The sequence below is a fragment of the Triturus cristatus genome, chromosome 5_1 (assembly GCF_964204655.1).
Source record: "Triturus cristatus chromosome 5_1, aTriCri1.1, whole genome shotgun sequence".
NCBI classification, from domain to species: domain Eukaryota; kingdom Metazoa; phylum Chordata; class Amphibia; order Caudata; family Salamandridae; genus Triturus; species Triturus cristatus.
Genome location: NC_140587.1, coordinates 146673810 through 146962167, shown reverse-complemented (window position 1 = coordinate 146962167; position 288358 = coordinate 146673810). Strand labels below are relative to the sequence as shown.

The 288358-nt window shown below is 47.5% G+C and overlaps 1 protein-coding gene across 2 annotated transcripts; it reads right to left on the bottom strand.

The window, feature by feature from the left end:
- Nucleotides 1-94272: 94272 nt before the first annotated feature.
- On the bottom strand, nt 94273-259835 carry LRRC24 (leucine rich repeat containing 24). Of its 2 annotated transcripts, none has more exons than XM_085604665.1 (5): nt 232148-232241; nt 132108-132285; nt 104562-104840; nt 103178-103346; nt 94273-98260 (listed from the first exon to the last, which is right to left on the bottom strand). In XM_085604665.1, the coding sequence occupies exons 1-5, from the start codon at nt 232225-232227 to the stop codon at nt 97248-97250; spliced, it is 1719 nt and encodes a 572-aa protein (XP_085460791.1). In that variant the 5' UTR covers nt 232228-232241; the 3' UTR covers nt 94273-97247. The 2 variants fall into 2 exon arrangements, with proteins under 2 accessions (XP_085460791.1, XP_085460792.1); XM_085604666.1 differs by lacking the exon at nt 232148-232241 and adding an exon at nt 259700-259835 and having other exon boundaries at nt 97101-98260.
- Nucleotides 259836-288358: the final 28523 nt, after the last annotated feature.

Sequence of the window (288358 nt, the reverse complement as noted above, 5' to 3'; positions counted from 1 at the left end):
TAGGGAGCCCATACTTCTAGGACTGAAGTTGGACCATCAGGGTCCTGTCTAGGTGGCATAACAAGAATGGCAGCCTAATGCTGCCTCAGCAGGTGGGCAGATGCATGAGAACGACAACACGGAACCTCACTGCTCCAACTAGTTAGGCACGGAGTCTTTCTGGTAGGGACAGGTGGAGTCTTATCCAGTCTCATTTGATACCTGCAATTTGGACCGGGTATCCTTAAATATGGTGGGGTTGTGGCCAGGTGCAGATATGTCAATCTGGACGAGGATCTGCATTATCCCCTTTGTGTATTAGGTCACTGCTGTAATACACAGAGAGGTTCTTCCTTCAGTCTTCCATTTCTTTACATTCTGAATTGGGCCATTGGAGCCTGATGTCCGAGGCAGCTGCTGAGCTATCCATATGTTCTTTGTGGCAATAAAGATCTGCTTTTTGTTCAAATTGGTGTCTTCAAGTTCAAAATTTGTCAATGAGTGATGCAGTGGAGTTTACCAGCTCTATACATTCATACACAAAACACTCACTTGGGCCCATATACATTCATACAATCAATGAGCTAGTAATATCCACTGGTCATCAATTTTGTTTACCCTAGGAAACCTTTACACCAGTATTCTTACCATTCATGTCTCCTGAGTAAATGCACTGTCAAAAAGATCTAGTAGTAGATTAGAATAGGGAGGAAAATACAATAATGCATTTAACTTTTATTAAAGAACCACAGACTCAGAAGGAGTTTTAAAGGTTTATCTGAATTAATAATTTTGTGAGTCAAATCAAAATACACATGAAAAGACCAGAAATTTCCATCAGGAAAATAGTACAGTTAGCTTATAATCAGTTTTGGTGTGAGGACCCCGACATCAGAGAGTCAGGGATTCAGGATCAGCTCAGGACAAGGAAGGTGACCTCTTCTAGTGCAACGCCAGCGTTACACCCCTCTCTGGTGCTACTCTCTCCGGCTCGGGCACGTCCGGACCCTTCCCTAGATGTTCCTCCTCGGTTGTTCTGCGAATTTCCCTAGTGTTGGATTCTTCAGTCAGATTGCAGTAAAATAGGGCAGCATCTCAGCATAGCATCAGCATCTCCGCATCAAGTGTGTCTAACTAACTATAACTTACCTCTGTTATACCAAATTCAAGTGTATGATCCACCCCCAAATGTTTTAATTCCATGTTCACCCGTAATTTGATTGGGCCAAGCAGTGGGGTGAGGACATCACACCATCCTAAGTGCAATATTTTTATTTAGGCTATTTTCTAATTATCCCCCCCTTAATTTTAATGCCCACAAGCTTTATTCCCACAAGCATTTCGCATGTGGATGGGTAAGTCCTATACATTGTTACTCCTTCTTCCTCTAGTAGGGTCAAGAGTTTGGTTTCTCATGTCCTTGTCGGCTTAGAGTTTGGCAGTCAGTCAATTTGCATCACTTGTTCCAGAGCAAGCAGTCATTTTGCGCATGTGTAGAAATCACAAGGGAACAGAGACGTGGTCAGCCTCCAAGGCCCAAATACGAACTATTAATAAAGTCAGAGAAAAACATGTTAGAATACAAACTTAAATGAATTCACTGTATACCACTTACTTCTACTCTAACCCCATTTACTTAATAAATCTTTCACATTAATAGCTTAGTAGAACGTGCATAGGTTAGTTTCAGCTCGGCATGTGCGTTAGTGCGTTACTTTAAAGCGGCCATATTAGAAGCCATTGCGCAGCTGCAAAGATTTTCCCCCCGCGACAGAAAACGTCATACTACGTAGATGTAGTAGACGCATGCGCAGAAGAGTTCCCGCGTTTTCAGCAGCCATTTTAGGACATTTGGGTTATTCATTAGTATGGCACATAGAAAAGCGTCCCCTAGATACAATAATGTTGAATGTGGTGCATTTTTAGTACTCATGGACAGGTTGATTATAGAGTTACAGGTTATTCGAGAGGATTGCATACGAGCAAGTTTCTTTTTATGCGAAACCTTGCTCCATCATGAGGACATATATTTGTCTGTGTGATAGATTAGGTGGCTGCTGGGAAATATTCCACAGGAAGTGGAAATGCTATTAAATGAACAATATCAAATTGTACCCATTAACCTGAAACAATGGAGACCAGAAGATATTGCCTTGCACAATAGCAACTGGAAGATATCAACATGCACAGTATCGTCAAGGTAGGTAAAGGTAGAGTTAGAATAGTAAATATACACCCCTAGTTCTGTGTTTACTTTTTCATTACTACGCGAGGTGATATCAGCCTGATCTGGGGTGGTATGCGGTGCATAACCCACTATAGAGTGAGGACCTGATTCTGGTGCAGCTGACAAAGTGAGTGAGGAGCATTAGTGTCCGCAACCTTATAGCAAGCAGCTGTGGCACCAGCACCAGTCTGTTGAGAGTGTGGTGGAGGTGGTTGTATTTGCGGTCACAGGGATATTGCAGCTTGAGTTTTCTTTGGGTGCAATTGCAAAAAAGCCCCACCCAAAGAGGCATCCAGCCCTGGCCAGAGTGGTGGCACAGTTGAAGTCGCGATGAGGAGGCAATCCGCGTCGTTAGAAGAACCGGAAAGAGACTTCTGGTTCCTCTTTACGACGTGTGACCTGACATCGGAAGAACTTGGAGAGGTAAGGGGATATTTGTATTATTTATTTAAAAAAAGGGATGAGGGGGTTGTGTAGAAAAGGGATAAAATATTAGGGTTAAAGGGCGGTGTATTTAAAAAAAGGGTTTGTGGGTGGGAATCGGAGCGGTATATGGAGAAGGGGAAGGGATCGGAGATAACCTTTAGCAAGAAAATGCAATTAACATGCATGGTTTAACAACGAAAAACGTTGTAAAAGCATGCGTGGTAAAGGCATTTTCAAGGTAAAGGTTATGCGTACTAATGGCATTCTCGTTGTAACGCATGCGTGGTAAACGCATGCGTTGCAACGGAATGCGTTGTAAAATCATACAACCTCCTCAGCCTGGTCTTGACTTCTCCATGGTACTTGTACGTTCTTGGTAGTCCGGCCGCATCAACTTTTTGGCACTTCTCTTCCTAATGCAAAACAGCTCTTGAATTTCAGAAAACCCTCGAACACAGGGGTTGTTGTAATTGCTGCTAGGGAGACAGCTCCAGGCCCTGGACCTCGTTGTCTGCATCTTGGTGAGGGTTGTGCCTATTGTCAGACCTCATTAGTGGCCTTTGACTCATCTCTTCTGAGCGGCGTCTTATTCAGGCAAGGCTGCCTCCAAGGCCTGAGCAGCAAGCAGCTCTCACCATCCAAATCAGATGCAGGCAGCCCCCCAGGCAGGCTATCTGGATCTCCCCTTCATTCTGGTCCCAAACCTGGCAATGGGGGTCGGCAGTCACTATCAAAAGCCTGGAGCTGAAAGGATGCTCCCAGTAGCCACTGGTGTGGGACCCCAGCCTTCTGGTGAGGAAATCTTGGCACACCGACTGGAACTTTCTGTCCCATATTTACACCCAAGTTGCCAACAGACTTTGTGCATTCCAGCAGTTTAGTTCGGTATCTTTTAAATTTCCACTCAAACTGGCCCAGCCGTGATCTTTGTCAAAACTTTAAACAGGGAGGCGGGGTGGAGCTGGGAGTCTCCACTCAGACTCTAGACAAGGGTACTAAAGGTATGCGGCTACTCAATAATATGAACGAGTCTTGCATTGTGGTGATTTATGCTGCCTTATATTACTTATTACCGAATGCCATGTTATTTAACTTTCATGTGTGTTACACTCCTGTTATACTTAGGCCTGCTCAGTCTTTTCGCTTCTGGCATGTTCAGCTTCCTTATCATTGTGGCACCTCCAAGCGAGGATTTACAAAATGAATAGGTAAGCGTCTAGGATTGTATGGTACCAGAATCTATTCTAGGCCGCTATCATCTTTCTCATGAGAAACACCCCTGCACCCTGTAACTCCCACTAAAGTTTTGACTTTTGTCACGTATATCCCCTATATATCTATATATACATCTATATACATACAACTATATACATAAATATTTATGTATAGACACGGATATATATATATATATACACACACACACACAGGTATATGTATATATCTATACATACACTATATATATATATATATATATATATATTATCTACTGGCGGTCGCCAGTAGATAGTTATAGTTAGGACCGAGTTTCCATAGGAAATCTCAAAATTCTATTTTGAATAACTTTGGCGCCGGTTGACGAATCCTCGCGAAATTTTCAAAACTAATGGGGCGCTCCGTTCAGCTCCTACCCTGAAAGTCTCGGGGTGATTTGTCAAGCGGGGGCAGAGAAAAAAGAGGGGTCCCAAAACGCGTTTTCCCCATGCATTTTTCCATAGGACCTTTAGACACAGCTACAGCCCGAACGGCTTAACAGAATTACTTGAAATTTGGCAGAGAGGTAGCCATAAGGTCAAGGAAGTGCCTTTTGCAGGTCTGGTGTAAATCTGTTCAGTATTTCCTGAGAAAATAGCATTTAAAAGCATATCAATATCTATACGCGCGCAGGGTGCGCGCACCGTGCGCGCACCGTGCGAGCACCCTAACGTGCGCAAGCGTAATTCTGATTGGTGGTTACACGTTAGTCAACGTTCGAATCGGTCGAAATCAGGAAGTGTCGGCCGCCATTTTGTTTGTTTTCAGTGCGAGAGTGAAAAAGGAAGGTGGCGAACGTGAAAAGGGGGCAGGGTAGAGAGTTCCTGACCCCCTAGCCTTTGTCAGGGGGTCCCTGAAGGACCCCGAAGGCAGAAATTTATTTATTTTTTTAAATCGCGGAGGTATGCGCACCGTGCGCGCACGGTGAAAAACCCCCCCCAAAATTTTTTTTTTTTTTTTTAAATCGCGGTGAAAAAAACCAAAACATTTTTAATACGTAGTTTATTGTAAAATAAATATATATAAAAAATAATAATACATAAATAAATTAGCATTTAAAAAACCGTACAAATTCCCTGAAAAAACCACAGGTTTCACACACGTTATAGTTAGGAATTAGCATTTAAAAAACCTTGCAAATTCACTTAAAAAACCATAGGTTTCACACATGTTATAGTTAGGTGGATATTTCACTCGTAAAAAACCAATGAAATTCCCCTGTTATAGTTAGTTCAGATAACTATAACTCGCGCGACCGCCACTCTATCACAAGGATGATGTCATCAGTGATGTCATGAGTGATGCCACTGACCATGTCATGAGTGATGTAATATGTGACATCATGAGCAGTGGATTGCGGGTGCGCGAGTTATAGTTATCTGAACTAACTATAACGGGGGAATTTCATTGGTTTTTTACGAGTGAAATATCCACCTAACTATAACATGTGTGAAACCTATGGTTTTTTAAGTGAATATATATATATATTTTTTTTTTAAACAATCATCCTCGATTCGAAGGCTCACTCCAACAAGTTCTTTTCAAGCAGTATAGCACTTAATCATATATATATATATATATATATATATGAAAAAAAGAAGAGTTGCCTCAGGAGAAGGAGCCACACACGTCGAGTTGTCACCTTTTAATTTGGGGATTGCAAAAGCTTTACACCAGCACTCCAACACCAGTAATCGTGCCATACGCGTTTCGAGCAAACCGCTCTTGTTCACTGGCATACCGGAAGCATAGCAGCATGAAAAAGCGCGCTGCAACCAAGGTTTTAAATGTTCAGCCTCAATGGGCGTGTCCGCTGGTGCACCCTGGATAATGCAGTCCACTTAAAATACTTTCCCCAGTGGGCGCCGCCATGCCAAAATAGTTCTTACCCAAGTGGGGTGTTGAAAGACAGCCCGGTTTCAGTCTCTGCAATGTCACATCCCCAAATTGGCCTCGATGCTCCGCAGGCATCTAAATACTTGTGACCCTGCGGACCCGCTGTAATAGGCAGTGGGGCTCCTTCGCGGCTCGGGCCAGCCGCTAATATGAAAAACAGAAGAGTTGCCTCAGGAGAAGGAGCCACACACGTCGAGTTGTCACCTTTTAATTTGGGGATTGCAAAAGTTTTACACCAGCACTCCAACACCAGTAATCGTGCCATACGCGTTTCGAGCAAACCGCTCTTGTTCACTGGCATACCGGAAGCATAGCAGCATGAAAAAGCGCGCTGAAACCAAGGTTTTAAATGTTCGGCCTCAATGGGCGTGTCCGCTGGTGCACCCTGGATAATGCAGTCCACTTAAAATACTTTCCCCAGTGGGCGCCGCCATGCCAAAATAGTTCTTACCCAAGTGGGGTGTTGAAAGACAGCCCGATTTCAGTCTCTGCAATGTCACATCCCCAAATTGGCCTCGATGCTCCGCAGGCATCTAAATACTCGTGACCCTGCGGACCCGCTGTAATAGGCAGTGGGGCTCCTTCGCGGCTCGGGCCAGCCGCTAATATGAAAAAAAGAAGAGTTGCCTCAGGAGAAGGAGCCACACACGTCGAGTTGTCACCTTTTAATTTGGGGATTGCAAAAGCTTTACACCAGCACTCCAACACCAGTAATCGTGCCATACGCGTTTCGAGCAAACCGCTCTTGTTCACTGGCATACCGGAAGCATAGCAGCATGAAAAAGCGCGCTGCAACCAAGGTTTTAAATGTTCAGCCTCAATGGGCGTGTCCGCTGGTGCACCCTGGATAATGCAGTCCACTTAAAATACTTTCCCGAGTGGGCGCCGCCATGCCAAAATAGTTCTTACCCAAGTGGGGTGTTGAAAGACAGCCCGGTTTCAGTCTCTGCAATGTCACATCCCCAAATTGGCCTCGATGCTCCGCAGGCATCTAAATACTCGTGACCCTGCGGACCCGCTGTAATAGGCAGTGGGGCTCCTTCGCGGCTCGGGCCAGCCGCTAATATGAAAAAAAGAAGAGTTGCCTCAGGAGAAGGAGCCACACACGTCGAGTTGTCACCTTTTAATTTGGGGATTGCAAAAGCTTTACACCAGCACTCCAACACCAGTAATCGTGCCATACGCGTTTCGAGCAAACCGCTCTTGTTCACTGGCATACCGGAAGCATAGCAGCATGAAAAAGCGCGCTGCAACCAAGGTTTTAAATGTTCAGCCTCAATGGGCGTGTCCGCTGGTGCACCCTGGATAATGCAGTCCACTTAAAATACTTTCCCCAGTGGGCGCCGCCATGCCAAAATAGTTCTTACCCAAGTGGGGTGTTGAAAGACAGCCCGGTTTCAGTCTCTGCAATGTCACATCCCCAAATTGGCCTCGATGCTCCGCAGGCATCTAAATACTCGTGACCCTGCGGACCCACTGTAATAGGCAGTGGGGCTCCTTCGCGGCTCGGGCCAGCCGCTAATATGAAAAAAAGAAGAGTTGCCTCAGGAGAAGGAGCCACACACGTCGAGTTGTCACCTTTTAATTTGGGGATTGCAAAAGCTTTACACCAGCACTCCAACACCAGTAATCGTGCCATACGCGTTTCGAGCAAACCGCTCTTGTTCACTGGCATACCGGAAGCATAGCAGCATGAAAAAGCGCGCTGCAACCAAGGTTTTAAATGTTCAGCCTCAATGGGCGTGTCCGCTGGTGCACCCTGGATAATGCAGTCCACTTAAAATACTTTCCCCAGTGGGCGCCGCCATGCCAAAATAGTTCTTACCCAAGTGGGGTGTTGAAAGACAGCCCGGTTTCAGTCTCTGCAATGTCACATCCCCAAATTGGCCTCGATGCTCCGCAGGCATCTAAATACTCGTGACCCTGCGGACCCGCTGTAATAGGCAGTGGGGCTCCTTCGCGGCTCGGGCCAGCCGCTAATATGAAAAAAAGAAGAGTTGCCTCAGGAGAAGGAGCCACACACGTCGAGTTGTCACCTTTTAATTTGGGGATTGCAAAAGCTTTACACCAGCACTCCAACACCAGTAATCGTGCCATACGCGTTTCGAGCAAACCGCTCTTGTTCACTGGCATACCGGAAGCATAGCAGCATGAAAAAGCGCGCTGCAACCAAGGTTTTAAATGTTCAGCCTCAATGGGCGTGTCCGCTGGTGCACCCTGGATAATGCAGTCCACTTAAAATACTTTCCCCAGTGGGCGCCGCCATGCCAAAATAGTTCTTACCCAAGTGGGGTGTTGAAAGACAGCCCGGTTTCAGTCTCTGCAATGTCACATCCCCAAATTGGCCTCGATGCTCCGCAGGCATCTAAATACTCGTGACCCTGCGGACCCGCTGTAATAGGCAGTGGGGCTCCTTCGCGGCTCGGGCCAGCCGCTAATATGAAAAAAAGAAGAGTTGCCTCAGGAGAAGGAGCCACACACGTCGAGTTGTCACCTTTTAATTTGGGGATTGCAAAAGCTTTACACCAGCACTCCAACACCAGTAATCGTGCCATACGCGTTTCGAGCAAACCGCTCTTGTTCACTGGCATACCGGAAGCATAGCAGCATGAAAAAGCACGCTGCAACCAAGGTTTTAAATGTTCAGCCTCAATGGGCGTGTCGGCTGGTGCACCCTGGATAATGCAGTCCACTTAAAATACTTTCCCCAGTGGGCGCCGCCATGCCAAAATAGTTCTTACCCAAGTGGGGTGTTGAAAGACAGCCCGGTTTCAGTCTCTGCAATGTCACATCCCCAAATTGGCCTCGATGCTCCGCAGGCATCTAAATACTCGTGACCCTGCGGACCCGCTGTAATAGGCAGTGGGGCTCCTTCGCGGCTCGGGCCAGCCGCTAATATGAAAAAAAGAAGAGTTGCCTCAGGAGAAGGAGCCACACACGTCGAGTTGTCACCTTTTAATTTGGGGATTGCAAAAGCTTTACACCAGCACTCCAACACCAGTAATCGTGCCATACGCGTTTCGAGCAAACCGCTCTTGTTCACTGGCATACCGGAAGCATAGCAGCATGAAAAAGCGCGCTGCAACCAAGGTTTTAAATGTTCAGCCTCAATGGGCGTGTCCGCTGGTGCACCCTGGATAATGCAGTCCACTTAAAATACTTTCCCCAGTGGGCGCCGCCATGCCAAAATAGTTCTTACCCAAGTGGGGTGTTGAAAGACAGCCCGGTTTCAGTCTCTGCAATGTCACATCCCCAAATTGGCCTCGATGCTCCGCAGGCATCTAAATACTCGTGACCCTGCGGACCCGCTGTAATAGGCAGTGGGGCTCCTTCGCGGCTCGGGCCAGCCGCTAATATGAAAAAAAGAAGAGTTGCCTCAGGAGAAGGAGCCACACACGTCGAGTTGTCACCTTTTAATTTGGGGATTGCAAAAGCTTTACACCAGCACTCCAACACCAGTAATCGTGCCATACGCGTTTCGAGCAAACCGCTCTTGTTCACTGGCATACCGGAAGCATAGCAGCATGAAAAAGCGCGCTGCAACCAAGGTTTTAAATGTTCAGCCTCAATGGGCGTGTCCGCTGGTGCACCCTGGATAATGCAGTCCACTTAAAATACTTTCCCCAGTGGGCGCCGCCATGCCAAAATAGTTCTTACCCAAGTGGGGTGTTGAAAGACAGCCCGGTTTCAGTCTCTGCAATGTCACATCCCCAAATTGGCCTCGATGCTCCGCAGGCATCTAAATACTCGTGACCCTGCGGACCCGCTGTAATAGGCAGTGGGGCTCCTTCGCGGCTCGGGCCAGCCGCTAATATGAAAAAAAGAAGAGTTGCCTCAGGAGAAGGAGCCACACACGTCGAGTTGTCACCTTTTAATTTGGGGATTGCAAAAGCTTTACACCAGCACTCCAACACCAGTAATCGTGCCATACGCGTTTCGAGCAAACCGCTCTTGTTCACTGGCATACCGGAAGCATAGCAGCATGAAAAAGCGCGCTGCAACCAAGGTTTTAAATGTTCAGCCTCAATGGGCGTGTCCGCTGGTGCACCCTGGATAATGCAGTCCACTTAAAATACTTTCCCCAGTGGGCGCCGCCATGCCAAAATTGTTCTTACCCAAGTGGGGTGTTGAAAGACAGCCCGGTTTCAGTCTCTGCAATGTCACATCCCCAAATTGGCCTCGATGCTCCGCAGGCATCTAAATACTCGTGACCCTGCGGACCCGCTGTAATAGGCAGTGGGGCTCCTTCGCGGCTCGGGCCAGCCGCTAATATGAAAAAAAGAAGAGTTGCCTCAGGAGAAGGAGCCACACACGTCGAGTTGTCACCTTTTAATTTGGGGATTGCAAAAGCTTTACACCAGCACTCCAACACCAGTAATCGTGCCATACGCGTTTCGAGCAAACCGCTCTTGTTCACTGGCATACCGGAAGCATAGCAGCATGAAAAAGCGCGCTGCAACCAAGGTTTTAAATGTTCAGCCTCAATGGGCGTGTCCGCTGGTGCACCCTGGATAATGCAGTCCACTTAAAATACTTTCCCCAGTGGGCGCCGCCATGCCAAAATAGTTCTTACCCAAGTGGGGTGTTGAAAGACAGCCCGGTTTCAGTCTCTGCAATGTCACATCCCCAAATTGGCCTCGATGCTCCGCAGGCATCTAAATACTCGTGACCCTGCGGACCCGCTGTAATAGGCAGTGGGGCTCCTTCGCGGCTCGGGCCAGCCGCTAATATGAAAAAAAGAAGAGTTGCCTCAGGAGAAGGAGCCACACACGTCGAGTTGTCACCTTTTAATTTGGGGATTGCAAAAGCTTTACACCAGCACTCCAACACCAGTAATCGTGCCATACGCGTTTCGAGCAAACCGCTCTTGTTCACTGGCATACCGGAAGCATAGCAGCATGAAAAAGCGCGCTGCAACCAAGGTTTTAAATGTTCAGCCTCAATGGGCGTGTCCGCTGGTGCACCCTGGATAATGCAGTCCACTTAAAATACTTTCCCCAGTGGGCGCCGCCATGCCAAAATTGTTCTTACCCAAGTGGGGTGTTGAAAGACAGCCCGGTTTCAGTCTCTGCAATGTCACATCCCCAAATTGGCCTCGATGCTCCGCAGGCATCTAAATACTCGTGACCCTGCGGACCCGCTGTAATAGGCAGTGGGGCTCCTTCGCGGCTCGGGCCAGCCGCTAATATGAAAAAAAGAAGAGTTGCCTCAGGAGAAGGAGCCACACACGTCGAGTTGTCACCTTTTAATTTGGGGATTGCAAAAGCTTTACACCAGCACTCCAACACCAGTAATCGTGCCATACGCGTTTCGAGCAAACCGCTCTTGTTCACTGGCATACCGGAAGCATAGCAGCATGAAAAAGCGCGCTGCAACCAAGGTTTTAAATGTTCAGCCTCAATGGGCGTGTCCGCTGGTGCACCCTGGATAATGCAGTCCACTTAAAATACTTTCCCCAGTGGGCGCCGCCATGCCAAAATAGTTCTTACCCAAGTGGGGTGTTGAAAGACAGCCCGGTTTCAGTCTCTGCAATGTCACATCCCCAAATTGGCCTCGATGCTCCGCAGGCATCTAAATACTCGTGACCCTGCGGACCCGCTGTAATAGGCAGTGGGGCTCCTTCGCGGCTCGGGCCAGCCGCTAATATGAAAAAAAGAAGAGTTGCCTCAGGAGAAGAGCCACACACGTCGAGTTGTCACCTTTTAATTTGGGGATTGCAAAAGCTTTACACCAGCACTCCAACACCAGTAATCGTGCCATACGCGTTTCGAGCAAACCGCTCTTGTTCACTGGCATACCGGAAGCATAGCAGCATGAAAAAGCGCGCTGCAACCAAGGTTTTAAATGTTCAGCCTCAATGGGCGTGTCCGCTGGTGCACCCTGGATAATGCAGTCCACTTAAAATACTTTCCCCAGTGGGCGCCGCCATGCCAAAATAGTTCTTACCCAAGTGGGGTGTTGAAAGACAGCCCGGTTTCAGTCTCTGCAATGTCACATCCCCAAATTGGCCTCGATGCTCCGCAGGCATCTAAATACTCGTGACCCTGCGGACCCGCTGTAATAGGCAGTGGGGCTCCTTCGCGGCTCGGGCCAGCCGCTAATATGAAAAAAAGAAGAGTTGCCTCAGGAGAAGGAGCCACACACGTCGAGTTGTCACCTTTTAATTTGGGGATTGCAAAAGCTTTACACCAGCACTCCAACACCAGTAATCGTGCCATACGCGTTTCGAGCAAACCGCTCTTGTTCACTGGCATACCGGAAGCATAGCAGCATGAAAAAGCGCGCTGCAACCAAGGTTTTAAATGTTCAGCCTCAATGGGCGTGTCCGCTGGTGCACCCTGGATAATGCAGTCCACTTAAAATACTTTCCCCAGTGGGCGCCGCCATGCCAAAATAGTTCTTACCCAAGTGGGGTGTTGAAAGACAGCCCGGTTTCAGTCTCTGCAATGTCACATCCCCAAATTGGCCTCGATGCTCCGCAGGCATCTAAATACTCGTGACCCTGCGGACCCGCTGTAATAGGCAGTGGGGCTCCTTCGCGGCTCGGGCCAGCCGCTAATATGAAAAAAAGAAGAGTTGCCTCAGGAGAAGGAGCCACACACGTCGAGTTGTCACCTTTTAATTTGGGGATTGCAAAAGCTTTACACCAGCACTCCAACACCAGTAATCGTGCCATACGCGTTTCGAGCAAACCGCTCTTGTTCACTGGCATACCGGAAGCATAGCAGCATGAAAAAGCGCGCTGCAACCAAGGTTTTAAATGTTCAGCCTCAATGGGCGTGTCCGCTGGTGCACCCTGGATAATGCAGTCCACTTAAAATACTTTCCCCAGTGGGCGCCGCCATGCCAAAATTGTTCTTACCCAAGTGGGGTGTTGAAAGACAGCCCGGTTTCAGTCTCTGCAATGTCACATCCCCAAATTGGCCTCGATGCTCCGCAGGCATCTAAATACTCGTGACCCTGCGGACCCGCTGTAATAGGCAGTGGGGCTCCTTCGCGGCTCGGGCCAGCCGCTAATATGAAAAAAAGAAGAGTTGCCTCAGGAGAAGGAGCCACACACGTCGAGTTGTCACCTTTTAATTTGGGGATTGCAAAAGCTTTACACCAGCACTCCAACACCAGTAATCGTGCCATACGCGTTTCGAGCAAACCGCTCTTGTTCACTGGCATACCGGAAGCATAGCAGCATGAAAAAGCGCGCTGCAACCAAGGTTTTAAATGTTCAGCCTCAATGGGCGTGTCCGCTGGTGCACCCTGGATAATGCAGTCCACTTAAAATACTTTCCCCAGTGGGCGCCGCCATGCCAAAATAGTTCTTACCCAAGTGGGGTGTTGAAAGACAGCCCGGTTTCAGTCTCTGCAATGTCACATCCCCAAATTGGCCTCGATGCTCCGCAGGCATCTAAATACTCGTGACCCTGCGGACCCGCTGTAATAGGCAGTGGGGCTCCTTCGCGGCTCGGGCCAGCCGCTAATATGAAAAAAAGAAGAGTTGCCTCAGGAGAAGAGCCACACACGTCGAGTTGTCACCTTTTAATTTGGGGATTGCAAAAGCTTTACACCAGCACTCCAACACCAGTAATCGTGCCATACGCGTTTCGAGCAAACCGCTCTTGTTCACTGGCATACCGGAAGCATAGCAGCATGAAAAAGCGCGCTGCAACCAAGGTTTTAAATGTTCAGCCTCAATGGGCGTGTCCGCTGGTGCACCCTGGATAATGCAGTCCACTTAAAATACTTTCCCCAGTGGGCGCCGCCATGCCAAAATAGTTCTTACCCAAGTGGGGTGTTGAAAGACAGCCCGGTTTCAGTCTCTGCAATGTCACATCCCCAAATTGGCCTCGATGCTCCGCAGGCATCTAAATACTCGTGACCCTGCGGACCCGCTGTAATAGGCAGTGGGGCTCCTTCGCGGCTCGGGCCAGCCGCTAATATGAAAAAAAGAAGAGTTGCCTCAGGAGAAGGAGCCACACACGTCGAGTTGTCACCTTTTAATTTGGGGATTGCAAAAGCTTTACACCAGCACTCCAACACCAGTAATCGTGCCATACGCGTTTCGAGCAAACCGCTCTTGTTCACTGGCATACCGGAAGCATAGCAGCATGAAAAAGCGCGCTGCAACCAAGGTTTTAAATGTTCAGCCTCAATGGGCGTGTCCGCTGGTGCACCCTGGATAATGCAGTCCACTTAAAATACTTTCCCCAGTGGGGGCCGCCATGCCAAAATAGTTCTTACCCAAGTGGGGTGTTGAAAGACAGCCCGGTTTCAGTCTCTGCAATGTCACATCCCCAAATTGGCCTCGATGCTCCGCAGGCATCTAAATACTCGTGACCCTGCGGACCCGCTGTAATAGGCAGTGGGGCTCCTTCGCGGCTCGGGCCAGCCGCTAATATGAAAAAAAGAAGAGTTGCCTCAGGAGAAGGAGCCACACACGTCGAGTTGTCACCTTTTAATTTGGGGATTGCAAAAGCTTTACACCAGCACTCCAACACCAGTAATCGTGCCATACGCGTTTCGAGCAAACCGCAGGCCAGTGATCAAGAGCTATTGGGGCTCGAAACGCGTTTGGCAGACTGCAGTGAAGTGAGCAGAGAGCGCTGCGATGCTGCTGCAAGGGGCTGTGTGCGCTTTCCCTTCAACGTGCGACTACTCCATTTGGGGCAACCTGTTCGTTTTCATATTTAGCGGCTTGTCCAGCCGCGGAGTGGTCCCGCCGCATGAAGTGCGGATCCATTGCTCGCATTCGTTGGCATCTATTGGAGTTGAAGGGGCCTGACCCTTGGATTGATATTGGTGGCAGAACAGCGCTTTCACCTGCCATTTCCGACCATGAACAATTTTGAACAATTTTCCACTTGGTTTTAACTGTAAGCGAGGACAGCATTACCCATACAAGGGTTGGTATTCAGGTCCGTTATCATGTGGACTACCGCTACCATCATGCAATGTTGTTACGCCCTGATGGGCGGGACTTATGGTGCAATAAAATGGCTACCTAGCTAAACTATGCTGCTTTCGTTGTTTTCATGCAGGCCAGTGATCAAGAGCTATTGGGGCTCGAAACGCGTTTGGCAGACTGCAGTGAAGTGAGCAGAGAGCGCTGCGATGCTGCTGCAAGGGGCTGTGTGCGCTTTCCCTTCAACGTGCGACTATTCCATTTGGGGCAACCTGTTCGTTTTCATATTTAGCGGCTTGTCCAGCCGCGGAGTGGTCCCGCCGCATGAAGTGCGGATCCATTGCTCGCATTCGTGGGCATCTATTGGAGTTGAAGGGGCCTGACCCTTGGATTGATATTGGTGGCAGAACAGCGCTTTCACCTGCCATTTCCGAAAATGAACAATTTTGAACAATTTTCCACTTGGTTTTAACTGTAAGCGAGGACAGCATTACCCATACAAGGGTTGGTATTCAGGTCTGTTATCATGTGGACTACCGCTACCATCATGCAATGTTGTTACGCCCTGATGGGCGGGACTTATGGTGCAATAAAATGGCTACCTAGCTAAACTATGCTGCTTTCGTTGTTTTCATGCAGGCCAGTGATCAAGAGCTATTGGGGCTCGAAACGCGTTTGGCAGACTGCAGTGAAGTGAGCAGAGAGCGCTGCGATGCTGCTGCAAGGGGCTGTGTGCGCTTTCCCTTCAACGTGCGACTACTCCATTTGGGGCAACCTGTTCGTTTTCATATATATATATATATATATATATATATATATATATATATATATATATATATATATATTAGACTCGAAAAAAGAGCAGGAACCTATTCGTTTGATTTTAGGATTTTCACGACAGGAGAAACAGATCAGAAATATTGTAAGGAAAAATTGGCCTATTGTGAAAGATGACCCTATATTGGGAGAATTGCTACCAAACAGTCCCTCAGTTGCCTTTAGAAAGACTAATAGCATGGGCATGGCTTTAGTCAGAAGCAATTTGGAAATAGGCAGCAAGGGTTCCTGGTTATCCATGAGAACGGGATTCTTTAAATGTGCATCTTGTAAAGCATGTAAATATGCCATTAATACCAAGAACTACGTTCCAGCATTTGGTTTCAAAACATGTGAGATTCAACATCATCTCACATGCAAGACCGAATTTGCTGTTTATGTGCTCACCTGCAGGTGCAATTTGAGATATGTAGGGAGCACAAAATTACCGGTCCATAAAAGAATCCTGCAACATCTAAGAGCGATCAATAATAAGGATGAGAATTACCCGGTCGCAAGGCATTTCAAAAGTACTCACAATAGTGATCCTAAATTCCTGCAATATTATGTTATTGACACGGTCACCCCACAAAAAAGAGGAGGGGATAGGGAATCCAGGTTAAGGAAATTAGAAACATCATACATTTTACGCTTGGATTCCAAACACCCGATGGGGCTTAACAACAGTGAAGACCTGTATACGTTTTTGTAAAATCTGAAAAATTGTATATATTATGAGGTGTGTTGCCAAACAGTATGTATAATGGAATGTTAATGTCTATTTTAGTCTCACGCTCTAAATGACAGTCCATATGGATGAATTAATTGTATGTTGGAGGTTGTGCCTCTTTGTTTTACCTCGGTCTCCTTGGAGGGTTAGACGGAAGTCTCCATCGCCACAATTTGTTTATGGACATGAATATTTTAGGTGACATTTTAAGATGTTGTATAGGGTTATTTATTGAATATGAAATGAGGTTTTAGGAATGTTTTTAATTAAATAGATAGCATATTATATGCATCTATGAAATGATTTATGATTCCTGTTGGATCTCCTAGAAATAGCTCAATTTAATAATAGGTACATTTCATCTACTACCTCAATGCACTTTATATTTGTCTATGTAATTATGTCCTATGTTCAGATTTGGCTTTGATTTAATATTGTGCCAGACTTGGGTCAGATTAGAATACGGTAACCTTCCGAGATCATCATCTAGTCTTCCTTGTATGAATTTAGTCGTTTATATTTATTTTTAACTTTAGATGAATTTGCACTTAAATGTCGAGGTGAGGGCACTGTCACTGTTTGGTAAAATATTATTTTTAATGGACATAATATAAAGTACATATCATGCATGTACGCAATTATCAAGTGTCATACGATGTGAAAATCAGTATTAGGATAACATAATGGCATTATGCGGTTATCGTGTTCGCCGTGATTTACACACAGAAATGTTGATAGAAATGTATGTTTTCTATGTCCATTGATTGAAGCACCAGCACTTGCACTTTAAAAAGAGCGGTCATCAGCCAAAGTGTTGTCATGTGATCAAGGGCGGGATCGCCCGAAACGCGTAATGGCGGAGAATGGCTAAATAAATAACGAATTGCACGAATAATACTGGGTCTACGCTCGTTTGTTTCCAGCGAGGGAAGAGTGAGGCGAGTGGAAGTAATATATATATATATATATATATAAATATATATATATGTATATATATATATATATATATATATATATATATATATATATATGGTATTTCTATAGTGCAAACCTAGCCTAAAGGGTGTGGAGTGCAGGACATGCATAAAGTCGATAAGTCATAGGGGAGGCAACTGGGTTGTGGATGGTTATTGTATTGTGGGGTGGTGTTCTTTAAGGAGGTGAGTCTTCAACTCTTTCCTAGATTGGAGTAGCCACCTTCCTACTGTTATGGGCGATGGTCCTTTTTTTTAAATGTGGTTCCGGCTTCAAAGAACTCACAATACTGGCCTAAGAGACAAAGGAGGCAAAGGGGGAAAAAATAAACTGCCCAGGATCAAGTTGTTTGGTTGTGTGTGGTACTGGGGATTGGTATTTCCATTTCCAGGTTGCATTGTTGACAAAATTGCCACTGGACTATACCAAATGCAGTGGAACTAGGTAGGGTTACCAGTGAACACCTAACACTATCTGAGACACACAACATTTCAGGGCTGAGATTTGTATGTTTGTAGCTGGTGTACCTATAGTGTGAACCTAGCCAAAAGGCAACAGAAGACTGTACATGGGCAGAGGCAGCGGGGTGGGGGGTGGGTGTCGACAGATGATGGAATAGGATTTTATTTATTTATTTAATTTGCCCTATTCCGTCATCTGTTGACATCCCGTCCCACTGCGTTTACCTGCCCCAGCCGCTCCTGGTCGAAGGTAAGCTTAAAGGCAGCAAGTAATAGACTTTGAAGCTGAATTGTGGATAGTTAATGTATTGTGATGTAGTTTTCTTTCAAGAAGTGAGTCTTCAACTCTTCTCTAAATTGTAGCATCTTTGGGGGCAGTCCTGATAGATAAGGGGATGTATTTCCGGATACTTGGTGCCTAGATGGAAAAGCCCTGCTGCTCTATTTTTCTTTTCTCCACTTATTAGTCTGTAGTCCGATGGTGCCCTAACTGCACAGTAAACCAACAGAGATGATGAGCTTGTCTGCAAGATAAGCAGGGTGCTGCTCATGGTGGCTTTGTAAATGATGCAGCTGGTTTTGAAGATGGTGCGGCTGCCAAAGGGAGTCAATGAAGTTCAAGGAAAAGTGGGGGATGATGTGATCATATTTCTTCAGGCCCTGGGTGAGATGTGTTGTGGCATGAAGAATGCCCTAAAGGGGTACCATCTGGGGTCTAGGATGCCTGGGAGCAGGGTGTTACCACCATCCAGAAGTGAGAGTACAAAGGCTTGAATAGCAGTTTATGGAAGAAATGGTTTCACCGTCCTTAAAAGAGAGAGAGTAGGTACCAGGCCGTCTTTGTGTTTTTTTTTTAGCATTCTGGTCCTTGAGGATGAAGTTGGTGTTCAGCATGAATCTAAGTGCCTTGGCATTTGGTAAAAGTTGGAGGTCAAGGCCTTCAAGTTTCATGTCACAGAGCCAGGTTTGTATTGTTTCTTGTGCATTGTTTTTGGTAAATAACATGAATTCTGCCTTGGTTGAATTGCATTTGAGGAAGGCGCTGGACACCTAGGTCTGAATGATGTGCAGGTAGTGTTTGAGGCATTGGATGTCTGAAGCAAAGGAGACTTTCAAGTAGAGTTGTGTATCATTGGCATATTGGTGAATCTTGTAGCTCATAAGTTGAAAATGTATAAAAGTGGGTACAGTGTGGGAGGGGTTAACATAACATGCTCAATATCTTTGGGAGGTGAAGCGTTGTCTCTCTGAGGACTTATTTTTGCTCAATAAATATGATTTAGACATCAAGTAGGTTTCAAATTAAATTTTTCTTTCACATTAGTAGGTGTTAGGATCTCCTTCCCAGAGAACAAAGAGCCAGGAAAAGACAGGGTGACAATACCTGACTTCAGAGGGACCCACTGTCTCCTCTTCTAAACACTCTCCAGTCCACCCTACGGCAAAGATCTCTGGAAGGGCTCTCTCTCTCTCTCTCTCTCTCTCTCTCTCTCTCTCTTTCCCTCTCTCTCTCTCTCTCTCTCTCTCTGTCTGTCACTGTCTCCCTCTCTCTATCTATCTATCTCTCTCTCTCTCTGTCTCCCTCTCTCTAAGTAAGTCTCCCTCTCTGTCTTTCCCTCTGTCTTTCTCTCTCTTTCTCTCTCTCTCTCTCTCTTATGTACCACTGGATTTGTCCATATTCAAAATGTAAGCCCTTGTGGCCTTAGCCACATGTGCCACACATATTTCATGCACACCGTGAATCATATATATGCATGCATACGCACTACCTGTCTTACGCAGGGATGGGCAAAGTACTGGCAAACAATTGAAAGAGGTAGGAGATGCCGGGAGGCCCTCTTATTATCAGGTGACAGGTAAAGAGGCTTGCCCTGCTTACTGGAATCTGCATTGCAGCCACTACTGCCCGTCCTCTACAGCCCAGCGAGGTGACAGTACTAACACTTGTGCAAGGAGAGTGCACACGGTGTCCTACTCGAACATCAATACCCCATTTTGGGTCATATTCCTTATCTAACACACATGATCATTGTCTGCACTTAGGTAGGGTCAACCCACTCCATCTTGCTATGGTGAACAAGGTGGCACACTCTCCAGAGCCACGCGGAGTGATCCTTTCTCTGCCCCAACATCTGCTATGTGCCTTCTTTGGCTAAAGAAACAGCCGGGTGTGGAACACTTAGCTATTTGTGATTAGGGAGAACTATACGCACCTGGGGCTACCACTCTGTCCGACAAGTACTTGACATCTTGTGCACTTTGTTCATTGTTTTCTCATACATGGTTATGGCTAGGCAGAACATAGTAACACCACCACATGTATTTCTCAAAGAGCCCACTGAAACACCACTCAAGTAGAAACCTGGATTAGAACATGCAAATGAAGTAAAAACTAGGGATTATATTAATTCATCAATCATTTGGGGCAATTCAATGTACAAGGTATAGACCAAAGGGAAAGGTGTTCTTATTAGTCTATTGCCTGTTTATGAGAATCTCCCACAGGCATACAAATGTAGTGTACAGGCAACATTCTTACACAAGGACATAGGGACCACATCAGAGAGTAGATCACTGCACTGAATGTACAGACAGTGGATTGTGAAACTGATGGTTTGATAGGTCAGCTCCTAAGGGATCAATTGGTTGCAACCTGAAGAAGGCTGAAGAAAAATGAGTGGCATGCGAACATTGAACTAAAGAGTAGGGTGTAGATCTCTCCAAACAACTTGAAATATCTCAGGGAGGGGCAAAGGAATTAAATCCAGCCAGTGGGTTAGTGAGCAGTGCCACAAAAAAAGAAGAAGGACATAAGAATGCATCTCTGTGTTGTTCAAGTCCCAGGAAAAAAGTAAAGCCAAGACTTAAAATACATGTTATGAGCATGGTTCGTGGAGCTATATTTCCCCACTAAATATTGTCCTGCACTCTGCAAAAAGGAGTAGAAAATGTTTTAAGTCAGAAAGCATCTGCAGAGTGTGTAGAGAGTGGAAAGTTGGTCTGTCAGTTGTGTAGTGGAAGGTGTAGGAGCAATAGGGTGATCTGTGGAAAATTCGTCTAATGGATTATGGCAGAGTTGTTTATAGAGGCAGAGAGAGTAGTGGCATTAGAAGATGATATGTTGGTGTGAAATGCAGTGTCATTTGAAGATGACATTTAAGTGTTCAGACAGGGACCGTAGTGTTAGAGATTTTGGAGAGAGCAGGGGTCAGGCAGAGACGAGATAAAATTGGGATCTCTGGTGTCAGGAGTGATCGAGAGACAAAGTCAAGTCTTCTTGCAGGGATTGTGGCTGCTCTTTCACTTGAAAGTAGAGGGCAATATGTATTGCTCCTCAGTACATCTTAGACATGTTGAGAAACTTTGCCAGCATTACATAGTGTTTCAGACTTTACTTAAAAAAGGGTAGTTTATGTGGTCTCTGAAATATCAGGAGAGTTCAGAAGATGAAGGCGAAAATTGCATCCTCACCAAATTTACAATTGTTTGCAGTAGTGGGAATTGTGACAGTGAATGCGAGTGTCCATAACACAGGGAGGGTTGAGGTAGTTCATAAGCCCACCTAATGGTTAAATGTATAGAATAAATACATGCGACCCAGAGTGGATCTATCATGTAGTATTCCAAAAGTTGTGGACAGAGGAGGAGCAAATGTGCAATTAGCATTAATAATTTATGACCTTTCGTTGAGGTAGGAGTTGTGTGCCAGAATATTGATGGCAAACATATCATGAAACATAAATATTGTGACTTAAATGCCATCTACAAAAATATCACTCCATTAGGTGGAGATTTTTGTTATTAACTCTGAAGGGTCAATATTTGTGTAAATGATAGAAAATAGCATTTTTTGTCAATGATATGTAGGCTACCACACTAAAGCAGGTTTTGAACCAGACAGTGGCATAGCTGGGGGCTGGGTGGTACGGGGCGGCATCCCCGGGCGGCACTGTTTTCTGGGGTGGCGGAGGTGAGCAAGTCGTGTCGGTTGGCTAACACCACCCCCCGAGAACAGGTCAGTCGTCCATCGGTCGCCAGCTCCCCCTCCAAAACAAGTCGGGTGTTGGCCGCCACCCCCCCCTGCTCTTACCTGCACCGAGCGGCAAACTTAGGCTCCGCCCCAGTTGGCAGTAGGTCTAGTTACACCACTGGAACCTGATGAGTACTTTACCCCCAATATTAAATCTTTGTTCTTGAAATCATGGTCGGCAGAGCTGAATGCTTCGGATCAGTCTAACAAGGCTAGAGGGCGTTTGTCACCTTGGTCAATGAATTGATTGAAACTACTGTGCATCTCTCGCTCTGCATCCCATTCATTCAATTTATCGTCTGGTGGTGGTTGATAAGCGGAAAGAGAAACTTTAACCTACTAGCAACAAAATAATTTGTCAAAAATACACAGCAATGCCAAATAATGAATGCTGCACAGTTTGAAGTTCTAATCTTATAGTCAATGTCTTGTCTATGTGTGCAGAGATCTCCTCATAGCGGTACAAAAGGGGGTGGTGATGGATGGAGCATCAGAACCAATCAAACACTCACACCCAGTCAACAGATCTGGGTTTGATCCATCACCGTTCTTTAGCCCACTCTGCCACCCCAGTTCAGACATGGCCATATGCAAATCAGTCTGACCCTGTGCCTCATGGGAACAGTCCAGCCCGAACTGCCAAGCCATGCCTTCCCTGGACCGGAAACAAGCTTCCTAGGACCGGTTTCTGGCATTTCAGCCGTCGTCAGCCAGGCTTGCTTGAATCCAGTGGCAAAGTGAGCAAGGGACTCACGTCATACCCTGCCAACTTATGGCGAACAAAGCGGTACAAAAGGGGGTGGTGATGGACGGAGCATCAGAACCAATCAAACACTCACACCCAGTCAACAGATCTGGGTTTGATCCATCACCGTTCTTTAGCCCACTCTGCCACCCCAGTTCAGACATGGCCATATGCAAATCAGTCTGACCCTGTGCCTCATGGGAACAGTCGAGCCCGAACTGCCAAGCCATGCCTTCCCTGGACCGGAAACAAGCTTCCTAGGACCGGTTTCTGGCATTTCAGCCGTCTTCAGCCAGGCTTGCTTGAATCCAGTGGCAAAGTGAGCAAGGGACTCACGTCTGAGCATACCCTGCCAACTTATGGCGAACAAAGTGGTACAAAAGGGGGTGGTGATGGACGGAGCATGAGAACCAATCAAACACTCACACCCAGTCAACAGATCTGGGTTTGATCCATCACCGTTCTTTAGCCCACTCTGCCACCCCAGTTCAGACATGGCCATATGCAAATCAGTCTGACCCTGTGCCTCATGGGAACAGTCCAGCCCGAACTGCCAAGCCATGCCTTCCCTGGACCGGAAACAAGCTTCCTAGGACCGGTTTCTGGCATTTCAGCCATCTTCAGCCAGGCTTGCTTGAATCCAGTGGCAAAGTGAGCAAGGGACTCACGTCTGAGCATACCCTGCCAACTTATGGCGAACAAAGCGGTACAAAAGGGGTGGTGATGGACGGAGCATCAGAACCAATCAAACACTCACACCCAGTCAACAGATCTGGGTTTGATCCATCACCATTCTTTAGCCCACTCTGCCACCCCAGTTCAGACATGGCCATATGCAAATCAGTCTGACCCTGTGCCTCATGGGAACAGTCCAGTCCAGCCCGAACTGCCAAGCCATGCCTTCCCTGAACCGGAAACAAGCTTCCTAGGACCGGTTTCTGGCATTTCAGCCGTCTTCAGCCAGGCTTACTTGAATCCAGTGGCAAAGTGAGCAAGGGACTCACGTCTGAGCATACCCTGCCAACTTATGCCGAACAAAGCGGTACAAAAGGGGGTGGTGATGGACGGAGCATCAGAACCAATCAAACACTCACACCCAGTCAACAGATCTGGGTTTGATCCATCACCGTTCTTTAGCCCACTCTGCCACCCCAGTTCAGACATGGCCATATGCAAATCAGTCTGACCCTGTGCCTCATGGGAACAGTCCAGCCCGAACTGCCAAGCCATGCCTTCCCTGGGCCGGAAACAAGCTTCCTAGGACCGGTTTCTGGCATTTCAGCCGTCTTCAGCCAGGCTTGCTTGAATCCAGTGGCAAAGTGAGCAAGGGACTCACGTCTGAGCATACCCTGCCAACTTATGGCGAACAAAGCGGCACAAAAGGGGGTGGTGATGGACGGAGCATCAGAACCAATCAAACACTCACACCCAGTCAACAGATCTGGGTTTGATCCATCACCGTTCTTTAGCCCACTCTGCCACCCCAGTTTAGACATGGCCATATGCAAATCAGTCTGACCCTGTGCCTCATGGGAACAGTCCAGCCCGAACTACCAAGCCATGCCTTCCCTGGACCGGAAACAAGCTTCCTAGGACCGGTTTCTGGCATTTCAGCCGTCTTCAGCCAGGCTTGCTTGAATCCAGTGGCAAAGTGAGCAAGGGACTCACGTCTGAGCATACCCTGCCAACTTATGGCGAACAAAGCGGTACAAAAGGGGGTGGTGATGGACGTAGCATCAGAACCAATCAAACACTCACACCCAGTCAACAGATCTGGGTTTGATCCATCACCGATTTTTAGCCCACTCTGCCACCCCAGTTCAGACATGGCCATATGCAAATCAGTCTGACCCTGTGCCTCATGGGAACAGTCCAGCCCGAACTGCCAAGCCATGCCTTCCCTGGACCGGAAACAAGCTTCCTAGGACCGGTTTCTGACATTTCAGCCATCTTCAGCCAGGCTTGCATGAATCCAGTGACAAAGTGAGCAAGGGACTCACGTCTGAGCATACCCTGCCAACTTATGGCGAACAAAGCGGTACAAAAGGGGGTGGTGATGGACGGAGCATCAGAACCAATCAAACACTCACACCCAGTCAACAGATCTGGGTTTGATCCATCACCGTTCTTTAGCCCACTCTGCCACCCCAGTTCAGACATGGCCATATGCAAATCAGTCTGACCCTGTGCCTCATGGGAACAGTCCAGCCCGAACTGCCAAGCCATGCCTTCCCTGGACCGGAAACAAGCTTCCTAGGACCGGTTTCTGGCATTTCAGCCGTCTTCAGCCATGCTTGCTTGAATCCAGTGGCAAAGTGAGCAAGGGACTCACGTCTGAGCATACCCTGCCAACTATTGGCGAACAAAGCGGGACAAAAGGGGGTGGTGATGGACGGAGCATCAGAACCAATCAAACACTCACACCCAGTCAACAGATCTGGGTTTGATCCTTCACCGTTCTTTAGCCCACTCTGCCACCCCAGTTCAGACATGGCCATATGCAAATCAGTCTGACCCTGTGCCTCATGGGAACAGTCCAGCCCGAACTGCCAAGCCATGCCTTCCCTGGACCGGAAACAAGCTTCCTAGGACCGGTTTCTGGCATTTCAGCCGTCTTCAGCCAGGCTTGCTTGAATCCAGTGGCAAAGTGAGCAAGGGACTCACGTCTGAGCATACCCTGCCAACTTATGGCGAACAAAGCGGTACAAAAGGGGGTGGTGATGGACGGAGCATCAGAACCAATCAACCACTCACACCCAGTCAACAATGCCAGATACCAGTCCTAGGAAGCTTGTTTCCGGTCCAGGAAAGGCATGGCTTGGCAGTTCGGGCTGGACTGTTCCCATGAGGCACAGGGCCAGACTGATTTGCATATGGCCATGCCTGAACTGGGGTGGCAGAGTGGGCTAAAGAACGGTGATGGATCAAACCCAGATCTGTTGACTGGGTGTGAGTGTTTGATTGGTTCTGATGCTCCGTCCATCACCACCCCCTTTTGTACCGCTTTGTTCGCCATAAGTTGGCAGGGTATGCTCAGACGTGAGTCCCTTGCTCACTTTGCCACTGGATTCAAGCAAGCCTGGCTGAAGACGGCTGAAATGCCAGAAACCGGTCCTAGGAAGCTTGTTTCCGGTCCAGGAAAGGCATGGCTTGGCAGTTCGGGCTGGACTGTTCCCATGAGGCACAGGGCCAGACTGATTTGCATATGGCCATGCCTGAACTGGGGTGGCAGAGTGGGCTAAAGAACGGTGATGGATCAAACCCAGATCTGTTGACTGGGTGTGAGTGTTTGATTGGTTCTGATGCTCCGTCCATCACCACTCCCTTTTGTACCGCTGAGATCTCCTCATAGACAAGATAGTGGAGGTCTTTGCCCAGAGGTTTATGAATAGCATTTGTAGTAGGTGCATTTTACTACTGTAGCACTACTTTACATACTACAATTTGTAAATAGGCCCCAATGTTTGTCTCGGAAGGCCATGAGGTCCTAAGAGTCCTGGCAATCTCCTACTCTCCTATGAATACGTTTGACAGAAATGTGCTTTTATTTTTATTTTTCTTTGTTTGTTTGTTTCTTTCTATCTTTCCTTCTCCCTTTCTTTCTTTTTTTTTTGTTGCTTTTCACACCTAATTTGTATACTCACTGTGTCATTTGTAGTATACAGCAAAGTCCTTAATTTGAATGCGAAAAGCTATTAGAAGTGTTTGTGGACATCCACCAAGTTGCAGTTCACCACATGCTGAGCAGTCACCCTTCTGTCGGCCTACAGTGTTCCTGAGAGCCTGGGCTCTAAAGGCAGAGAGGGCATCTACCAATCCGAACAGCAGATTTCACTGAACACGGGAAATGCAATTTTCTGACTATTTATGCAAATCTGTGCTTCCCACGCTAATGGAGTCAGAGTGTGGAGTCTTTTGAGAAAGGAATTTAAGAGTCTCTCCTGCGCCTATTAATCTGGGAAATTGCACTGCGGGGAAGCATGAAAATGTAGCAATAAATCCAAGAACTGAAAGAGGGAAATGTGCATATTTGACGCAAGTCAAGATAGAAGCAGCAGAGATGTATTTTTAAGATACTTTTATTTATCATTTTTAGATGATTGTGTTAAAGAGCGCCACCCGGGCGGGCTGCAGAGACAGCTGTGCAGAAGGTGAAGCAGAAAAATAGAAATGTGGTAAACAACTCTGTAATAAATAACTATGAAGCAGCTGTACATCCTGCTATATTTCTTTGATGTAAAACAAGACAGGACCAGCCTGTTCATTTTTTATTCATCAGTTGAGAAGGAAAGAAGAAGCTGTTGATTAGATAGCCAAGGAGCACTGTAGGTTACAAGAGAATGTGAGGCTAAAACTCATTTGTGTACCAACAAGCGTGTGCAATACATTTTAGGACAGGTATCAGCCAAAAACCGAAAGCATTGAGAGGAGAGACGAGGTGGTTCTCTGAGAAAACAAACTGTAATGCTTTAAGTGGTTTTGGAAAAGGGGAATAGAAGCAGCTTTTCTGATGTGCGGCAAAGGGCACTGCAAATCCAAAGGACACTGCATATCCAAAGGACACTGCATATTCAAAGGGCACTGCAAATCCAAAGGGCACTGCAAATCCAAAGTGCACTGCAAATCCAAAGTGCACTGCATATTCAAAGGGCACTGCATATCCAAAGGGCACTGCAAATCCAAAGGACACTGCATATCCAAAGGGCACTGCAAATCCAAAGGGCACTGCATATTCAAAGGGCACTGCAAATCCAAAGGGCACTGCATATTCAAAGGGCACTGCATATCCAAAGGGCACTGCGAATCCAAAGGGCACTGCATATCCAAAGGGCACTGCAAATCCAAAGGGCACTGCATATTCAAAGGGCACTGCATATCCAAAGGGCACTGCAAATCCAAAGGGCACTGCAAATCCAAAGGGCGCTGCATATCCAAAGGGCACTGCAAATCCAAAGGGCACTGCAAATCCAAAGGGCACTGCATATCCAAAGGGCACTGCAAATCCGTGCTGCATGAACCAAGAGAGATCTCGTTAAAGTACTCGCATCAGACAAGAGTATCCTTTTGTTACCAAGAGGTCATGTATATATATTTTTTTTTTTTCTGACCTTGTTTATGCTGTTATTAGGACCCTGCGCACTCTACCACTGCTAACTAGTGGTAAAGTGCTTGTGCGCTCTCTCTAAACATGGTAATATTGGTTCATACCAAATTGGCATATTTAATTTACTCATAAGTCCCTAGTAAAGCGCACTACATGCGTTCAGGGCCGCTAAATTGAATGCTACTATTGAGCCTGCAGCACTTATCGTGCCACACAACTCCTTGATATGTGATGTTTGACTAAAACGGCTGGCCCGGCCGTGGAGTGCACCACTGCGGGATCCCAGTGGACTGCAGCTGGGTTATTGGGGCAGCATTTTGTGGATTGAAGGACTGAGTGAAGGAGTGTGCTTTTGGGTGAAACTTCAACAACAATAAAAACAGCACTTTTGAACACGTAATGGAATGGCGGCTCACATGGGCATTACTGAAGACTACCAATCCCATAAGACTTTGCACTGGCTTTATACTCACATGAGGACTATGATGTTTTAAAGGGTATTTATTGGTGGCTAATTGTGGACATTTTACTGCTGAATGAGAAGCCTTCACATCCATGGACTTTATGCCTGGATTTACTTCAAATTATCTTCCGTTTTCCTGACTCATTTCCTACTCAACATAGGGCACAACTTTGCTGTGTTATTTCAAGGCGAGTTTTTCACTTTACCTCATCTCAGAGATTCCACTTACCTGAGCCTTCCTGACAAGTGCAGAACTTTCTGGCAGCCTCAACTCAGCGAGGGACGCCTAGGGATACTTCCCACTTGCTGGGCTGTCCTTTGTCCTGAAGAAGACCCGCTTTGACACCATAATAATGCATTATCAGGGTTGAAACGTCGATGATAATACATGGCTCAGTCTTAACAAATCTCTTGGTGCACACTAATGAGCGGTCCAGCCATAACCAGAGATATTGGCTTTGTTGTTGTTCTGACCATTCTTCAACTTGTACATATTTGTATATAGTTTCACTCTTGTATATATGCAGTGCACCATCAGCACTGGGCACCCATTGTCACTTTGAAACACTTGTCACTTTACAATTATTCCTCACCTTGACAGCCCTTAAAAAATTTATTTTCAATATGTTTTGTGAAAAACTAAAAAATATCAAATAATAATAATAGTTTTTGCAAACAAATTTTGAGTTTTTTATTGTGTTCCACTATATTCACCTTGTTGCATGCTGTGATTTAGCCCACTTTTACTTTTTACTCTCTGTCATATTGCTTAAGCAGTGAGTCATATAAAATATTGATAACAAGATTCATTGTCATTTGTAAAGTAATTGTTTTCTCCCCGACAGAGTAACTCCTCGTGAGCCATTTCCTGAGATCAAGGGCGAGAGGATGCCCGAAACGTGTATGGATATGATGGCAGACTGAACTGTGTCAGCGAAGTTGCTTTGTAATGCTGCCTTTGCCTTGCCACTGAATGAGTGAAAACACGCCGCGTGAGGCATCTTCAATGTTTGGGAGCCTGACGATTGGAATATATATATATATATATATATATATATATATATATATATATATATATATATATCCAAACCAAAATTGCCCTGAGGCGAGAACGAGCCTGCTGTAGGTTGGCTTACACCACGAGTTTATTTCAACTGCTTGCACAGTCCAGAGTCAAAGTTCACCATTCCTGACGCGTTTCAAAGCATAAAAGCTCCTTCTTCGGAGGAAAGTCACAGGTAAATATGTGGAAACACTGCCCCAAGCACTTATACGCATGCGCTGATAAATTGTTCCCAGGTGGGCTTCGTGAAAAGCATGCTGGCGCTTGTAGTTTATGATAATAGGCACTATTTTACCTCCGTGGGTTCCGTTTAATCTGGGACACATAAAATTCAATAAACTGCCCAAGTGGGCCTCCAGGCCGAGATAGCAGCTGATTACATCTTTCTGCCCTGCAGCGCCTTGAATCCAACATGAAAATACATTCAGTCGACAGGCCCCACAACACCAGTAGTAGCAAGTTCTCTGCGGCCAGGCTGCCGCATTTAAATCCAAACCAAAATTGCCCTGAGGCGAGAACGAGCCTGCTGCAGGTTGGCTTACACCACAAGTTTATTTCAACTGCTTGCACAGTCCAGAGTCAAAGTTCACCATTCCTGACGCGTTTCAAAGCATAAAAGCTCCTTCTTCGGAGGAAAGTCACAGGTAAATATGTGGAAACACTGCCCCAAGCACTTATACGCATGCGCTGATAAATTGTTCCCAGGTGGGCTTCGTGAAAAGCATGCTGGCGCTTGTAGTTTATGATAATAGGCACTATTTTACCTCCGTGGGTTCCGTTTAATCTGGGACACATAAAATTCAATAAACTGCCCAAGTGGGCCTCCAGGCCGAGATAGCAGCTGATTACATCTTTCTGCCCTGCAGCGCCTTGAATCCAACATGAAAATACATTCAGTCGACAGGCCCCACAACACCAGTAGTAGCAAGTTCTCTGCGGCCAGGCTGCCGCATTTAAATCCAAACCAAAATTGCCCTGAGGCGAGAACGAGCCTGCTGCAGGTTGGCTTACACCACGAGTTTATTTCAACTGCTTGCACAGTCCAGAGTCAAAGTTCACCATTCCTGACGCGTTTCAAAGCATAAAAGCTCCTTCTTCGGAGGAAAGTCACAGGTAAATATGTGGAAACACTGCCCCAAGCACTTATACGCATGCGCTGATAAATTGTTCCCAGGTGGGCTTCGTCAGGCCCCACAACACCAGTAGTAGCAAGTTCTCTGCGGCCAGGCTGCCGCATAAAAGCTCCTATCTCGGCCTGGATGCCCACTTGGGCAGTTTATTGAATTTTATGTGTCCCAGATTAAACGGAACCCACGGAGGTAAAATAGTGCCTATTATCATAAACTACAAGCGCCAGCATGCTTTTCACGCCTCAGGCGTGAAAAGCCTCAGGGCAATTTTGGTTTGGATATATATATATATATATATATATATGTATATATATATATATATATATATATATATATATATTCACTGAAAAAACCATAGGTTTCACACATGTTATAGTTAGCGGAAATTTTGCTGATAAAAAACCAATGAAATTCCCCCGTTATAGTTAGTGCAGGCAACTATAACTCACGCGACCGCAATCCTCTGCTGATGCTAATACTGTATTTAGACACTTATTTGCCCATGTCTTCTTCCATACATTTTTAGCTATACATATATTACAAATATTTTTTTTTCATAAAGACACATATGTCATCAGCAGAAGATTGCGGTTGCGTGAGTTATAGTTGCCTGCACTAACTATAACGGGGGAATTTCATTGGTTTTTTATCAGTAAAATTTCCGCTAACTATAACATGTGTGAAACCTATGGTTTTTTCAGTGAATTTGCAAGGTTTTTTAAATGCTAATTCCTAACTATAACGTGTGTGAAACCTATGGTTTTTTCAGTGAATTTGTACGGTTTTTTAAATGCTAAGTTACTTTACGCCATTCGTGGCGTGCGCGCCCACTTAACGCAGTTCGTTCCGTGCGCGCACGGTGCGCTTCGCGCACCGTGCGCGCACAGTAAGCACGCGGTGCGCTTCGCGCACCGCGCGCCCACTTTACGCAGTTAGTGCCGTGCACGCACGGTGGGCACGCGGTGCGCTACGCGCACCGCGTGCCCACGTTACGCTAGATGGGCCATGTACGCACGATGCGCTTCGCGCACCGTGCGCACATGGAGGACATATGATGCACTTCGTTTTGAAAGGTAATATTTAAATTTTTCGTATATGTTATAAGCCATGCAATAATGGTGCCCTTCGGGCACCATTTGCACACGGGGTGGAGAGAGTGTGGATAATTTTTTTTTTTATTATTTTTTTTTAAAATATTTTAGTTTAACTCATCTTTAATAAGCCATGCACAATTGGTGCCCTTCGGGCACCACTTGCACACGGGGTGGGGAGAGTGTGGATAATTTTTTTTTTTTTATAATTTTTTACCGTACGCGTACGGTAAGCGTAATCGGCGAAATTAGCGAAAAAATAAAAATTCCGTTTTTGGCCTTGGGGGATCTTTGGGGACTCCCTCAACATTGCTATGTGTGTGGGAGCTGTCTAAACAGCCCCTTTACATGTTTTTGTGCTTTAGATTTTAAACATCACTCTCAGTGCGCGAGAGAAAATGGCGGCCGCCGCTTCCTGGTTTCGGCCGATTCGAATGTTTACTAAGATCTAAGAGCCAATCAGAATCGCGCTCGCGCACGCCACCGTACGCGTACGGTAAGCGTACCGTAAGCGCACCGTAAGCTGGCTCAGATATATATATTGATTTAAAGGCTATTTTCTCAGAATCTACTGAACAGATTTACACCAAACCTACAAAAGGCACTTCTTTGACCTGAGGACTACCTCTCTGCCAAATTTCTAGTAATTCTGTTCAGCCGTTCGGGCTGTAGCCCTGTCTAAAGGTCCTATGGAAAAATGCATGGGAAAAACGCATTTTGGGACCCCCCTTTTATCTCAGCCCCCGCTTGACGAATCCCCCCGAGACTTTCAGGGAAGGAGCGGAGCGTAGCGCCCCACCTATTTTGAAAAATTCGCGAGGATTCGTCGACCGGCGCCAAAGTTATTCAAAATAGAATGTTGCGGATTTCCTATGGAAACGTGGTCCTAACTATAACTACCTACTGGCGACCGCCAGTAGGTAATATATATATATATATATATATATATATATATATATATATATATATATATATATATATATATATATATTCCATCAAAGCATCCAAGCATTTAGGGGCGCACTCTCAACAGGCTGTACCATCCGGCATTCACACATTGACAATATCCTGCAATGCTGCTCTGATACCTGTCACCGACCTGACGCGTTTCGAGGCTTCCTGCCTCTTTCTCGAAGGTCATATGCATTTGAAAAACACAGGTGGTTCTCATTTCAATATTTATTCGCGCTCAGTGCGCGCAATGCAGGTTGGACTTCGTAGTCCTGGACTTAGTAGTCTCTGAGAACAATAACTTTTTGCCTATAGTAGGTCCTGTGGTAGTTTCAAAATTTAAAAGCATTTTCTTTACCCTAAGTGGGCTCCGGAGCAGCAGGCAGGAATAATTCGTCACAGTCTGTTGTGCCGCAAAGGGGGGTCTCGGACAGTTCCGACCCACGGCCTTCCTTTCTCTCTGGAATGTTGCTGCCCCCCACGGTAGGATTGACCGTGTAGTAATATTCCATCAAAGCATCCAAGCATTTAGGGGCGCACTCTCAACAGGCTGTACCATCCGGCATTTACACATTGACAATATCCTGCAATGCTGCTCTGATACCTGTCACCGACCTGACGCGTTTCGAGGCTTCCTGAGTCCAGGACTACGAAGTCCAACCTGAATTGCGCGCACTGAGTGCGAATAAATATTGAAATGAGAACCACCTGTGTTTTTCAAATGCATATGACCTTCGAGAAAGAGGCAGGAATGCGGGAATGCCGGATGCTACAGTCTGTTGAGAGTGCGCCCCTAAATGCTTGGATGCTTTGATGGAAATATATATATATATATATATATATATATATATATATATATATATATATATATAATATAATCTACTGGCGGTCGCCAGTAAATAGTTAGGACCTAGTTTCCATAGGAAAAGCGTTTTTTGTTTCCCCAATAACTTTGGCGCCGGTTGACGAATCTTCGTGAATTTTTATATATGTATATATATATATATATATAAAATTCTTGCCATATTTCTACATGTGTTCTAGTCACCTTGTAGGTCTTGTAATGGCTCAACTTGTCCCCAGCTGCCCAAGATGGAGGAGTTTGGAGTTGGGATTGGGGGTTCTTCCGCGGAGCACCAACACATATCATCCAGGAGTCCCCTTGACTTCTGTGTCCCTCTGCTACTGTCTTTCCAATTCTAAAGCATACGCAGTACTCTGTTTTTACTATCCTACCTTATGCACATTGCTACTGACCTGTCATCTGCCAACAGCCTCCGCTACTTCAGGACTCCTACTGTAAGGGCAGCCCATCCCACTCAACCACCCGTGGCGTAGTTCTGATTCTGATGAGATGGCGCAGGATTCTAGAGTCACCTTTGTTCTGCAGGACTGCAGCCTGGGGCACTGTACGGTGGTGGGTATTGCCTCTGGGTGTCCAGTTTGTGGGAGTCCCCCCTTACTTCTTGCATCATTGAGAAAGAGCTTCAGTGCTGCATGTCAGGTGCCATGTAGGAGGTTAAAGGGGCACCATTCTACCCACCATCAAATACAGCATCTCCTACAAGATCCTATTCCCAGCAGATAGGACCTGAGGGAAGTTCAAATCATGGTACTAAGCCATAAACCAAGTCCCCGTGCCTGCAGACATCTTCCCCGCCCCCTGAATCTGTGCACGGTTAGACTGTACATGCCTGAAATCTCACAGGAATTCTCAGCTCCTGCCTAAACTGTCATGAGAGCAAAGGGCAGTCATTGGCCTTCCCACTGAAAATGAATGTTCTTCACAGGGTTTACCAATTGAATCTCTAAGCATAATACGTGTCACTTGGTGCATAAGACAACTGATTGTTTACCTGCTGCACAAGCACCCTGATTACTTGTGCTCCACATGCTGCATATATACTTTGTCAACTCTTTTCACCGCCTTTTCAATTTCCTCAGCTCTATTTACCAATATCACAAAAGATCATTCCACCACATCGCACACGGTGTGTGCGCAAGATCAGTCAAAACTTTGCTTAGCATCAGGATTAACAATGACTAAAGGCTGTAGGCTCCAGGTCTAAATAAAACTCCCATCACAGCTCCAAAGCACACAAAATACCATAATTAATGCTTCCCCTCAAGTGCAACATTGACTACCATCAGAACAACATTGATAGCAAAGTAAGCGGATATAACGTCAACACATAGAACATAACGGACCGCTACTGCTCACCAGTTGCAGGAATCTGTTATTTTTTAATTACTTGAAATTCATGGACGGCTCTACCTCGCCTGAAGGCTCTGCATGACATCTAACAAGCTACTCAGCAACTACTTGAATGAGTCTGCGGTAGAAGTAAAGCAATGTGTATTTGTTCATACTAAATCATCGACACTCCTTAGAGCCGCACTGAGGAACCCCGTAATCATCTTAGTTCCCACCATACCGTTTATGGCCCTTTGAGCTTTGAAATCCTCTACCCATCTTTCATATTCTCGAAACAGAGAAAAATAATTTTTAAACCAATATGCTCTTCACCCATGCTAAGACTCTAATTGCAGATAAAGTCCTTGGTCCAGTAATATGTGATACTAGCTCTGACTTCCTGTTTTACACTCCTGAGTCTTCAGCTTGAGGGAGATCTTCTCACAACACTCCCCATTTCTTACAAGATAAATGATCCCTAACAGGTGGGGGCTAGTAGTCTTCTTTAATGCACTCAACCTCTCGACTACGATAAACATCTACAACAGAAAAATGACGATCCAGTTAAATTTTGGGAACTTCATTCAGAACTTCTACATGCTAAAGCCAATTTCAAACAACTGTTCTTCTCCCGCTGTCCCACTCACTCGCACTCAAACATCAACTCCATCTAATGCCGCCTGTCAACCAGCTCTTTTCCTCAGGTTTCAATGGCTATGCCCCACACTCCAAAACAGTTCCACATATCCCTTCTGGTTGACCTCATGAATGACGGGCTATATGTATAAACACCTACAACATCCACTATCTCACGATAAGCAACGGCCTAAAGTTCCTGGTTCACTAACTCTTCTACACTCAGCATTGTCACTCTTCTTCATCCTATTTATACCATCCTGATGAAAAACAAAGATCGGGGAAGAGGGAGTGAGTTGCCTTATCCCATATCGACTCGCTCTTGCTGAAGGAGCTTCATGACTGATCTTATGGCTTTTTCAAGTATCTTTTATCTAAGGCTGTAACAAGTCCAAGCATCTCCCTTGTGTATACTGTTATCTACCATCCACCCAAGGAGTGCCCTGCCACCTTCCAGTCAAATCACCTTGACCTTGTCCGTCATAGACAAACCATCTCGGACCGCGCTCTTCTCCTGGGTGACTTCAGTGTGTGGGTAGAGGATCCAAGTGATGTGCTGCCTGAACCTAAGGGAGTATGTAGACTCCCTTGGTCTTATGCACTAGATCGATGAACCAACCCATGGTGGAGGACACAGCCTTGATCTACTCTTCTCCAAGATGCCAATGCTCCAGCTCCTGGAGAGCCAACATCTATCATAAAAAGATTTTAAAAATGAGGAGAAACATGGGTATTTCTCCTCGTTGCGACATCTTAAACGCCTCGACTGGGGAGGCGTTAGAATCTGATGCATTCCCAGGTTTACGAAACCTTGTAAATCTTGGAATGCATCAGAATCCATGTGTGTTGCGTGGGTACACCCACAGCAACACCCATGGAACGTCCCTTTCACGCAAAGTAATGCATGAAAGGGAGCCATGAAAAGCCACACAGGGTGGCTTTGCGTGGCCTTGTACATCTGGGCCAGCACACTCTGCCACGAGAACGACAAAAAGTGACGTTCCGGTGGCACAAGGGGCTTGTAAATAAGACCCATTTTGTGCTTGTTGGTGTCACTTTTGTGACACTAACCCTGCGGAAAATGTTAGTAAATCTACACCCAACTGTTCCCAGGGCACAAAAAGCGTCTGCACAGACCCGTGGCACCCACAGGGCACTAGAAAGAAGTCCCTGCTTGGGGCTCTTTAGGTGCAGGGAAATTCGGGGTAACGTACATGGACTACAGAATACCTGATATATCATGTACAAATAAAACTGAGCAGGCTGTAACAAAGCTCAGTTTAATAGTGCATCGTAATGTGAGCAAATGCGTAGCCAAGCAGAAAAGATCAAAATGTAAATTATTTATATAGGAAAAGAGAAAATGATTTACATTCGCAGACAAAGCAAGAAAGAGAAATAAAAAAAAATGGAAATACAGTTATCCGTGCCAGACATGCCGCTCATTCGGATGCGCAGTTCATAACGCAGTGAATGCTTAAACATTAGATCAAGCAAGGGTTGGCTGGATGACAGAACATCAATGCCGTGCGATTTATGGCGGAGATAAACTTGTAATGTGGATGGGAGGGGGCGAGGGGAGATAAACCGCAGGGATGCGGAAGCGCTTCAGGGGCAGCGAGACCTAACTGATAGATGGACGTGGTGAATGCAAGCTAAAGACGGACAGTAGTGAAGGCATTTATTTATTAATGTTTGCAATTTTATATAGCCGGACATGGCCCAAAGGCATCAGGGCGCTTTACAACAAGCAGGTGTAAATAATAGTAATTAAACTCAGATGTTTATATTGGTGTATGTGTGCAGGAGTAACCAATAGAGACAGTTACAGCGGCCGGGCAGAGAACATATACAGAACATAAACAAGCGGAATAAATCAATGCAGAGCAGATTCAACATGAATCAAAAAGGGATTTGGCAGTGGCGGCTGCTCCGCTAAGGCGGAGGAGCGTCGCCCCACTGCTTTTTAGCAGTAAAATAAAGGGAAAATAAAATGATAATAACTTGCGTGTTTATCATTTAATTTTTTCCAACTTCCAGCAGCTTTGCTTGGGAGGGTGGGGGCCAGGGGAGGCATGGTAGCACCCTCCTAAAGTGCGCAGTGACTGCTTAGGCCATCCGTCCAAACATTCTTGCGCACTTCGCATGTTCTCCATGCAGGCTGCGTGATAGCCTGCGTGGGGAACATGCTCAGGCTCCCAGTCAGGGATATCTGGTACTCACGGTTTCCAATGAAGGAGGCGGCGGTAGACCTACCCCCACGTCACCGGTCCGGGAAATACAATTGAATACCGACAGCTAGCGTGTAATATACCCGTAGACGGAGTACAATGATGGGATGTCGTTTACAAATGTTATATATTTTGACCTCATTTTCTAATATTGTAAATCCAATTTTTACTTTGCAGGCTGTGTTTTTAGAGTTACAGGTACCACACTTTCTTTGGGTGCTGTAAGGGTGGTCACCTGTATATTATACTTTAGACCACCACCATTTAAGTGTAGGTAGTTCTTTCTGGTCCTGACGAATTGCCATCAAATAGACTCAAGGGCAAGAAACATGTTGACCACTTGACAGACGCAATTAACCGACATCCTTAGAGTTGGATTTAGTGTTGTTTTGTCTTATTAGTTTTAATTAGGGTAGGGGCCACGTTCATTAAAATTTTCTGAGTGGACCATCTCCCCTATTTTAAATTTCCCTACACATCACTATCACCTACACTATTTTAGGGCCCTCACACGCACTTCACCCACCGGCTTCTGGAAAAAAGATCTCCGCCAGGTAGGCCCCATCTCGGGTGCCGATGGGGGATTGCAGCGCCGCCCCGATAAGGAGCAGACCCGATGATGAAGCATGACACCTAGCTGGCTGGGTGTGTGAGGGTCTTTTTCCAACAAGGAGAAGTTTCTTCTCCCCTCCTTCATTCTAGTACTTACTCTCATTAGAGCTCATTCTTTAACACATTCTGCCTGCTTGCACATTAGGAACTGCATACTAATTTTGTTATAGTTCTATCAACGGACCTGTATGCTGGACCTGGGTAAATAATCGTCCGCTTTTTCCCTTTTTTGAATTCCTGTACACCGCACCCCAACAGTCAAATACAATGTTACGCTTAATTATAGCGAGGGCCACTGAAGTGATGCGATTGGGCGGCTGTGGCATGTTTCGCATACTTAAATATTTGCCGCATTCGCCACATAATTCACCATCTGCTGCTTAATATGCAGATTTTAACAACAAAAATGGTTTCTAGCTCAAGCGGTTCAAAAATTACTAAAAACACAGTGACACATGTTGCCACGCAGTGGAAGGCCCTTGGAAAGATTTACTGGCCACCTTTCTGATGCTTATTGGTATATTTGGATGTTAAAAGTGTACTAATGAGGTGCAACCAATGACCAGACCGTGTTAAGAAGTGTAAAAATGAAAAAAAATGTAGTAATACTTTAGCAAAATGTGCTGCATTAGACCGCATAATTTGCCTTTACTTGCCACATAATTTACCCAACCCTGCTGAAAAATTTGGCCCTCCTCTGCCACATAATTCCATTAGCTCTAATTATGGCTCTTCTTTTGATTAGCCCCAGGTGCTCCACTAACTCAGCACCTGTAAATTGTCTCTGCAGCCTACGGTCAAGGAGAAGTGAAAGACTGCTGCAAGTTGCCATGGATACCGGGTCATGACACAGCCTGCCGATGGACTGGGTTGTTCTCAGGACTACATGGTAGTAAAACAGTCCCTTCGTTATCTGGACCCTCGTATGATTGGGTCACGAAGTGTTATAGGAAGTCATAGATATTCTAATGACTTTGAGGCCCAGACAGGCTGACGCCGCATGACACTTGGACAGGGCTTTCAGTGGGCCGGGTCCCTCTGGGTCTCAGATCAATCAATCAATCAATCAATCAAAGAAATTTATAGAGCGCACTACCTACCCGTAGGGTCTCGAGGCGCTTGGGGGGGGGGGGGGGGTGCCGCTACTGCTCGAACAGCCAGGTCTTGAGCTTCTTCCTGAAGGAGAGGTGGTCTTGGGTCAGGCGCAGGTCGGCCGGGAGGGAGTTCCAGGTCTTGGCGGCCAGGTAGGAGAAGGACCTTCCTCCAGCAGTGGTTCTGCGGATGCGTGGGACGGTGGCGAGGGCGTGGCTGGCGGATCGGAGGTGGCGTTTGGGAGCGTAGAAGTTGATTCGGTTGTTGAGGTAGCTCGGGCCTTGGTCGTGGAGAGCTTTGTATGCGTGGGTAAGGAGGCGGAAGGTGATTCTCTTGTTGACCGGGAGCCAGTGCAGGTCTCTTAGATGTCCGGAGATGTGGCTGTGACGTGGGATGTCGAGGATGAGTCTGGCTGAGGCGTTCTGGATGCGCTGGAGTCTCTTCTGGATCTTGGCGGTGGTTCCGGCGTAGAGTGCGTTGCCGTAGTCCAGTCGGCTGGTGACGAGGGCCTGGGTGACGGTCTTCCTGGTCTCTGTGGGGATCCACCAGAAGATCTTCCGAAGCATGCGCAGGATGTTGAAGCACGATGAGGAGACGGCGTTGACTTGCCTGGTCATGGAGAGGGAGGAGTCCAGGATGAAACCCAGGTTGCGTGCGTGGTCTGTCGGTTTGGGTGCGGTGCCCAGGGCGGGAGGCCACCAGGAGTCGTCCCAGGCGGAGGGCGAGGAGCCCAGGATGAGGACCTCCGTCTTATCTGAGTTCAGCTTCAGGCGGCTCGTCGTCATCCACTCGGCTACCTCTCTCATCCCTTCGTGCAGGTTGGCTCGGGCGGCGGCGGGGTCGTCGTTGGTCAGGGAGAGGATCAGCTGGGTGTCGTCGGCGTAGGAGATTATGTTGAGGTTGTGTTGGCGTGCGATGGCCGCGAGAGGGCTCATGTAGACGTTGAAGAGAGTCGGGCTCAGTGAGGATCCCTGAGGGACGCCGCAGATGACTTCGGTGGCCTCTGACTTGTACGGTGGTAGGCGGACTCTTTGTGTTCTTCCGTCGAGAAAGGAGACGATCCATTCCAGCGCCTTCTCCTGGATTCCGACGTTGCTGAGGCGCTGTACTAGGGTGCGGTGGCAGACCGTGTCGAAAGCCGCGGAGAGGTCTAGGAGGATGAGGGCCGCTGTTTCCCCGTTGTCCATCAGGGCTCGGATGTCGTCAGTGGCGGCGATGAGGGCGGTCTCGGTGCTGTGGTTGGCACGGAATCCGGACTGCGATGGGTCGAGGGATCCATTCGTCTCGAGGAAGGCGGCCAGCTGTTTGTTGACGGCAGTGGGTCAAAAAGGTGTTCAAAATACATGATCATCCAATCCTTGGCCTCTCTGCAGAGCGCACAGAGAAGTACTTACATATTCCCGTTGCAATTGTCATTCTGTGCAAATGTGTATGAGGGAGGTATACAGTTGTCAAAATATTGACAGGGAGTGCATTATGTGAGGGGGGTGAAGTGAAGGAGATGCGAGGAAGTTATTCAGGAGAGAGTGAAAAGAGGGAGCTGAAAGAGATGAGGTGTAAGATATACAGATGGACGAGATGTGCAGAGAAAAAGGGGGTACAGGTGTGACATAGAATTAAAATCAGGGGAGGAACTAGACACAGTAATGTAGTCACACAATTTCAGATATGAAACATTTTCAAAATTATAAATTTCCAACAAAATCATTGTTGTTACTCATTTATCTTAAGCAGCTAACACCCATCGACAAAGACAATAGTCCTTGAATGTCAGTTGTCTTGTTATATGGGGATACAATAACAAAAAACCAAGACAGGAACCAAAACACTGGTCGAGTGGCACGCCAGGGGGACCGCGGAAATGTATTTTACATGTTTCAGCCACACCATTACTTGCATAAGCTAGGCGCCTTTTAGACAATCCCCCCCCCCACTTTTTTTTATCCACTTAAAGCCCTGCCCTTGGAGCAATAAACTGGTCATGTCCACACAACTATAAAGGAGCCAAACTAGCCGTCGTGCAGCTTTGCCCATGCTGCTGCTGTTACCTATGGTTACCATGACCCACCACCATGGATGCGGACGTCCTAGTCCATGCCTGCCCTAACCCTCCCCTGTCTCCCGGATCGAGGGCACACCCCACTTCAAGTGCCCTTCCCCTCTCAGCGCCACGAAAGGCTCAGATGCAGCCCCATGGCTGCAGCAAGTAATAAGCAGGGCCACAGGGATTATGCGGCAGGAGAGGGCTACATTATGCGGCAGGGTTGAGTAAATTATGCAGCAAGAAAAGGCAAATTGTACTGCATAATGCAGCACATTTTGTGATAGTATTGCTGCATTTTAGTTACTTTTTGAACTGTTTGAGTTAGAAACAATTGTTTTTGTTAAAATCTGCAGATTATGTAACAGATGATGGACTATGTGGCAAATGCGGCAAAGCTATAACTATGCGAAAATCACCACAGCCACTATATCTTATAATTCCAGTGGCTCTGGTAATAGCTACTCTCTCCTTCTCTCTGCCACAGCGAGCGTTACAGCAGTTGCTCAAAATGTGTAGTAGCAGGTAAACAGAGCAATGCAATAGAGATGTTGCTTGTAGGGCAGACAGTCAATCTGTCTGTGTCTTGTGATAACACAGGAACAATGACAGACATGAACTCTAGGCTGGATAGCCCCTTGAAGAGAAGAGGTAACAGTAGAGTATATCATCTTTCATTACACACAGTATGGCAGTGTGGCATGGGCAGTGTGCATTTTCAATATGTTTCAGTTTGTGACCCACAGATCAATTATTCCATTGGTAGAGAAAGAAAAGGAATTAAAGGAGCCTGCCAACAGCTGGCAATGCCAGGTCAGGATCCCATGGCACACGCTTATACCCCAACCTTGTCTCTGTCCAAAATATGCAAATGGCTCACAAAATGTGCATCTCATCTAACTTGTGTGATTCAGAAGAAAGACTCGTCTAATATTTGCTGTTTGATCAGCAGATGACTTGCTGCTGCTGATCTGTGCTATTTTGGTCCTTTGTCTTGTCATCTGATCCATGTGCATAGTCGCTGCTAAATGACAGTTCTTCCAAGGGCTTCTCTGTGTGATATCTGACCCGTCGCATCTGATGTTTCCCAATATTACAAGAGGGCAGGATGCACCCTGTTGAATGCGCTCACACGCTCCATGCCACACACCTATCATGTGGGTGAATAGAAGTAAAACGGGAGTGGTTTGACAGGTGTGATGCCAAGTGATGCCATTTTTCTGTTTCATGCAATAACCTTTGCCTGTCTGTGCCTTGCAATGCTACAAATCCCTTTGCCATAGGATTGTCAGTTCATGTCATATGAGGACATTTCTCTGTGCTCTATGGAAACACAAGTTCCATGTTCCATGTGATGCATACTTCTCTGTGTCCCATGTGAACACATTTCCCTGTGTGCTATTAGCACACATTTATAAGATGCTGTGTCTGTCTCTGTGAGTCACTTAAGTGTCACTCAGAGTGTCACAGATGGCTATGGAATGTCACTCATAGGCACACTGAAATTGTGCAAATGTCACACATATGTAATATGAACATTTGGCAGCTCATCCCCACCTGCTATAACCTTCAAACCTTGCATGGAAAAGTTGACCTTGACTTAAACGTACAGTATTTCCCTCTCCTATGTATTTTGAATGGCCCTCTCCTTCTCTCCTTCTCTCCTACCCTCTGCACGCCTCTTGTATGTATAGACTGTTCTAAATAGCATGCCTATCTTGATCTCTCGTTCTTATAAATCACATCCCTGCAGCCTGGCAATATCCAATCGTTCCATCAACCCTTCGCTTCTCACATACCCCCTCTAATGAGCACACTCAGGGCCTAAAAACAATGTCGATTGGAAATGTTGAATTATTATTCTTATTCTTATTATGATGTCGGGGATTGGAGTTTAAACCGGCCGAGGAATCCAACGCAGTTGTGATGGACTCAAGGTGTTTCTGCCATTGGGATTATGATGCTGGTTGCCGACAGCCAATCCATGTCAGCCTTTCCGAGCTGGATTGCGTGTTGGAAACTGACTTTGGGGGCCCCTAGCAGGGCCACCTTCCCTTCTGGCCCTCCGCATTTGGCCCTAAACATCACTGCACCGTGTGGCAGGCTCCGCGAGGTGCCTGCCACATGGTGAAGGGATGTTTGGAAACATCTGTTTTTCTTTGGGAGCTTATGCTGGGGGTGTTTTCTGCCCGCTGCGCAAGCTTCCATAGAAAAATTGATGATGCAGACCGCACTGTGTGCAGTTGCATCCAAATAATGCGGTCGGAACCGCAAACGGCAGCTTGTTTGGTTCCCATATCGCGACGGTGTCGACATCGTAATCAGGGCCAATGTCATTATTGTACCACAAAGAAACTGGAGTGAATGCATGAAATGGGTTCTTTCAGAGCACAAGACTAATCCTAATAACCAAAGGATTGACTGCTGGCTTGGGGCTCCGGGGTAGAGTGCTACTTGCCATAAGGCGCTTCAGTGCCTTTTCAGGGGCAGCAAGCGCTATATAAATGCAGTTTCAATTAAACTTCAATGCCTTTATGTATCAGCTCTGGAACATTTAAGTCCCTATTAGCAAAAGCGCAAAAGGGACTGACAGGCACATGCATCAAGCAAAATACCGGTCGCAAACGGGCAGATTCTCAGAATCTGACCCTTTGCTCCCAGTATTTTTGCATTTGGGATGCATCATCCCAAATGCAAAAATCGCTATTTAAGGAATCTCAAAATTGGGATTCCTTAAATAGCGATTGCATTTAAGGAATCCCTAATTGAGATTCCTTAAATGCAATGCATTACAGTTTAAAAAATTGCGATTTCGCTATTAGCGTGAGCAAATTACCATGAGGCTGGACCTCATGGTAATTTGCGAAAACTTAGAAAAATGCACTTATTTGCATTTTTCTAAGTTTCATGTTGCCCACACACATGCCCTTAGAGCATGTGTGTATGCAACATTTGTGCAGAGTGAACATACATGGGTGCAATAGGGTGTCATTTTGACACCCTTGCACCATTGAAATTGCGGGAGCAATTTGCGAGTACCTACTGGTACTCGCAAATTGCTCCCGCAATCTCTAATTCATTCCTATGGGCCTGGAGGCCCATAGGAATGAATGGGAAGACATTCCTTAATTGCGACTCGCAATTTGCTAGTCGCAATTAAGGAATTTGTGGGAATCGCTATTTCGTTAGCGATTCCTACATGCATAGGGTTTTGCTATTCCTTAATTGCGATTCCTTAATAATCGCTATTAAGAAATCGCAAAACACTATGATGATGCATGTGCCTGTGAGTCCTTTCTTTCTGTGCTAACTGTATTTGAATATTGCCTAACAATTCCCATTTTTAAATGTTTTGGGCCAATTAACAAAGGCATGTATGAGTAGGTAAAGATTGATACAGGAATGCTTTTGAATATGTCTCCACATCTTGCTTCATTCTGCCCTGTAGCCTTTTACCAACTCTTTGGCGATAAGACATCTTTTCGGAGAAACAGACCTAGCCCACATTTGACTCGCGGGTTGTAGCAGGAATGTGACTTTAGGGCCGAAAGGTCTTCGTTAGCTGAAAGGATCCATTGTATGGACATTAAGGTGAGGAAGTGAAGGAATGAACATCTAACTGGATTTAGTTCCTCAAGAAGGGTGATTTATGAGATCGCTGGATCAGAAGAAGGTCAGATGAGGTTTTCCTCCACAATAAACTGGGCAGGGAGTGGTGTAGGCCGGCCACCAGGCACAGAAGCAGATAACTAGGGCATATGCGTAATCACTCTTCAACCAAAAGGTGGAGGAGTCCATGTCAAGTTGACTGATGCCGCGTGAAGCCTCCACACTTGACTATCTCACAAAATATTACCATTAATGACAATCCTGACATTCTCTGCAGATATTTCAGGGCCTAAAAAGTGCTGTTGTACCTTTGCAAAGATGGCACCCAGGGTTACCAATCGAACAAAGGGGCAGGTAGTGCTGTAGCTGTAGTGACTCTCTGACCTCAGCCACGCAGGCCGGTTCCCGTGATGTCTCAGGGAGAGGCAGTTGAAGTTGATTTGAATATGTGTGTCAGTTGAAGATTGAGAGGACTAGCAGCATGGTGCAGAGCATTGTTGGCCTTTGAATTTCCTGGAAGACATCTACCTAAAGTGTCATCCCTCTTCACAACACTACTTGGAGTCCCTCTCAGTAAGAAAAATAAAAGTCTCCACTTGTTTTTGCTGCACACCTCTGATGCCCCCAAGCCTTGTCACCCACCTACCTTCTCGCCTGTTTCCCCGTCCACCTCGGTGTCTGTCCTCATTCCTCACTCCCCCTCCTCCGGGTCCTCATCGCCCCAGTCGTAACCACCCTCCATGCCTTCATCATAATCTGACTCCTTAACCTCACAGTCCATGGTCTGCCTCAGCCTTCTCAGTGGGCCTTTGCCGCTTCCCACCGCATAACCTGCATCTGAAAGCTCCACGACTCCTCAGTGCAGTGCTGTTGAGTAGACTGCTAAGGACACATATCTTCTGGCTGATGCCATTGAGCTGCTATGAACTGTGCCAGAATACTCAAAGTGTTGTCTCGTGTCTATTCACCTGCCCCCGCCTTCCCACGCCACGCCCACTTATAAACTCTCATTTCCTAAAGCCAGTGCACATCTCCATGCACCCCACCGCCTCTTCTCCTTGCTTACACTGCCATGAGCTTACCTCCACCCTACCTTTTCCTTTAAATGACTTTCATTTCACCTTAGCCACAAACCACCTTTTTCTCTTTCATTCGTGGGCAGAGCCCCCATTCGCTTCTCCTGTCCCCTAAATCTTCCATGTCTGAGGTGACCAGGCGTACCAGATCTGCCAGGACCATCCCCACTTTTCACCAGCTGTCCCATTAGATTTCAGCAATTTTAGCACACGTCCCAGTTTTCAGAGAGGATTGACTGAAAACACAGGGAGGCGCGTTTTTATGTGTTTCGTGGAAAAATGAGTCAGCAGCTTTTACCAGAAAGCAATTTAACTAATAGACAGTATACCGGGTTTAAAAGTTGCATTTAATTTAGTCCCTTCAGGCCTCATTGTCTGTATTTCTGTGCTGATCCGCTCTGTCTTTTAAGTAATTCTGTGTCCCTTTTTCTATGTTTGATCTACGTCCTGGTTTTTGGGTTTCAAAATCTGGTCACCAAACTCATGTCTACACCCTCAACAACGTCCTCTGACTTATTTTTAGAAATTCTGAAAGGAGTGCCACTTTACAGTGCCACTATTGGGCTGGCAGAGCAAGTGGCCTCCTTCTCAAGTCACCCACACAGTGCCACCCGTTGGCCTGACCCGCAGCACTCTTTAGCTACTTGTCTCCCACTCCCTACTCCCTTTCTCCATTTTGCTTGCTGCTCTTTTCCCACTGTGCGGCTGGGCAGAGGCCTTGTGGCCATGCATCACAGCTACCACCTCTGCCCTGCTGTCATGCACCCTATTTATGTCCAGTCTCCACTATTACTTCAGTCGGGGAAGGCGCAGCTCCCGCAATACTGCAGTGGGGGGGGGGGGGCAGGACGGGGGAGGATAATGCTACTTACCAGTATGCATCTGTTCTTGGCATATAGAGCTGTAGATCCACACACTGTGCATAGATCGCCATCTGGTGTTGGGCCCGGATGTTTGTTGTACTGGAAAGTCTTTGGAAGTCACGGGATAGGTGCCTCCTCCTTTGGACAATAGTGTGCATGGGCATTGACTCCATCGTCAGATTGTTTTTTCGCCATGTAGGGAAATGATGGAGTTTTGTAAAAAATAGAAATAGATGTCCATGTATGTTGCATCTAAATAAGATAATACTGGAACAGATAAGGGTAGCCGGGGAGGTGGGTGGGCATGTGTGGATCTACAGCTCTACATGCCAAGAACAGATGCATACTGGTAAGTAGCATTTTCTGTTCAAGGCATATGAGCTGTAGATCACACACTGTGCATAGATTGCATAGCAGTAATCCTCCATAGCGGCGACCATCAGTATCTGTTGCAGCAGTTTGAAATAGTGTTCCACCTTGCAATGCCAGATTTTGAAATGGAATTGCCTTTATGTAGTGGTGAGAAGGATGCAAAAAGTTGTTTTGTTTTACGAAAAGGCTTCATTCTGTCTGTATAGTAAAGGAGTGCTCTCTTTACGTCCAGTGTATGAAGAGCTCTATCTGCTACTTTTTGTGGTTGCGAGAAGAACACTGGCACCTCAACAGATTGGTTCAAATGGAAGCGAGCAATAACTTTAGGAAGGAATTTGGAATTTGTTCTGAGAACCACTTTGTTATGATGGAGTTGTAAAAATGGTTCTTGAATAGTTAGTGCCTGTTGCTCACTGACTCTTCTAAGAGATGTAATGGCTACGAGGAAAGCGACTTTCCATGTGAGGAATTGTAGTTTGCATTTATGCAGAGGTTAGAATGGAGAATGGCTCAATCTTGTGAGGACGACGTTTAAATTCCACACTGGGGAAAGAGGTACCCTGGAAGGAATTATTCTTTTGAGGCCTTCCATTAATGCCTTAATGGTGGGCACCCTGAACAGTGACAGGTGCTGTCTATTTTGTAGGTGAGCTGCAATGGCAGCGAGATGTAACCTAATTGATGTGTATGCTAGATTACATCTCTGAAGATGCAGTAGATAACATATGATGTGCTGAGTGGAGGCCTCTAGAGGATTGATGTTGTTATTGTTACTGTATATAACAAATCTTTTCCACTTGGCTGCATAGTAGGGTCTAGTGGTGGGGCGGCTAGCCGCCTAGATAACGTTCATGCAATCAGGGGGAAGATTGAGATAACCAAACTCTAGGACTTCAGGAGCCAGATCGCTAGGTTGAGCTGTGCTGGATCTGGGTGTAGTTTTTGGTGCGGAACCACTGATAGTTCCAGCAATGTTGTGTACCAGGGTTGTCTGGCCCACGTTGGAGCAACTAGAATCAGTGTGAGCGACTGTTGTTGCAGCTTGCGCACCACTAATGGAATGAGTGGGAGAGGCGGAAAAGCGTACGCAAATCTACCTGACCAATTCATCCATATCGCATTGCCTCTGGACAATGGGTGTGGATATCTGGCGGCGAAGCTTGGGCATTTTGTTTTGTAATGTGTGGCGAAGAGATCTATCTCTGGATGTCCCCACATTTGGAAGAATGGTTGGAGAACCTGTGGCTGAAGTTACCACTCGTGAATGTGTTGTGTTTGTCGACTTAACAGATCTGCCATGTGATTTTGAATTCCTGGGAGATGTTGAGCTAACAGGAAAAAGTTCTAAGGAATGGCCCATCTCCATATGCTCTGTGCTAATTGAGAGAGCTGGAGAGAGTGTGTCCCCCCTTGTTTCTGTAAATAGTACATTGCTGTCATATTGTCCGTGCAGACTAAGACAGTTTTGCCTATTATGTCCTTCTGGAATGATTTTAGTGCCAGAAAGATTGCTAGCAACTCCAAGTGGCTGATGTAGAGTAGCCTTTGCTGAGGTGTCCATGTGCCCTGTATGGTGTGATGAAGTAGATGAGCTCCCCAGCCGGAGAGCGATGCGTCTGCTGTTAGTACAGTCTGTGGAACCGACTCTATGAACGGTCGCCCTTTGGAAAGGTTTTGGGTGTTCCACCACTGCAGAGAGCGATGTGTGCGGCCGTGCACCAACACCAGATCCGTCAGCTGACCTTGAGCTTGGTTCCACTGACGTGCCAAGAATTCCTGTAAAGGGCGCATCTGGAGTCTTGCATGAGGTACTATGAATATGCAAGAGGCCATCATCCCTATTAGTTGCATGAACACTCGAGCTGGAAGTGAGTGTTGCGGTTGAAATCTTTCTATGAGAGCTTGCATGCTTGCTATCCTGGCTGGACTGGGATATGCAAGGCTCTTTGAGGTGTCTATTGTAGCACCTAGATATTGTTGGATGTGGGATGGTTGGAGGTGAGACTTTTTGAGGTTTATGGTAAACCCCAAGTTGTGAAGTAGTTGTATTGTGGCGTGTGTGTGATTTACACACTGGATATGTGACTTGGCTTTTATGAGCCAGTCGTCCAAGTATGGAAAGACGTGAATCTGTTGTCTTCTTAAGTGGGCTGCCACCACTGCCAGACAGTTTGTGAAGGCCCTGGGTGCTGTGGTGACTCCGAACGGGAGGACATTGAACTGGTAATGCTGTTCGTATACCACAAACCAAAGGTATTTCCTGTGAGCAGGGTGAATGACAATGTGGAAGTAGGCGTCCTTGAGATCTAATGTGGCAAGGAAGTCACCCTGTTTGAGTAACGGGAGGACCTGCTGAAGAGTGACCATATGGAAATGGTCAGATTGTTTGTAGAGGTTTAATGGTCTGAGATCCAAGATGGGTCTCAGGGTTCCATCCTTTTTTGGGAAGAGGAAATACTGGGAGTAAACCCCTGTGTTTTGGTGATGAAGGGAACTGGTTCTATGGTATGTTTTTGTAGGAGGGAAAGTACCTCCTGTTTTAGAAGCGTTAAGTGTTCTGCCGACATTGGACGCTGTCTGGGTGGAATGTGTGGGGGAGTGGAAGTGAGCTCCAAGCAATAACCGGATTGGATGATCTGTCTCACCCACCTGTCTGTGGTAATGTTGTTCCAGACAGGTAGGAACTGTAGCAATCTTCCCCCAACCGGAGTACAGTGGTCCGGGGGAATGGAGGAAAGTCATTGTTTAGGGGTGGAGGCAGTACGAGTGTTGGTAGTTTTGCCTCTACCCTTATTGTTATTGCCCCTGTAGCCTCCTCTGTAATAGCCTCTTGTAGATGAGGTCTGTGTTGGGCTTTTGTACGAAGTGGAGGGGTTTTCGGTGGAAAAACCTCTAGAGACGTCTCTTTAAGAGGAGCGACGAAAAGAACTTCTGGGAGCTTGCGATTGCAAGGCTCCCATTGACTTTGCAGTGTTGGTGTCCATTTTCATCTTTTCTAAAGATGAATCTACATTGGGTCCAAAAAGGTGTTCTTGATCAAATGGTTGACTTAATATAGTGGTTTGGACCTCGGGCTTGAAGCCGGAAATGCGTAGCCCGGCATGTCTGTGTAAAAGGACGCTGGTGTTAATAGCCCGGGATGCTGTGTCTGCAGCATCGAGAGCACAACGAATGGAGGTATTTGTTATGACCTTGCCTTCCTGAATGAGATCATTAGCTCGTGTCTTATATTGATCTGGAAGGTGTTGCAGTAGGGTCTCTAGCTCGTCGTAGTGTGCCCTATCATATCTTGCGAGAAAACCCTGTGTGTTAGCAATTCTCCACATGTTAGCTGCTTGGGACGCTGTTCTTTTTCCCAACGCATCCAGCAGTTTTGATTCTTTATCAGGAGGTGGGGCATCTCCTGTGGTTTGCGAAATGGCCCTTTTCCTGGTGTTGGAGACCACTAAGGAATCTAAGGGTATTTGCCCATTAATATAAACAGGGTCAGATGGGGCAGCTTTGTATTTCTTCTCTACCCTGGGGTTAATGACTCTGGCCCTTCCAGGATCCTTAAACACCTCAGAAGCGAGTTTGATTACCCCTTATATTATGGGGAGAATGGCACTGGACCTTTGGGATCGTTCGAAAGTGTCCATGAGGAAATCTTCCTCTACAGGGTCTGTATGTAGGTTTACCCCGTGGTATTCTGCTGCCCTGTGTGTAAGTTGAGTGAGCCCTATAGTGTACTCAGGAGGGGATGGCCTAGAGTGGTAGATGTCATCCTGAGGTATGTCTGGGACATCCGGTGTGTCATAATCCTCCAATGGATCTTATGGGGCACCAGGAGGACTGGGTTCCCCCAAAGGGGGATCATCCCCTCTGTCGTCAGAGGTTTCATCATCATCTGGAGGTGGAGAAGATGGTGAGGGAAGTGAATATGGGATAGGAGAGTGGGGTGGAGGGCGAGGAGGCGAAGGAATCCTTAAGGGAGAAATAGCAATGTCTCTCTTCTTCAAGAAAAGTGGAGCTGGTACAGGCTTGTCCATTTTCCATTTTTTCGAAGGGCTAAGTATGAGTTGACCTGTTTTAGGGTCTTTTTTTAAGTGTTTTTTGGGTCGGATCCGGTCGAAAAAGCTCCTCCACTGACGTGTGTTCTTTCGGCGCCGACTTTTTGGGGTCTGATTGTGTGTGCTTGTGTGTCAGGGATTTTGGAGTCATTCTGTGGTCTTTAGGCCTGGAATTGGAAATTTTCTTCGATCCTGATGGTGATTTTGGTACCGACTGTTTTTTCTTTTTCGGTGTTTTTTTCGGATCCGTAGGCTTGTGCTCCGAAGGCTGAGAGCCCGAGGTTTTTGGAGCCGGGTGTTTGCTCGGGACTGAGGATTTTTTCGGAGCCGGGGTGTCCGTGCCAGTGGGTTTCGGCGCCGAAGGCGTCGATGCGGAGGTAGGCGTTGACGTGGAGGAAAGCATTGGTTTCTTTTTCGGTGCTGGGGATGGAGTTTCGGCACCGATGGCAGGCTGGCTCGATCCCGAGAGGCCTGTAGGCTTTTGTGTTGGCTTCTCTGCCGAGCCCCGGAGTGATGTCTTCGACGTTGGAGTCGTCGGCTTCAGAGGAGCTGATGACACTGTGTTGGATCTGCTCCTGCTCCGGTACATTGATGCCTTCCTGGAAGATGTCGTCGGGAATAGATGTTGATGATCGAGACATTGTTCTTTGAGCTCGACGGTCCTGGATGGTCTTCTTGGAGTGGAAAGAGGCACAAGCTGAACAGTCTTTGGCCTTGTGCTTGGGTGAAAGGCAAAGGTTACACACCTCATGAAGATCTGCATGTGGAAATTTGGATCCACATTTAGGACACTTTTTAAAGGGAGTCCTTTCCATCAGCCGAAGGCCCAATGGCGCAGGTAGGCCTGAAGGCCTGCGTTGACGACCGGAATCGAAGATCTGAAGGTCTAGACAGATACGCGTCGAAGGGAAACGCGATCGAAACAATACCAAAGTATGGGTGAGGATTTTGCGTCGAAAAGATGATCGGTAACGACACCGAACTGGAGTGCGATGAACACGTCCGAGCCCGATGGCGGAAGAAAACAATCTGAAGATGGAGTTGATGCCCATGCGCACTATTGTCCAAAGGAGGAGCCACCTATCCCGTGACTTCCAAAGACTTTCCAGGACAAAAACAAAGTACAAACATCCGGGCCCAACACCAGATGGCGATCTATGCACAGTGTGTGATCTACAGCTCATACGCCTCGAACATAATATTTTTAAAAAACGTACCTGAGTACGCGACCACCTCGGTCCACTTCTACGGCTCTCCTGGTGTACCAGCATGCACTGGGGCACAGGCTCACCACCCAATCCTGGCGTTGCTCTCATTGTATGAGAGCAGTGCCAGGATTGGTCTGAGTGGCATGGTTTGCCGCTGAGACAGTGCCTAGGTGCCTGTGACGTTTCTCCAACCCAGCTGTGCAGCACAGCTGGGTTGGAGAAACCCAAGTGCGCATGCCTGTTTAGCCGGCCTAAGATGGCTGGCCAAACAGACATGCACATTCACATTGCACATACCACTCCTTCCTGCTTTGCCCGGCCCAGTCCCTCCCTGCTGGTATCGGTTCAATCAGTCAGCGGTCCTTTTATTTTTTGCTAGACCGTTGACTGACTGACTGACCAGTGGGGCAACGCTCCTCTGCCATTATGGAGGAGCCGTCCCTACATGCCACCTTTCAAAGTTCCATTATGGGCTGCACCATGACCACAACTCATTCCTCCCCTCCCACCTACATAACCCAGGGTGCGTGTGCAATGATGAACAGGCAATCACTGCCCCATCACACCAACAACCACCTTCCATGCCATCACTGTTCCCCTCTCACTAACCCAGTGCTAGGAGATCACTCTGCCCAAACTGTCTTACAGCCCGCAAGGCCTCCCTCACCCTGTCCTCACTGCCTACCCCAGCCATATTGCCACTACTCTCTAGGTCTGTTCTACACTCTACTATCCTACACTGTACCTTCTCACATTCCCTCCTAATTGCCTAATCCCTTGTGCCTGCTCCAATACAATGGGGGTGAAATTAACCCACTTGCTGCACAGGAGAAGTCCAGAAAGAGACAGCCCTGTCCTGTGCACCCAATCAAATGACCTGCTTACTCCTCCTCTGCCTCCACATTGCCAATGGGCTCCCTAACCTCTCTCAGCCAGCTCCATCCACTGAGAAGCCCAGGTATCATTCTGTCTCCCCTGGACCACCCTTTGAGTTGGACCTTAGTGGAAGGACTGGTAGGTGTGGCACACGCTGTGGCCATACAGTATAATCTGGGAGCTGGGCTGAGGGATAGTGCTCATTACCCTAAAATCAGGCACGTCTGGAAAAACAAAATTCGATATTCAGACGCTCATTACAACTGAGATATGCTATTAACAAAGAGTATACCTAAGTGAGATGGGTAAGAAATGTCCATGCTGGTGTGAAGTCTACCCCATCCCCGCACGTCCCTTGGTCCTCACCTGCACCTCAATGGGGGCATTGCCCAGAGTCTTTTGCAGGACAGCGTGAAGCTGTGTGACATGGGTGTGGGGCAATATTGTTACTGATATCCCTCACAATGGAGTGAGGACCCATCCACTGCCCTAAACTTACCCACTGGGGTTGGAAGCCTTATCGGTACTGACCTACAGTGCATTGTGAATTTACTGCATGACAGATGCCATTGGATCCAGATTCTGCAGATCTCTCAGTATTATGCACAACGGTAAACACCCAAAATATCGATTCCAAAATATCGACTGCCCAGAATATCGAAGTTAAAATATAGAGTGGACAGAATATCGACTCTACAAAATATAGATAGGTCAGAATATCGAAATTGGGGTACAAAATATCGATTACCAAAATATAGACCTTAAAAATATAGATTACCAAAATATAGACCTTAAAAATATCGAATACCATAATATCGAATTTTAAAATGTAGATTACCATAATATCGAAAAAAAAATTGTGTTATGTATGGTAGTATATGTATTAAAATGCTGTATTATTGTTATAATGTATGTTTAATTTATTTAAACAAATGAATGTTATGTAATTTAATTATTGCGTAATTTAATTCCGTAGCGGGTTGTGGGTTTATAGGGGAATAGGGTGGGAAGTAATTTAATTATGGTTAGTTAAATGTTAATTATATTTATATGTTTTGATAAATAATTAATTGATAATTAATTATTAATTGGTAATTTATTTTTATTAATTGGTAATTAATTTATATTAATTGATTAATTGATAATTATGTTAATTGTATTTGTTATTAATAGGAGCGGGTTGTGGGTTTGTAGGGGAATTGGGTGGGAAGTAAATTAATTGTAATAAAGTAAATAATTAATTTTTTATTTATGTGTATTGATAATTGATAATTAATTTGTAATTGGTAATTAATTATCATTAATTGGTATTACATTTTTATCAATAGATAATTAATATTTTTAAATGGTAATTAATTGTTATTAATTGGTAATTATTTTTAATTAACTTTTTATCAGTATTGATAATTAATGTCATCTTATATTTAATTTAAATCATTACTTTCCCTACTTTTGCACTCTCTGGAGTGGGAATAGTAATTTTTACCTCTACGCTATCCAACGCTTTCCCTACTGTTGCACTCTCTGGAGTGGGAATAGTAATTTTTACCCCTACGCTATCCAACGTTTTTCCTACTGTTGCACTCACTGGAGTGGGAATAGTAATTTTTACCCCTACGCTATCCAACGCTTTCCCTACTGTTGCACTCTCTGGAGTGGGAATAGTAATTTTTACCCCTACGCTATCCAACGTTTTCCCTACTGTTGCACTCACTGGAGTGGGAATAGTAATTTTTACCCCTACGCTATCCAACGCTTTCCCTACTGTTGCACTCTCTGGAGTGGGAATAGCAATTTTTACCCCTACGCTATCCAACGTTTTCCCTACTGTTGCACTCACTGGAGTGGGAATAGTAATTTTTACCTCTACGCTATCCAACGCTTTCTCTACTGTTGCACTCTCTGGAGTGGGAATAGTAATTTTTACCCCTACGCTATCCAACGTTTTCCCTACTGTTGCACTCACTGGAGTGGGAATAGTAATTTTTACCCCTACGCTATCCAACGCTTTCCCTACTGTTGCACTCACTGGAGTGGGAATAGTCATTTTTACGCTCTCAGTATCCAACAAAATCTCGACTTTTTAAAAATACTTATATTATGTTTACATTTTAAGCTATTTTATATTATATTATGTATGTTTTATGTCATTGTTTTTAATATTTAATTAATTTTATATTATTTTTAATACATTTAAAAAATTCGATATTTTGGCTAACTATATTTTGACAGTCTATATTTTCGAATCGATATTTTAGTACTTACCTGTTTGTAGATAGGGAGTCGATATTCTGTCCCTCGATATTTTAGTGTCGATTTTTTGTATAGTCGATATTTTGTCCCTCGATATTTAGTCACTGAACCATGCACAACATGACTGGCATACACAGCCTGGGACATAGGTGCCTCCAGGGAAATCTGCCTAATGTCAGGCTTTTCAGCTTCGTCCCATCTTCCAGGAGGTGGACCACAGCTATCTGGGATGCCCCAAACGTTTATCTTCACTCACTCCTACCCCCATACTACAGCGGTAGGGACAAGGGCAGCTCACCTGACAGCTCCACTCTCTGGAAAAGAAACACATTCTCTCTTAGGACAACCACTTCTTTGCATCTCTCTCTCTCTCTCTCTCTCTCTTTCTCTCTCTCTCTCTCTCTCTCTCTCTCTCTCTCTCTCTCTCTTCACCACTTAGGGCCCAGAACTAGTAATAAACGAATAATATCTTTATATCTGAATTGAATGTTCAACTCCTGGAACTGTTTGTATTTAGTCTTGACACCGGAGTACCAACTGCATTAATAAAGCATATGTTGAAAGCAGAGTTGAGGAGGAAACAAACTGGCGTATTATATAAATCATTGAAGAGGAAGACATGGACGCGAGAATCCTTCGGACTCTGAGGAGGAGATCTACTATGATTTTACGACGTATTTTTGTCACAAAAGTGATGCAAATCGGCGCAAAATCATTTTTTCCCAATTTACTTTCCAGCACCAAACTTTTTTACCACTGGAAATAACAGGAAAGTAATGCAAAGCGGAGCCTAGCGCTGCTTTGTATTACTTAGCGCCACGGGGGGCGTGCCATGGGCGGAGCATGGGCATTCCCGTGCAACCATCCAAGGTTTCTCACGCTAAACCCAATTTACTAAACAAAGTAGACTGGGTTAAGCATGAGTAAACTGTGCCCTTCTCAAGTAGGCGCTAGGAAGGTTTCATTTCTCTTCGCTTCTCCGACTGTGTGCTGCAACGTACAGCGCACATACAAAGTGGAAAAGGCTTCGAGTTAGCCTAAGCATAGTATTTTGTACTGGAAGGCTTCCCTTCCAGTACAAAACCTATGCTGGACTCACGGAGACACCCTTGCACCACGGCGCAAAGGTGTCTGCGTGGCGCACAGCAGCAGATTTCAGCGCCGGGGCTAGTGAGAGGGGAGGAGAGTGCCTCATTTGAGTGAATTAGATGCTCTGCTCTTCTCTCCTTTTCACGCAGCGCAGCATTTGTGGCTGCTGCACTGCGCTGTATGAAACAAATGGTACCTCTCCCTGAGAGTATGAGGACAGTGAAAGAGTCTCCCCCCACCTTCTCTCTCTCTATCATACACTTGGGCCAATGAAGTCTTCTGTAAACATTCCGACCTGCAGACTCACTGAAAGGGACATGATGAATTTGACAGTCACTTTTGCATTTCTAGCTAATTGAATTTGATACTCTGGCAGACCTCGATAAATGCATTAGCTTAGCAGAGCCGGGCAATAATTAATGCTCCCATGAGAACCCAAGGGCAGGTACTCAGAAAGAGGCGATACAAAAACTGGGCTATCTCATATGACAGAGGTTAATCATTTTTATATAATATGTAAGACAGTGACTCATCTGGGAATACTTTCTAGTTTTTTAACACACCTCTTAGGTATGTAAAGTCAAATTAATCAGAAAGATAACTTTTAGTGTGCATATATTACGTGCAGTAAAATATTAATAAAGACCAGACATATTTAACCAGCCTGTGATGTGGCAATCTGTATTATCTTTTCATATGGAATTAATTACAAACACATTGTGGAGGATATCTCCCAATGGTAAAGTAAAAAGGATTATTGAAGTTGAAAAAAACAAGACCAATATTTTTATTTTATATATTAATGTAAATTAGTATTATAAATCTTTTAAATATAGAATAAAATCAGCAAAGCACTACTAACTTAATTTTGAAGTAAACATTTAATTAATTGCAATGCATTAAATTGGTACTATTTTTAAATGACTTATTAAAAATATCTCACCTTAAGAAAAAAGATCATATTTATCCATTACGTATCAAAAATCACAAATATGTTACATATGGAATTAATTTACAATAATGTAATTATTATTTTAATTAGTCACATTTATTTTTAAATTAAAAAAGGTAATTTAAATATGTTGTAATAAAATATTTATTTTATGATTATGTTTAGATTTTTAACATTAGATTAATTTTATAAACATATTTAAAAAGTCAAAGTAAATTCATTTAATTGAACATTATGTCCTATAGGGGTTCTATTTTAAGTCCCCGCCTCCATCATTTTCTATGGGAGGGTGTTGCAGTATCAGCGGTTAGCCATGTGTAGTGCTGGACTTTAATACTGCTCCTTTTTGGCTGTAGTAACTTAACTCATACATTTGGTTCCATTTCAGGGGGTGGAGACATATTTTGATTAACTATACGCTCGTAAAAGGTGAATAGCCTAAAGGAGTAAGGTTACCCAAAAGTGTAAGAGTAAACTTGCACATGTAACTTACTCACAAGTGTAAGTTACGTTTGTGAACACCCACTCCAGAGAGATTGTGATCCGTGGTATCAGAGATCAATCTGGCAATTTGCCCTTTTGTTTCAAAATTCTACACTTGCGGCTGTCCGTAAACTTTTTAAGGTTCAATCCAACAATGAAAGAGGTTTCTTTGACATTCGAAGATACAGTCGGGGAATGTCCTAACTTAGCTGAGATGATGGGTGTTAAATCCATCCCATCAAAAACAGCATGAAATGGGTCTTATTTTTCTCTCCAGGTTGACCCAGGATGGTTTCTGTGACCTGAGGAATCTCTGTAGTCCTTCCACTTACCAAGCCCCAGCTCTGTCTAACCGTGGTCAGGGCCTTTATTCCATCACGGATGGAAGTTGCAGCGGGCTTGTTTGCTTGGATTAATAAATAGGACAATATCTCCAGCACTTTAAAATCTCTCCCCCAGCCGCGGGTGCCCGATAGACTCAATATTCACAAAGCTTTGTAAAATGAAATGTTAGAAACCATTGGTGTAAACTGTAAAGCTCATCGGTCATAAAAAGAACCTTGAGTTTTGAAAATTTTGAAAATGTAACATGTTCTTGAAGATCCTTCTTTGGTGCAGTTTCGGGAATTTGTGATACCTTGGTTATTTGCTCACTTATAATTCCTGCTGTGTTTGCTGGTTTATACAGAGGTGGACAAGCACTTTACAGATGCTGAATAACATGACATGATTGGCAGGTTCACGTGGCGAAAATCTAAAACTACAGTGACTGCGTAATAGGGAAAAATAACATCAATCCTGGGAGCCCACAATCCCGAGCCATGCAGGGGACTTTCCTTCTCAACATAAGGGAATCTGGAAGTGGTCAGAAAGGCCTCTACTTTTTGTGCAGGACCATTAGACATCCTGTAGGTGGTTACACCGCGGTGTCTATTTAAGAGGGACCACTTCCCATCTAAACTGAGCTCCAGTATTGCCCATAATGCACCTCTTGGTCCCGCAGACTGCCATTCCATGTGTGTCCTGCTGTATCCCATGCAAAGATATCTCCACTCCAAGCTTTATTATCACACAGCTGCTGTGTACCTACTGCCACTTGCCACCAGATGGCTCCACTCTGTGTCCTACAGTGCCCCCAGTTGCCCAATGCCATGGCCCCATCTCAGACCAGACATTGAACCTTCACCGAATGTCCTATTATTGTGACTCCGTTGCAAGTCCCAGTACCCTAGTACACCCAGCTTGCTCCTTCTGCTCTCTCCTGTCCAATCTAAGTGCCATAAATGCTGTGTCCCCACTAACGCACATCCTCTCTAAGTGCAGCCACACACCCCTTCCCTCTGTACCCCGGGTATATCCACTATTGAACCTCTCACTGCTTCTGGCTGCCCCTCTCCCTATGCCCTTCAGCCCCAATTCCATGACCCAACACCAGTCCTTCTGTATAGCTTCAGGTGACATAGCTTTTCATACCCCCACTCTTGGGGCCTCAATACCTCTGGGATGAAGACCTGTGCTAGCAGAATGGATTACTTCCTCTCCTTTAGGGGCTTCCTTTACTATAGCACTTAGTGTCCCCAGGATACCTCTACTCTCTCACCACACTGCACTCACCTACTGTTTACCCCATAAATGGTACTGCCAGGGACCCTCCCACTGTTCACCTAAAGATCTCGTGTCATGCCTCAGTTTCTCAAATGCACTGCTCTCTTTAATACACTTACCCACTTATGCATTCCCCCTGTGCCCTTCCCTTGATGCCTCATGGTCAGCCCTTCACTCCCCAGTTAACTTTAAAGTCAGAACTGTGCTCCTCTCATCACTTTCTCCCTCCACTTTACGATGCACCCAACACTTATTACCCACTTAAGTTACCTTAGCAATTATATGTTCTCTGTCTCCTCCTTCTGACCCCACTTGCATCTTAGCTGTCATTTCTAAGTGTCCACAGATACCCACTGCCCATGTTCCATGAATAATTTCTCCATGCCCTATGCGCTTCAAATACCACGTTTTAGAAACCTGCAGCCCCATCCTCTTGGGCCCAGATGCACTCAGGTTTAGAACCCATGTTACTCCAATACATTCTTCCATGATCCAAATCACTGTACCACAGCACTTTTTTCTTGCTCTTTCTCTTTCCCTCTCTTGCCTTCTCTCATTTTGTGTTTTAGTGGCACTATACTATCTGCTTCCAACAAACACATTTTTTGTGCCATAAAAATTAGAAATGTGTAATGTTCTTATCGTGTTAGTACCCTATTTAACATGTAGGTGGTATACAAATTGGACATTTATCTATGGTAGTTACTTGGTATAACTGTGCACTTAAGAGTCTCTTAACTTCAGCATTGTCAGTTATTTGAATTAAGGTCATGTGGCATCACTTCCTGAGGATTCAGTATGATGTCACCTCCTGTGATCTATTTGAGTCCCAAAACAAAAAAAGTTATGTGATGTCACTTCCGCTACCCCTCGCAATTTGGTGAATTGACATCAATGGAAGAGAGGAGTTTGGAAGAAGTCAAACCTACCAGATAGCTCTCAGGGAATAAAAAGCGACTTCCTCAACCTTGAAACCACATCCTCCCTGAATCAGTCTACACACAAAAAGCAATTATATTAACAGGGGTTTGTTTTACTGTAATTTATTGTAGAAAATATCATGTAGACTTTTCAAGATGTCAATGCAAACAGCAACAAAAGCAAACAAATCAGTGTGATTCCTGAAACTGTCTCTGGTGTCAAATTGTACGGTGGTCTTGAATACACTGCATCTGGTTTTAATGTGACTCGGACGGGTTCTGCACCTTTTAATAATCCAATATCTTTCCCTGTGAAATCCCATACTTCTGGGTTCACTTTTTCTTTCAAATCACAAGGTAAGTCTTCAATTGTAATTACTGGAAACAATCCTACAGCTGTCTCTTGCTAGGCCATATTAAACTGTACGTCTTCATCAGGAGTATGATATTCAACACCATCCGATTTACAGTAAATTGTGCAGTTTAACTTGCAGAACAAATCTCTTCCTAGCAGGTTTATAGGGCTTGAGTCACAAACAACAAATGTGTGACTTTCCTCAAATCAACCTATTTTTACTGCAACCTTCTCTGAAACTGGATTTGTAATATGTTTGAAACTCCTACAGCTTGGATCTTCTTTCCTAGGAGGGGTAGGTCTGGGACTTCCACTGTTCTCAGAGTGGATCTGGTAATGTCAGAAATGTCGGAGCACAAACACAGGAAACTGTTGAAATGGGTCCTGATTTTGGTTCTGAAAAGAATTCAAATTTGCTTTTGCCAACTGATTTAAATTTAATTTAGGGTTTTCCATATTTTGTGGGTTCATCTGCTTTTGTGGAACTTACATCTTTGGGACCAGTTTATTTATGCACTGGCACTTGCATGCGCTGAACTGGCACTTTTTGCATCTGCATTCCTCTCTGCATTTGCACGTTTCCATTTACTGCATCAGGATGAAGCCTACAGCATCAATCTTAGTAACAGAAATAAACCATGCTGCAGCATCAGTCGTAGTAACAGAAAGAAACCATGCTGCAGCATCAGTCTAAGTTACAGAAACAAACCATGCTGCAGCATCGGCCTTAGTTACAGAAACAAACCATGCTGTCGCACCAGTCTTAGTTATAGAAACAGACCATGCTGCAGCATCGGTCTAAGTTACAGAAACAAACCATGCTGCAGCATCGGCCTTAGTTACAGAAACAAACCATGCTGCAGCATCGGTCTCAGTTACAGAAACAAACCATGCTGCAGCATCGGTCTTAGTTACAGAAACAAACCATGCTGCAGCATCGGTCTCAGTTACAGAAACAAACCATGCTGAAGCATCGGTCTTAGTTACAGAAACAAACCATTCTGCAGCATCGGCCTTAGTTACAGAAACAAACTATGCTGCAGCATCGGTCTCAGTTACAGAAACAAACCATGCTGCAGCATCGGTCTTAGTTACAGAAACAAACCATGCTGCAGCATCGGTCAGTTACAGAAACAAGCCATGCTCCAGAAACAGTCTTAGTTACAGAAACAAACCATGCTGCAGCATCGGTATAAGTTACAGAAACAAACCATGCTGAAGCATTGGTCTTAGTTACAGAAACAAACCATGCTGAAGCATCGGTCTTAGTTACAGAAACAAACCATGCTGCAGCATCGGTCTTAGTTACAGAAACAAACCATGCTGCAGCATCAGTCTAAGTTACAAAAACAAACCATGCTGCAGCATCGGTCTTAGTTACAGAAACAAACCATGCTGCAGCATCAGTCTAAGTTACAAAAAAAAACCATGCTGCAGCATCAGTCTCAGTTACAGAAACAAACCATGCTGCAGCATGAAGTACCGCTTTCCCCAGGGCCAAGTATCTTTTGGGAAGTCGATTGCTGAACATGGTCCTTAACCAAATGGTCACAGGTTCAAATCTTTATGTTACTTAGTTTGACCTTCATCTTTTTTGGGGGGTCAGTAAGATGAGACCCATTTATAACAGCTTCCATTTCGCAGCATTCTGTGAATGTAGTCTGACTTCCTCCATTATATAATATGACAAGAAACAGGGTTGGATTGGTAAGGCGGGCACTCGGGAATGGGGCGGTGTCTGGGTAGCAGCTGTGGGCCACTTTTTGGGCCCGAGTGTTTGGCGATTTGTGCTGTGTCTGGTGTCTTCAGATGCTGCCAGCGGCCCTGTGGGGGGCCTGAGCAGCCTTGCCGGAGGTAGATGGGCCTCTATTACCTCCCTTTTACCAACGGGGCGGAGGAGTCATTCCCAGTCTCTTGCTGGGTCGGCCCATTAATGTATGCAGGTTGAGCAGAGGGTCTGAGCAGAAATGGCCTCTCTTATATTCAGGTGTGGTTCACTAGTATGAACTAATTAGTACACAAAGAGTCCTGGCAACATTTGCATTTTTTTGTATCTCAGTGAAGTTAAATAAACATGCCTCCTTTAAAGACCCCCCCTCCTCCTTCTTTTTATAATATTTAAAACACTGAAGCAGTGTTTTGCGAAAATGCTCAATCCACAAATGTGGCCCACTTATTATTTTTTTTTGGAGTGCCTGGTCTACTTTTGATCCCAATTCAATCATGACAGGAAAACAAATTTGACAGGAATAATACATAAAATGTTAAACATAATTTGAAAATGTAGTTTAATTTGTTCCCACTCACACATTACTTCTAATTGTCAATCATGTAGTGATTCTAATTTAATTTAAACGTTTTCTTAATGTGAATATCCACTGTTGATCAATTTGTTTTTGCACAACCTGCATTTTGCAAAACCGAAGTAGAGCTATTTGCAATTTTTGAAAACCCTTCTTTCTCAGGACATTTACTGGAGGTGTGTAACACACTGCACATGTGAACACCACTGTGGGGCGTTGGAACAGCCAGCTACAGAACTAGCTGCCCGCTGGATTGTCTTAGATCCTGGGCCAGGGGCATAGCTTCAGGGGTAAGGGGGTGTTACACCCTCTTAATAAATGTATTATTTAATAAATGGTTGGATCCATGAGCTTTCAGTTGGGTATGGTAAGGTGTCTGTTGGATTTCACCTCGGATTTTTAAATACTCACTAAGACAAAAACACACTCATACACTCTAGTCTCTGTTTTGAAGTTCTTAAAACATGGGTATTTTACAAAATATGGTGTCCTAAGTACCGCTCATAATCCACACTCCTTTCCCTTTCCACTGGCCCTCACGCCCCCCCATGGGCTGCTTCTTATACGATGAACATAGTATGCCAGCGTGATTGTCAGAAAATCTGAAGCTCCCTGACTCCCCCAGTCTTACTGTCCAAGCTATGCCCCTGCCTGCTGCCCGGGGCTGTTCGCAGCCCTATTCGTGCTGCAGCTAAAAAGCCGCTGTGCTCCACAGGTGGGCTTTTGATGTTCACCCCCTCCTGAGTTGTCATCCCTCAGGGTGTGACCTGTGCCCGCTCATTCCCCACTACCACCTACAGCTTCTTTTCTTTCCATTTTTTAATGAAAAAAAGCCCTGCCACATTTGCAGCTCATGCAGCTAACAAAAGACAATTATTTGAAGTTGCGATGCTCATCTTCACAACTTCACATGCCACTCGCAATAAAGTGTTACTCAAAGTGCCACACATAAGGCATTGATTCCTCACACCAGCATAATGAGCACATGTGTGAGTCACACGCAATCGGTAACCTTGGCAGTGATGCCTTCCTCTCAAGCTAAAAGGATTAGGAATACTAAGAACGATCAAACCCGTTTTGTCGTCGCACTGGTGCCGCAGTGGGTCTGCCCACATTTACAAGCCCACGTAAAGCCACCCTGCATGGGCTTTCATGACCTTCTTAATACAGCCTTCTTTCACGCATTACTTTGCGTGAAAGGGGTGTTTCATTGGTGTTGCTGTGGGTGTTCCCACCCAACATTGGGACCTGACATATTCCCATATTTATACGGTTTTGTAAACCTGGGAATGCGTCAGATACCTACGCTTCCCCAGTGGAGGCCTGAGGCGGCGCAACGAAGAAAAATACCTTTTTTTCCCCTTGTATTTCCTCTTTCTGCAAAGAGGAAAACAACTTTCGTGATTGTTTTTGTGCAGGAAGGTGTCCCCAAAAAATCACCCCTACAATGCAGACACCCTTGCACCATGGCGCAAGGGTGCCTGCGTTGGCGCATGGCAGCCCATTGTGCGACACCGCAGGGGAAAAGGAAAGGGATGTCCGTAATTTGTAAATTCTTTAGAGTATGCAGATTGTGCGCTCCATTTAGTAATTTGTAGCTATGGCGCATTCCTGCTCTTTTCTTTTGACGCATGACAGCTCAGCTGGCAGGCTTGCGGCCAGCCACGACCTGTGCAGGTAAGAGCGGTGGGGCCAGGTGGGGGCTGCGGGGGGGTTTCGAAGGATGATGACAATGGAAAATTAATTATGTCATTTTCCCTCACCATCGTCCGTCGAAATTCCCCCCAGCGGGCCCCACCGCCCAACCGCTCTTACCTGCACGGGCCGCAGCTATGTCAAAATATTGTAAATGAGGTCCGATGTTTTAAGAAACTCAAGAAAACGTGTCCAAGTGGGATTGAAAACACACCATTTATTCTTTGCAGACATGACTTTAGGGCTATGCAGACAGCCAAAAACACTCAGACGGCATCAGGTTCGGTCACAGGCTGAAGCCCTGAACCAGTGGTTCACCTTTTTCTGCATTTTTCATTTACATTTTACACAAGATTTGTATTTACTTAACTACTTGGACTGATTCATGCACTCTATAAATATTAAGTACATAATAATGTATATGGTCGTGCACTTTCAAAAGTATTACACATTGAAATGTTAAACGCCCTTTCCTGCACTCCTGTTTTTACATGGCCGCCACCTTGCTATTGCTAGGCGTCCATTTCTCATTTTTAGGTTGAGCCTAAAGACAGTGCACATGCGCTGCACTGCGAGACTTACTGTAGTGGAGTATGGAATAGAAGCCCCGCCCACTATCCGCCCATATTTGTCATTGACTTGTCATTGTCCTTCATAAATGCTGGCTTCTCATTTGTTAATAGGCTTGTTAGTCCCTCCTTAGTACCGCCTTGTCTTCATTTGTAATCTCCCATGTGGGCTGGCCCTTTTACTTCGGTTGTTACACGGTATGCCTTCTTTAGTCTATGAGCACTATTTTCATTAGTGAGTTTTTCTTACTGCAGGCAGCACATGGACGCCTGCTTTCACTTTAACCCAGGCACTGGCATTATCTCAATTGTTGCTTAATCTTGCTTTGTCGCCCTCGTGTATGTTTCTCCACCACCCCTCCCCCCCACCAACACCCCTCACCCACTCTTGCTTCTCTCTTGGATCCTCTGCACCACATTTAAATGCGCCGGTGCTCTTGAGCTTTGTCTTGTCTTCAGTTTTGGCGGCCTTGACTCTTGGCCGTAATCTCCATTCCATGTGCCAGCGCCACCTTGCCTCTCCTGTCTCGCGCTGTCCACCTATTGGCAAGTCTCACTTTCTTCTTTTTCTGTGCTTGCCCCCAAGCATGAATGGTAGGAGTAATTTCAGAGCTCCAGGCAAATTAGAAATTTCGAGCTGGAGCGCTCCCCAATCACCAACGTAAAATCATTTTCATGTCTATTTCCTGTGACTTGGTGCCGGCACTAGGGGGGGCACTAAAGCTGCTGCTTTATTTCTCCTCATGAAAGCACCAGCCCTCAGCCTCTTGACTAACTCTGTTTCCTCCTAAAGAACCAATCTCTTTTCTTTCTTTCCATCTTAAACATCAATGTTGTTGCTTTACAGCTTTTTGCATTGTATTATTCAATGTGCAAAACACTGGAGAAGGCGCCCTACACATTAAATAAAATGAAGCTAACTATGAAAGTTATGTATCAGTGACCGCACTGCACCATATTGCAGGGTAGGAGTGACGTTTCACTACTATTGGAAGTGACTGTTTGGATGGGCCAGTAAATACCTTTCCATACGGCATGCGCAGTAACACACCTACTGCCCTTTCAAAAGGTACCCTGATATAGCGTGCTTCAAGAAAGTGTCCTCTAAGCGCTTGAGTGCTCTAATGAACCATCCGTGCCAGGAGTAGCCGGTAGAAGGGCTTCCAAGTGCCAGCTCACTCACTGCATGAAGGTCAAAGCTCCAGGGAAAGATCCGAACATCTAAAGTTAGTTGTCAACTATACGGCGCAGAACAGGAGAGACGTATCTGGTATCTGGGATGTAAGCAGTTTATTGAATATTTCCATAAGAGTTTCTTTATACGACGTGGCACCTTCCCACAGGTGAGGCCACAATAGGTTCTTTCAGCCTGAGTCAAACACTTCTTTTGCCTGTGGTCCCCGCGCAGGAGAGGTTAGTTTCCAAATTCGTGCTGCATTTTTAAAAAGGCACAGGTGGTGCAATCCAAATTTGATGTGCCCCTGAGCGTCGCCGTCCCCCTTTTTCTTACATATGAAACATGCTTTATGAATTTATTTTCCAAGTTTACTGTTTTTCCTTCCCTTTGAGTCTTGGCTCTAGCAAGCTCAATTGCTGGTTCAGTGCTTAATTTGTGCCAGTGCCTGCACTTATTTTTCAATACCAGCATTTATTAGATTACACCACAGGGTGGCACTCACTCACTCATTCTAAAAAAACATACACAGAACTAGCACTTCCAGGTCTTCCCGCTGACCTGACATTGTCCAAAATTTCCCACTGGTTTGCGTGTGATGAGAAGTAAAGTTGGCACTGGCATCCCTCAGCAGTGGTAGCAGGAACTGTGGGTAATGCCAGCTGGAGTGAAGACCTTGGACCCTGGCACTTATATTTTAACAAAGTAAGCAATGGTGCGGCCCACATGTGGCCTCGTTGCTGAGCGCTGACACGAGTGGTAGTCAGGTGCGCAGTGCCCACCGGGCTCAAAGGGCATCAGCCCCCCCCCCCCCCCGCCGTGTGTGTCAGCCCGGGCTGAGACAGCTTCCCGGGCAGTACACACATACAGTTTTTGAGCTCATCACAGCCGCACGCGAGTACTTAACAGGTCTTTAAAAGAATATTTACGTGTTAACGAGGCTTTGTTATTTTTTCACCCCTTCTTCTTCACTCTGCCTACTGCTGGATGAATTAGCCCACCCCCCCGAAATTTTTAGTAGTCCCCCCGAAATTTGGCTCTAGTTGCGCCTCTGGTGGTAGTGCACAGTATGCAAGGAGATACAGACTGTTCACCACTCAGAACATGGCAGCAATCATCGACGTTATTCAACAGAAGCTAAAATTATTCTAAAAGTTCTTTGGTCTGACTACCCAAAAGCCCTAAAATCCTTTTATAGCAATTCCTAAAACCATCGAGGAGCCGCTTGCCATGCTAGTCGGATAAAAAATAATGTGAGATGAATTTGGAAAAGTACATTGCGGACTTTCCCAGAATCGAACGAGAGTGTTCAGACATCATCAACCACCACCTGTGGTGCGTAAACACTTTGTGTGACTGCGCCTCTTTTACTGCCAGCCTTGCTTCTCGTAAGCAAGGACTGTAAGTACAAAGTGCATGTTTACGCACCGCTAGCAGGTTTTGAAAACACATAGATAAAAGGTTTGTTATTTACAATGCCAATAGCTCAAAATCTCGCACATGCGAGACCTATTGCACGGGCTGCTTATGAGCTAAGCTTCATAGCAAGCAGGGCTGCAGCCAACAACGCAGCGTGAAATGCGGCTTTTGAAGAGGTTTATTTTACTCAAAGCGCTAGAAAATATCTGTATCTTACAGGCATCCATAAACATTTTTTTATCCCTTCCCCAACCAGCAACAACCAAAAAGAGGCATGAATTCACTCCGCCTAATTGCCGGTGACAAACTAATATACTCACACCTCTTCTACACACCGACATTTTGCGGCATTTATAAGTCTCTCGTCGTCGTGGCTTTAATATGCCTCGGGGCGAGCTTACCCATAAACCTTTGTGAGTCTCGGGTGATGTGTGTGCAGTTTTATTGCCACAATACATAAAATGGGACGTGACACGCCACGCACTGGTGTGAAGAGGCACGCTCACAAAAGGGAGAGGAAAAATAGAACATCTGCTAGAAAAAACTGTGGAATAAATCTGCAGCTTAAAAAGCCTTAGGCGGTTCCAGGGAGAGCTGGCAGTAATGGGCATATTAACCTTACCAACAGAAGGCTCTATCAATCCAGGCATTAATGCCAACAGGAAGGCCCTCATTATGAGTGGCCCCTATAATTCCAAAATGTGCAACAACTCCTGTCACCACCCGTATTGGAATTATGAGTTGCGCGTATATTACATCACATCCGGTAAATACCAGGTACCATAAAATCCCCATCCCTTGGATACATTGAAATGGTCAGACCTAATGATGTTCACAGGGGGGAAATGACCGGAAAACACTGTAATCACCTTATACTGCATGCAATGCCCTCTTCTGCTGGCATACCATGTAATAGGTACAAGTTATTGCATTGAATAAATGCTGAACACCTCGGTGTCGGATTTTATCATGTAATAATTATAGCACCAGAAACCGACAACTTGTTATGGTAGCAACATACATGTCAACACTCAGAATACAGATGGCAGACTCACGATTTTTTAAAGCTGAAAATGGCTTTATTTTAGCTTTCTCCCTCTCAATTCGTCTTCACTTCAATTAGTGTTAATGAGGACATTAAATTCTACATCAGGACTAGAGGCAAGGATCACACTTAATCTTCCTTTCCTACCACAATCATCAGCACAAAAACACTGCATCACTACAGATCCCATGAAACATCAGAGAAATGGACTACAAAACCTTGGTAGAAAAATTATTTCTCATCGACATGCCGTGAAGGTATGCACAATATTTCGATCCTGCCTGAGAGAGCACATGCGCTGTCACTTGCAAGACATTTTGTTAGCTTACAGGGGTAATAGAGCCTGCCCATTGTTTACCATTGGTTGGCTTCATTGTTACTCATTTGTTTGCTTCTAATTGGATTGCGCTTGCCATCTTCACTTCCTCTTTGACCTCCCATGGAGCATGGTCCAAGTACTTGTATCCTTCCACAGCTCCTGCTTTCAGAGTGACTTTTTTCTTTTACTCGAAGCACTCCATAATAATAACAGAGCTTGTGTTTGTAGGCCGTCTCCCTCATGTGCTTCTACCCCATAATGATCTCTTACCCGTGTGCTTTTGTAACCCTCCCTTTCCCACTCGGTGTTGTTGCTTGCCCCCTCCCACCATCCTGTCCCTCTCCATGATGTTTTTTGCCCCCTCTAAACGGTCAACGTGATATTGCTTTCCCTCTCCCTCCCACCCTTCTCTGTGATGTTTATTGCCCTTACCATCTCTGCTACCCCTCTCTGAGCTATTGCTTTTCCCCATCCACCCTCCCGTCTCTCCCTCTCTCTGCGATGTTGTATGTACCTCCCACCCACCTGTCTCACTTTTCGATGTTGATTGCCCCTCCCATTCTTCTCTGTGATGTTGCTTGTCCTCTCCTACCTCTCTCTGTATTGTTGTTTGTCCCTTCCACCCCTCTTCATGTTGTTGCTTACCCCTGCCAACCTCCCATCCATTCCCTGATGTTACTGGTCCTCTCCCATCCCTATCTGATATTGCTGGTCCCCTCCCATCCCTCTCCGTGATGTCGCTTGTCCCCTTTCACTGTCCCATTCCTTTCTATGATGTAGCTTGCCCCCTGCCACTCTCCTGTCACTTTTTGTGTTGTTGTTTGCCCCTCCCATCCCTCTCCGTGATGTTACCTGTACGCTCCCACCGCTCTTTGTAGTTTCTTACCCCCTTACACTCCCTTCAATCCCCCTGATGTTGCTTGCCCTCTCCCACACTCCTGTCCGTCTCTGTGATGTTGCTTGTCCCCTCCCATCTCCCCCCTCTCTATGTGATGTTGCTTGTCCCCGCCCATCTCCCCCCTCTATATGTGATGTTGCTTGTCCCCTCCCATCTTCCCCCTCTCTATGTGATGTTGCTTGTCCCCTCCCATCTCCCCCCTCTCTATGTGATGTTGCTTGCCGTTTCCCACCCTTCCAACCCACCAGAAATAAAAGTGCTATGAAACGGCCAGCACTGGTCACATCATAGTGCCTTTTTCCCTTACTTTCAGCAGGTCCCCTTCCACCCTCATGTCCGTCTCTGTGATATTGCTTGCCTCCTTCCACCCTCCTGCATTGTTGCTTGCCCCGTCCTGTCCTTGTTCTTGCATGCCGACGCTCCTCTATAAAAAAAGCACTAGGACACCGTCAGTTCTGGCCGCTTCCCAGCACTTTTTTTTTAATCTTCCAGCCACTTCGCCCAGCAGTTACACTGCTGTACAACATAGCTAAAGGCAGTGACAAAGCCAGTATTTCTCATAGGTGTAACCTATTGGTTTTTCCAATGTTTCTTTTTAATTTCATCATGATTGTGTCATTGAGACTACCTCTCCCAGCTTTGGATTAACCCTAAGTAAGACCGAACACTGGTGCTCTGCAGAGTTTGCAGATTTCTTTAAACCAGACACCACTTCCATTAACAATATAAAAACATCTACAAATCACTTCACCCAATATAAATCTTCTCCCACTGGGCTACAGAGAAAATACCTTGATGAACTTGCCATCTGGGTCAACCCTGGAGATCTTACATGGAAAAACAAATCAAATGGCCCCCACTGACACTTAAGATGTTACTTCTGTAACAAGGTCACACAGTTCAAGATATTGTGACTCTGTCACAGTCAATACAATGACTAATAGCAACAGCAGCCCACCTGGACTCAAATCACCACCTCTGAGCCCATCAACCCATTCGTTGCTCCACACTCACTCTATCAGGAAACAATATACAGGAATGCTGAGGAGCACAACAAGATTTTGGGATTAGTTCATTTCCTCTTAGAAGGCTACCACTCCTCCAACTATCATATCCCAGAGGCCCACCCATGAGAGTCAATGTGAGCACAATCCAGCCGGCAAATGAACCTAAACACTCAGCCAGCCACAAGCTGGCCTTGATTTATTGTTGGGTGGGCGGAGGGAGGCAGGGTCTTATAGATCATGCCACAATTCTGCATGGATCTCTTCTTGAACACCTGATCCATACTAAAAGTCAAACTGTTGCCATTCTGATGCGCAGGCTTTGATGCGTTCAGATTGTTAAGCGCTGTATAGAGGTCTGAGTTTCAGAGTTACAGACCACTCCAAGCCATTTCAGAAATGTTCCTCAACCAATGCACCATGACATATCGACACGCTCCGGATGTTTGCTACATTTGTCAACACCAATGTTATAGTAAAGTAAAAACAAAGGAAAGCGGCAATAAAGGATGCAAAAATTACAAGGAAGTACTTTAGAAACGACACTGATGGAAATCAAAGCTGGACACGCACAAAATCATTGCTAAGGGATACTAGAAGCGAAATAGCCTACAAAAACACCAGCCGAATAGAGGGCCTGCACAAAATCATCTCTGCTCTTCACAGTAATCTAATGTCCCAGACCAACTAACTAAAAAACTAAGAGAATCCATGCCCACAGTTTGGCAAACAAACACTTTTCACGTTTTGCCAACAGACTGACCATCAACACACAACTGCTGGTCAATTTCCCAAAGTCCTTAAAGATGATATCAACTTTTGCATTGAACACACCGATGACAGTGAAGCGAGTTAACAAATGAATTATGGGTATGCGTGCTTCAATAACACAACTCTATACCACCTTCATCCCTACTGTAACATCAGTCTTTGATCACTTGTCACACCAAGATGAGGAGGCAGGCCACCTTCTAAAGCAATAATCGCCCCTACTCAAAATATGAAATGGTCTCACTATTGATCATCCCATCTCTAACCTCCCAAACAAACTAAACTCCTAATCAGGGAACTCTCCAGTCAACTTCAATAACTCAATGAGGACTGGACCGTTCTCGTAACGGACACCAGGGGAGAAACAGACAAGTTGGATAGACAGCTGGAGGAACTGCTGAGAGCACTTGCCAAGGACCAACCACCAGCGTTAATCTTACTCAAACCCTCAGCAGAAATAACACCTTGCCCCACACCAAGCTAATTCAATCACTCCAGAAACAGATGTGACACTGCAGGATGCTCCTGCTGTGTAGAGCATTCAGGAAAATCAGACACTATTGGAGTATGCCAGTAGCGACCTATACGGTGAGTTGGTTTCTTAGATTCTTCGCATTTTCCCTACCCGAGACCTGTCCTAAAGCCGTGGCAATGGTGGGAAGTGAACTAGTGCTACCACCGCCAAAGGATCAAGAAGATACTTCACTGTCGAGCCTGATGAGCCCGAGAAGCCGCAACTGTACCTCACCGCAGGCTGTAGAGATCGGCTGTGGTACGGACCGGTTGTGGTACGGACCGGTTGTGCTGCCTTCACCAAGCGATGCTTGCACCAGCAAGTGGCTACCACAAAGATGGAAGGCACAGGCTGTACCACTCCACTATCTGACCTGAAAGAACCAGTGCACAGGCAATGCAAGCCTTCACCATGACCAGAGTAGAAGGACGGAGATGCACTCCAAAGGAGTAGAGTGTGAAACTTGAGACTTGCTGCTCAGAGTAAACCAGGGGTAAGATCAAGTCACCAAGTTGCTCTGTAGCCACATGGGGGTAAAAGTGACATACTGAACTTGTTCCTAATCCATGTCTCCGCCGCCAGATATGAGGGACTGGAGCTCCTAGAACACTCTGGCAGAGAGAGGACAACCATTGGACAACCATTGGTTCAGGGTTGAGTCAGTGATAATTGGGTAGTACTGTCACCACAGATGTCCCAGAGCATCACAGACTATCATAATCTTGTTGGATAGGCAAATGACTCCCTTAGTACACTTTAATCTTCAAAGGAAGTAAAGGTAAGCAGTTATGGCTTACTCCAGGAGGTTGTGGAGGGTTTCGGACTCACATACTGTACCTCTTAAGGCCTAGATTTATCATAGGATTGCATTGCCCTACACCAGGCAGTGTACCCCAAGGGCAATGCAATCCTTAAGTCAGCTTTAGCAAGCCATGCAAGGCCACCTTGCATGGCCCTGCGTTGCTTGGTAAATCTGGAGTAATGCAAGGCGTCACTCTGCCCTGGGAAGGCATTCCATGAGTGGAGGGTGGGTGTTCCCATCCATCCACCCATGGGTTTTGTCACATTCCCAGTTTTTCCAAGACAGCTAAACCTGGGAAAGCATCACAATGCTGCATCTTCCTGATAGAGGCACAAGTAGGAGAAATATCTTTATTTCTTCTAGTTTTATCCTCTTTTTCCTTTTTTTCTTCTGCTGCACACTTAGAAAGAGGAAAATGCCTCTAAAGATTGTTTTTATGCAAGAAGGTGTTTCTTTCTGCAAAGGTGTTCCTTTCTTCACAAAAACAATCCATCCTGCAACGCATGCACTCTCGCACTCGGATGCAAGGGTGCCTGCGTTGACGCTAGGATGCACTGAGTGCACCAGCATAGAGAGCAGAAATGTGCCATATGTTAGTAAATACGGAGCATTCCTGCCCTCTACATTTTACGCTACACATAAAGTTGTCATGCTGCGTTGCGCTGCATCAAATAATGATAGATGAGGCCCCAAGTATCTACAATCAATCCAAACTAGGATATGTATTTAGATTTCAGGACGTGGGCAGCTAAAAGCAGGAAGGACTGAAAAAGAAAATCCTAGTGCTTTCTGGGCCAGGAATGGATTCTAAGCGCACGCAGAGCACTTATGGGGGAAGGCACTATTTTTCAAATAATGTGGAACTATGTCCAATGACCTCATGCAATGGAAGAAAGGTTAGGGGGTCCTATGCTGTGTTCAGAAAGTCTTTTAGTGATCTTTTACTGCGCTCCTTTTGACAAGGTAGTTCTTGAACTAGCTGATACTCTTCTGTCTGTGTTCTAAGCTATGTAATTTCATGTAATGAAAGTGCAGCTCTACATTCGAGTTAGGCTGCATCCTTTAAATACACAAATAAATAAGTTGCCTCCCTATCAGAGGTAAAGGTACCCTTTTATAGGGGTCTGGGGGCAGCAGAGGGTAGTCAGTAGTCTCCACTAATGGTAGGAGTGCTCTTTAGGTTCATATCCTGGCCACAGCATGCTTCTCTCCTGGACAACCTCCCATAAACTCAGAAGGTAGAGTTGTGAGAAAGTGCCATCTTTCTTGCATGGTATGCCCCCACTTTTTGCTGAATTGCTAAATGCACTTTGACTGAGTGTGCCCTGGACTCCTGCCAATCAGGTGTCCAGGGCCTATGTTCCTTCCCTAAAACACACAAAACCCAAATTGGCAAACCCTGGCCACATGTCAGCCCCTGGTAAATGGTACCCTAGGTACCCAGGGCCTTGTGACCAGGGAAGGCCTCTAAGGGCTGCAGCACTCATTGTGCCACCCTTAGAGGCCCTGTACCCTAACACACACACACTGCCTTTGCAGGCTGGGTGTCTGGGTGCAAGACAAAACAAAGTCGACATGGCACACATTCCTGTGTGCCATGCCCATCACCTACACTGCCATGGCATACATCAGCCACCCCTCTAGCTGGGTGCCTTATGCCAATGGTGGGGGCACAGGAGCAGGGGCCCTGTGCCCCTACAGTACCCAGGTCCATTCCTGAGCACTGTAAGTGCAGTGCCGCCATTTAAGAGTACATGGTGCTGAGAGCTCGTCAAACACGAACTCCACAGCACCATAATGGCAACACTGAAGACTGAGAAGTTTGGTATCAAACTTCTCAGCACATTAAACCCACACTGATGCCAGTGTGGGATTTAATGTACCAAGCACCCCAGAGGGCATCTTAGAGATGCCCCCTTAAACATAACCTACAATCCACGTCTGCTCTGAGGCAGCCTAGGCTGCCACACAGCAGACATGTTGCTGGACCCCTGGGTGGGAGAACCCCTGCTCTCCTGGACCTGCAACAATGCACATCCTGGGCGAGGTGCTAGATCTCCTCCCCCAGGATGGGCAGGGGGAAGCTTCAAAGGCATGCCGCCTCTGTGAGCTTCCCCAGGCCACTGCAACCCCCCACTCCGGCGGGAAGCTGGGCCGGAAACCCCAAATAAGGACAGGGGATGTGCCAGCCTGCCAACCCTACCCCTCAGGTGGGGGAGGCGAGGTGAAGCACATCTCCAGGTTCTCGCCATCTTGAAGATGGGAAGCCCTACCCTATCAGGACTAGGCTACTGCCCCCCTCCCACAGGAGAGAGGCAGGATAGGGGGTGTACCCACCCCAGGACAGGGACCCATTGGTCCCTGCCCTTCACCTACCTGTAACGCCCCTAAATCTAGTATTTAGAGGCACCCTGAACCTTCCTTCCCCAGATTCCAGATCCGAAATACAAAGAAGAGCAAGAAGAAAGAAGACCTGCCCTGCAGCTGCTAAGAAGAGGAAGACACCAACCGCTTTGGCCCCAGCCCTACCGGCCTGTCGACCCTCAAACCTGCTCCTGCTCCAACCCGGCATCTCTTATGGCCAGCAACCTCACAAACCCCGGAGGACCTGGCTACCTTTTGGCTCTAAGCCCCTGGGACTCCCATGAGTAGAGGCTCTACTCAAAACCTGCTTCCAATCCCTGGCAGCAGCCCGGACCCGCGAACCCAGCACACTCTGCACCAGCCAAGCCTGACCAGTGCCGGAGTAAACAAAGACCACGAGGATGACCCCACGGCGACTGTGACCCCGAGTCTGGCACCCAAGGACCTCCCTCGACCCTCCTGAAGAAGCCTGGAACTCAGAACAAGGTGCCCCCCCTACTGCGATCATCAGAGGATAACATTTCCCGACACCAAAAGGCACCATGCACGCGGCGCCCCGCGGCCCCCTGTGCCCAATCCCGGGGTACCTACCTATCCTCCAACTACCCAACTTACCTCTCGAAGTGGTGGTGGCACATGAGGAATCCTTGTCCCCGAGCTTGCAGTCTTTTTCTAAACCGGAGATTTCCCATTGAAATCAATTTAGCGCCCGAAGGCTCAAAAGCACCCTGCACCCAGCCACCCGAGTGGCCCTGGCAGTGCAACCTCTACACCTACCTACTTCCCCACTTGCCCTGAGTAAGTAACCAGGAGCCCAGCTCCCATAGCCGCGTGGCTTGCTAGTCAGCAGCCACCAACCAAGGCCCCCCCTATCCCTCGTAGGATAACATTGGGCCTAACTCTCTCTGCACCCGGCCGCCTTAGAGTCGCTGAGGGTGAACAAACTGTACCTACCTGACCTTGGGGGACCCCTGAGTCTATGCCCAGAACCTCAACTCTGCCAGTCGAGTACTTACCTTTAAACCGATAACTCTATTTTCTTCATAGGGTAACATTGACTGGCTTTTTCCTGAAATTTCTTTTAGTGTGGACTTTTCAAATCTTAAAATATTCACCAAAAATCAGCTGAGTAACGAAAACGAAAATACTCACCTGCTCTGAGCTCCCAGTGCTGGATCTTGGTGCCCAGCACTGACTCTGAAAAATACTTACAACTGTACTTACCAGTAACCCAATTTTTTCCCATAGGAAATCATTGACTGTTTTTCTGTGAAATTTCTTCTGTCAATTTCTGCAATCTTTAAATATTCTTTAAAAATCGTATAATATTTGAAAACGTAATTACTTACCTGTTTTGGATAAAGGTCCCAGTACTGAGTCTAGGTACCCAGTACTGGATTACAAAAGTAACGAGAACATACTGTATCTGCAACTTGAATTTTCTTCCATAGGGAATCATTGACTGTTTTCTTTGAAATATTTTCTGTCAACTTTTAAAATAGCTAAATATTGTTTAAACATCACAGTAATTAAGTCAACTTTCATCACTTGATTCTAAGTACTGACTCAAGACTGAATCTAGAATCCAGTCCTGGAATTCCAAAAGTAATCCTAAAAGTAATCTGTTGCAAATAACTTGACATTTCCATTGAGCTCAATGCATTGTTGTGTTTAAAATAGTGTTGCCTATTGCAACCACTTGTAACTGTTTACAAAAGTCAATTGCATATTGCAAAAGTATTTATATAAAGCATCTCATTCTGAGAAAGTATATTTTAATGCCAAGTGTTGGTTCTAAAATAAAACAAGCATATATTATTTACATATAAACCATTGGCCTAGAGTTCAGTTATTGAGTGTGGGAGACCATTTGCTGACTGAGTGTGTACAACAAATGCTTTACACAGTCCTCTGATACTGCCTTACTGCTCGACCAAGCTACCACTTTAGAGAGTAAGGTTATATCTAACTTTAGCCTCTGTCAAACCCTTGGGGACTGTGGACTCTACACCCTGTACCTATTAGGGAACAGTATATACAGAGCCACTTTCTCACAAGAGTCCGCTAGGAGAAAATAAATCAAATCACAGGGAATGTTAGAGGAAGTTGAACTGGGGCTCATGGTACGGCTCATGGTACAGCAGCCTAGTATTTCATCCCTACGCCGTGCAATTTGGGAAAATGTAGTGATATACACGGGGGAGAATATAAAGAAGAAAGGAGAGGGTTTAAACAAATCAAGAGGTAGATTTCTGGTGATATCCACCACTGATGGAGAAAAAGAAAAAGGCCATTTCTGCATTTGGACATGCTTAGCTGTGGCATGGTCATTAAAACTGCAAATTTCCTCAAAAAGATTTTGGCAAATCAGTTTTTCGCCGTAAACATATTTAAATTGCAGGCTGGTCAAACTATTTTCTTTTACAATGTATAAGGTAGATTTGTCAAACCTAATTTGGACTTTTTGTTATGAAAAATCCAGAAATGTTTCATGCGGATCTCAAGCGTGGCCAATTCAGACTGAGTGACGGTCTTGTTCCAGAGATCATCCAACATCTGGAAGCATTTGGTTTTGGAGAAGGCATCAATGAATTATGATAATGTTCTGAGAGCTCTTTAGTTTCACAGTTTCATGCATGAGCAGCTCATCTAGTCCAGGCGTGTTTTAAATTGCTTCCAGTGATTTGCAGTTTTTTGTTCCTATTAAAAAACCACGACAACAAGTCCTAAAATGCAAAAAAACACGTGAAGTGAATGAGCTACTCTCCTGGACCATGGATCTCTGAGAGCTCTATCTTTTTGGGTCGTCACAACTGACTACAATACTTTCTTAGAGAGTACAACTGCAGACTTATTATTAATCATAATTTACTCTTCATCATATTTATACAGATCAATTTTGTTCAAGACTGGGGTGCCAGGGCATTTTGTGTTTTTAGGTATTTACAAACTACTACTTAGCAATTTAGGAGAGCAGAGGATACCAGTTGGTTGCGCCGGGAAGCCTCCGGGTAGCTGTGAGCCATATAAATTCAATAAATAAAATAAAATAAATAAATTGTGAATAGAGGAAAGTCAAGGCACATAAATAATCTTTATAAGTTCCAAAGAGGAAAATCCCTTAAGACTTCATGATCTTTCTGGAGAATCTAAGAGAACTATGGTGTCAAAGGTCAAGCAGTATTTGTCAATTATCATTCTTTGAGGGGGACAGCTAGTGAGGAGAGCAAATAGTTCTCTTTACCCATTTCCACATCATTAATAATTATCACCAATAGTTATTCTAGAACACATTACTTACCTTTTGTAATAGTGTTTCTGGTGGATACGCTAACTGAAGATTCCACACCTTAGAATACCCTCCCCACCAACCCTCTTCCCTGACGCCAGGCTGGAACCAGAAATTTTACCTTAGCAGTGCTCCAGCGCACAATGTGACAGCATTGTACTGCTACACATTGGCTACATATAACCCCGGAAGGTGACTAGTGATGGAGCAGAGACACATAAGCATCTCACTTCCATGCAGACATCACTTTCTTATCTTTTCTCTTTCCGCACCCTAATACATTGATTATGAACAACTGTTGTCAACAGTGTGCTGAGTACTAACTTGAGACCTTTTGAGAGACAATGCCAAAGAGTGGGGAAGTGGGAGGGCAGTGTGGAATCTGCGGTTAGGTAGAGTATCCCCCAGTAAAAGCGGCACGAAAGGTAAGTAACTTGTGTACCAAAGCCGTACCTTCCAATGGTGGAAAGTCTGTGAAGTAGGCTCAGACCAAAAAGTCTTGCAGAACTGAGCAGGAAATGTGTCTTATCCACTGGATCTGGTTGTCAAGGCAGTAGTTCTTCGTAAAGGTAATGTGACAGCCAGGCAGATGTCCAGGACAGGCACCCCATGCACCAGCACAGTAGTCTCAGTCTTCGCCCTAGTGGAATGGGTTCTCAGAACTTCTGGGGATGTTTCTTGGCCGCCTCACAACAGATCCTAATGCAAAGCGTCCTTTCAACAGGGTCTTGTCCTGTACAGCATTCCCTTTATTTACTCAAAAAAATCCCACAAAAAGCAGATCCTTGGTATAATCTATGTAAGAGCTTAAAGCCTGTTTGGGATCCATCTGGAGGAGCCTTCCTTCTCATTTGAGAGCTTATGGAGAGCAGAGAACTCAGGCAGTGTGATGGATGGCCAAAAGTAAAAGGGAGTCATGACTTTTAGCATAAAGGGCACCAAAGCCATCTACACCAATATGTCCAGCAAAAGCGTGGTGTAGTGCGGTTGCACTGATAGTGCCTGCAGTTCAGTGATGCAACAAGCTGACATAATCTCAATCAAGGTTAGGAGACACCCCCTCCCCCCCAAATGGCTATGCATAGACTCGGACATACACATAAAGGAAGTCAAGACCAAGTTAAGGTCCCACTGGGGCATCTCAAATGGCTTACGAGGACGCATCTGTGCCAAACCTTTAATAAATCTCACCACAGCAAGTGATTTAAACAAGGATGGTTGGTCTGGTATTTGTATAAAGGCTGAAAGGTCTGACAATTAACCTTTTTTTTTTTTTTTATAATTCTTTTTATTAAACCAATTCGACAGTCTTACAACAGATGTTCATTGGCAGGCGAAATCAGGCACAATCGGTCACAAAGTACACATTTCAATATATGTTACAAGCAGTGTTCCCTAGCGGTCAGGGGGATACATGAGCCTCATCAACGGTCTGCCTGCTCGGTGGGGGACATATATCACCTCTATAGTGGTTCCAAGCTCCCCATACCTTAATCCACTTTCCGGGGCAGCCCCTGGCAACAAACACCGACTTTTCCCTCCACATGCACCAATCTAGGTCTTCTCTCCACTTCCCCAGCCCGGGTGACTGCGCCGTGCCCCACAACTGCGCAATGTTTCTCTTGGCTATCATGAACGCTAGCGTAGCCCACTGTTGAGTGTGCGTGTTGAGGTCATTGGGCTCTTAGACATTTAGCAGGCACCTACGCGCCTCTGGGTGGATGTCTACCCCCAGCACAGCCCGCATAACACGGTGCACGTCTCTCCAATACGCTTCTATACGCTGACAACCCCAAAGGATATGAAAGAAAGTCCCAGTGTCTCCACACCCCCTCCTACACACCTCGCTTTCCGCCCGCCCCATGCGAACCAGCCCGGGACCCATTACATACGTCATATGTAGAATATTGAGCTGTACCAGCCTAAGTCTGGCCTGAGTCGCCACCACCCGAGGGGAGGAAACCGCGTCCTGCCAATCCTCATCGTCAAGTTCAAGACCTTCACTATTCCATTTGCTCCTAAGGCACACCAGCGGATCCTCCATATTATTGATCAATTTCCTATAGATGAGGGAAATAGCTTTCTCAGGGATATGGCCATCCAATACTCTGGCCTCCAGCGGCGAGGCCTCCGGCAGCGATTCACCCCCAGGGACCCATGCCAGCAACGCATGCCGGACCTGCAGGTAACGGAAGTGCTCGGCCTCCGCCATGCCATACTGCTCCTTAAGGGTGGCAAACGGCAGAACCGCGCCCCGACCCCACATGTCCTTAATCTGAGTGATCCCTATAAGATCCCACTTATCAAAGCCCTTGGATTTCCAGAGGCTCCCTAACATTTCGGAATTCCATAGAGGAGTTGCTAACGTCAGATTGCCGTCCCATCCCAAGTGCTTATTGACTGCATGCCATACTTGGACGGCATGAGCCGTAGGGCCGGTGAGCGGGAACCTACCCTTCCTGGCGTACAGCGCCCTACTATACTCTCCCCCCCGGAAGTAGCCACCTTCCCATGGCATAACCGGGATCACTCGGGCTGCAATATATCCCGTGGTTAATCGCTGCCAGCTGGACCGCCCAATAGTATTTCCTGATGTCAGGGAAACTAATCCCCCCATCGTACAAATTCAGGGTCAGCTTAGAGAATGTGATCCGGGCCCTACCATCCCATAGGAGTTTCCTCTGGAGGCTTTCAATCTCATTGAAGTAGGACCCCGGGACCGGATCCATCGTGTTATGAAGCACATATAGGAAACGCGGAAGGGCCATCATCTTAAAGAGGACCGCCCTCCCCAGCATAGAGAGAGGAAGGGACTTCCAACGCACTACATCCGCTTTAAGGTGCTGCAAAGGCGGGTCTAAGTTACAGGCAAAACGCCGCCTCGGTCCAGGGACACATAGATCCCGAGGTATCGGAAGCCGTCTGAGGCAATTGTTATCGGGCAGCCCGGCGGTATCGCCGACGGTGCGCCTGCAAGCACATAAATTACAGACTTGGACCAGTTAATTGTATACCCAGAATACCTGCCAAATATAGCTATGACGTCTAATAAGCAGATCAATGACCCGGAAGGAGCGGCCAGGTAGAGCAGCACATCATCTGCGTACAAGGAGATCTTGTCTTCCCACTCATGAGTCCACCGCAGCCCCCCGAATAGATTGGTCTTGCCGAATCCAAGCCGCCAGCGGCTCAAGCGCCAGTGCAAAGAGAAGCGGCGACAGGGGAATTAACCTTTTCTTAATGGTTCCATTTCTTCTGCAAAATTATTTGCAGATTTACTATTGTATTAACATAACACTGCAAAAGATAGTTATTTTTGGTTATGGTTTGGAGCAAGAGCATTTATGAGAACATCAACCAAACGTCTTTAGGCGTCGCACCATTGCCTGAGATTGTATGACTGAAACAGTCAACTTTATCACAGAAAAGGTTGCATTTTTCTTCTTCTAAAGTTAAATTGTGTTCTTTTAAGATCTGGCAGACTTCAAACAAATGTCTCCTATGTTCAAATACATTTGCAGAAAAATCAAGAATATCATCTTGGAAGCAACTTACAAAACAGTCACAATCCTTGAAAAGATGTAATATTGCTCTTTAAAATACTGAGGCAGCAGATGCTAATCCAAAACACATCCCTTTGTATTGAAATAATCTTTGTGGAGCTAGAAATCCAGTTAGATGACAGGATTCTGGTTACAACAGAATATAATGATATGCAGAATGAAGATCCAATGTGGATTTTTGCTCCCTCAAGCATGGAAATAAGTTCATTTACATTGGGTAGAGGAAGACAGTCTACTAGAATATTTGTATTTAATGCCTTAAGATCAACACATAGACTTACATTTTTGTCTGCCTTCCTAGCAAAAACAATAGGAGACACCCATTCTGATGATCCGATTCGACCCTTCCTCCCACAAGTTAGACATGTGCAGCTGAGGGAATGCTAAAGCAGTTTGTTGGATGTTGTAGCAGGGGAAGAGTTGCAAGACTGGTGTCCCTCCTGATCCACACATTGCTTCCCAGATCTGTATCCACGATCTTGAAAGGACTGGTTTGCCTGCTGTATCACTGACCAGGGAGACTGTCTTTTACTATATGCCAGCTTTTTGGAATTGCCCCTAAATTTCCAGAACTGATGCAGAAACTGTTTTGCAGCAACATCGATAAGGAAAGCACGGCAGCTCTGCTGTCCTAAAAGTATTCCAAAAGCGAAGTCTACCTTCTCTCTAAAGAGGCAAGACCCATCAAGTTGCAAAGCCTATACATTGCCAGAGAACAGAGCGGACCCCATACAGGCAGGTCTACTAAGAAATATAACTGGTACTGACTGCCCTGCCCACGAAACATGTCGACCTAGACCTTAAAAAAACAATTTTCACTATCACTCACTGGCTGACAACAGAAACGGAAGGAAAATAGCCACCTCTCGGGTATAATTTCCCCTGAGCTCCAAGTTGTCTCCATCACCTATCATTTCTATCTAGGCCACTTGGACTCCTTAATAAAGGTACTACGGAGTGTCACCGTGGTTTTTTATCAACACACTTTCTGAGCCCACACACATGCACTCACAACTGCGGCGTTACTCCATAAAAAGATCTCCATTAAAGTGCCCTCTCGCAGGGCCCGTGGGGGACAGCAGCTCCACCCCCACGAGGAGCAATGCCTGATGATAAAGCATGACATCGGCGAGGGTGTGTGAGGGCACTTCTTCTAAAAAGAGGAATTCCCCCCCCCCCCGTTTTTCCTGAATCTTTTCTAATTTTTTCCTATCTATTCAGAGAGATTTTTTCTGAAAGACCCAGAGAAGCGACTAAATTTGGCAGAGTTATTCTAGTCATAGGAATTGTTACCCCCTAGTGTTTACTGCAATGGAAATAAATGAACACACGTCAGTGTACAGCGGTGGCTCTTATATGTAGCCATGCTCTATCACACTGGGGCAGTATGCAGCCAACGTTGAGCCACACAACATCACCTAGCAGTGCACTGGTGCGCTGCTATGAAAAAATCTCCAAGTCCAGTCTGGCACCTGGGGGGCACCTTTTAATGTGAGGAATCTGCAATTAGAAGTATCCATCAGAAGTTGATTTGTTTAATGACAAATAATACATAATACATGGAATTCTGCAATCATTATATAACAATCTGTCTCCAGTATCTGTATAATAGGCAACTTATGACACACCCAGTCACCTATTATATAGAAATGACTTCAGAACTCAACAGTGATACTATAACAGTTGAGTTCTGAAGTCACAATGCCTGCTGCCAGAGCCAGGAGGGGAAAAGGCAGGTCAGGTCACAAGGCATAATTAACCCGTTGAGTGCTCCCGTCGGCCAACGGCCGTCGCGAGCACTACCTCGGCAGTGCTGCGCACGTCCATTGGCCGGCGCAGCCCCGCCCACTCTTTCAAACCGCTGTGGCGGAATTTCCGCCGCGGTAAAGGGGTTAAAGCAGCTGTTTAACAAAACATTGCTTTTCTTTCTTCTGCTCTGTTTTTCTAGTTTAGAAAAACAAAATGGACACGTTTTTGGTGATTTCGAGCAGGCGCTGTGCGCTATCACCTTATAGGAAACTTAAGGAATGCACAACTGTTGTAGAAAAACCCCTCACCCACCTACCTAGTAGGTGGCATGCTTCATCATTGGGGCCCAGCTGGATTGCCTAGACACTAGGCAATCCAGCTGGGCCCCAATGATGAAGCATGCCACCTACTAGGTAGGTGGGTGAGGGGTTTTTCTACAACAGTTGTGCATTCCTTAAGTTTCCTATAAGGTGATCGCGCACAACGCCTGCTCGAAATCACCAAAAACTTGTCCATTTTGTTTTTCTAAAGTTATTTGGGGAAGGGGACAAGTTACCTCGTTTTTCCTCGCTCTCTTTGTGTTCTCTTCTGTTTTTCTAGTTAACAGCAACACACAGAAAAGAGATATTCATTGCAACATGTTTATTTGTTGCACTACTCAGGATATTATAGAAAAGTTAGAATGTTTATGTGTGTTTCTACACATTCTGAGCTACTGCCGCTTTTGTTTTTAATTAATGACTTGTATTAAATGGACTCTAATGTGTTTTTGTAACAAATATCTAACAGCTTTTTTGATGTGCTTAATTTTGCAATTGAGATTCTATTTTTATTCTTCATATTTGCAAACATGCTCTCTTTCATCTGAAAGAGCTATGCGCCAAGGTTTTAAGTGGTGTGTAGGAAAGGTGAAGGGTGACCATGAAGTCCCAAAGCCTTATAAAGTAACTCCGATTTGTTCCTCTGCATGGTCATGGAACTCCTGAGTGGCTTGCATTTCAGTTTTAATGTATGGCAGGGGGTTAATTATCCCATATAGCTTAGATGACATAATTTTAGGAAAATGATTTCCAGGATTCTTTCAGGGACTGGTCAGAATGGGAATACATGTTAGTGCTTCCAGGTGGATGAAGAACATCTTCACTAACGGGTTGAAGAGTTAGGAAGGGGAGCGCTAGTATGTACTCACATTATTTTGGGTCTGGCATAGACACAGTTTTATCTCTTCAGCCAGCCTCACGTTTCCCCCCAAAAAATCATAATAAAAACACATTTACATATCGAAGGTTTTTTGGGACATTCCACTTCATCCATTGGTCTCTTTCAGTGCCTTTCACATTTTGCTTCCGTCCACTACAGCCAGCTGCAGCAATTGGCTGCATTTTGCACTTGCCCTTGTGCACCTCCGCCTGAAATGTAGTTCGCTTCTGTGCCAGCGCTGGTGGGCCAAGTTCTAATTTCATTTCATGTATTTTTTTTCTTTCTTGACACTTTACACTTTATTGGATACGCGTGGAAAAATAGGAATTAAAAGCAGCCTTGCCGAGCCCAGATTCTTTGTTGCGCGCTGTGAAGTGCGGCCGATGCATGGAGGTGGGATCGGAGGCATTGAAGTGAGGAATGAGTCGCTTTGCTGGGGGATCTCCGCCTGCAGGTGGCAGAGCGAGTCTTTCAGGGCGGGATTGTTGTTTCTGAGATGGTTCGTGTGTTGTCAGAGCAGATCTGACTGGCAAGTCCGAAAGACTTGCAAAGTGGTTCTGGGGACAGGTAGAAGTCCCCTTCAGCCTCCCCAGTCCTCTTTCCCACAACTGCTGCTTATTACAAATATGTATCTCTTACACACCTCACTATTGTAGTTCCACAAGCTTAATTACTGCCTACTACGAATGAGGGCACCTTTTAAATGTTCCCTGGATATACGGATGGCGACGACATCTGTATTCAGCTCTCATCTTCCTCACTAAGGGGCATATTATCAAGAACGGCGTTAAAATGATCACCGCTTTAGCAGCAGAAAACTGCCGCTAAAGCGGCGATAATGGGCTTGATAATATGCCGCAGAGAATTCAAATAGAAGCCCATGTTCACACCAGAACATGGGCTTCTATGGGAATTCTCCAGGGCATATTATCAAGCCCATTATCGCCGCTTTAGCGGCAGTTTTCTGCCGCTAAAGCGGTGATAATTTTAACGCCGTTCTTGATAATGTGCCCCTAATATATTTATTATGTCATTGCTTGGGTGTCCCAGTAAGTACTTATCCTGTTACCCTTTGTCCTAAAGTGCTTTGTTACTCTTCGGGGCCGAACCAGCGCTATATCAAAAACTCCAAAGTGAAATCCTTGCTGAGCAGGAACTCCTCATGTCAGCCGAGGGGCTTCAGAACAAATGGGCTTAGACATTTCTCTTGACATATGTTTAAGTGGAAGAAGTGTGCCACTCAAGCGCCTGGCTGTTCACTTACACTTGTTCAGTACCAATAAGCTAAGGTGGATGAGACCTTGTGCCCCATCTCTTGCTGCCCCCTCTTGAAGTTAAGCTGTATGGAGGGCGGCAGAGTCTCGCCACTGCCTACGATGACAGCTTTCCCCTGAGCACCTCTGCTGCAGGAACACACCGCAGGCTCTGTCACCTTCCCTGTTGTCTTGGCCCTCTCAGCAAGGTGGGGACCACACCTGCCTCACCGCCAGAGCCGGACTGGGAGCTTAAAACAGCAGTGGAAAAAAGGATACATTCAGCCCCCATGTGAAGCCGCGCTAGTGCGCACCAGAACCAGAGCAGCTCTCCCAAGGGCGTCTCTTGGAGGTCAAAGCCGGCCTCCAAGGGTCAAATCCGGCCTCCTGGGGCGCCGGCCTCCTGGGCTCCAGCCTCCCGGGGGACTGCCTGCTTTCCGGCTGGTCAGTCCGGCCATGCCCCCTGCCCCATGCACTGACCTGGTCTGGAAGGGCCACCTTCCTGTCCTTGCCTACCCAGGGAGTCTCGACGCTGCCTCGCCACTGGGGGCCTCAATCGCTTTACGCCCCGGACGAGGCCTTTCTCCTCTGAACCCAGCGGCTTCCCACAGTGGCCTCTCTGCGTGGCCAGCTGCTCGGCCAATGACCACTGGCGCCTCGCTGGGCCGGACCCGCCTCTCCATTCTACTCGGGCCGATCGGACACGGCTGAGCCACAAGGCCCACCTGGCACTTCCCCCTTCCAGCATGAGAGGCCTACTCCTCTGCACTTCCCTACCTCGGAGACTGTTGCCACGGGGACTATGGCCTACGCTTCACGCCTACAGGCAGGGCCCCCATCTCCTTCACTGCCTCGCACAATTTCCTCAAGCAACCCACCTGCACAGCTGCTGAACCAGACAGATGTTGGTCTCCGATGATGGTCTCCTGCTGGCCCAGATCTGTTGTTCCATTCCCATGGGCAGGGGCATTGACTTTGCAGCACTAAAGACACATCGCCCTCTATACTTGCCTGGACTAGTGCCCACTCCTCCTTCCCTACATGGACTTCACTGTCCTGCACAGATTGGGGGCACCCAGCTGCAAAACAGCTCCTACTTTGCCTTTGAACTTGCCGACCTGTGATGCACGGTACCTAGCAGCTACTCCTAGCCTGGGCTAACCGTTTTACGTTCCCTGTCAGGACCGCCACCTCAGCTTTAGGAGGCTGGCGGTCTCCTCCACTCATCTCTTTATTCCCCAGGGCCGCACCTGAATACTTGCGGACACCCTGCTGGCCCACCCTCCTGATGGGCATCGTAAGCGTGCCTACAGAAGATCACAAACTTGAGGCCCTGTGTTAACCTTTCATCTGCTAGGCATTACCGGAATCCTTTCCACCTCTGAAGGACCTTCTCCCACTGGAGGTACACACTGGGACTCTCGTCCCAGGGAGAGGGACATCTGGCGGACCCAAAGTTGGGCAGTCTCATCCACCTTGGGTGGGACTCCAGCTTTCTTGACTTCAGTATACCACGGGACCTGCCTGCATGGCCTTTATACTTGAATACTGTCTCACACTTGCCTGCCATTGTCTGGCGTTGTCCTCGTCATTTGAGTCACCCTTGGACTCCATCTTACAAGAAGTAACTTCCATGGGTACCTACCTCACATCAATGGACATGAAGATCACAGATATCACTATGTGTGGAGCATTAAAAACGATACATGGCTGTTTCACTCGATAGTGGCTACTCTTGATCAATATATCTCAACGAATGAGGAGAAAGGTGCAGTTCTGGAGGCCTCCCAACCAGATATTTACTTATCCAGCAGAAACTGATTGACCTTGAAGACCACTTCCACTGTGATAATGTCAGACTTTATAGTAGTCCAGAGAAGATGGAAGGATCCGACACTCATGCTTTCTTGCTGGAGTTTATTCCCAGAGTGACAGAACTTGCCTTCACACCGCCTCTCGAAATCGAACAAGCGCACAGGATTCAGGCCCTCCAGCAGCTGGAGGAACCGAGCCTTGTTCTACTATCACATATTTTCTGTGCCATGCCCATACCAGACAGATCCATTTAGAAGCACACAAACATGGTCCATATGGCATCGAAGCTGGAAGGCTTCATATTGTGGCAGATTTCTCAGCCGCAATCAGTGACAAGTATCAGGTTTTCCTAGCCCTCCATCCTCAACGCAAGAAATGGAACATCAAGTATGGACTCCTGGAGGCAGCAATAATGTGGATCACCATGGCTAGATGCTCCAAGGACTTTTACAACCCCACAGACTAGCCAGTTATCTGGACTTCCGGAGTGACTCCACCATGGATACGTCTTTCCCACCAGCTAAGTCGTCTGATGGCCACAATGCAGCAGGAAATTACTCTTCTCTGAGCCTGCGTCAACACGATTGACCCCAATGGTAGCTACAAGCGAGGGAGAGGATGTTAAAGACGGTAGAGGAACGGGCCCACTCTGATGAATGAGACAAATCCAGGTCACCTCCCAAACCTCCCACACCTCACAGCGAGATTCCGACCTGTCCTCCATGAACTGCGCAAGAGACTCTGCTCACCTACATCCTCAGCCTCAGGGCCAGATGAGTATATTGTCCCTAAATGCAGACTTTGACTAAAAAGAACCAGAAATCAAAGCAGTGATTGCGCAGGTGTGCACCAGACTACCTGTTCCTCATTTCTTAGTTCTTGTTTCTTTTCTCCCGCTACCCCGCTATCTTGTCTTACATTATCCTATCTTATCTTTTACTCTCCTTTTCTCACCCTCGCTACACTCCTTCCCCTCTTTCATTTCCTACCCCCTGTGCCTGCTCAGACATCCTTCTGTCTCCTTCCCCTCATGATCCATGGTTATAGCTGAATTGCTTGTCGGCTGCAACGCTTATCCTGTGCTGGTCTCTCAGGTTTTGTCACCCCCTCACTATCCAAGCTATGGTGTCCTCATAATCCCCCATGATCTTCGCTATTAGTGCCCCCCCCACCTCCCGTTTCACCCTGGCTCTAGCCCCGTACCCATCACTACTCCCCTTCTTCCCCACCCTCTAGTCCTTCAACCCAGACTCTGGCCATGGCATCCAAGGACTCGTCTTCTATTGGCTGCTTCCATCCCCCCCCCCATTTAGACCTTCACGCACACCTCGACTCCCTTCTTCTGGCCTCATATCACCCCCCTCTTCTTTAGTAACCCTCCCATCCCTGACCGAATTCCCTCCTCCCACTGGGCTCCAGGCTCCCGTGCTTCCCTGGCCTCCTGCATTAAACCTCTTTTCAGCTCTTTACACCACCGTCTCCCAACAAGACGGTGTCCATTTGACCGTACTCCGTCCGCTTTGATATCTCAGGGTGGCACTCTCTTCTCGTCCCCTTCATTGCCATGATGTCTCACCTCCTTACTATTATTTCTCTCAACGTGAATGAGATGACCAACTACGTAAAAGATACTATGCTATCTTACTTCCCGAAAAGCTGACATTGTCCTCCTTCAAGAAACTCACCTCTGCCTCAAAGTGGCAGAAAAACTTAGATGCAATTTGGTGGGAATGGAGGTCTATAGCTGTGCTTCGGCCCACGACCCTGCTCATTCTGGACCCCACACTTCCTCACCACCCTCTAGGAGTGGAGTTGCTATCCTTAACCATAAGACCCTCCCCTGTTCTGTTTTTCATATGTGGAGAGACGACGACAGGCGCTATGCCCTACGAAGTTTAGGCTCTATTCTTCTTAAAGTGGAATCCGGATATGCCCGACTGACCCAAAATCTTTTCCTACCTCCATAGACCCCTGAACAAGTTTAATAAATCCAATGTGGTGCTTTGTGGGGACTGGAAATGTTGCCCCAGATGCTGTATTGGATCACACAGGCCCCACTGAAACAGAACAATGCAGACCAGGCCCTGTTGAGGGTCCTTGAATGACCACGGCTCATTGAGGTTTCGCTGTTTCTCCAACCACCAGACAAAGACTACTTTCTCCGCTCAACTACTTCCTTGTGTCTCATCCAATCTACCCACTGACCCAAGATCATTCTATCCTGGAGGGCTCCCTTTCGGACCATGCCCCAGTCAGACTAGACCTGAACTTACGAGTTCCTACCCGCAAACCTTGGCAGTTCAACACATCATGCTACAAACTGCCACAGGAAAAGAATCTACTTCAATCCCGCATGATCACATACCTGGCGGACAACATGGGTTCTGTGGCGTTCGCACAAACTCTCTGGGCTGCAGCCAAGGCCACCTTATGCAGGCAACTGATGAGGGATTCTGCATTAGCTAACAAACAGCATATGCAGTGGCAGTTTCTACTAGAACAAGAAGTCAAGTGCGGCACCTGAGCTTACATGGTGGCCCCATCTGCAGCCACCAGACGTGCCCTGGAGAAGGTCAAAGTGGAACTCAATTCTTTACACGTCTCAGGCAGAATACGCTCTTTATAAAGTTAAAGCCAGTCATTACGAACAATGGGAGAAAGCAGGTAGACTTTGGCAGCACAGCTCTGACAGAGAGAAGCGGCAACAGATATCCCTGCTATCAGGGACAACTCAGCCGCTTGGTCCAGGATCTACAAGGCATTGCGGACATGTTTCGGGCCTACTATGCCATGTTGTGCAAGTCTGACCTTGGGGACTATGATGACCAAATCGACGCCTCCCTCTCCACGACTGCCCTCCCTACTCTTAATGACGAAGGCAGAGCCCTCTTAGACAGAGAAATCACTAAGGCCTCCCCTATAATAGAGCCCCTGGAGAGGCCGTGTTCCCAGGAGAATTCTACCAATTGTTGAAGACTGCTGCAGTGGAACACCTTCACACTGCCTTCTAGGCAGTGACGGCCACAGGCTCTGATATCGACATGTCCAACAAAGCGGTGTTCACGGTCCTGCTGAAGCCTGTTAAAGACCCCTTCCTTTGTAGAAGTTACTGCCCTATCTTCCTCCTGGATACAGATACACAAAGATGATGTGTCTGAGCCCATACCTTTTTCCAGCATCGGATTGGGAAGGCGGGCAGTCGGGCATTGGCCAATGGGCCAGTGGCTAAGCGTCACCAGTGGGCCGGTTTTTGTCAACCGGCCCACAGAGCCTTATTGTCTTCCCCCTCATACCACTGTAAGGAAGGAGGGGGCAGCATCATGAGCAAGGAGGCTCTGAGGGGGTTGCCCTCAGCAGAGTTGCTAGGCCAATATTGTTCTGAATGCTGCAGACTTTATCTTGGCCTCCTGTGGGGCCGGTGCAAACGCCCACAAGCAATGTCCCACTCCCCTGCTGTGGGCCATGATCACCTCGGCTCCCCTGGAGCAGCAGCTTTGTGCTTTTCTTCACCCTGCCCCTGCCAGGCCATCACCCTGAGGCTACAGTTGGCTGGGCTGGGGTAAGTGAATGGTCTTGCTGAGGGCCTGTCATTGGCATCGTGGCTACAGTGTCTTTCAGGCCATGGTGGTGGTGGGGTGGGAGCGTGGCTGGAGGAGGAGGTATATGTTTGCATAAACCTCGCTGTGAAGCACCTTTCCCAGAGCGGAAAATTTAGATAATGTAATGTTAGGGTCAGAGTTGCTGAATGTGAAACTATTGAAATCGGTTTGAATCCGAGCCTCACCTCAACATCATTTGATTCTGGGCAAATTACATAATTGAGCAAGGCCTAAAATTAAAATAAATTTGACCTTCTGTACTGTAACTGGTGCTCATATGATAGCATAAACTCGGCCAAAGGGTGCAATGTAAAACTACAATAAAAAAACATAACTCTGTTTGCTCATTTTTTAAGAGTCTGCAAAGGCTGGAACTTAATAATTAGAGGATTGTTTATTCAATAATAAAAAAAGTCTGTATTCCTTTTTAACATGGCTTTTCTTTCTTTGTTTAGTTTTAACTACCAGTCACAGATCATTAAAGAAGCTTTACACCACATTTTAAACTGCTTTCACCTTACGTTTATTGTTCAAACTTTAAAGTACATATCGATCAGGGGTGAAAATACCAGCTTTAAGTGTTTTTCTTCATTTTCGTACTGGCAAGGGCATTAAAATACTGGCAATGCTGGTTAAAAAAAATGGCCAGGTGGCAAACATAGCCATATCAGGAGTTGTGGCCTTTGGGCCACTTTATTTCACTTCGCCCGCCCCGCCAAAATGTAGTGCTTCTAGTTTTCACCAATGTTTCTGGCTCTATGAGCTTTAAAATACATAATTTATCAAACATTTCTCTAAAAATGAGCCAGCTGAAACTAGCCAAATGCGGTTTCGTGAATGGGCGTGATCCAGGAATGTGGGCTACTTTTTGGGAGCGCCCAGGCTGAATTGTGGTCCCAATCTGACCATGCCTTATTCCCCCTATCCCCTTCGGATTTAGTTGTGCCATTCATATCCCCATTACTACCACCCCATCCACTATATGGAGTGCAACAGATGGGGATGCTGAATGGCCCCACCCACCCTCACCTTAAGCCTGGACTCCATTCTTCCATCTTGCAGTTCGTCCCACCTACCTGCCTCTCCCTCTTTCCACTCCCCGTATCCTTCCACTCCCTGACCCCACCCCTACTCCAGTGTGGAGTACTCCATAATTGGATATAGAGCTTTAAGTAGGGTATCTTGTCCAAAGTTTGCTTCTTATAGGTCTACCTCCTTCATACGTATTGTACTCATTCCTGCCGGCATGTGGGTTGGTGTGACGACTCCTGTTGTCAGAAGCGCTGGTGCAGATTGTTGTTGTTGAAATGAGACCCACATACGGTGATATTGTACCCAAACATTGTACGGCTGTAGCGTTGATCTTTGTTTACCAATCACATTTTTTTTAACTCCATATAGATTTCTTTTTTTTTTTAGAATATGGTGACCCACAATGGTCTAAACCTGACTCTGGATTCATAACCTGCTGGTTGCCTGTGGGTCGGTTGTTCCATTTTGTGAACTCTGAGCACAGGGGCAGGACAGTACGTCTTGTGAGCACACTGGGCGTGAGCAGATGTGTACAACTGTTGCCAATATCGGTTTGAAAGTCTGTATTTTCTAATGAAAAAGACACCCCATTTCAGTGTCTATATACGTAATCTGCCCTTTTTTTCCAGATCGAAAGGTATATGGGATGATAGCAGCTCCCCGCTGTCCAAGGGCTTTAAATCTGATTCATAGTTCATAAAACGAAAGGGTTCTAGTTTTACCACAGATTCTACAACTGAGGAGGGTGCCAGGTGCAGCGGTTGCGCATTGACCATCTGAGCAGTTTGTTACCAATGGTAGTAGACAAACATAGGACATAATCAACAGGAACCTTCCTGGGACTGAGCCGAAAGATCTGGATTCTCTTAGAAGCATGTATGTGTGTCTTGCCTGTAGAGTTCAGGGAAAGACAAGCCTGGTGAAATCATCAGGGAATGAAAAGGATTTGTCCAGGATTACATGGTTTGATGTAGTTAATGATTTCAGGAATAGAACTCTGGAGGACGGCCACCACAGTCAAGCACTTGGCCACTCAACAACACCTTCTCAACAATGACAAATTACTCTGCTTTTCCTGCTGGTACCCATGTACCACGTGCATTCACGACCTGTGAAATCCTCAGAAAATAAACACTGACAAAAGATTATATTAACAAAGAAATCTGTTTATTAAAAAACAAAGAAACAGATTTTCTGTGAGAGCAGACATACTGGTTAAATTCACAAAAGGGTCGGCCCTGTGCAAGTACATTTGTGACTTAAGGAGAAAGACGCAAGTTAATACACACAAACTTCAGACCTCACTCAGCTTCTCTGCCAATCGCCGCCTCTTGGTCACTAATCTGTGTCAGGGGCCCTTTTAATTCTATTAGAGGCAGCAAAACACAGGACACTTGAGAACAGCTCTCCAGTAGAGTACAATTGAGTAGAAACCATTGGCGTTGAAAAGGGTGAACGGAAACAATTTCCTGTGGCAGCCATTTTGGATCAGGTTTTAGGTAAACACAAACAAGTTCGATTCTTAACCCAAACCTTTGACTTTAACACAGACTCAATGCGTTCTCGTTACCGCTGCAATATAGGCTGCAGGATTTGAAATCAGAGTAACCAGGCAAGTCAGTTTTGTTCTGAAGTAATCCTCATTCGGTGAGGCATTTTAGACAACCATGTGATCAAATGCATCGTCTTAGGTGTACTAAGACTAGAAAACCTAACGCTGTGCGGTAATGCGGTCTTATATCTCCATATGTTCTCTAGAAAAGGGACAAGTGCACTGGTCACAAACAACAAACAAGTGCATAGACAGTCAGACGTCATTGAAGGGTCAAAGGTGGTTTCAACCAGTTGCAGAGAGGGGGAGCGGGGTCTACGCTCTAGGTGGTCATGGAACAGTTCAGTGAAAGGATGGGGGAGGGGTATCACAGTTCTCGGCAGGTACATCCCTTTGATTATACTAATCACGTTCATTTGCATAGTGCTTTTTACAATATCTATTTACTATAAACACAAAACATTATTTCCTTGAGCGATGACAGCTCTAATCCAATCATTTACGTTACAGGAACACAAATATGTTCACCTCATGTGGGTGCAGAGCAGGGGTTTCCAACTTGGGTCCAGGAGGACTGGGCCTAGGCCAGAGTTTTAAGATGTAAACAAACTTACAACGAATCCAAATAGAAGCGAGTTACAGTCTGGTTGTTCTACACATCTGGTCCTCCTGGAGTTATGCTGGACACCCGGCCTCAGAGGCAGTCAAGTAAGAGCATGTGTTTAGCCCCTCCCTGTTGGTACACATAGGACTAGGACTCTCGGATGAACAAATCCCATGCTAACCAGGGGGAGTCCGGGTCCATCCCCTCAGCTCATAGGCAGGATTGGCGTGGCTCACCCCCAGAACATTGTATTATTAATGTAATGTTACATCCTCAGATGATTTTTAGTTGGCAGGAAAACAGTAAATCAAACAAAACACATTTTACGATTACAATGCCTGCATCATGCAACAGACAGGCCCACCTTTCAATCGGATGTTGCAAACCCAGCGTACACTGCTTCAGGCAGAGAGCTTTCTTTTTATTGGAGGAGGTCTTTGATGGCCTGTGTATTTCACAGGTTTTGGGGTTTACTTTGCAGTTTTACTGCGGAGTTTTAGGGGATCAACGAACATAAAAGAGTTTTTGCATTGAACAGTCACAATTTCTGGTTAATAAATATATGACGCTTCTCCGGAAACCTCCCTGGTTTGCTTTAAACCCCTTCTGCTCTCCCACTGTGTACCCAAGACTTCGAAGCCGTGGCCTGCATTGCAGCAGACGTCCACCGGAAGTAGGTTTTGTGCTACACTCATTCTGGGGGATCTTGAAAGGAGCTACAAGCTCCTCCATACTGCTTTCTTGCTGCTCATTCACACTTCTACTCTCTCTCTCTCTCTCTCTCTCTCTCTCTCTCTCTCTCTCTCTCCTCTTCCTCCCTAACTTGCCCCCACACCAAGTTACTTGATGCCACTTCTGCACTAGGTCTGGTCTTCCTTCTTGCCTCACTTCCTGCGTGCAAGCACCTACCCACCCCTTTACCAGCCCTACCCCCCCCTTCTTGGGCAGATGTTACCAGTGCCCTCCTCTCGTTCCCTTCCAAGGGCACCTCGTCTTCCTCTGTTCCCCGTCTCTTCTCTCCAGGGCGGCTCCTTCCCTCCATGCCCAGACCTCACTCCATTTGCAGCCCTCTGCCTCTACAAGATCAGACCCTCTCACGCCACACTGAACAGGTCTTGATCACTGTCCCTACTTTTTTACTCCTGTCATGTAGTAATTCTGGAGTATCAACACAGGTTTCTGAGATTTCACAGCTGAGATACTGGACTCTGCATGTTGGCACCATGCCAAGAAAACATACCCATCGATAAAGAAGGCACCCAATTCTACCCTGCATGTTACCCTGCCACACTGACATCTTCCCTAAGTATCCAACTTTTTTATTGTCCATCTCTTTCACCCTGTCTTATACATTTAATTGTTACATACACACTGCTTGACTTGCCCACTCAGTTTCTCCTTTCTCCATGCTGCTTTTCCTAGGTCACCTCTCCTGGTTGCTCCAAACACCGCAGCCTGCCCATCAGCACCTTCTCAACGTGTGGGCCATAATACAATAGGACTCGCTTTTCCATTCATGCTTGGTAGCCATTTTTGATCCACTTTTCCCATCAGAGTTCGTTTACCAGCATTGGGCAGTAGGTGCACTGGTTGTCAAAAAGATCCCTAGAAATATACCAGTGAGACAGGAAGTTAACGTGGGCAAGAGTGAGCAAAAGCAATGGAGAATGTTCACCATTAACAGATATCCTCTCGACCCAACCCACCCAAACTCCAGTTACAACCCACGATTGTGCAGGGGTATGTATTTCAGTCAACATGTCTTAGTGGCCACTTCATCTGAACTGCATGCCAGTTTGTATGTGCAAGCAGTTAGATGGCCTCCACATTTCAAAACAAGTTTACAAATCTTGCAAGCATTAGATCCACTGTCGGAGTGGGTTGAACTTTAAAGCTCTTTCCATCCTTCTCCCATCTTCCTTCCCATGATTCCAGTCTTGGTTTAATGCCCCTGCCACGTTTCCTCAGCAATGGATCTCATAAGCCAACTGGTGCTGGAAGAGAAGTCCCTGGTTTACGAAGAGATCATTGTCCTCACGAGTTCCCTGCCCCGCTGCTGCTAATGTCTGTGTGCCCTGGTCCTGCAGCTGGTCGATCAGCTGGGGAAGTGCCGGGTAGATCCCCTGCACTTGGCAGTCTTTGTAGGTGGCAAAAAGCGGTTTGTTCCTATCAATCACAAACATCTCGTGGCCGCGTTCGTCCCTGTACTCTTCCAGTTGGGCGAACGTAGTGGGCCCATCGGAGTAGTCATTGACGTAGAGGATGTTCTCCTCCTTCTCGGTCTTTTTCCTCTTGTGGTGCTTGCTGTAGATCATAGCGATGAGGAGGAGAGCCGTCAGGGCCAGAAGCGAGATCCCGATGGCGATGGTGGTCTGCGTAGCCATACTTAAGGAACTGAACTCCATGCTCTCCATGTCGTACAAGGGCTCTTGGTTGATGTCGAGAGGCGGGTAGGAGCGGGACTGCTGGTTGGACAGATTGACCATGAGGTGAAAGAGAACCCTGGCTGTGCCACCGGGGTTAGAGGCCTCGCATTCATACTTGCCCGCATGGGACATGGTGATATTGTTGAGGAACAGCATCCCACTTCCTGTGTCCGAGTCATACTGCTCCCCCACGCTCCGCTCGCTCAGCTCGAAGGCGCTTCCACCATAAGGCCTCATGCTAACCTTGGGCGGGACTACTCTGGAATGAGCCACTTTCCTCCAAGTGACCAGCGGTTGTGGGTATCCAGAGGCGTGGCATGACACGCGCAGGTCCTCCCCTAGGCGCGCCGTCATCGCGAGAGGCTCTACCTGCACCACCGGTGGGATGCAGATAAGGCTGTTGCCGGAGACGTCCACGAGGCTCTGATGGGAGAGGCGGGGCGGCTCGGAGCAGATGAGCTTCCGGTCCAAGGAGCTAAGGAGTCGCTGGCCCTCCTCCTTTATCCAGGCTCGGAGCCAATGCAGAGCACAGTCGCACCGCCAGGGATTATCTGTGAAGAAAAAACAATGTTAGAGGAATCTGAGAAAGAATTAGGATGCAGAGTTAAGAATTCTTTGGTAAAACACCAAAAAGCTGATACGTGTATATTTCCTTAAAATGAATCAAAGCAAAAATAACATTCGAAGAAAAAAAATCTGTTGAAAATTTGAAAATAAGAATGTTTATGGTTAAAGCTCAAACGGCCTGCTGAGTAGGCTACAAACTTTTGAGAACCAACCATTTGAAGTACAGTTTCAGAATCTACGTTTAGGAGAGGATTGGACAGATTAGAAACAATTACCAACAATTAAGATATTCTTATTGCTCATATCGGTCTTGAACAATATAAGTAGGTGGTGGAGGAATCAAATTCCTTAGAGAGGGCAAGAAACCCTGAAGGGTGACAGATTATTTAAAAAAGGAGGTAGAAAGAGGAAGAAATGAGGGAGAAAAGTAATTTTTTTTTTAAAAGTAAAGAAACATGAGTAAACAGAGGCCTAGACAACATGCCCCAAAGCAAACCCCGAAGATAGAAACAAACAAGAAAGAAAGAAGAAGAGCGAAAACGAGAAAGAAAATTAAAAGGAGAAGTGAACAAGAGCTATAAAGAACAAAACCTTGAAGTGGCAGCGAGAATGAGAAGAATCTCAAACACAGACAACTAATTCATAAATTAAGAGAAAATCTGTATGTTCCGCAGAGAAGAATCGGAGATGATAGAAAAGGCAAATAGAGGGACAGAGGTGAATTTCAGGAAGGTCAGTGGAAAGAGATAAGGAGAATTAGACAAAGAAAGTAAGAAAGAGAAAACAAGAGAAAGACAATGAGAGAATAGAGAAATCGGAATGGGGGTAGAAGTGAAAGAGTGAGAGAAAAACAAGAGGGCTAGGAGGAAATATGAGATAGAAAAGAGAAGAAAGAAGAGAGCGCATGAGAGTACATGAGAGGAAAAAATGAGAGGGAATTAAAGGAGAGGAGAGGGACCAAAGTGTGCACGCTGTGAAGCAAGAGAAGGAAAGGGAGCAAACAAGAAAGATGACAAGCAAGCAAGAGAATCAATGATATTGATCAAACTGAAGTGTAAAGTGGATGACAGCTAGATCATCCTTAAGAGACACAGAGAAGAAGGTGAGGGAAAGTGGAAACCAAACAAAGATCAATCCCAGAAGAGAGAATATCCTAGATACAGATGTTGAGGTTTTTGTGCATTCAACATTAATTGTGCATTACTAACAATCTGCAGCGTAGTAATCTACACTCAAATTCAAGTGTGCACTTATATGAGCCCACCGATACCGACACAGCAGCCAACAATTTCAGACAATGGATCAACGACTGCGCCAACACCCTCGCCCCGATAAGGAAACCCTCCAACAGGCGCGCCGACACGAGAGCCATCTGGTTCAACACCGACCTCCAAAACTCCAAGCACACCTGCAGAAGACTCGAGAAACATTGGCGCAATGACCAGACACCACACAACCATGCAGCCCTCATAAATGCCAGACGAAAAACACCACCAACTCATCCGATCCACCAAAAGAACCTCCTTCAAAGAACGCATCGACAACAACGCACACAATAGCAAAGAGCTCTTCAACATCATGAAAGAACTCGCCACCCCCAGCTCCTGCTCCAATGATATACCGCCATCACAAGAACTCTGCGACTCCCTGGCTACCTTCTTCCACCGCAAGATCGCAGACATCCACAACAGCTTCGACACCCAGACACCGACGACAGACGCCATCCCCCCGAATCTGCACCCACCAAGCACATCAACACTTTACTCTCCTGGCACAGCATCAACGATGAAGACACCATCAAAATCATTAACACCATCCACTCCGGCTCACCCACCGACCCCTGCCCCACCACATCTTCCACAAAGCAAGCTCCATCATCGCACCCCAACTCAGGAAGATCATCAACAGCTCCTTCGAGACCGCCACCTTCCTAAGCTGGAAACATGCCGAGATTAATGCCCTTCCCAAAAAACCCAAGGCGGACCCAAAGGACCTCAAGAACTTCCGACCCATCTCCCTGCTCCCGTTCCCGGCGAAAGTCATTGAGAAGACCGCCAACAGACAACTGACCCACTTCCAGGAGGAGAACAACGTCCTGGACTCCTCCCAATCCGGCTTCCACAGCAATCACAGCACTGAAACCGCCCCCATCGCTGCCACTGACGACATCAGAACCATACTGGACAACGGCAAAACTGCGGCCCTCATCCTCGTGGACCTCGGACACCTTCGACACCGTCTGCCACAAAATCCTGTGCACACGCTTGCATGACGCAGGGATCCGAGACAAAGCCCTGGACTGGATCACCTCCTTCCTCACTGGCAGAACACAAAGAGTCCGCCTCCCCCCCCCCCCCCCCTTCAGATCCGAAGCCTCCACAATCACCTGCCATCGCAGAGTGGATGAAGACGAGCCGGCTGAAACTGAACTCGGACAAGACGGAGGTCCTCATCCTGGGCTCCACCCCCTCTGCATGGGATGACTCCTGGTGGCCGGCCACGCTGGGTACCGCCCCAACACCCACCAACCACGCACACAACCTGGGAGTCATCCTGGACTCAACGCTCTCCATGACCCAGCAAGTGAATGCCGTCTCCTCCTCCTGCTTCAATACCCTCCGCATGCTCCGCAAGATCTACAGATGGATCCCCACCGAAACCAGAAGAATGGTCACCCAAGCACTTGTCAGCAGAAGGCTGGACTACGGCAACGCCCTCTATGCAGGAACCACGGCCATACTCCAGAAGAGACTCCAACGCATACAAAATGCCTCCGCACGCCTGATCCTTGGACTCCTTCGCCACAGCCACATCACCACCCACCTGAGAAACCTGCACTGGCTCCCGGTCAACAAGAGGATCACTTTCAAGCTCCTCACCCGCGCTCACAAAGCGCTCCACAACACCGGACCAGCATACCTTAAAACGACTCGCCTTCTACACCCCAAACCGCCAGCTTCGCTGCGCTGACCTCGCCACCGTCCCACGCATCCTCCGAACCACCACCAGCGGAAGATCATTCTCCCACCTAGCCTCCAAAACATGGAATACCCTCCCCATCCACCTGCGTCAGACCGAGGACCTCCTGACCTTCAGAAGATGTCTCAAGACCTGGCTGTTCGACCTGTACCTGCTTCCCCCCCCCCCCCCCCCCTCCCTCAGCGCCTTGAGACCCTCACGGGTGAGTAGCGCACTTTACAAATATCTGATTGATTGATTAAAGTAAACTCATCATGTTTAAAATGGATATCTTATCCTGCTCATTCACGGTTTATTATGATCTCTGCTGCACATAGTCAACCAAGCCATGTTTATTTCCGACTGACGTTCTCAAAGAAGACTCTAGCATGGGCTCAGTAATGTTACACTTCTCAAGGTTTCTTCTCCCTGTTCGCAGCATTGCACTCACAACGGTTCACTGTTTTGTAACTAGTTTGTTCTGACATCTCTGAATGGCATTGGCATAGAGGGAGCTAACTCGATATTCACGCACTGGGATACTGCTTTGGTGGTAAGGCTGTATGACACACTTTAATTCAATGTTCTGATTTGTTGAGAATGTTTGTTCGAATCATGAAGAATTTACTGCTTCTATTATGTTCTATGAGAGGATTTCCAATATCAGCCCTCAAATTTGGGGGCGAGCCAGATGACTTTCTGATGCTATTGGGGAATGCGGTCTGATTTCTTGCCGATTTTGCTGCTCATTTAGGGCTGCTAATATTTTTGATGTTGCCTGCTATTCTGCATTATCCTATTACTGAGAGCCTTCATGGCAAAGATGTTATGCATCTACATTATACAATTTCTGTTTTGTACCTTTATAAATTTCATAATAAATCTTTACAAATTTGCTAATTACACCCTAGAAGTCACTTATTGAGTCTACCCTTAATTATTAGACTGTATTTTGGTTTTCTGATTTGCACCTTTACATGGCACACATTGCCTCATGAACTTGAGGTTTAACACTGTCCCTGATTAACCCACCAATAGAAGTCTTAAGGTATTTGTTTGGGTGTAGAAATATAGAGGCACCCTGCACCCATAAAAATAACTAATGATCAAATAGATCTTGAACAATCAGACCAGACAAGAACAGATAAGAGAAACTGTAATCAAATCTAGATAAACATAGCAGGAGAGGGAAAAGAGAAACCCAGAGAAAAGGGACGGAGATCAAAACCAGAAGAAAAGTAAGACAGAGATCGCACCCAGAAAAGAGGGAGGCAGAACGATTTCAGAAAGAGAGAGAGTGAAGAAAGAAACTGAGAAACAGTAACAGAAGGTGAGAGAAAGGAGTTATAAACCCAGGAGAAGCAATAGAAGCAACTCAGAAAAGAAATCAAACCCAGTGAAAAGAGAAAGATCAAATCCAAGAGAGTGAGGGCAGATGAGAAATCAAACCCAGAAGAATCCAAACCCAAAAGCGAAAATACACTCAAGAGGAAGTGTGATAAGACCAGGATAAAAGAAAACTGAGCGAGTGAAGATAAAGAGAGAAAGTAAAGCAGAACATGGCTATTTAAAAAAGGGTACAGAGAGGAAAATTTACATAAGAGGGAGAGAGACAAAAGCAAACCAAATTTGGAGGAGGTGGTCAGAGGTGACAACAGAACAACACACAAAGAGAATCCCAAGCGAGAAGAGAGAGAAAGAGATAGAGAAAGAGAATTCAGAGGTGGGTGCCAATTCAGAAGCTAAACAGTAGGTCAAAGCTGAGACAGAAAAACAGTGACTGGAAATCTCCACAATGGCGATGAAACAATGTTCAGAGAATGTGGCACAACATTATACGCCCTCGAGACCGGTCAGGCGGGGGTCGCTGCAGTGGTCCCTGCTCTAATAACTAGATGAGGCCCCCCCGCTGCACCAGGAGAAGGCTGCTTCCTGCACGTTACCTGTCAGTCTTAGAACCTGGAGGCTGATCAGAGGCCGCAGGCCTGCCCGGCTGATGGTCTGCAGGTTGTTCTTGCTGAGGTCCAGCAGAGCGAGGGAAGATAGCCCTGCCAAGGCGTGCTCCTCCATGCTCTCGATGTTGTTCTCCTGTAGGTGCAGCTCCTGCAGCCTCTGAAAGCAGAGAGAGAGAGCGGGAGGTCAGTGTTCACCTGTCGGCGAGGCTGGGCTGAGGTCTACTGGGAGGATGTGGTCAGGATGGGTCAGGCTCCAAGGTGCTGGGAGAGAGCCGATGGATGTGCATGAGACTGGAGGAAGGTGCTGAACATTCGTGGAGGAGAGTTGGTGAACCGGGAGGATTCATGCATAAGGTGCGGAATCAATGCATGCAATGGAAGCATTAGTTCCATGAAAGTGAACCGATGGAAGCAGGACATTTGATGAAAAGGGAGGAGAGCCGATGGACAGAGTAGTATGTGGGTACTAGAAGGAGAACCAATTAACATGGGCTAGAGGGAAGAGCGGTCTGAATAGAAAACACCAAATGAAGCTCCGCAGCTCACACGGATACAGAGCCCTCACTGCAGGTCTGATGAGGAAGGGGAGACCAAGCCACGGAAATTGAGGGTAAGCGGACGTGAGCAGGAGCACAGTCTCACACACTGGAATAACGAGATGGAAAATGTGTCAAAGGGCCACAGTGATCAAGGGGGGCGCATTGATGGACACAGGAGGGTGTTGGGGTGTGTGGAGAAAAAAATATTTCCATCAAATATCTTTTTGAGGTTTAGAAAGATCCAGGATTACACCCCAAAACCAGAAAATCTATAAACCCCATTCCCAAATGAAGTCCTAAAAATATACACCCACCACTTACTCCTACCGGCTTCTAATGGGAAAACCTAAAAACACAAAGACTGTATTTTTAGAAAACTTTGTCACACTTTAATAATAAAATCTGAAAGTATTAATGAACAATGGCAGCGGGAATTTAAAGGAGATGGAGAATTGATAAGATTAAGAACAGATGAGATGGCGGCAGGAGATTGCGCTCAGCTGGGGAGGGGAACAGCGAGATGAAGAAGAATTGATGCGATTGAGAACTGATGAGATGGAGGTAGGAGATCAGAGTGAGATGGAGAGGAAACCCGACAAAGAAAGAAGAATTGAGGAGATTGATCTCCTAGCTCCATCTCATCAGTTCTCAATCTCTTCAATTCTTCTTCATCTGTCTATTCTATCGTAGTCTGAAGAAGAACTGACGAGATGGAGCTAGGAGATGAGACTGAGATGGTGAGGAGCACCAGCAGAGAAGAACCTGCAGATTTGAAGGAGAAGACCAGGCATAGAGGAGAGAACAGATCTGAGAGATGGTCTTGTAGGGGTTACCTGCAGGTCATAAAACGTGTAGTCCAGGAGCCGCGTGATGTGGTTGCTCGCCAGGTAGAGCACCCGGAGGTTCTCCAGGCCCTTGAACATGCTGTTGTTGAGGAGCGGGATGCAGTTGCCGTTGAGGGCCAGCTCCACCAGGTGCTGCTGGCTCTGGAAGGCCCCCGGCTCCAGGGCGGAGATGCTGTTATTCTGAATGTACAAGTACTGCAGCCTGGACAACTGGGAGAGCTGCTGCAGCTGGACCTGGTTGATGCTGTTGTCCTGCAGAAACACAGTCTGGAGAACCAAGAAGAAACACAAGTGCAAATGATTAGAGACGGTCAAGTATGCTGCAGCCATCCGCTGTAAAGAGCTCTACAAACTGCAGAAAAAACAAGCCCCATCAGCAGCCGCCATACATTGCAGATATTTATAAAGTGCTGAAACGGGCAATTGCCATGGAAAGAAATACAGAGGTCTTCTCTCAGTCCTGAATCACACCAATCACCAACAACGAGAAACTACCTTTATAACACGGGCTGAGTCATGTGTGCCGTTTCCCTGCAAATGGAACCACGCTTGCCTTAGCCACGCATATGTGTGGTTAAGGCTGTGCGTGGTCTAGATGCTGGAATGAGCGGGCACAGGAAGAAGAGGATCGGGAGAGGACGCGGTCTGGTAAGTGGGGCTGTGGCTGGGTTTTGGGGTAGTTTAAGGATTGAAGGTAGTTTTTAGGGCTTGGGGGAGTCAGGGTAGTTTTTGGGGCTCGGGTAGGGTTTAGGGCTCAAGGGGTTCGGGGTAGTGTTTAGGGCTCGGGGGGACTTGGGGGGAGGGGGGAGAGGGGGGGGGGTGTTTAGGGCTCGGGTCGTTTTTAGGGCTCAGGGGAGCAGGGGTGTGATCTTTACCACACATTCCATTATCAAGCATGCCTTGACAAAGAAATTGCATGGTAAAGGCATGCATGATAAAGGCATGCGTGGTAAAGGAATGTGTTATTCATTGTTAGGGCAGCGTTGTAGAGGTACGCGTGGATTACCCGTGCTTGCCTCTGTCATACAACTACCAACAACAGTCATTCTAGAATGTTTGTTTGAGGAGGTCTGCCTGGGTTTTGATCTGTTGTGACATCATTCACTGGATGGCTTCTTTCATCATCACATTTTCCCGGCTCTGCAGCGCTCACAATTTTGTGAGATTCTGCAAGTGGGGCACAGGCAGGAGGCCCCACTGTGCCATGCTGGGAGAATGGGTTCACGTCGGGATGCTGGACTCTTCTGGAGCTCCAGTCTGCTGTGTGATCACTAGACCACGTCCGACACTATTCGTGGTGACCTGAAGCTCGAGGTGCAACACTTTTATGATTCCTTGTTTTAAGGCTGCTTTGCACGCTTTGTGCTTAAACCTGGAAGCATAAATCATTGTATTTCCCCCTTGCTCCTCAACTGAGTGATGGTGGAATAAACGATGCACATTTTTCTTCCAGTTATTGATAACAATGGGGTGTTCTTATTTAATGCGTGGTGGTACATCTATCATCCAACTGGTTTGGAAAGAGTCGAGCTGCATTCGTAGCACAGGGTGTTACTGGGCGTAGGTGGGGGGGGGGCATTCATAAATTATTGGGACGGTGGCAGGGTAGCGGGGGACGGTGGGGATGCGGCGCGCAGTGGAGGCTTCAGCGCCCTCTTAAGGTCACCTTGAACCAGGGGCGGCTGGTGACATTTTAAAGTGGTAGGGCGTAAGATGATTGGTATACTTCACTGTTGCGAGCGAGCGCAGCGAGCGAGCCCGAACCCCTATAAGGAGGGTTCGGGGGGGTTCTCCCCCCGAGAAAATTTTGAAAAAAGAGAAGAAAAATGGTGCATTTTCAAGCAAATTTGAGAAAGCAGGAAGGTTAATAAAGCAATTGTGAAAGTGCAGGTATAACATTAATAAAGAGATGTCATATAACATAGGTAGCTGCTTATTCAGTGTACAACCACAGAGCTTCATAACAGACTTCGAGATACAATGCATTTCTGAGTACCTCACTCACAGATGTTTTTTATTTAACAAATAAACTGGTTGCAAAGTAGCAGCATTCAAAATTGTTTACTTTTTGTAAATGAAATCAGCACGTCTCTCTCTAAGAGCAGCAAACTTTTCAATAACTTTTGTGTTAAAGTCCGGGATTTTCTGAACTAGCTTGCTCTCTACAGAGAGCATTGCCAAAGCATTGAGTCTTTCCTCAAGCATGGTGTTTCTCAGGAATGTCTTAATCCTCTTTAAGGCTGAAAAACATCGTTCTGCCTCGACTGTTGTCATAGGAGTGGTTATGACAATTTTAAGTAAAGCCACTGTCTCTCCAAGTGACTTTTCCATATTAAGTTTATGAATTAAAGCCAGCAAAGACAAGGCACTGAAAGGTGATAAAAAAACACGTGAATTTGCGTTTCAAATGTCCGATCCTGCTGCAGCACACTTACAAAGCCCACACATGACAGTAACTCGATTCAAGGCCCCATTCTCCCGATTTTTTTTTTTTACAATCTCCCACTTTGCTCTTCTGAAATGGTGGCATGTACGTTTCAATCAAATGTCCGATCCTGCAGCAGGTTTTATGACAAACAGCAGAGTAAAAATCTTACAGTCAGCAGAAAAGGACAAAAAAGTTTCATAAACTCAGCAAAGCACAATACAGAATAAAACTCCACCACATCCAACACCACAGCCGAGCCACCCCCATCCATTGAGCACTGAAGCCTGCGCTGCTGATACTTACTTGGGCGCTTCACACTGGGCCTTGGCTAAAGTTATTTCTAGATTGGACCACAGAAATGATGCGACTCTGTCGCTTTTAACAGACTTGACACACTCTCAAACACTTAATGCATCATTTTCTGCAGTTCTAAAGGCTCACGTTAATTTTATTTTTTGCATATTTATATAGCGCAAACTCGACCCGAAGGTATTGGAGCGCTTTACATAATTAGCACCTATTTACATTGCACATTCAGGCATGGGGAGATTAAGTGATTTGCCCAGAATCACAGGACGCGACCCCGAGGTTTCCAGCACCAAAGTCGGCAGTCTAGTTGACGGACCACATCCTCTCCCAACTGAAGAAAGTGCCACCTTTTAAGTCCTGCACAGGAAAACATAACACCCTAGGATCGTGGTGGTAATACAGTGAGTGCTTCTGTGTCCAGTTGGGGTGGTATGTAGATGCATAGGATATTATCATGTTTCCCCTCTACCGATCCCTCAATTCCCACATAGTCACCATGTGACTCCTGGAAGGTTCACATCCCCACGAGCCGGACATGTTTGTGAAGGGGTATGTACAACCCCCCTAGATCCCCTAGTGAAACCAGTGTGAAAGACCTGGTCATAGCCAAATCTATGTAGGAAGTGGCAGTTGGAGACTAGTAGGTGGGTGCCCTACATTAGCAGTACTTCTGGTGTGAATCATTTGGCAAAGCTAGGGACTGCCATGAGTTTGATGTGGTCAAAGAGGCCGTTAATATTTCAAGACATGACTTGAAAGTCAGCCAGGGCTGGTGGTCCTACGCGAGGCAATATTTGAAAATCAAGAGACTCTCAATCACAGTTGTTGTAACTGACTTTTGGGGAGCGTGGGGTGAACCACGCGTGAGCAGCAGGAGTGTAGAGGGCTGGTGAGACGGGGGCTCGTGGAGGTGGGCTCGCGCAGCCCAGAACACAAGGGATGATGGCGAAGAACATTTACAAAGTGTGACAATATTTCTTGGTAATAGTATTCTGTATTTGAGGGTGTCAGTAGGTACTGCATATCCCAGGTGGCGGCAGATTCCAGCGCACTCTGAATACATCCCCTAGGACTCCCTCCCTCTGTGGCAGTCCTGCAGTCAGTCACCCACTCCTGACCGCAGCCTTCCCCGCCCCAAGTACACGCTCTGACCTTATCCTACGTCTACCGCTGCCCCCACCCTCCTTTCCCGTAGAAGAGGCACGGCTCGCTTGTCGCCCCAGGATCGTCACATCCAGGCATGCGGCCGGCTCTCATCCGGTTTCACAGCCGCTAAAAGCCTCAATTAACCGCGCATTAATTATTCAGTACGTGGAAGGCGCGAGCCGCTGGCTGAGGTCTGGTTACAGTTTACACCTCTGCTTCTGGGGGAACAGTAGAGACACTAGTACTAGTCTGATCCGGAGAGGATGCAGACAGTGTAGGCACTCCTCAGACTCCTTGGACACCGATCACAGCCTCCCCCAAAAGACAGGGTCCCTGTGCAGCGCCCCTGGGGCCTTACATTGACCAGAAAAGTCCCATTGGTAGCTGAAGTAAAGTAAAACACCATCGCATTACAAATGCTGGGGAAACCACATCGAAAACGACAGTACTCACCAAGTCAGGGCCCAGGGGGACAACAGTAGAGACTCAGCACTGCAGTGTAGTACTACACAACAGAAAAAATTGTCACCACCACCACCACGACGAGTCGGTCGGTCGGAGTCAACCCACGAGGTGTGTACGCAGAGGCAGTGGCACCACCGCGTGCATGATGACGTGACAGATTGATGCATTGAGTGCGCAGCGCACCTCATGGCCAATCACTGTCACTGTGTTCAGACTAAGCCACAGTGATTGGCCATAGTTGCGCGGCACCCAATCCAGTTACTCCTAGGCTGCCGAGACAGTCTCAGGCTCTCTCAGCCAATCCAGAGACGCTGCATTAGCAGCGCCTGCCCTGGATTGGCGAAAGAGCACGGATAGGGCTCGCCCGGAGGGGCTGCTGCAGAGGCAACCCTCAGCCTCTCGACCCCCTCCTCTCACTTAGTAGTACACATGGCTACAGTGCGGCGAATGCGCATGCTCGTGCTTGTCGTGAGACAAACTCGAGCATGCGCAGATAAATTGCGAGCCGCCCGCTGCCGCTGTCAATCAACTCACTGTGTCACTGTCAGTGCTCGCCTCGCCCCCTGGCCCCACCCCCTTCATTGTCCGACGCTCGCATTCATTGCCTTGCAATAATAATATATTATTGCATTGCTGGTCTCAGTCTGCGACTCTGCGTGCGTTCGTTCGCGGTAAGTGGGGCTCCGCCCCTGCGCCCCAATGGACGCACCGCCACTGCCTTGAACTACAAAGGAGGGCAAAGAAGCAGGACAGGCCACCAAAGCAAGGTTCACTTGCGACCTCTGGCAGCAAGTCCGGGTGGTTACCACAGGGAGGAGGCGGCGCAGGCAGAGGCAGAAGGGAAGAGCAGGAGGGTGAACAGAAGGGCAGAGGAGGGATAGCAAGAATGGGAGAGTCAGAGTACTGAGCGGCAGAAGAGGGCGGAGTCAGTGTGAAGGGGCGGAGTCCGAGTCATTGTGAAGGGGCGGAGTCAGAGTCATTGTGAAGGGTGGCGGAGTCAGTTTCGAGGGGCGGAGTTAATGATGGGCAGTGGGGAGGGGGAGGAAAGATATCACAGCCAGGGGCCGAGGGAAACGAGTCAGGACAGGGACTAGTCAGAGAGAGAGAAAAGTTTGAGAGGACTGGGAAAAGCAGACGAGACGGGGGCTGGAGAGCGGAGAGCTGTGAGGGAGGGTACTGGGGTTCTGACCCTGGCTCTCATGGGCCACAGCGTATGGAGTTGGTCTCTTGTAGAGTGGACTGTAGCTATGCAGTGTACCAGAGGACACTGGGGGTCTAACATTGGTTCCCGAGGGTGATAGCGCATGGAGCAGGGGGCAAGCACGTTTCAGGTACCCCCGTACATCGGTAGTATAGTGGACTGTAGGTAAGCAGTATACCATCAGGGACTGGGGCTCCAACACTGGTTCTTAAGGGCCACAGCGTATGGAGTGTAACAAGCATGTGTTTCAGGTACCTCTTTAGTATAGTTTACTCTCGGGATACAGTACACCAGCAGGTACTGGAGCGCCAACTCTAGTTTTCAAGGGCGACAGCACATGGAGAGGGACACCAGCATATGTTCACTGGGGATCTACCACTTATTATTATGGACCACAGTATATGGAATAAAACAAGCATATAAAATGTCAGGGACCCAAGTACCTCTTTAGTATAGTTTGCTCTAGGTATGCAGCATACCAGATAGTGCTGGGGGTATAGTAATGGCTCTCACAGCCTATGAAATAGGACAAGCATATATTTCAGGTACCCCAATACCTCTTTGGTATAGTTTGCTCTAGGTATGCAGCATATCAGATGGTACTGGGGTCCAACACGCGATATCACGGGCCTCAGCGTATGGAATGAGACAAGCATATATTGTAGGTACCCCAGTACCTCTTTAGTATAGTTTACTCTTGGTATGTAGTACACCAGGAGATACTGGGTCTCTAACACTGGTTCTTAAGGGAGACAGAGTATAGTGCGGGGTACAAGCATGTGCCTACAGTACTGAGCACATCTTTAGTGTAGTTTGCTCTGGGTATGCAGCATTCGTCATGACTCAGAAGGAAGCACCCGTGCTTCTCAGGAGTTCTTCTTTGTATTCAAGCTTTTAGCCCATTCATATTCATCCAAGAAGATTGCACCAGGCCTGCCGTCTTGTCCCCTTTCACTTCACAGGTGTGAGCCAATTCAATATATACAAAGAGGATTCCCCTCAATCCTCCTCAATTTGCAGGGCAGTTAAAAGTCAGTCTTACTAACTCATTTCAAAGAGTGCGCAGGAAAAAATAAAAATCGAAACCCCAACAAGGGCCTGGTGCAAAGTAGTAACATTCACACTGCATCTTGAAATTACCACCGCCAGGCGTGGCACGTACGTTGATCAGGAATCCTAGTGAGTTAACATTTTGCACCTCATGGGATTCCACAGGAACCTAAAAAGCTCATACATGTTCTAAAGTGATATGTTTTGCTTCTCCAGGATATACCTTTTAGTCCACCCTAAAACATCGTTCTATGCCCCAATCCCTGCAGAGAGTAACCTGAGCTCTAAACAGGTAACTCGGACATTATGTATCAGATAAACTACCCCTATGGCATGGCCTTACTAAACGACAAGGTCAATGGCCGAGGTTCTTAATGAGGGCTGAGAACTCTGAGGAGACTTGCAAAATCCTAATAATAGATAGTAAGGGTTAATTTATTCCTTATAATACATGGCCCTACTATCACTGCCCCAATCCTCTTAATGTCCTATTCCTTCTGATTAACGGCCCTCTGGCTGTAGACATAGATCAAATGCAGAATTTGTACTGTGAAAATAAACACTCCAATATGCAGCCTGTGATTTATTTCATACTTGCGTTTAAAGCATTTTAAAAAGTCACTTTTAATGCTAGTGTTGGGACATCACAAACTCAACTGTAATAAGCTCTAAGAGAAGAGTAGTGATGTAGTGATGTCACTTCTTTACTCAAGCAATATCTGTTCTTCAACAAGTATTGACGACTTCCAGGTATTATCTTGAACACTACTAATACTGATAAAACTGCTACTAGTATTAAGAAGGCGTCAGTTGTACTAACGCTGGATTCGCAAAAAGTGGTTGCAAATCGTGCACCGGCTGTTTGTGAATCCAATGAGATTTCTTTTGTCAATCAACCTAGGTACAAGGTCAGTTCAGAAAATCACCCTTCGCAGTGGGTTATAATCAGACATATTGCATGAATATTAAGGAGGTAAGTCGCAATACAGGACTTCCTTCGATTGGAAGCCATCGCAGGGATGATTGCCTGCTGGGGTCAGCAGACCACCATGTCTGGTCACTTTTAAATAAACTTTTATAAAAAAATATTAAAACAAAGACAGTTTTCCTTATGGGAAACAGGGAACTTTGCTTCAAGGAAAGTTTTTATTTACTTATTTTTTTAACATTCACAAAGGCCTCCTTTCATTATGAATAATCATACCCACGAGGATTCAAATCAGTTGACACTGTTTACACACACACACACAAACACCGGAAGTGGTTGCATAAAGCACTGCATTTCTCACAGATTACTTAAAATAACATGTATTTGTCCACTCAAGTGTGTGAATTACTTCTACATCCCGTCACCTGTACGTGAAAGGCCAACAACTGTCTCTGTTGCTCATGCAACAGAGGCAGACCTCATGGGATAAATGCACTTCAACAAGCCCGTGTAATGCCGCTACAGAATCTCACTGGAAAGCATGAGGCGAAATGACTCAATTGAGAGATATAAAACAATATGACCTCGAGATACAGATAATGTCTTGTAACCTCACAGTTGAGGTTATTTGCTTTATTGTTTCAGCTGCAACTCCAAATCCCACCACTAGATGGCGGACTTGCCACGTCGCCTTTATGTTGTCAAATCAATCGACGCACATGCTTGGTGAAACATTCCAGATGGTACACACCGGAAACAACGGGACTGCACGCTGTAATGCTTACGGAGGAAATTAAAAGGCGACGCCATTGGCTCTCTTCCATTATTTGTTCTTTCAGTGCACTGCATTGGAAAGAGTTCTTGGGTCGGACTCGAGACATTGCCGTGCTTGTTCCCTAGTTTGCGACTTTCACTATAGGGTGGCGAGGGAGGGGGGGGGGGGCATGGGTCCTCTAAGGTAGATGCAACCTTATTGAGGTGGGCAGACTTGATCCTTTCTTTTTTAATATATTCGAATAAGTGCCTTAACAGGAGACTGGGCATAGCGAAAAGGTTGGTTTGAGAAGTCAGAGGCAGGAGGAAACACAGTGTGAGAGATCTTTGATAGCACGTGCAGAGTACTAATAAACACATACTCTGTTTTATATAGCGCTTTAGACTACAGTTCTGCTGTTTCTAAGTGCAGTAAATAAGAGATGTTTTTACTCTCCAATTTAATGACTCATTTTGCCGTCCACAAAAAAAAAGGAATTTAAACTTGTGGCGACAAATGACAAATTGCCGGAGGTTCCATATTACCTCATGAGACGAAGGTGAGAGGAGGTTAGGTGGACTTCTCATAAGGAACAGGGTCAAGACTGATTTGCATATGGCTGGGTCCAAACTGGGGTGGTGTGGTGAGCAAAAGAATGATGGATTAAACCTAGATCCTTGTGACTGGGGGTGAATGTTTGCATTGTCCAGCATTCTGACCATCAATTGTTTCTTTTGCATATGGCACGCTTACAGCCGACGGAGCTCCAGCTAAGCCTCATCACTACACGACGACCTACACGAAGACCTTCACGGCTACTCCTGCACATGACAGAGCCTTGTTCAATGTTCCAGCGCCCCAGCCCTTGTACCACTGCTGGCAGACATCTTGAGTTGGAAAGGCCTACATAGGTGCCTAGACCCTCTCTTACTGGCGGCCTCTATGATTGGGGAAGCATATAAAAGCATCCAGGCTCTATTTTGCTGGCAGCCATATTGAATTGAATTGCTAGCTCAACCCTGCCTTGCACTGCCAACTCACTGATAACTGCTGTCTCCAGTGTGTGGCAGACACAGTGGCCGTCTGCACACCTCCCTTCCACGCTGTGAGAGCGAGGTGCACCTTGCCGTGAGCTACCATGTCCACTGACAGACGGCCCGCATAGGATGATGCAGCATTCCTGAAGTCACCACCCCCTTCGAGGCGTCCTAGAAGCACAACACTGGAGCGCGGAGGGCTGACTGGATCGAGAAATTAGACAACTTCATTGAAGCCTTGGATGAATCAGATGATGCCAAAGTGATTTGCTACCTCAAGAACCTTGAGTCAAAGAGGCTTTCCAAAAAATCCCCAAAGAAGAATCCAACACTTATCAAAATGTAAAAGATACACTCTCCAAGAAATTTGATCCTGCCACCAAAGTGGGCTATGAACGTTACACATTCGGCAAAGCTCCCCATCAACCAAGAGTCAATGGACAATTTTGTGGAGCGCCAGGAGCACCTCATCAAACACTGTTGATTCAGAAAATTTTCCAATGAGGAAGCCATGCATCTCAGAATCCTAGATGGCTGTCAATCTGAAGTCTTCGGAATGTGAATGCTTCGAGAAACTCACTCAAACCACGAGTGTAGTCACGGCCCACGTGGAAGAATGATTGGACAAACAAGCAACTGACATGGAAGCAGGTGTGACCAACTTAAAGTCAGTGCTAGCCATAGGTAAAAATCAACAGCCACATAAAGACGAGCACAAACCACGACTTCTAGAAATTGCAAGATCATGCTACCAGTTTGGGTTGGCATTCTCTTACGATTGGCAGTGCCCACCTCTTGGACAGGTGTGTAAGGGCTGTGGCAAAGAGAACCGTTCAAATCTATCTGCTGTGCCCAAACAACGTTCCAACCTTCTGACTACAGTAGACGCAAAGACAAGACAAGTAGTGAGAACTGACAACCACTAATCAAGCGGCAGATCCCGCCATCACCGGCAGACTGTCCTCCTCTCAATCCACCACATCAGCCAGCGATAGCGAGGAAGATGGATACCTCATAATGATGTCAAAACGCAGATCTTGGCCCCAGTGACCCACTGTCGCCCTCACTGAACGGCCACACCATGAACTTCATCATCAACAGTGGTGCCTCTGTCAATGTTGTCAGTAGGTGAGACCTAGCTACCCTCCAAAGCTGTGTATAGCGGAGACTGGCAAGAGAATTTATGTCTGGGCAGAAGACACCAATACACTGCATGTGGAGTTTGCGGCATCTCTGGGGGGGCAGGGTGAGGCACCTCGCCAACTTCTACATTGCAGACTGCCGAGTTTCTGTCCCTAGAGTCCTCTGCCTCATACTGCCAGCAGTCTAAGACTCATGCATGCACACGCAGAAAGTGAGATTATCCACCACATACGCCTGCCGGAAGTCACCGGCAATTGCATGGTTGTTCTTCTGGACCTGAAAAGACAGTTCATACTTTACATAATTGACAGTGGGGCGTCAATCAACCCGATGCCATTCAACCCTTTCACCGAACTTGACCCAGTCCTGAAATTCGCAAAGTCGCCCATCAAGGTCTACACGTGGGCTGTATCCAAGCCTCTTCACAGCCATGGCTCCTACAATGCAACCATAACCCATGGCATGTACTCCATCACGGTTCTCCTTCATGTGCTGCAAGGTAAAGCATCTGGTGCCTTTCTCCCCAGTTTCGCCACGGCAGCTGGAATGAGTCTCATTTCCATCAACATCCACCTTGAGGCAGACCCAGACACCATTCATTTACTCCCAGTTCTTTTCAGGGGCATCAGCAAACTAAAAGATGTCCGTGTCTGCCTTAAGATCAACGAGAGTGTTCGCCCAGTGGCACAGAGGCATAGGAGAGCTGCGTTCTGTAGAAAGAAACATCAATAATCTTCTCATCCTTGACATTATTGAACCATCCAAAGGCCTCCCCCCTTGGGTGTCTCCCATCGCTGTAGTCCCAGAAAAGGACAGGCAAGCAGATGTCCCCATTGCGTTCATAGGCACCAGCCAAACAAAGCGATAGAACGAGAAAGACATTCCTTTCCACACACTGCAGAAATGATCACCCAACTCAACGGGGTGATGCGCTTCTCCAAACTTGATCTCAACAAAGGTTACCATAAGATCGAATTGGAAGAACAGTGCCTCTACATTACAACGTTTGGCACTCACATGGACCTCTTCCATTGTAAGAGACTGAATTTCGGTAGCTTGTCAGCGGCTGAAATCTTTCAAGAGGTCATTCAACCTGTACCTACCGTGTAAAACTACAGGGATGACATCCTTGTTTTTGGGGCCACCCGCAAAGTGCATGATGCTGTGTTTAACAAGGTCAGTCAACGGCTCTGTGAAGCTGGTCTTAACCTTAACACCAACAAATGCCAGTTCCACAGAAGCAAATTGAAATTCTTTGGGCTCCTGTTCTCAGAGGAGGGTATGACGCCGTATCTGGAGAAGGCTGCTACTCTCATGCATCACTCCTTTCTAGGCATGGCTAGCTATTGTGCCAGGTATACATGAAACGATGCCACCTTCAGGGCCCCATTTCATCACCACACAAAACAGAAGACGATCTTCTGGTGGTCCCCGGACTACGAACACAGTTTCCAACAAATAAAGCCTGCCCTCGCCAAGGCCACTGTCACGGCTTACTTTGACACCAAACTGTTCACTGAAGTGACTGTCGAACGCAAGTCCAGTGGGTCTCAGTGGCTTCTTGGCACAAGACTCTGGAACCATGGAGGCCCAGTGTCACATTGTCACCTATGCCAGCAGAAGTCTCTCCGACACTGAGAAAGCCTACTATCAACCTCAGAAGAAGAGTCTCGCAGTAGTGGTTCACCATCATAACACCACCAGGCTCTTCAAACCATCTCTAGGAACCATAAAGCCGAAATGCCTCCCAGGATTGAACAGTGAGCAATACACCTTCAAGAGTATGACTACATCATCGTCCACAAACCAGGCAAGGAGCACAATCCAGCTGACTATTTTTCCACACAGCCACTGCACTCAACAAAAAGACACTTGTCCATTGCAGAGGAATACCTCGATTTGATAGTCAGCACAAGCGTGCGTCCTGCACTCTTGATTACTCAAATAGCTGACTCAACAAAAGGACAACAGCAATCTAGTCCTCGTCATGTATCTCATTGAAAAACACAGGTGTAAACATAGCAAAGAGAAGAGTGGCGACTCTGAAGAGTTCCTTCTACAATGTCAAGGATGAGCTGGCAGTCACACGAGGGGGACTTGTCCTCTGAGGATCACGAATCGTGATCCTAAAGAAACTCGCAAACAAGCCATCGACCTAGCACATGAAGGATACTGAGGGATAGTGGTCACCAAAAGGGCACTCTGAGACAGACTAAGGTTCCATGGTTTAGATGCGACGGAGCTGCGAAAAAGCCACCTGTGCAATTGCCTATTGCTACCCACACAGCCACTGCCTCTGGAGATGTCAGTAATACCAGAGAGTGTGTGGGAGAGGATAGCAGTTGACTTCTTCAGCCCACTTGAGTCTGGCCAATATCTTCTAGTGGCCTCATCCACTGGAGCTGCCAAAGTAATCAGGATCCTTGATGACATCTTTGCAAGGTGGGGAATCCCCAAAGCCCTGAAGTCTGACAATGGGCTGCCATTCACCGGTGGAGACTACAAGGAATTCTTGATTTGCCTAGGTATGGAGCATCAACGGGTAACTCCATTCTGGCCACAAGCCAATGAGATAGAAGAAGAACCATTCATGAGGATTTTCAGGCTGAATGTGCAGAGCGCTACAAAAGAAGGACTAGCTCTTGAGGAAGCCCTTTGTCAAGTTCTGCGAGCTTGTCGTACCACCCACACTCCACGAGTGGAGAGAGCCCTGCAACGCTCATGCTTGGCAGATCTATTCGCACCAAACTGCCACAACGGTCTCATGAACAACACGTGACCCTGCAGAAGAAAGGGAAAATGAAAGTGCATGCGGATGCCAAGGGCGAGCGCAGGAGGCGATTGGACAGTAGTCAAGCAGAGACAACAGAAGAGAACAGACACCCCTTTAACACCAAGCCGCTTCAAGTCACAGCAGTCAAGCGGAGCATGGTCATAGCATCTCGCCCCCCTAAGTCCATCACCTGGAATGCATCACACTTTAAGGTCACAAACCCCACTCAAGACAATGACAACCCTCAGCAGCGACACATAGTCCTGAGGCACTGGCAAATGCCTCGTGTGACCCGATGGGTAAAGAACTAACTGCTCCAGTAGTCACCACTTGGTCTGGCAGAGTTGTGACCAGGCCTCGACGACTCAGTAAGAACAATGGGGTCCTTGTTTAAAAGGGAGAGGTGGAATGTCAGGCTCTCTAGGACCCTGTGATTGTCTCTGACCAAAGCGGTGACAATACAGCCAGCTGGAGTCAGGAGGAGAAAGTGAAGAGTTCTGGGAGGGTGAAAAAAAGTCAGTTGCTGCACAGCAGAGGTTCGAGCGAGTCGCTGCCCCACGAGCGCGCTTAATAAATACGTTTTAACCAGCTCCCAGTGGAGCTGCGTTCCTGTGTCCCGACATGACAGACGGTATTTGGGGAATAGTTGGGGACTGCATTTTTTTTTTTTACAGCAATGGAGAGAAAACAGTGGATTTAAAATATTGCGGGTTGGAACCAATAGGATGGAGTACTCAATTGTCAAAGCCAATAGGCTTGGATTTAATGTGGCATGACACGCAGGTAACATTAAAGCCAGGACTATTGGCTTTGCCAATGCTTGTTTTAATTCCTTTTTCCTTTACCTTTCCATGGGAAGGTGAAAGGCCATGGAGAAATCTGACCTTTTCTATTAAAAAGAGATTTTCTGGCTTTGAAGCTGCAGGCGTGTGAACAAATGGAGGTGCGCAAATGGCAACACCCGAGTGACCCTAGTATTGTACTGGTCCTGCAGGTACAGCCCTAACGCATTTGACCACACCCGGTGTTGCAAGAGTAGTGCTGTGCATTCGACAAAGTCGCTCAACACTGGGGATGCACATGTTGCTGTATCTGTACCCCCATGCTTGTGTCAAGATGAAGCAACTCTAATGCACTATTCATTTCCAGGGTCAGAGTCAGAGACTCTGCGTCCAAAACATTGGAGTGCACGGGCATCCATTAGTAAAATAACATTCTAAAATGCATATTATGGAAAAGGTTTGTATTTGTGAGTGCACTTGCGTGCGAACTATTGAACACCTGCAACGAACGTGCAACTACCTACTCCGCTCCTGCACTGAGAAAAACAGAGCAGGTTTTTTTTGTTGCTATGGTAATCTCGTGAGAAGTTAGGCAGGTCATATCAATGTCAAGAAACATAATAGGCTTCCATTTTACTGTCAGAACTGACAAATGTATTAAAAAGTACCTACTGCAGTCAAAGGAAATAAACAAGAAGATGGCTTGAAAGCATACACGATTGATTGCAACAAAAGTGGGATGATTGATTGTAGTTTTTAAATCTAAAATAGTTCCTTGATTGCAAAGGGAACAATTTGGCAGACAGCAGCTCCGTAATCAAGTAAGACCTAAAAATACGGAAGCTTAATATTCTGGGGCTGGATGGGCCCAGTAATGATGGGTTTGCCGACGGGAGTACGGCGGAGCAAGAAAGAGACCAGCCGAGGAGCTCAGACAAGGGTGGAGAGAAGGAGAGCATGGGTGGACAAGATGATGTAAATTTGAGGAGAGGGAAGAGTCTAAGGCAGGTTGGCATGGCGGAGATATTGAAAAGGAAATGAAACCGCAGAGTATTTCTGGGCAGCGTTCTATAGGAGGTGACAAGGGTTCAGAACTAAGACTTGGAAGCATTGCAGGGTGTCCCTGAACTAATGAATGGAGGTGGACCCAAGGAGTGGAGCAAGATCCGATTAGATTTCTAACCGAGAAGGTGATTGGTTGCATCAGGTGATGGCCGACTCAGAGGGCTCAGCGGACTTTGCAAAAGGAGACTGTGTGCTGGACGGGAGGATGACGTCGAGAGGGTTGCCCTGAGAGCATGTGGATGAATGATGGGTGCTTATGGGAGATGGATCAGGGAGAAGTTCGAAGTGTGTTGGTGTTTGTGCAGGTGGAAATTACAATACACAATTGTGGATGTCTATTCAAAAGCATGATTCACACCCATTACAGTCTATAATGCTCTGGAAGGAAGTTGAGTGATGTACCCCAGGGAGGGATCTCTATCACCTCTTTAGCCAAAACAGCGATTCTTAACCTGCGGTCCAATGACACCTCAGAGGTCTGCAACTCCTACTTAAGGGGTCCACAACTGTTTAGAAAATTAAATAATAAGAATAATAAAGTGTATATATATATATATATATATATATATATATATATATATATATATATATATCAATCAACCAACCAATCAATCACTCAATCGGGGGAATTAACTTTTCCCATTGATTTCTATTGAAGCGGATACAATTTCAAGCAGGAGACAAGCTAAAATAAATCATTTTTTTGCTTTGCAAAATTGGGAGTCTCCTACAAGATTAGAGGCTATTAGCATGTACGACTAATGTACCTCTTATTATAGCTATAGTAATTGGTTCTTTGATGAATATTCTGCTGGTGGCTTTATGCAAAAACAAATAAACCAAATTAAATGAACGGACCGGGCTTTGTTCTATTGCAACTTTTCTTTGGCAATGCATTCATTACGCCCTATACAATTCTAGGGCCCACAGCAGGATGGGCCTGGGACAGAAATTAGGCCCGGGCACCAAAATAAAAGTGGCCCTCATTAATGAATCAGAAATAAGGCCATATTTGGAAATCGTAACAATTTTGTTCTTGTAAAGTCACACATGCTGTATAGCTGTTTTGTAAGGTATGGGAGACTGCATGGATCTGTGCTTGCTGCAGGCAAAATTTGTTTTAATATCGTGAAAAACAGTAAAAACTGGCCCAGCAAATCATAAAACCAGCCCACAAACAGCCAAAAATCAGTCCACAAACTGCCTTTTCAGACCAGCCTGTCATACACTGCCCAATTGCCCTGTGAGGGCGAGTCCGACTCTGGCCCATAGACATGCAAACACATACGTTGCCACCACATGTCATACAATAGCAGCTCTCGTCACACGATCGCCCACTGAGGAGCTGTTATCTCATGGTGCGGTAAAGTGAGCTGGAAACCCCTTTGATAGTGGGTTTCTAGCTTGTGTGTGGGGGCTCTCAGCAGACAACATAGATCAGTGGTTTTACAGCCTCCCTAATACGTCGGCAGCAGGCTAAGAAGCCTTTGTTTATACGGGAGGGTCAGCTGGAGTAGTAGCAAGCTCCAAGCTCTGTCCCATCCTTGCTCAGTTGACGATGGACTGAAAGACCCACCAACCCATGCTACAGCCTCCGCCCATTCAAGACACAGCCCATCTCACACAGTAACATTATATTTAAAGTTTGCAAACACATGCTTGAGGAAAACAACCTTTACAAGGCTAATAGGGACCAGATTTTGAAATCAAAAACCAGGACATTGCAAAAACGTAGAAGTAGGACTACCATTGTGCATCCATTGTGGGGCACAACATGATCTGCTTGAGAGCAATCACTAACATAGGAAACACATGACAACAAGGCACTACATGGAATCAAAAGCAACTCTTATCCACAATAGTATCAGAGTTAACAAATTCCTTTCAGTGAGGGGCTGCCATACAGGTCTGCACTGGAACACAAAAGACAATATCCTGTGGGCCCAGGGCCTCAGTTCTCTCCTCCAAGGCTCAGATTCCCCTCCCCCTTCCAAACACACAATCCCCAACTCCTCTCCCAAGAACAGCTGCACTACTCAAGCAGTGCCCCACTGCTTCCTACGGCTGCGCTCTACCCCCCAAACTACTTGGAATCTCTAGAAACATTCGAACTAGGAGACTGCATCGCAGCCACTTTTTAGTTTGAGGCCTACAGACAGCACAGCTGTCTGATTTCCTAAACACATCTGGGGACATTCAGAAAGCTTCCTTGGGAATGCATCCCCACCCATTGCTTACTATTGGTTTTTGGGTTTGTAACTCGCAAGCGCGCTTTCTATATTCTGGCTTCATTTGTTTTAGGCTGTCCAGCTCGAGTTCCTCCCTCCTGAAGAGCATAGCCTATTTACTGTATTCTTCCAGCACTGCTTGATTTCTGTAAACAGGCCTTTAAGTCCTGTTCTAATCTTGTCAAAGACAGAGGTCAAACGCCAGGCTTCGCCTGCCAGGAAGCTTGCTGTTTCTTTTCTTTCTCCGACTTGAAAGTGTGGGATTATGTGACAATCATGCTGCTAATGGGGGTGTGCTGGAGGAAGGCTGTACAAGGTTATTTTTAGGTCGAGCTTGGGCAGCGCATATGCTGCCCTGTGAGGTACGCTGTATTGAGGTTAGGTATAGAAGCTCCGCCCATTTCACGCCCATCTTTTCAATTGGCTCTTGTTACTCATCTTGCAAAATCGTTGCTTTTCATTTGTAAATAGGCTTAATAGTCCCTCCTTGGTACCCCCTTGTCTGCATTTGTAACCTCCCATAACGACTGGACTTTTTACTTGTGTCATTACACGGTCTGTTTTATAAGTTGGTGAGCACTATTTTCTTTAATGGTGTTCCCCCTATACCAAAAAATCAACAAGAGAGGAAGGGATCTACACGGCTAGTCCCCTCAATAGTTTATTCAAAATCAACAAAGCCAGTGTACATAAATCAATAAAAGGGGCACTGTTAGTCGAAAGAGCACTGGTCCACAGGTTCCAGACAAACCGGTATGTTTAAGAAAAGAAAGTAGACCTCTATGAAACAATACCCAGTTGGTATTAAAAGCCCTCACTCGCCAACCTGGTTGGTGACATGCTTCATCATCGGGCTCCACTGGGATGACCGAATGTCATCCCAGTGTGCTGCAACGCCAGGTTACTGCAGAGCGGGGTTCTTGTGTGGGGATAGTGAATTTAAAATCTCCAATTAAGTCAAAAAATAAAACTTTAATAATTTTGCTAATTGGAAAAGAATAAAAGGGAGTGAGGGTCAAAAAAATAGAAGACCTGGTTCACTCCGTGGCGGTCAACATGTTTCTGCCTCTATGAGTGTTAGTCGGGCATTCTTCAGGACCAGAGTGGATGTGCGGAGCCCCGGTGGTATGAACGCGCTAAGGTTCACCCTACCGTGGACTACTTGTGTGAAAATTTGTTAATTACAGTGAAAAATCCGCCAAAATATATTTATATGTTATGGGGAGAGGAACGAGTTTATTAGAGAGGCCAATCCGTTTACTGCCTCATGGATCCCGGGAGGGGGGTGGGAGCAAATTGGCACACCGCCCTTGCTGCTCAGCACCCGTGGTCAACCTACACAGCCTCTTGCTGCCGGGTCCCCCTATACCACCCACGACATCGCAGCATGCTGCACGCTTTTAATAATGTATTTATTTAAATTACACCACGCTCCGCTTTAACTATAGCGGCCGCACTTATTCACAATGGGGTCACATGCACCACTTGAGCTGTTTTTTTTTTTTTTTTACATGAAATCACAGCTGCCGTGGGTCTCCTGCAACTTAATGAATTTTTCGTAGCTGGTATTTACCTCGATGTTTCTTTAATTTGTATATTGCCATTGCATATTGCCATGTAAAATCCCGCACATATGTAATATTTTCAGATATTGTACAGTTTTGCTAAAATATTCATTTTTCATAGTTTATGTTCCCAGGAGACTTTAAATTAAAAGAACGTTTGTACACTTAAAGATGGTCGACACGTTCGAGAAGCGATTTCAGATGCTCGCCTCATCTGCCGCCTTGTTTGTCCCTTTTCTGTGTTTACCACCGAGGCGAAGCAGGAGCTGTGAGCCGTAAAGGTGGAGGCACAACACTTGCTGTGTGCTTGAGGCGGATAGTCACTTCTACCTCCACCTTCAGTCTGGCCAGAATTGTAATGAGTCGAACCTGCATCGTGCACTGGCATGGAAGCAGGATCTGGGCAGCTAATCATCGGAGTGCACCCAGTGAGGTTTCGGAAGAGCGGATGGCTTAACCCAAAGAATGTATTCCCTTTGGGACGGCCGCCCGCAGCCTCCCAGCTCTCATTTAGGCATTGCCCATTCCATCCCGCCAAACCATCCCATTAATAAACACATTACAGGTCCACAGCACCCGAGAGCAGCATTTGGTTTTATTCCACCAGGCCGTTGTCTGAGTTTGAAAAAGAAGGGTAGCTTTAATAACAAAAGGATTAAGGTAGGAGCAATAGACTGTGTCCTTTATCAGAGTAAGATTACATGGGTTAGCCGTATCAATTGGGGCCATGGACAAGGGCTGATGCTCACAGCAATCGTTAGAGTAGAGTTACAGTAGGGTTAAGATTAAGGTTAATATAGGGGCCAGTAAGGTGTGAGGATTATGGTTTGGGTGTCTGTGAAAGAGCAGGGAAGTTGCTGCTTTAATATGTTCTTTGTAGTGGCATTTACCTGCAGCGAGCGGCATGTCCCCTCCAGGCAACGCGCATCGTTATCGGTTTCGTGCCAGGCCATGGGCTTCAGGGTGGCTGAAAGAGCCCCACTGCCTGGTTATGGGCGAGACCCTGCGCCCTCCATATGCCAGCAGTGCCCGCAAGCAGATTATCCTCTAGTGGTTATTTCCCAGCTCAGCACTGCTTCCAATGGTAGCGGTAGTGGGCTGGGCCTGTGTTTTTTTTTTTAGAATCAATCATTTTTTATTGCGTGGTTGCAAGGTAGCAAGTACACAGCTTAGCTGCCTACATCAGGATGCCAGCAGAGCGATAACGGATGAGAATGACAGCGTTTAGGTCTACATCCCGGTGGACGACCCCGCGTTGAGTTCAAACCGTATTTAATCGTTATGGCACCTAGTGAAGAAACCACTTTTATAAAACACTAAAACAAAGAGACAATCCCACCTCCCCTAACCCACCCTCCCTCCATGGCTATCTGCTTGCCCCTCAGTGATTTCAGCGGGAAGAACTTAAAATGAGGAAGACCCAGCAGTGTGTATTCGGGAGCGCGTGGGAATGTATGTGTTCTTTTTTTTTTTTTTTTACTGTACAGTGGCCCATCTGCTTTTATGAGCTCACGTGACACTGAAAGCTGTGCAGCCACCAGATGCACACCAGACGGGGACTTTGAGGCTTCCCTGCCTTTGGAGTCTGGAAATCATAGGATCTTTGTCCTCAATATGAATGTGGGGGTAACGGTGAGATGGATCAGTTAGTTTGAGGCTTTCGGTGACTTGTTACTGTGTCTGGTGTTACTCGTACCATTCACTGTGACGTGTGTGTTTGACTGTATTTTGGGGTGGACTAAATGCCCAGTCAGACACACCTATGACCAGCTCTTGTCTTGTGTGTGATGAGGACGCTCTTTACACGTGCAGTTTCATCACTTCCTTTCCTAGAATATCCAGCCCATTCCCATGTGTTATGAACCTGCGGGGACCCATTGCTTATCCTACAAATATGGGATTGCTCATTTTCCCACCAGACATGGTATTCTGTTTTTTGTTTTGTCTTTTGGCCTCAGATTCGTGGAAACTCTTCTAAGCAATGCACTCGCCAAGCACATGACTGCAGCCATTAATACTAATGTAGGAGGTCGGAACCTTGGAAATTCTGGACTTTGTGTTGGATATGGAATCCAAGCATAATTTTTTTATTTTCCACGTTAAATACAGCAAGACTTCCACGCGTCATGCACGGTGGACTACTAGTGCAAACTTGAAGGGGGCTGAGCATAAAGGTTATGAGGTCAGGTGTTGGGAAGACCGGAAATATAAAGTGGTGGCTACATATGCCGTCTAATTAATACAGGTCGGCGATTTAAAGGGCGGAGTCTTGAATTTATTCCCAAGAAAGGGCAGGGAGTGTGGCAAATGAGTGATCATCCTGGGGTGGTTGGGGACACAGCTCTTTCCCCCAGTCTCCTGCCTTGTCCAGACGTGTAATGCATTGAAGGGGCTAGACTACATTAAGACTATTGTGAAGGGCACTTATGATGAATAACCCTGAGCGGATTTGGCGTTCAACGCTTTGGTAAGAGAAAGGCGAGGATGAGAAGAGGAAAAATAGGAGGGGGGGGGGGACATTTATTAAAAATCGCCTGTAGTCTTGGTAAATGGTTTACAAAGAGGGAAAGCAATGACGAATTTGCACCTTTGAACAAATGATAGAGGCAAACAGTAAATTAGTGTTGAAACATCTGCAACAGAGCGGTAGTGGTGGTAAAGGGGAGACTATGGTATTCAGAGATGGCTGTGATATGAACGGCTCTGCCTCCCTCAAGATGACACCACTATTCCCAGTCATAGTTCTAGCTTGCTATGTATTAGTCAAGAACCTCTTATGGTTTAAGTTACAATCACGGGTTTAAGTTACAATGGTGTAAGTTACAATCAGTTATTCCATTTCCTGATAGAATTTCATATAAACACTTGGGTACAAATACAATTATCTAGTATAAAATGACTCACCCCTTAAATTAGTACTGTTAATAGTTTGAGCAAAGTTGTATTCTGACTTTCTTTAATTCTCAATATATATAGCAGCCCTGGCTGATTTCTTTAGTCACGAATATGGCTCCTCTCCGAAACTGGCGAAGTAAGAGTAAAAAACTTGGTATGTGCAGACGACTTGGCAATTTTATCAATTACTCAAATAGGTGCTGTAAATGACTGCCTTTTATTTTTGAAAACCTGCAAGCGGTGCGTAAACATGTACTTTGTACTTATTGTCCTTGCTTACGAGAAGCAAGGCTGGCAGTAAGTGTGCCTCTTTTACTGTCTTCTCCTAAGCAAGGACTATAATTACAAAGTGCATGTTTACGCACCACTTGCAGGTTTTCAAAACACAAATAAAAGGGATTGTCATTTACAATACCAATAGCTCCAACACTCGCAAATGCGAGACCTGTTGCATTGCAAATGCTCGTTTTTCTAGTACACAGCAACATTTAAATGTCTGTAAATGAACTGAATACATCAGAATTAGGAAAGCCCAAATGATGAAAACATTTTGTTAATTCTGAATTGTGGTGAAAACCAATATTTTAATATGATCATAACAAATCAATACACTAGGTGATGACACTTCCACACATTATCGTTTGTGCGCTGTATACGGTTATCAGTAAAACTGCATGTCTGTGCATTTGTAATTGTCATTTCAATTGAAGCTGTGTTGTCTGTAATGCCAGTGCGTTACCGCATCATGCATACTCTACTCTGTACCACTCCACTCTACACCCCTGCATTCTACGCCTCTCTACTCTAAACCACTCTACTCTATGCCAATGCACTGTACTCTGCACCACTGCACTCTACACCACTCTATTCAAGGCCACTCTCTTTTTTTTAAATTTAGAGTTTTTTATAGCGCAAACTAGACCCACGACATCGGGTATCAGAGCGCTTTACATGAGCACCAGTTTTGTTACAGAAGAACACATTCATTTTTGTTAGGCACGGTTTGTCTACTCTACTCTGTAACACACCACTGCTCTACACCTCTCTACTCTAGACCACTCTACGCCAAAGCACTCTACTCTGTACCACTCCAGTCTATGCCAGTTCACTCTATGCTAAGTAATCCACACAACGCCATTCGAATATATTCTGCACCACTGCACTCTATGGCACTGCACTCTATGCCACTGTAATCTATGCTGCACCACTCCACACTACAACACTCTACTCTGCACCACTGTACTCTACAACAGGTTTGTGAAAATTAATGCACTCTACGCCAATCTACTCTACGCCAATGCCCAAGTGCACTCTGCACCAGTGAACACTGCACTAGTGAACTCTACTCTGCAACACTGTACTCTACTGTGCACCACTCTACTCTACCCTGCAGCCCTCCCCTCTACGCCACTTCACCCTACGCTGCATCGCTCTATGCCAATGCACTCTACACCACTTTACTCTAAGCCAATGCACTCTACACCACTTTACTCAAAACCATGCACTCTGTGCAGCTCCACTCTACTGAGCGCCACTGCACTCTGCACCACTGTGCTCTCCTTCCCGTCACTAACTTTTAGCCATGCTGAAGAGCAGCCACGTTGATGTACAACATGGCTAAACCACAGTGGCAAAGCCAATAGCTCTTGCATCGGCGAGAACTATTGCCTTTGCAAATGCTGGTTTGCTTAGTGACTAACCGACAACCTGTTTATAAACAGATAATTATAGTTTTGCTCTCCCACACTTAGTCAATCTCAGGGGGGGGCACTGAAATCATTTCTTCCGAAAGTGGAATGAAATATACCTCATAGGACATATTAATATGAAAATTCCCCAGCACGCTGCAGGAGGGCGGGAGCTTTCAAATCTATATTTAAGATGAAAGCAGTGATACTACAAGTCCCAGGATGCAACCTTTGGTCGGCTAAAACTTCGAAACTGACGGCCTCAAGTGGCCACTTGATATGGGCATACTCCGCTGCATGAAGAATTATTTGTAGCATTAACTGCAACGTAAAGACACCTTCATACTTTTTAATAGAAATAAAGAATGCTACTTTTTAATGGGGCTTTTATGAGTATTAAAAGCCCTCCCACCAGCTTGAGTGGCGGCAGATACCCCCTGTTACAAGTTAGGCGATTCAAGTGCCAGGGATACTTCGAAAAACAGTGCATCTCTACCTGCGTGTGTTCCGGATGATGGATGATACGTAACTTCCTTCAAATATGCCCCAGTTACCTAGTTACAAAGAGATGGTGGCTGGCCCCAGTATTCATCATCCTTACTAGCAGGCATGCTTTTCAACTCCCATTTTCCTTTGTTTTTAGTGTTTGTCAACAGGTTGAACAGGCCATTTTTTAATACTAAAAGGCAATGGAAATGGAAAAGGTGTCGCTTTCAAAACGCCACCAAATAGTAACTTCCACGAAGGAATGTGCGCACGCCCTGGCAGCCTGCAGCACCCGTGTAACCCTGCTAGAAAGCAAGCATTCACTGGGTGACCCCCCCCCCCCCATTAAAGGAACCCCCTCTCTCCTCTGAATATACCCACCATACAATCGCATCACTTTAAAGAACCCGTAAGGCGACTTGCACCTCTTTATGAAATCATAAATAAATATTTTTTAGAAGGACGAGAGGTAGATGCGTCTTACAAGATTTGAAATTCACTTTTATTTCCAGAGGCGGCGCCCGTGAGCCACTCACCCCAGATCAGCAAGGATTACCTTCCCTTACGCCATGGCGCTCTGGTCAATTCTGAGTCCTGTATTATCATGGTGCGCCCCAAAGGAGAATTTTCCTCCAGTGGAGACCACAACATTATCAATTCTCACAGCCAATCACAGAATGTGGTTCTCAGGGACATCTTCCCAGAGTGGCTTAGTGACCCGTCACCGACAAAAATGTCTGGAAACAGAAGGACTTCTAATCCTTTTCAGGGGAGGAGCAGAGAACACTGCCCAGCAGCCCTCCAAAGGCCAGGACAGGGCACGCTCACACAGTTTTTTTATTCCCACTGGACGGGCTCCTTGGGCCAACCCTAATTCTCAAACATTGTCTAACCTTCAAGAGTGAGAACTTTAACCTCACAGGGGAGTGAAGACACACATACAAGGCCATCACTGCAGGTAGACCCACATCAGGGACTCCGAGACCTCCACATTAACTAAAGTCTCCACTAAACCTACTGCATGCATGGAGAAATTCTGTGCAGCTGGTCTCCTCTGGCAACAACTTGGTACAAGGTGTAGTGCTACACTGCAGTCTTGCATTTAAAACATGAATTTGTAAAGTGATGGGACAATGACGAAGACCTACAATGATCTGGGGGCATGAAGAATTTGGTTCCGCTTGTCTTCTTGCGCTTGTCATTTCTACAGCACTACTATATCACGGATTTCCATTTACTATATCAATTGAGAAGCAAACTAACATTGACAAAAACTTTTTCTGCGTCACCGACAACCTCATAAATGAAAGTAAAATTCCTAGACTGAGTCAAGTCCTCGCTCAGCCTCGTTTGACTATGATGCAGCATGGCCCCACGCGCCACATAAAACCATCCAGAAACAGACATGGCGGCGGCAGTGTGCGTCACACAGTATCGGCTCCTTTCACACGGTCACCTGGTGAGAGCAGATATCACACGGTGTAAGACAATACGAGCAGGAACCCACACTGAAAGGGGGAATCCAGCTTCTTTGTGCAAGCTCTGTACTCCTGATGTCCATGGGGGCATTTGCCAACCTGTCCAAGACATCAGGGCAGCATCTGGGCTTTCTTCCTGTGAAGAATATGGAGTCTTTCTATGGCGGAGCATGGCATGAAGCCACGCCCCTTAACATGGCTACACCCACCACATGCTCATCCATGCAAAGTAAGAAACCTCACCCCTTTACTTGGCCCCACCCCTCACATGCTTATCCATGCACAGTAAGCCACCAAATGGCTCAAGGCCCTTTCCTATCCTGACCCCCCCCCCCCTCCCAAACAAGGGCCTTGTCCAACCACTCTGAGAACTGTATTAAAGTTGGCAAGCATGCATGCAACAGGTGGGATGCGTAAATCTGCCCACTCCTCCGCTATGGTACTTGCACCGCCTGCACACAGCAAAACGCATTGGCCAGCGGATGCTGTAATGGCAGTGCCAAGCACTAGCCTCCTGGCCAGTGCATCTGCATGGGGATAACGCGGCCTCGACTCTGGGTCAGCAGACTGGATCTTCAGGTACCACTCTCAGGGTTTCACTAGATGTGGCTCTTGGTATCATAAACTAAGAAGGCGTACAGCAAGATTTTACAATTCGACTGCATGTGGCTGTGTAAACTGCTCCAGAAATCATGGGTTAAAGTAAGAGCACAAAAGTAGCTTGTAGGATGATTTTCGGTCTCTGCAATAGACATGGAGGAAGACCGCTTATATAAAAGGCGTAATGTGTACAACAAAAATATAATCATAACAAGTGCGGAGGACAAAGATGTTCTGAGAAGCCCCCTAGACAAGGCTACTGAATGGCCACGTCATCCACAACAAAGGCTGCCTAAGTCTAGCCCCCCTCCTGCCTCTTTCAGACACCACTCTGCACTTCCGGTTTCTATATTTTACTATAGCAAGATCTTGACTTTCACCCGGAGTAAGAGGGAGATAATAAGAAAAGGGGAGAAAGTGCGATTATAAACAAAAAAAAAACTGCAAAAAATAATTCCAGTGTCCTGCACCTGCAACCACCGGCAAAAATTAAACACTACCTATGCAAGCCTTTGACATTTCAGCGATAATAGATCACAACTTTTCAGACTGCCTGCACCCTTTGAAATGCACAACTGATCTCCCTAACAATTGACCTGGAGATGCCACCATGGTGGACATCACACCAGAAGGGACTCCTTAATCTCCGACGATGGGTTTGCAGGGCTTGCCAACTCCACCAGAAATCGAGGCGGTTTCACCACCCCATCGACAGCATCAGGTCTGCCGCCATGTTTAGCGGAGTTAACCCTGTGAAAGGCCACAGCGTAAAGTGTGGTCCTTTACATGCTGGGAAACACCCTTTGCACCTCAGAGGGACACAATATGGTGGTACCCACAGTGTACCACCCCACGAAGGAGGGCACATTTCGAGGACCCATACTGGTGGCAGAAATTCTGCCAGAAGTTTCACTCCAAAACTCGCTCCCCTCATGCCCAAGACAGCCCACTGAGGGAGAATGGCGGAGAACTCAAAACACAGCCGAATTCCCGCCACCAGCGTGGTGGAGGATTCCCCTGGCAGATGACAACTCCACAAGCAAAACTAAAAACTATTAGTCAGACGATAAGTCTTTATAAAGAATTTTGCAGAGAGCACACAGAGGAAAAGTATTCAGCACCAAAAATATACAGTTTAAGACAAGACCGTGTAGTAAATATCTACCTTAGGAAGAAGACGAGTCTACAATACAGAGGATCAAAAATAGAAAATTCTGAATTACAAGAAGCTGCTTCTACCACCGACAGTGGTCACTGCAGGACAGAAGCACTGGTAGCGACACACAATTGCAGAATGGAAGATGCCACAAGGAAGACACACAAGGCACTTGACAGTTTGGCGGTGAAAGGGAAGGCTGTCCCGTGGCTACAACAGGAATGGAACAATCCATCAGAATGCTCCCATTTTGAGTGATTCCGTTGGACTCAGGGTCTCCTGGAAGAAAGTGGACAACCCCACAACAGCTTGCACACTGGTGTGACCAGGCGTGGCTGGCACCTGTGGGGCGCTTACCTGAGTGGAGGGGTGGATTCTGGAAGGGATCTCCTTCAGGCCTTTGGAGCCACACTCGACAGTCATGCTGTAACACCGGCACTCGTCTGGGCAGCCATGGGTCCTGAGCACCAGGAGGCTGGGGAGGAGGAACGCGGCGACAGTGGTCAGGAGGTCCATGGGAGCCATCTTAGATACCCTGGTGGAGAAATGAGGACAAAGAAAGGAATAGGTTAGTTGTTTGTCCAGACTTTATCTTGAGTTTAAAGAATAGCAGCTGCCATTTGCAGGGATAAAAGTCTCTTCTCGCTTATGCATACATTAACCCTTAACCCCAAAGTACAGTCACATCATCATAATTAGGTCTGCGTGGCCAATACTGGCTTGAAAGTTATGCACCAGCACCACCTCTGTGCATCGGGCCTGCCGTGAAGGCTGGTGCAGACCAGAGCGAATGGCAGCGAGATTCCTCTCCAATAGCAAGGCATGGGAGTAGCACCGCCTGCGCTTGAAAGCGACAGAAATATGGATTTCACTTAATCGCGGAGGCCATTGGCAAGGTGATACGTGATGCAGCCAGTCATATTCTTAATCTTAAATCTGGCTCACCGGCCGATCCTTGCCCTCCTTTCCTCTTGGCTCTGGCAATGGACGTTATTAATCCTACTATGAACGCTCTTTCAAATAAGTCCCTGTCCACAGCTACAGTTCCATCTACCTAGAAGCAGGCGAAAATCTTACCATGTTTAAAAAAGCAGAGTGCGGATCGGGACATTCCAAGCCACTACAGGTCTATTTCCTTTTTGCCTGCGCCATCCAAGCTGCTGGAAAAGTTTGTGAATGGCCAACGCTCTAAGCATTTTGAGGTTAATAAGTTATTACACCCTAGTCAGTCTGGCTTCTGACCAAGGTTCAGCACTGAGGCAGCCCTCTTGGAGGTCTCTGAACTGATCAAAGGCACCATTGATGCTGGCGGTAGGGCATTCCTGGTACTGCTAGACCCGTCTGCAGCATTCGATACGGTCCCGCATGCCAGGCTGAAGCCAATCTCCTGAAGTTGTTCGAGCAGAGACAAGGCTTGGTAGTGGTTAAAATCCTTCCTTGAGGATAGGACGCAGTGGTTTGGCTGCCTCCCTTCTCCTCTGGCAGACAAAATGTCTCGGTCAGGGTCCCCCAGGGGTCAGCTTTTAGCCCCACGCTGTTTAATATTTATACAACTCCCCTCGCTGAATGGGTGGAGTCAATTGGGGCCAAAATAATCTCCTATGCGGATGACACCCAGATTATGTTCACATTTGACAAAGGGGTGCCAGTTGAACAAGATGAAATAAAACCATGCCTCTCGGCCGTTTTCCATTGGATGAGTTTCTTCAAACTCGAGTCTAATACTAAGACTACGGAGGTGTTCTGTATGGTGCATAATGTTGACCTCATGTTGGAAGTGAACTTGCCAGAGGGGGCACCTCCACCCAATAGGCATGTGGAACCAGTCAATAACATGGGTGTGACATTTGGTAATAAATTGTCTTTCCATAATCAAATTAATTCTGTGTTTGGCAAATATTTTGATACATTACACATGCTCAAGAAATTCCTACATTTTTTGTCATTCCCAATTCTGATCACGGTGGTCTTCGCGGTGGTCATGTCCAAGCTGGATTATGCCAATGCCCTATACAGTGGTCGCCCACAATATTTTTGAGGAAACTTCAAACTGTACAGAATTCTGCTGCTAGGCTCATTCTCGGTTTACCTAGAAGGAAGCACATTTCTCCCCATCTGTGGGATTTGCACTGGCTTCCTGTGCACAATCAGATTCTTTTTAAGACCTCTCTCTTTGTGCACAGAGCACTTTAGCACTCGGGACCAGACTATCTGTCTTCGAGGATTTCCTTCAACAGCCCGTTGAGAAAGCTGCGCTCCAACATGCTCTTGGCCACAGTGCCGAGAGTCCGGCTTGCAAGAGTTGGCTGGCTGTCGCTCTCTTTTGGGGTCAATAGGATGGACCAACCTTCCTCTAGAACTCAGGCGTATGGAGGATGAAAGACTGTTCAGGAAAATGCTTAAAACCTGGCTCTTTGCCCAGCAGACAGCGGTTTTGCTCTCGTCTGTGTCCTTACTGTTCCGTTAGCGATGGGACTCTTGAGTAGATGCGCGCATTAGAGATCCCACATAACATGCCATTGATGGGGTTATTTGCGATGCCTTGTGATAGGTCAGAAACAGGCTTTTAGGGGTGTTAGTTGAGTAGGTCACCATACCTAGTAAAACACTCGGACTCAAGTTTCGGAATCTCAAAGTACCTCTCCGGCTAATGATTTTACAAGGTGTGTGAACTTTTCATACTTTGCTTTTGTGGAATTACTGGGCATTTCAGAAAAATTACGCCAAATTGTGAGAAATGCACAACCGCTATTTAGCACTATATTTCAGCCCAAAACGTATCCTCGTGTTGGTTATGGAGTGTTGGTCCATTTTGTGCTGAAAAAAAAAAATTGCACCAAAAGACAAGTGACGCAGAACAAGGCAGCTCACATTCTGAATGAATTGAATGAATTAATTTTAGATTTATAAAGTGCCTGGTTACTCCAAGGGAGTGTTCCTGCGCTGAACATATAAATCATGCCCTGGCGAGTCCGGTACGAGTGGGCTTCTAACTCGGTCTAAAAAGCCATGTCTTCTGGTACTTCCGGAAGCTTGCCTCCGACTGTTCAAGTCTTAGGTTAATTGGCATGGAGTTCCAGAGCTTGGCTGCACGCAGCCCAAAGGAGCGGCCCCCTGGTCTTGTTCTGTTCGTTTCTATTGTTCCTGCGCTCCCACACTAAAAGTTTGCACAAGCATGGCGTAATGATTACATGGTGTGATATAATGATGCGTAATTGTGGGAATTGTGATTGACATACGCAACACAAAAACATGCAAATTATGCCAGAGTAATTCGCAGCGGTCTACATTTTAGGGAAATTTATTTTAAAAATGTTCTCTTCAGGGCAAAGAACTACACTTTCGTATGGTTTTTCCGTCTTTTTTTTATGATAAAAGCTTTAAACCAGCTGAGTATTTTCTCTGAAGGTTCTTGCACCCAGTCACAGTTTCTCCCACGTGCACCTTCATCTTCTGCTCAGTGGGCAAAACACAATGGAAATTAAAATAGTATTTCTAAACTGCAACAGTTTGTGAAACACTAAAGTTAGAAATTATCATAGCTCCCTAAAATGAAAGACCGTACTCTTGACAACATGCTTTTAAGGTTAGAAAACCCAGTTCGTGTTTTGAGGGCCTTTTCTATGCCATTTGTGAGTTCCCTGGACTCTCGTTGGGTTAAACTGAACTTCCTGTGCCTCCCCCATTGCCTTCTGTTTGTTTTAATGCGTGGAAATTGTGATCAGATGCACACTGTGGAATAGCAGTCGCAAAAACAAATCCAGGTTTCCATAGCTAATACAATTATGTCAGTTTGCAAATGGTTTGTGGACACACCATTGTTTGTGAGTGGTTTACAAGCTGTATTTATTCTGCCACAGTTTTCTAAATTGATTTGTGGTTTGCAAACCAAAAGTCTGATTGGTTTGTATATTGGAACACCGATACATAAAATTAAACATTTGAGTCCACCAACCACTATGTTGTAACCAAAATGTTATTTATAAGATATTCATTATAGTGAACACCATAACACCAGCAGAAACAAAATGACACTGGCCAAGCCTACAGGTTTGGTTTAATGTGATAACGGATGAAAACACAAGCATGCAGAAATGCTATTTTTATGTATGTGGTGTCTGAAGAGCACAAACCAAGGCAAAAGGCAGCAGAGAACTCGAGGGTCAAAGGTAAAGATGCAGACAATTAGTGATTGGAGCAGAAACTAGGTTCTGAGAGAGGAGGGAGACCATTGGCTCACTTTGTCAAGGTTTGGTGTTCTTTACAGCGCTTCCTTCTAAAATGGAGAATGCTTGGGGCAGTCCGGATGGATAGAGGGGTGCTGTTCCAGATCCTGGGTGCAGTTTGCTGGTGTCCTGGGCGACAGTGTGAGGAGAGCCACCAGAGGGGGTTAGCTGGTCAGCCAGATCTGCTGGGATGCCAGATGTGATGGATGCCATTTGCATGAGTTGGCACAATGAAGTCAGACCTATTGTCTTTGCCAATGCTTGGTGCCCTGTAAGCGAGCAGAACAAGTCTTTAATACCACACGCTGTTACTAAGTGTCTCAAGACAAAACGGGACCCGCAATTTATTGAAATTACAGTGAAAAAGTAACGGATTTATTTTGAAAATAACAATTTGGCTGTACTTATACAAGCAAGGCTGGATTTTTGTTTGGCACATGCAAACAGCATGGAAAGCCCACAATCGTGCATGCATCTTGTGACATACAAGGACCACAGTGGTGCATGCAATCATGAACAAGATATGGGACAGCCAATAGATCTCATCTTTCGGAACTGTTGCCTTTGCCAATGGGGTTTCGCAATGCTGTGGCCAATGAGGAAACCGAAAAAAGGTGGTAGGCCGCAGCAGCCGTGTCATTTGGTAGGCATGTGCACAATGCCTGCATGTACGCACCTACCTAAAAACGAGCAGGGGGGTTTCTTCTTTTTATTTATTGATTCAAGTTGGATTGATAAATTAAAAAGAAAATAAAGAAAAATATAGTACCGAAGCTGTGTTTTTTTTAAAGTGGTTGGAAGGAAGCAACAAGGAGTGTGGAAGCAGAAGCAACACGGAGGGCGCTGATGGGGGGGATGAAGGATCACGAAGGATAGGGTCAGTAGCAACACGGAGGATGGTGGGAGAAGTACACAACAGCGGTGAGAGTGTGTAGCGCGAAACGGGGAGAAGCACAAGGGCAAGAAACAAATGCGGGAGAGAATCACACAAAGGTAAGCACAGCAAGGGCAATGGGGAGAAGCTAATGGGAGAGAACAACACGGAGGGCGTTGTATGGGCAAAGAGAAGTACATGAGGGAGACAGCTGGAAAACACATGCACTCCTAAGTACTTCAACAAAAAGAAAAAAAAAAAAAAAGGAGTATCGGAAAAGTAAGAGGAGGAAGGAAAGCCCACGCAACCAGTCTTTGAAGCAGGATTGACTGCATTTGTAGGTTGCTTCAATAAAAGCATACCACTTAATGCGATGAACACTATGTTCCCTTATTCACACTGCAAAGCAATTAGAATGTAAAAGGCAATCAAATATGAAGTTAATGCAAAAGAGAATCTCCCTAGCGAACACTCGCCCTAGGGTTCACAGCAGCATTGTGCCATAGACTTCCTTTTCAGCGTTCACATCTTGATTTCCAGAGAATAGGCTGACAGAGTAACAGATAGCTATAGATGACATGTAAATATTTCTTATTCTTTGATATGGGCTAACATTACTGGATATCTAGATGCATAGTTTCAGGTGAGAACAAGTTATTTAAGAGTAAACAAACGCACACCACAACTTTCCATGAAAACAACAATCAAGTAATGACATGAAAATGGTTTTTATAAAGCAAAGTTTATAGTGGAATTAAGAACCCCGTTTAGTGAGAGGTGGCATTGGTTTGGGTAGGGTGGTTAGGGTGGTGGAGGTGAGGATGGTGTGGGTGGTGGAGGTAAGGGACTTGGTGGCATTGGTGAGGAGGGTGGTAGTGATGGTAGGATAGTGAAGTTGGTAGCGGTTAATGTGGGGTCATGGTAGGTTGGTAGTGGTTAGGTTGGTAGTTATGGTCGGATGGTGATGGTAGTTAGGGTGGTGGTTAGGAAGGTGGTAGGATGAGGGTGGTGGTTAATGTAGGGGGACAGTGAATTGTGGTGGTGCTTAGGATGGGGGTGGTTATGGTAAGGTAGTAATAGTTAGAGTGGTAGTTAGAGTAGCGATAGAGAGGGGGCAGGGGTTGGTGCTGGCAGGGGGTGGTGTAGACGTAGGGTTTTGATCAAAGTGGTGGGTGAGTTAGGGTGGTGGTAGTTGTTAGAGTTGTGGTGGTTAAGGCAGTGGTTATAGTTACAGTGGTGGTGAGGAGCCGGTGGTGGTTGTGGTAAAGATGGAGCTGGTTAGGGCAGGGTAGTGGTGGTAGTAGTTAGGGTGGTGGTGGTTAGGGCGATTGGTAGGTTGGATGTAGTAAGGTCAGGGTTGTGAAGGTAGTGGTGATCAGGGTGGTGGGTAGGTGGTTGTGGTGCTTACAGTAGGGTCATGTTAGGTTGGTGGTGGCTGTGGTTAGGGTGGTGTTGTTATGGGTAGGCTGGCGGGAGTGGTGGTGTTGATGGTTAGGGTGGTGGGGTTGGTAGTTAATGGTGGTGTAATGGAGTAGTGGAAGGGTCGTTGTGATGGTAAGGGTGGGGTTTGGAAAGTGACATTTAGCATAGGGAGGTGGTGGTTAGGGTAGGGTGGTGGTGGTGGGTAGGGTGGAGGTGGTGGTTAGGGTAGAGTGGTGGTGGTTAGGGTGGGAGTAATAGGGCGAGGTGGTTTAGATGGTGGTTAGGTAGAGTAGCATGGTGTTGGTAGAGGGGTTGTGGTAGAATGATGGTACACATACCTATGCAGGAAGGGGCATGGGTGAACAACCAAAAACAAGGACAACGGCGAGCAGTGGAAGGACACTAACCAAACAGAAGCAATCAGTACGCCATTCATGCTTCACAGAAGGGAGAAATTAATTAAGAGAAAGTGAAACCATTAAGGAGCCAGCAAATAAGAGTAACAATGAAGCCAAATGAATGGTAAGCAATGGGCTGGCTCCACGCCCTTTTCAGCAAACAGAATCGCTTGCAAGTGACAGCGCATGCGCGGTCTACGGCGAGAGCTAAAAAGCACATGCTCCCAGTGAAAACAAAACAACTGTTCCAGCCCTGGGAATGAAACAGGGTCCCAAGTAAAGAATGATATAGCGCAATCCTAAAAGTATGTAAATGCTGGATAACATTCATCAGGCTTTATAAATGACTTCACTACCCTTTTACCTCTCAAGAAGACATGTCTTTAAAACCACCACAACACGAGTGTTTGCATAGCTTTTACATCACACTTTGAGTAATCATTTGGAACCTCATGTACTGAAATAATGACACTGTGCAGGAGGCATAATGAAACACCAAATGGCCAGCAGCAGGAGGCGAAAACGGTTTACTCCCGTGAAACCCGCTGTATGTGAATTTGTTGTTTTTGGAAGAGTAGTGACAAAGCGTCTGAAAGACAGCGGCACTGCCCAAGGGCAGACCTACAAACATATCACGAGTGAAATTCGATTTCCATGCCAAGTGTGGGTAATACCGTTCAGCAGCTTATCCTGCAGCAGACAGCAAAAACTGATACAGGTCTTAGAACAGGAAATGCTACTTTTGAATTTCCCAGGATTACTCTGACCGTCTCGACCACTCGGATAAACCAGGGTATCCTGACAGATGTTCATGAGTGGAAGATGGCAACTAACATGCTTCTTCAATCCTTTCCCCTGTCGACAACAAACTGTAACGGGCACACAGAATACAAGAGGATGCACGTTATATAGTGTGTACCATATTATGTATTTATACCGCATTTCTACAGCATGAACCTAGCCAAAGGGAACCAGAGTGCTGTAGATAGTCACCTTATGTTCTATTGATAAGACTTATGTTTTATTGACTGTATACCTGCCTACTATTCCGGCACGGTGTACGACTACTACACTGATAATCCTCTATAGATACCAAACTTACTATTTCTCTGTTCATATACGTGACGAGTTTTTGTTCTCATAAATATATCCTGCCTTTCTCTCATGTTCTGATGCCCGCTAGGGTCATGTTCGTGCTATACAAAACTTTATAAATAAAATAAAAAATAAAGCGGAGCATAAAGTCTACCAGTGATAGCCGGGGTAGCCGAGTTATGGAGGGTAATGTATTGTGATGAAGAGTTCTCTAAAGAGGAGATCCTGGGTGCACAGACAGGCCTGCTTATTTGCTTTTTCTTTTTTACACTTCTTAATCTGTGGCCTGATGCGTTCCTGGTTGCGGGTGGACACCTGCTTAATCGTTACTGGAACCTGAGGACCCCCACTGAAGCAAAACTGGAACCCGGGGACCACCATTGAGTCAAGCCGGGGAACCTGGGCTAAGCATTTTGTTTTATTTGAACTGCAAAACACAGAAACAATCATTTGTTAAACAAATGCACAAATGCTGAAATATTTTAAATTCACCCAAAAATATAGCACATTTTAATTTTAACGGGAAGGTTGGAGCTTTTCTAAATTCAATCCAGGCCCCTCATCATCCCTACTACATTCTATTTGATTCACTTCTCACACAAATCAATCTGAGGAAACTAACTTAATTTTTTGGCTTCAATTTCAAATTCCTTCACATTTACAGAACGTTGTAAAGCTTCAGCCCTACACGTTGCTTATTTATATACACTTTATTAACCTGCCCTGAATAGGCTTTGCAGACACCAGGGATCTCGGACCACAGGTTAAGAACGACTGCCCATCACAATATAAGCCTCAGATGCACGCGGGGTGGGAGTGTAACCCACGTGCTACAACCGGTGATGCGTCAGTGCTGATGAAACCCACTCATTGCCTAGGTTTGGGGTCATCAGTAAAGACACCTGTTGCGTTAGGCCTTAGTTGCATCTTTCATTTTTTCTAGTTATTATGAATGTAGTTTTAATTACAAATGGATATAATACACGTAATGGTCTTAACTTCCTTGTGAAATGTTTTCTAGTGCTAGTCTAGTGAGTTAACTTACACAGGTTTACAGATCACAGGAGGCCTGAGTTTTCACCTGCCTTATCACCTGACGTGTGAACTCCGAGACCTCTCAGAAGTACAGATCGGGTGGTTCTGTTCACCCGAGGGATGAAGGCATGAGCTGGTCCTGAGGCTGCACCTACTACCGTGAATATGGTGCATTAACCCACTGAGCTAACTTGCCTGCTCAGTTTACTGAAAGAAGAAAAATAAAACATTTTTGACTTCAGAGGCGCCCATAAGACCGCTTCATCCCGCCTTCAGGAGACAGGAATTCAGAGAAGGCTCCCTCTCGCTTTCTTGCAGGGGGGGGGGGGGGGGTAGAGAGAGAGGGGGGGGGTTAGCTAGAGCGGCCTCTCTATAAATAAAGTGTCATTTCACTCGTCTCCGCGAAGGCCCAGTTATTCCTGGGGTTTGAAGCACGGTTGATGGGATTTTTCCTCTTTTTCTCGGAGCTCAGAAGCGGGGACTGGTGTCAGCAGAGTCGGCTCTGACGACTGACAGCTCAGGAGATTAGCCGCCACGCGCCACTGCGCGCGCTCACGGGCGCCGCTCTGATTCTTAAAGCGGCAGTGCGCAGGCACCAGGCAAACGATCCATCCGCAGCACGGGCTTGTGGGGCCTGGAAGGGAGAGCGCCGATTAAACACCCCATCTTTAATGCCTACAAATAAGGGGCTTAGAAAAACAAAGCAAAGATGGCCTTTGGAAGTAGAGCAAGGGAGGGGTGTGGCAGTGAGGGGTTTAAGGCAGAGCTTGGGGGCCAAGTTAGACAGTATGCAAGTGACATCATGGCGCGTGACATCGCAAGTGGCATCACAGGAACTGGCATCACAACCATGACCTCACAGGAAGGGAATCACAAGAAGTGACATCAGATCTTAAGACCTCACACATGTTTAGCAGGCCGATTGTAGTCTATTGTATTGGAATGTCAATGTTAAGTCAATGTTCTAAAAGAATTTTCAAACAATAACAATGTATTTCTACACTTACCACATCTATCTTGAGTACTTTTGAGCACATTACAATATTTAATAAATTAGATTTTGCATCAGGGTTTTTTTTTCCCGGAGTTTTATATAGCCCAAACCTGACCCAAAGGTATCAGCTATCAGGGCGCTTTACACAAGCACCAGTTGTTTTACACAAGAACACATTCATTTTTGTTAGGCACGGGGAGATTAAGTGATTTGCCCAGAATCACAGAATGTTGAGCATCATTGGCAAGACTCAAACCCAGTTCCCCAGATTTGAGGTTGACCCCCCAAATAAGTGACACCCAACGCAAAATCTGGGCGTCAACCTATACATATATCTTTTTAAACTCTGTCACAAAGAAATTGGCAACAAGGAGAAACGTGGCAATAAATCTCTTCAGCATGATTGGTTGCAAATTCTGCATTTTAAAATATTTGATGGATTAATGCACCTGCTGCAGAGATCTTTGTTCGTCTAGTAAATCTCAGAGAATAATAATAATAATAATAATAAGATAACTGTGGAGATTAATGCATTTGCTGGAGAGATCTGTATTTTGCACTGGTCACAGTTTTTAATCAAAGTAGCATAGACGGTAAATAGGTCTCCTGCAAAGCACATAATATAACATGCAGATGACAGATTTCTATTTTATGTAGAAAGGTGATTGGGTTACTGCTTTTAACACAAAGATCATTGTGTTACTTGCAGTTTATAAATTGTAATTCTTCTAATAGAACACAGTGAGCTATGAAGGACATGTGACTCCCACACCATGTAACCCTCATGGTATTATGTAACACATTTATATTGATTTACGCTCTTATATGATTTATTGTCAATGTATCATGTGTATGTGTCATGTAAAGTGCTTATACAGACCAACACATCCGACATTCTTACAGTGCATGCAGATCTCTGATATACAGAGGCTGAACAAAGTAGAAACCATCAAGAACTTGAAGTAATAAGCTGTGTGCCGTTGTTTCCCCTCCATTGCATTTCCATCTAGGTGTGGTGCTCCAAATAGCTCCCAGAGTGGAAAGAACAAAAGGAGGCCTGATGGCCCATTAAATTCATCCTTTGTTTTTGGCCCAGCTGGAAATCCCCTTTCCGCCTGCATGTTGCTGCTCGGAAGGAAAGCTGACAACCTGCAGATGCTGCTGTATGTGTGCTGGAGTCTGAATATTACACCGGGACGAGATCAACATACGGTAGGGGGGTCTAACTTCTTGGCAGGGTAAACGGCGTCCACCCTGTAAAAAGAATGGGTAGATGCTCTGTACCACAGTCTTGTGCCCTGTGCAAGAACATTAGAGGAATCCTATGACATCAGGGGGTTTGGCAGGATGGAGAATAAGGGCAGGGCTCTGGGCAAATCACTTAATTTCCGCGTGAATGAATGTGTCCTTAACTGATGCTCATAAAAAGCGCCGGTGTTGATGATTAAGTGCCGGTGCTGAGCACCGGAAACCACCAGCTCAAATTAAGCACTGCATACATTTGGGAAAAATGCCAGAGGTTCTGAAGAGATACTTTTGTGCTGTGCCAAGTAAGCTTTACCTTCACTAGAGGGATCTTGAAACCCTCTCAAAAAAATCTTTAAAAGGCAGCAAAACCGTGGACTTTGTAATGTAGTTTCCATTCAAAGTTGACTGAAATGGTTGATCAGGCAGCTGACCATAAAGATCCTGCTTCCGCGGGACCTCTTTCACGTATATATGCACATCTGAGGTCCGGAATGCCTCGGTTAAGCAATGTCATTGCAACTTCAAAAGAAAATATTGTACTAAGAGTTATGTGCTCCCACACTTCGACTCCCCCCCCCCAACCCCGACAAAGAGCATATTATGAAGAGATTTTCTTTTCCAGTTTTATACAGCACAAACTCAGCAAAGGGCATTGGAGCGCTTTACAAGAGCCCCAGCTGCATTACACAAGGTCAAGTTTATTTTTTAGGCACCGGAGATTAGGTGATTTTCCCAAAAATGTCAAGATGTTGAGCCGACACCGGGTCTCGAACCTGCTTCCCCATTTCCAGGGTCAGCCGCTCTTGGCCTAACGCCACACCTGAGTTGTGAACATTTAGACTGGAACAGTGATACAGTTCTGGACAGGCCTTAGTTAGGTCTAAGAAGATCTTTCCACAACGCAGAGGGCATGGTCTTCTCAAACGCAGGGCAGACTACGTAGGCAATGGGGCGGTTTTAAGGGGATGCTCATTACTGTGATAAATGTCTTGATACCCATAACCAGAAAAGTAATTGAGAGGCACCCAAATACAGGTCACACGAAAGGGTCACTCGAAATGTCACACATTTGGCAGTAGAATGTCACTCGTATTGAGAGGCACCCAAATACAGGTCACACGAAAGGGTCACTCGAAATGCCCCACATTTGGCAGTAGAATGTCACTCGTATTGAGAGGCACCCAAATACAGGTCACACGAAAGGGTCACTCGAAATGTCACACATTTGGCAGTAGAATGTCACTCGTTAAACACACTAACCATAGACATGTCAGAGGCATTCTGAGTGAAAATATGGCAGCTATGCATTTGAGACATATGCAAATGCACATGAGTGTCTTGCCACTGGCTGGCTGTCTCACCATGCACCTCAGGCATAAGCATTTCAAAAGTAGTATTTTTCGGCTTAAGGGAGATGAACCACAAATGATAAGAAACATGCCTGCACTTCAGAGAGGTGGCGGTCCAGCGCCCTAAGGTACAAGCCGCTCCTGCTCATGCAATTTCTTTTGTGACCGATGGTTACTTATTTTTGAGTACAAGTTGAACTATAAGGTGGGACCTACATTTTTCAATGCTCTGTTTCTCTACCTATATTATCTCCCAGAAAAACATTTCCTCTTCATTTGAATTTTTTTTTTTTTTTTTTAACATACATATTATACCAACGTCTTAATTTTCTACTTTCTCACCCTTCCTTCAGCTACAAGTATCTAATGATCTCATTATTATCCAATACCACAACGCCAGATAGCCTTACGGTGCCTAATGTTAAACAGCCCTCAAATGGATGTTCTGCACTTCCTCAGCTGCACTTATCAATCCAGCCGTCTGTTTACATCCATGACTACCCTCAAAAACCGGACATTATGTTCATCATCAGAAACTCTGAGACTCTCGTCAGCCCCTCCATGAAAATGGCCTTAAAATCTGTAAAGCAACTATGCAACTTTTACAGCGTCGGTTACATCTGTACTTCATGCACCCGCTTTACTTTAGTAACTTTTCATCTATTTGAACTAGAAACAATGTTGGTTTATACCTGCAAACAATGCTGCCAGTAGTCCAATATGTGGCAAGTGCGGTAAATCCATTACTATACAGAGAAAGCTGCAGCTACATAATTCTACACTGTTTCTCCAGTTTTGCCCAGTGACTGGTTGGAATTCACCTCAGAGCGCCACATACCTATTATCTGCTAGAATTGTGAGGTGCGCAACCGAGTACAGCCTACTTGTCAGTTCCATCATCCAGGATTTTCATTGGCAGTCAGAGGCGCTCGGCACCGGAACGCTGTTTTCGCCAACCTACGCAACATTCCATCCTAGTTACTTTATGTGAATGGTAATGGCCTGGCTAGTTTCCGAAACGTTTGTAGACTTCCCCTAAACTGTGGTAGCGGCAATGGCTGACCTGTGTCCCCTCTGCCTCCCTGTAATTATTCCAATTAAAGTTCTTGGTAGCAATAAATAAGAAATCTGAAACAAGGCTCATCTCTTTGCCCCACTGATTAGGGCCTTCCTACATGGTCTACAATGAATATTTAAGAGCTGAATTTACATATGACGAGTTTGTGTAGACTGGGCACATCCTTCTGGGTTCCAAGCTAATTGTCACTTAAATGTACTAGTTGGTCTGTCGACGAGCCCAGACCGGAATCGATAGAGCCAGGATAGTGGTAATCTTGTTTACGCGAGGGAAGCGGAGACCAGGGAGGCTCGGTGCACGCACATGGCCGGTGCTACCAGTTTGCTAGCTCATGCGTTACCTCGGTTCTGCGCGTTGGCTCATTTGTATGTACGACGAGCCCGCTTGCAGTGAATTTGCTACCGGGCAGCGTGCCTGAAGATTGACAGTGGTGAATGAGTAGTCTAAAAATGAGAGCTTATTACAATGCAGCAGCGAGCGGCTGCCAGGAGCCAGAGCGGCCATGTACTGTATGAAAAGGAGCCACTTGTGAGAGCGCAGACCTCTGGAAGGATCTAAAGTCCCCTCCCAGGAGGGGGTCCCACGTCCTCTTTCTTCCGTTTACTCAAGGGGATCCAGTCTGCCAGGTCAACACTGTGATGACCTGGTTGGTCGCTATAACCCTGCTCAAATCCTGGATATTTATGCCTCAAGATTTGTGATTTTTTTTGCCATTCAGGAAGATTTATCGAATTTTTATACGGTTAACAATGAAAATAGTCACTAAGCAAAGAGAAATAGACAAAAAAATAAATCCGAATGGAAAGGCTAGATTCTATTAAAAATTACTTCCCTAAGAAGAGCTACTACAGTACCCCCATGAGCATTATTAATTAAAAAAACAAGACCAAAATCAGAGAAGGCATCATGCATTCTGGTATGTAAAGTATGTAGTAAAACTCGGTCTACGTAAAACAGTATTTATATTTCCCAAGCTTTAAGAGAAGACTTCAGAAGGATACACCCTCCACATGACCGAAATTACACTCTTCACCTCTCCTCACCATAGCTCCTAGAAAACAAATTAGATGCTTCTTGGCGGAACACATTGATCACTCGCATAACAAAACGACGACTTAACCGATACCATGATCTGGTCATGCTTGTATGCATGTCATGGGTTAGGGAAGATGACCGCCCTCTACACCAGTAGGGCTGGACTGGGTCAAAAAATAGGGCAGGGCACCAAAATAAAAGTGTCCCCACTAGTGAAAGAGAAAGCTAAAAAATTCCCCTGTGTGCAAATCTGGGCATTATTGAATGAATAACCTGTGTGCCCTCTGCCTCCTTGTAAATCTCCTATTTAAAGTTATTGTTAGCAATCAATAATAAATCAGTAACAGGGTTCATGTCCTCTCCCCACTGAGTAGGGCTATCTGGTGGGAGAGATCAAACTATCACAGTGCTGCTCCTGTGAACCAACTCACCTGTGCCAACGTGCCACAGATCAACAACAAACAAGAACAGTGACGACATCATTTAAAGGGAGTGTGGAGCGAGGAGGCTCAAGTCTCGATATCGCAAACCACCACTATCAGATGAAATGTGACCGCCAGAGAAGAATGGACTGGCCGCCAATCGGTCAGTGGACTAATGAAACTTGATGGGGCCCCCTGCAAAAAATATGGAAGGCCTGACCCGCCCGCCACCCCGCCCACCCAGTCAGTCAGGAGCTCTCAGGCCAGGGGCTAATGTTACACCACTGCAATCTATTACCATTGAAAGACAGAGGGAGTGAGGGCGAGAACACACCCTCCGCCTTAGGAATAAACAAAGTAAACAAGGTGTACCTGCACCAGGTAAGGAACAGTGCCATGGACAGAACTGTGGGAGATTGGGGGCGGGACAAGAGAAGCAAGGAAATGAGAGTGAAGAGGAAGCCAACCAATGGTAAGTAAGGGGCGGGCTCTAAGCCCCTTTTAAGTAAACAAAATGCCTCACAAGCGACAGTGCATGCGCTGTCTCAGGCGAGAGCTAAAATACACTGGCCGCAAGTAAGAAACAATTACCCAGGCAGATAGTCTGATTCGGGAGCCTCGCCCCCCGCCTTTTCCGGTATTTCGCCCTCGCTGTCCTCATCCCTACTCATTTTTGCTAACACCAATTTCAACAATTGCGCAATTTCCGATTCCCCATCTTTCCTCTTTTGATTCCTCTTGGGCGGCATGTTGCAGCACGCGGCTCTGACTGATTAACCACCCTGGGCAGCTCAACGACACACCCACCTCTCACGGCCCCGTGCTCACAGTGCCCTTGTTGGTGCAGTTTCTACACTCCCCCGCGCTCTCGCCGTCCAAGCTTTCCAAAAAATCAGGTCTATTCAAGAGAAGGGACCTGCCCCTTGTACGCCTCCTGCCTGCTGCCGCGTCGCCCAGTTACCAGCCCTGCTCCACCGAGGCCCCTTATGCGCTTAGCAACCCGCTCCCTCCCGAACCGTTCGTGAAGGCGGGAAACGCTCCCCCGAGGCCCCTTACGCGCCAAAACGAGCAAACGGTAACAGACGCTTGATTCTCCCGCCCCAAAAACAAAAGCGGAACAGGCGCGCAAATTACAGACTCCCTATTCAATACAGCCCAGGCGGAACACACGCGAACTCTTCCCGCTCCCAAATCACCGTACTAAAGGGGGGAGGACAGCGCGCCAAGCTTTTTTACCCGCCAAGGCCAAGTTTCCGACCTGCAATCTGGACAAACTCACGCGCCTCGCCTGCAGCGCCGATGCGAAGGGGAGCAGGACCCACAACACGCCCAGAGCCCCATGGGAGCAGCACACCAAATTTAAACACTGCCGCCCGCAGAACCCCGGAAGCTGCCGAGTCCGCACCCCCCTAAGCACCTTACCTGGCCACTGCACCCTGACCCGACACCGTCGTAAGCTCCGCAACCAAACCAGCATGCACCCAGCAGTCCGGCACCCGAACGAGCAGCAGTCCCGACGACCCGCCAACAAAGATCCACAAAAACCAGTCGCCTCGCCAACGCCCTCGCAACTGCAAAGATTCCGATGTAGTCGTCGTCCCCGCAGGAAGAGAGGATGAGTAGAGGAGAGAAGCGGGCCTAAATAGCCCCAAAGCCCCACCTCCACTCATCCTAGCCGGAAGTGTACGTTCCCCTAACGTAGATTTACCCGGAAGGACAACCGCTGACCGGCAACCAATCGGGCCGCCAGCAAAGCTGACGCCCCCTAGGGGTGTGTCGCACGGGCGGGGAGGAGCCGGGCCCTAAGAGCGCGCTTTCCGATGGTCGTGCTTGGCACACTGGCCGCAAGTAAGAAACAATTACCCAGGCAGATAGTTTTAAAAAGATTTCAAACAAACGTAAACTATAAAAGCAAAACAGTGAATGTGGTGTGCGGTGGAGGTTGGGGGCCCTGTAATATGTGGCATTGTGTCAATGGGGAATGCAAAAACAACAATCATCTCCTTGTGTTTGCATTGTGTCAGTGGGGTGCAGCAAGCCCCAGAGCCCCGAGGCCTGGGCCTGTCCGTCCTACTGCCGAAGCGAGATGTGATCACACCTGGTCCCTCCACAGGGTAAACCTGCCGCCTGTAGCTAAGTGCAGCATATCCGGTTCGCGCAGCAGCGTTTTTCTTTTTAGCACAGATCAGCCTCTGCTGGTTTTTTTTTTCTTTAAAGCAAAGTAATTAAGCCAGCTCTTGTTCGGCTTGCAGAATTCACTCACAGCCTTGCTGGCAGAGGCTTATCACCACAGGAGCGAAATGAAGTGTTTGGATAAACAAGCATTGGCAGAAGCACAACACTGCGCGGAGACAGCCCACGGCTGGAGAGCACGGTGTGAGACACGAGCAGGACCAACGCTATCTAGGTATCCGAGAACCAAGGTGTGAGACTCGCAAGCAGGGGCTAAGAGTAGGTATCTAGGTACCTGTGCATCAAGGTGTGAGACTCGCAAGCAGGGGCTAAGAGTAGGTATCTAAGTACATGTGCATCAAGGTGTGAGACTCGCAAGCAGGGGCTAAGAGTAGGTATCTAGGTACATGTGCATCAAGGTGTGAGACTCGCAAGCAGGGGCTAAGAGTAGGTATCTAGGTACATGTGCATCAAGGTGTGAGACTCGCAAGCAGGGGCTAAGAGTAGGTATCTAGGTACATGTGCATCAAGGTGTGAGACTCGCAAGCGGGGGCTAAGAGTAGGTATCTAGGTACCTGTGCATCAAGGTGTGAGACTCGCAAGCAGGGGCTAAGAGTAGGTATCTAGGTACATGTGCATCAAGGTGTGAGACTCGCAAGCAGGGGCTAAGAGTAGGTATCTAGGTACCTGTGCATCAAGGTGTGAGACTCGCAAGCAGGGGGTCAACACTAGGCAGGTATCTAGGCCCCTAAGCACAGAATGTGTGAAACACACGAGCAGGGGCCAACACTGGGTATCTAGGTACCGGAGCACTAAGGTGTGAAACTCTCAAGCCGGGGTCAACACTACGCAGGTATCCAGGCACCTGAGCACCAGAGGTGTGAAATTCGCAAGCAGGGCCGGACTGGGGGTCAACACTACGCAGGTATCTAGGCACCTGAGTACCATAGGTGTGAAACTCGCAGGCAGGGCCAGACTAGGGGTCAACACTACGCAGGTATCTAGGCACCTGAGCACCAGAGGTGTGAAACTCGCAAGCAGGGCCAGACTGGGGGTCAACACTACGCAGGTATCTAGGCACCTGAGCACCAGAGGTGTGAAACTCGCAAGCAGGGCCGGACTGGGGGTCAACACTACGCAGGTATCTAGGCACCTGAGCACCAGAGGTGTGAAACTCGCAAGCAGGGCCGGACTGGGGGTCAACACTACGCAGGTATACAGGCACCTGAGCACCAGAGGTGTGAAACTCGCAAGCAGGGCCGGACTGGGGGTCAACACTACGCAGGTATCCAGGCACCTGAGCACCATAGGTGTGAAACTCGCAAGCAGGGCCGGACTGGGGGTCAACACTAGGCAGGTATCCAGGCACCTGAGCACCAGAGGTGTGAAACTCGCAAGCAGGGCCGTACTGGGGGTCAACACTAGGCAGGTATCCAGGCACCTGAGCACCAGAGGTGTGAAACTCGCAAGCAGGGCCGGACTGGGGGTCAACACTAGGCAGGTATCCAGGCACCTGAGCACCAGAGGTGTGAAACTCGCAAGCAGGGCCGGACTGGGGGTCAACACTGCGCAGGTATCCAGGCACCCGAGCACCAGAGGTGTGAAACTCGCAAGCAGGGCCGGACTGGGGGTCAACACTACGCAGGTATCTGGGCACCTGAGCACCAGAGGTGTGAAATTCGCAAGCAGGGCCGGACTGGGGGTCAACACTAGGCAGGTATCTAGGGACCTGAGTACCATAGGTGTGAAACTCGCAGGCAGGGCCGGACTGGGGGTCAACACTACGCAGGTATCTAGGCACCTGAGCACCAGAGGTGTGAAACTCGCAAGCAGGGCCGGACTGGGGGTCAACACTGCGCAGGTATCCAGGCACCTGAGCAACAGAGGTGTGAAACTCGCAAGCAGGGCCGGACTGGGGGTCAACACTAGGCAGGTATCTGGGCACCTGAGCACCAGAGGTGTGAAATTCGCAAGCAGGGCCGGACTGGGGGTCAACACTAGGCAGGTATCTAGGCACCTGAGTACCATAGGTGTGAAACTCGCAGGCAGGGCCGGACTGGGGGTCAACACTAGGCAGGTATCAAGGCACCTGAGCACCAGAGGTGTGAAACTCGCAAGCAGGGCCGGACTGGGGGTCAACACTGCGCAGGTATCCAGGCACCTGAGCACCAGAGGTGTGAAACTCGCAAGCAGGGCCGGACTGGGGGTCAACACTAGGCAGGTATCCAGGCACCCGAGCACCAGAGGTGTGAAACTCGCAAGCAGGGCCGGACTGGGGGTCAACACTACGCAGGTATCTGGGCACCTGAGCACCAGAGGTGTGAAATTCGCAAGCAGGGCCGGACTGGGGGTCAACACTAGGCAGGTATCTAGGCACCTGAGTACCATAGGTGTGAAACTCGCAGGCAGGGCCGGACTGGGGGTCAACACTACGCAGGTATCTAGGCACCAGAGGTGTGAAACTCGCAAGCAGGGCCGGACTGGTGGTCAACACTAGGCAGGTATCCAGGCACCTGAGCACCATAGGTGTGAAACTCGCAAGCAGGGCCGGACTGGTGGTCAACACTAGGCAGGTATCCAGGCACCTGAGCACCATAGGTGTGAAACTCGCAAGCAGGGCCGGACTGGGGGTCAACACTGCGCAGGTATCCAGGCACCGGAGCACCATAGGTGTGAAACTCGCAAGCAGGGCCGGACTGGGGGTCAACACTGCGCAGGTATCTAGGCACCTGAGAACCAGAGGTGTGAAACTCACAAGCAGGGCCGGACTGGGGATCAACACTAGGCAGGTATCAAGGCACCTGAGCACCAGAGGTGTGAAACTCGCAAGCAGGGCCGGACTGGGGGTCAACACTGCGCAGGTATCCAGGCACCTGAGCACCAGAGGTGTGAAACTCGCAAGCAGGGCCGGACTGGGGGTCAACACTAGGCAGGTATCTAGGCACCTGAGGTGTGAAACTCGCAAGCACTGCCGGACTGGGGGTCAACACTAGGCAGGTATCCAGGCACCTGAGCACCAGAGGTGTGAAACTAGAATTAGCCCCTCCCGAAATCTTTTTCAGCTCCCCCAACCCCCACCCCGAAATGTGGCTCTGGTTGCCCGCCTGATAGATATCTAGGAACCTGAGCACCATAGGTGTGAAACTCGCAAGCAGGGCCGGACTGGGGGTCAACACTAGGCAGGTATCTAGGCACCTGACAACCAGAGGTGTGAAACTAGCAAGCAGGGCCGGACTGGGGGTCAACACTACGCAGGTATCTAGGCACCTGAGGTGTGAAACTCGCAAGCAGGGCCGGACTGGGGGTCAACACTGCGCAGGTATCCAGGCACCTGCGCACCAGAGGTGTGAAACTCGCAAGCAGGGCCGGACTGGGGGTCAACACTAGGCAGGTATCCAGGCACCCAAGCACCAGAGGTGTGAAACTCGCAAGCAGGGCCGGACTGGGGGTCAACACTACGCAGGTATCTGGGCACCTGAGCACCAGAGGTGTGAAATTCGCAAGCAGGGCCGGACTGGGGGTCAACACTAGGCAGGTATCTAGGCACCTGAGAACCAGAGGTGTGAAACTCGCAAGCAGGGCCGGACTGGGGGTCAACACTACGCAGGTATCTAGGCACCTGAGCACCAGAGGTGTGAAACTCGCAAGCAGGGCCGGACTGGGGGTCAACACTACGCAGGTATCTAGGCACCTGAGCACCAGAGGTGTGAAACTCGGAAGCAGGGCCGGACTGGGGGTCAACACTACGCAGGTATCTAGGCACCTGAGCACCACAGGTGTGAAACTCGCAAGCAGGGCCGGACTGGAGGTCAACACTAGGCAGGTATCCAGGCACCTGAGCACCAGAGGTGTGAAACTCGCAAGCAGGGCCGGATTGGGGGTCAACACTGCGCAGGTATCTAGGCACCTGAGCACCAGAGGTGTGAAACGAGAATTAGCCCCTCCCAAAATCTTTTTCAGCTCCCCCAACCCCCACCCCGAAATGTGGCTCTAGTTGCCCGCCTGATAGGTATCTAGGAACCTGAGCAACAAGATGTGAGACTCGCAAGCAGGGGTCAACACTAGGCAGGTATCCAGGCACCTGAGCACCACAGGTGTGAAACTCGCAAGCAGGGCCGGACTGGGGGTCAACACTACGCAGGTATCTAGGCACCTGAGCACCACAGGTGTGAAACTCGCAAGCAGGGCCGGACTGGGGGGTCAACACTAGGCAGGTATCTTGGCACCTGAGCACCAGAGGTGTGAAACTCGCAAGCAGGGCCGGACTGGGGGTCAACACTACGCAGGTATCTAGGGATCTGAGCACCAGAGGTGTGAAATTCGCAAGCAGGGCCGGACTGGGGGTCAACACTAGGCAGGTATCTAGGCACCTGAGTACCATAGGTGTGAAACTCGCAAGCAGGGCCAGACTGGGGGTCAACACTACGCAGGTATCTAGGCACCTGAGCACCAGAGGTGTGAAACTCGGAAGCAGGGCCGGACTGGGGGTCAACACTACGCAGGTATCTAGGCACCTGAGCACCACAGGTGTGAAACTCGCAAGCAGGGCCGAACTGGGGGGTCAACACTAGGCAGGTATCTAGGCACCTGAGAACCAGAGGTGTGAAACTCGCAAGCAGGGCCGTACTGGGGGTCAACACTAGGCAGGTATCCAGGCACCTGAGCACCAGAGGTGTGAAACTCGCAAGCAGGGCCGGATTGGGGGTCAACACTGCGCAGGTATCTAGGCACCTGAGCACCAGAGGTGTGAAACTAGAATTAGCCCCTCCCGAAATCTTTTTCAGCTCCCCCAACCCGAAATGTGGCTCTAGTTGCCCGCCTGATAGGTATCTAGGCACCTGAGCACCATAGGTGCGAAACTCACAAGCAGGGCCGGACTGGGGGGTCAACACTAGGCAGGCATCTAGGCACTTGACAACCAGAGGTGTGAAACTCGCAAGCAGGGCCGGACTGGGGGTCAACACTACACAGGTATCTAGGCACCTGAGCACCAGAGGTGTGAAACTCGCAAGCAGGGTCGGACTGGGGGTCAACACTACGCAGGCATCTAGGCACCTGAGCACCAGAGGTGTGAAACTCGCAAGCAGGGCCGGACTGGGGGTCAACACTACGCAGGTATCTAGGCACCTGAGCACCAGAGGTGTGAAACTCGCAAGCAGGGTCGGACTGGGGGTCAACACTACGCAGGCATCTAGGCACCTGAGCACCAGAGGTGTGAAACTCGCAAGCAGGGTCGGACTGGGGGTCAACACTACGCAGGCATCTAGGCACCTGAGCACCAGAGATGTGAAACTCGCAAGCAGGGCCGGACTGGGGGTCAACACTAGGCAGGTATCCAGGCACCGGAGCACCAGAGGTGTGAAACTCGCAAGCAGGGCCGGACTGGGTGTCAACACTAGGCAGGTATCCAGGCACCTGAGAACCAGAGGTGTGAAACTCGCAAGCAGGGCCGGACTGGGTGTCAACACTGCGCAGGTATCTAGGCACCTGAGCACCAGAGGTGTGAAACTAGAATTAGCCCCTCCCAAAATCTTTTTCAGCTCCCCCAACCCCCACCCCGAAATGTGGCTCTAGTTATAGGTATCTAGGAACCTGAGCAACAAGGTGTGAGACTCGCAAGCAGGGGTCAACACTAGGCAGGTATCCAGGCACCTGAGCACCAGAGGTGTGAAACTCGCAAGCAGGGCCGGACTGGGGGTCAACACTGCGCAGGTATCCAGGCACCTGAGCACCAGAGGTGTGAAACTCGCAAGCAGGGCCGGACTGGGGGTCAACACTGCGCAGGTATCCAGGCACCTGAGCACCAGAGGTGTGAAACTCGCAAGCAGGGCCGGACTGGGGGTCAACACTGCGCAGGTATCCAGGCACCTGAGCACCATAGGTGTGAAACTCGCAAGCAGGGCCGGACTGGGTGTCAACACTGCGCAGGTATCTAGGCACCTGAGCACCAGAGGTGTGAAACTAGAATTAGCCCCTCCCAAAATCTTTTTCAGCTCCCCCAACCCCCACCCCGAAATGTGGCTCTAGTTATAGGTATCTAGGAACCTGAGCACCAGAGGTGTGAGACTCGCACCAAGCCTTGGTGCTCTGCTACTCAGCGTACAGGGAGTAATCGTCCATATCTCAGCTCCAAGGAGCGAAACGTGCACCCAATGAGCAGGACTTCGGCTCAGATTTACTATTATGTTTTGTACCAGCACCCGTGTGATGCGCAGCAGTGCAAATCCGGCGTTAATCACCTTTTGCAAACAAACGATTGTGCTGAAAAGTTGACTGGATTTGCGTTGCGCCAAACACCTGTATCTGTATGTAAAGGGGGTGTAGAGGGTAAGAACCCGTGCAAATACCCTAACGTTGCTAAAACAGCATGACCGGGCTTTGCATAAAACACTTGGTGCCAAAAGAAAGCGGCGGGGGGGGGGGGGGACAACAATGGGCGAAAGAAAAGAAAGCTGTGCGATTATTCTTGGCTTGTGAAATGTATACAAAACTATACATGTGATTTACCCGTGGGAGGATGTGCCGAACTTTCCACCCAAGGGCATCCTTTGAGAACGAATCTTAAGGAAAGTATCAGTCACTCGCTTTAGTGCCATGGTGCGACGCTACGTTCTTTCCAAAAACATCTTTAATTACACCATCGGCAGCAATCTTTTTGTAGATAGGTCAAGGTTTCTTTTCACCCTTCGTACAACGGCGGTCTGCAGGTCCAAGGGGCACTGCACACATTTTTTCGTAAATCTGAGCCCAGCGTGCGAGGCCTGCATTCCACAAGTGCGACTTTGTTAGTTTGGCCTGCGCCCCGTGAGGTAAAACACTGTGACGTAAACAAGGCGCCCGTGAAAACGCTGGGCATAGTGACGTAAAAACTCTGCGCCGTTACGTGTAATCGCTGTATTGGTGACATGAAAACACCGGTTCAGGTTCACTTCCAAGAACTGAAGGACATAACAGGATCAGTATGTTTTGAGGGTAGCTGTAAAAAAACCATACGTTCCATTTTATGGTGCAACAGCTCATTCGCCAGATGTCTCTTTCGAGTCTAGGTCTCGTATTTGATGCTTTTTCATTCATATTTTCACTGCCACGTGTACAAGGAAATTAAAAAAAAAAACTCATTATAGGGCTGCGGCTCTATCCTGGCACATAGACAACACAGAGTTCCGAGCTCAAGGGGCCCCATTATTACGGGTTACGCATGGGCTCTCTGTTCTCCATGTTACTGCTAGGGACATAAAACTCTTTTTATTGGCATTTTGTTATTACACATACAGCATTGTCAAATGAGATATCCATCTTACAGTGTAGTTCAAATTTAAAGTAATAAATGACATTCAAATTCGTCTGTTCCCGCACATCTTTACCAGGCCACGAGATTTTGAAAAGTGGGGTGTTCCCGGATATTTCCTCAGTTATATATACTAAGACAAAGATTATCATTTCAAGAAATCAATGCAATGTTCAGGGAAACAGAGTAAAGAGATACCTCAAAGGATTGAGGGGGCCCTCTGCTCTTCTCAATGTTCAGTGCAGTGACTGGTAACTGAAGGATGCAACTCCAACAAGTTCGCACAAAAGAAAAGGGAAAGAGGAGAATAAAAAAAGAAGGAGGGAGCGATGGGGGTGGCGGGAGAATGGTGTCCGTGAGGTCTGAGCTCGTGTCGAAACCTATGAGGCGTCGTCATTCATCAGCTAGGTTGTGTGCGCTAATAAAAGGAGGGGTCGACGGGTGAACATCTAGGTAGATGGGCATCCACACTCAGACTTATATTGCATATTATTACATATTATCCCATGTCCTAGCTCTATTGGCTATTGTGTATATCCTCCGGGATGGTCATAAATTGCAGGCTTGTGCGTCTGGGTGAGGAAAAAAAACAAAAAAAAAAACTTCCCCTTAAGTCCCAGTCTCATGTGTTCCCTCTGCATTTCGTCCGTGTTGTGGGCGATCAGCCTGGTCAATTGGTGCCCCGGCTTCCCCCTCTTCGGGTGTATCTGTACTTACGTCTGGGTCATCTCTAGAGCCGTACCCTGGGCGCTCCCACGCGGTCAACACCTCCGTCCACAGGTCTGCTATAAGGGGGACCCTCACCCTTCTGGCCTCCTCCCGAATCAGGAGGTGGGCCCGCAAAAGGTTTTTCAATCTATTCCGTCAAGCGGTCAATGGGCCACGGACCATACACGCAAGGGGTTTGTAAAACCAGGTAACCAAATGTTCGGTTGCACTCATCGATTCCAGTAGCTGTAGGTCGGTCCCTCTCCTCTCTCCCTTCTCTCCCCTTCCCCACCTCTCCCCTCTCCCCTTTCTCTCCCCTGCACCCTCTCCCCCCCCCTCCCTTCTCTCCCATGCCCCCCCCCTCTCCCTTCTGTCCCCTCTCTCCTGCCACCACCCTCTCCCTCCCCTCTCCCCCCCCCGCCGATTGGGTTAGTGCTTCGTATCGTAGATAAGGAACTGGCATGGGGCAACTTATAACAGCCCGTTAGTTCCTCCATTGGTAGCAATGCGCCTTGTTGGTGGCAGTCTCCAATTGGGATCACACCGGCTTATGCCCAGGCGTATAATTGCCCCTGGGTAACTACTAGGGACATAAAGAAAAGAAACAAAATAAAACACGAGAACTGACTGTTTTGAGAATATTAAAACATTGATTTTCACCCAGCAGTTTCCCTAATTGCGTTTCGATTTTAAGGTCGAGTTATGCCGCTTGGACTGTATCTGCCGATGAAGTATGTGTGACGCGCAGTAAATAGAAACCCCAATAAAGCCATGAACCCAGGCCTCGGTGCAGAAGTCACCTTCACAGCGAGAGGCTCGAAGAAGAGGCTGAGAATTAGCCCAGCTCTGTACACCGCAGCCTCCGCTGCTGACCGAGGTCTCCCGCTCCCTTTGCTGCCAGAGCTCGTCTGAAGCCCGGATTCCTCGAGCAGGAACAGGACATCGGGTCAAACAAACATCATTTCAGCGCTGCCAGTGAAAGGCGGAGCAGGGGACGGCTTCATACTCGCTGGGCTGCAGCACGCGTTTCTTTGCAAGGTGCCTTTCAAGCCACGGATCGCATCTGAGCGACTGTGCGCCTCCCAGAATCGGGTATTTCTAGGCACTAGTGAGGAGTGCATAGGGCTTTAGGTGAAATGGAAACAGTGGGGCCCCCTGAAAGGGGTGAGGCCTATATAATCAAGGGCGTGGCTTAAACATATACATTTAAAATCGTGTAAAGTGCCACCTTACCCACACATTTGCAACTAGTATATGCGGCCAGGCTCTGTCGCTTTGCTGAGAGGCCAAGGATTGGATGCCCGCGTATACTGAACAGTTTAGTGCCCCTAATAGGCACTGAGATAAAGTCCACTGCATACAACCACAACTTAATTGTACCCCTTTATAACCACCTGAATGCGTCCAATTCAAATTATGCACTGGACAATAGTAAAATGCCCCCTGGAAAAACCCACAAAAAAACAACATCCTGGAAAAAAGCAAACACTCAGAATGGAAGATTAAGTAAAGCATGTGATGTAAGCAGGAACAACAGGGATTACCTTAGAGTTTTTTACACCCACTGTTCAGAAACCGACCAGTGTTTTGGCATGAAACGTTTAGGGCATGAATACAGGGCCCGAAGGGGGCCCGTTTCAATGTCCAATTGAAACTACTACTGGGTCTGAGACCCGGCGGGGCCTGGCTCACTTAAAGCTCTGGGTGTGCAGGAACAAAACGTTTATCTTGGTAGGTGCAGCCCAGCTGTGCCCTAATCCCGCTTCTGCAAGCGGTATCCAGATGGAGAAACCCTGTCCGTCCCTCAGACTTCCTACTGTGACTGCCGTAGTGTCAGCGTGGTTAACAGGACGTGGCGGGAAGAGCCATCGGGTGAATAATGTCACAAGAGAGCTCAAAACTCAACAAGAAGGCACCAAACAAAAGCACCATGTAGAATACCTACCTTTGGAGATTATTAAAGATACAGGACTGGGTAGAGATCTTATTATTAAAGGGGCGTCTGGTAAATGATGTCACAATAGGTCTTAAAACCAACTGTCAAACAAAGGAACATTCTAGATTGTCGACTGTTGGGGACTGTTAGAAATGCAGGCCTGGGAATGCTGTACTAGAAGCCCCCAGCCCCATCCTTACAGGGGCCATCTGGTAAACACACCAGATCACTTTAGCTCTCAAAACCCAAGAGGACATCAAACACAACAACATTCTGGAATGTCTTATGGTGACTACTGCTGACGCAGTACACCAGGAACAGAGAATAGTTCATTTTCTATACACTGCAGTACTTTCCTAAAGATGGCGACAAACAAGCTGTCTTTCAGATGTAGACATTTTATTGCAGCCTTCTGACCCCACATGGAGAATCTTCAGCCCCTCTTGCCAATGTATTTGAATTTAGGGATTTTCCGAGATTGACTCTTTTGCACGGCAAAGGTTTGAAGAGGGTATGTCTGACTCGAAGGCGTAAGAGGGAGGTATGAGGGTGGCTAACCCCATGAGGCACCTGTACACTAGGTTCAGTCTCTTGAAGATGACCCTGGTCAGGACCCTTGCGGCTGTGAATCTTCTTTCGGGCCTCCAAGACCTCCTCATACTCTTGCCCAGTGGCTAGCCGGGCTGCTGCAGGATGCGTTTGCCACTGTCACATAATGAGTGTTCTGGGCAGACTAGCCCTCCCAATCCCCTTCTGCTAGGGTGCAGTGCCCTGCGGCCGTCCAGGGAAGAAAGGCCTACGGAGCCGACGCAGTCTTTAGAGAGGAAAGGACTCATCAACCGCAGTTCGTAAATCATTGGAAAACCATTTGAAAGTACCTGGTTTTATCTGAGGACTGGAGGCCAGACACTTATCGAAGATACAGACCAGACTCTTGCTTTCTCTTGAAAGTCAATTTCGCCAAATGTCCCAAAAGGCATTTTCTCTGATCACCTCATGTTTTGTATTAGCCCCTTCTCAGATAAAGGCCTTTGAGTTCGAGTTCGGTTATCAGATTATTGGACTCCAGACCTGGGCATTTCTACAAGTCATTGCTTTTTAGACAGGTGTGCTCAATTGGACCAGCTGATGTGAAATAGGACTGCCATTCTCAGAGGACGGTAGGTTGTGAAACATTCAGAACGAGAGCACTGCGTCTTCAAGTCGATCTGGAAACCTTATTTCAAGAGACAGAGAGGATCTGGTAACCTAAATTCAAGAGACATGGGGGGGGATCTGGTTACCTGAAATTTGAGAGAGATGGAGTCCATTTGGCAACCTTAATTCCACTGCAGCCCACGGTGCCTCGCCCAAGGCTACTTGGCACAGTCTGACAACTCGCCCGCTTCCTCCTTTGAAGGTACTGATGTGATATACACGCGCCCTTACGTGTTTAGCATATGGTAGTTCACATCAATCTTGTAGAACATCTATTTTCTTTTCACACTATGGTGTGTTCATGAATTGGGACGTTGGCCTCTTTTCTCAGTCATTGGCACTATGTAATAACTTGATCGGTGTCTGTTCATGATTTCACTTTTTTGCACCTTTGTTTGGATTACTATATAAAATGTATATATTTTATGTAAGTTTTTATATATTTAGATTTTCATACTATATTTGTTTGCTTACAGCCTTGAGAAAGTCTTTAGTACCAATAATGTACTGACGAAACACGTGTTGGCTGTTTTGGTTTTTGGATTTTGATTCAGCTATCGAATAAAAGAATATTTTTCATCAAAAACAACATGAACCTTTCATCTCATATTTTCTGAAAAGAAGATTTCCACAGATGATCTTTGGGTATATATACAGATCTGTTTCTTTTTCTGAATTACGCATGTGTTTATTATTGGTTATTCAGTTGGACCTTTTATACACTGTTTATGGTTGTGCTGTACTAGCTCCATCTTGCATGATATACAGCTGTGACCGAGGGAATTCCAACAGCTGGGAGACATTTCTGGGAGGTGAGAGCTCCAGTTTTCCTTGGATTAACCAATGCGCTAAATGTCACAAAGTAGTTTGTTTCTCAAGCAACTCAGTGGATACGGAACAAGAAACAGAAATCAAGTAGAATTCACCTGTGAGTTTTACAAGCACGATTGCCTGTGATGGGTCCTGCCCTTCTGGGCCTGCGTTGGACATCCCTGCCTTCGGTCTTGCACCTTTCTTGCAATCGCCTGTATAGTTACCGCACAACCAGACTGTGTAAAGCTAACACTCATTCCAGTGAGTCTGGCCAGTGGCCTTGTTTAGAGCCCGAATGCAGGAACCTTGCTCACCATATGCGGGGATGCGAAGGAGACATTATGCGAACGTCGTTGCACCCCTGAATCTTAATCTTTACTGTCGGAGATGGCATCTTGTGCCTACGGAGACCTTGAAAGACGCAGGCGACAACAAAAATGCTACATATTTTTTTGGGTTCTGAATGTAGAATTATTAAACGTTCGACCCTGTTTTTTAGATAACGCGTTTGGCTGCTTTTATTGTACTACGGTAAGATTTTTCAAAACGTAACTGGGACAGGATCTTACTTGCCTATAAAATAAGGAATTAATCAACTGGCGAGCCTAGTCCCTTCCCTCCAGCTAATTAATCTCCAAGCCTGACAGCCCCCCTTTGCCATTTGTTTAGTTATCTGCCTCTTCATGAACGGTAAACCGAACCTGAGCATTAGAGTAGCAATCAATCCATTCTTAGTTGGACATTGGTGACAGCACCTTAAAAAAGACGTCTAAGCGAAGAAACATGTTTTTTTTAAAGCTAAAACTGTACCTGCTTAACTACATAATTGAAAATGTTCCTTTTGTTACCAGGCAGAACTGAACATAGCCCGGCGTTTCTGTTGCCATTTGTAATAAACATTCCTTCATTGGAAAAAAACAGAATATTTTTAATGCTAACTGCTTCTAAATAAACAAGCAATATAAAAAAATACTTAACAGCTAATATGGAATTGCTTTCTGTGGGTTCTGATGCCATTTACAAACCACTCAGCCTCCTGGTTTATAAAGTCACCATTAATGGCAATATCGAACCCTATTACATGGTTAACCTTATCTATTGCATGCTTTCTCAAGCAAACTGAATGGACTCATGTGTTAAAAACGATTGAGTGCCAATGACCCCTGCTTAGATCATCAACAGCTATTGATTGCACTCCCTGAAATGATGGCTGAACGTAAGAGCAAAGACACATATGGAGCAAGGATAGGCAAAGCCAATAGGTCTCACCTTTTCGACTTACTGGTTTTGCCTCGGTTTATTGCCAATGTTGGGCAGCACTGGAAAAAATACACAAAATAAAAAAAAGAAATACAGGATCACGTGTACGCATGCATCATTGCGTGACAGCTGCCTACCAGGATGACATGTGCATGTGTTATCATGCATGTACACACACGATACAACACAGCCACTTAAATGTTTTTTTTTTTTACCCTTTTAAAATGGCAGAGGCCACTTGGAGAGTACATAAAACACACACATATACACATATACATATACATATACATATACACATACACATACACACACACACACACACTAATATTTAATTCAAATGTACCCTACAGCACATTTTCTAAAAAGACAGTGGCCTAGCAGCAAATGATCGTTCACCCAGCACAACAGAAGCATCAGGGGCTGTCTTACTGGGCACACGTTCTATGTATGTGCCATGGTGCACACTCAGTTACGCCCGCCTGGCGAAAGGGACAATAAGACCAATCACAGACAAAAAATGTGCTCTCCTCAGCGCAGGCGCAAACTCGGACAGTCCACATCTGCGCAGGGCATGTCAGTGAAATGCCTTTCACTTCCAGGTTACACCTGCTCGTTTTTAGGAGAGGGCAGGGCAGGGCTCCCCCAAGAGGTGAGTGCAGTGCGAGACAAACCCTGCCTCAGATGGTGACCTAAGGGTAGGGTGTCCCTGTATGCCCCTCCCAAGTGCTGCTGCAGGGGGGCACAATGACTGTGCACCACCTCTATGTGGCGCACAATCAGTGTGCCTCTTAACACCTTTGCCATGGCACCTGTGTCTAATATTGTACAGCACTAAAGCATTCTATCATTTGCATAAGGCCACACCCCCATGCAAATGAGGGAACTCACGTGCGATCGTAGCGGCAGCACACAGTATGCTTCGGGTGGCTGGACAAGGTGTCTGTGGTCCTTCTGTAATACTAAATTGCCCCAGTGGTGGGAAAAAAACGTGGTAAAAAATGTCTATTACATCCCATGGCACTTTGTGCTATACAGTCCCAGGTGGACAACGGAGCACCAGAGCCCATCTGCATCTTCCTATACAACGTTCTTGCAGCAAATATTAAAATGAAGGCTTACAGTCATTATGGCAGGGGTATGTTCCATGGGTTTAGCGTGACTTAAGGCTGGCAGATGCAGCATGTTTACCTGGCCCTCTCTGCAAGGTTACCCCAGATTTTTGGCCTTTCTTTGCTTAATACCATTTTTGTTGGCTTTTAGGACTCTGCAATTTTCTCCTGCTAACCAGTGGTAAAGTGTTTGTGCTTTCTCCGTAAGAGATTGTAAAATTGGCCTTCCTTTAATTTACTTTGAAGTCCCAGGTATATGGTACTACATGTACACAGGGGCTGTAAATGAAATTATACTAATTGGTAGTAGAACCCATTGTGCCACACACTAAAGTAGCCTTTTAAGACAGGTTTCGGGTCTACCACTGCAGCCTGTAGTGCAATTTTAAACTGCCATTTCGACGTGGCAAAATAAACCTCTTACAAGTGGTAAAAAGGAAGGTTTAGGCCTGGCAAGTCACCTCTAAATTAGGCCCTAGGGCTTTTAGGGCACAGTGCATGGTACTTAAAAAGTAGGACATGTGTTTAGGTTTTACATACCCTGACAGTGAAAAACTCCTAAAGTAGGTTTTCACTGATGAAAGGCCTACCTCTCTTCGGTTTGGGACCAGCTAGAGGGGTGTGCCGTTTCCACTCAAATTAATTGCAATTTAACATCCTCTTTATGTTGAAGTCGGATTTTAAGTTACAAGTTTAGAAATGCCACTTTTAGAAAACTGGCATTTTTCTGCCCAAACCAACTGTGCCTTTCTGCCAGTGTCCTGGGTCAAATGACTGTCTGGAAGAAATACACAACCCACAACAGTTGAGCTATTCACAGTGCGACAAAAGAAGCCCAGGTGCGAGGGGAGACAGTCTTTGTGACAGGATGGCTGGGGAGGAGCGGTCTCCCGCCCGGATTACACTTCAAGTTGCCCAGCCTGCAGCACACACAAAGGAAACTGACACCAGGACTTACCTTTGCCACCCTAGATAGTTTGGAGCCAGGACCACGGGGAAGGGTAAGAATTGACCAGAATCAGATTTGGGGCTAGGTTAGGAATTCCCCAACACAAAGTCTGGGGCCAGGTTTAAAAATGGGATCTTCAGAACCTCTCATCAGAACACTCCTGGACCTGTGGAAGATCTAGGAGGACTGCCCTGGTGTCTGAACTAGGACGACCATACCTGCTTGCCTTGATTCCAGGCCACACAGAGTCACCTTAAGGTTCAGTTGGCTGATCTCTTAGGCGAGTTAGAGACACAACAAGCTTCTAGAGGCTTCCCTCCAAATGCACAGCACCATCTAGACCCACCTGGACTTGCCTGAGCCCAGTTGCTGGCCACTACTGAAGTAAGCCTCATCCCTAGGAGGTGCCCACCAGGTCTTGGTGGACTCTTGGCATGCATCAGTGTGATCGCCTACTCAAGAAAAGATGAAAATCATGGCCTTTTGGGTGAAGTTCCCTCTTTGCACCGAGAATTGATCAACTGCGACGACCACCAACAGGAAGCTCCAGTGAGACCTACTCTTGCAACAGCGACCGTCCATGATGACCAGCAACATGAGACCTGACCTTCGCACTGACAGACAGTTCATGATGACCAACCAACGTGAAGTTCCAGCAAAAACTGCCCTTCACATTACAGCAACAACCATCTGCGATGCTAGGCCTTCTCGCATTTAAAGGCTTCTGTTCGCGAACCACTCCAATGCAAACAGAACTCTGTGCTGGACTTGACGAGGGAGAATAATGCGGTGGTCCCTATATCGGACATGCGCTCCATCGTGGTCAGCCTGACCTTGCGACTTCCCCCAGTCCAGGGCGACCAGATAACTGCAAGTGGTGCTTTGCACTGCTTGGTGCTATTTTCATCCCAAACTTAAAACATTGATATCTCTGGTTTGATTGATTGGATTTTTGACGTTTTTGTATCAAATTTGACTCTTTTCTTAATCGTTTGGGGATTTTTCATGTGGTGCATCTTCACTTTATTTGTGCTTGAGTGCTGCATAAATACTTTACACATTGCCTCAAAGTTAAGCCTGAGTGTTTTTGTGCCTAGCTACCAGAGGGTTAAGCACAGGTTAATTTAGTGACTTTTGTGGTTCACCCGGACAAGGATTGTGGTTGTCCCTCTAGAGGGGCTTCTACTCCGCTCAACTGACGGCCTCATTTCGTACATAGGGTATCTCCCTTGGGATTAACGGGACTTGGGCTGGTGGATGTAGACTTCCTCAAACAGGTCTTCACGTCATTGCCAGTAAGATTTACATTACTCGAGGTGCTGTTTTGCTCGTCAGACATGCAAGTAAATGGTGTTCTCGGTGTCCCTTTCAATGTGTATAATCTGTGCAATCTGGGACAGCTCAGTCAGTTCCCAGGATGTCAACCTTTCTCTGCGTCTATTTTCAAATGTTCTGCCTAAAGGTCAGCCAATGGGAAATATCAAGCGCAGGGCGCTGTGACCAGCCTGGAGCCTGCATATGCTAACCTGACATTTAGCACACAATGTACTCCGTGTACTGACTTTGGCATTACAAGTTGGTCTCTTTTTGAAGGGAAATCACATTTTACTGTGTGTGACAAAGAGAGATGTAGATGGTCTAGTACTTTGGGGGGTGGGGGGGGGGTTGATGTGCACTGGGCCAATGGAAATGGCTTCAGCTCCAGTTTTCCCCTCCAGTGGTAGGGTACCACGTCTGTGCACTCACTCAGGGTTAGCCTCAGATATCACTCATCTTCCAAATGGAAATGGTCTGCAGAGAGCACTGCAAACAGGCAAACTCAGCAGAAAAATGGATTTTTCTGGCTAGTCATGTGCAGGGGAAGGAACACAGTGATGAGGTCAAGAGAGGAGACCGCGTTAAATCCGTAGCATGGAAATTGCCTGTAATATTGGTCATTCCGCGTTCTCTTTGACACCGAATTACCTACAACAATACTATTGCGCATGCTCGTGCAACTAAGAGTAATTTTGGAGGAAACAAATCGTACAGTAAGAGCACATTTAGCGAGCATGAGCTGCCGCTCACACTGCGGATTATGTCCGGTTGCATTAAGTGCCATTTTCTTTGCACCAAACGAATCCTTGAGTTCATTTTAGATGCAAGAGTGTATTTTGCTCTAAGAAACTAGTGCTAAATGCCGGAAGTAAGTTAGAGGAAATCCAAGCCCACAGTCGGAGCTCGTGCTTGCTAATTATATTCTGGTGCATTTAAAGTAATAATAGCACAAAATGTATCCTCGCATCCATTTTACGCACAAGGGCATTTTTGCGCTAAGAAAATATCGCTAAATGCAGAATTTCTCTACTCGCATAATGTTGCAGAATTTTTGGGCAACTCTGGGTCAGAATTACGCGAGTTACACCCATTCCTACCTAGAACCTGGGTAATGTTCATATTAAGCACTTTATTAAAAATTGCAATTTATGCTTTGGGTTGTAACTTCCCAACTGAAGACAGAGGCCACTTGGGGGTAGTGTGTAGAGGGACAGTTAAGACTAACCGTTGATATCTAAACCTACTGCCAAATGTTATGGTTTTTTTTTTCCAGCATTTGTAAATTGATTAGAGAGAATTTCTGCACGGCAACATGAAACCTAGAGTAGGGCAGAGAGGGGTGATGATCCCTCTGCCCGAATCTGGCCAGATAAGCCAAAGTGCAGTGCTTAATTTAAGCCGGTGGTTTCCTGTTCTTGGCACCTGCACTTAATTGTCAGCAGCGGCACTTATGACAGTCTAACACTTGGTGGCACTGTATGCCTATTATAAGTAAGAGCATAACCGCTGTTTACTAATTCAATACACATTAACATTGACTAATAGCTGCCATCCAAGCCATTCTTATAGCTTAGGGGCTTAGAATAGCATGAACTGTCACACTTGCAAGAGTACGATGGTTAAATAGTTGTGTTGGTACTGTCATCGGCAGTGCTGGTGGGGCAAATGATCGTGCAAGCTGCAATGGCCTCCTGACGAAGGCCTTGGCACGTATTGTTTCACAAATTAAGCACCGTCTATGTGGATTCCACAGAACTACAAATGCAACTTGCCAGACTCTTTTGTGGGGCTTGATATTAGTAGGCAGTGGCGGCTTCTCGGCTATGGTGGAGGAGCATCACCCCACCGCTTTCAAGCAGTGCGAGTAACAAACATAAAATGCTAAAAACTTTCAGTTATCATTTTATGTTTGTGCTGCTTTGCGGGTGGGCAGGTCTGCCCTCCTCTCAGAGCAGGACAGGGGAGGAGTGGTTTGCCCACTCCTAAGTGCGCAGGGACTGTTTGGTTGGCCACCTCGGGCCGCCCAAACCAGTCATGCGCACTTCCCCCTTCTCCATGCAGGCTGCATTACAGCCTGCAAGGAGAACATGCCCACCCCTCCAGCCCCTGGCTGAGCGCCGTGTCACGGCGTTCAGACCAATCACAACGCTGCATTGCAGCGTTGTGATTGGCTTAGGGGAGGGAGCCTAGCTGTCTGCCTCCTGTTCCTGTAGTCAGAGGATGGAGAGCAGGAGCAGAGACGCAGGACCTGGCGGCGGCAATGTAAGTGATATTTTAAAATTTTTGTTATTTTAACTCCCTCCCGCAATCGTGACACAACCACCCCCTGCGACCTCCCCGCTGCGTGACCCCCCCCCCCAAGACACCCCGAGCCAGCCTCCCCACTCATGAGCCATGCCAGCCGCCACTGTTAGTAGGGGGACCCCAGCCCTGTTTCAATCCAAAAATGTTTTACAAAAGAGGAGTTGGGAATTCTCAAGCAGAATTCCGCCATAGAATTAGAGACACCTGGATCAGATATGGACCACTGGTGACGCGACCGGACTTGATGGTTAGTACTATCTGTGCAGGTGTCAGGGAACTACAAAGGAGCTTGGGGAGATGAGAACGGTCATTGTGATTTTGTAATGCTTTATAATGAAAAGTCACGTATTGTATAATTCGCCCTTTCCCCCACACAAAGCCAAGACAGCATGTGCAGCCATTTGCAACACAACAAAAAATGCAGCATGGTAGCAGCAGTGCAAGCATCCCTCACTCACAGACAGTACAACAAGGACACCAGAAGTTTATGCAGGAGAGCTGGCAGCAGACCAAGCTTCCGTCACACACAAGCACTACAAGGGCCACAGGGGTTGTTTATGCAAGACAGGCACATGAGAGCTCGCAGCGGAGAAAGCTTGCCTCACACACAGGCAGCACAACAAGGACAGGCATGGAAGAGCTGGCAGCAGAGCAAGCTTACCTCACACACAGGCAGTACAACAAGGGCGAATCTAAAAGTACAAAGGTATGCTGTTCCTAAAGAGCTGGCACGGACGGAGGTTAGGAACCAAGGCATTCGTAGTCGCGGTCTGCCAACACTGCACTATTCAGTGTTTTCCCAGCGCCTGCTCGCTGACACCAAAGACCCGGGATACCAGGGCGTATCAATTTTATATCTTTAAGTAACCACTTATTAGGGTGCTGTATCAGTGGTAAGTATTAGTTGCTACCACTACCAATAAGTGTGTGAACTTTCTGGTCCTGAAGAATTGCGGCCAACTTGACCAACGCAAGAAACATGTTGACCACTTTCACTAGAGCGTAACTCAGACACCCTCACTGTATGATTACGCATGCTATTGTTTTTAATTAAGAGTGGGACCTCTTTCATTAAAATTTGGTATTTAGGATCTCCACTACTTAGTTTTAACACACTTAGTCTCACACGCACATCACAATAGGGCCCCCACTTGCACTCACCAACCGGCAATGAATGGAAAAAAGATCTCCACTAAAAGGCGCCTCTAAGGTCGCCGATCGGGGATTGCAGCGCCGCCCCGATTCGGAGCAGACCTGATGATGATACTTGACATCTGGGCCACCTGCTGACGATATATGACAGCTAGTTTGCCGGATGTGTGAGGGTCTCTTTCCTGAAGGAGGAACCTCCTCCTGACTTATACTTTTTCACAACCTTTAACTGCCTCTTTAGGAACAGCATACCTTTGTACTTTTAGATTCATGCTTGGGCTAAGTATGCTGGACCTGTCTTAAACAGCCCTCTGTTCCTCCTTGTTTCATATAAGTACAACAAGGGCACCAGGAGGTTATGCAGGATAGGACAGGAGCTGGAAGTTGCACAAACTTCCCTCACACAGGCAGGCAGCACGACAGGGTCACCAAAAGTTTATGCAGGGTGAGACAGAAGCAGTGAAATCTCCCACAGGACAGGAGCTGGCTGCAGAGCAAGCTTCCCTCACACACAGAACTGCTAAGCTCTCAAGTAGTTCCATTCCAGGTTTGAGTAGATCATTCAGTCCTGTCTTTTGATTCTGGTAAATTTAACTTGGTTTTCCCAATTAAACTGAACATATCAAAGTGCCAGAATGCAAAGTAAAAGCCAGCCTTGGATTAGAAACTCACCACTAAACTGAAACCTTTCAAAGAGTTACAGTCTGAGCAGCAGTGCAGGGATCCCTTGCCAACTGAAAACAGACCACTGTAGTGCAAGCTTCCGTTGCACACAAGGATGAGCAACACAGAGAGTAGAAGTGGGCGAGCCAACACATTAACAGAGAGAGCCAAGCCAGAGCAGAGCCAAGGGTCTAGGCCAGGTCTAAGATCATGCACAAGCTGAGCCTTAAACTTTTATTTTGCCATGTAAATCATGCAAAAACAATTGTTAAAAAATGATAAAATCCTCAAAATCAAAAACAAAATGATTTATTAACAGTGAGACTTTTTAAACATGAACCAAGAAACATTTCTGCCACCCCAACTTATCACTGATGACACTGTTATTAGTGAACTAAGAAGCAAGTCAGTTGTCATGTGTACCCTATATGTAGCCAAGATTATTATTATGGATCAAGCACCATCACAGGCTATTAAACCAAGCACAATAGAGATTTTTGTACAACGCACAACCTGAATTTGTGTATTTGAAGGTGCTCTCATATGTGATAATAAACAACAAGCATTGGCATAGCCAATAGGTCTCCCCTTTGGGACCTTATAAGTGTTAAGCTATGCAACAATTGCATAACGAAATACTTATAAGGTGCCAAAACGAGATCTATTAGCTATGCAAAGTGGCCGTGCGGCCGCGAAAGTGAAAGTGATCGCGATCAAACATCAAAGCGAAAGTGATCGCGGTCAAGCGCGGCGCGCGCCCGCGCACTGTAGCTCTATACTGGCCTGGTAGCACTTTTTGGAGCCCTTTAAATAAGTCTCGCCAGACCAGCGCATGCGCTGGATCAGGCGAGACCTAAAAAGGAGGCTCAGATAAATACATTTGTGTAGGATCACACAGTTTGGTCAAGCAGGGATGGATTCAAGATTTCCCAGTTTCACTGAGTGCAATCAGCCACTAGATGGGTATTCTTTCTGGCATCAAAGATGGACACTCTGTCTTTACTTCTTGGAGGATGAGATTAGAGCTGTAAGTGACTGGCAGAATCCACATTTTATTTTTGGCAGTTTTACATAGCACAGACATTACCATACGATATAAGAGCACTTGACAATAGGCACAGACTAGTTGCACCTTTTGGATTGAGCACTTGACAGACACAGACTAAGTTAGACTTTTTTTTTTTTTGATACAGGGATTTGAACTACGATTCACAAGATGCTGAGCCCAGGCCGGGATTCAAACCTGGTTCCATATAATGCATGGTCAGCTGCCGAACCAATTTGGCCTCGTCGCCTCCCATGAAAGCTTGGCTCGTTTTGGGCTTGATTTTACAAGAGGGCCTCGAGTTGAGCCGTAGCCAGGATTCAGTTGCGAGCCCGACTCAAGCTTTCAGTGTCTCCCCACGTCTAACAGACTTCACTCACACACAAACTGCATGAAAAAGGTGCATCCGAGGGTTTGGCCTCTCAAGAAACATATGTAGAAGCAAAAGAGAAGCAATGCAGAGAGATGCAGCAGTGATGATCGTAGACAGACAACCCATTTTATAGACACACACACACAAATCTTTCAAATTACTCTCGCTCTAGCACACACATTCACCAGCAAGGGGTCTATGAGTTATGGAAGTTAGGACTGGGTCCAGCAAACTAATAGCTCTCTACAGTCGTGGCCACCTGGGATTATGCAGCTGCGGAAGATCAATTTATACAGCAAAATTAACTCTATTGACCGGCAAGAAATTGCAAATCATGCGGCATAATGCAGTGCATTTTGTGGCAGTGTTATGTCACTAGTTTGATACTTGAACATACATTAATAGTCTTGGGGTAAAAAATGTACCTAATTTTTATCAGTTTACCACCTGAACACAGCAAGAGGGGTTGCAACTGCACAACATGATCAGTACTGCTTTTTAGGTCTCGCCTGGCGTTAGCAGCCTGCATGTGGTGCTCTTGCCATGCGAGTGCCTTTTGCTATTGATACATTTTCCAAACTCATTTAAAGGCCCGCCCCTCTTTCCAATTGGCGCGCATCATCGTTTATGTTAAACGATGGCACGTGATTGGAAAGCTGGCTTCTCGGTGACTGCCTTGTCCACTTTTAGGATGGCCCATGTGGGCAGGCCGTCGCTATCTTTGTTTCTGGCACAGCGCACACTGCCATGCGCTCGTGAAGTCAGCCCTCCCTTCCTCTCCATGCCCACCCCGTGCCTCTATTGTGTGATCACTTGAGCAGCGCACTTCAGGAGGAACGAACGCATCAGCCGGGAGCGCCCACCATTATGTTTTGAATTCTTAGCGTGAACTCGTTTTTTCGTGACTAGATTTGTGCATAAGCAGCGGCTTCAATTTATGTCACCTTGCCCCATACACTGGGGGTGCTCGCTTTACACCACTTCCTCTGTTGCCTTCATAGATATTTGCATTGTTTGTGGGTTTGGATAGATGGCATTTATCATCTGCTTCTATGTCCCAGCTAAAATGTGTCTTCATTAAGATTGGTTAGTCATGGGAAATAATTACTATATCTCGCTAAAGCATTGCTTGGAGTGCTCTTCAAAAACAGAAAAAAATATATGCTAATAAAGTCTTACAACAAATCCAGTCCATTAACAAATCAATATGCCAAAACTCCGCTAAAGTGCTTGTGGCCGTGCTAAATTATGTAATCAATTAAAGCATTTGCATTTATTGTGTGTGTGTGCGTGCGCATCTGTGCTGTCTGTCACGCTCTTCCGCAAGGCCCAGTTGTGCTGAGTGAAAGAAGAGCCCCTCCCCCCAATCCCCTCCCAGCTCCATTAAGCAGCCCTGCACCTCCCTTTGTTGGCCTCGCTGCCAACCCCGGTCCGTCCCTTCTGCAGTCTTTGCAGTCGTCCCCCACCCTAGTGAGAAACGGAGTCCGGCAGTCCTTGCACCCGTCCCCTGCCCTGGTGAAAAGCGGAGACGGCGTCAGAGGTTCCAGGAGGCAGATTTCATTCTTGTATAACTTTTGCGGTAGTCCGAATAAAATAAACACGGTTGCAGCCTCTCTTCCAACGTGTAGTTCTGTTTCAGTCTTTCCTGCTGGTGTGATGCGGTTTGAGTCCATTGGAGTTCTAACGCTACTTCCTGCCGGAGCCTCGGATGGAGCAGTTTTGTTCTAGAAAATTCTGCTCTTGTCTTAGATTTGAACACTCAAGAAGTTTGGAATTAACTCTTTCTCCCAGCCTCGCACATGGAAACATGAATGTGTGTGTGCCTGTGTGTTTGTGTCCATGTGTGTGGCATCTGTGTGTGTGTGTGCGCGCATCTGTATGTGCCTGTGAGTTTGTGTGTGTGTGTGTGTGTGTGTGTGTGTGTGTGTGTGTGTGCGTCTGCATCTGTGTGTGTGTGTGTGTGTGCGCGCATCTGTGTATGTGTGCATGCCTGTGTGCGTTTGCCAGTGTATGTGAATGCATCTGTGTGTGCGTGCCTGTGTGCGTGTCTAGGGCAATGCAATCCTTCACTTCTGTGAAGATGAACATAAAAATAATTTTTATGTTAAAATCACAATTGCTGTTGTCAGAATGAAATGACTGCTGATGTGGTCAGGCCTGGCCTCAACATGGGGTTCTGATTAGGTGTTTCCCGCCAGCCTGAAGTGTGTTTTCAGTCAGTGTCGTGGTTCCTGCGAGGGGCAAGCGTGAGGTCTGACATTTTTGTTATTTCAAACGCACGCCTAGGTGTCCTTAGGGCAGGGCCTGAGCTCGGGCAGTATAGAATATGTGCGGTGTTATGGAGAAGTCTTACCTACTCATGTAAAATGAGTAAAGCAGGGTGCAGCAGTGTTGGGGTGCATAGAGAGTGCAGAACTTTCATTTAGAAGTTTTAGGTAATTCACAGACATATTCGTTTGTCTAATCACAAAATCTCCCGAGCTGCAGGCGGATAGCTGTTTTTAATTGTCTCTTGACCTCTTTGTGGATGTTAGAAAGAGAGAAGAGAGGGAGAAAGAAAGAGAGCACTTTACAGAAGTACTACTTCCGTTACAGAAATCTGCCCGGTGGGGGATATTGTGCTGCATGGCTAAACACTTATAAGGTCCCAAAAGGAGACCTATTGGCTATGCCAATGCTTGTTTTCAATAGCTTTCAATCCGTTTTAGCTTAAAACTACTTTTTGTTGAAATCTGAAAATTAGGCAACAGATGGTGGATTAAGTGACAAGTGCAGGAAATCCCTAATGACGTGGCAGGCGCCACAGATGCAGAATTGCAGAATTCCAGCCAGGGACGCAAAGCCCATTGGGTTAAAAATGGCTTCAGCCCCCAGATGTGGGGCTTAGTATCCAGGACACACACTGCTCTTCAGGTGGTGTGTGCTGGGATAAACTGGAGACGAGGCCTCACTCACACCTTGGCCATAAGTATGGAAACTCTGTGTTATGGGACTGGGACGGGGACAGAGACGTGGCTAAAAAAAGAACAAAATTATTATGCAGCCATTTTGTTGGCCTTTCTCCTTCAGGTAAATGCGTATAAAATATAACGAACACATCTTAAATAAATAATAAATGTAAGATAAAGTAAACAGTCGGAAATGCACTCTTTTATGCTATGAAAGCTCAGTTGGTTAATGTGCTCACTCCTGTGTCTGTGTGTGTTACCAGCCACAGAACTGAAGCCTGGTTGGTACATTGGGAAATAGTGCATTTATGGTGCTACGAAGTCCCAGGCGGCTGAACGTTAATATGCAAGTCATTATTTTAAAATTCTATAATACAAAGTAGAAGGCTGCTGCAAAATATGACAAAAGATTTACTGTTTAAAATGACACAAGTGTATTCAAATATTTATATTTTAGAAATACACGATAGTAACATACCTAGTGGAATCCTTTTTTAATGTTTCCAGAGCTCAGCTGATAAAACCCTTGCATTACTTCTCAAAATGAATACATTTTAGTCACCGTGAAGCCTCAAATGACTCCATCAATTAAAGCCACGTAGAGCAGATCTTACACTTACTGATTAACCAATTGAACACATAAATGTCTTTCAGATGGCAGGAATCGTGCGGAGAAGGCCTCTTTTTATCTTTTGCTGCCTGCCTCTCCCTCGGCTCCCAGCATAAGAGACCCCCCAAAAGTCTGGTGTATCCATTCTGGAACAGTGGATTTAAAACAAAATATATGGGAAATGTTACTTTAAAATTAAAAACAATTTGGAATGTTGTTCCCAACAGATCCCACAGACTTCAAACGCTGAGATCATAGGGAAGAGGTGTGGCGCCGCGGCCAGGGCGACTGACTCTGGAATCTGGGGATCACGGTTCGATCCCCGGCGCCGGTGGCAGATTAGCCCAGCACCATGTGACTCTGGGCAATAGCTTGCTTAATCTTCCCGATGGCCCCCAGCGCCTAGAGACCCTAACGGGTGATTGTTCGCACTTTACAAATGTGGATTACTTACTAATCCAAAAGCCCTATACCAGGAGAGGAAGCTTTTGGTTTTTCAGTGCATCTGGTCACTCATGGCGTTGTGCTCTCTGTGCCTAATCAGCTGACCTGCAAGGTGCCCATAACATACATGGGCCCTGATTGGGAACTGTATGCAGTGGAATTCCACTGGGGATTCTACCCTGCACAATTCTAAGCGGTCCAGTGTTCCTGCGTCCGGATTTACTGGTTGTGGAAACAACGAACCAGATTTTAAGGACTAGAAATTCCTGGAGGTAAAAATCAGTGTGGGGAAAAGGCTGCAAAGTAACAGCCTGAATTCCTGCGCAAGCCTCAGATAATGTACAGGGGGTGGGAGGGAACATTACATGCTCTCCTCTACCAGCGAGCATTCTCCGCTCCTTCCTTCACCCTCATGCCCCTCTCTTCACCTCACAATAGCCTCCTCACAATAGCCTCCTGAATGTTTACCACCTGCTTAGAGCAGGTGATAAAAGCGTGCATTAAACCACATGGAAAAGGGAATATCATGCAGAATTCCCCATGGTGAATCCGGTTCCGCACAGCAATTTTTCACATTCCAACACACATCTACAAACGCATAGCAGGGGTACTTTACCACACTCACTTTGACAAAAGACAGAAAACGCAAGATTCTAGCAGAGTGTAAGAGCGCCAGTGGTATTATATTGGACTGTCATTGTATAGCACTTTCCTAACCCTGCAAAGGCTCTAAGTGCAAGACTGCCTGCTCATAGGACAAGCTGAAATGACCCTAGAACAAAGCCCAGAATCGGAATAAATGCTAAAAAAACCGATGTTGCAAAGGCATGCAGTGCCTTGAGAGCCTCGCCGGTGAGTAGTCACGCTAAATAAAAACCCTGAATGATTGACTGATGTGGTTCATGCTTTTCCAGTTTTGGGCTTTGTTTCCACAGGAAGTTTAGCTTGTACTATCAGCAAGGCATCCCTGCTCACAGGCATCCCTGGCCTAGCTGCAGGACAGTACTCATTTTGGGGCCATTTCAGTGGAAAATATGCAGTCTGTAAATGCAAGCGCGCTACCACACCCTGCTTTAGTGATATTTCTGTGACTGTGCACTCCACAATCCATCACTCTTACCACTCGCCTGCTGGATGGGCGCGTCTCATTTGATATGCTTGTTCTTTGTGCGACCATTCTATACTAACGGGGTACTCCCAGAATGTGTCAAAGGACCCGGGAACAATACAGTAAGAGCAATTGGGCCCGACGTACCTCTTTAAAGCCCCCAAGAGGCAAACGACTCTAGAGGTCCATCAGAAAGGTTTAACGAACACAGGAGCAAAACACTCTTCAGCAACACACCAGAGAAAAAGACAAAAAAACAACTGAATTCTGAAGACAAAATCTTTTTATATAGTCATTGTAGAGTGAGCATAATCAATAAAGCATTTGGCAATAGACGGTTGTCCAAATAGAAGGTGCAGAAAAGTGCTCATGTACAAAGTGAATGAAGGGAAAAAGGGAAATCAGAAAGGAAACAATTGAAAATCCAGGCCATGGAATAGGGGGTGTCGACGTTTCGACCAGTCTTCGGTTGAGGGTAGTTTAAGACCTCCACATCACGATCCATGTTGCAGACCGCTTTTTCATCGGGATTTGTGTACAGATTTAGTCCATTCACATATTACGGATCACCGATTTATTGGTTTGCCCTTTCAGGAAACAAATACTTTTCTTTTATTCATTCTCTCTCTCCCTCTCTCTCCCCCTCTCTCTCCCTCCCTCATTCCCACCCTCCCTCCCTTTTATTGTGCTGCGGAGGTCTCAACCTACCCTCAACGCCTAAGGAGGGTTGACAAGTTGAGACCCCTTATTCCGTGGCCTGGACTACATTATGCTGGTTCTTTCGGAAATTGGATGATGCATTTTAAAACAAGTAGCATCATTCTGTAAATTGGACATGGAATAATATTCTACAATGGTGTTGTGAACAGGCCTCAGATCATTGGTTTAGTTAGCTTAAGAACCATTTCAACCAGTGCTGTTTAGGTATACATTATGGTACTTTGATTTTCAATGGTTTACTTTCGGATTTCCCACTAATCCTGTTTGGGTTCCGGAGTAGCGTGCTACTCACTGAAAGGTGATTGGACACCTCATCAGGTGTAGCAAGCGCTATATAAATGTAAACCTTTTCCCTCTTCGATCCCTCTACTATCTTTCTCAATCCAAATAAATGACTAACATATCCAGCGCTTAAATTACTTTCATATTTCACTACACTAGTTGACCACTAATCCTTTATGGGTACCCGAATAGCGTGCTACTCGACAAAAAAACACTTAAACGCCTCGTCAGGGGTAGTAAATGCTATATAAATGCAATTCCAATACAATATGTATTACATCTGCGTTTACCTCTTCACAGCTAGGACAGCCACCTGGCTCAAGTGGATAGATTTCATGTATATTCTTAGGCATAAAACACACCCCAGGGATAAATTTCCATTCCATAAGTCCTAAATGGGTATTACTAGAACATTCTGCCCTACGCATCCGTGTTTTATTCCGCAGCGGGTTAGTGATGAGAAATGGAAAGACTATGTTCCATTATACCCAATTTCTTCTAGCCGCCCTTGCAGAGTACTGTATATCTGGAAGGAAATGACACCATTTCTCACTATTAATGCCAATTATTCTGTTATTACCTTGGGCTCAAGGGGTGCGCCAGGGAAATTAGCCACAGAATTCTTAGTCGCACCCATGCCTATACTCATCCGAAAGAGCTTCACAGGCTCCATGCCACAAAGCATACTTTTACCTTTTTGGGTTGCATTTCATGCCATGCGGGGGAAAGACATGCAGCTTCTTCGCAGCCATTGGCGAATCCACATGTTCTGGCACTCGCTGCTGATCTTTTGGCTTTGCCAGTGCTTATTTTGTTCACAAAATGGTTTTTGTATATAGACATGCGAAAGGCCTGATAGTGTTGGGACCATTGTTTAGAAACAACATACTTTAAATGTCATGCACAATTAGCTCTAATCACTGAAGGGGGGACTACTTTTTGTGCGAATGGGCACATTGAGCGAGAACAGACTGCTGTCACTCACAGCCAGGCAAGCCAATTGCTGAAGTGGGCTGACCTCGTATCACTGGCTATAAGCTGTGGTGAGCGGAACCAAAGTGTGATTGGCACTGCAGCAGGCCAGTGGACTGAAGGGGCAGAATGTAAGTATATACCTATCGTTTTTTACTAAAAACAACTGACGCCAAAACCTAAAAAGTATGTCCCATCTCCTTCGCTTAAGTCCTTCGATCACGCCTAAAAAGTGTAGTTGTGCTCGCCTAGTGGCAGAAATGTATTTAGCAACTTAATATTGGAATAATTGACAATACTTAAGAACTAGTTTTTTATTTTTCAATAGACTGTTTAAACCTGGCTTTTTGCACCAGCAGCTTGTCCAGTCCCCTTTTGCTTGAAGAACTGACTCATTCATTCATTTAACCCCGCAGCCAGCGCATCAGCCCACTGACTGACCTTAGAATCCCCGGGCTTTACCAAGTTCAGGGGGTTAATGCGCCGGCGGCTGTTCTCTGTGAGGTCCTTCTCTCCTGGTGGCTGCCTCTCTGAAGAGCGTGACGCTCCGAGAGCAGCCTCGACACCCCCCTGAACAGTCATTAGGCGCCCGGATTATGGGCCTGTCAGAAAAATTAACATGCTCCATGAAAGGGGCGGGCGGGAGGAGGGGTAGCGGTTCCCCCCAACCTGGTTTGCAGCGTTAATTAGGCGGCGGGCCTCAGAGGAGGGAGGCGGGGGGCACTCGGGTCCAGGTGCCGCAGCCCCCCCTGAGATAATGATGGTCCCTTCCCCGGAGTGACGTGGCACGTCGCCCTCCCATGGCCAGCGTGGGCAGACCAGGCCTCGCCTCCCATCGTTATTAGCATCATTGAATCGCAGCTGACGGAGGTGCAGCGAGGCAGAACGGAAGCTAATGGCGGCAAACCATCAAGGTGGAAACTGGAGATCAGTCGCGGAGATAACCGGGCACACAGCCCCGCCCTTCCCCTGCCAGTCATTTCCTCAAGCATCTCATTTCTGTCTCTAGTTAGGAGAAGAAAACAACATTTGGCAAAACTAGTAGTCTTGGCTTGCATTGGAGTCCCGATTAAAATATTCAAAAGCATGCTGCAATGAAGAAAAAAAACAAAGTTATGTGCACAATGCGTCTATGAGACAAAGAATGGAGTATGTGATGATTGCGTACTGTTGAGATGTGATGTGTGGAAGGATTTTGAATGAACATATAGTGCTACCAGCTCTGTACATAAACAGTAATAAACCTAGAGGTGAAAGCATGTAAAAAAAAAAAAAAAAACGACCGTCCGCCCCTCTTTTTGTTTTCCCCACCAGCCTTGGGCGGGCTTTTAAATATTTTAAAACATATGTAAATGCATTTTTCCATATAGTGTTGCAAGGAACTTTTATTGTGATGCTGGGTTGATTTATCACACATTTTTGTCTTTTCGAGATGCCGTCATCTATACACATGAACTTAACAATACAGTACCAGTTTACCCTGCACGAAACAGATAAGATTGCATGGGCACGAGAGCCTTGCATTGGGAAAGGTAGAAACAGTAACAAGGGACTGTGTACACAGGAATGACATGGTGTGTGAACACTAATACTGGTCTTTTACTTGCTCTGTGAAAGGTACAGGCTCAATACGCACCTGCATGAGAACCATACTGAAGACATAAGTAAATTAGACTTATGGAGCATATCACGAACAAAAGGGATCTGACCACTATTACCTGATGAAGTCAAGACCAGTTAGGGTGTCAAAGGCTGAAACATGTTTACCACCCACATGTGATGCTAAGGACAGTTAGCACGTTTGAACATCACCACTTCAAGAGGGTGACCCAAAGCACTCTGTATATTACAAGCAATAGGTCAGGGTGACTGTTTTTCGGCCTGAATTTTGACAGCGCAACAAAGATGCAGGTATTTAACAATGAGACATAAGACAATTATCACAAAACTACAACTCATAATTGCGGTTACAATAGAACAGCACGTCGATGTCACCAGAACAGCCACTGAAGTTCTGACTCCAGACAATAACAAAAATCCTGGTCTCGAAAGGATGTCTCAGTCATTTGTGGAATTAATCAGTGTACTGACAGACCGTGCAAGAAAGAGGGTTACAAACGAGCACGGGGAAGTAATCTGTGTACTACCAGACCGTGCAGGGCAGACGGTTGCAAACGAGCCAGTGGAAGTAATCTGTGTACTACCAGACAGTGCAAGGCAGAGGGCTGCAAACGAGCCCGTGGAAACAATGTATGTGCTACCAGACCATTCAAGGCAGAGGGCTGCAAACGAGCCCGTGGAAACAATGTATGTGCTACCAGACCATTCAAGGCAGAGGGATGTAAACGAGCCTGTGGAAGTTATTCGTGTACTACCAGACCATGCAGGGCAGAGGGTTGCAAACGAGCCAGTGGAAGTAATCTGTGAACTACCAGACCATGCAGGGCAGAGGGTTGCAAACGAGCCAGTGGAAGTAATCCATGTACTACCAGACCGTGCAGGGCAGAGGGATGTAAACAAGCCTGTGGAAGTTATTCGTGTACTACCAGACCATTCAAGGCAGAGGGATGTAAACGAGCCTGTGGAAGTTATTCGTGTACTACCAGACCGTGCAGGGCAGAGGGTTGCAAACGAGCCTGTGGAAGTAATCCAAATACTACCAACAGTGCAAGGCAGAGGGTTGCAAACGAGCCCCTGGAAGTGATCAGAGTACTACCAGACCATTCAGGGCAGAGGGTTGCAAACGAGCCAGTGGAAGTAATGTGTGTACTACCAGACCATGCAGGGCACAGGGTTGCAAACGAGCCCGTGGAAGTAATGTGTGTACTACCAGACCATGCAAGGCACAGGGTTGCAAACGAGCCCGTGGAAGTAATGTGTGTACTACCAGACCATGCAAGGCACAGGGTTGCAAACGAGCCCGTGGAAGTAATGTGTGTACTATCAGACCATGCAAGGCACAGGGTTGCAAACGAGCCCGTGGAAGTAATCAGAGTTCTACCAGACCATGCAAGGCCCAGGGTTGCAAACGAGCCCGTGGAAGTAATGTATGTACTACCAGACCATGCAGGGCAGAGGGTTGCAAACGAGCCTGTGGAAGTAATCAGAGAACTACCAGACCGTGCAAGGCAGAGGGTTGCAAACGAGCCCGTGGAAGTAATGTGTGTACTACCAGACCATGCAGGGCAGAGGGTTGCAAACGAGCCTGTGGAAGTAATCAGAGAACTACCAGACCATGCAAGGCACAGGGTTGCAAACGAGCCCGTGGAAGTAATCAGAGTTCTACCAGACCATGCAAGGCCCAGGGTTGCAAACGAGCCCGTGGAAGTAATGTATGTACTACCAGACTGTGCAAGGCAGAGGGTTGCAAACGAGCCTGTGGAAGTAATCAGAGAACTACCAGACAGTGCAAGGCAGAGGGTTGCAAACGAGCCCGTGGAAGTAATCCGAGTACTACCAGACAGTGCAAGGCAGAGGGCTTCAAATGAGCCCGTGGAAGTAATGTATGTACTACCAGACCGTGCAGGGCAGAGGGTTCAAACAAGCCTGTGGAAGTAATCAGAGAACTACCAGACCGTGCAAGGCAGAGGGTTGCAAACGAGCCAGTGGAAGTAATCAGAGAACTACCAGACAGTGCAAGGCACAGGGTTGCAAACGAGCCCGTGGAAGTAATGTGTGTACTACCAGACCATGCAGGGCACAGGGTTGCAAACGAGCCAGTGGAAGTAATGTGTGTACTACCAGACCATGCAAGGCACAGGGTTGCAAACGAGCCCGTGGAAGTAATGTGTGTACTACCAGACCATGCAAGGCACAGGGTTGCAAACGAGACCGTGGAAGTAATGTGTGTACTATCAGACCATGCAAGGCACAGGGTTGCAAACGAGCCCGTGGAAGTAATCAGAGTTCTACCAGACCATGCAAGGCCCAGGGTTGCAAACGAGCCCGTGGAAGTAATGTATGTACTACCAGACCATGCAGGGCAGAGGGTTGCAAACGAGCCTGTGGAAGTAATCAGAGAACTACCAGACCGTGCAAGGCAGAGGGTTGCAAACGAGCCCGTGGAAGTAATGTGTGTACTACCAGACCATGCAGGGCAGAGGGTTGCAAACGAGCCTGTGGAAGTAATCAGAGAACTACCAGACCATGCAAGGCACAGGGTTGCAAACGAGCCCGTGGAAGTAATCAGAGTTCTACCAGACCATGCAAGGCCCAGGGTTGCAAACGAGCCCGTGGAAGTAATGTATGTACTACCAGACTGTGCAAGGCAGAGGGTTGCAAACGAGCCTGTGGAAGTAATCAGAGAACTACCAGACAGTGCAAGGCAGAGGGTTGCAAACGAGCCCGTGGAAGTAATCCGAGTACTACCAGACAGTGCAAGGCAGAGGGCTTCAAATGAGCCCGTGGAAGTAATGTATGTACTACCAGACCGTGCAGGGCAGAGGGTTGCAAACAAGCCTGTGGAAGTAATCAGAGAACTACCAGACCGTGCAAGGCAGAGGGTTGCAAACGAGCCAGTGGAAGTAATCAGAGAACTACCAGACAGTGCAAGGCAGAGGGTTGCAAACGAGCCCGTGGAAGTAATGTGTGTACTACCAGACCATTCAGGGCACAGGGTTGCAAACGAGCCCGTGGAAGTAATCCGAGTACTACCAGACAGTGCAAGGCAGAGGGCTTCAAATGAGCCCGTGGAAGTAATGTATGTACTACCAGACCGTGCAGGGCAGAGGGTTGCAAACGAGCCCCTGGAAGTAATGTATGTACTACCAGACCGTGCAAGGCAGAGGGTTGCAAACGAGCCCGTGGAAGTAATCAGAGAACTACCAGACAGTGCAAGGCAGAGGGTTGCAAACGAGCCAGTGGAAGTAATGTATGTACTACCAGACCGTGCAAGGCAGAGGGTTGCAAACGAGCCCGTGGAAGTAATCAGAGAACTACCAGACAGTGCAAGGCAGAGGGTTGCAAACGAGCCAGTGGAAGTAATCAGAGAACTACCAGACCGTGCAGGGCAAAGGTTTGCAAACGAGCCTGTGAAAGTAATCAGGGTACTACTAGACCGTGCAGGGCAGAGGGTTGCAAATGAACATGTGGAAGTAATCCGTGTACTACCAGACCGTGCAGGGCAGAGGGTTGCAAACGAGCATGTGGAAGTAATCCATGTACTACCAGACCGTGCAGGGCAGAGGGTTGCAAATGAACATGTGGTAGTAATCCGTGTACTACCAGACCGTGCAGGGCAGAGGGTTGCAAACGAGCATGTGGAAGTAATCCGTGTACTACCAGACCGTGCAGGGCAGAGGGTTGCAAATAAACATGTGGAAGTAATTTGTGTACTACCAGACCGTGCAGGGCAGAGGGTTGCAAATTAACATGTGGAAGTAATCCGTGTACCACCAGACCGTACAGGGCTGAGGGTTGCAAATGAACATGTGGAAGTAATCAGTGTATTACCAGACCGTGCAAGGCACAGGGCTGCATACGACCATGTGGAAGTAGCAGGAGAAATTGCGTGGATGGCACCATCACGTGACTGGAGTAAACACTGAAACAAAACTACTTTTCTCAATTTTATCTTTCGCCCAATGCACCCTCGCACCACCAAAGAAGCCATGCGCCTTCCAGGTGGCCAAGTGGGTGCTTCTGGCCGCTCAAGAACATGATTGGTCGAAGTGCTCCATGTTGAGGGAAGCGGGTGGGTGGATGACAAGGTGGTTATTAATAAATTGATACTTGTAAATTGATACTTGTATAGCGCACTACTCACCCGCAAGGGTCTCAAGGCGCTTGTACGAATACCGCTGTGGAACCCATCCTGGCTTTCCCTGTGAGGCGTCCACTCCTGGGCACCCCCAAGGTGGAGGCCAGGCATCCTTAGAGTTGTGGGGGCCATTGTGGAGATTAAGCAAGCTATTGCCCAGAGTTGCAGAGTGGGACTCCATGATTGGAATAGGCACCGGGGTGAAAATTATCATGTCCGTGGAAATTTGAGCCCAAGACCCACCAAGGCGGGGAATTGAACCCTGGTCCCGGGATAGACCTCTGCATCAGGGTCTGCCGCTCTAATCATTGAGCCACACTTCTTCACTATACATGCTGGGACAGGTGCCTTAGTGTACGGCGGGGAGGTGGTTGTTGAAGTCATAGGTGCAGTGGTTGGAAGGTATTTCATAGGAAAGGAGGGGTTCTGAGAAATAAGAGGGCAGTGATAATCTCTTCCTTAAATGCAATAAAAGGGGTTTGATTTCTAAAATAAAAAATCAGGACTGGCACAGTCATTGAAAAATACAATTTCAGTGAGTGAGAGGTTGTTTACATCTTATTGGCTCTGTATGAAGCAGGTTGTTGCAGTATATCTGAGCAGTCAGAAGGAGGCAAGGATCACTGTGAAGTTTGGCAGCATGCCATACAACAAGCGAAATAAATCACTGAATGAGGTACCAAGGCACTGTCCGGCAGAGAGCAGATTGGCAGCACAGAGCCACGGTGCCACAGTCCACCTCACTGGCACACACACAGACCACTGTCTGGCCACACAGTCCATCTATGCCCGAGCCATCATCCCTGAAGACACCGGCACGGAAGATGGCACAGTCTACACACCCCTCCAAAACCCACTGAAATGAGCACCCAAATCCTACAGGAACCCGCGGCGCAACCTGCAAACCAGGAGTACCTCCAGAACAGGTCACCAGTTCCTGGTCAACGACTGGTTAGTGTTTGTACCACTGCAGGCAAAGCCCCACACCAACATGCTTGGCAACAGTGCCATAACCACGGCTGAGGCTCAGGGGCGCAAGTCTGCTTAAAGAACCAACATGGGCCATGGCATGCCAGCTCAGGGCAGATGCCATCTACCAACACCGAGAAGAGCACAGCCATGAACCAGCGCAAGGAGCACAACCGTGACCAACAGCGGTGCAAAGTAACAGCGAGCGTGAGAACTGGCTACTACTTCTTTATTTCAATTAAATAAAACGTTCCTTCTGTACTTTCCCAGACCACCTGTTGAGTACATAGCTACATACATAACTTGAGGGTTTGCACATACCAGTTTGAGATAATGCACACGTGCAACCCACATTCTACAGTGTTCCCATTGCATGAGTAACTGTGCCTGCATGACATTTAAGAAACACTGATGTGGTTAGAAGAAAATGGTCCTGATTTTCAAGGCTATGACCTAAAACGTGTGTGTACTTTAACCCTTTGTGTATTACTCCCTGAATCCTGTAGACTTCTTGCTAGTAGTAAACTCTTTGTGCATTACTCCCTGAATCCTGTTGGGTTCCTGCTGGTAGTAAACCCTTTGTGCATTACTCCCTGAATCCTGAAGGCTTCTTGCTGGTAGTAACCCCTTTGTGCATTACTCAATGAATCCTGTAGGGGTTCTTGCTGGTAGTAAACTCTTTGTGCATTACTCCATGCACCCTGCAACCTTCTTGCTGGTAGTAAACCCTTTGTGCATTACTCAATGAATCCTGTAGGGTTCTTGCTGGCAGTAAACCCTTTGTGCATTACTCAATGAATCCTGTAGGGGTTCTTGCTGGTAGTAAACTCTTTGTGCATTACTCCATGCACCCTGCCGGCTTCTTGCTGGTAGTAAACCCTTTGTGTATTACTCCCTGAATCCTGTAGGCTTCTTGCTAGTAGTAAACTCTTTGTGCATTACTCCATGCACCCTGCAACCTTCTTGCTGGTAGTAAACCCTTTGTGCATTACTCCCTGGATGCTGTAGGGTTCTTGCTGGTAGTAAACCCTTTGTGCATTACTCCGTGCACCAGGTTTCTTGCTGGTAGTAAACCCTTTGTGCATTACTCAATGAATCCTGTAGGGGTTCTTGCTGGTAGTAAACTCGTTGTGCATTACTCCATGCACCCTGCAACCTTCTTGCTGGTAGTAAACCCTTTGTGCATTACTCCCTGAATCCTGAAGGCTTCTTGCTGGTAGTAACCCTTTTGTGCATTACTCAATGAATCCTGTAGGGGTTCTTGCTGGTAGTAAACTTTGTGCATTACTCCATGCACCCTGCAACCTTCTTGCTGGTAGTAAACCCTTTGTGCATTACTCAATGAATCCTGCAGGGTTCTTGCTGGCAGTAAACCCTTTGTGCATTACTCAATGAATCCTGTAGGGGTTCTTGCTGGTAGTAAACTCTTTGTGCATTACTCCATGCACCTTGCAGGCTTCTTGTTGGTAGTAAACTCTTTGTGCATTACTCCATGCACCTTGCAGGCTTCTTGTTGGTAGTAAACCCTTTGTGCATTACTCCATGCACCCTGCAGACTTCTTGCTGGTAGTAAACCCTTTGTGCATTACTCCATGCACCCTGCAAGCTTCTTGCCGGTAGTAAACCCTTTGTGTATTACTCCCTGAATCCTGTAGGGTTTTTGCTGGTAGTAAACCCTTTGTGCATTACTCCATGCACCCTGCAACCTTCTTGCTGGTAGTAAACCCTTTGTGCATTACTCCATGCACCCTGCATGCTTCTTGTTGGTAGTAAACCCTTTGTGCATTACTCCATGCACCCTGCAGGCTTCTTGTTGGTAGTAAACCCTTTGTGCATTACTCCATGCACCCTGCATGCTTCTTGTTGGTAGTAACCCCTTTGTGCATTACTCCATGCACCCTGCAGGCTTCTTGTTGGTAGTAAACCCTTTGTGCATTACTCCATGCACCCTGCAGGCTTCTTGTTTGTAGTAAACCCTTTGTGCATTACTCCCTGAATCCTGTAGGGTTCTTGCTGGCAGTAAACCCTTTGTGCATTACTCCATGCACCCTGCCGGCTTCTTGCTGGTAGTAAACCCTTTGTGTATTACTCCCTGAATCCTGTAGGGTTTTTGCTGGTAGTAAACCCTTTGTGCATTACTCCATGCACCCTGCAGGCTTCTTGTTGGTAGTAAACCCTTTGTGCATTACTCCATGCACCCTGCATGCTTCTTGTTGGTAGTAAACCCTTTGTGCATTACTCCATGCACCCTGCAGGCTTCTTGTTGGTAGTACACCCTTTGTGCATTACTCAATGCACCCTGCAGGCTTCTTGTTGGTAGTACACCCTTTGTGCATTACTCAATGCACCCTGCAGGCTTCTTGTTGGTAGTAAACCCTTTGTGCATTACTCCCTGAATCCGGTTGACTTCTTGCTGGTAGTAAACCCTTTGTGCATTACTCCCTGAATCCTGTTGGGTTCTTGCTGGTAGTAAACCCTTTCTGCATTACTCCCTGAATCCGGTTGACTTCTTGCTGGTAGTAAACCCTTTGTGTATTACTCCCTGAATCCTGTAGGGTTCTTGCTGGCAGTAAACCCTTTGTGCATTACTCCCTGAATCCTGTTGGGTTCTTGCTGGTAGTAAACCCTTTGTGCATTACTCCATGCACCCTGCAGGCTTCTTGCTGGTAGTAAACCCTTTGTGCATTACTCCATGCACCCTGCAGGCTTCTTGGTGTTAGTAAACCCTTTGTGCATTACTCCCTGAATCCTGTTGGGTTCTTGCTGGTAGTAAACCCTTTGTGCATTACTCCATGCACCCTGCACACTTCTTGCTGGTAGTAAACCCTTTGTGCATTACTCAACGAATCCTGTAGGGTTCTTGCTGGTAGTAAACCCTTTGTGCATTACTCCCTGAATCCTGTAGGGTTCTTGCTGGCAGTAAACCCTTTGTGCATTACTCCATGCACCCTGCAGCCTTCTTGCTGGTAGTAAACCCTTTGTGCATTACTCCATGCACCCTGCCGGCTTCTTGCTGGTAGTACACCCTTTGTGTATTACTCCCTGAATCCTATAGGGTTTTTGCTGGTAGTAAACCCTTTGTGCATTACTCCATGCACCCTGCAGGCTTCTTGTTTGTAGTAAACCCTTTGTGCATTACTCCCTGAATCCTGTAGGGTTCTTGCTGGCAGTAAAACCTTTGTGCATTACTCCATGCACCCTGCAGGCTTCTTGCTGGTAGTAAACCCTTTGTGCATTACTCAATGAATCCTGTAGGGTTCTTGCTGGTAGTAAACTCTTTGTGCATTACTCCATGCACCCTGCAGGCTTCTTGCTGGTAGTAAACCCTGTGTGCATTACTCCATGCACCCTGCAGGCTTCGTGCTGGTAATAAACCCTTTGTGCATTACTCCATGCACCCTGCAAGCTTCTTGGTGGTAGTAAATGCTTTGTGCATTACTCCCTGGATGCTGTAGGGTTCTTGCTGGTAGTAAACCCTTTGTGCATTACTCCGTGCACCAGGTTTCTTGCTGGTAGTAAACCCTTTGTGCATTACTCCACGAATCCTGTAGGGTTCTTGGGGTTAGTAAACCCTTTGTGCATTACTCCCTGTCTAGTGCTTTTATTTGTACAAGCGCAGGTGGGCTGCAATTTCAATATGTGGGTGCCAGAGCCTCCTTTGTGCTGGTGGGGCCCACCGGCACTCATTTTTGGGGCTCAGGACTTATTTTTCCATCAGCAGATTGTGAACCAGAACAAGAGTCAACACAAAAGCGAGACAGGAGGAGAAAGAAAAGTTAAGGTAAACAGTGACAAAGAGAAAATGGGGGTAAAAAAAATAGAACCGTACAAGAATAAGTGAGAAAACGGAAGCGGCAGGTGGTGGAAGAAAAAGGCATGAAGTAAAATCAAGATTTGGCAAGCTTTCTATCCCTCAACCCTGGCATTTAAATTAACTTTTCTTTCTCCTCCTGTCTCGCCTCCTGTCTAAATTCCCAGAATGCTGTGCACAAGCCTTTGCTGTAAAATGTCCTTTGATAGTGCCAGGAGTACTTTACTAGCAATAGACAGTTATGTGTAAAAGAAAATAATGTAGAGAAATTGAAAGGGGTAATGGCTAAAGTAAGTAAGTTAACATTAATTTTAAAAAAACTTAAAACCACTTCTCTGTACTGCAGCGTTCCCAGGCTGCCCTTCTCCTCTTCCTCGCCGTACCGGTAATGCTTGAGAAAAATGCACGGGTGCGGGGGTGCAGGGGTGCGCGCATGCACAGTTTTCTCAAGCATTACCGGTACGGCGAAAGTACGTTTCTTAGAATCTTCAGTCTTTAATTCTTTTGATGATTCTTATTATTATGTCAATCATGTGACTGGTCGAAAGCCCAAAGCCAACACATGTTTTGTCGCCTCTTGTTAAGTGTACATGCCACTTTTTCAAGGCTCGATTAGCTTTTCTTCATACCGGTTCACGTGTGGTGATAATTCCGACCCACACAATCCTCCGGCGCGGGTTATATCTCTCGAAGGGGTGATAAGTTCCGGCGTGCTTTGCCCGGTGTCTTGTTTTCCAAACGTTGTACAGTGTAAAGTTTCTCGTCCACAGCCCCCTCACGCCGGCCGAAACTTACTTTGTGTTGTGGACATATGTTCTTCTGGATTTACTTTGCTACTGTTACATTGTCATGAACTTGAAATTCACGTGTGCTATGGAATCTGGTAAATATAAGAGGGCCAGGAGAGGCCCGGATACAGCTGGATAGGCTGCGGGCAGAGAGGGCCCCGTGGCAGCTGGGAGGGCTGTGGGCAGAGAGGGCCTGGTCACAGCTGGGAGGGCTGTGGGCAGAGAGGGCCTGGTGACAGCTGGGAGGGCTGCGGGCAGAGTAGGGCCCCGTGACAGCTGGGAGGGCTGCGGGCAGAGAGGGCCCCGTGACAGCTGGGAGGGCTGCGGGCAGAGAGGGCCCCGTGACAGCTGGGAGGGCTGCGGGCAGAGAGGGCCCTGTGACAGCTGGGAGGGCTGCGGGCAGAGAGGGCCCCGTGACAGCTGGGAGGGCTGCGGGCAGAGAGGGCCCCGTGACAGCTGGGAGGGCTGCGGGCAGAGAGGGCCCCGTGACAGCTGGGAGGGCTGCGGGCAGAGAGGGCCCCGTGACAGCTGGGAGGGCTGCGGGCAGAGAGGGCCCCGTGACAGCTGGGAGGGCTGCGGGCAGAGAGGGCCCCGTGACAGCTGGGAGGGCTGCGGGCAGAGAGGGCCCCGTGACAGCTGGGAGGGCTGCGGGCAGAGAGGGCCCCGTGACAGCTGGGAGGGCTGCGGGCAGAGAGGGCCCCGTGACAGCTGGGAGGGCTGCGGGCAGAGAGGGCCCCGTGACAGCTGGGAGGGCTGCGGGCAGAGAGGGCCCAGTGACAGAGGGAGAGACTGTGGGCAGAGACGAACTTTCTGGACAGGTGGATGAACTTTCTGGACTAGCTGATAACTGGAGTGAGTGTGTGATGGAGGCTCGATACCGCTGTCTGGCAGCACTGGGGGGCGGGAGCGCACCCACAGGTGTCAGACGGGGGTGATGAGCCACCTTTATGCTGCTGCACACAAGGCTAAACAAAACCAAACTCGGAAAAGGCCAGGAAGGCAACCTAATCTGCCTCTTCACCACTCACTTGAATTGTTTTTCTGATCATTCCACCCTCCATATTCTCCCTTCAACCAGGGTAATTTGTCCCGCCCACTTCGGTCATTGGAAACCAGTCCTGCCAACTCCCACAGTGCCACCACGCGTCACACGATTTTGGTTCCATTCACACGGCCACCTAGTGATTACCCGCTATCACACGGTGACAGGGGAAGCCAGTTGAAACCCACCATAATAGGTGGATTTACAGCTCGTTTTCAGAGGCGGTAAGCAGTCTACAGCTCGTTTTCAGAGGCGGTAAGCAGGCTACAGCTCGTTTTCAGAAGCGGTAAGCAGGCTACAGCTCGTTTTCAGAGGCGGTAAGCAGGCTACAGCTCGCTTTCAGAGGCGGTAAGCAGGCTACAGCTCGCTTTCAGAGGCGGTAAGCAGTCTACAGCTCGTTTTCAGAGGCGGTAAGCAGTCTACAGCTCGTTTTCAGAGTCAGTAAGCAGCCGATGTACATTAAAATGTGTGAAAACACTCCAGGACATCGGTGACGGCCTCAATGACCCTTTGTTTTTGGTTTTTGGGAGGGGTGGGGGCTTGAGCGCCTCTTAGATAGTTCTATCTAGAGAGCACCACGCCCCACCCCCTCCAAAGCCCCGCCCCCTTCTCAGACTGAGGTTCTGTTGTGAGTTGCAGGTATGGGAAACGCTGATAAATAAAGTGCTTAAAAAAAGGCTTTTGGAGTTTTGACAATGTTTCTTCTCCTTCACCGCAGCGCTTCACGTGGGGCTCTTCATCATTAATTCGCCCCCGCCTCTCTGTTCGTGATCACACACGGATCCCCACGGAGAGGGCTCCTCTACGGAGAGGATCGCCGCTTTACTGTATACATTAGCAGAGCGGGTGGGGCGCCCGCGGCAGTGACCACAGTGCACCAACCCACCGGGCCAAGCCTTTCATCTTTCTGAGGATGAAAGCACGAGCGCTCCCGAGTGAACAAGCTGAAAGAGCAATTATCTCGACTATTCACTTTGTAGTGCCTTCTCTGCAAACATCACAGGCACTTTAAACACAGCCAAGCCTTTTAGTGCAGATCAAAAACAATATTTGGTGAAAAGACTAAAAGAGCATGTCAGATGATAAGGCCCCACCCCCAATCGGTCATGATTTTGGTTTCCGGTGGAGCTGCAATTAGGGTGACCAACCGTCCGTAAATTTCACAGACAGTCCGTAATTTCGGCCGTCTGTCCGTTGTCCGTGTAGGATTCTTTAACGGACGCCATTTGTCCGTAATTTTAACCGGGCACCGATCGCACCACCCTAAAGCCGGCACAGCTTCCACCCACCTCCCTTTTTGACTCCGATGCTGTTGAGGTCGGGTGTAACCGACTCCGATGCAGGACCAAAGCTCAGATACCCAGCAGCATTGGAGAGGCACAGCGGGATGGCGACCCTCACACCGTCAGCCCTTGATGAGCTGTTAAAAGGTGATTGAAGGTGACCGAGTGTGAGGGGCTGCAGCTTCAGGCGCAGGGGCATCTATTCAGATGCAAACAGCCCTGAATGCATCAGGTCTCTGCAATTTAGAGGGGCCTCACACATTCCCTTTCTGTCCAGGGCCCCAAAAATCGTAGAACCGGCCCTAATTACACCGAGGCAGCACGTGGTTCTCTTCACAGGGCTTAATTACTGTTACTAAATTGTAAGCAAACCTCGGTTCTGCAAACATGCAGTCTATAATGTAATAAAAATAAAAAAATGGCACAATCGCACCCACACTGATTAACAAAGTATGGAGGACAATCGGTTAAATCAGTTCTCTTGGAGTATCCCCTTTAAGTACTGTACATCACAGTGGGGGATGGCAAAACTAACATTTTAGAAAGAGAGCCTGTCGTCTCGGTGTCCTGTCCAGGAGGGGGTTGAGGAGCCCTACCCCACCTTGGAAGAGACCAAGATGATACTAGAATACTGCATGCCCACCCCTGTGCCCACCCTGGTGGATCCTGTTCCCCCTCCTGTGATGGCTCCTGCCCCGCCCCCCAGTGATGGCTCCTGTCTCCCCATGTGGTGGCTCCTATCCCCCCATCCGCCTGTGATGGCTCCTGTCCCCCCACCCCCCTGTGGTCAGGGCTGGACTGGACTGGGAACCAAAACCAGCCCTGGCAAAGTGCTCGGCTGCCCCCCTTCTCTCACCCCCGCGGGAGGTTGGGAGTGCCGCTGAGTTCTTTGCCAGGGCCGGTTTTCGGCCAATTTTGTTACAAGGCCGATTTTGCATCTATGCTTCAAAAACGGCCCTGTAACAAAAATGGCCCCCAGGGGCCCAAACCAGCCCTCACCCGTGCGGCGCACCGGGGGATTGCCCGGTGCCCACTACGGCCAGTCCGGCCCTGCCTGTGGTGATTCCGGTCTCCGCCCTGGGTGGCTTCTGTCCCCGTCCTGGACTGGCTCCTGCAGCGAGGGTGAAGTACTTGATGGGCCTCTTCTCAAAAAGGCTCAGCTCAAAATTATTATGAAAAGGTGAGCGAGTGAGTAAGTGAAGGGATGGGTGGATGGCTGGATGAATTAGTGAAAGGGTGAATGAAAGATTGAATTGATGGATAATGATAGAGGATGGATGTATTGATGAGTGAGTGGAAGGATGGATGAGAGAAAAGGTAAATAGCTGGATGTATGGGTGGAAGGGTAGCTGGATGGGTAAAAGGGTGGATGGATGAGTGAAAAGGTGGATGATGAGTGAGTGGGTGGATGGATGAGTGAAATGATGGATGGATTGATGAATTGATAAGTGCAAGGGTGAATGGATGGACGGATAAGTGAAAGGGTGGATGTAAGGATGAGTGAGTGAAAGGGAGGGTAGGTGGACAAAAGGATGAATAGATGAGTGAAGGACTGAAAGGATAAAAGGATGAGAAAGGATGGATGAGGGATAGGGTCAATGGATGGATTCATGAGGGGATGAGTAGATGGATGGATGGGTGGGTGGGTGGATGGAAGGAAGGATGGCTAAGTGAAAGGGTCGATGGAGAGAGAAAGGGAGGATGGATGGATGACTGAAAGGGTGGAAGGAGGAGTGACTGGGTGGATGGATGAGTAAGTGAAAGGATGGCTGGATGGGTGAAAGGGTAAATGGCTGGAGGGATGAGTGGATGGATGGGTCAAAGAGTGGGTGGATGAGTGTACAGATGGATAGGGTGAAAGGGTAGGTGGATGGATGGATGAGTGAAATGATAGATGGAAGGATACATGATGAATAGGTTTGCAAATGGTTGAATATGTTTGGATATGGCTGAGCTTACTTATATACTATTGCGCGACCTCCTCTGATGTGTCTGTAAAACTTACGTATTGTCCTGAAGTTTTGTCCTGAATTTTGACCTCCTGTCCTGAATTTTGACCCTTTGTCCTGAATTTGCACCAATGCCAGTTGTTCACCCTAGCTGCAATGCCCTTTTCCCCCTCAAACTATGCCCCATGAGACAGAGGCTTCTGCCAGAAGGTGCTACGGGAGAGCGGTCTAGTGCAACTAAAGTGGCAGGCTTTGGAAAACGAGTCCTGGGTTTGAATCCCGGCTTCATTTCACCAAGCACTGTGATCCTGGGAAGTCATGCCATCTCCATTATCCGATAACTGCTCGTGGGCTTTGGCACTTGAAACTAGCCCAGACGTTTTCCCCCTGCAGTTTTATATAGCGCGAACTCGGCCCGAAGGTATTGGAGCGCTTTACATAAGCATCAGTTACATTATACCAGGACACATTCATTATTGGTAGGCACAGGGAGATTGAGAGACTTGCCCAGAATCACAGGATGTTGAGCGGACGCCGAGACTCGAACCTGGTTCCCCAGTCGGATGTTTCACGTTTCCTCCACACTAAAAAAGACTGTATATCCGACCGGAGCAGTAAGGGACACTTCCCCAAGCCACCCCGAAACCTTAGCACTGCAGACCAGCTTCCCAAATACAGGACATCCAGCTCTGAAAAATGATTAAATGGAAGCTAGAGGCCTGCCTCGAATTCGACTGCTTGTCTGCTCACAGCCACGCCCCTGCTGGAGCCGAGGCAGCGTCCGGCCTCTTTCAGCACTGGACAGCAGCCGACGCCTGGCCTCCAGGGGCCTGGGAGAGGCGCCCCCGCCGTTCTTTGTCTGAGGGATGGACGCCTCCGTATCAAGACATGAGCGGGAGGTCCGATCAGTAAAACCACCTGCAAGCGTCTATCCATAGGGGGAGGGGGGGGGGGGGGCGGACTGTAGGGGTTAGTAAGGTGTGCTTCTGTCGACGAGGAGAGCCGTGACTGTGGTGAGGTGTAATGCCTGCATTCACGAGGGAAAGGACTGTGGTGAGGTGCGCTGCCTGCATTCAGGAGGGCGTGGACTGTGGTGAGGTGCGCTGCTGCTTGTTGGGTCAAGGGTCAGTGATGTGGCGATTGATGTGTGCTGCTTATAGTCACGAGTCATGGACTGCGGTGAGATGTGCTGTCTGCAGTCAGGAGGCCATGGACTGTGGTGAGGTGCGCAGCTTGTAGTAACGAGGCCATGGACGGTGGTGAAGGACACGGCTTGTAGTCACGAGGGCATGAACTGTGGTGAGGTGCGCTGCTTGTAGTCACGAGGGCATGGGGTGAGGTGCGCTGCTTGTAGTCACAAGGGCATGGACTGTGGGGAGGTGCGCTGCTTGTAGTCACAATGGCATGGGATGTGTGCTGCTTGTAGTCAACTAGGCATTGGACTGTGGTGAGGTGCGCTGCTTGTAGTCACAAGGGCATGGACTGTGGGGAGGTGCGCTGCTTGTAGTCACAATGGTATGGGATGGGTGCTGCTTGTAGTCAACTAGGCATTGGACTGTGGTGAGGTGTGCTGCTTGTAGTCACGAGGGCATGGACTGGTGAGGTGTGCTGCTTGTAGTCACGAGGGCATGGACTGGTGAGGTGTGCTGCTTGTAGTCACGAGGGCATGGACTGGTGAGGTGTGCTGCTTGTAGTCACGAGGGCATGGACTGGTGAGGTGTGCTGCTTGTAGTCACGAGGGCATGGACTGGTGAGGTGTGCTGCTTGTAGTCACGAGGGCATGGGCTGTGGTGAGATGCGCTGCTTGTAGTCACGAGGGCATGGACTGGTGAGGTGTGCTGCTTGTAGTCACGAGGGCATGGACTGGTGAGGTGTGCTGCTTGTAGTCACGAGGTGTGCTGCTTGTAGTCACGAGGGCATGGACTGTGGCGAGGTGTGCTGCTTGTAGTCACGAGGGCATGGACTGGTGAGGTGTGCTGCTTGTAGTCATGAGGTGTGCTGCTTGCAGTCACGAGGGCATGGACTGTGGTGAGGTATGTTGCTGCTTGTAGTCAGAAGGGCATGGACTGGTGAGGTGTGCTGCTTGTAGTCACGAGGGCATGGACTGGTGAGGTGTGCTGCTTGTAGTCACGAGGGCATGGACTGGTGAGGTGTGCTGCTTGTAGTCACGAGGGCATGGACTGGTGAGGTGTGCTGCTTGTAGTCATGAGGTGTGCTGCTTGTAGTCATGAGGTGTGCTGCTTGTAGTCACGAGGGCATGGACTGTGGTGAGGTGCGCTGCTTGTAGTCACGAGGGCATGGGCTGTGGTGAGGTGCGCTGCTTGTAGTCACGAGGGCATGGGCTGTGGTGAGGTGCGCTGCTTGTAGTCAAGAGGGCATGGACTGTGGTGAGGTGCGCTGCTTGTAGTCACAAGGCATGGGCTGTCGTGAGGTGCGCTGCTTGTAGTCACGAGGGCATGGGATGTGGTGAGGTGTGCTGCTTGTAGTAATGAGGGCATGGGATGTGGTGAGGTGTGCTGCTTGTAGTAATGAGGGCATGGGATGTGGTGAGGTGTGCTGCTTGTAGTAATGAGGGCATGGGCTGTGGTGAGGTGGGCTGTGGTGAGGTGTGCTGCTTGTAGTCACGAGGTGCGCTGATTGTAGTGACGAGGGCATGGACTGTAGTGAGGTGCGCTGCTTGTAGTCACGAGGGCATGGAGTGTGGTGAGGTGCGCTGCTTGTAGTCACGAGGGCATGGACTGCTGAGGTGTGCTGCTTGTAGTCACGAGGTGCACTGCTTGTAGTCACGAGGGCATGGACTGTGGTGAGGTGTGCTGCTTGTAGTCACAAGGTCATGGACTGTGGTGAGGTGCGCTGCTTGTAGTCACAAGGTCATGGACTGTGGTGAGGTGTGCTGCTTGTAGTCACAAGGTCATGGACTGTGGTGAGGTGCGCTGCTTGTAGTCTAGATGGCATGGACTGTGGTGAGGTGCGCGGTCTACAAGCAGCGCCCCTCACCATAGTCCATGACCTCCTGACTGCAAACAGCACACATCACCCAAATGGAGTGACTGGGAACTGCCCTCCAGCATCCCCTACTGCGACAGACCGCACAAAACATCACTTTGAACTTTGTGTTAGGGGATGTGATCCTCCGGCCGCATCAATTATGCCAAAAATAAAATCACAGAAACATTGCAATTTGCAATCAATATCATTTTACAAAATTATACACAGAAACACCATAAAGCAGATACATGGTTATTTACATTTTTTTTGATTGATGGCTCACCTTAACATAGACTCTAATACATAGCCAATCCTAACCATAACTAACATGGTCCCTGCATATCCAGCGTTGAGCCCAAGAGTGAGATCATGACTGGTCAACCTGTGAGGGGCCCCTCCCCAAGGGAGAGGCCCACCCCTTGGGAATACCTCCCCAGAGTAACTTGTGCAGGAGGCCCGTCTGTCCGCCAGGTTACCTACCTTGGGCATGCCCACACACCCTCATCATCCCTCCAAGGGCCTGTGCTAGCTTGGCACCCACATGCCTGTGCGGGGATTGCCCGTAAGGGCCTGTTGGTAGCGAGCACTCCCACACCCTCTAGCCGACTTGCTGCAAGCACCCCCTGGAGATCCCCATGAGACCGCTGTCCCACCTATCCCAAGTAAAAAGGATGCATTCTATTGACCCGAAGTGCCCCACCAATCATGACCTCACCCGCCACAGGCCAGCATAGTTCACCTACTATCTGCATCCCCCACATCCCCCCACAAGAGATGGTCATGTCCAGATGGTCTGAACCCCTGCGGGGGGGGGACCAGCAGCATCCGGTTGGTGGAGCTGTGAGCGGCAAAGAGACCGCTCCACTGCTCTGTTCCTCCTTTATGGGCGGTATCCGGTGCAAACCGGATCAGCGGTGACCCAGAAGTGTTAAATCACTTTCAGGTCATGACCAGTCAAGGAACACAATGGGCTGGGCCGGCGAAACCACTATATGCGCGGCGCTCCCTATTTGGGTACGCCTTGGGCAGAAACCTTCCTTAGACCCGAATAGTTACCGTCCCATCTCACGTTTACCTATGCCTGCCAAGCTTATGGACAGGGCCTGACTGGGAACCAAAATCGCCCCTAGCAAACTGCTTGGCCGGCCCGGAGGGAGGGGGGGGGGGGGAGGATGATCTCCGAGCTGTTTGCTAGGGCCGGTTTCAGACGTTTTTGTTACAGGGGGCAACCCCCTATAACAAAACCAGCCCCCAGGGGCCCAAAACCAGCCCCCACCCTGGCGGCCCACCGGGGAAACGTCCAGTGCCTGCTACGGCCAGTCCAGCACTGGTTATAGAGAAGGTAATGAATACTCAAGTTGTTGAGTTTATTCAAAGCCCACAATTTACTGGATGCGACCTATTTTGGCTTCCGTTCTGGGCATTGTACGGAAACGGCCTTAATTAAGGTGACAATAGATCAGGACGTCCCTCGTTCAGGGAGGCAAGGCAGCCCGGATCTTACTCAATTTGTTGGCGGCATTTGACACTGTCAACCATAGAAGACTGCTGGCTCGTCTAGCTCACATCGGTATCACAGGCAATGCATGGAACTTGCTCAGCACGTTCCTTAATGGACATGAACAATCGGTTCATCTGGACAATTTTGTTTCTCGTTCCTACTCTCTCCGTTGCAGAGTCCCACAGGGGTCCTCGCTCAGCCCCACGCTCTACAATGTATGTGTCACCCCAGTGGCCGTGGTAATTAAATCTTTTGGTTTTTCCTTCCCTTCCTACTCCAACGATACTCAAATTGACGTCTACCTGGCCAACGATGAGCCTGGCACATCGGCCAGTCTCTGCAACTGTATGCAGGCCGTCAGCCAATGGATGTATGAGAACTGCTTACAGTTTAATGGAGCAAAGACCAGTCTTGCTCTTTGGGGCTCAGCCTTCTTTTCGGACTCCCGCCTGGTGGCCCCAGGATTTGGGCCCCCTTCATCAGCAAAACTCACAACCTGGGGGTCCGGATTAAGGACAAATTGTCATACACCTATCAAGTGAATGCCGTCATATCCGGGGCTTTCTACACCCTCGGGGTGATAAAGAAGTTACTTCCTTTACTTCTTCAGAAAATGGTAGTGACTTCCATGGTACTATCCAGGCTCGACTACTGCAACAACCTGTACCTGAATGCAGATCAGGGTGTGCTCAATAAGCTTCAAACTTTGCAAAATTCCACTGCTCGCCTCCTACTTAAGGTCCCTAAACTCCAATCAATGTCCAAACCCACAAGGAAGCTGCACTGCCTGCCCATTAGGCAGAGAATTGCCTTCAAGGCTTTTAGCATCATTTACAAAGCACTACATGGTCTTGGGAATGACTTTTTAAAAGATAGTTAAACTGGTATATTCCAAGCAGGCCCTCTTAGACCCTCAACTGCCACGTCTGTGATTGTGCCCAGATTCACACGCGCAGCTTGGGGTCGCCGCAGGTTTTCAATGGGAACCACTAAAGCCTGGAATAAGCGTCCTATACACATTAAAATCTCTCCAAGTCTTTCAATGTTCAGGAAGACCCTCAAACGTGGTTATTCAATACTGTATGGGCCTCGTCCTATACGGTTCTCCTGTTGCATTCACAGCTAGCGCCAAGACACCCTTGGGTATTAGAGCGCTGAATAAAATTATTTGATATAACATTTAAACAGATATACACCAAGCTGCCTGTGTGAGTGTTTCCCCACCCCTACACCAGGCAGCCAACCACAGCTTAATGCCATGGTAAGCAAATTGGATGCAGGTCTTAGCAGGCCATGTGACAATTCTGCCATAATAATGCAAAACGTGGCACATTGTTTTGGAAACATTTATTTTTCCAGGTCTGGACCTCGATTTACGTTCTGGACCCAAACATGCACAATAGCATGCACGGCCCTGATACTGGTCCAAGGGCCTGCAAATCCTCCTTTAAGTCTGTGGACTTCACGAGATAAAAGGTTTTCCGTCTTATGTTCCCCCGCCCACCACAACACTGGTTTGGGTGCAGCGGGATGCTCCACCAGCCCCCTCACACACTGTTTTCAGGACGCAAGGGTTAGAGCCCCAGGCCTTTTAATGGAATCAGGAAGAATTGAGTGTTTTGGCCCATTGGAGATTTCAGCTTCAAGGACCGGGCCGAAGTCCTTGGACCGACATCGAACAGGAGAAAATATTTCTTTATAAAGTGAGATTGGTTTAATTTTTCTGAAGTTTAAGTCCTCAAACCATCTTCAGACCCAGATTCATGAACAGTCTAAGAATTAACGAAACTTGACATGCGGAAATATATAGGCAGCTAGTTATGCCATCCTAGTGTCATGCCGGCTCATCACGCGGCATCACAAAATGCAAAAAGACCTTTCCAATGGGAATGCTGACTTTATACGTCATAAAGGGCAGGCAAGAGTTTCAGGTGACCTTATCTTCCAGAAGGCTCAACCTACAGTAAACTAGCAAAACAAAGAAATGGTGGCTTGGGACATCGGCGCACACACACCACAATATGCAATAAATAACTAAAAAAAGGTTGCATCTCAATGTCCACCAGTGAAAGGTGCTCTAGGAGGAGGAAGAGCCCCCAAGTCTTCCCCGGCTGGAAAAGTTCCAAATGTGAAGAGAGTTCTCTGAGCACTCAATAAATCAAGGTTGAGTTTGTGGTATCAGTTTATTCTTTACTGTGCATCCTTATTTCATCTCCGCCCTCGACAACACATGTTTCGTCTTAGCTGACAAAGTAGCAGCAGCCTTCCTCAGGGCTTGTAATCTGGGGCGTTCCACTATACACACCATGATATTCTTCACAGGAGTACTCGCTCACAGACAGGATGGCTCTTGATTAAACAGAGCGCCCCAGATCGCACACACAGTAGCGGGTCATAATAAGATCTAACAATATCAAGGAAAGATGCGATTGGTTGATACCCACTATGACAGTTATTAGCTAAGACAAAACACATGTTGGCGAGGGCAAGAGTTGAAATACAGATGCACAATAAAAAAAAACTGCTAATACCATGAACTTAACCTTGATTTATTGAGGGCTCGAAGTCTCTATACAGTACACTAGGTAAGGTCCGCGGTCTGCACAGACTAGAGGATAACAATGGAAGCCCTACAGTCCTTACTGCCCTGCGCAGAAACCCCGAGGGGTTTATAAGAGGACTCTCACCCATAGGTTGTCCGTGGCACGGTCCACCATCAAGTCCCTCAACCAGAATGAGAGCGCATCAGGATGAGTGTAACCTTCCTGAGGGAGCGCTTGAGATTGCTATACAGGTCTAAATTACTAAGGGACAGATCCCGCATATGTAATGATTTCCATCGCAAGATTATAAATCGGGGTAGGGTTGGAGCAGATTTTGGGGTCTACATGTTACAGCCGTTTCTTGTCTCATTGGTCAGTCAGACGAAGAGATCTCTATCAATTTTATATATATTAATTCAGCCATAATTCTTGATATAGTGATAATCAATCTGCATGCACTCAATATCGATACTTATGTATCATAGTGGACAAGGATAAGTGGCCTGGTTGTTACACTTGCTTCAAAGGAAAAGGGCTCTCCAGATTACCTGTGTCTTTTACTTCGTGCCTCCAATATGCCCGTCCAGGGAGAATAACCCAGTTACCAGAGAGAGGAACATCTGTATACATTCATGCTCACCCATTATCACTATAAATCATGAATAGCAACTTAATTAATTTATATATCTCGAGGTCCTGATGAAGGCTCACTGACCCTGGAGACAACAAATGGCCAAAACATGTAGACCTTGGCGACGCTGGAGTAGTCATCTGCTCCATGTGCCTCCTTTAGTACATTTTATAACTCTTTATTCTCACCGGAGAAACACATTAATAAAAATATCCCACTGAATTTGTCCCCAGTTCATTTTAACTTATTTACATCTGATCCCTAGCCCTCAGGAAGGTGTAACCCATCCAGACGCACTGCCATTCTGGACGAGGGACTCAATAATAGACTTTAGACACATGCACCCCTACAATATAGTATTGTTGCAGACTCTGCCCATTACAAGCCACGCACAGATCCCTCCCCACTTCCCAGGCTGTGTCATCCTGGTCTCTGGAGTACTTTGCTTCAAATCGGACCCTCTTACGAATCAACTTGGAGTTTCTTATAAAAGCACTTGTTTGGCAGCCTTGAGCCTCCGATCCCACGAGCTCCCCAGGCATTTGTAATAAGCCATTGAACATGCCATTCACCAACACAATTACTTTGTCTCGCATGAAAACACAGGAACACTTACCTCCACGGCTCTCTGCCTCCCACAGGAAAAGAATGCATGTAAAACATCCAATTCTTCACTCAGCAGAAAAGAGGCGATTCAACACATTCCTTGTGATAAAAGACGTTCCTCCTATTCTGAAAACATTGCCAAGTGTTTGAAGCCGGCCTTCTGAAGCTCTGCTCTACGCATATCCGGCCTTCTGAAGCTCTGCTCTACGCATATCCGGCCTTCTGAAGCCCTGCTCTACGCATATCCGGCCTTCTGAAGCTCTGCTCTACGCATATCCGGCCTTCTGAAGCCCTGCTCTACGCATATCCGGCCTTCTGAAGCTCTGCTCTACGCATATCCGGCCTTCTGAAGCTCTGCTCTACGCACATTCTGGGTTTACAACGTATGGATATTTTCCGACAAGAAGCAGCCTTGTCAAATATAATATAGACTGGCCACCCTCCCATCTACTAAGAGAACCCTGTGCTTCAAAATAGGCCTTAAAAAGCCACGGAAAACTCTGAGTACTCCTATGAGGTAGCCATTGCTTTCAGAGAATCCTACTTTCAGAATTAATGAGGAATCATTCATTCAGCGCGGTTTGAATTCCATGAAATATGAAATCGGCAAGAGTAAAATTCCTCCAGTCCGTCAGTGGTCTTCCCACCACCGGGCAGAATCCTCCCCTCTTTCAGGTCTTTACAAAGCAAACAAAATGTAAAATAAGACCAAATAATGTTGCAGAGACTGAATCTGCTTCACATTCTGTGTGGAGCACTGTTTTAGTATTTTTCTAAACCGTTTGAGCTGGAAACATATTCTTATTGCAATTTGCAAAACACGCTTCGACAGACGATGACAAGGGAAAATTAAATAATTATTTTTCTCTCGTTATCGTCCATCAAACCCCCCCCCCCCCCCAACCCCCTTCTGGCTCTACCGCTCTTACCTGCATGGGCCGTGTCTGCGAGAGAATAGGGGACACCACAGCCTAGGAGACACGATCATCCACGTTTCTTTGGCACCTCTAAACACACAAGAGGTGATGGGAGAACGCTTGCAAACAATCTAAACTGCTGGCAGTCACTCTGGGTAGCACCGCAACCTATCACTTTTCACCCACTGTGCCACTCTAGACAAAGGCCCATCTCATGCAAATCAGTGCTGACCCCGCTCCTCGTGTGAACAGTACATCGCCCGACTGCCAAGTGAGCACCGTCCAGAAAGGAACCCAAGCAAATCCAGATCAGTTTTAGATTTTTTTAGGCCCAGTTACTGAGGTAGAGCTTGGATCTGTGAGACAGCGCGCAAGGGCCCTTGTCTGGGCGAACCCTGGGCCACCACTTAGGGCGTTACAACAAACACACCAAAGGTGATGGGGAAAATGGATCGGAATGGCACCGCGACCGACTGCCAGTGGCGTATTTGCAAGCATTCCCCCTTCACCTTTTGTTGGCTTGTTCCATTGGCACACTACCCGAACATTCGACTTCCAGGCCGCGCCCCCGCCTGTACATGTAGTCTGTCGGCCTCGATAGCATTGGTGACAGAAATCTGAACCGAACTGATTTTAATAATGCTGCACGTCAGCTGCCCATCCCTCCCACCTCCAGCGGTTATTGTAGGCCTGGGTGTTACTGGGGCTTTCCCAACATAGACATCCCCAGGCTCTCCTAGCATGCCAGCTCTGATGTCCAGTTTAGCTCCATCAGTGAGTTTCAATCCTGGCGTACAGCGCCACCATCTGACAGATATATTACATTACCGTCGTTTGACATTGCATTTGAACTCTGACCTGCAGCAGTGCCCTCCAACACATTCGTTCTTAACTTGTGGTCCGGGGACCCAGGGGGGTCCAGGAAGTCTACCCAGGGTGGTCAGCGACTGTTTAGAAAATGAAATATTATTAACAGATTTATAAATTATATATAAATAAAAAAAAAGCTAAAATGTAAAATGGAATATTTTGAAATGTTCTGTGAATGTGAAGGAATTTGATATTGGAGGCTAAAAATGAAGTTGGCATCCTCAAATAGATTCACGGGAGAGCTACATCAAACAGAACATACCATGGACAATGAGTGGCCTCGACTTAATTTGTAAAAGCTCCAACCTTCCCATTAAAAGTTTGATTTTTTAAATTACTTGTTGGTCAATTAAATACATTATTTGTGTGTTTTTCTGATGAATGCTTGTTAGGGTATTTTTTGCTTATCAATCATCGAAAATTCTTAGGCGGGGTTCCTGGTTTCCAGTAATGACTCCAGCTTCCAATAATAATCCAGTGAGGGTCCCTGGGATCCAGTTATAATTAAGTAGGGGTCCACGGAAGTCAAAGGGTTAAGATTCCCTGCTCTAACACAGTGGAAGCACACTGGCTCTGCCAAAGCATCTCAGCACTGAACCGAAACACCACAACTCCTGCATACTGATGGGCACCCAGCTGTCCCTGGGAGTCTCAACGGTGACCTGCAGAAACGCACACTAATGTGAGCTCACACACACCTATGCCAATGCACCGCCCCTCTGATCTGCAGCACTACTTTTGGCATAGCAACAAAGGCACACACAACTCTGCCAGGGGGTCTCATCCCTGAGCTACAGACATACTGATGGAAGCCCAAACAGCTTCGATAGAGCATCAAAGGCCTGACCTCCCACACAACCATTTCATTTTCTTTAAATAAAAAAAATTTTAAAAAAATAAAAACGCATTTTATGGTCTTTTCCAAAAATTAAGAAAATGAGAAAGAGCAGGTTATACAGGAGCCCTGAAAGCATGTCAAAGGAAAAAATAAAACATTTTCAGTTGGCTTCCTGCCTTCCAGTCCAATTTGATCTGCAGCATGACCGGTTGGCACCAAGCTGGAGCTGCCCGCATCCTGCTCCATTCTTCCCACCTCTCCCCTAAGAATAGCTGCCAGCATGGCAGTGCCACCTGCACACAGCAGCTTGGCACACACTCACGGAGTGCAGCTGGCAAGCACGAATGGAGGTCCTTTCAAATCATGCCAGAGTAGTGTCCTGCCTGGGGGCAGGTGCCAAAGACGGCTGGATGTGTCTGCGCCTCATCATCTTCTGACCCACAGCCCACCTGGGCAAATAAGGATGAACCTGGCACTATCATTTTATAAGAGACACAAAAGATACACTAAGACTTTTAAAGTGTGTTCGTTTAAAAAGCTCAGTGAAAACGACAAGAGTTTCAAACGTTAAAGTTAAGAAACAGGATCCTGAGACTAGAAGAACAACAGACAAACCAAGGAAACGGACACACGGGATTGCAAGTAAATTGTAAGGATTAAGGGTACAATGCTCTACATAAGATTATTAGATATGACAGTTGAAGATCTAAAATATTTCGTGCAAGGATTATAATGGAGTCCTGAAGAAGTCCCCTTATAGAATGAAACGTGTTAGCTGGCAGGAGTGAGAATAGAAGAATTGCCATCATCTACTTTTAATCGTGGCTTTTGCCTCTTGCAAGACAAAAGGGAGAATCTTGGGAAATTAGGATTATTAATCTGTTTGAAGGGACTTTTGCTCTAGAACATTCAAATTGGACTTTCGTATACAAGCGCAATGCTAATATCAAGACCTGGTTTTAAATAAAATATCTATTCTGCATAACGTATGTATTGTACTTTTAGAAGAGGTGTGTAATTAGACTAATACGGACCACAATGCAAATTGATTTTCTGGGCCTTGGTGATGGATATTAATTTCTTCTTATTGTTTTACCAAAGATTGAGTGAAACCCTTTAGGCATTCAAATGTAGGCCAGCTAATTTGCATATAAATGTCAGCAGTAGGTGCTGAATGCCATGATGTATAGTGCAGTCTATGGTAAAAACACATTTTGTCATTAGATCTTGAAAGTAGGTTGAAGACAGCAGTATCTTGATGCACCAACATATTACAACAGCAGTAAAATGTAGCACAACACGGCAGCACACTAAAGCAATGCATCAGCTACAAACTCACACAAGATAGCACATCGACACACCCTAATGACAACAATTCTGCACAAGATACAGCATCACGACAAAAGAACGGCAATATAAACTCCAACACAAAAAAAACAGATCAACACAATATTTACACAACAACACAAGGCAACAATATAACAGGCCAACAACTAGACTACACACAAACACAGAACAAAAACAATAAACCAACGCAACACAATAACGTAATGGCAACCTACATGAACACAAAACAAACAGCACAATGATGTAATTGGTTTGTATGGTATTAGAGTGTGTAGCCTTTTGTAGTACATCGCTACGGTTAGTTGCAGTGAACTGTGGTATTGGGCTGTGCTTTGATTTGTGGATGGTTTGCATCATTGTCTGGTGTGCTTATCATGCAATTGTTCTCTTGTGTTTGAGCGACTTTTGTGTTGTGCATCTTCCTTTACAGAGTTGAACAGACGCCTCTAACCAAGAGCAGCACAGTGCACTGGAGTGCTAAAGAAAACCAAAAATTTCCACAGCCATGGGTTCCAGGAGTAGCGTGCTACTCGCCGAAAGAGCGCTTCAAAGCCTCGTCAGGGGTTGTAAGCGCTATATAAATGCACTTACAACACAATACAGGTGGCAACATGCCACCACCAACACCACAGCAGGACTCAAGCAGCCCACACTAAGGGGCTCATCAGGATGGCGGGTAGACCGGAGTCTGCCTGCCATCCCCGTGGTGTTGGGACCAGCAGTCAGACATGCGTCGATCCCGCACCGCGAATTAGGATGCGACTGTCACCATGGCGGTCGCATTCTGCAATTTAACATGGACAGCAGCACCCGCCGCGATGTTAAAATTGCATGCCTGGCATTTCATTGTCGCACATGGCAGGCACCACACGGTGCCTACCACTTGGTGCAGCGAAATGTAGGGGGATACCATACGTCCCCCCCAAGTGCACCTCACCTTCCCCAGACACAAGGGTGGCCCGCAACGGGCCCCATTCCCACCAGCCTTTCCATTGCGGCGATGCTGCCATGGAAAGGCCTTTCAGTCCCCACATCCTAATATGGCGGACGGTGCCTGCTAGGCACCGCCACCATATTAGTGGCCCAGCTCTGCCCGGCAGGCAATCGTTACGATTGCCAGTGGAGGAATAGCGGCGGATGGACTTTGCATACGCCGCGATACCCACCGCCATCATAATATGGCGGGGGGTAAATCTCATGACGATGGCGGCCCGGCGGTGGCGATCGTTCCGACATCGTAATGAACCCCTAAGGCACAGGCTGTGTCTACACAAATACCACTGCCCAGAGCTCCGTGTGCACTGGTCCTAGTTTCATTTGGAAAAGCACGCTCGGCTGGGAAGCATCTACAGAAGTCCTAAACACGCGTTACTATACCACGAAACACACTTGTTTCACTGGTCAGGACATAACAAGATGCCCAAGGTACAACACCACATTAACTACTACTTTAGGGATTACACATAGATGGAGCATAGACGAGACGGGAAACATCCCAGACAGCGGAAATGACCAGTTTAAGAGGCACCAGCAAACTGGCAGATTCTAAATATGAAATGTGGTCTGTTGTTGGGAGGATGTACATCAGGGGGGGGCTGCCAGCGGTACTGTAAAACGCAGAGCTGGGGGGTGATCTATGAATGCAGCGGTTTAAAGCACTAGGGCAGAGGGGGTGACGGGGGGGGGGGGGAAGTGAGAACATGAGGGGCAGCTATATTTGGAATGTGGGGGCAAGCAGACTGCTTGGAAAATCAAGCATTGGCAAAGCCAACAGACCTTGCCTGGACGGTCAGCTCTTCAGCTTTGTCAAAGCTAGATTGTTCTGTCAATGCGTTTGTAAAAAAAAAAAAAAAAAAACTTTAAAAAACAGACAAACATTGTTGAGCTTTTTTATCAAGTTTTCTTTTAATAAAATCGCTTACAGTATAAATATTTTTTGTTCCAAAATGTGCCCCAGTAGCCAATGAAGATCACTACTCTGCGAGATGATGTGCTCCTTGTGACGGAGCTGAATGTGTCTCTCAAAGTGATGTTAGGCAGAGGCTGGACCACTACCCCATGCCGCAAGCTGTAGTGAATGGAAAACAATGTGAATGACAACAGAGCAATGGATCAAAACGAAGGTTGAGAGCCCTTATAAGTAGGAATACTGTGTGTATAATATATATATATATATATATATATATATATATATATATATATATATATATATATACATATACATATACACACACACACATACACACATACACATTTGTATAAAAGGTCCAGATGTACAAATGAAGTCCATGTAGACACTAAGATGAAGTAGTCCGCAATGAGTAAAGACTAATAAAGGCAGTAGAAGTGATGTGACCTGGTGAATTAGTGGTTTCTTGAATGATTCTGGCAGAGTGCGGGTGTGATGTGGGTTGGCGGGCTGTTAACGTTCTCCTCGTGTACATTCGACCTGCCTACCTCAACCATCGACTGAACTTTCAAGAACCCACTAGACACCTGCGCTCCTCTTCAATCGCCCTCGCACACACCGCCCACATCCATCGCAGCGGTGGCCGCTCCTTTTCCTACATCGCTGCCAAGCCCTGGAACAACCTTCCCCGCCAGCTCTGTACAGCCCCCTCACTGGGAGACTTCAGAAGAAGACTCAAGACCTGCTCTTCAATGGAGACATAGCGCCCACATACCCCGAGGGGTGACAGTCTCATGCTTTACAAATGCTGTTGGATTGAGTGATTCGAAGGCTCCGTCTGTTGCCGAGGGCCTGCTAGGTTCACAGGGCTGCTTGGATGACACATTGGAACCACTTAAGTGCAAGGATTTTGGCTTTCCATTCACATCTCTATCCCTTTTCAGGGTTCTCATTTGGTATTCAGTGTGTGTGGCGAGGCTGGGAGATTAGCAAACACGCGCACGGTTTCACCCAGGAAGTATATCTGCTTATGTCATCTCAGCAAATTACTTATGGGCCCCTGCAGCCTCTCCCTACCTCTCCCCCTCCCTCCCCAACAGTCCAGTGGCACAATGCAAAATTATGTGGCCGCAGAATGCGAGGAGGGTCCCAGAGTCTCCCATATATTTATTGACCTTTGGGCTAAATGGGGACCCCTTTGAAGGGTTTGGGTCCCCCACCCCACCTTGCACCGCAGGGGCTTCATGGCCCTGCATTACCCCCGTGCTCCAGAGCAGCAGAGGCTTCACTGAGCGTCTGAGGATGTCAGGCCCGGAGTACAGTGTCCCAAGCAGTGGTTCTTAACCTTCTGACTTACGTGGAACCCCAATTAATCATTACTGATGCTACTACTGGAAGCCGCAGACCCCAAGCCTAAGCAATTTCAAGGATTTAAACCTCAAAACAATACACAAAAATTCAAACCCAGGTATATACGCCAAACAAATGCTCAAATATTAAAATATTTTTATTTAATTCACATTCAAATATAGAAAACATTTTCCATATTTTAATTTTGCTTCTTTAGTTGTATATAAATGTTAGTAATTTAAATGTATTAATTGTAATAATAGGTACTTCTGCTTCGGCAGATGCGAGGAGTGTGGGCAAGTGAGAGGGAGGCGGAGCTTTGCATTCGACGGTTGGTGGAAGTTCAGGCAGTGATGTGGGCAGGTCTTGTGCGCATGGGTCAGAAGCTTGAATTGGCATCTCTTCTGTACGGGGAGCAGGTGGAGTTCCCTGAGGTGGGGTGTGATGTGGGTTCATGGGGGAAGGCAGAGGATGAGTGTGGCTGTGGCGTTCTGTATGGCCTGAAGTCTCTGTAGGAGGTGTGCAGCGATCCCTACGTAGGGGGCGTTGCCATAGTCCAGTTGGCTGGGGATGAGGGCCTGTGTCACGGTGAGCCTTGTGTGTTGGGGTAGCCACTTGAAGATCTTGCATAGCATGAGCAGAGTGAGGAGCAGGTGGAGGAGTGAGTGTTGATCTCTGATGTCATGGTGAGCTTTTTGTCAATGAGGACTCTGAGGTTTCTGGTGTGGTCGGATCGATTGGGTGCGGGTTCTAGGTCTGATGGACGTGAGTCGGTCTATGGGTTGCTGCTGTTGCCAAAGAGGAGTACTTCTGTCTTCTCTGTGTTCAACTGCAGGCAGTTCATACAGTCGGCAATAATTGCCATGCATCTTTGGAAGTTGGTTCTGGTGGTGGGGTCTGTGAGTGAGAGGACGAATCAGGTGTTGTCTGCGTAGGAAATTATGTTGAGACTGTGGGATCGGATGAATTGGCCAGTGGGGTCATATATGCGTTGAAGAGTGTGAGGCTGTGGAATGAGCCCTGGGGGACACCGCAGGTGATCTTCTTGGGTTCAGAGGTGCAAGGTAAGAGGTGGAGTCTTTGGGTTCTTCCGATAAGGAACGAGGTGATCCATCGGAGCGCGTCCCTTAGATTTCCGATGTGGTGGGGTCTTACGATCAGCGTGTGAAGCAGGGGTTTTCAAACTGGGGGCGGGCCCCCCTAGGTGGGCCTCAAGTGGTTCCAGGAGAGGCGCCAGGCTCCGGTCAAAAGGAGCATTATGGTGATAACAGTGCTTTTTGTTTTCAGTGGAAAACAATGAGCGACAGTAAGCCGCTCTGTAATGGGCCATCACTAACATCCTTTGTCATTTATATCCTGGCTGGTAGAAGGTATCAAAAGAGAAGGGACTCCAAATATTCTTAAAAAGCCCACCCTCATGTCTATTATTCACACTGTGGATACTTTTACACATTAGTAAGGCCTGCCGGATTATAATATTATGTTTGGCAATCATGTATTTGATAGCATTTTTTTTCTTTTTTTTTTTTTAAACGGCAACAGAACTTACCTGCAATGTTTAAATGAGTCTAGATGTATTTATACATTGCCAGTTTAATAGAATAATTGTGAAAATTGAGGGGGGCCAAGGATATATTTTTTATTGCACTGCGGGGTGTGGTGGCGGCATTAAAAAGTTTGAAGACCACTGGTGTGGTGTGATACAGTGTTTGAGGCTGCCGAGGTCAAGGAGGATCAAAGCTGCTGTTTCTTCGTGGTCGAGGAGGGTTCAGATGTTGTCGGTGGCCGTGATCAGGGTGGTCTCAGTGCTGTGATTGCTGCGAAAGCCGGATTGGGAGGCGTCGAGAAGTTGGTTCAGCTCCAGGTGTGTTACGAGTTGACTTTTCCAGTACCTTCGCTGGGAATGGGAGCAGGGAGATTGGGCGGTAGTTTTGAGTTTACTGGGGTCGGCAGGTGTGTTTTTGAGTAGGGGTCTGCCTTTGGTGAGTTTCCAAACGTCGGGAAATGTTGCAATGGTGATAGAGGTATTGACCAGGGTGGTGAGTTCCTGGCCAATCCTTTGGTTTCAGAGGTTGAAGATTTGGTGCAGGCATGCATCTGTGGGACCAGAGTGGAAGATTTCATGATGCAGGCATGCATCTGTGGGACCAGAGTGGATGGATTTCATGGTGCAGGCATGCATCTGTGGGACCAGAGTGGAAGATTTCATGATGCAGGCATGCATCTGTGGGACCCGAGTGGATGGATTTCATATTGCAGGAATGCATCAGTGGGACTCGAGTGGATGGATTTCATGGTGCAGGCATGCATCTGTGGGACCCGAGTGGATGGATTTCATGGTGCAGGCATGCATCTGTGGGACCAGAGTGGATGGATTTCATATTGCAGGCATGCATCTGTGGGACCCGAGTGGATGGATTTCATGGTGCAGGCATGCATCTGTGGGACCAGAGTGGATGGATTTCATGGTGCAGGCATGCATCTGTGGGACACGAGTGGATGGATTTCATGGTGCAGGCATGCACCTGTGGGACCCGAGTGGATGGATTTCATGGTGCAGGCATGCATCTGTGGGACCAGAGTGGATGGATTTCATATTGCAGGCATGCATCTGTGGGACCAGAGTGGATGGATTTCATGGTGCAGGCATGCATCTGTGGGACCCGAGTGGATGGATTTCATGGTGCAGGCATGCATCTGTGGGACCCGAGTGGATGGATTTCATATTGCAGGCATGCATCTGTGGGACCCAAGTGGATGGATTTCATGGTGAAATGTCCTGAATGGAGAGGAGGTTCTAGGTGTCCAATCTGTAGTTTGTCTCAGGTGTGGTGGTGGCATTTATGTCGAGGAAGTCCATAGGTGTGGGCTGGGGTTTGAAGTTTCTGTATATGACTGATCTTGTTGTGGAAGAAGAAGACAGCAAGGCTGTTGCACAGCTCCTGTGAGAATGGGATGTGGTTTTCGCTGGCAGTCGGGTTGGAGAATTCCTGAACGATGTTGAAAGGTTCCTTGGTATTGTTGGCACTGGTTTTGATGGATTGGGCTAGGGCTGTCTTCTTTGTTGCCCTCATCAAGCAGTGGTAGAGGTCTTAAAATCTGCCCTGTCAGAGGTGTCCTCGCTGGCGCACCATCTCCTCTCTAGCTGTTTGCTGTCTCGTTACACTGTTCTGAGTTCTTGGTGTACCAGCTGGCCTTTTTAGAGGATTTGCTCTAGATGCTGTTTTTGATGGGGATGATGTTTACGCAAATTATGAAACAGGCATTGAAATTCTTCACTCCCTGGTAAAGTTTGGTGGTGTTAGCATGGGGTTGGAGGTGTTGAGGGCGTTGGTGCATTTGGTCTCAGAGATTTTGTTCTACCTCTGCTGTGTGGGGCAGAGGATTCGCACGAAGTCTTGGGGGTGGCTGTGTGGGGCTGGAGATGCTGGAGTGGATAATGGAGTGATCGGTCCATATGAGTTCTGTGATGTGGCTGTATTTGACGTGGTTGCTGGAGGTGAAAATGAGGTCCACCATATGTCTTGCGGGGTGTTGTTGGGGGGGGGGGGGGGGTCGTTGTGGAAATTTAGGATGCCATGGAAAATATAGACCTTGCGATGGGGTTGCAGAAGCTGGAGCATGGGCCTGGGTGTCAGTATGCTAGGGTGCCTCCGATGATGGTCTTGTTGTCCGTATGGAGCTTGAAGTTCAGAAGTTTAATGGGGGTGGTTCTGTTGTCAGTGGTGATGGTGAACTGTATGGTCTCTTTGTGGATAAAGGCGGTCCCTCCTCCCAGCTTTCTGGTACGGTCCTGTTGAGTGATTTTATATCCATGTGGGATCACTGTGGCAATGTCTGAGGCAGACGTGGGGCTGAGCCAGGTCTCGTGAGGAAGACTATTTCGGGTGCGAGGGTGGCGATGAGGTCCCATAATTTGGTGGAATGCCTGCATAGTGAGCGTGTTTTAAGAAGGGTGCATTCGAGTTGGTGTATTTGTTCAGGTGGCGACTGTGGTGTGTTCGGGGTGGGGCTGATGGGAGTGCTGTGGCAGGTTTAGTGGCAGTGGGTGTGGTGAAAGGTCCTACAATGGTGTATGGGTCGGTGCAGGGACAGGGTTTGTGGTGGCATCAGGTTGAGGGTGTAGAGCTCGCCGATGGTGTATCTTTGAGGGGCCAGGGGTAGTGGCACTGGGAGCAGTCCTGCTGCAGACAGGGTTGCCTTTGGTGTGAGTTTCACGCGCCAGAGTATGTGCTCACTCTGGGGTCACACTGCAGCCTGCATTAAGTAGGTCCTGGGGTGGGCGGGGCTTCTGTTGGTGGGAAGAACAGCGAGTGGGAAAACCTGGCGGGAAAACCCCAGCAGTGGTGGTGTCACTGCATCAGTCTGGAGCAGGCAGGAACTGGAGGCCACAGGTAAGTGGCAGTCTAGGTGTCCGGGTGCCTACTTAGAAGGGCTGACTTTAATTAATCTCAGACACTGGTAATGGCCGTGGGTCGCATTTTTTTATTTTTTGTTGTGGTTTTATATAGCGCGAACTAGACCGGAAGGTATCAGAGTGCTTTACATGAGCATCAGCTACGTTACAGACGGACACAATTCCAGTCCATCTTTTTGTCACTGTGCCACTACACAACGGAAGCAACAATATGAAAATCAGCATAGGCCCCGCCCCAGTACAAAAAGCCCCGCCCCAACAGTCAGGTCACATTCCCTCTGAACAGCAACACGAGCAATCCAGAGGGGTTTCAGCCTGGAGTCTGAGGTGCAGCCCAGAGCTTGGGGCAGTGAGCTGCGGGATCCACATACGGGCACCAGGCTCGCACTTGGGGTGTTGCACTCAGAGTGAAAGGGTGACGTGGAAAGAGTGAACTCATTTGAGCCATTATAGCAGCCCAGGGAGCAAAAAGACAGAATGGGATGTGGCCGAGATGAATGTAAGTGCCGCATCCAGCCCTTTTTGTGCTGTCAAAGTCTTCGTAACTAGAAATAGGGTGCCTGACGTGGGTCTTATGGTGGCTGTGACGCCAATGGCCAATCCAATGTAGGAGCCATCTTCTTACCGCAGTGGAGGGGGGGGGGGGGGGTAGCACACAGTGGCCTTAAGGGGGTGGACTGCAGAAACAGTGCAAACATGTTAAGGTGCATCTCTCCTGTTTACAGAAAACTACAAGCACAGCAGAGAGGCCAAGGCCACGGATGTGCATTAGGTCAGCCACAGGGCAGACAAAACGTGTATTTGTAAAGCACATGTCCACCCCGAGAGTGGTATCAGTATGAGAGACACTGGGCAGACAACTACAAGGCAAGCCAGAAACCGCAAACTTTAGGCCGCAGGAAGGGACACTTTGTGTAAAGAATCCTCTCGGATAACACTGCCTGGAAGGGGGGGGGGGGGTGTACTGCTGTCAAAGGGCTGCAGGGCAGACCTGACATCAACTATACATTTTACAATCTCTTAAGCAGTTATGCCAAGAGATTGGAGGGTACAACTCTTCTCCTATTGTACTGCACTAGAACTTTAACATGTCTATTGAAGGGTCTACTTTTAAGGAATAAGCCCGGCTGGGCATGTACATTTGGTGACCCGCTTCACCCTTCCCACCGCCCCCCAAGAGCGGGGCCTCCTCAGCGGCTGCGGGGTCCACAAAGGCCCTGGGGGCAATCTTAGGGCCGCGATCCGGGACATGGAGCTTCGCCCTTGAAACTGCTCCGAGGTCCTTACAACCTCAGGGGCGGGTGAAGCCAGGCAGACCACAGAAGGTGCACAGTACACCCTCCAACGCATGCCCCGCTGACGCAGCCTTTCATTTCTCGCCGGTCCTCCAGTCTTGTGCTGCGGACCATGAGCACTCAAGCATTGCCCTGCCTCTCACCCTCTGCAGTCACATGGTATGACCCACGCGTCATGTGACATCATTCACAGTTTGCCTCCAAAGGTCCCTTTCTCCATCCTCTCCCGCTCCCGAGGTGGGTACCCAGGAGCTGTGCTGACACGCAGCCTCGCAGGCCTCTACAGGCCGTACAAGAAGACCATGCACAGAGTTGTGCTTCTCACGTGTATGTGGGCTCAGCATTACATGCAGGCGCCCTGCGCAGTCATGTAGGAATGAAACCTGCTTAGCTTAGCGCTACATCTATTGACTACCCAGTCATGTAGGAATGAAACATACAACGCTGGTGGTTGGGCCGGCATCAGGGTATTGGCTCTCCTGCATAAGCCAGCGCCTAGAGGCCCTGCAGCACGCAGTGTGCGTGGTCTAAAAGTGCGTATCCGCGCCCTTCCACGTGACACCGGTTGTTGTCCCGCTTCATAAATGGACAAGTGAATAAACTGGTAAGTTACATTTATAAGAAACACCGCTTAACAAGGAGGGACCCTAACAATTGTGAAAAAATAATACAAATGGATTGGATTTGCAAGTTCATTCCATTCATACTCAATTCAAAGTTCATGCTTCGTTGTATTTTCTCAAAATGCACACAGTAGCGCAGATGGCGCAGTGACCTGAAGTGAACAAGTGTAATATAAGATGCACATTTAAAACCAGAGCTCAGGCGCCGCTTACTCGGCGAGCACAATGAGTCAACTCGGTCGGCAAAAAGGTTTTTCAGGTATTGTCGTTTAAAATTCAGTCCCACTGTATCTGCGCTGACGTTTCGGCCCGTCAGGCTTCGTTAAAGGATCTCTTCAGGACAACATGCGCGGTCCGCTCCCCATAAACATGGCAGTTCAAAGTGTCATGGGGTATGTAATGTAAATCCAGTATTTGTAAAGCGCACAGCTACCCGTAGGCATCCCGGCACTGGGGGCCCATGAGAAGATTAAGCGAGCTATTGCCCAGAGCCACATGATGCTGGGTTGACCTGCCGCTGGTGCCAGGGATCGAACCGTGATCCCCAGCGTCCAACGTCAGTCGCCCTGGCCGCAGCGCCACACCTGGATGAAAGGACCCCAAGAGACCTGCTGTGGCTGGTTTGGGGTGAAGGATCTGAGTCCCCAGTCTCAGGTCGTCTGTGTTCTTATTCATTTGCAGTCTTTGCACGCGGTCTCTGCCATCGGGGAAAACACTAGCAGCTGCGAAACTCACCTGTCCAATCAAGTTGCCCGTCTGTTGAAAGAAACCACAAATTAAACTTCCCTAGATGGGAAGAGGCAGAACAGCACCGCCAATTGAGCCAGGGTGTCACATACCGGGCTCGCGGCTTCCCCATCAGTCGAGCGCCCCATTGACTTTTCAAAGGAACGCGCAGCCATAAACAGATGCCCAAGGCCAACACTGCCTGCCTGCCTGCCTGCATACCGTCCAGCCACAGTTGCTATCCCATAATGATCCTTTCACAATTAATAACAAACGTCCCACCCTGACCAATAGTAAAGCTGTTCTTCCGCCAGACATGCCCCAGCCTTGAAAGCTGCCTCCGCTAAAGGGAGGCGAGGCCTAGAGGGGGGAGCCATGCAGAGGGCAGTCCACTGGGGCAGTGTGGGCGGTGGTATGCCACCTTCAGTATTCGATGCTACATAGTCCCAAGAGACGCGACCAGAGAGAGAAGACCCCTAGAACACGCACAGATACCTCACTGCACCTGTGAGATCTTTCCAAGGTGCATAGACTCATTCTCTGTACTTAATCAGGTGCATTTGTTTTATCCAAGTGTATCCTACCGTTAGGTTGCGTTTGCATATTTATAAAGCGCAGGCCGTCCCAGCGATAAGCTGGGAAGTGTCTATCAGGAAGGAGTTCACTAGAGGTTAGAAAAAAGCCAGGTTTTAATCAATTTCCTAAATGCCCATTGGTTTTGTGTGCCCCAAGCAGCAAGAGGGGCAGAATTCCATAGGGTGGGTGCCATGACCCTGAAAGAGCACCCTCCTGCTCTAAGCCTGCGCACTCGGGGGGTACAGGCTAAATGCAGATCAGCGGAGCGCAAGGCACGAGTCGGAATGTACAATGAGCACAGCCCTTGCAGAATTTGGGGGCATTGGCCATGCAAGATCTTATGCGTGGTGCAGAGAGTCTTAAACTGGACTCTCTGTTCTATCGCAGCCAGTGGAGCCGGCGAACAAGATTTGACGCATGGAAATGCTTTGGTAGGCCGAAAAGAGTGCGAGCAGCCGCATTCCTTGCTCAATGGAGTCTTTTGGTTACGGTCTTGTTCACGCCAAGTAAGAGTCCATTGCAATAATCTAATCGGGACTGCACTGCAGCTTGGACAATCGTTTGATGGATGGATGCGTCGAAAAATTCCAGAATGGGTTTCAGGCCGGGTAAGAGACCGCAGCAGGTGCATGCCACTTTTTTTGCTTGACTCTCAAATGAGAAGGCACTGTCCATCAGAACTTCTATGTTCTTAACCACGGTTTTCGGTTGGGGAGGCCACCATTGGTTATCCCACTGATGGGCATCGTGGCCCACCAGGAGCACCTCAGACTTAGTGGAGTTCAGTAGCATGTAATTATCCGCCATCCAGACTGAGATGGCCAGGAGATCCTCTTGAAATTTAGCTTGGTCCTGTTTGGGGTTATTGGAAAAGGAGAATACCAGTTGGATATCATCGGCATATGATACTATATTGATGTTACAGGCTTTGGCCAAGAGGGCCAGTGGGTGGACATATATGTTAAATAGCGTGGGACTCAGGGCAGAGCCTTGAGGAACACTGCAACTGAGAGGGTAGACAATGGACAAAAAAGGGGGGGCAAAGACCTGGAAAGAGCGATTGGTCAAAAGGGCCGCGAACCAGGCCAGGATCTTGACCCACGATCTCCTCTAGCCGTTGTAGCAGAATCTTATGGGAGACGGTGTAAAGGCTGCACTGAGGTCCAATAAAATTAATGCCGAAGTCTTGCCCTCATCCAGAGTGGCCCATAGCTGCTCTGTGGCTGCAAGTAGTGCAGATTCGGTACTGTGTCTGGGCCGGAAACCATTCTGTGACCTCTCCAGAATCTCATTTACTTCCAGGTACTCAGTCAGAGCAATGTTTACATTGGACTCCATAATTTTAGCTAAGTATGGAAGCAGAGAAATTGGGCGGAAGTTCTCTGGCAGAGACACATCAAGTGTGGGCTTTTTCATTGAAGGAATAACTTTGTCGTGTTTCCATGACTTGGGGATCACCGCCGTTGGGAGTGAGCTTTTAATCAACTCCCAGCCCTCAGTCAAGAGGCAGTCTTGAAATCTCCTGAAAAGATCAGGTTTTAGAGGGTCGTCGGGAGAGCCTGATTTTACCTTGGTCGACATGACGTCCATGTCTTCCAGTGACATGGGCGGAAGGTCTTGTATGAAGTGGGATAAGACTGTCGCAGTAGAGTTCTCCAGAGATTCGGAGGCATCCTTCCTCGGACCGAATGCACTGTAGATACGTTCAACCTTACTGATGAAATACTTAGCCAGTGACTCGCATTGTACGTTGGGGGATATGGTGTTATTGGCCTCGGCCGGGAGTGTCACCATCTCTTTCATGAGGGAGAACACGGTTTTAATAGGATTGCTGCTTGTCGTGATTACGTTAGCATAGAACATGGCCTTGCCGATTAGTTTGTGGTATACTTTGACTTCTTTCCTGTAGATAGTTTTTGCTGTGAGGTCATATGCATTTCTCCAAGCTCGTTCTAAGATTTTAATTTTTTTCTTCTCCGCAGTCAAGGTCTCATTGTAGCAAGCGTGAGTTTGAATGCGACTGCCACTGATGCTAAACCTCCACCGTGTATGCCAAGCCTGCAGACACCACTGCACTGATTGAATGATCTCTCCCAGGTCCCCTTATTTATATTCTTAGTTCCCGATGTCAGCATTGATTAGGGAAAGGGGCAGGGAACAAGCGGAAGCACGACGCTGGGATGTCAGCATCCCTTCCATCAATGGGAGGAAGGGGCAGGCTGCTGCCCCACCATCAACGCGAGGGAAGGACTAGCCATGACAGTGGTCACAGGAGGAGAAGGACCATTCCACGGCGCCGCAGCGGGTCACAGCCTGACGCTAGGATGTCAGCATCCTTTCTGTCAATGGGAGGGCGGGGCAGGGCGGGCCACTGCCCCACCATCCAAGTGAGGGAAGGACTAGCCATGACAGTGGTCACAGGAGGAGAAGGATCATTCCACGGCGCCGCAGCGGGTCACAGCCTGACGCTAGGATGTCAGCATCCCTTCCATCAATGGGAGGGCAGGCTTCTGCCCCACCATCTACGCGAGGGAAGGACTAGCCAGGACAGTGGTCACAGGAGGCGAGGGACCATTCCATGGCGCCGCAGCGGGTCACAGCCTGACACTCAGATGTCAGCATCCCTTCCATCAATGGGAGGGCGGGGCAGGGCGGGCTTCTGCCCCACCATCTACGCGAGGGAAGGACTAGCCAGGACAGTGGTCACAGGAGGAGAGGGACCATTCCACGGCGCCGCAGCGGGTCACAGCCTGACGCTAGGATGTCAGCATCCCTTCTGTCAATGGGAGTGCGGGGCAGGGCGGGCCACTGCCCCACCATCCAATTGAGGGAAGGACTAGCCGTGACCGTGGTCACAGGAGGAGAAGGACCATTCCACAGCGCCGCAGCGGGTCACAGCCTGACGCTAGGATGTCTGCATCCCTTCTGTCAATGGGAGGGCGGGGCAGGGCGGGCCACTGCCCCACCATCCAAGTGAGGGAAGGACTAGCCGTGACAATGGTCACAGGAGGACAAGGACCATTCCACAGCACCACAGCGGGTCAAAGCCAGACGCTAGGATGTCAGCATCCCTTCTGTCAATGGGAGGGCGGGGGCAGGGCGAGCCACTGCCCCACCATCCAAGTGAGGGAAGGACTAGCCGTGACAGTGGTCACAGGAGGAGAAGGGCCATTCCACGGCGCCGCAGCGGGTCACAGTCTGACGCTAGGATGTCAGCATCCCTTCTGTCAATGGGAGGGCGGGGCGGGCCACTGCCCCACCATCCAAGTGCGGGAAGGACTAGCCGTGACAGTGGTCACAGGAGGAGAAGGGCCATTCCACAGCCCCGCAGCGGGTCACAGCTGGACGCTAGGATGTCAGCATCCCTTCCATCAATGGGAGGGCGGGGTGGGCTGCTGCCCCACCATCTACGAGGGAAGGACTAGCCATGACAGTGGTCACAGTAGAAGGACCATTCCACAGCACGTCACGGCTGGACGCTAGGATGTCAGCATCCCTTCCATCAATGGGAGGGCGTGGCAGGCTGCTGCCCCACCAACTACGAGGGAAGGACTAGCCGTGACAGTGGTCAGAGTAGAAGGACCATTCCACAGCGCCGCAGCGGGTCACAGCCTGAAAGCAGCAAATAGTAACAGGAACCACAGGTCTTCTTAAAAGGGAAAGGTTCTGTGCAAAACTGAGGGAAAAAAATGAAGTCATTAGCGGCCAATACAGTTGTTTTAGGAATCAAAGTGATTAACTTTTAAATCTAGAGTAACCTGTGAATACCATCTCTAGAAGGATTTAAAAGAGAATGTGGCCCTCTAATGAGCGCCTCGGTACAGAGCTCACTCCTGTCACAGCTGGAGCGGCTGGAAGCCCCAAAGGGGTTTATTAAATCCCACATTAGTGTATGCTATGACCACAGAGGCGGCTACACGCACACATACCAAGGGACTGCTTGAAAAAAAGATAGTAATTTACTGGTTGAGAAAACAAAATCACACAGAAAAAATACAGAACATCCAGAAGCGGCTGGAGAGAGTAAACCGGAAGCAACAGATGTGGATATGGAAGCGACCCACCGGCACCAGGACAGAAGACCTGGTGGCAGGAGGGGCGCACAGGCCCCTGGGGGACAAGCCATGTTGAACCCCGGACTCACTGCAATCTTGGGAACACCGGCTGCACCACGGCCAGTTCCTCAAGGTGCAAACACAACGACCAGTCGCTTAGAGAGATGCAGAGAAGGAATTCTGCACAAGGTCTCATTTTAGGAAGAAAATATTTTCAAATCATTTCTCAGTCCACCAACGACCTCTTATATGACATTTTCTGCTGAAACATCTGCATTCTGGGCCAGTCGCTGAGCGCTGGATCAAGAAAATATCACCCGCATCAAACCAGAAGGCAGCCAACGTGCACGTCCTGAAACCCGCAGAAGCACGATTACGCAAAGGTGCCTACTAATGGGAACGCACGTACCTTAGGACCAGGGACCCCGGGAGCCTGGCCACACCTCCGTGGCTGTCCCAAACTGGTTGGCCAGAGAGGAGGGTTTTTTAGACTCTTTCCGGGGCACAGGTGTGGTCAATTCCGCTCCCGTTGGATGTTGGTGGGGGAGGGTCAGGGGCACAAAGCATTGTGATTGGTCTGAGCGCCGCACGGGGTTCAGCCAGGGGCTGGAGGGTGGTCATGTTCTCCATGCAGGCTGTAATGAGGCTTGCATGGAAAACAGGGAAGTGCGCATGACTGTTTTGGGCGGCCCGAGAGGGCTGACCCAACAATCATTGTGCACTGTAGTGTTCTATCACTCCTACCCTGCAGCCCCGCCCCTCACGCACGCTGCTGCAGTAGGAAGACAAAATAAAATTACATTATGTTATTATCATTTTATTTTTCCTTTCTTTTGCTGCTTCCTGGCAGTGGGGTGACGCTCCTCCGCCTTAGCAGAGGAGCCGACACTGCGAGTGGTGTATAGCTCCCGTGGGTTGGGTGGGGATGGAGCAGTCTGACAGGTCACATTGTTGTGGGGCGCTGTGTGCCGCTGCTGCGCCGGTTATGGAATTAATAATCCAAGAGGGCCGGAAGGCAAAAGGCATTTAGAAGGAAACAGTTATGTACCACGGGTCGCTCATGTAAAGCGCTCTGATACCATCGGGTCGAGTTCGTGCTATACAAAACTTCAACAACAACAAAAATGTAGCCAGCATATTTTAAGTGTACTAACATAGCTCAACACCCCACCTCCTGTCCCTGGTCACCTGGTCCCCTTGCTTACACGGTCTCGCCTTTCTATGTTTATACCGAGAATGTACGTAAGCTAACCCCAAACGTCTGATCCCAGCTTCCCCACCAGAACGCAGTGTGTGACCCAAGGCAGAGTTTAATGTCTACACCTGGCACACATTTCACATCTGAAAGTTAGGGACGGCTTACAAACAGACACCCTTCGGTATGAAAACATGAATGCATATCCAGAGCTCTTGAGTGAGGTTCCCTCCGCTTAATGCAAGGGCCAAACTGGGTGACAAACGCCCGAGGCCAAACATAGCAACATTGCTCAGTGGGTTGCGGCTCCAGCAGACGGTGTCCAGAGGGCCGGAGGGTGAAAGGCTCCAATACAGACACAGCGTCATCACTCCCAGGGTACGTCAGCTGCACCCATCAGCGAACACAGTAAACCGTGCCGTGATCGTACATTTGTTAGAGGTTTAGTTCTTTAGTAAAGCCCTTTTTTCCATTCTGGAAAAGTTTTTTTTAAAGCCTAAATACATTTGAGCCAGATAGACTTAATCTGCGTTATTTTCGAACTCTAGACTAGGCTTTTGGGGGGAGGGGCGGGGGGGGAGAAAGGGGAGGAGGGCGGGGGTCCTAACAGGAGCATGGGAACGTAAAGAAAAACGCGAGCAGGTGCTATTTACACTATGTGTGATCTAGCGCCATTTTGTTCACCACAAAGTGCCTCCTCGGTGCCACATGGACACGAGAACGCATTGTGTAAAATGAAAGTGCAAAGTGTAAAATTTTGCCTCTTATGTAATTTTAAATCATTCTGCGTAATTACGCAAGAGGGAATTTATGTATGTTTTGCACACCCTACCACCCCCGGATATATTGTTAATTGGTTGATAACAGGTGTATTTATTTCTCTTTCAGACCGGCCCTCTTCCAACTACCGGCAGGCGTATTCCAGTTTGGAATCTCTCAGAGATTCCAAACTGGAATACGCCTGCCGGTAGTTGGAAGAGGGCCGGTCTCAAAGAGAAATAAATACACCTGATCTCTCGTTACTAACTAACGAGTTCCAATATGTTTAACATGAAAGTCATTTACTCCAAAAATTGCATGGAAGGATAATTCAAGGCATGCGATTTTAAGACTGTCGTTGTCAAAAACGGAACTGAAACTCCGGAGAGGTCCTCCAGAAGCCAATAGTCAAAGTGACGCGCCCTTCACGTTATGACGTCATCGCAGACCTCTCCTTCCCACCCCTGACAACAGAAAGTAGGCGTTTCCCAGTGTAACCACTGCAGTTTGTGCTGGACATTATGCCTCTTTTCTGGGCGAAACCTCTCCATAAAGGGGTGTTTCAGTGGTGTGTTTATAAAGTGTATACAGTGTATCTAAGAACCCCTGCACTAGACTATCTCGCCAGCCTGGGAGGTGCCAGGAAGGCGGAAGGCATGCGCCCTCGGTAGCTCGCCAGCCTGGGATGCAGAAGACACGCTCCCTCAGTAGCTCGCCAGCCTGGGATGCAGAAGGCACGCTCCCTCGGTAGCTCGCAAGCCTGGGATGCAGATGACACGCTCCCTCGGTAGCTCGCAAGCCTGGGATGCAGATGACACGCTCCCTCGGTAGCTCGCAAGCCTGGGATGCAGATGACACGCTCCCTCGGTAGCTCGCAAGCCTGGGATGCAGATGACACGCTCCCTCGGTAGCTCGCAAGCCTGGGATGCAGATGACACGCTCCCTCTGTAGCTCGCAAGCCTGGGATGCAGAAGACACGCTCCCTCGGTAGCTCGCAAGCCTGGGATGCAGAAGACACCTCCTCAGTAGTTCACAAGCCTGGGATGCAGGAGGCACGCTCCCTCGGTAGCTCGCCAGCCTGGGATGCAGGAGGCACGCTCCCTCGGTAGCTCGCAAGCCTGGGATGCAGAAGGCACGCTCCCTCGGTAGCTCGCCAGCCTGGTATGCAGAAGACACGCTCCCTCGGTAGCTCGCCAGCCTGGGATTCAGAAGACACGCTCCCTCGGTAGTTCGCAAGCCTGGGATGCAGAAGACACACCTCCTCAGTAGTTGGCAAGCCTGGGATGCAGAAGACACGCTCCCTCTGTAGCTCGCAAGCCTGGGATGCAGAAGGCACGCTCCCTCGGTAGCTCGCAAGCCTGGGATGCAGAAGACACGCTCCCTCGGTAGCTCGCAAGCCTGGGATGCAGAAGACACGCTCCCTCAGTAGCTCGCAAGCCTGGGATGAGGAAGACATGCTCCCTCGGTAGCTCGCAAGCCTGGGATGCAGAAAACACGCTCCCTCGGTAGCTCGCAAGCCTGGGATGCAGAAGACACGCTCCCTCGGTAGCTCACCAGCCTGGGATGAGGAAGACCCGCTCCCTCGGTAGCTCGCAAGCCTGGGATGCAGAAGACACGCTCCCTCGGTAGCTCGCAAGCCTGGGATGCAGAAGACACGCTCCCTCGGTAGCTCGCAAGCCTGGGATGCAGAAGCCACGCTCCCTCGGTAGCTCGCAAGCCTGGGATGCAGAAGACACACTCCCTTGGTAGCTCGCAAGCCTGGGATGAGGAAGACACGCTCCCTCGGTAGCTCGCAAGCCTGGGATGCAGAAGACACGCTCCCTCGGTAGCTCGCAAGCCTGGGATGCAGAAGACACGCTCCCTCGGTAGCTCGCCAGCCTGGGATGCAGAAGACACGCTCCCTCGGTAGCTCGCCAGCCTGGGATGCAGAAGGCACGCTCCCTCGATAGCTCACCAGCCTGGGATGCAGAAGGCACGCTCCCTCGGTAGCTCGCCAGCCTGGGATGCAGAAGACACACTCCCTCGGTAGTTCGCAAGCCTAAGAATCAAGAAGACACACCTCCTCAGTAGTTAGCAAGCCTGGGATGAGGAAGACCCGCTCCCTCGGTAGCTCGCAAGCCTGGGATGCAGAAGACACGCTCCCTCGGTAGCTCGCAAGCCTGGGATGCAGAAGACACGCTCCCTCGGTAGCTCGCAAGCCTGGGATGCAGAAGCCACGCTCCCTCGGTAGCTCGCAAGCCTGGGATGCAGAAGACACGCTCCCTCAGTAGCTCGCAAGCCTGGGATGAGGAAGACATGCTCCCTCGGTAGCTCGCAAGCCTGGGATGCAGAAAACACGCTCCCTCGGTAGCTCGCAAGCCTGGGATGCAGAAGAGACGCTCCCTCGGTAGCTCGCCAGCCTGGGATGCAGAAGACACGCTCCCTCGGTAGCTCACCAGCCTGGGATGCAGAAGAGACGCTCCCTCGGTAGCTCGCCAGCCTGGGATGCAGGAGACATGCTCCCTCGGTAGCTCGCCAGCCTGGGATGCAGATGACACGCTCCCTCAGTAGCTCTCCAGCCTGGGATGCAGATGACACTCTCCCTCAGTAGCTCACCAGCCTGGGATGCAGAAGACACAATCCCTCGGGAGTTTACAAGCCTGGGATGCAGAAGACACGCTCCCTCGGTAGCTCGCCAGCCTGGGATGCAGATGACACGCTCCCTCAGTAGCTCGCCAGCCTGGGATGCAGATGACACGCTCCCTCAGAAGCTCGCCAGCCTGGGATGCAGAAGACACGCTCCCTCGGTAGCTCGCAAGCCTGGGATGCAGAAGACACGCTCCCTCGGTAGCTCGCAAGCCTGGGATGCAGAAGACACGCTCCCTCGGTAGCTCGCAAGCCTGGGATGCAGAAGACACTCTCCCTCGGTAGCTCGCCAGCCTGGGATGCAGAAGGCACGCTCCCTCGGTAGCTCGCAAGCCTGGGATGCAGAAGACACGTTCCCTCGGTAGCTCGCAAGCCTGGGATGCAGAAGACACGCTCCCTCGGTAGCTCGCAAGCCTGGGATGCAGAAGACACGCTCCCTCGGTAGCTCGCAAGCCTGGGATGCAGAAGGCACGCTCCCTCGGTAGCTCGCAAGCCTGGGATGCAGAAGGCACGCTCCCTCGGTAGCTCGCAAGCCTGGGATGCAGAAGGCACGGTCCCTCAGTAGTCTACTCGCCAGCATGGGGTGGGGAGGCAGAAGGGGCTTCCTCTGTAGTCCGCTTACTAGGACCAGCTCTAGAATTCTTTCTTTGGGTGGGCCGAAAAGAAGCATGGGTGAGCCATGAAGGTGAGGGGGTATTGGCCAAAAAACAACAAAGTATTGAATCGCGCTGATATGTTAGGTATTGGCATCTGTCTGTGTTTGACATTTTTGACACAATATTCAGCACGCAAAGAGCTTCATCCTTCACTTTCCTTGATGTGCTTCTGGCTCTTGAGAAAGGGAGGGATGCTGCTTGTCAAATCTTTAAGAGGCAGAAATGTAACACTGCAGCATGCTCCTAGTCCTGTGCAGCGGAAGAAATGTTTTTGCTGCCATAAAGAGCCACTAGACAGCTTGTCATGGTAAAAACAAATGTTGGCAGCGTTTTACTTTGCAAAGCATTGAAGTTTAAAAATATGCTGCAATAAGCCCAGAATCATAATTCAGTTTTCAGGAGATCTAAGCTGGTCATTTGTGCATCATGGCAGCTAATGAACTCTGCTGACTTCACCCCTCTCCCCAGGCCTGAAAACGCTTGTTTTTAGTTCTGCGAGGCCTTGGGTGGACCTGGCTCACCCTCTGGAACCAGGCCTGCCGCTTACCAGCATGGTGGGCGACGTGGAAGCGAGAGGCACGCTCCCTCAGTAGTCTGGGACGCGAGACTAGCTTGACAAGGCTATTCAGAAAGTGCGAATAAGGCGATACATCAGTGCCACGTACTGAAGGGACAATTAGTGGGCAGCGCCAGGAGGCCTGGGCCGCTCTCCTGGGTTTATGGCGCGAAGAGAGCGAGCCGAGAAAGCTTAGATGTTGTTAATACGCTTTGATGCTCAAACAAGGCCCATATTGCCTCTATGGCTGGGCGGGCTCTTCAGCGGCAATGTAGGGCGAGGAGTGCGATGACCCCGGGATCAGTGCCAGGCTGTTTAACCGAGACACGTAGTGTAGTATGGGCCAAACATTTAGCGCCCACCACAAAGCGATCGCCGCTTGGCACCATCACCCACCTCAGCGGTACTCATCTTATTGACTCGTAAGAAGGGAGGGTCTGGTAAAGTGTTTCCAGGTGGCCTGCGAGGAGCCTAGAACGCTTACATAGCACCGCACCCTTCTGCTCTAAGCAGTTTAAAAAATGTAGCGTCTATTTCTATCTATTTAAGAGTTTTATATAGCGCTAGCAAGACCTGAGTGTATCAGAGCACTTTACAGCTCACACACTATACAAAATAAAAGCATATTTGAGTTTAGTGAAGTCACTGGTTGAGCACAGAGGAAGAGAAGTAGCTCGGGCGAGGTATGAAGAGAGCATGGGATGCAGAGCCCGTCCACGTTGGGCGACTGAAGACCTCCTAGTTGAGGTGTTTGTCGCGGAGGAGATCCTTTAGCTGTCTCTTAAAGCTCAAAAAGGAAGGGTTTGTCCTGATGTGTGTTGGTATGGAGTTCCAGATTTTAGGGGCATTGCTCGTGAAAGAGTGTGCCAGAGTTTTTTGTTCATGGGCTTTGGGAGGAATGAGGGGTAGGGTGTTTGAGCGTCTTAGGTTTCTCGTTGGACCTGTGGGTTTTGAGGCAAGGTAGGGAGGTTTTCCCGTGTGGAGGGCTTCATGAGGGAGACCAGCAGGTCTGAAGCCGCATGGGGCTTCCACCAGGAGCCATTTCATTTCTCCTTCACTGCGAGTCCTTAGGGCGCTTTAAAGTAGAACAAGATGGGAATATAGCATATAAAGATACACAGGAGTAGGAGGGAAGCAAGCGTGAAAAACATTGTGAAGTCTGTACGAAAAGACGGGGGTAATGCAGGGGGCAGAACCAAGAATAAGCTTAGATGACTGGGACAGTTATCGGGGTTAGATACGAGTGGAGTCCTTCAGGTGTATGTCGAAAAGGTAATTTTGTTTCTCTTAACAGCACCACCCAAGAATATATTAGTGCAACGGGTGCAGTTGCACCTGGGCCCAAGAATGAGTGGTTGACTTCATCCCAGTTACTAGCGGTTGTATGCTATCAAACCAGGAGATAGGACTCATTTTCCTTGCTTGTAGAGAAGGATAGATTCAAGACTTCAGAAAATGTGATATCAAGATAGATAACAAAAAACACTTTAATCTGCTAACTCCCAGCCGCTCACTCCTGCAGGTCACACGCAGAGCTGTTCAGTGTATTAACCCACGGAGCTATCTGCCATGCGTTATCACAAGTTAACCGCTCACTCGATATAGGATCCGTAGCCCCCCCCTAAACCCCCACCTAGTCTATACCACCCACTGCCGGCATCCTAGCTTCCTCTCCTGCCCCAGGCTCGGACCTGTAATCTCCACTATCCCCCCCCCCCCGCGCCTAAACTCATTCTACCCCCACTCCCAACGGCCTCAAAGCATCACCCTCTGTCCCACTGCACGCCCCGTCCATTTCAAGGTCTCCCCCCCATGAATCCTCTGCTGTAGAGAACGCCTCCCATGTAGCTAGCAGGTTCGCGCTATACAACCAGTGTGTGTGGGGGGGGGGACGGTGGGGGGGTGGGTTGGGGTGTCACCAGTGGTCGAAGTGGGCGGGAACAGCAGGGCACGGCGTGCCCCTACTTCTTTAATTCTATAGATTCCGTTCCCCTACTTTTTAGGTCTCGCCTGACCCAGCGCATGCGCTGGTCTGGCGAGACTTATTGAGAGGGCTCCAAAAAGTGCTACCAGGCCAGCCTAGAGCTACAGTGCATGTGCGCGGGCGCGCGCGACGCGCTTTACCACGATTACTTTCACGGCCGCTTTGGTGTTTGATCGTGATCACTTTCACTTTTGCGGCCGCACGGCCGCTTTGCATAGCCAATAGGTCTTGCTTTTGGGACCTTATAAGTATTTAGTTATGCAACTGTTGCATGGCTAAACACTTATAAGGTCCCAAAGGAGAGACCTATTGGCTATGCCAATGCTTGTTTTATTTTGAACATGCGTCCTGGGACGTAAGAAATATCCAAGGCCTGCAGAGAAGGCTCGGCATTAGTGGCTGTTCGGGGACTGGCGGGGAGCAGAGAAGGAAAAGGTCTCCGTCTCTTGCTTCCTGCCCAGACAAGACAATGACAGTGTCCGCTTCTGCTCAGCCGCTGGCAGCTGCACCCCCCCCCCCCCCCCCTCTTTCTTACCCTTATTCCCTCTCGGTCTAACTCCTCCTCATTTACCGAAAACCATGACTCAAGAAATGGTTCTCACCCTCTTTCTTCCTGTCGCTCATTTGTTCCCCTGTGAAATGGATGCAAAAAAGAAAACCACTTTTGTTGGAAATGCTGTTTTGACATTTTTCTATTCCAAAGTGCAGCCAGGAACTAAAAGGTTCAAAATATGAAAAATCAATAACTAAATAAAGCAAGACGGAGTGTTCTTAAAGTGACCAGATCGGTTTTATTCAAACCCCAAAAACATTAGCGTCACTTTTAAAGCATTGTGCCTGGTTTTTAAGGCTTTACATGAGGAAGGCTCTGATTTTTTAATAAAACTATTTAAATGGTACGCCCCATCGCGGCGGCTTCGATCATCTGATGCTAATCTGACTATTGTCCCCGTTATAAAAAAGGCCCGCTGGGGTGGACGTAGCTTTTCTTTTGGTGCAGCTAAACTATGGAACGGGCTGCCTCTCCACCTGCGACGTATTGATAGCCTACTGTGTTTTAGAAAAGCGCTGAAGACCTGGCTGTTTGTGAATTAGTTTTGCCTGACTGGGTTAGGGAGGAGTGGATAGCGCCAGGAGACCTATTTGGTAATCGCGCGCTTTACAAATCTCTGTAACATAACATAACTTTACTGAGTTTGCCAGTGAAGCGCTGTTTGAAGTTGGCCAAACCTGGTTGATGGGTGGATTGGAAAACAAAATGTGTATGGCGGCTTTGTGTTCACGAATGTGGTCTTTTAAAACCATACCGCTTACGTTTTGTAAGCATATAAGCAGTGGACATTGAAATGGGTCCTTTCAGGGCCCTGTAGTTTTCAGGCAGAAGCACTCACTGATTTCTGAATAGTGAGTGTAAAAGCATTAAGTTCACCATGTTCTTCCTGCTTACATTTCGCATGCTTTATTTAATCTTTCATTCCCAATGAGTGTTTGCTTCTTCCAGGATGTTGTTACTTTTTCCTTTAGGGACCATATTGCTCTTGCAAAGTGCGTAATTTGAATTGAGTCGCATCCAGTTGTTTATAGCAGGTCAAATTGGATTGTAGTTGAAGGCAGTGTGAATTTCTCTCAGTGGGGCAGTATGGTGTTCAGTGAGGGAGCGGATGTAGCACTGGGGGCATGCTCATGGAAATATAGCGCAGAGGTTTTGTTTTTTTAATTTAATTTATTTCAATTTCAGATTCAAAAAGAGCACATACAGATGGTTATGCTGTAGCAATTGATGACACATTAACAGTTCATACACTCGGGGTGGCAGGAGATAGACAATGAATTAGATGACAATCGTAGACAGACAAACACTTGATAGTAATCAATCGGGTATACAATGTGGCAGTAGGGGATTACAGTACATTAATGACATGAGCAATCAGACATCAGTGATAGTCAACAGGTATGCAGTGAGCGGGCCCCAAATATCACGAGGTTTGGAAGTACTAGGCAATTCCTCAGCATAGATAGCGCAGAGGGTTAATGTGCCTGCTGCTAAGAACATGTACCATGCCCATCACAAAGTGCACATATTGTAAATAGGTCAGTGGGTTACTGCTTTGGTCAGTAACATGCTTTTTTTTACTACTTGCAGTTTATAAGTTAAAATCCTAACAAACAGTGAGCTATTAACTTTCATCTTAGAGCTGCATACAAACTGCAAGGTATAAACTAGAGCTTTGAGGTTTTTCCCCCTAAGCCTTTGATTACCCTGATGTTGCAAAAAGTGTTCATTTGGATAGAAATCAATAATGATTATTAAAGTGACCCCCAATCATGGTATTACGTTTTAAATTCTGAGTTTGTGTTTCTCCAGATCAATCGCTATTAAACTATACTGCCTACTAATATGGTTGTCATGTGACTCCTACACCTTGCAGTCCTGGTCTTATGTAACATTTCCCATAAAGTGATTTACACACGTAAAATTGATTGTCTCTGTGTATATTGCGGACGACAGAAAATCCATGGCTCGGAAACAAATGGCTTGTGCTTCCACTTTTAAGCATGTTTGGGACATTCTGTGATTAGAAACATATCCCACTATGTGAATTTATTTTAATGTCAATAACTCATATTAATCGTTAAATAATCATGTGTTTCCATTGGTTGAATTACTTAACATAATAAGCTGTAACTGGTCAGTGAAATGCCAAACAAATACTAAAGATTGGGATGTTTTGCAATCCTGGTCACACCTCTAACTCCGCCCCCTGATCCAATCCTCAGGTTATTCCCGCCCTCTGATTCTCCGCCCACAGTCCCCTACTTTTTTTTCCCCACTTCGACCACTGGGTGTCACCGCCCCCTTCATATTTGTATTCTCTAATAAATAGTTGGGTACAGATGCTTTTGGTATGGTGAGATGTTTGTCGGATTTCACTTGGGATTTTTACACACACAGAGCAACATAAAACAAAAACAAAAAAAACACCTGTTTTAACCCCTTCAGTGCCCGCCCCTTTCCCCGCCCTGTGCCGGTCGTTGCATTAGCGGGCGGGGTCTATGACGAGCTGGACTCGTCATGGGCACAGCGCAACCGCGGCCCATGACGAGTCCAGCTCGTCATGGGCACTGAAGGGGTTAAAGGTCTTAAAAATGGTTATTTTACATAATATTTAGTTTAAGTGCCCCTAGCAATCCGCATCCTGCACATAAACCCTATGCAAATATAAATAAGCGTTGTAACGAACAGTGAAAGGATAAAAAGACCAGGTGGCACGGAAGGCACTCACCCCTTCAAGGTAAAGGAAGGTCCCGCAACAGCTGCATTGACCCTCTGCGTTGTACATAGAGTGCTCCCTGGAGTGTTCATGGCGGACGCGCTGAAAGATGAACGGATTCAGGGAGGCTGCAGAGGTGTGCTCCGAAGTGGAATTCCAGGACGCCCACATTCCTTCTTCGAGGAGGGGGTGGGAGAGGGCAGCTGGAGTGTGTCAGGCATGAAGGAGAGATACCGCCAACTCCTGGCACTGACTGATACAGGGGAGTGGGGGAGGGGGGGATATCAGTTTAGGGGGGAGAGAGAGGTCAAGGGTGAGCCTCTGTACACATGCCATGGAGGGGAGAGGTGGAAGAGGGGCATGTGGGCTCCAGCTGAGTTGCCTCACAGTGCTCAAAGTCAGGAGTTTGTAGAGAGCCCTGTGGAGAGGTCCAGTGTCACGAGGTCAGAAGCAGCCAATCAGATGACAGCATAGACCACAGACCTCGTGCAATTTTGCTACAGGCGTTCAAAACCAACAGTATCGTAATTCTTTGCAGCAATAAGAATCCTTTTCCTGTGATGTTCATTAAAACAAAACGTGTTTCAATATCGGTTTTAAAGTAGATGTCTGCTAGGAAGCACCCTTAATGTTCTATTAAATTTGTAAGCAATGTTAAATTCTTTTTGTAAATTATACTTTTCCAACAAGCACTGGTCTCCACACATTGATAGCATAAGACTTTTGTGGTATGTGCTTGCAATTTAAAACAAGCATTTGCAATGCAATAGGTCTCACATCCAGGCACGTTTGAGCTATTGCCATTGTAAATGACAATGCCTTTTATTTATGTTTTGGGTTTTAAAACATAAATAAAAGGCATTGTCATTTACAATACTAATAGCTTAAACTCTCGCAAATGCGAGACCTATTGCATTGCAATAAAGGGCCTCCTCGACCGCTTGTTAGATTGTAAATATCAGAGGAAGAGACCCGCCTGCGACGTCTTCACAGTAGTGATAAATACTGCAGTGAAGAAGATGTGTAAGTGTTGTAAATTACACAGAACAAAAACGTGAAGTGAGAGTTACATATATTCCAAGCTATAAACACAAACAAAGTGCTCCAACACCTTTTGCACTGCGATTACACGGTCATCATGGCTCAGGAGGAAGAGCGGAAGGGGGGGGGGGGGGTATTTCCTGTCCTCTCCGTGATTTTGACTGTGCAGTGTGGCATTGCATAACGTCATTGCTATCTTTGGCCTAATAAACACTCCAGCTGTGGTAGGGCCCTGGCTTCACCTCCTGGTGCAGGGCAGGCTGTGCTTTATGGCAGGCATGGAGGGAGGGATGGTCGTGGCTGCAGCTCTGGCATCCTACAGTGCCCCTGCTATTACTAGTGAGTGAGAGGTGCTGAGGTGGTGGTATTGGTGGTTCTGGTAGTGGTGGTGGTATTGGTGGTATTAGTACTGGTGGTACTGGTAGTGGTGGTGGTGGCGGTACTGATTGTGATGGTACTGGTAGTGGTGGTACTGGTAGTGGTGGTACTGGTACTACTGGTGGTAGTACTGATACTGTTGGTACTAATACTACTGGTACTGGTGGTGGTGGTACTGGTTGTTGTGGTGGTGGTACTGGCGGTGGTGGCAGTACTGGTGGTGGTGGCAGTAGTACTGGTTGTGGTACTGGTACTGGTGGTGGTAGTACTGGTACTAGTGGTATTGGTGGTGGTAATGGTACTGGTGGTATTGATGGTTTTTACTGGTGGTAGTCTCGTCTGAACAAAGGTGTGCAGCCACTATTAAAGTGAAAGTGCAGAATGGTGTGCTTTCACAAATAAAAATAATTTGTTTCTCAAGTCGACAAACAAATGCTTAATAGCAGCTGCGCATCTTTGTTTAGACAAGCCGGGTCTAAAGAAAGTAGCGTGCCACCATTAAAATATTTTGCATTTGTCACCCCGAGTGAGACGGGTATGCCCAGACGTGGATCCTGTGCTCTCCATGCCACTGGAGTCAAGCTATCCTGGCTGAAGAGGGGTGAAACCCCAAAATCGGTCCTAGGATGCTTGTTTCCAGTCCAGGGAGGACCTGGCTTGGCAGTTCGTGCCGGACTGTTCCCATGAGGATTTAGGCCCAGATCTCTGTACTGGAGTGAATGTAGGACATTGTTCAGCATTCTGTCCATCAATTGTTGTTTTTACCATTAAAGATAAGCGCGGAATGGGGCGCTGGTTTAAAAAAATAAAAATAAAGTAGCCAATGGATAACTACCTAAAGGCCTACAGTGTAATGAAACTGTACTTGGCCGGTGCTCCTGGGTTCCAAATGGAAGTGATGTATCTGGAGCACCGGCCAACAAGGAGACAGTAAACAAAAGCGATAGACCTATGACCCAATAGCAGGCAGCAGCTGAAATTACACGCGGTAGAGTGTTTGCATATGGCTGGTTGCTGCCTGAGGTGGTACCGTGGAGTGCAATGGACTGGATTGTGGCCAAAGCAATTGCCAGTGCCTGACATTAAGACAAGCGCTGCACTCCTCACATTTTTTTTCTTCATTTTGGTGCACTAAATGTGATGGGTATGCACAGACGTGGGTCCGGACAGGACTGGAGCTGCACCCTGCTGATGAGGCCCAAATAGCGCGATATAATCTGTTGTTGGTTATGTTTTACATTCAGAGGGGACCTGGTACAGTAGGTCTAACTAGGCTGTGTCTATGGGAGCAGGATTTAGTCTGATTTGCATATGGCTGGTTCCTGTCGGAGGTGGCAGGCGGCAGAGATAAGATGGATTGGATTGCCTCACAGAGTAATTATCTGTAACCGAAATGAAGTTAAGCATTCCACCCATCACTGTCTGTTTCTCAGACACAAGTTCTGACAGAATGGTACCTGGACACCCCTATGCGTGTGTCTGATTCACTCACAAGCGTTTAAGCAGGTACCTTCACCCGTGGTCAGATTGCATGAGCAGTACTGAAGGGCCTTTAACCTCAGAAGCTAAAGTGCATTGGACAGAGCACCACCCTGGAGGCTTCTGCCCGCCGGAGTAGGTGATTGTGCGTTTGGGAGGCAATGATTTGACTAGTCTAGAGCACAAGGACTTATTTTTATTGGCTCCATCAGAGGTGGGCTGGCTCTTAAGGGGGTTCCCTGGAACCATAATAGCAGGTCACAAACTGATCCGAGGGTGAACTGGAGAGGTGGTAAGTGGTCAGGATCCTCAATGGGTCAGTAAACATCTAAACAAGGAGGTTGCTAGATTATTGAAGACTGCCAGTGTATCCTCTATACTTCATGGTTGCTTCAAAGGTGAGCGTTTTTTTCTTGCAGGATGGTGTACACTTATCCAAGGAAGGTAACAGAATGTTTCTGGAAAATTGGCTGGTGTGGCTGGAACAACAATCCGAGAATGGGCAAGGGGGCCAGAAAGTTGCTGAACTATACTGGCCTGTGGCAAGTGTCATCATGACTGGCGGGAACTCTTTGGGTCCTTTTATAGCAAAACAATGGCTCAAACATCAGCGTCGCTGGACCCTCCAAGGGGTGCTTGCAACAAGTCCTAAGGAGGCTGCAGGGGAGGGGGAGGCTGAGGGTGGTCATTGAGATGCAGTCCTTACCTGTCAACCACACGCGCAGGCGCAGTTTGGCAGAAACTAGCACCGACCCTTATTTTGATGAAGAAGTTGGGTGCAGGGGGTGCCCAAGGTAGGCCCAGCCGGGACCTCTGCACAAGAGCTCCCGGTGCGGAGAGGGTAGGTGGGGGCCTCCCATAAGGAGTGTCCCACCCTCTGGACAGGGGGTTTAAGAGGAAGGGTCACGGAGCCAGTCATGACCGCACTCAGGAACTGTTTTGTGTTGTTGGATGCACAGGAATGAACTAATGATGGTGAGGTGACTCCCGTGTATTAGAGGCGCTGTTAAGGTTAGATGTTCACATGTAAGGGATATATTTAAATGTGGTTACTTAGCAAAATTATGTTATTTGAACAAATGTTGGTATACAAATAAAAACATGGCCTGACATCCTTCGATCTCAGCTACAAGTAGTGGTCTCGGGCTTAGCCATTGGCGGATGGGTGCCAGGTGGGTAGGGCAGGGTGGTGGGTGATTGGTTAACCCTGGGACTTCCGCGCCGCCCCGGCCGTAGAGAGACAGCACCGACTTATTATACAATAGCACACGAAAAGTGTCTTTTACTATGCGTCTAAGAAACACAAACAGAGCACCCCAGTCCAGCAAAGTAGTGACAACGAACTTCATACATCTGAGACGCAAAGCTATCATGCAGTTCATTACTTACAAGATCATTCGTATAGGAATGTTTGTGTGGCAACGCTGGGATTTTCTCTGTTGCCTACTAGGACGCAAGGAATCTTCTTGAACTATTTTTACACAGGTTTTATTTCTTTGTATTGTGTTTTTTTACATCTATTCAAGAAGCAAATACATACAACATTCTCACTTACTTCCTGGTAGAGGATCAGCAGTGATTAAGCTCTGAGAAGAAGCCTTTTTGACAGGCAGGAGGGCCCAGCAGACTGTTCAATATTTCAGAGGTACACAGATCAATACGGACTACCAGAACCCCGGCACAAGTCATGTCAGACTGTCTAAAGGGATGTCCGTCAACGGCCAACTAACTGGACAACAGCGGCAACATGTTCGATTTTTGGAACGCACAAACGTTCACATACAGGGCTATCTTGGCTGCTGGAACTTTTTGAAAAAAAAGGCTCCTCGAACTATTTAGCCCACAAGACAAGGTGAGGGTAAATGAATTATGCAGACCTAGGATGGAAACAGGTCTTCCTGAACTCCCGCAGATCTGTTTATTGAGGTATGGTAAGACGAGTGTATGCCACTTTACTGAAGACGCCACCGAAAAGGCCAAGCCATGTAAAGACTTTATAAAAACCCGAGAGCATCCAGGAGAAACGGTCCTTGGAGTTTAATGAACATTAGGAGTAATACCATGTAAAAAAAAAAAAAAAAAAAAATGCTGAGTGAGAGGAAGGGCTTTAGAAGCAAAAGAGATTGTGAACAAGGTGTAGAAACTTCAACACAATATATTCTGTAACTGGCAACCATTGGATGGTAATCAAGGCTGGAGAGACGTGGTTTCTAGCTTTCGAGCCCAAGGCTGACCCACAGGCGCAATCTGCACCAGCTGTAATTTGAGAAACAAACGTAAAGGCAAGTCCAGATACCCAGAGTTGCAATCACCCTAATGCGCTGATGAAGGCCTTCAGAATTGGTACTTTCTGGGAGAAGCAGAATACACTTTAAAATGTTAAGTTGGAAGAAGCCGGTACGGACCATGGCATCTGCTAGGCTGACCTGCAGAACACAGAGTTAAACTTAATGGCAAGACTTTCTTTTTTGTCTACGCAAGCAACAGGAGTTGGCTTATGACGTTGGGAAGAGGGTCAGAAAGGTAACTCCAAAAAACAGGGAAGGAGAAGAGACAGCATGAAGTCTTGAGGGATTCTACAGGGTAACGCTCCGACTGAAGATGGGAATGGAGAGAATGCAACTTAAGGTATCAGAAAACCACAACAGAGCTACATCCTTCCTGCCCAAGTCTGGCGGGGAGTTTTATGATTGACAGTGTCAAATGCAGCGGAAAGGTTGAGTAGAAGTAAAGCGGCAGGAAAGTTACCATCTACACAGCTCGTCCAGAGCAGCCACTACCGCCATCTCTGGGGTGGTGCAGCACCACGTTCTAAGTACGACCACCACCTTCTATTCGGTCCTTTAGGCACCAAGAAAGGTCTGAAAGGCGGCAAGTGTGGACATGTAAAATACGAAAAGGAAGACATATAGCGGCTCACTTAGTGCTCTAAGGGTAGCATCCCATACAGAGAAGGCAATTACTGAAACACTCCGAGACTTCCTGTTTGGAGATGCGTCCATATCACCCTTTCTTCTCAAGGGTCTCCATCAGAAACCAGAGCATCCGGTCCCTCCTGGGCCTGGCTTCAGGGGTCAGTGTTCTCATCAAGTGCAGGGGTCTTCCACATGGATTGTCTTCATTACCCTGGAATTTTACTAGACTGTTGAAACTACAGGTAAGAATTAGTTTTGTTTTGTTTTACACAATATGTCAATTTGATCTTTTATTTGGACATTTTAAAAGATGTCTCAAGAAGTAAACCAACGAGACAAGAAGTTGGGAAGGAGGGTGTTCGTCAGATCTAGGTTTTGGGGTGAGCAGGAAGGAGTTAGCCTTTCAGCCTTCTCAGGTTTAAAACTTTTTAGGTTTTCAAATGTGCGTGGAGATAGGTTCCAGGTCTGCCACAACGCATGAAGCTTGCTATCAAGAGAGGAAAAGGGTTTGTAGCAGAATAATGTGTTATTCTGCAGTTTACATTGCCGGATAGGTTTGCGCTCGCCAATTCAAGCAGCGTTTCCAGGCACATTACATTACAGGGCCCTGCAGCGCCAGGGGGCTCAAGCTTTCAGTACATTTTTTCCCCCCTTTTTTAACAAGGGCAAATTTACATTGGAACAAGAGCGAGAAAAGCCAATTGGTCATGGATTATTCTGAATTGCTGGATCTACGGAGAATTTTTTGGGACAGTGCAAAATGTAGCACTGGAATTGAACACCATCAGAAAAATGTCGAAATACAAGTAATTTGAAAGAGTCCCATGCATTTCCTTCATCTTTGTCCGAAGGTGGACTCGGAGGCTTTCACAATTTTCCATGGTGCCTCAAGGCTGTTGTAAGAGAGAAAATCGCAGACTGTTTGCGATGTTGTATTTACGGCTCTTGGGGTGGTCAGTGGCTGAACTCCTTGCCTGGGTACCAGGGTTTGTGACCAATGAGGCGGGGCATGTCATCTTGATGGCATCCGTCCCATGGCAAGGAGTTCTTTTGTGCCCTGCTTTGAGGCACGCTAGTGAGCAGGGTGGAAGGTTCTGGGTCAATGGAATAAAATGAAGAGGATTAGCTTTGGTTAGATTGTGCTTTGTGCCTGCATGGGAGCCAAACAGTGGCCGGATAGGGGATAGGGCGAAATTCCTGACAGAGTTGCTTTAGAAAGGTTTAATGTACAATAATACATTTGTGTCCTTCCCTGATCTCTCTAGGACCAGTGATGGTGGATGATGCTTCGGCAGGAAGATCTGTAGATCATCGATGAGTATTCGGTTAGAGACCTGTGGCTCACATAGCGCTGTGGCAAGAGAATAAAGCGATGAATTTATGGAATATTAGGCCGCTGCCTAGCAGGAGGTGGCCACGGAAGACATGTATGATGTGTCTGATGCCTTATGAGGGGACAGGCACAGAAGCTCTGACAATCAATGTAGAGCATCAGGGTGGGTTTGAAAAGAAACAGGGTCATGTTGCTTCCATTTTTCACTCAAGTTGCAATGCTTTTCTTTACTAGACACTATGACAACAGAGGAATGGTCCCTTCTACCTGTGTGCGGTTTTATTCTAAACCTATAGAATCTATAGTATAGATTATGTGGGTGCTCGGATTACACATGTGCCTTAAACAGGAAAATACTCCAGGCCTCCAGTTTCCCGCTCCATGGTGATTTTTAGGTCTCGCCTAGCTATTGCGTTTACGCAATCGCTATGCGAGACTCTAGTAAGAGGGGCATTTCAAAGTGCTCCCAAAAGTGGGTTGCATGGCGAGCACGCACACAATCACGTGCATCGTGCCGCCATGCAATCCGTTTGGGGAAGCGCTTCAGCCCACTGGCGCCCTCGGCATCATACTTCAAAGGGTCCACTCCCCCGCCTGGAGTGTGCTCCCCCGCCCCCACCAAGCACGCGTGCCACGCTCCGCCGCGTCTCGCCGTGACAAATTAGCTTTCACTTTCGCGTGGCGGGCGCTCGCTCGTGTCCGGAGCACTTTAGAAGCCGGGCTGGTCTTGTTTTCTTCGTAATACGCATTTTTTCTCTACCTGGCTCCCCTCCTTTTCCTAGGCCTCTGTCTCTTACGACCCTTCCCTTATGTCTGTATTTGCCGCTCTCTCTCTCTTCGCTTATGTCTGTATTTACTGCTCTCTCTCTCTCTTCGCTTATGTCTGAATTTACTACTCTTTGTCTCTCCCGCTCTCCCCATTCTATCCTGCTCTCTCTCACGAGCCTTCCATCATTTCCTATCTCTAACCTGTGGTCCCCGTCTACCTTTCGCCCTCTCCCCTCTAAGTGCCCGCTCCCTTTCTCGCGTCGCCACCTCTTCCATCATTGTACCTCGCTGTCCCTGTCTAACCTGCAGTCCCTGTCTACCTCGCGCCCTCTCCCCTCTTTGTGCCCGCTCCGTCGCCACCTCTTCCATCATTGTACCTCGCTGTCCCTGTCTTTTTCGCGCCCCCTCCCTTCCAGGTCTCTGTGTCGTTGCGTCTCCTTCCCTGTCAGGCCTCTTCTTTCCTCCCGGTGTCTGACATTTTGAGGGTCGCTAATGAGCGCCTCCGCAGTCCGGCTCTCACTGATCCCTCGGAGGCTGCCGGGGGTATGGGATCCTTTCCCTGCAAATAATTAATTTAGCTACGTGTTGCGCAAGAGCCTAAAAGGCTTTCTGCTGCTACCGTGCTGCTCGGCGGCCATTAATATTATATCAGGGCCGGTGCTGTTGCTGTAGTGCAGTTTCATTAAAAATGTGATCTGTAGCTTTAAACATGCAGCTTTCCATGCAGAATTATGCCAAGTAATTCTTGGTCTGCAAACTCGTAATTGCGTACAGAGATTCCCGTCGGTACCGGAAATTCAGAACGCCTGGAACGGCTGCATATAGTTCCTCAATACTTTGTCCATTTCTACCAGTTGTGTTTCATCAGCTTTTAAGAGTAGCGTTCGGGCCACTCTTCCCCCCCCCCCTCTTATCTAGTCTCCTTCTAGGCCACTTTTTCCATTTTGCATGGACATTTGATCCTCGTCTTTTGGCTGCCTCCTTCTCTTCTTAATAATTATACTATAATATAATACTTGGATTTGTATAGCGCCGCTAATAACCCGTGAGGGTCTGTAGGCGCTGTCCGTAGGCAGGGGGAAGTGATTTGCCCAGAATCACAGGATGTTGAGCACACAACGAGACTTAAACTTGGATCTCTCAGCGCCCAAGTCGGCTGCACAGGCCGTTAAGCCACACCCTCCCCCTTCTGAACGTAGCATTTGGACCACTTCTTTGTCATTGACTCGACTCTGAAACACGTCCAGGGCCGGACTGGTAATTTAAAACAGCCCTGTCAAAAAGTATAAACTTAGACCCCATGTGCACCAAGTGAGTAACCCCCAGCACATTGCTCAGTAGGATTATTTTGGAAAAGTGAAACCAAAATGAGCATGTTAACTGCTCAATTTTTCAATTATATTTGCCACTTTTACTGACTGCTCCGAAAGGGATTCAAATAAAGATTCCAGTACATTAGTGTTTACCACAGTACCGCGAAGCGCTATTTCTACACAGCTTCTAATCATGCATGCCATGTGCCTGGTGAGAAAAAGGACCTATTTGTTGTTACTGTTATGAGAGGTTTTCTTTTAATGCTTCCATTCAAAAGTCTTTGAAGCTCATCTAACAAGCATTGAAAATGCAACAGGTCTCGCATTTACGCGAGGAAGCTGTTGGCATTGTAAATGACAATGCGTTTTATTTTATATTTTAAAAACCAAAACATAAATAAAAGGCATTGTCATATACAATGCCAATAGCTCAAACTCCCGTAAATGCGAGACCTATTGCATTGCAAATGCTTGTTCTAGCAGTGCGACCATAAAAACCAAGAACTGAAGAGACAGAGGCGTTTATCATCACACCCTTCCTCCATCCCAGGAAGTCATAGGTTTCATGTTTAATTGTTATCCATTTGCTCTTTGTGGAAGGTTAGTCTTCCCGAGCGGTTTTGAGACTGGGCGGATTGGTTCATAGATTCGGTGTTTTGCCTCAGATACGTCTTCCTCCAGAGCACCTGGGGACGCTCGGGTGCCTCGCTTTGGGGAGATGGATGCGGCTTGAAAGCGCCGGCAGTGGCAGGGCAGATGAATAGGACTTCTGCGAGGTTTCTCATTTCATAATGAGCTCTTTTGCTCTGTGTTACTGCAGCTTAAGGAGCTGTAATAACGTCGTAAATATCCAGGTCTTTAATATTGATTTTTCGGTCACGAGGCTAGAAAAATCCCCATACCTTATGGAACCGACTGCATTGAGCAAGGATCGTATATTCCATTCGTGTCTAGGTACTTTAGCGAATAATGTGCCAACGTTTTGCCTCGCGTCCCCTTCGAAGCGCTAGGAAAGAGGCGCAGCACGAAGCAGTAGAAGAAATAAAACAGTCGCTTAACAGCGTGTTCGTGCAGCGGGTGCAAGCATGGCGGTGATGGGGCCCTGGGCAGGGAGGGGGGGTGGTCTCTCAAAACAGTTGAGGTGAGGCAATGGTGTAACAGAGGCCCCTGAGCTTCTGGGGGGGGGGGGGGGGGTAACAGTACCCTGCCCTGAGACCTCCTGAGTGAGTAGTGGGGGGACTCAAGTTTTGTTACTCCAGTGTAGGGGAGAGGGGGGACCCTTGGGCTCCTGCTGGACCAATACCCAAAGAAAGCTGGGCAGACACTGCCACGAGTCTGCATAATCCAAATGAAACCGTTCAAAATCGGTTCCCTCTCTACATTAACTGAACCCAAAACACGTTTTCAAACCCTCTTTATTGGCTGGAAATACGATGCAAATGCCTGGGTTTGATAAAATCAGTAACCAACATCAAGGTATGGTTCCCGCCCACCTCCAGGCACTTACAGACACAGTTGCCAGTCCTGGACTTTGTGTGATATCCTAGTGCATTCTGGGTGGTGTGGTCTTGTTTTGCTTCCATTGAACTAATTAGATGAAAACACCCGAACGGTCATCTGTATGTCTGGCATATTGTGAGAGCCAAGTTGGGTGTGGCCACCATTTCTAGTCCCGAGCTGTTAACTCAAAGTATTGTTGTCAGGTGTAGTCACCCAAAAACCCAAGACTGGAAGCATAGCTGCTAAGTTTCCCACGCTGATGCGTAACTAGTTAGTTTAGTTCTGTTTTTTTTTTCTTAAAATTCTGGGACATGTAGTCCTGTTTTTATACTGGGTTACATAACACTACAAGTCACAGAATTCCTTAAAATTAAAAAAAGTTATTAAAAAGCAAAAACAACAAGACTGGCCTAACTAGTCGTGCATGGACCTGGGACCTTGGCTAGCAGCACTGATGTCATGGAGAGAGGTGGCCACCCTATGCTCATGGCTTGAATTTGTAGAGGGCATTCAACCAAAAAATCATCCAAGTGCTCCCGGGGGAGAGAACTGTGAGGGAGGTGGCAGCTCTGAACAACAGGATCCGCACCAAACTCCCCCCAAAAGGAGGGATTCATCCGCGAAAAAACAAGTTTTAACTTTCTTGCGGAACATCAGGTGCGAACTAAGGCTCCGGAGATGGTCTGGAAAGGAATTCCAAACCCTAGCAGTTGCCACAGTGAAGGCGTATTCCCTCTACCTACTGTCTTACACAGAGGTACTGCCACCTTGCTTTGTTCTGCAGACCGCAGTGGTCTTTTAGGACATACCAATTCAGGGCTGTCCTGAGAACTCAACCCCTGAGAGTGGAGGATTTGTGTGTCAAGCAGAGTGCTTTAAAGGAAACTCTTTTCCTGACTGGTAGCCAATGAAGAGATCTCAATCCTTCCCTGACTGAGGAGAGTCACAAGAAGCCACGTCTCACTCGTAGCCAGATGCAAAACACAGATGGCAGGTGCTGCTTTTGTTGTAGGTGCGCTGCTCAAAGGCCACTTCGTTAACGTTCTTAAGAAGTATTATTCAACACAAGGAACTTTCAGAGATCGAATCCTTTTCCATCAAAGAAGATTGTACAAGACCGGGCTTTGTCTATGGAAAAGAAAATCAATTATCTGGCACAAAAATCTTGCATTAGGTTGACACAACAATCTTTGGCTAATCCAGATATTTCTCTATCGCTAGCTGTATTATCTGTGTGATGCACTACTCAACATGAAAAATATAGGTTAAGTTGTAACCCACCAATGGAGGACTCCCTGTCTAGCTGCAAAAAAATGAAGAACAGTGGAGAATTTTTGCACTTGAGTTCTCGCGATGAAGTGCACTGTTGCTTATGTTAGAATTGGTTGTCCATGGTTTTTAAACTTCCATCATACATTTTTAAAACCTTTGGTTTTAAAATATAGGATTTATGAGTGGTAAGAAGCGGCTGGTCTTTTGCCCAATATTTATTTTTAGGTCGAGCCTGGGCAGCTTATGCGCTGCTCTGCAGCATGCTGTACTGGAGTATGCACTTGAAGCACCACCCACTCTCAGCCCATATTTGTCATTGGCTTGTGTCATTGCCCTTCATAAATGCTGGCTTCTGATTCATACATATGCTTGTAAGTCCCTCCTTAGTACCGCCTTGTCTTCATTTGTAACCCACCATGAGGACTGACCCTTTTCCTTTAGTTGGTACATGGTCTGTTTTATAAGTTGGTGAGCACTATTTTTCTTTAATGCTCTTCCCCTATTCCACCCACAACATCGCAGCACCCGCCCGCTTTTATTTTAATAGTAATTTTTATTCATATTACAGCGTGGTTCACTTTAGCGGCCGCACTTATTTAATTATCAGCGCATGCCTCTTTCACTTTAGTGGCCGCGCTACAGAACCATTTGAGTTTACTTATTTTTTTAAACTTTGTGTGTAAGCGCCATACACGCTTTCACTTTAATGTTGGCCGCGCCTCTTTGGTTAGACGCTTCTCACGGTAACCTGAATATGCGAGCAGCATCTAAAACAAGCATTGTCATAGCCAATAGGTCTCGCCTTTGGGACCTTATAAATGTTTAGCCGTGCAACAGTTGATATTGATGCACCAAGGATATTGTGCTGCATTACTTATAAGGTCCCGAAAGCGAGACCTATTGGCTATGCCAATGGTTGTTTACTAGTTCTCTGCGCATATTAGTACAGAGCTACCACAGCCGGTGGATCTAGTGTGAGACCGAATGCAGTCCCTTTCAGTTGTCCTAGATCCAGTGCGTGAGTGAACGCAGTTTCATGTCAGCAAGAGGTGCCGTGGACCTAATGGTACGAACCAGGTTTAACCCCACACCAACAATAAAAAAAAGTGGTAGGACAGGACAATTCGGAGTCAAAAAAACATGATGTTCCTGAACCTTGGCCAATCAAGTCTCCTGACGTTGTTGTGGATAGAACACGTGAGTTTGCATCCTACATGTTCAGCTGATGAGAGGCCACAAAATGGACGACATGCCCTGCAGGAACATTAAATTAGTTTTCATGTTTTGAAAACCAGCCGCTAACCAGCGTAGATTTTATTAAGAGTTTTCACGATTTCTGTTAATACGCGGGCCAGCGATGCCGACATTTGTAACAATTTCACCAATATTCGGCAAATATATATTCCACATGGAATATGCATCTCCTGTAAGGTACTAGACCTGTACAAGGACTCCCAGGGACGAGTTGAAATTGAATTCTAAATTAACGTAAAGCTTGAGCAATTTATTTTTGATAAAATATAGGTATGCTTGTCCACGAGCACTGCAGGTTAGCCAGGAGCACTTTGCATGCTGGGCCTTGTAGTTTCTATTTATACACAGTAACCAGGAACTGTAGGCGAGAGTGCTTGCTGTGCGCAACAGGTATCTTGAAACGCCCGTCTGGATACAATAGTAGCACTCCGGGAAACAAGAGGAGAAGCGGTACTTTTCTGGTGTTACTACATCAAAAACACATGTCTCGTGATTTTATTATCTTACTGGACCATGAAAACACCTGTTGAATATGAGTACCGTGAAAACAGTACAGGTAGTCTGCGGAACATACTTTAACAATACATCATTAGCAGGTTATGTTTCTCTTGCGATTAAAAGTCTTTTATTCTATGCAGGACTGGCTTTTTTTTGTTTTTAGATGGTCGACTGACAATAGTGAAATATTTACTAAGACGTATCAAAAAACAAGCATCTTTGGGACATTTCCCAGGGTTCAGTGTGCCTGTCCACAGAAAAGCGCCTGTGTCGTTGTCCCTTTGGTCTCGGGCACCTCAGAGGCAGCCGTCACACAACAAAAAAGCATACTAGACATTTTTGGGCGGGCTGATCTCTCACCTTATCCTTGGTTTTCAAGTACGTCTGGGCAGCCTGCTACGTGAAGTCCCCCACCGTGAGCTGGCCATCCTTGCAGGGCACCACGATCAGCGCCCTCCCGAAGGCGACTGTCACCTTCATGGCTCCGTCAGGAGGAGAGCAGCCAGGGGACCATCAGGGAAGTCTCAGAGGGTCTATAGTAGTGACTGGAGAGAGGGCTGGAGGGGACAGTGGAGAGAAAGTGCACCGGGATGAAGAGGCTGAATACTGTGCGGGGGAGGGGTGGACGCTACAGGTGAGAATGAGCAGGGGCATAGAGTGCTCAATTTCCAGTGTAGTGCAGTGCAGTGGAAAGCGGCACAGTGCAGTAAAAGTGCAGCCAGGGGCAAAGGGCTAAGTGATAGGGGAAGCACACACAGGACAGCTTCCTCTGAAGTGTATGGGGCGCTGGACAGTGAGGGAGGGGCTGAGTGCTGTGGGAGGCATGCACAGCGCAGCTTCCTGTAAAGTGAATGGGACACTGCTCAGAAAGGGCGGGGCTATATGGCTCTGTTTGGTGTGCGGCGAAAGTGAAAGCAGCGCGAATTAACACTAGACGCGGCGGGGAAGGGCGGAGGAGCATTCAGAGTGCAAGCGAAAGGAAAGACAGATGGCGCCTGATTGGGCGCTGAAAGCTGGCGGTTGCGCGCAAGCACGCTCGCGTGAACGCAAGCGCTAGGCCAGCCAAAGCGTGGGGTAGCACTTTGAAAACCCACCTACTAAATGTCTCGCAGTGCGGCGCATGCGCTGTCTTAGGCGAGACCTAAAAAGTGCGCGGCCACCATTATAGTGGTCTTGCATGTGCGAGAGATGAGTTCTTGGCATTAAAAACAACAATGCCCTTTATATATGTTTTCCTTTTAAAAACACATTAATAAAAGGCATTGTCATTTTCAATGCCAATAGCTTAAACGCTCACAAATGCAAGACCTATTGCATTGAAAAAGCTTGTTGTATGTTGCTGTTGGTCTGGGATGATTTTTAAGAGCTTTGAGGAACTCTGATAATCAGGACTATGAATTGAATCTATTGTGATAATGATTTTTGTGAAACTATGAACATATGTGCAGGTTTTTTGGACAATAGTATTAATAAACAGGTTTTATTAATAATAATACAATACAAAACTAATAAGGCGCTTTGGGCAATAGAAGAGAAAAGATGGCTAGAGCAGGCTGAGGGGAGAACTTGATACACCATGCTATGTACCCAGCAGGGCATAAAGCTGAAGGAGAGAACAGCAGATTGGCAGAGAATGGGTGGGAAAGAGGCAAGGTGGGCACAGGAGTATATCAATGTCTTCATCATGATGTGCCAGGAGCAGCATCCAGGTGGGCAAGGAAGACTGGAGTCCAGCACTTGCAGCCCCAACCCCCCCCACACACACACCCACAGATACGCTACAAGATAGCTCAGAGTGACGTGCTTCACGTCACGGTCATTCATAAATTCCTTGATAGCTCTGCATTCTGGTGCTTGTAGTCTGGCGTTTTCAAGATACTGCAAACATCAGAATGTACGGCAGCAGCAGGCACGAAGGAAGCTTCTACAAAGCTCAATGGCTAACTGGTGCCCAGCCCTCAGCCCCCACACCCTCAAGTCAAGCAAGAGCCACTCCTGTGGCCATTGCACCTAGCTGTTTACAGCGCCTTGAAGCGGAGTGCATGCGGTAGGTCAAAGGCTAGTGCTGTGCCCCAATGACCGCCGGTAAACAAGATGCAGTCATTGAAATACAAACAAGCATTTGCAATGCAATAGGTCTCGTATTTGCGAGAGTTTAAGCTACTAGCATTGCAAATGGCAATACCTTTTATTTGTTTTAAAAACCAAAACATAAATAAAAGACATTTTAATTTACAATGCGAATAGCTGAAACTTGCGTAAATGCGAGACCTATTGCATTGCAAATGCTTGTTTTTGTTAGGCACAGGGAGATTAAGTGATTTGCCCAGAATCACAGGATGTTGAGCGTCGTTGCTGAGACTCGAACCCTGTTCCCCAGCTTCGAGTTCGACCGCTCTAGCAGTAAGGCTACATCGTCTTCCCTCTTCTTGTTGAAATACTTCATTCTTTTGAATACATAAGTGTGTTTTATTAACAACAATATCACATTTAACAACACATTCAGTTTGAAAACCAGGAAGTGCCTGAGGCTGCGTCAGACAGTGGCAACCTAAATCCAGGAAGCGCGGTGTGGGGTTCGTCTACAATCCAACAGAAAGATAATTAAATGGCGAAGGGCTGCGATCTCTCAATCTCAGCATGCTTGTAGGGCCCTGTGCCCAGGAAGTGCTGCAAACCCTCTTCCTCGAGGCAGGTTGGGGGCCGCTTTAATCTGCAAGTTGTTGAATATTCCAGTCTGGCAAGATAGGGTTTCTGCCCTTGAGGCAACAACACGTTTGGGACCCGGACCTCTTGCACAATGTTTCCCCTTCGCTTGATGGCCTCTGAACAGGGGCCAGTAAGGCACGGTGCAGCCTCGCTATATTTCGCTTGTAGACCTACGTAGTGTCTGTGCGCCATAACAGCCACTTGTTGCATTATCCTCAATGTGCTGCATTATGTAAAATGATGCTGGTTACGTAATCTGTAAAGAAACGATGTGACTGCAATGACTGCTATTGTTTGAATAATGGTTTAATAACTAACTTCAATAAAAATATGTTTTTAAAAAAAATGTTTGTATAATACATGCTGTGCAATGTAACACAGGCCCCTGTGGTGCGGGGGCACCCAACACTTTGAGGGCCCCATTTAGGCCACGGCCCCTGAATATCTGTGAGGTATGGGAGACCAAGAGTCCCCTTCACCTTCTGCTTGCATTATGCCCCTCAGTACATGGATATGAGAGAGAGATGCAGCTATAGGTGAAACACCATGGTGGTCCTAATTCAGTACCTGATGCATAGAAGTGGTCACTCTGCAGAGAGCGGCTCCACACAGGGTTTGGTCGCTGTTAGTTCCATTTGAGCTGGACCTTGGACCTCGGTTGAATAACTGGGGGTGAGCGGGGAGCAGCGTCAAGTAGAGGAAGCTTGCACATCCAGTCCAGCAGCGTTTGTATGTACCTCAGCATTCTTCCCAGAGCCATTGCTTGGGCTCCAAACTGTCTTTTTAACACTTATTCAGCGGATGCATTTTTCTAATAAAAGTGCGTGTTTTCATTTTATTTTTGCACATTGTAAAGGCATCCATCACTTGCACTCTGCTAGCTTCATGATGGCGTACACACAATTCCACTTGGAGTGGCTGGGTGACGGTCGGTCATGAAGGTGGTGTGGTAACGGAGCCACCCGGCCCGTTCCAGCACGCTACACACGCACCCACGCACCCGGAGGGCGGGCACGCCCTACGGTATAAATAAAAGGGCGCGAGACCGCTCGAGGTCTTCGGCCCACTCCAGTAACCCCTGCTGTTGTGTCCCGTTTGTGTCCTGCCCCCCCATAGGCCTCACCACCCCTTGGTCTGCCGCTACAAACACCACATTGGCGACGAGGGCGGAGCCTACCCGCGCCTCGCCTCTCCGACGCTCATCGCACTTGCCTGGGGGTGCCCGGCGCTCTCCGCAGAGGCGGAACAGGGAGGACCTCGCCGCGCGCGCGTCCTCGCGCTGGAAGACTCGAAGCCGGTCCTTGGCAGGTGAGCTCCGTCGGAGGGGGAAATCGACCCTCGTGAGCTGCCTGGGCGTCTGGGGGTTTTGGCTAGCCTGGATTCTGCCGGTGAAGGCCCCGACAGCCGGTTGCTGCAGGGGGCGTCCTCAGCAGTGCCTGAGGGAAATAAACGGACAATAAAGAAGTCAAAAAAAAAAAAAAGAACACAGATCGGTGGGGAAGCAGGTCTCGCCTACGCGTATGAGCAGCACCATCAGCAGGTCTCGCCCACGCGCAGCTCCAGCAGGTCTCGCCTACGGGCAACACTATCAGCAGCACAGGTCTCGCCCACGCGCAGCACCAGCAGAGGGAAAGTAGGTCTCGCCTGGATACCAGCCGAGCAGCCACGGTCGGAGAACGTGCACAGTGAGAGGTGCCGAACATGTCGGGCCCTGCCGCCAGCGGAAGTGGCACGGCGCAACCGCCTCAGCAGGCAGCCGCGCTGCCCGCGGCCGCCGCGCAGCCCGCGGCCGCCGCGCCTGGACACGGGGCGGTGGCCCCGCTGCCGCCATTCAGCGAACTGTCAGACCCCTCCACGGCGGCGGTGCGGTGGCGCTCATGGATCGGACGGCTGGAGCACTACTTTGTCGGAGTGCGGGAGACGGACAACACGGTCAAGAGATCTCTCCTCATGTGCTACGGGGGCGAAGAACTGTATGACCTTTTCGAAACTCTACCAGACAGGGGAAACGACGACGACTATGCGGGCGCCATAAGGGCCCTGAACCGCCACTTTGATCCCCAAACGAACCCCGATTTCGAGTGGTTTAAGCTGCGCCAGGCGCGACAGGAAGAAAATGAAAGCATTGACGTCTTCTATGCACGCCTGCGGAAACTCTCCCTGTCCTGTGAGCTGCCAGACCAAAGGGCGGAGATCCGGGCTCAGCTCATTCAAGGGTGCAGATCGGTCCCGCTGCGGCGTCTCATCCTGCGGGAGCCAGGCATCTCCCTCGACAACATCCTGGTCCTAGGCCGGTCTCACGAGCTGTCCAATGCTCGAGCGGATGCAATGGAGGCGGCCCTCAACCGGCCTGCGGCTGCCCAGAAGCCGCCAGCGATCAAGGAAGAGAGAGTGGACGTGCTGCAGAAGCGACCGACCAATCAGCGAGGAGCCGCAAGGGCTCCGCAGGGCAGCACATGTGGCAACTGCGGCCTAGGTCACCCACCTGGCGGCCGGTGCGTCGCCATGGGACAAACATGTCTGAAGTGCGGCCGAGCGAACCACTTTGCGAAGGTCTGCAGGAGCAGCCGCAGGGGGCGCGGAGGCGCTTCCGGCCCACGTGGGGCTCCGGCGCGCGTACACCAACTGACGGTGGAAGAATCCGCCGCCCTGCGCGAAAACTCCACGCCACAGTTCGAGGGAGATGGGGAAGAAGAAGAGGAAGTGTTCTTCGTGTCGTTTGTAGGCCGGGAAGGCACGAAGAGAAGACCGCCGCCCATGTGTGACATCCTGGTGGCTGGGTCCCCGGTGAGTGCTCTCATCGACACGGGGGCGTCGGTGAACGTCATGGACAGCTGCCAGTATGAGAGGTTGTCGCCACGGCCACCCCTGAGACCCTCCAAAGCCCTCATCTACACGTACGACAGTGACCGGCCACTGTCCCTGCGAGGGGTGATTGACGTTGAAGTCGTCAGCGAAGGCCGGAAGTTGGCCACGACCTTCCACGTGGCGGAAGGTAAGAGGGGCACCCTGCTGAGCTGCCACACCGCCGAAGATCTAGCGCTGGTATTCTTTGCAAATCAGGTGCACGAGCTGCATGCAAGGGAGATACTGAAGGACTTTCCGATGCTGTTTCAAGGTCTAGGATGCCTACGCGGAAAGCAGTTCAGACTACACGTGGACCCGTCGGTCCGGCCCATGGCGCTGCGTCACCGGAGAATACCATTCCTCCTGCGACCACAGGTAGAAGAGGAGTTGCAAAAATTGGAAGACTTGGGGGTGATTGAGAAGGTATCGGGTCCGACCCCGTGGGTGTCCCCCCTGGTCGTGGCGCCCAAACCCAAGCAGCCCGGCGCCATCCGACTGTGCGTAGACATGCGCCTCCCAAACAAGGCAGTCAAGCGCGAAAGACACCTCACGCCCACCATGGACGACATTGTGGCCGACCTCAACGGCGCGCAGTGGTTCACGAAATTGGACCTCAACGCGGGGTACCACCAGCTTGAACTCCACCCCGACAGCCGCAACATAACCACCTTCTCCACCCACGTTGGCCTGCGGAGGTATAAGCGGCTGAGCTTCGGGATCTCGTCAGCGGCTGAAGTTTTCCAAAACGCCATACGGGAGACTCTCTCGGGTCTCCAGGGAGTCATCAACCTAAGTGACAACATTCTGGTGTTCTCGCGAACTCTGGAAGAACACCATCGGCATCTGCGTGACACGCTACAGCGACTAGCGGATAGTGGACTCACCCTGCACGAGGCCAAATGCTCCTTCTACCAGGAGTCGGTCGAATTCTTCGGTTACATCTTCTCGAGGGACGGCCTGAGAGTGGATCCGAAGAAAGCGGTAGCGATCCGCGCTGCTCCGAGGCCCACATCGGCCACCGAGGTCAGGAGCTTCCTGGGGATGGCAACCTACTGCGGGCGGTTCATCCCCAATCTGGCGTCCCTGTCGGAGCCGCTCCGGCTTCTCACGAAGAGTGGTCACCCGTGGGCCTGGACGGCCAAGGAAGATATGGCGTTCCAAGCGGTCAAGGACGCGCTGATCGATGACAAGGTGATGGCGTACTTCAGGCCCCACCGGCGGACAGAGGTGGTGGTGGACGCGAGCCCCGTGGGGCTGGGCGCGGTCCTGATGCAGGAGACGGAGGCGAAAGAATGGGTCCCGACCGCGTATGCCAGCAGGGCTCTGACGGCTACGGAGATGAGGTACGCGCAGATCGAGCGGGAGGCGCTGGCCATCAAGTGGGCCTGCCAACATTTCCATCTCTACCTGTATGGGCACGACTTCCGGGTGGTCACCGACCACAAGCCCCTGGTTCCGCTTTTCGCTGGCACGGCGAGGCTAGGGCCCCCGAGGATCGAGAGATGGGCAGTCCAGCTACAAGCGTACCGATTTGAGGTCGTGTTCCGACCCGGGGCCAGCAACCCAGCGGACTTCCTGTCCCGCCACCCGGAGCCGGTGCGCCCTGATCAGGCGGATGAGGCGGAGACGGAGGAGTTCGTCCGACTAGTGTCGCAAGCTGCATGCCCGGTGGCACTCACGTTGGAAGACATCGGCAAAGCCACGGAACTGGACGACTGCCTCGTGAAGGTGAAGCGCACGCTGGCGACCCACCACTGGCGGAACTTCCTGGATGGAGTGCAGGCCCTCACCGAAGAGGAGAAAGTGTATCGACAGCAGGTGTGGAACGCGCGGAGTGAACTCAGCGAGGGGCCGCACGGCGTGGTCCTGCGAGGAGCAACCCTCGTCATCCCGATGAGTCTCCAAGGAGAGGTGGTCAGGTTGGCACACCAAGGGCATCAAGGCATCTCCAAGACCAAGGCAAGGCTGCGGAGCAAGGTGTGGTTCCCGCGGATGGACGCGCTGGTTGAGGAAGCCATCCGCAGCTGTCACTCGTGCAACATCACGGGGGGGGAGCCGACGCCTCACCCAGTGATCACGGAGGAGCCCTGTCTGGAACCCTGGTCCAAGCTGAGTATAGACTTTGGTTCGTTCCCTGATGGGCGACACACCTTAGTGGTGGTGGACTCACACTCCAAGTTCCCGGTGGTGGAAGTAGTGTCATCAACGGCGTTCAGCCAGGTGCGAGCGGCGCTTGATCGCATATTTGCCATGATGGGCCTGCCGGAGGAAGTCCGATCGGACAACGGGCCCCCGTTCCAAGGGCGAGAGTTCCAGGAATACCTTGCGGCTCGGGGAGTCAGACACAGGAAGATTACCCCGCAGTGGCCCCAGGCGAATGGGGAGGTGGAGCGTTTCATGCGCACGATGAACCGGGCGCTGAGAATTGGAGTCGAGCACGGAGAAGATGCGGATCAGTGCCTCTCACAGTTCCTAAGTGCCTACCGGCGGACCCCCCACTGTACCACCAGGTGTGCGCCAGCGCACCTTCTGTTCAAGAAGGCCCCCAGGGACAATATCCCGGCGAGTCATGTATGGCTGCCCACGCCGCTAGACCAAGAGGCGGCGCAAGGGAGAAGGCGGACCTCCAACGAGAAAGCCAGTCTGAAGAGGAGAGCCCGGGGGAGGAGTCTCCAGGTGGGAGACGGGGTCATCCTGAAGGACCGGTACCCGAATTGGAAGTATCGTACCCCGTTTGAACCGGAGGTGTGGGAAGTGACCGGAGTGCGGGGCACCATGGTGTCCGCCAGGAGAGGGACACGGACAGTAACGCGAAATGCGTCTTGGTTCAAACGAATAACATCTGGCGTCCCCGAGACCGACCCGGAGGAGGAAGAGTTGGAAGCCCCGGAGGGGCGCGGCTCACCAGGAACACCGGCGAGCCCATTGCAGAGCGCAACCCCACTGCCCGGGGCGGGCGATCGAGAAAGCGGGCCCTCTGCCGAGACAGCGGTGCCCAGTGTCTGTGGGGCAGGAGGTACAGGCCGAGGAGACGCTCCCAGGAGCCGGCCATATGGACTTCGGCCAAACCCGGCCCCAAGTAAGAGACTGAGAGACTTTGCGTGGTGTGCACAAGAACTGAATGGTTTGGCGATAAATGATCTCTGTATCTGAAAGATTGGAGGGATGTGGTAACGGAGCCACCCGGCCCGTTCCAGCACGCTACACACGCACCCACGCACCCGGAGGGCGGGCACGCCCTACGGTATAAATAAAAGGGCGCGAGACCGCTCGAGGTCTTCGGCCCACTCCAGTAACCCCTGCTGTTGTGTCCCGTTTGTGTCCTGCCCCCCCATAGGCCTCACCACCCCTTGGTCTGCCGCTACAAACACCACAGGTGGGTCGGGAAGAGAATAAAGCCAGTATTTTTTAAGTAAACGTGCCCTAGCAATCACAGCCGACAATATTCCTCTTAATGTTGTGTTTCCCTTCAGACAGATCTGCCTTTGAGGGTAAACTTTTTTAATTTTTGTTTCTGGAGATTCCTAGAGACATTCGACCTGCAGATATGAACTTCGGCCTGCCGATCTGTCTCGCGACTTGAAAGCGCTCGGGGCAGTAGTCCAGCGCTGCGTGCCGATCTGTCTCGCGACTTGAAAGCGCTCGGGGCAGTAGTCCAGCGCTGCGTGCCGATCTGTCTCGCGACTCGAAAGCGCTCGGGGCAGTAGTCAAACGCTGCGTGCCGATCTGTCTCGCGACTTGAAAGCGCTCAGGCAGTAGTCAAACGCTGCGTGCCGATCTGTCTCGCGACTTGAAAGCGCTCGGGGCAGTAGTCCAGCGCTGCGAATACCAAAGCGCCCTTTGCGACTGCGCCAGCAGATGTTTAGCCACGGAAGACACGCGTTGTCTGGTAGGCGGAGGCAAAGAGAATGCCACTGTAAATTACTGGGTATAAACGTCTGCCTCTGGATTTTGCACACTTGCCCCTTTCCATTATCGGCTTAGGAAAGCTGGACTGTCGATGGACTGGTGTGTGACGGGTCTGGTGGCCTCTCCAAAGGCAGGGTGGTGCCTCTAGTTACAGAAAGGTCGCCGCCCCTTGTTTTACGGATCACTGTGGCCAGTTGTGATGATACAACGCTTGCCACCGGGGCACAGCAGCTACACAGAGCTGACTCCTACCATCACAACGATATCGACGACTTATTGAGGTGATTTCAAAATCTCACGGGTCTCACTGTACATAGGCCAAGCAGGTTTCATTATTCAACTGAAATGCACATATGTTTTCGATCTTGAAAGTGTAGAAGCCTAGCCTGCACTGTCCCCATTTGGACCGCTACTTTCAAGCCTGTGCAGACCTCTTTGGCGCACACCTTGTGCTGTGAGCTGTATTTTACCAGATTCCAAAATCCGATTGCACGTTTTCAATGAATTCTGTTTTAGAGAGATTATTTATAACTTGTTATATACATCTAGCGGTTAATACTGCAATTCCATTTCTAAGCACTGTAAATTACCAGTGTTTATCCTCTAATATAATGAAGCTTGATTTTTCGATCTGGAAGCATGAGAAACCGATTTGGTTTTGCTGGGTTTCAAACTCATTACCTCAGCATTGAGCAACTACTTCCCTGCCTTTTTAAATATATTGAAAAGTACCAGCAGCACTGCCTGTACACGTGCATTCTCAGGCGTTGCTTCAATGAGGCGGGTGTTTAATTTTGAAAACTGCGTGAAAAAAAGCTCGAGAAGACCCCTCTCTTTCCCAATCACCCTGAGATTCATGGCTGTGCCCAGCGTGCAGTGGTGTGGCTACTATGGGTGCAACTGGAGCAGTGGCAACGGTGCTCACTGCCCCGATAGGTCCACAGACTCCTGGTAATTCCTGTAGTTTACTGCACCAACAGCAGTAAACGAGGCTATTCTCGTTGTTTACACCAGGGCCCCTGGCATACTTGCTTCAGTTCTGCTAGCCTGACCGCTACACATCTCTTGGGATAGGCCTGGCTTAGAGAAGTCGGGTGCCCATTTTCAGCACGCCCCATCTCGGCTTTCGGACGCAGTAGCGCTTCTAACTATGCACAAAAATTTAAAAGGAAACCTGTTGACTTCCTTGCAAGGGTTAGCGCCTTCTGTGTGATTTGCAAGGAGGTGCGCTTGAACTGGTCTGCGGAGCTCTGTAGTTTTCTTTTAATTATGATGAGCCCAGCTGGGGCAGTAAGAGGCTTCACCTACAATATATGGAGTTGGGTGCCTGAAAGCACCGGTCACTTTCAACATGTGTCAAGCGCGCGGTGGGAGGGTGTGAGCGCGCGGTGGGAGGGTGTGAGGCAGAGAGGGGATGCCATGCGTGCGCACATCGCTTGTCCGTGCGCGCACATGGTGTGTCTCCCTTCGCGCACCAAACCAACAACAATAGTCTCGCCAAGGCGAAGCAACGCATGCGCTGCATTCGCTAGGCGAGACCTAAAAATGGTTCACACTGAGGGGAGGGAGCGGCATGAACCCGCACATCTTAACACAACACCGACATCTCTCACGGCCTGAAGAGAAATGGGCGCCGGCCACGCGCTGCTAATCGCATTATAGCTAGCCATTTAATTTACTAGGTTCACAATTTAATGGCATGCATTTTAGGAATATTTGAGATAAAAGAAAATGCACGCTTTACAGCTGCGTTCAGTTGGTCCAGAAGAGAGTATAAAGGTGGCCTGACAGAGCGATGATTTTTCTGTCTTCTTGCATTAAAGGCTCCCAGGCACATTTGTGTTTGTGGGAGAGCCGACAGCAGATACAGTTCTATGCTACCGTCTAGTTTGAATATAGCACCTATGCGGATATTTTACCCTCTTTAAGTAATTCAATATATTGGCACACTACGGAACTGAAACAAAGGGTGATGATATAATCTGGCCAAGATCACACAATTTGGTAAAGGGTGGAAGCTGGGACTAGAAGTAAGGTATTTATTTATTTAAAATAAAACAGGCTGCTTTACATTCCTTCAAGATTTAGCCTGAAGGCTGCTCTCCATAGCTACCGCTAGGATAGCTTTCAATAAAGGTGGTCTTTAACCTTTCATCAATAAGGGGTTGTTTGGACTGGTGCAAAATGCCCACTATAACTAGTGGACAGCATATACCAGGCCAACTTCTCACATTGGTATGTACATGATTTATGTAGCGTAAATCTAAAGGTTGGCGAGCCACTGAAAGCAGATGCCTGCCTCGAGCCAGATGTTGGCCTCTGGCTCAGCAGATGGTCCTTTTAGGTTCTCAAGCTCAAACCAAGGTGAGGTTTTGTGGCTTCTCCACCTCCCACACTGCAACCTCATGTGCCAAGAATTGAAGACAAAGCGTTAACCATTGATGTAAAAAGAGGGGGGGGGAATAGAGGGAAAAACAAACCAGAAACAGTACAAACATAGTGCAATGACATGCACCTGGAGGGCTTTGAGCCCCAACTTCTCATTGAATGCAAACTCACTTGGGTTCAAGAAACACATTGCCAAAAAATAAAAAAAAATAAACACAAGGAGACATCCAGCTGCCACTCTTCTGAAAAAGCGCAACAACTTCTTCCAGAAAGCAACTTTAGAACTGCTGTTCACACCCATGAACTCTTGCACCCAGAAGGTGGTCAAGCCCTACTCCATGGCTTCACAGACTCCACACTGGCACCACTCATGGGCATCCAACCCACCACAGCATGTCTGTGCACACCCATTCTGATGCAACTCTGGTGCCCCTCGTTAGCCTGCACCATCTTCAAAACCAGCTGCATCACTTACAAGCCACCCCTACCAGCACTCCACTTATTTTGCGGACACGCTGACTTGCTCCCAGCACACCGGCATCCCAGACATGGACTACACGCCGAGTGTAAAACAAAAAAAACAAGGAAGCAGGCCTTTTCCACCTATGCACCCATGACCTAGAACAACATTCCCATATCTATCAGCCCACTCCCCCACAACACTGCTCCAATTTAGAAGAGGTAAAGATGCGCTTTTGTTAGAGAACACTACATCACAATGTGTTAACAGCCCACGAACCAGCTACCTCCGATATTTGTGGACCTTATGCTGGTCTTTGGCCCTGGACGTCTTTTGGCAAGGTTCGTGTTTTAGAAACATCACATACGCACCCATCTAGAGCTTAAATGCACAATGTGAAATTAGAAAACCTGGGATCAAGCCTGGCTTCCACACTTAACCAAATTGTGTGAGCCTAGAACAATGCTTTATTTCACCAAACCACCTTTTTCTCCATAATCACGTATGAGACCACCTTCAGATGCATGATTCCGGATGTGCACTGTACAAAAGCCTCAGGTTTGATTTAACAAACTATAACGGCGCTACAGCTGAAAGAAGAAACGAGGCCACGAATAACTCGCCTTTCCATTCACTGGCAGCACCGTCTTGAGGTAAGAAAGCCTCAATGCTTCTAAGTTCATGTTTAAATATAGATTACTTTGAATTAATACCTCTCAATGCAGGGCTATATTCTGATGCAGTCAGGTAAAATGCTTCTGCATGTTAATAAATACACTTTTTCAAATGTCTTAATGTTGTTTGGTGCATTCATTACATGCCAAATATGTTCACGGCTCGGCTCCTGCATAGGCTCTCACAGCCAACCCAGGTCTCTCATCTGTTCATCTGCTGGCCCGTCCACCTTTGAGTAAACCTAGCTCCAAAGCAACGGATGGCTGGCAAGACAGAAGTACCGAACTCACACCACGCTGTGGTGTCGGCTCTTTCCAGGAGTGGAGGAGGGAAGGGATCTAAGGACCCAACCTGGATACGGGCGCATAGCTGGCGTAACACAAAACGATGGGACATGCAGAATGTGATGAGGGGGCGCCGAGCCTCCCATATCTCACACATATCATAGGCGTTATACTAAATCAGGGCCCCCGAAGGGTCTGTGCCCCCTGCGCCACAGGGGCATGCATTTCACTGCTTTCCGAAGCAGCTGAAGGCTTGTTGTCTTTGAGTAGCAAAGTTGCAAACCTGACCACATTTCCTCTCTAGGTACAGGGACCAATTTAAGCAAATCCCAGAACAAATACCAGCTCGGTCCAGAACAAGGAGGGTCTAACCTCCACTTTTCCCTTTGTTGCATGCAGTCAGTAGCTCATCCAATCTGGTTTGCTTTGCATGATGGGACATGTAGTCCAGCACTTAAAAGGATAACAGCACAACCAAATAAACCAAAAAACTGGACAACTTGCATCCTATAGGTTGTGTTACATCACCGGGCTAACTCACCTGTTGGAAGAGTATTCCGGGCAGAAGATGAAAATCGCCACCAGCGCCAACTCTCATACTGCCCCCGACAACCCTGGGGGCAGGAGGGACCCTGCAACGAGTCAAGAGTATCCTTAGAAGCTCCTTCAGGAAACGTGCAGGGGTCGATGCAACCGTTACCAGGTACCCCTTGGAGTGGTGGAGGCAGATCAGCGGGTCCCTGGCAAGGATGCCCTTGCACCCATAAAAAGGCACTGCCAGGCAGACGGAGGGCCGGTGGGCGCCTACAATGGAAGCAAGTGCTTAGATCAAGAAATTCTGCCCCAAAAGGGCGTAGCAGGCGGACCTTCACAGAGTACCAAGGATCCTGTAGTTTCCAGAAGATGTCATGGGTATGAAGCCTGCTTAGGGCACACAGCCTCAGATGCAGCCTGGCACCGGCTGTGAGAAGAACGTCTCCGTCTCTGCCCCCGGCTTTCCCATTCAGCGCTGCCAGGATCTCATCACTAGATGCATGGGTACCACTGCCAGCTCTCCTCCTTGGCCCCTTCTTCACCAGGGCTCCTAAACCCTCTGAGGGGCAGGCGCCCACTACTCGCATTTTATTCCGATTGGGGACACTGAATGACGTCACGACGCAGCCAACCAATCGTAAGGCTGCCCCGAAAGCGCCAGCATCCAATTAACTCTTCGACTTGTGCGCTAGCCGACAGTGGCGGAAGGGAGGGGAGCTGCTGTGTTTCCTCTCCCGCTGTTTGTCTGAAGGCAGCGAGGGGTTTGTATCTTGAGATGACCCCCCTCCTTCCTCCGTACAGTTGACTTGACCCATCCCCGAGCGCCGCTGTGCAGAGGGGGCAGGCCGCGGGAAGGGCAGTGCGGCAGTCACGGCTGGTGACAAGGAGGCTTCCTCATGGGTGTGCCCGGGCCGGGCATGGTCACCGCGAGTGTAGAAGGAAAGATGCGATTCTGCGCGGCGTGGACGCCTCCTCCGATCACCGCGGACATTGCACGGACCGAGATTCTTTTTTCCAGTTCTCCGAAAATGCCACCATTGGGTAACACGAGGACGCTAATAAATCACCGAATAGAAAAATCAATACAATCTTTGCGTCAGTTTGGTTGAACTTTTTTTTAACGCAACATGTGCCCTAATTTTAATTGAGTATCTGTTTTGTGCTCGTGTTGTTTAACTGTGCATTCTTTTTTATTTGTATGTGCAGTGGTCGACGACCCCTTTAGCGCCGGGACACTGCAGTAGCCGTGCGCTCTACAAATATTAATTAATTGATTGTGTTTGATGACGTGTTGCGCTCGGTATATATATATATATATATATATAAAACTTAATTGCGCGTGCTTTCCTTTTGCGCGTGCTTTCCTTTCGTTCTGTAAAGTTGTGTGTGCATTTTTTTGTTCTGGTTAACATACTAAATACTTATGTTTTATGTTGTGCTCAGTTCTACTTTCCCCATATTTCTGTCAATTGTGTATTCTATTTTCTGTGTTCCGTGGTTCTGCTTAATCGTGTGTGTGGGTGCGTGCTGTGCGCACCTGGGGCGGGACGGCATGAACTCTGGTGCAGTTCAAATCATCATGCAGCGTAGAAGGAACCTTTTAGGCCTCATCAAGGAGAAATTATGAACACAGACAGGGGACATGAGAACGAATACTAATTGGCTACTGATGCCCGGCAGCATCCTGACATTACCAGAACAATCCATAAGTAGTCTCAAAGGGAACAAAAGACACTTGCTGAGGTGGACATTGACATTATTGGACAATGAAGACCGCCTTCCCTAGGGATTGGCTGTCACAGCTGTCAGTCACCTGATGGAGCGGAGAGCATATAGCACATTGGCATTCCCAGAAGCAGCCGTGCAGCCCTTCGCTTTGCTGACCATTTGTCCATTAAGGGACTGCATGCTTCACAATGCTGCTCAGCTCTCATGATTGTGTCTATTTCGCCAAGATTCACAACTGTGTACATTCATGCGTTACTAGAGAACTGAGATATCCTGAGGACTGGTTTCATTGGGCCCTACAGTGACTGTCTATGTAATATTATTTGATAGGCCTTTGCAGTCGTCCCCGACAGTGTCGAGGCACTGGGCTTCGGAGACCTCAGACAAACCTTTCCAAAGTAGTTCAGTCCTGTATGGATCAACTTCCAAATTTCGGGGTGGTGGGGGATTGATCGGTAAATGACTGTTGACACGTAACCCGTCCACTTCTGTCTGTGCTTTGCCACCCATCCGCGGTGGACACTGTACTGCTAGCCACCATTGACCGCTCCATCAGTGGTGGTATAGATGCAGCAAGGCAGCAGCCCTCTGTCGGGTATGGTTGGATAATTGTGACCCTCACCCGTCACTCAAGTGTTTTGGGGGTCTCTATATTTAAAAGAGCCTCAGAGGCAGTGAGGTCTTTATGGTTAAATGTTGCCTCAAGCTTAGGGATTGTCTTGGCTGCAATACAGGCAAACCCTTCGCTAGACGACCATTGAAACGGAGATTGCAAAGGGATGTAAGACTCCACGGAGGCAAGATGTGTCTTGTCTTCATCTGTGGCTACTTAGCAGTGCTTAATCCATCCATGTATAGCTTGCAGATAGTTTTGAAAGGTTTTATTTTTGACCTCCTCCATATCAATGAAAGGGAATTCACAAAATATTTATCAATTGATCAAATCTGCAATTGCCTTCCCACCAGTTTTGATAAAGTTTCAGACAACACATTCTGCCCTAATTGGGACTGTTGGTGTCTTACCTGTGTAGAACCCCACCAGACCCCCTAGGTTCCAGGTCCAAATATTCATCCATGTCTGGTTTGCAGCAGGACTATACATCTGCCGCTTGCCAGCTCAGACTCTGCCAGCTATTGTATCTAAGCTCCCATCAACCTTCCAGTGTTGTACAAGGTGTCACCTAGCAGACAGCCCAGGCTAAAACGTCCTGGCATTGGTCAGAGGGAATGCACAAAACTTTGAATAGTTGACAGCGGCTTCTCCACCATCACTCCGCTCACTCTACAAAAGTGCAGACAAGAGTTGGCCTAACGGTTAGGGAGCTCGACCTTGGACCTGGGGGAACTGGGTTCGAGTCTTGGTAGCGACGCTAAACATCCTGTGAATCTGGGCAAATCACTTAATCTCCCCGTGCCTAACAAAAAATAAAATAATGAATGTGTGTCCTCATGTAACGCAACTGGTGCTATGCAAAGCGCTCTGATACCTGATTGGATTCGGGTCAAGTTCGCGCTATATAAAACTCTGAAGAGAATGCGCTCTGCCTCTGCCAGTTTCTCCAGGCCACAACTGGGCCCAGAATCTGGAAAACAACTGCTCTGCAAGGACTGAAAGCTGGGAAGAGAAGACTAGCCTGAAATGACCAGGATAAAGAGAAAGGTAGAGCTGATGAGACACACCTAGAGGTCATCTCCAGGCAATGTGATGCTCAGGAGGCACAAGGTCCTTGCAACCCAGCTGGCAACAATCAACGAAGAACAAACTGTATGTTGAGCGGTCAAGCGCTGCAGAGGTGCATTATTGGATTGTGAGTGTGCAGAAACTGTATCATCCTCCAAGAAGCCTGCGCCGCGCTGGTTCCTGCTGTGGAAGGACCCAGATGTTCTCTGCTTCAGCAGGGCCCTTCAGATACTGTAATGTTGGCTTCAGCTGATCACCTGGTTTTGAAATCGTTTGTTAGGTCCCTCTTGACCGTACTACTCAGGAGTTATCCAAATGTAAAGTTTTTTTTTAACAACAGATTTTATTGATTTTCTGCAGTACCAGATGGGCCAAGCCAGATAAGAAAAATACAGTCATAAGGCATATTGTAAAAACTCTAGGCACTGCACATGTTTCTCCCAGAAGGTCTGTAAAACATCAGACCGACAACCACCCCCCACCCTCATCCCCCAATAACGCACCAAATTTAAAGTTTGGTTAGCTCCGGATATTTAATCCTATTTTCCGTCTCCAATTAGTGGTACCGGTGGACCTAGTAAATGCACCTTGACCCATGGATGCCCGCGCCAGACAAAAATCCTTATCACAACTAGGCAGTTCAAAAATATAGGCTGCTGAAATGTGGTGCGCACAGGGGACGTCTTGGGCTGTGGACTTACTACATACTCCTCCAACAAACCAACAGGGTAAGGGCCGTCGGAGGTTTTGAAATTTGTCCAACCCCCCAATTTAGAGTGGAAGGACAAATGGCAAGTTTTTGCTTTCACTACTACCATACAAAGTGTAGCACTAAGTAAAATTACAAACTTTTAAATGGCCCAACGCCATGGGAGAACATTCCCATGGAAAGAGAGTCATTGTTATTTTTTTTATTTTCAAAAACAAATACTGCTGTGAGGTTTTATTTTTGAAAATAAAAAAAAAGAAATTGAAAGTGTTCAGTGCGGCGCCGTCATGTTGACGTGCCACATGGCACACTTTCAATGCATTTACACGAACTGCTGTGGCGGCGGTTCATGTAAATGCAAGAGATATCCGCTGGGCTGGCAGACATCTTTAAATTTGGCAGCGGGTACTCCCTCGGGGTGATGGAGTACTTTACTCCGTCAGCCTAATGGAGTAAATCCCACCCACCCGCTTTAAAATCAGGCTCCTACACTTTTCCTTGCTATGCCTTCCAAGCTATTCTTTGCCTTCATTTTACCTCGAGGGGTGCTTTCAAGAGTTATGATGACTGGTGTTTTTATTTTCGTTTTCAAGCAGTTTTATTAGGAAATAAAGACCAATATTACAGTCGTACAATTTATGAATACAATACCACAATACTTGGGCCTTAGTCCAGCAAACCATACAAGCAACGGGCCATCGTCAGTTCCGTACCAGCCATTCCGTCAACAAAAGAGTCACCACACCAACTCACATTGCGACTGGCGCAAGTTCGGTGAGAAGTGGGGGATAAGTACTAATGGGGCAGGGGCAAATCTGAGAGAATGGATGAGGTCTTGGTGGGGAGCGGAGAATGGTGTGGACTGGGTGGTGAGGGTAGTATGGGGGTGGGCCTAAAGTGAAGGTGGTGCGGGAGAAATTGTTCAGTGTCCCAGCCTATTTTACACCATAGAGGGGGGAAGAGGGACGGACTGGGGTGGAAGGGATGGTTGGCACAGCCGAATATGGAGGGGGAATTAACATACGGGTTCAGACACCACTCTTGGATTCAGGTCAGGTTAGGAGGGGGGTGCCCTTGGGCATTGGCTTCAAGATTCAGAAAAGGGGACCAAGTGGCTTCAAACAGGTCTGTTTTGTGTTGTAGCCAATAAATAATGCGTTCATACGAAGCCACTTTAAACATCTCAGTAAGCCGTTTATCATGTGTGGGTATATGGTGCGAGAGCCAGTGACGTAGGACACAAAGTTTGGCGGTGGTCAGTGCCATAGACAAGATTCATCGTGTGTGTGCGTTGAAAGATAAGGTAGGTGCGCAGTGTCATGTCGGCTAACCACGGGCCGTGGGAGCGGGGACGGCAGGGCAAGCGCGAGGCCAAGGGTGTCTCTTATGTGAGACCAAGGAAGGGAAAGGACTGGGCAGTTGTGCAATATGTGTGTTGTGTTGCAGTGGGGTTGTGAGTCGCAGCAGCATAGTGAATGAGGGAGAGGCCCCACTGCCGCAAGCTTCCAGAGGGGCTAGTGCCAGTCCTGGATCATTTTGAAGAGGCACCCCTCTGCCCAGGTCTGCTATCAGTTCTTTCCAGTCCCCTTCTGTATTGCATACCAAGAGCATTTTGCCACAATGTGTGGCGGAAGGATCGGTGAGTGTGTGAATGAAGGTGTTGGACCGTCAAGTTGTACAACAGGCACATGACTCTCTTGTAGGTTCCCCAGATGTCCAAATGTTGGCGTGTGGGAGCGATTGAGACATTCTACGGTCTAGCCCCTAGGGCACCGTGGAGGCAGTGTTGAAGTTGGGAGTTGTGCTGCAGCTGTGAGAGTGGTATATGATGATTGGTGTTGGAATAACTGGTGCAAATGAAGGAAGAAAGGTCTCCTGAGATATACATGGAGGGACCTACGGACTCCAGAGATGGCAATTCTTTAATGACTGAAGCTTACCACCAACAATAACCCTTCCTGAGGAGTGTTCAGATCAAGCAGGGCAGCTGCTTTAGAGGTGTAACCAATGCCAGTAGAGGCAAGCCAGTCAAATGTTCTGCCCAATAAAATACAAGGTCGAGCCTTGTTTCATGGCATTGGGTTAGAAGAACAAAGACCTGACAGCACAGGGGCTCACAGTATCCTTTTTCATTTTGTGATACTGGAAAGGAGAAGGACATTGACTCTATGTCCTTCAATCCTCTGTTAAGTACACAGGCACAAATCACCCAGTGTCAACCTCCCCAACAAGTTAATAGAATAGTTTATCAGTCCCCACTCAATAAACATGCCCCTAAATAGAGAAGTGTTTGTGAAAACAAATAATTGTGTGACGGTGAGAGAGTCCCTCACGCGCGATTCACCAGAGGGGCTACTGGTTGGTTCTCACTGGCTTGCCCACGTTTTTCATCATCGTGACCTCTCACCTATGAAAGAAAATAGAATGAAACGTGCCCAGTGTAAAGGAAGAAATTGCAGACAGAAATATGTATGTCATAGACAGACCAAAAAGTGCAAGTAGGAAGAAATCTTTCCTCCAAGGTAAAATTGAGTTAGTGATTGGAGGGCGACCTGACGAGTTACCCTCTGTAGCTCCTTATTGTGGCTAACTCATGGCATTGGGTTGTCAGATGTTTTAGACTCCGCTATAGGCTCTTTTTCAAAAAGATATTGTGAATAATTTGTTAGACTCTATTATGGAGGGACATGTTGGCTTCAGGTAGAATTCAACACTGGACTTAGGTGTGTTTTGTCTTTTTAATATTTCGCATTGTTTTTTCGTAAGTGCTGGTAGAAAATCTGGCAGTAGACTTTCTGACAAATTGCCAATTCTGGGCTTGATTTACAAAGGCAAACCTACATTTTTGTGTAACTTTTCGTTATTCACCAACTATGAGCAGAGTTTTGGAACAGCGCACTCCCTATACTTATGTGTGTGGAGTTTTCTGCCCCCGGAGACTCCGCCATAAGGGCGGAGAATTCCGCACACAGGGAGTGTGGAGTCATAAAAATCTGCATGGAGTTTGTGAATACCGAAAAGTAGTAAACATGCACAGAAGTGCAGCTTCACATTTGACAATCAAGCTCTTTATTCTTTTCTGAATTGTGAATCAAACAGGCAATGAGCGTATTGGGAATAATTCTACTGTAAGTGGGCATCGGCGGATTTCATCTTTGGCGGTGATTATATTACAAAACGCTATGGAAGGCCCAGAGGTCGTCATTGGTTTGAAAGAGGTTCACCAATGCTTCTTGCTGTGAACTTCTCAGGAATCTAGAACCAAGTTTTGCAGCATTTTAAGAGAGTGCTGACGTTGTCAAATATGGAGGCATAAACAGGTTTTGGACTATGAGCCAATTTCGCTTTTGTCCAGTCAACTACTGAACCTAATTACACTTACTAGTTATCGATTCGTACCACATAGGATGCAAGCGCTTGTAAAAACCCAACCTGAAGCTCAACTTTACCTGGTTGAAGCAACATGAATTCTTCTAACAACAATGTGGTGGGATTAATAACACAATTAAAAGTTCTGAGCGCACTAATACACTCCTTTTCACTGTGAGTTAGGTCATTTCTATCAGCCCAGTGCTTAATGCCACATAATATACTGTAAAGTAAGTACATTTGTTGATACACTCTTAAAAAGATTCGAGGTTCTTTTTGCAAAAGTGCTTGAAGTAAAACAAATGAATTTGAATGTCGCCGAAGAAACGGGGTAGTACTGTGGGCCTTGGTGGCTAAAGACAATGGTCACATACATCGTGTCAGTATGGTGCGTACACAGGGGCAGGGCTTAATTTGTGCCGGTGGTTGACAGTGGGGCGCAAGGCACTTTGGGAGGGGGGAGGGGGCGGCATTTATTTATCTGCATTAGACGTTTATCGAGCTCAAGAGAGGAAACAATTTAAAAAGGGGAAAGACGGAGGAAGAGAAAGACATAAACGCCATCACAAAGGAGAAAGCAGGGACCTGTAAAAGTGAGATCAAAGCGAATGGGGTGTCTGTTTCCGAATTAAAGATGAATGAGGTGGATTTAGGAATACACAGCCTTAGAATTCCAGGCGCGCACATTTAATTGCACCAACTGCTGTTTCAGAGCAGAGCTTTGATCACCGGCACCATTTAATTTACAAATTATGCACTGCACAGGGGCAAAAGCTTCTGTGCGCACTGTACCTTTCATGACCCGCAAGAATGCTTACAATTATCCTGCCAAATACAGAAGGCATCCACAAATTGCAACAGATGGAGTTCATGACGTGGAATGCAAGAGCCAAGTGGTGGATAACACCCTCCCCCCCTCCCCCCAACAGGTAAGATGTACAGAACAGTATGAACGCACACAGAATATAACATAGTCCTGCAACGTGTCCTGAAATGGTAAATTATTGCATAAAGAAGATAAAGAGCCAAAGAAAATACATCAATCTTACAACGTGGAGAGGAAGAGGCAGGTGAGGAGTCAACAAAGGAGAAGACGCCGCAAACAGAAGAGCCAGAAAAGGCGCCCATGAGGAACAAGGCAGGAGGCTCCAGGAAGAAGCAGTAATGGCTGATGACGTGGAAATAGAAGCATTCTAAACCTTACTGGGCCTCCTTCATCTGTGTTCAGTGGTCGAAGTGGGGAAAAAAAAGTAGGGGAACTGTGGGCGGAGACTCAGGGGGCGGGACTAACCCAAGGTTTGGATTAGTGGGCGGAGTCGGAGGTGTGGCTAGAAATAGCAAAACATACCAATTTTTGAACGTTTGGCATTTCACTGACCAGTTACAGCTTATAACGTTATTTAATTCAAAGAATCAATAAACATGTTTATTTGAGGTTTAATATATAAGTTGTTTATATTTAATTCATTTACAATGTGGGACATGTTTCCAATCACAGAATATTCCAAATACGCTTATAAGTGGAAGCATAAGCCATTTGTCTCCGAGCCATGTAGTTTCTTTCATCTGCACTTCTCCTCCCTTTTTCTAACCATTTCTGAACATAAAATTCAGGTTTAAATTCTATGACAGGTGGCCCCACGATATTTATGAACATTGTAGAAGACAGACGATTGATTGATATTCTGTTCCGCAGTGGTGTGAGCACATCATTCATTACACTAAAGCCCCGTTCACATTCAGCAGTTGAGGTACAAAAGGTGTTTATAATGTGCATTAATGGTTTCAGGCTTTCAGAGATGCAATTTTTATTTTGTTTGTACTCTCTGAAACCAAGGATGTACTGCCTGGTCTCAAATACATGCAACCTGCTACAAAGGTTTTGTAATTCTCCCTCACCGTATAAGATGTCTACTGGATCTGGCCAATAAACTGGTTGTAGGAGTTTCATTCTATGTACTAACTCTTTGTATTCGATTTCATCATTGTTTGTGGTTGTGCATCTAGAAATATTTGATGCATTAGACATTGTCATCCTTTTTCGCAGGTTATTTGCTAAGCTCCTAAAGAACTGTGCCCTATTGATGCTAACACAGCCTTTGTTCTGTTGCAGTCCTACACCAGCAAACTGCATCCGTTCAGCAGCATCTAATGCAGTTGTAGCAAACAAAGGGCCCAGGTGCATCAGCCATTGATTCAAACACTAAAATCTGCATCTGTATTGAACGATCGGCCTAATATATGGTCATATCACGCCGCTGAAGCCTTCTGGATAGGTCACCCAATTCTGTGAGAGCATCATATAAAATGCCCATATTTTCAACAAACACCAGGGAGGTTAATAAACGGTTTAAACCAGCATATTTCCTCTGCTCAATGTCACTCCTCGTTGAGTCTTCGGAAGATTCCATGAAATGTTTAATAAGTCCTTTGTAGTTATTCCAAACAGCTCTCACAGATCTTTCACTTGAGGACACCCAACGTACAACTAGCACCTTTCCAATTGCCAGAAGTCTTACTTCTACCTCCAGAGCACATTCCCCAAGCTCTCTCTGATTTTTCGGAGAGGCATGGTAGATGGTATATAGTTTATAAAAAAAAAATTTGAGCTGATTAATGCCTGCGACTTCTTTACAAACATCACCCACAGCAAGCTCCAGCTTGTGGTTAGCACAGTGCCATACACTCAACTGTGGATATTTCAGTTTCAGAAGAGTTGCCACACCAGATTTCCTACCTATCATATTGGAAGCACCATCTGTTACAAGCTGAACCAAATGACTTTTTAAATACTCATCAGTAAAACCGTGTCTCTCTAAGCATGCAAGTAAGGCATCTAAGATTAGATCTGCTGCTGTGCTTGGCAACTCAACAAGATCCAAGAAAAAGGTCAGTGGCTCATTGTGTTTATCAATACATGCTCTTACACAGATAATTAGTGTGGTCAATTTACTATTTGTGAGCTTAGGGACATGTTTATGGGAATGGTGGCGCAGGGCAGCACAGCAAGTTACTTTGCTGCGCTGCCCTGCGTCACAGGGAAAGGGCGGGAATGTGCCGTATTTATCCAATATGGTGCATTCCGGTCTTTTCCCCCTGCACTGGCGCCATTTCGACAGCCTAGCTTCAACGCAGGCACACTTGCCCCATGGTGCAAGGGTGCAAGGGTGCCTCCTTTGCATGCAGGATTGTTTTTGTGCAGGAAGGGGCACCTTCCTGTACAAAAACAATCCTGAGAGGCTTTTTCATCTTTCTAAGTGGGCTGCAGAATAAAGCACAGTTTGAAAGAGGAAAAAGCAAGGAGAAATAAAGATATTTCTCCTAGTTATGCCTCCTCTGGGGTAGCGCAAGATTTTGCCGCATTCCCAGGATTACAAGTCTTTGTCAATCTATGAATGCGTCAAAAACCGTGGGGGTTATGTGGGAGACTTTTATTATTGCAGGAAAACTACTGTGTGACAAAGCCACTGCTGCTCTAGGGTGTGCTGCTTTGTAGACCTGCCCGCAAGACTGGTGGTGAACTTCGGTATGAATTGTGGTGGACAGGGCTTCAAGTTTACCCAACTGGCCATCGGTAGGGTTCACCTGCTGGTGCTAAGAGACCAGGGCTTCTAAGGTCTAGTGGGGCCTTCTAAAGTCTATCATGGGTGCTCCCTCAGGAGTAGTCTGATGGACAAGGCATGAAGGCTGAACCAGGTTCCCCAGTTCCAAATTTGGTAGCTCTGGCCATAATGCCACATCCTATCCCCACCGAACACCCTTCTGCCCCACTGAGTGAAACTCGCACTGTCTTCACCTACAACCCAATTCTGCCCCATTATAAGCACCTGGATGTGACTCATTTCAAATTATGCAGTGCCTGAAAAAAAGTAACCACATTCTGGGAAAAGCAGATACTCATAGGGAATGCAGGATTATGTAAAGCATGCAAAATATAAGCAGGAACGACATGTTACCTTAACGCTTTTACTCTCGTTCAGAAATCAATGAGTATTTTTTGTCTCAAACATTGAGGACATGAATATAGGGCTCCTCCTGTACACATGTGTTAAGCAGGGCTCAGAGACAAAGGAACTCTTAAAGAGAATCTGATCTGACTCACGGAAACCCACAAGGGCTCCTTCTTGTCCACAAATTGTGCACTCTTGATTGTCAGCGCCAGGATGCCTGTTAGGTGAGAGTGCGCTTTACAAGTGAGATAAATAAATAAATAATTCTTATTCATGTCAGCCAGCTAGCTGCTCAAACATAGTATAGCACATATGTATTAAAGTGTCCTGCAAAGAAGAATGAGTGTGAGTAAGTAAATGTGGGTGTGAATGATTGAGTGCCTTAATGTAACTGAGCATGAGTGAAAGAGTGTATGTCGATGAAAGTGAGAGAAAGTGAGTGAGAAGGAGTCACGTAGAGTAAGTGAAACTGTAAGTTAGAATGAGGTAATCAGAGTAGGAAAAAGTGGTGAGACTGAGTGAGTGAGAATGTGATACCGAATGTTGAAGAGTGAGTGCAAGTGAGCAATTTTGAGTAAAAGGGAAAGTGAATGACAATGAATAATGGGGGTAGTGAGCCTGAGTGAGATAACATGTGAGCAAGCAGGACAAAACACAGGCCTTGGCAAAGTGGAGGTAAATATTTACTTATGGGAGGAACATATTGTGCATCTTGAAAAAAAATGTGGTCAACTCCTGGGGATGTTGTCTTGGCACAGTAATGGCTTTGGAGAGAATTTGTGTAAAAATGGGGTGTTGAAAATAAAATGCAGTATTTGACCCTATAGTTTTTTTTCCAAAATTATCTTGGGAGTAGCAACACCCAGACTGCAAATCCTCCGGGCCCTCCTTTATCTCTTCTTAGTCTTACAAGGCCCAGTAAATCGCACTCTTTTCCAAATCTCTTTCTAAATATTATCACTCTCAACAACTGTTTTTTCTATGTAATTTTCCTTTGATGGGAAGAGGAGGTTTCTGAGGTGGTAGTATCAGGCAAGTGACACTACTTGTGTTCCCTCTGTTCGAGCCTTCATGGAGGATCCCTCTTCATTGCTACCTCCACCTGACCCCAGACTCCGCAACGCACTCCCTTACAGGCTTGATTATCCACTACTCCTCTCCAGTGCACCTTATCTCACAGCTGACCTTAGGCCCCAGCCCCATATCAGGCACCATCGGGCTCCACTTTCATTTTTCCCGGTAAAAACATTAGTAAAATCACCTTCAAACTTAAAACATTGAATATAGCAGTAAATATAATTAGCACACACTTTAAAGTATGTTCCACAGTAGCCCTTATGACCCGACTGCTAATTAAATAAACAAAAACAGAAAGGCCATGACAAGGCCGGCTTTAGCGCTGATGCGAAAGTCTTTTTTGGCACCGCACCAATAATCACTGCCATACACCACAAGTGCTCCTCATCCCCCCATAGCCCCTTCCCCTCATGACCTCCTCCTCGGATTCCCTCACTGCCACCCTCCACCAGTGCCCCTCATTTCGCTGTAGCCCCTCCCCCTCATGACCTTCTCCTCAGAATCCCTCACTACCATCCTCCAGCAGTGCCCCTCATCTCTCCCTAGCTCCCCCCTCCCCCCATGACCTCTTCCTCGGATTCCCTCACTGCCACCCTCCAACAGTGCCCCTCATCGCTCCATAGCCACTCCCACTACCTCCTCCTCGGATTCCCTCACTGCCACCCTCCAACAGTGCCCCTCATCTTTATGTAGCCCCTCTCTCATATGCATTTCATTTGTTGTGTAGCGCTACTCATATCAGTGTAGTGTGTGTCAGTACTTTACACCACGCACACATTATACAGAGACAACGAATCATACAAGTATGTAAATCAGCCTACAGGGAATGTCACAGAAGCCAATGAGGATTACAAGGTGTATGAATCACATGTCATCCATACTGGTGGGCAGTATATTTAAGAGGGTTTGGTCTGGAGAAGCACAAACTCAGGATTTAAAGAGTACTCCAGTGGTTAGGGGTTGGCTTTACTGATAAAAATGTATATCTGCCCAAAGATACTCATTTTAGCAACATTAGAATAATGAAAGACTGGGGAAGTTCTAACTATATCACAAAACAAAAAACGCGAAGTTCTAACTATATCATTCAGGTTTGCATACAGCTCTTTGGTGACAGTTCATTGGTCACTGTCCTATGTTAGGATTGTAACTTCTGAACTGCAAGCAACACAAGGATCTCTGTCACAATGACAGTAACCCACTGAGCTACCCACATAAAATACAGTTCATCTGCACTTAACTACTAACAGAGAAATGATTGCTCTCCAGCAGGATCATTAATACCCAGCGTTATCTGGGCATTTTTTTATTGTCCTATTGTTGTCCTGCATCAGCCATGGTAATGATAAAAACGGATTAAATGAAGCACACACAAAGTACATGTCCTGCTGCGCCTGTGCAGAATTTAAAAAGAAAAAACAAATAGTGACACATTCTCCTACCTACTCCATTAGTCAATCTTAGTGTCGCAGCCTGAAGTGATAAGCAGCTGCAGGGGTTGGGAAAGGCGAATCAAAATAAACAAACTTCTTTTCTCCTGCGCTGCAGAGAAAAAGAATATCCACGCAGCAGGACAGTAGGCAAAGGTTACCGCGGCCAAAGAAAGGATTTGTCGCCTTTCGCCGTGCCCCTGGTGGAGATGAAGGGGTGAAAAAAGAAACAAAGCCTCGTTAACATGTAAATGGTCTTTTAAAGACCTGTGAAGTACTCAGGTACGGCTGCGATAATCTCTGAAACTGTCTGTGTGCGCGCCCGGGTTTTGAAGCACTTTGAGCCCCATGGCGTTTTGCGCCTGCCTTCAAGCCCTTACTAGAACCGGGCCTGAATTAGGGCAGTCCCGGGACGCTTTTTTAAAATCAAGAAGTAGGGGAACGGACTAGCATAATTTTTAAAAGTAGGGGCACGCCGTGCCCTTCCGTTCCCCCCCACTTCTAACACTGTGTGTGTTAGAGAAACATGCTCTCTGCTTAGGCCTCACCTTCCGCCCAACTGACCTGTTCAACTAGTCTGACACTCGCACTGACATTTTCAAATTCATACGCAAACTAAAATTGAAAGAGTGGCACAGTCTCAAGAACCCCAAGTCCATCGCTGAGGCCACCACTGAGCCCAGCCTAGGTTCTTCCCCCAGTCCCACGGTTGGTGACGCGGAGTCACTCCGCTTGTGACACAAACTGGAAATGGACACTGAACCCACACAGGGGAGTTTTAGGAACGATCTTGATATCACCACTGAGCAAGTTTCTTCAGTGTCATAACAAATTAATTTTATTTTACTTCAAGCACTTTTGCAAAAATAACCTCGGATGTTCTTAAGAGTGTATCAACAAATGTACTTACTTTAAGATATATTCTGTTGCATTGAGCACTGGTCGCTGATTTATTGTAGCGTATTCCATTTACCTGTACATGTTTTAAGATGCTAATTTATTGTAGTGTATTCCATTTACCTGTACATGTTTTAAGATGCTAATTTATTGTAGTGTATTCCATTTACCTGTACATGTTTTAAGATGCTAATTTATTGTAGTGTATTTCATTTACCTGTACATGTTTTAAGATGGCTGCCCCAACCGGGTAACGTTTTCAGCTCCTCTGTATTAATTCCTCTGTTTATGTCTGTATAAGGATATGTAGTGGACCCACTGCTTCTTACCGTTGTGTGATCAAGACAGCTTGTCTGTCGAAACGCGTTACGACTTAAGATCATTAAACCTTCACTTGGTGGCATTTCCCGGGTGTGTGTTTTACTTTTGAACTTTTGTGTGACATTTAATACCGGCAGGCTCCGCCGGCTTCATGCACCACCTCCACATGGGCCCAGGTATGTGTATGTATATATATATATATCTCCAAATTAAGTTTTTTAAATGCAATTATTTGTGTGACATTGCATCTGAGTTCCTTGTCCTCTACCACATCACGGAGGCAATCCTGGCTACTTGAATGAAACATCCAACAGGAGTAACATTGTGTTTTTCAGCTGGAGTGCCTGAGGCCCTATCCAGTGCCTAATTTGAGCCTGTAGTTTGCGGTGCTCGGCACCGGCACTTAGTTGCCAATGCCAGCACTTATGACAGCTTCCACATGGTGGCGCTGTTTGTGTAATTTTAAAATGAACACAAAACAGTTGTTTACTAATTCAGTATACATCGTAAACAACTAATACCTACCTGCTAAGCCATTCTTCTAGCTTTGGGGGCCTCAAACAGTCTAAATTGTCCCACTTGTAGCAGCGTGATGGATAGGAGTTCTGTAGGTATTGCCATTGACAGCACTGACAGTGACAATGTGTGGCGCAAGATGCCATGGCCTCCTGACGAGGACCCGAGCACTTATTTTGTTTACAAATTAAGCACTGCCTGTTATACAAGCGTTAAACAAGCATGGATACAGCCCAGTAGAACACTGGAATGTTGAGAGCGCCACTGAAGACAATAGTCCAATAATGGGCCAATAATGGTTGTTATAGGCCTTCCGCTTCAACATCAAATCTTTTTTTAATGTTTCTCCATTCCTAATTTAGAACATTCCAACCTCAGTGGGTGGAGTGTTCTAATAGCTTTTCAGTCTTTCTGCCTCGGGCAATACTGGGTGTTAAATGCCCTCCCCCTTGTCATCAGCTGCAGGCTAGGGCCTAAAAAGAGGGCAAGTGAGTTTAACTACTGGTAAAGCCCTAAGCGGTGGAATATAATGCTATAATAATCAATGACCATTCCAGTGCCCAAACTAAAGGCATCTTCCATTAAAGGGGCCACACCCCATGAATGATGTCATAATGCGACTCAAGGAGACGTCATCATACAAGGCAACATTCTAGAATGCCTGTTGGTGTTTTGTAGTAACGCACGACTGGGGAAAGAACTGGTGGTTTATCTTCACTGCATGGCCCTTTAACTCAGAGCCAAAAGCTGCCTTTCAGTAGCAGCAAGACTCTGCACCCCACAGTCGGTGCAGTTCCCTTTAACACCCCAGGTGCCCACAAGCACGGTGGCTGCACATCTAGCAATGGAAGGCCATGCGTACAGAAGGATGCCACATTCTGTGCCGCTCAGAGATGCCCCCTCTCTGTCAGTTGCAAGGGAGGCGACTGAGGGTCGTTGAATGAGCCCCAGACATGCTTGGGTTCCAGCTGCATTTAGGGGAGGACAGGAGGACTGAGAAGCTACCCCGACTGCTCTCCGATGGTCACACATACAACGTCCTAGTGCCTCCAGCTTGGTTCGGGGGCATCATCTGTCACTGTGACGGGCTAACGCTAATCGATACCCAACTATGAATCATGGGTTCGATTCCTTTGTTAAGCACGCAGTATATATATTGTGTGTCAGAGCAAAAACTAATAACACGATCTGGAAAAATAACAAGAAAGTCGTCTTGAAGGGAGCTGCTCCCTGGTGTGAATGATCACTCTCTAAATAAAACAGCTTTTGATGGCAGTCACTGTGCCTCTTTCAAGCACTGGTGAATGAATGAATGTTCACGAGTTTTCTCTATTCCTCTGTGGTCTAACAGGCCTTTGCTAACAAAGTTTACACGCAATAAATGCGCTCATTACAGTCTCATAGGGAACGTGGGATTCAGTAACTAACGGGAGGCACGTGCAGACCTCAGAATGAGGAATAATGTGCAAAAAGCGCGTGTTCCCTCGTTCCAAGGCGCGGACAATGGCAGGTCACATCAATCAGGAGGGGAACATTTGCGCCTTACATCTAATCTTCTTTCGCTGCAAACGGGAGTTTGCACCCAAAACAGGATTACTGACCCAGTTGTAACTGTGGCAATATTTAGCTACTGATGTGCTGACAATAGTGTTACCCAGCACGGAACGCCACACAGCTTCATCCATCACAACATACTAGACGAGTCCAACACATTCGACATGGCCGAGGTGTGCCACCAAGGACCGCGTTCCTTGTATTCTGGTGTGGGGATACCAGGTGAACTGCCAATCCCACTCTGAATGGAGCCGCCACGATAGGAGGATGGCAGGCTGAATTCCATGCAATGGGGAGAGCACGTGGATCCGGGAATATCGGGTTCAGTACCAGGTGTTTCTGTCCTCAATCCGGGATATAGAACAGGTCGAAATTCGCACCCATTTATCACCTGCTGGGGCAAATTCACAGAGTCCCGGATCTCAAGAAGGTGAACGCTTGGGTGTGGACAACACACTTCTAGATCAATAAAAAACCCTGGGTCACTTTAGATCATCCAGACGCCCGTCTCCACGGGCCGGTGGATCCAAGGCATCAGAGATTTCTGAGGTTCGCTGTTGAGGGTCATCTTTTCCAATTTGAAGCCTGCCATTCGGTCTCAAATCGGCTCCTCGGGTGGGTCTGCTACACAGAATGTTTTCTCTCATACATACATACCAGTTAGAAGAGGTTCAGGATGTAGAATTTACTGGAGCCCACTTTTACACCATTCTGGGTCTCGTAGTTCTCCCGGGGCAATAAACAGAGACATCAGGTTCACCCTGTTAGCTCCTCTGAGTCGTGACGCCCCTTCAGTGAGGTCTGTATCACAGGTGCAAGAGGACATGGCAGCAGGTCTGATGGTGGGTTCATGGTCCAGGCTGCATCTGTGGATACTGATGAGGTATGTACTCTCGGTATGGAATGCGGGGTTTCTGGACTTTGAGCAGGCGATTGGAGTAACACCGGTCCTCAGGAACAAGCGCCTGTGCTGGGTACACAGGCAGCACCTGTAGAAGGGGGTTCCTCTTCTCTCAATAAATTAGACTATCTTTACCACAGATGCCAGTTGTCATGACTGGTGTGAAATGCTGGGAGCCCAAGTATTGCAGGGTCACTGCAGGATGAGAGCCATTCCTCCTACTGGAAGGAACTGTAAGCTATCCGGTTGTCTCTTTTAGGGTTTGTACCTCAACTGGAAAAAAATAGACAATATGACGAAAAATACGTTTGATTAGGAGTCAGACAGAGTGGAATTACCATATGAAATTCGGCGCCACCTGATCATGAGCGGATTGGTGATCCCGCACCTGGTTTTCCTTATCTCCTCCTTCCCTCCCTACTACAAGACCCCTTCCTCCATCTCCACCCTTCACAGCAGCCCCCTCTCTGTGCGTGCGTTAAAACCCAAGAAATTGGGAATCGTGAGGTTTTATGACCAGTAAACCCAGTTCCGCATGGTAATTCCCCATTCCACTTGTAATTGAATGGTGCTGGCACTGTGTTACTGCACTGTTATGTCTCTTGCATCATTACATGATGGTTGTCGGGAACAGTGTTTCTGCTGGATACTGGTCAAATTACTAGCCAGGAATATAAATACAACGCACGCGCCTATATTTCCACTGCATTAACTCGGCCAGATCGCACGTGGAGCCTTATATTTGTGCTGTAAGTGAGCGCCAGTGAGCTTCTTTTACCTTTCCATATTCTTTCAGTGTATGGTTTATTATGTTATTTTGTGGCCCATGTTATGTGTCTTTTCTCTCATGTTGACCAGCTGCTTCTTACCATTAGTTAAAGACACAATTGATGGACGGAATGCAGAACAAATCCAAACATTCACCCCCAGTCAAGAGATCTGGGTTAAATCCATCATCCTTTTCCTCGCCATGCCACCCCAGTTTAGACCTGGCCATATGCAAATCAGTCTTGACCCTGTGCCTCATGGGAACAGTCCAGCCCGAACTGCTAAGCCAGGTCCTCCCTGGACCGGAAACAAGCATCCTAGGACCGGTTTCGGGGTTTCACCCCTCTTCAGTCAATATAGCTTGATTCCAGTGGCACAGTGAGCCCAAGACTCACGTCTGAGCATACCTGGCGCACTTAGGGCGAGAAAGCAAAAGACACACAATTGATGGACGGAATTCAGAACAAATCCAAACATTCACCCCCAGTCAAGAGATCTGGGTTAAATCCATCATTCTTTTGCTCACCATGCCACCCCAGTTTGGACCTGGCCATATGCAAATCAGTCTTGACCCTGTGCCTCATGGGAACAGTCCAGCCCGAACTGCCAATCCAGGTCCTTTCTGGACCAGAAACAGGCATTCTGGGGAGGGTTTCGGGGTTTCACCCCTCTTCAGCCAGGATAGCTTGATTCCAGTGGCACAGTGAGCCCGGGACCCACGTGTGGGCATGCCCGGCGCACTTAGAGCGAGAAAGCAAAAGACACACAATTGATGGACGGAATGCAAAACAAAGCAAAACAGTCACCCCAAGTCAAGAGATCTGGGTTAAATCCATCATTCTAAACGATGGATTTAGGCCCAGATCTCTGTACTGGGGTGAATGTATGACATTGTTCTGCATTCTGTCCATCAACTGTTGTTTTTGCCTTTACCATTAATTGGCACTCAACTGCTGGCTGGTTGAGCGTCGGCTCCTGGCCCTTCGATCGTGGATTTAGTTCTTAGTAGGGTGTCAGATATGTATTGCTTACCAAACACTGTTCTCAGTAAGGAGGCGCAGAGCAAACAAATGAGTACCCTCACTCCAAAACCAGATAAGTAGGATGGGCATTAGTGCACCTCCACCAACAGAATTACTGCAATTGTAGTGGAAATCCCTAGTGACCACATGTCTCTTTGCCACATCGCCTGTGATTTGAAGACTGTGGACTGGATGGCTTTCTGCACATGAAAGAGAGATGGGAATTCCTTTACCAGCCCCAGTAATCAATATCCTGCTTGATGAGGCGCAATCAACTCATCTTTTATGTGCACCATCTGGCGCAGAGGTTTTTGCGATGGGTGATTTTGAAATGATGATCCCGGGCAGAAGCGATGGTATGTCATGCATCAGTCAGCACAGTGCCAACCAAGGGTTAAATCCAACTGACACAATAGAATCTTCACATTTCAGATACAAGGTCCATGTGGCCAGTCCTGCACGTGGACAGCACAGATGCGCTAAGAGTGAATCAGCAGAATCAGGGATCGAACCAGTTGCTGGTGGAAGTTCGTTGTATTGTACTCATAGCCCGCTGCCGAGGGCTATACTGGTTGCTAAAAGCCCCGGACCTGAGTTATAGGTCTGAGCTGTGGCAAGGGCTATAAAGATACGAGAATATCAAGGGCAGAATATCAAGAGATAAGAGTATGTAGGGAAGTATACATCTATTATTCCAAATGCTACATCCATGTACCTTGAATTTCCATGTACCGCGTATGCACGTTTATATAGCCTTAGAGCCTGACCTAGAGGGCTCTACCGGCCATTAAAGGCCCGATCTAAAGTTAAAGGCCCGAGCAGAAGGGAGCAGGCCTTTAATGGCCGGTAGAGCCCGCTAGGAGGACTCTAAGGCTATTAGAACATTCTCACCCAGAGGGAAGAATGTTCTAATTGGCAAAAACAAGGGCCTCTTGGAGCCCGAGGGAATTTAAATCCCCTAAGGCCTCGAAGAGGCCTTTGTTCAAAGCAGCAGCTGTGAATGAAAAATAACATTAGAATGCTGTTCGGCGGGCTTCTACCGGCCCCTAGAAACCCAGAGCACTCCATTGTCTGCTCAACATTCTAATATTATGATATGGAGTTAGGGGCAGAAAATCTAGATTTACTTACCTGTCTATATTTTTTTTCCATTATTGTGTCCTCAATATTCTATCCCATTGATATTGTAGGTTCTATATGCAGGGTGCACACCGGAGGTTGGGAGGCACCCTAGTTATCTTGAGGAGAGTATTCATAACAGTGTCAACAGCTCTTAAAACACTAAAGTTTCTCATATGTGTCTTTAAAATTGGCTTTGTAAGCTGTGAAAACAATTAAAGTCCCAAGCATTTCAAATCAAATCTGAGTTTGTGGCCCGCTGGTTATTTCTACCAACTTAATCGAAAAGGCAAATTGGGAACAGAGAATGTTATTTTTCTGTAAAGAAAATACCGTACCACATATTAACCATTTATTTGTAGTAAGTGCTCCAATCTGCACCACTGGCCCCCACAACTCCATCTAAACAGGGCTGTTTCATTAACTCTTTAAGTAGCCCTTCAATTTTCCACACCCCCTAAGACCTTCGTTACATGAAATGATTGATCGGCCAGCACCCCCACTGTGAAAATGGATCCAGCATCGCCTCTTGCACACTGCATACTCCCCTGACTAGGAATCCCTCCTACCCTCCAATCGATTGGCCACAAACCAATGGTATGGTATCTCTAAATTCAGTCTTGCACAACATTCGCATCCGGGATGTACTATTTGGCTCCTCCCTTTTCTTCAGTCAAAGTCAACAGAGTGACAAAACATGCATTCTGTCACCTGCTCCTCCAGTTTGTGTCCATTCCCCAGCGGCTTCTCCCTCGCTTGACTGACCTTACTTACTTACTTTATTCGGATAAGAACATATCCATAAAAGAGGCAAGCACATACAGTATTTAAATACATACACAATCATAAAATCGTAAAAACAACACGATTCTTCAATACTGTATAAGCTTTCAAGTGCGATTATACCGTATTCATTGAGGTACGGACTCAAACTGCAATGTTCAAAAAGGTGCCCACGTGGATTATTAACTCAGCTTCACCCAGTGCGAGGAGGGTTTTGTGAGCATCTCTATGGTCAACAAATGACCTTTTTTAAAAGAAGGGAGTAGGAGTGATTTAATATATTGTTCATAGAACTTACAGAAAAATAAGAAATGTACCAGAGTTTGGCCCGAGTGCCCATTACATGGGCAGGGAATAAAGTCAAGATTCGCTTGAAAGCCCAGGGGAAAGCATAGTAAATACTTGCAGTGCCTGCTCTTAGGCGAAACAGAAGACCACGCTCCCATCGACCCATAGGTTTAGTCGGGTAGCTGGCCGTTTGTTGATCATTCTCAATAGTCAGATACACAGCTATGCTAGAGTTACTGGACAGCTTGGCCAATATATCCCCACTATAGCGCCTACACAGGGCTGTCTGCAGATCTTTTTTGTTTACAGTGTCTAAATCGTTGGGTTTGTCAATAACATTTCCATAACTGATCCTACTGCGTAGACTAATTCTCACCTCCGCTAGCCATGGGATTTCCCTACCTTTCTCGCATTAAAGACAGTCTGCTATGATGTCTTTAGTGAGGGACGCTGCCTTATTTTTCCCGTATGACTAACCAAAATAAAGCAAGACATGCTCTAATGTAGTCTTCAACGTAATGTAGCTTTAATTTGCTGTGATACAGAAATTGAGGACAGGAGATTAGGGCAGCTAAGAGCTTGCGGCAAAACCTGTTCTCCTTATACTGGATATTATGACATTTGGAAATCCCCCAAACCTGTGACCATAGGTTGCTGTAGGAGTACACTGATTAATTTTTTTAAATAGGTAAAATGGGCTTTGGGGGTGCAGTCCATTAAGACTGCATCATCAGCATATAATAGGGATGGGAGTATAGACCCATTAATTCTTGGAACATCATTATTAAGCATCACTAAAAACTTGTATTAGTTATTAATATGCATGATAACAAGTAATTGGGCTAGGAAACAACCTGCCTTACCCCTCTAAAAAAACCAATGTCATTGGAAACTTACCCTTGGTGTTAACTCTAATACTGGCTTTCATATTCCGATGTAAGTAGACTAAGAAATGCACTAATGTCTCATCCGTTCCACTTTCCAATACGATAGGCCTTAATCGGTTAACAAAATCAAATACGGAGGTCGCATCCATAAACGCCAGATATATTGGTGAACGCTGAGCAATAGTGTATTTCCCGATTACTAAGTTTAGATTAAGGCACTGTTCTATTGTGCCCACCTTATTTCCAAAACCCAGTAGGCAGGGTTGCAGAATAGAATGTTCCTCTGCCCAGTTCTTGATCTTATTATACAGAACCCTACCCAGTATTTTCAGCGTTGTATCTATCAGGGAAATGGGCCTGTAGCAACCCGGTTGAGAGCGGTCACTCTTTTTAAAAATCGGTACAATGACAGAAGTTGACCATGTGCTTGGGAACGGGGAGCTGGTTAGGTTATTAAAAACATTGAGCAAAACGGTGTGCCCAAATATCTGGTTTGTGTTTGATAAGGTCTATAGGCATCCCATCTGGTCCCGGGCCTTATTGCCTATGCTCTGAGTTATAGCTACCAGTTAGGTTATTAAAAACATTGAGCAAAACAGTGGGCCCAAATATCTGGTTTGTGTTTGATAAGGTCTATAGGCATCCCATCTGGTCCCGGGCCTTATTGCCTATGCTCTGAGTTATAGCTACCAACCACTTCAAGCAGAGCTATCGCTACTCCCTTAGGATTTGGCAGCTCGGCCATTTCCTTGTCATTAGTCGGGGATGTGTAAATCACTGAGAAGTGTGCCTCTCAAGCTTCACTAGTTATATTACAACTAATTGGTGTAAGAACTTGGCCCACTGCCCGCATATATTTTATGGCAGCCCAAAACAGTTTGCCTGACCTACTGCCCACGCTGGTCACGTCAGCCACTGCAATACCAAATCTACATGGTTAGATGTCACAACCACGGACAAACTGCAGAGTGTTACTCACTCAGTCCTTGATCTGACAAGATATGACCATATCACTCCACCGATGACACCACTCCATACGCTCTAGACTACGGAACTGGCAAACTTCAAAGTAATCTACCTTGTAAACAAAGTATCTCAGAGTTATACCTCCAGGAGCTTGATAGGTCTGTACTTCTCATCACCCCCAACTAGACATGTACGTTTCGCTTCATAAAACCAATGCTGACTCTGGCTACGGAGGTACAAATATCTGGAAGAAGAAATTTGCAAACACAAGAGTCCCTCTTCAGAAATTACAAGCCCCTACTCCTACGAGGACCCCCAAGAGCCTCATGCAAGGTTAGCAAAAAGGTATCTCAGTAGCATTACAAGGACAATTTGAACCATAAGGAAACATCTATTGGAACCTTCAAAATGGCAGTCACCATTTCCAAACAATGCAAGAGTTCAGCGGACTCATGGGAAATGTAGTTCTGGCACTAATGCATAGTGCACCCTTGGGAGACAAAAAGCCCATAACCAAGTGGTGCCAATCTACTAGAAGCATGGCCAGTCTTTCCTTCCCTGTAAGAAAGTCAGAGCAGTAATTTTGGAGGATTGCACTCACATAACTGATAAAAGCAGGAAGGGTAGCCCAAGCCACAGATCATTACATGAGATGATTTATAGTAAAGAGTTAACAGAATATTCTCTGATCTCTTAAAAATGCCAAATCTGAATGAGAATCCACTGGTGGTATTCCTTGTATCATAAAGATGGCATGTGGTGGAAATTCACTGGTGAATTTTCCTCCTGATTGCACACTTTGCTCCAGACATTGATTTGGCATCACCGGCCATCTTTATATGACACACTTAATGCAGTCCAGAGATAGACACATATTTCAGTTACTGAGAGACACCACAGAAGGAAGGCTTATGAGAGGCCCGACCAGACCAGTCTCAGGACACAGCAATTTTGGAAGGGCTTTATTTATTTTTTTTAGCTGATGTCTCTAGCCTCACATTTAGTTTGCCTCTAATGTACACTGATACATGTTTGTGGGTGGGCCAAAGACGGCTCAAGTCAGAGTCTGGTTAAATGTCTGGCTCTGGCTCGGCCCATGCTCCGTGGAACTGCCACGTCATTATAGAGCCAAGCCAGGGTCCCAGGGCAGACTCCACTCGCCCCTTTCTAATGCAGCTTTGAAGAGAAAAAGAAGCGCAGAATCTTGTTAAAAGTAATGTCAGCTGGCAAGCAGCGGCAGTTATTTTCAGGGGGCCTCGAAACGGGTCTCTATCGGGCACTATTTTCTGGCCTCGCAAAGGTAGTCCGTTTTCTTTTTTATTAATTTGTCTGCCGTGAGGGCATGCACATCGCTCACTACTGAGAAGTGGAGACGCCAGGTGAGCCGCGTTGTAGGGGAAGGGAAATCCTTTAAAGGGAACCATTTTGTCTCAGGATTTCCCTTCTCTTTTTGCAGCGCAGGAGCAGCAACATCATCGTGGGATGATTAGGGGAGAGACGACCAGGCGTGCAACGCCCATTGCCCCGGGCTGAGAGAACTTCCCGGGCGCACACACACAGCCACACCCCACTACTTCACAGGTCTTTAAAAGACCATTTGCTTGTAAATGAGGCTCTGTTGTTTTGCACCCCTTTTTAGAGCCCCTGCATCCCCACTCTGCCTATTGCTGAAAGAATTAGCCTCCCCTAAATTTGGCTCTAGTTGCGCCTCTGGAGATGACCACAGGCAGCCAACTCCAGCATGACCCTGCTCTGACCTTTCACAGTGTCTTGTTTTAGTGCTATGAAAACACACGCTGTGCCTGGCTCACTTAGTTCTCACAGCCCCTCTTTAATATGAAGATAGTAGCGTTGGAATTACCTTTATATTCCTATACTGTGCTTCACATGGAAATATAGAAGTGCAGGTTCTCACCACCCGAAATTAGCTGTTTGGTATACTCTCTCAAATGTAAGAACTACAGGTATTCAGTATCTGTCAGTCATGGCCAATTTAAAGCAGTGTCCTATATAGAAATGGACGAAAGGTTATGTTTCTGAATTAGCGTCTTACACTAAAAAGCTGGTTTACATTTCTTTCGCTGGATCAACCTTTGTTTAAACACCACCAGAGAAGGGTGGTGATCTATGGTCTACAAAGAGCAACTGAAAGCTTTCTTGTTCTTTATCAGAAACGTTTGCCTGTCAATGGTTATCACCAGCCTTTTCGGCCCATTAAGAGGCTGGGTGGATGAGTATAATACGGGGTGTTTAGGATCGGGGCGGAGGGTGCATGGAAAGGACGGATAGGTGAATAAAGGGCGAGTGGATGGATGGCCAGATGGATGAATGGATAGCTAGATGGATGGATGGATGAAGGTAAGGATGGATGGATGGCTGGATGGAAGGATGAATGGATACATGGACCAGTACTTAGGATAGGCGGGTGGGCTGACAGATGCTTAGGATAGGTTCTGGGACAGATGTATGTATGAATGTATGGGCGTGTGGATGGATGGATGGCACAGTGCTTAGGATAGGCGGGTGGGCTGATAGATGCTTAGGATTTGTCCAGGGACACATGTATGTATGTATGTATGGATGGATGGCTGGATGAATGAATGATTGAATGAATGGATTGCTGGCTGGATGAATGGATGGGTGGATGAATGGATGGAAGGAAGGAAGGATGAATGGATCAGTACTTAGGATAGGCGGGTGGGCTGATAGATGCTTAGGATTTGTCCAGGGACACATGTATGTATGTATGTATGGATGGATGGCTGGATGAATGAATGATTGAATGAATGGATTGCTGGCTGGATGAATGGATGGGTGGATGAATGGATGGATGGAAGGATGAATGGATGAATGGATCAGTACTTAGGATAGGCGGGTGGGCTGATAGATGCTTAGGATAGGTGCAGGGACAGATGTACGTATGTATGTAGGAAGGAATGTATGGATGGATTGAAAGACGGTTGAATGGCGCAGTGCTTAGGATGGATGGATGCAGGGCTTTAAGTGGGCCGGGTCTGAGGACCAGCAGTTATTTTCAGGGGGCCTCGAAACAAGTCTCTATCGGGCTCTATTTTCAGGCCTCACAAAGGTAGTCTGTTTTCTTTTTTTTTTTTTATTGGACTGCAGTGAGAGCATACACATCAATGTGCGCATGCTCATTTTGCTCACTACTGAGGAGTGGAGACGTCATGCTATGTGAGCAGCGTTGTAGGAGAGGTAAAGGTAGGATAATTGGAGGGGATTTTCTTAAGCACATAATGCTAGTTATCTTGATTTAGACCACGCCCCTACTTGGATAGGCCACACCCCATTAAGAGGTTTGCCCTACCCCCAGTTTTTTTTCCCACTTAAAGCCCTGGTGTGAATTTTGAAAGAGTGAGTAAAAGTCCACCTCAGAACTGCAGCTGTGTGTCACCAGTTTGTAGCTTGTAACTTGCTGGAAAGTTGCATCCGGGGACCTCCGACCTCACTCTTCCCCTTGCTGAGTCAGGAAGGACATTGCTATTAACATATAAATAGAGCGCTCTGCCTTACACTTAACTTTGTATTATGGAAAGGAACACCAGACGTGCCGTTTGCTCGGTGCATATTCAGATATACAACCTCTTTTGGGCGCAGAGATGAGGTGAGCTGGTTTGCCCTCGGAGTAACACGTCTCTGTGGTGTCAGATTGATTTGGCTTGTGATGCGTTTATTTAAATCTGTTTTATTGAATACCGTGTGATATTGTAGGTCAGCTAACCACAAGGACTAGCTTCTGTTATATAACACTGGAGAGAGAGGGAGGGTACAGTGAATGAACTGAACTGCTGTGTGAGACCCTGGCCTGGCCTCCCCATCTGTCTGAGGCGCCGATTCCATCCGGCACGGACTTCTCGTTGCTATAATTCCTGCTACAATTTTGTCAGATGCATTTCCGCACCCGGTAAGGCCACCTTTCACACGACCCCTTCTTCCACCACGCGGAGACATGACACACGCCCTCAAACGCCCACCCTCACGCACCCTCCCAGCATGCTTTGCTCCCCTGCTCCCATCTTCTTTTTGCAGAAAGACGCACGGAAGTGACGACAGTCACATGAAAAGTAGCGTGCAATCCTGGAGCTGCGGGGTTATTCCCCAAACTGGCCACCTAGCCTTGTGATTGTACAGTACAAGGGAGGAATTACCGACTGGACTTGATGAATTCAGGACCCGTGCACCTGCAACTCGCAACTGACCCCTAAATTGCTCCACTTTGGGCAAATCAATTTTTCTTCACTGTGCAACACATTTCTTAACAATTTCGAGAGCATCTAGTCGAAATACTACGGTACAGAGAATGAACCCTACAAAAGAACAGCACTGCCCCTATATGGCTTAGAGGGTCATAATGTTGCTCCATATCATATGTATTAAGACAATTGCCTACATTATTTACCCACTGAAAAGTCTTTGGCTCACTCATGGCAACATCATCAGGGCATCGTGAAAGAGTGGTGTTCTTTACAGACTCTCTGTAAGTCTAGGTTTATAAATTAAGACTTTTCAGTACGTCACTCGGTGCAGTAATGGAATCTATTGCACTACATAGAAACACTTCAAAATGTCAACAAAAGATAGTTGTGTTATTTGTATAAGACTTCTTTCTATGTCCCGGCTCTTGTTCTGGCTCGTCGGGCCAGTCTGGCTCTCCCTGTCCATTTGCTGACTTGCCCGCG

Coding starts and splice junctions, on each gene's coding strand:
- LRRC24 (XM_085604665.1), bottom strand. CDS start 232,227: ATGAACACTCCAGGGAGCACTCTATGTACAACGCAGAGGGTCAATGCA. Junction 132,286..232,147: donor CCTTCCTTTACCTTGAAGGG/GTGAGTGCCTTC, acceptor TTTCTCCACCAG/GGTATCTAAGATGGCTCCCA. Junction 98,261..103,177: donor CCAGGTTCTAAGACTGACAG/GTAACGTGCAGG, acceptor TTTTCTTCACAG/ATAATCCCTGGCGGTGCGAC.